This window comes from Gambusia affinis, linkage group LG02, assembly GCF_019740435.1.
Source record: "Gambusia affinis linkage group LG02, SWU_Gaff_1.0, whole genome shotgun sequence".
Taxonomy (NCBI): Eukaryota; Metazoa; Chordata; class Actinopteri; order Cyprinodontiformes; family Poeciliidae; genus Gambusia; species Gambusia affinis.
The window spans coordinates 6,698,858-6,981,046 of record NC_057869.1 but is presented as its reverse complement, the minus strand read 5'-3'; the positions used below and the strand labels follow the sequence as shown (position 1 = coordinate 6,981,046).

Below are 282,189 nucleotides of genomic sequence, written 5' to 3'. Positions count from 1 at the left end.
ATTTTCTCACTGGATTTAAGCAGTGAAAAGACACTGGTTGGAGCTAGAAATTGTTGGGTTTTTTTAACACATAAGTGCAGAAAAGCCAGTTACTAAATACACAAATAATAATAGTCAGAATTGCTGGAAGCTATTAACCATAATAACACTCAGTTTTCCACAGACATTCTGTAAAACAGCTCTTTCAGCTATCAGTTGTCTTCTTTATCACAGAATTTCCTAGATGAAATAAAGCCACCCAACTCCCTGCTCACAAATATTTGTGAGCAGGGAGTTGGCAGGGAGTTGCTCACAAATATGCAACTTGAATGCAACCTTGATGTTTAGGTTGCATCAAGTGCAACCTAAACACTTGATGGAAAAACCCTTTGAGTTAAACAAGTGTTCCAATTCAAAGCAAACCTCCTCCTTTTTTCTCTTCCCCCTATTTTCTCTAAGTATTCGATGTGTTTCCCAAACTTGGTTCCAAGTATTCACTACCTGAATGCATTACACCTGCATAATCCACACCCGAATTCACTCTATGACTCATTAAAAGGTTTCTTTTGAGTTTTGATGGCACACCTAATTCTCAAATGAGAATCATTCATTCATTCATTCATCAGGTGTGTTGAACTTGCAGGGGCAGAAGTCCCGAGGAACAGCATTGGAACAGCCTTTTAATCTGAAAACAGAAATAAATAAATAGATACTGCAATCTTTTTTCATGTGCATACAATTTCATGCCTGCTAAACATAGAAAACATTGTTTCCTATATTTCAAATGACAGGACAGACATGACCACACCTAAACTTTTTACCTGCTTATAAAACACAACACCTGGAGCAACTTATCAAATAGAACACATGGTGGTGGCATCTTCAAGGTTGTGAGAAAGTTTTTCTTAAACAAGCCAGGGAAGGTAGTCAGAGATGATCGAAAGAAGAATGGAGAGCATTCATGGCCAAAAACCTGTTAGAAGCTGTAATACACTTTAGATTGGGGTTTCCTTCCAGCAGAAAAACAACAGGGAAAATGCAGCCAGAGTTGACTCACAATTGCAATGTTTCCATCCTTGAGCTCCTCCTTTATCAACATTTACATGCTGCTATTTTGCTAATTCCTCCTGAGTCATTGACCAAATAATTCCCTGGAAATGTTTATATACTTTTATTATCCATGTCAATTTTATTAAGGCAAAACTGGACAGGAGTCAAATCAACACATGATTGTTTAGAACACATCAGGCATGACACAGGACTCACTGTAGCATTTAACTTTACATCTTTGAGCAATGCTCTATCCAAATGGGCCAAACTGTCTGAAAGGGGTGTAGCATTATGTGATGCACAACATGTGACATTTTTACCTTTTCGTTATCTCCTCAGGACACCAGACTGACATTTCAAATGCCATTTTGTAGGGAATATTTTGCTACAGTGAGACAAGCAGCTAAGGCCCTGAGTTGATAAAGATCACATCATAAAGAATAGTTAGTCGCTGCAAAACCAAGGGAGAAGACTGTGTTCCTCTCTTTTCCTTTCTAATTGAGAAATCTTAATAGTTACATCCTTTCACATGATTACTGTGCAGCTCTGATTAATTACACATAAGATGTGTAATTATGTCACATTTTTAAATAAATAAGCTGTCCTTGAATGATTATAATTCCATGCTTAGAACAAGTTTGACTATTTCCATGATTATAACTAATTTTTGTTTTTTGTTCTAAAGTGTTTTGATTATGGTTATCAACCTTACAGGGATTTCTTGGGCTTTTGTGTGATAAAAAGATAAGGTTTAGTTGAAGGTTGCCTCAACCTTTCCTTTGCCAGAATGTATCATCCTGAATGTATCTTGATCCAACGCATAATTTTTTTTTCTTATGTTTATTTCTCATTGGCCCACAACCTCCGATTTGACAGCAAGTGATGGAAAATAAGAAATGCTTTAAAAATGCGACCCCTCATGAGGGGAGCCTCCTGTCACTAAACATGATTGATAAACTTTCTTGATCTACCATGATATTAAGCTATAGGTAAGAAGTATGCTATTCAACTCATTCTATAGAAAGAAGCATACAACAGAATGTCTTGTTAAAAATGACACAAGCATAAAAGCAAGAAATTACAATATAAGGGCATTAATCTTTTGTACCTATGTGTGTGTTGTTAACTGATTTATCAAAAAAGAAAAACAAATTTTACCCAATCGCTGACATTTTCTCGTGTGTAACGAACAAGCTCGATTGTGAAGGAAGAAGCTTTAAACAATCACCCTGCACTGTGAAAAGAGAGGTACCAAGCCTAATGAGCTGACTGTTAGTGAAAGGAACCACAACATCTTTACCAACATTAAAGTGTCTTGAAGATTTCTCTTGCGCTGACTTCAATTGCTCAATATTTGAAAGCATGGCCAACAGAGACTGAATGGCTCCATTCACTTCCTCAGCTGTCATAATCAAAATACAACCATTGACAGATTCTAAGTCTAAAACAGAGCAGAAAATCAACGTCATCATTAACAGCGTCTTCTCTTTGCTGATTTGCCCGGATGAAATTCATTCTTAGTCTGTAGAACTCAAGCTCAATGGGAGAAATCCCAGACAGAGCTCTGAAGGGAGGTTGGGAATCAAGGATAATTGCATAGCAAGCACAAGGCTAATATTGCTCAACCCAAAAATAAAAAAAAGTTTTTTTTGTCTTATTTTTCCATGTTGTGTCTAAGTGAATGTCTTATTGGATAACATATTTTCAACTATTATTCATTGTAGTGGAGAGACAGTAGATTGCACCAATGCAGTAGTAGTTCTTCAGGAAGTAAGTTATTAATGCCCTGTTATCATGGCTATGTAACATAAAACATAGTTAAATTATATCATAACGATTAATAATAAAAATCAGTCACTATGCTTTGAATCTGAATGTTAATTTTATGTGGGAGTAGAGTGACTTCACATGTGTTTCCTCATTCTCAGTCCTCTTTGTATCTGTAAATTAGCTAAAAGGTCAGGTTCACAATGTTTCATCAGATTTGTTTAGTCAATAAAAGCCAATTCAGATCCCCATGGACTTTGTAATTGCCTGTCTGTGATGCAATAATGTATTTGGATATGGGAAAAAAAATATTTTAATGTACCTCTTTAGATTGACAGATTTTGTTAGACAACAAAACAGTTTTCAGTTTTATTTTGGCATTGCAATCATATAATTTCTCTGTGATCACCATCTCGTAACATCTTTCTTGTGTATTAAATTAAAATATGTGCTCAAATGAGGTATGTTTTTAAGTGTATTGTGAAAATAGCCTTTAAGCAGGTATTTACTGTTAAGTAAGCCAATATTTTTGATTTTAAAAATAGATTTTACTTGTCTGAGATAATATTAAAAATCATCCCAGATGACAAAAATGAAGGCTTTCAAACATCCATGTGTAATTAATCTACATAATGTGTTTCACTTGTAGTAATACAACTATGCTATATGCCGAATGGGTTTTTAGTAAAAACTATAAATACTGGAGAAAAAAAGACATAAGCATCCTACCAAAACCAAGATTTGGCTCAAAAAAGTAAATGAAGACAACCTCTTTTCCTTTTAGAGAAACTAGAATTGTCTTATGCAAGACAGAAAGCGTAAAATTTTCATTCTGACTGTACACAACAGCTCAACGTAGCTTAGACTGTATTGTCTGTACTGCAGATACAGGCTAATCTTTAAAAATAACTTAGTTATTTTGATGTTTTGGTTTACCTTTATATTACACTATATCACACAAAACATTGGAAAAAAAATCCTTTGGCCATGAAAGAAAATTAACTTTTCAAGCAAAATGTGAATAATTAAGTAAATGTATAATTAAACTTTCTTATGTCTCATCATCTGTGTATTGGGGTTTTGATGAACTTTGCAGACAAAAACAAAGCAAAACATAAATAAACTACAAAAGACTAGAACTGAAATAAAGTCATGTGGAATATATTCTTCATTTATACAATCCTACAATAATTAAGAAAGCTTATGCTCCTCAATCTCATCCCTCTTCGTCAAATAGTGCATTGTTAGGATTGCTTCAGACAGCATTCCAATCTATGTTTTTTCTTGAATCTACAGGCTACAAAACTCACATCTCCATATGATGTGTCAAGAACATGTCTATACAGATGATATAGAGGCGTTCTAGTTTGTTCACATATGGGTGCCTTTCTCCACCAGGAGAACAGCACATGCTGATCTAGGGCAAAACAGTGGTATGACCCCAAGTGCATAGCAAACCCAGTTCCTAAAGTATCACATTAAATTCCACCACTTGTGAAGCTGTCAGAATGGAGTAGGTGCGATAAAGATTGCAGCTTTCTTACAAGTACAGCTCATGTGTATATATATTTATATATCTTCTTATAATAGTTTCATACACATAAAATGGCAACTTTAGTTTGGGACTCCAACACATTTAAGTCTCAAAAATGAATTAGTATGAATTAGTATCGACTTAGATTTCTGCTATAAATGTTTTAAACTTGATTTGAACTCCATGTCTGATTCTCAAGTGTAATTAATTGTTTTTAATCTCACGTAAGGAACAGTGAAAGGAAGCTAGTGGGTTAGCTACCGATTGCAGCACTGACGGATCATGGTGCCCTTCGTGCTGTGTGTGATGCATGTGAGCGGAGTGATGGCGCTGCTTAAAACACATGCATATTTATATTTTTCTTGGGATATATGCGTCTGCAAATATTGCTTTGATAAAGTTTTGTGAAAAAAGTGAGGTTTTGGCTATAATCATGTCATGATTGTTTTTTTCTGTAGAATCATTTCAGGCTCCATTACATATTTTCCTTTACTGAAAGCCAAAAAAACTTATTACCAGCTGTAGCTGTATTATGCTACATTATTATAACACAAGTCTATCCATGTGTATGCCATTACAGTCAACATGATCACATTAGAAAAGAGTTGCTGGTTTGCCGCTCTTGTTGCTGTTTTATGTGAATCACTACTAATATGTTGCTTACACACTTCACATGGAGCAGCTGTGCCATTACATGATTTCTAGGATCCCTGGGAGGCAGGAAACCCCTCCCATGGGCACATTCAGATGATATATATCTTGTTGATTTTAAAACCACCCCTACAACTGTGAAAACCATTAAGATATTGGACATAGTCCAAATAGTCTTCACAAAAAGGAGATAACTCTAAAAATGACCTCTTTTTCCATGTCTGTGGTTTAAGTGCATCCTCTGTGTTCACGGTCACAAGGTTGCCATGAAGAACTGCCTGTTTCCTGTATCCCAAGCCAAAGCAGACATGAATCTAATCGATGCCAAACCCAGATTCCAGCAAAAGATATGCTAACAATTTCTCAGAACTCCAGCGATGCATCTGTGAGTAATTGAACTGCCAGGTACTTTACATGGAAACTGAAGCTAGAAGGAGGTACATGACTTGTTTAACTTGTCAAAAGCATATCAATTCAATCTTCCAAAGCGTATACGGGGCCATGCTATGTTGGGATTTCAAAACATTTGTGAATGAAAAAGTTTAAAAACCTTTAGATCAGTAAAATAATGAAAACCAACATTTAAGCTTACAGATTAGTCAATAGGTGAAAGCAGATTGTCAACTAAAAAGCACAGAAATATTTAGGAACTTAGAGAGTATTCAGAATAACTGTGATATTCTTGATATGAATCTGTGATAAGAGTATTATGAAAGAAAATTGTTAGTTGTATTATGTCACAAAGTCATGTGAGGACCTTTTTCTACAATTGTCAGGTGTTTGTGTGGCTTGTGTCCCTGAACGTATGAAACAAATTAAACCATTTAGAAATCAATAGAGGTCATTTAAAGATAAGAAAATCTTTGCATACCACAGATGCAGACCATAGATATCTGATAAACCTTCTTTAGGGAGGAATACAATTACAATTACTCTTAAAAATAGATACAATGTTGCCACAAATATGTTTTCCTGTTGACAACTGTGGAGAATTAACCATTCTCTATGCTGAGTTCTTGATTTATGAGTTTACAGAAGAGTCTGTATTTGAATTTATGAATTCCATTTATTAATAATAAAATACAACTGGTCCATTTCACATGCCACCTTTTAGAGGTAGCAAGTCAAAATGGCCCCCCAGAAGGAGTTATGATCTCCTTTGTTAGCCTCTGCCTAAGTTACGCCCCAAAGAGGGCATTCTCTAGCTCCTAGTATCCTGTAATCTTATCCATGAGGGTGTTTCCTAACATGTCATTTTGTTTAGCTTTAGCTTAGCAACTAGCAATCAAAGATAGAAGGAAAAGACAGAATTATTTATTCTCAACACAATTTAGCTCAAAAATGATTTAAGCAATAACATTAGCAGAGTTGAATATAAACAGTTGTTTCCATTCACGATTACTACATATTTCAATTTCTTACATGATGCTCATTGGTGACAGATTTGTGTTTTTTTGTTATTTATTCAATAAAGATTGCTGTTCTTTGATTCTATCAGTTTGTGCTAAACATTTAGCCATGCTGTTTCCCAACTGAAGCTTAACTAAATCAAGTGGAGGATTGTTTGGGATTGCAATAAATCGGACCCCAAAGTTCAGAGAAGACACATAGTGCTTATCAAAGGTAAGCATTTCCTTTTATGTCCATGAATGTAGTACAGCACAACCAATTCCCTTCACAAATCCACAAATAGGAGTTCATCTAATTGTTAGTAATCTCTTAACCTTCTATCTTTTATAAGCTGTGTCCGAATTCAGGGTCTGCATCCTTCGAAGGACGGATTTGTAGGCCGATTACATCATAGCTTAGTGACAAGGCCTGTCCGAATTCGAAGACTCCTTCACATGTGGCCTCCAAATGCGGCCTTCTTTTCCCCAGATTTGAAGAATGGGTCTGGTGTATCATTTCACGGCCCACCATATCCCATAATTCATTGTGAGTCCCAACAGAGACAATGGCGGTGAAAAGCGGCAAATTATTTTGTTATATTACACTTTAAATGACACGTTATGATTTTGTACAAAATGTTTAAGCGAGAATGTAAGTGTGTAAGTCTCAAATATCTGCTCGGTTCACCAAAACATAACCTGCTCTGATATTTTTGGACATGTCTGCTCCCGCTGCGTTAATAGCCAGCTCCCCTCGCCAGCTGCCAGCTGGCCGGGTGCTCCAGGTTCGGTATACCGGAGGAGAAGGCCTGACTCCCGGCACATTGTTATAAAAACTCCCGCTAGGTTTCCCCAATGAGTGGATGTTAAACATCGACATTATTCAGACAAGTAATGTCTAGTTGTAAAATATTTGATTTACTAAAGTATTTCATTTATTCCTGAATCAATCGGTTTGATTGATTAAAGTCTTCAGACATACTAGTTTTATTTAACTGTAATGGCTTATCTGAGATTTGGAGAGTATTTGAAAATGAATAATTTGATTATATTTATTCCTGGTAGAAATGTGCAATACATGTTTGAACATTTTAGAGTCAAACTAACAGATTTCTTTTTTTACTTTGGAACAGCCTTTACTATAAAAAGTGAAGAACAATATTAGAAATCAGTAATACATGACTGAAAAACAAACTTCAGATCCGTTGTTTTTTTTTCCTTCTCTGCTCTTTGCTTCATGGTGTCACTGTTGCTAGGCAACATGAGTTACCCTGAGGTGGGAGCGGGAACAGTTGGTGAAGGCTAGACCTGTCCGAATTCACTGCTTTTCTCTTCCGGTTTTAGTTTATTCACGGCCTTGGAAGGATGCAGACCTTCAATTCAGACACAGCTATTGTGTAAATCCAGCTAGGTTTCATGAATAACTCATATGACCAAGAAACACATCACACAGATCAGGGATAAAGTTTTGGAGAAGTTTCAAGCAGTGTTATGTTAGACATTGGTGACTTCCATTTTTGTTTATTTAATTTGCTGACTGAAATGTATTTTTGAGCAAACAGCAGGACTGCCTTATATACAAGACAGCCATTTCCACCATTAGCTGAGTCACTATCTCATCAAGCCCGCCTGCACCAGTGCGTGACTTTGCAACCTTACATTAAATGACAGGAAGCTGAGTAAATGAGTGGTTTGTGTAAAAAAGACAAACATCAGCTACAGTCTAAACCAACATGCTCTTGGATAAAACAGACTTTGAGGGCAATTAAACATCAGACAAAAACACGTCATGACAAATTCAACCAAAGTTCTAAACTCTCTGAGGATAAAAGTCATCTCCGTTTAGACCACTTTAACATGTTCATGTGGCCAGTGAACAAATATGCTTGATCTTATAATTAATCTTTTAACTATTTTCCCACATGAACTCTTTTTGATGTTGATGATCTATTACTGTATTTTTATTTAATTTAGAGGCCCTGTAGATATAGAAGTAAACAATCGCTTTACAATAATCCATCTCATAATTTTAACAATTTTGCTTACACTAACATGGATTATGTGGAATAATTTTACTTTTTACTTTATTCAGTTTCACCAAACTGGATGAAAGGATTTTGCAAAATTGTAAATTACTCTAAGCTCATCATACTCCTTTCAATCATCTTTTAAACAAGTAAAAAGTAAAATATAAAAAGGATGTACAATTTATATTTAGGATGTTTTTTTCTCATTCCTTAAGAAAAATCACAGTTAACTGGCTAGTAACATTATTTTGTGTAGATGATCTGTCACATTCACATGACACAAATTATAAAAACCTAAGGCTGAACAACAGATTTAGTTAATCAAGTTAAACAAAACTAAGAAATGCATTAAATTTCTTTTCTTAACTTTGCAAAAATTATAATCTCAAAAACAATATACCTGCTGCTTCTCCCTTTAGAGATGAGCCAAACATAGAAATGATTTGAAATTATAAGAAAGAATAAAAAAGGCCCTCATTGAAAATTGCCTTTAATTTTTGTTAAATACTGCATAATTCTTGGGAATATTACCTTTGCTCCTAGAAAACTCAGAGATGATCAAACGTCAGATGGCGTGCAACGGGTGCCTACAGACACAAACAAAGCAGAGAAGGGCAGGGCAAACATTAATGCCCTGGCATGAGACAGAACAGTATGTTTGTTTGTTTTCTCCTAACCTCGGGTTAATGTCTCTACAACTCCGGATATCTGGGCCATGATTTTTTCGCAGTTCACTTTCTCTCTTCCACACTCCAATTTCCCTTTTTTTACTTCTTCCTGAGTCAACATGCCTTTTACTCTCATTTAAAATCCTGTTTGAGCTGGTTCTTGGTGAGCAGTTTTTCAAAGAAGAAGTATTGCCCTTATGTTGTCAAACTTATCAGCAGCTGATATCTGCAAAAGATGGTTTGCATGTTTGTCTGAAATATTTGGGTATGCTTCTGCATGTGTATTCCCCTAAGAAAAACATATGATTGTAATAAGTTCTTAGTGTCATTCACTAGCATCAAAACATTCCAAAACATCTGTTTATATTGAAAATGTTAAGCTGCCACCTACTGAAATATTGAATGTTCCTGTGGACAGAAAAGACATTTATTGATTTGTATGAAATTCTTTCTAACATTAGCACTGATTTTATTTGAAATTGATTCTCCTTTGCAAATGTGATTAAATGTGTTGTCTATGGTGAATCAGTGTAACTTATTCTGGTCTGAGACTGTATCTCTGTGATAAGACACATAATGTGCATTTAGGTGTGTGAGAGTAGACATGGTGCTATGTTATCTGAGCTGTTTTCTTATCAGAGAGATTTATAGTCTCAGCCAGGGCATCTGGTCTTGGAGATGAGATCCGCAGATGTTTTAGAGAAACTGAGTGGCACACAGAGGGACACACAGATATCTAGTTGGTAGATAAGCACATTTGGCAAAATTTTTCTTTAGAAAGAGTAAACTCCATAGGTACTCTGTGTTCTCTTCACTTGCTTTTTTGATAGTGTCAGCTGTCACTCATGTTTTATCTGTCATGTCAGTTGTGGGATTGAATTTGCAAAATAGTCGCCAATATCACTATAACTGTAGTTTTCAGAAATAATACAGTTCATCACAGAAGAAGGAATTTCTTCATTACACACCATATTACATTCATATTACTATGTAACTTATGTGATGGACTCCAAGTTTAGTCATTCACTTTGACTTTCATCTTTAGCTTGTGTTCTGTGATTACCTGGCCACCAATTATTTGGTTTATATAGTTTTTCTTTTGTGTTTTACATTTAGTAGATTATTTGGTCGTTTTGCTATTTATGGGTTTATCCACTGCCACTATTATTGACATGATTGCAGACATTTGTTTACTGGGTGCCAATCTGTGTTGAAACACCACCAACACCTCTCTCTACAGTCCCTTGCTGCAGTATTAGATAAGGCAAAGAAAATAGAAGTTGCCCTCTAAGACCAGACAACATAGCAGAATAGCCCTGTGTCAAGAATCCAAGAATAATAATTTGGATTCAGGGAAGTTTGCTATGTCAAAGGTTGCCGCTCCATCAAAAAACTGCTGCAAATCATTTGAAAGGAGTTTCACAAATACCTTAAAGGGCAAAAAGGTTAAATAAAAAGATTTAAAGGCCATGTGGATTTCATATCAAGGACAAGGCCTCTGTTTGGTTTAATTTCCTGATCACCGGATGTTTGACCAAACTTTGAACTCTTATGTTTGACAAATAATACCAGTCAATGCAAAAGGCTTCATAGGTGGTAGCTAACTGAAGATGAAGTATAAGAAACAACGTTTGAGGTAAGAACAAGAAAACCTTTTTCCAGCAATGTTTAGCTTGAGCAGCACTGAATTACAAAGGTTTGCAGAAACTAGTCAATTATTTCAATTAGACTAATCAGTTCTTTGCTCTGCAATGACTTTTACGCATCACATTGACTAGTGGTAATCATGTGACAAAACTGCTCGATGGGTCTTTCCAAGAAGGTGAAATAGGAGGAACTGTCAGTTTTTCAGATACTAGTATTGTATGTAAATGTAAACTATTTTACCAAAGCAATACAGAAAACTCCAATTACGTACGAAACAGGTTATTTTGTTTACAGAATTCTGTTAATTTTAGTTTTTGTTTTCTTTTCTAGGAGAAAGTAATAGAAAGTATTTGTTTAGAATTTTCTATTATTCATCTACCTAATCAAAGCATTATTTAGTAGATAATGGGAGGTTTATTTACAGAACCTAAAATGTGTTTAAATTGTTGAGCTTATAAACAAGGCATTTGGAAAAAATCCATAAACATCCAGGAAAAGATTCTTCTGACTTTTTCCTTTTTTCTCTTTATTTTATACATGTGGGGGTTAGAGACCACAACCTTTCTCAGTTAGTTAGGTCTTGCTGTTGAAAACTGGTATGGCTCCTTTCAGTGGCTCTCTCAGTCTAGCAGTAAGCACAAAGGGCCGCTGTGTCTCAGTGATAGATTAGCCTACATGGAAAATGGGGAATGGTTCTCCACTCCCACCTGAAATTCATCCAGTTGATTTATTTATTCATAACACTCATTCCAAAAAGACAGACTTTTCATCTGAAGTCAACTTAGCTTTGGTGCTGTGGAAAAGAAAATAATAAACTAAACATTTGAATGCTTATTTCCTTTTAAGTCATAAACATTAATTGTTTTATTAATCGTGGCTGGTAAAAAGCAGCTTCTGAAGCATGCGAGTGAATAAACACTCTAGTTAAGGACCCTAAAAGGATTTCTCCTAAATTAAATTCAGCCATCTTAAATCCAATTAATTACAGCTGGGCTTGTTCATAGAAAAACATCCCAGGATCCTGAAGTAACTAATCAAAGGAAACTAGCTTCACATGGCTTTGCTGTAGCACAATGCAATCTTTTAGACTGATGGACAGACTGAGGGACAATGTTGCAAAAGGAAAACCAGAGACTGATACATTGAAAAAGGAGCATGCTTTCTTAACATGACTGTTGCATGTTTTTTGTTATCAGCGTGACAGAGCATCTGACTTTGCGTTTGAGAGAAAATGACGTCCATCTGAAACTCAGAGGACTAAAACCCTCACTTTCATTAACTTAAGCAGAACTGCATTCATTTACTCAGTGGTTTGCCAATAAATACCATAATTCAGATAATAGATTCTTTATGGTTTAATAAGGACAGAGAATGGATGGAAAGCTGTATGTTTTAAGTGAAAATGTCCATTTTTAAATAAAAAAAACAAAAACCTATGAGAACCTTCCGCATCAAATAAAGATTGTCCGTTACAACTTTGAAATCTACATTGGCTGCTATTGATTAAAAAATAGCGACGACTGTATCAGTAACTGCTTCTTTGGACTTCTAGGAGTTTGTATCTCACTGGATTTTTAGGAGGGTGAACTGTCCTCATCTGGGTACTATCTCTTCTGCACAGAGATCAGTCTATTTAAACCACTTAACGTTTTGGCTTTTTCACCTTATTGGCTTTATATTACAGTTATTTGCTTTACGTTCGCCTTGCAAATACTTGATTTACCAAAGCTAATCTCAGTACATTTAAAGCCGTCCAAGTAGAATTGGTTCAGTACCATGGGTCTGAACAGTAAATTTGCTCCTGATCTTTCTTCTTCCTTTCAGAAGGAAACAATTTACCCATCCCATGACACATGAAAATGTTAAAACTTCTAACATCCAAAATTGTTTTTCTATGGTCCTATTTTATACTAACTCAATGACAAAACAGTGACACTAATAAATGGTTTAAGCTTTGCTACAGAAGGTTTTTTTTCTGTCAAAGAATTAACGTTGACAAGGTTTTGCTTGACCAATCACACTTTGAAGATTTTTTTTTCTTCAAATCCAAATCTTTAGTCCCGGACACAAACTGAAAAGGCCCCTGGGTTTACGTCGAGCTAATCATGGTATCCAAAAGTAATTGGATTGACTTAAATCCCCACAGGCAGAGTATTAGAAAATCTGAATAAGTGTCAGTGGAAGAAAGACAAAGGGGCTTTCACATACAATTAGTTTGCAAACCCACTAAGAAGAATTCATTCATAATGCATAAATATAAACCAGTTCAGGAAGTAGCTTTTAAAATGTATCATACAATATTTAAAAGACAGTTTGAAATGTGTGGAGTTTAGATATAAGGTTGCGAAAAAGTTAAAAAAAGGTCAACATTCTTTAATTGAAGTTGAGTATTTGAAGACATCCAATGTAAATCAAATTGAATCACTTTTTAGCAATATAATTTATTTTTATTATTAATATCCAACATTTTATTATCTAATAACTAGTTCTGATTTTTTGTTATCCATTAGTTGATTAGGTCAGCCTGTAATGTGATATCTTACCGCAAGAGGGAGATCTATTTGCAATCTCACAGTTATGTTTATGACACATTCAAATGCTTCCATCTAGTGGATAATATTTTTAATTGCACGTCGAAAGGGTAAACTTGCATCAAAAGAAAATTTCTTGTCTTACTATTATTTGTCATACAAGCATAGGAAGAAAAAAAAGACCCATTAGATTTGCTGTCGTTGGAAAGAGGTCTGAACTTTTGAGTTCCAGTCAAGTGGTCGGTTCTTCTTTTTTTCCTGTAAAATAATAAAGTAAAATACAGCCCATCTCCTTTTGAAAGTTTAACATTAGAAAATGGTTATTACAGAAAAAATTAAATGGAAAGACTTTTTAACTAAAGAGCAGAGCAGCAAGATTGGTAGCTGTCAGCTTACTAATAACAGGTTTTCTAAAGCATGCTCTTGATTGGCTATTTTAATGTTTACAGGCAAGCTCCTATTTTTAGAAAGACTGTGCATTACACTCTGTGTTACAACAGCTTTTTACCATGACATTAAATAACATACAGGTAACATACATTCTGTCTTATTTAGCACAGAATTTGACAAATTTGTGTGAAGAAGCAGAATAGTCCTGAGTTCAAAGACTGCAATGACGTCTAATTGTTTACACATTAAACATGGGCACCAGGAGTCGTTGTTTGTTTTCTCTACTGAATAGCTGTTTAAATATTCTTTTTAACTTTTAACCATCATTCCTTGCTGCTACAATGAATCAGCCTGTGTTTTGGGAAAAAATAACAAAAAAAATATCGATGTGCTGGGTTGAGCAGCGAGAGGTTAGCTGTCATTATTACACAGAGACATCAGGAAGGGGTCACCCTACACTATTTCTCTGATGAGTGCCTCATCCTGCATGACTCGGAAGTAAAAATGTGTCCATGACCTCTCAGAGCAAACCTGAGTGCCATGTCACTCCTTCTGGTTGAAGGAGTTTTTTTTTTTTAACATGCACCCCTTCCCAGACCTTCAGAGCCACTGAGCACAGACAAAAAACCCCATCAGAGGCTGGCTCGGGGGCGGGGAGTATGATAATGCTCTTCAGAGGAAGTGAGCGCAGTGTAGTGGAATGTAGTTGTCCTTAGTGGGAGTTGAAGTGTGGCTGGCTAACAGTTAGCCTACAAGTTGAGTTTGAGCTGGAAGCGCAAAGAAGAGGAATGAAAACATGCCTCACTTCACAGTCGTACCAGTAAAGGATCAGGCTCAGTCCAGCTATGACAGTTTGGAAGGAATTAACTGGGTTGATTACAGGGACACTGGACAGGACTGCCCTGACCATCAAGATGGTGCTGATGGTAAGTCTCATAACTTTTATAGTTTATTTTTAAACGAGATGGAAAGTCAGCTTGAAGATCTATCTTTAAACGGAAACCCTTTTACTTGCTCAAATCACAGCACAAGCAAGTCAACTCTTGTCTTGGGAGCTTTGTGAACATCTGGTTGAATGGTTACCATGGCAATAGTTTATGACTGGAAAATGTTTTTCTAAAATAATCAGATTTATCTTTGTACAACTTACCTTAAGTAAAGTTAGAAAGAACATTTTTAATGTTCTGTTCTGTTTTTTCCCCCACATAGTGCTGGACTTAAACAGAAATCCAAGCCTTTAACTGTGACAAAGAAAAAACAAAAGTGGTGAGGACTGTTGGGGGGAAAAACACACACACACACACACACACACACACACACACATTCGGGGTGTGCCTGAAGTAGATCTTCACACAAAAGATGGGGCTTTCTTTGTGCCAGTAGAGGATCTCTTTTCACAAGAAAAGATTGGTTGCTCACAACACACAAGCAAATTTCTCCCCTTCTCACTTCTCTGCCTCTCTGCATGTCTTGGCTGTCATTCACTCGAATTGACCCAGAAGAAGCAGGGCTAGCACATAAGTTATCAACAACAGATGAAAGACGAGGAGAAATAAGTTCAGATGATAGCTTCTGGAGACGGCTATTTTACTTTGCTTCGTTTTTTGTGAAAGCAGCGTCTGTTTATGTGGGCTGAAACCAGAGAAACCTCAATTTTTTTCTGTCTCTTTCCAAGTGAAAGACTCACAAAGGCGTGGCCTTTAAACAAGGCAACCAGTTACCCTTAGGATGGGCTGAACACAAGCTGTCTCACTGACATGTAGCATAAAGTTGAAGTTGTGGTAATGTGTTTTTGGTTGTGAACTGTTTCCCATTGAAAACATGAAATGAACCAGAATTGAAATTTAAAAACATAACTAGTCACCTGTTTTTCTAAGTTTTTAATAAATATGTAGATTTGTAGATATGTGAGTGGATTGGTTTTGAAGATGATAATGCTTTATTGATGAAATTACCCCTATTTTAGGTGGTTTTAGAATTCTAAGACCCTAGCATGTCAGGTCTTGTTGCTTCAGCTGTTGGCGTGTATATTCCTGGAATGCATAAAAGCCTCCCACTGCAAGAAGCACAGAGAGAAAAGTGCCTTCTAGTCTATTTGTGTAAAACATTTAAGTACACCACAAAACACGCAGACTTGATGTCATAATGCTTTCTAACTGGGTTATGGGAAATTTGTTGCATTATTAGAAATAATCAAGAAATAATCTTAAGGCATCATGTTTGTGTATTACTTGAACTGAGACATTTGGTTACACTTTCTATTTTTGTAGATGTTAACACAAACAAAATATCTTGCACATGGAGTAGTTGTATGCATGATTACAATATTCACTTCTTACTTTTTTTCTAAAAGAATGGAAAAGTGGGTGAGAATGTGATCAGATGATTAAAATCTGCATAATGTAAGGGAACATTCTGCATGATTCCTAACAGGAATAGGTGGCTGACTGTATTAGGTGCTGTGAGTCGTTGTCCAGAGTGTGACGTGTAATTCATGGAGGAAGTGACACAGTGTAGAGTCTGTTCCAGGCACTGAACTCAGCTCTGTGAGCAAAGGGCAGTACCGACATTGTGGTTATTGCACTACTGAACTGTATCCCTTGAAATAGCACTAGGACTGGAAACTATTTGTTTTTCTACTTGTCTCTCCTGCTGCATTATCATGTGAAGAAAGCAGAGCACACATAAAGTGGGATGAGGTCTAAGAGAGAAATTCAAATGATTGACTTTTGTCAAAATGTTGTCACTGTTTATAGTAAAGACGGCAGTGATAGATAAACTGATTATCAAAACAGTTTTGCAGGTTTTAATATTTAGTAGCATTTATGTTTTAAAATGTTTGAGTAGAATTTGTTCCTTGTCCTACACCATCATCATCTCCTACATGAAATTAAGCAGTTAAGCATTTAAGATCTAATATCTTCAAGAGGACTCTTTATAAATATTACTGTAAATGAATGTTATAGTAAAATGTTAGATTTTGGTCAACATATTTTGGGAGTATAGAAAAAGAACTCCAACAGAGAAGCTAATTAATTGGTCAGTCATGCAACTAATTATGTAGGCAAAAATCTCAGTCTAATTAAAAAATGAATAACCTCCACAATATAATGGTAATTAATACAATACAATAATTTTTACTTAAATCAAGCTTTAATGTTCAGATTTGTAAACTAAAAAAAACAAAGTCTCTAAAAACTGATGGAATGAGTTTGAAGTTTATTTTAAGTTACAAATTTTCTATAAGGGATTCTCAAACATCTTGATACTGGAGTGTTTGTTTTGAAACCTGTTGTCCTTCATTATGACTCATGGTGGTGTGACACTTTTGGTTAAAATCTTTTCTGTTACAGCTACTCAGTTTTCCAAAATATTCTGTGGATGTACAATTATTTGCTTTGAAACTTTTTGCCATTATTTTCTTTGGCTTGTTTGTCTAATGTATTTGTATTGTATTTGATACGCCAACACAAAGAGGTGCACAATTGTGTGATGGAAGTCTTGTTTTTAATTTTTTTTTCAACAGGAATTTGAACTGTGCAATATTACTCAGGCCTCTTTATTCTGATAACCCTATATAATATTGAAATAATATAATATTGAAAATGTATGTAAATATAGTCATCTTGTGTGCAATTTAATTTAATTATATACAGCTCTTCCATGAAGACCTCAGATGTTTCTTAGTTAATGTTAGTGAACAAGTAACAGTACCAGGAACTGTTATTCTCACCTCCATCTATCCATCCATCCCTCTATCCATTACTCTATGGAGTAATGGATACATCTTGTAAGATGTATCCATTACTCCATAGATCTTGTGAGATGTACCATCCATGTTATGTTAACTGAATATTATGAATTGATTCCATTAATTAGCATGTATAGTTGATTCATTGTCCTGAGACATAAATTAGATGATTAATTTTGTACATACTGTCACCAGGAGAAAGCTGGAAGCCTTGTCTGACTTATGATTATTGAGTTCTCTAATGCTTTTAACACAATTTAGCCTGCTTAGCAAGGTAAATTGGCCTCCTGTGTCTTCCACACAAGAGGCCTGTGTGGAAGACACAATTACTTGAATTAATGACTGCATGGAAAACAGGACACAATTTGTGAGACTAAAGACGGTTAGGAACAAAGGGGCACCTCAGGGTGTTGTCCTCTCAACATTATCTTTCAATTTGTTGCCTTTTTTCCATCATGAGAGATATAGGAGTTGGAGTTGACTTTGCCTTTCTCCCCTCTTCACTTATTGATTTTTTTTTTCCTTTTTTTTGTCTGAAGTTTAAATTGATGACATACTTGAAAATTCTGATACTTGATCCATGTTCAGAGATGTATTTTGTTTTACTGATTATTCCACAGAGATGTTGAATCATTTTTCTATCACATCCAGTCAAGTATTCCTGTCCATTTCTGTGAAAGTGGAATTGTTTTTCAATCCCTGTTAGCTCCATTTTTCCAGGTTTGGGATGAGACTTTTGAACCTTAAAAATTGAGCTTCTCTTGTATTGTTTTGTAGAATGTTCCATCTCATCAGATCATCCCATTCATGTTTTGAAAGTGACATGAAGATTGGTTTTGCAAGTGGAAATTACGTGTCAACTATACAATAAAGATTAAACTCCTACATTTTACGAAGGTATTTACAGATGGAATGGACCGGCAGCCTCACTACTGCATTGGATGTTGGTTTTGGTATATGTTTCGTAAACAAGCCTATTGAGCTATTTTTACGACATAATTAGATTTGAAGAACAACTGTTTGTTCACATTTACATTATTATTTTTGTTTTAGTGGCATTAGTTTGAGAATGTAGCTACAGTCGATCGGTGAATAGTGTAGAACTATAAAGTAAATGTTGCTTAATTACACCTTTAAAATCAAAGGTAAAAACATTGTTGTTATGTATTCCTCAAGTAGATTGTGCTGTTTGTGACAGCGGTATTCATAAACAAAATTCAAATTAAACATAAAATCTTAAACCCTGGACCAATTCCAAACACATTACATTTTCCTGAACAGGCCACAATTTGTTTATCTGTTAGATCTACACGCATTGACATCCTCATTTAGTTCATTTTTGTCTTTTTAGAAGTTTGTGCTAGAGTACCATGCTCCCCTTTCCACCCACCTTCACCCCCTGAGGCGATCAGATGGAGCTGCCATGCCTTTTTCATCATTAGAGCACATCAAAGCTGATATGATTTGCTTTAAGGCACAGCAGGTTAGCGTTCCTCTGTTCAGCTTAGGTTTTACCCTGCATGAAACAGTGATTACAGCTAATACCGGTGTACAGTTGGAATAGAGTTATTTTGTTTTTCTGCCACGGGCTAAGGCAGGAAGAATACTAAAATCAATTCAAGAACAAAGCCATTTTTTTGCTTGTTTTGAATATTAATGTACTTATAAAAAAACTGTGTACTTTTGCAATGTGTGTTTGATAGTCTTAGATCTCTGTGTTATTTTTTCTAATGATTATGGAGGTTTTGTTAAAATAAGGTTGATTTATTTTTTCATTCCAGACATGTCACAAGCATTGTGTCAAGCATATCCACATTAATACTAGTATGAGTCTGTGCATCTTTTCATGTATACATACATACACACATGTGCATACACACGCAGTTGAACAAGAAAAAGAAAAAAAAAGAAACCCTTATAAAATAAATTTATAACTACTTTAACGGAATGCGCCCAGGAATAAATCTACAAAGTAAATATATATCCAACATGAACACCTGTATCCACGTATACATACACTCCTATCTACAGACAATATACATAATACATAAATCCCATTTAACATGTCTGAACAGGTCTTTAAAGAATTTCAATTCTTCAGCATATTACATTTTTTTAAGTAAAAACATGTACAGTGGCTATGTTCCTTTTCAAAAGTAATAAATGAATGAGAATGGTTGATAATTGTTCCTCTATCTGGAATATTTTCCAAAATGTAATTAAATGAACCCACCCTTTCCAGATTTTGGACTGATATCCTCATGGAGCAGATCTCACACTATCTAAAAAAGTGTACACATAACTGCATGCACAAAAACCACGTAGCTTTTAGCTATGTTGTCTCAGTCCAATGTCACCGTCTCATATTCCTCCTTACAGGTCATGTAGTGTATTAAACACAGCAAATAAAGTGAACATAAGGCAGTATGGGAGCAAACAGATTTTTCCACCAGCCAGTCCTTTCTGCTCATTCTGTGTCTGCCACATTTATTGGTGCCCCTTTTAAATATTTATTCATTTGATTATACAAGAAACCTTTCTCATGCTAAAATGTTTTGGAAGATCCCATCCTGAATATAAATGCGTTTAATCTGTTTCAGGTTGAGCGCAAACATTAATTTGGATTTTCTAAATTTAAGTCTGATGCAAGTTTAATTTCTTTAAGGACCTTTTGCACCTCTTTACAAGGCATTCAAATAAATGCATCTAGTACTTAATTTCTTTATTTGTAATTGACATAATTATGAATGTGTCATGTAATTTACAATTTTGCTTAATCATAGCAAATGAGTGTTATTTAAGTCTAAATGAGAGCTGTCTTTTCTTCAGGAACCCTCCAGTCAGAGCAAAGCCTTTTCACACATGTATGTGTGCACACTTTCATAAATGTGCCTCTTCTAAGGGTGTGTAAGCATTACCATTCCACATGAAGTGTTCTGAGCTTTGACATTTTTGCCTCTTTTTGTTAAAGTATTAAATATTGCTCAAAGAAAAGACTTAGCAAAGAGAATTCTTTTTCTTTAACTCTTAGAGTTTATGAAAATGATATTGCTTTTCAATCCACTTTAAGCAGTGCCAACAGATTACTGTAAGATGAAGTTGTAATGTTCTTTGAAAGTTGTTTGCCTTGACCTTTGTAAAGCACTGCTACATTATTAAATTGTTGTTAGGTCATAATATCTGCCAATTTTGTTCAGGACAATCAATAGAAATATAGTTGAAACCAGAGGCTTACATACACTATATAAAAATACTTTTTTTCCATACTGTCTGAGGAAAATAGTAATACAAATTGCTTTAAAAATAATCTCTCTCATTACTTTGGCCAAAAGGTTTTGGCAATCCTAACTGACCTAAAAGGGAAACAATTCATTCTGATTTCACTTCAAACAGTGTGAAAAAAAGTAATTTGGCACAGTGTATGTAAACTTCTGGTTTGAACTGTAGAGCACACTATAAGGGGTTGATTGTATCTTAAAAAAAAAAAAACCTTTTCCATTGTTTGCAAGAGTTTACAAAGAAAGTTTGTAAAAGTAATTTCCACTTTTAGTGTTCAATCAACAAATGTCCCACCTGAACAGAAAGGCTAGAGAGGTTATGGATTTAGTGTGACTTATCTCTTTGTTATTTTCTGAAAGTAACTTGCAAAAGTTTTATGACCAAGATTTCTACGTATATTATTGGAACTGAACATATATATTTTTATCTGGTGTATGTCAAATGGTTTCAGCTGTTGGACCTTTTGGAACCAAAACTTTTTTTTCTTATTTTAGAAGCATATATACACTCCTAGCATCTTGAACATTAAAAGACTTTGTAGTGCTCTAGTTGCCTGTATTATTTCTTGCCAAGCAAGTTCCAGTAGTGGACCAATACAGAATATTCTATTCTATTCTATTCTATTCTATTCTATTCTATTCTATTCTATTCTATTCTATTCTATTCTATTCTATTCTATAACAGTAAGCACAGGCCGTGGTGCTATGATTAAGTAAAATTTTTTTTTTTTCATATTTCCCTAGAAATTGTAAATTCTATTCCCAGATGCTAGTATACATGTAAAGAAGCTATGATTACATCCTCTGATGGGGTTTGATCTCCTTGTTGGGGGTGTTAAATATTTTGGGTAAGCTGTGTAATACATGTAGACACATGTTGAGTAGAGATTGTTGTTCTGTGGACAGAGCATAACTCCTATATGCATTCATAAAAAGGGACTTAATCTTTCCAATTAGACCGTTTGTGTGTTAGCTAGTGAACCCTGCTGCCTCCTTAGCCCATAAAACATAAGGCCGGCTGAGTATCGAACAACGGCATGTTTTGTAAAGAGGTGAATGGATAGGACGCTGTGGTAGGAAGGGTGTGGACACATTTTATTTCCTGGTCCTTTTTTTCTTTTCTCCTTTATTCATTTGCATCTATATTTGAACAGAAGAGAAAGAATGCAATACATTAAAACCACGCTAGAGGGCACTATTTATCTGTGTTTGCAGATCAGTATTTGTTATCCTCCCAAATTGAATGCAAAGACTGGAGTTCAATCTAAAAACAACAAAAACTCTTGCCTTTATGGGAGAGCTAAAAATGATTATCAGACAAAAAGAAATTGCATATACATTTTTCCTTGTGAACCTTTATTTTTACTATGTATTCATCTCTGTTTAATGCCATTAATAAAGTTAACTGCAACCTATTGCTGTCTGAAGTTACACGAGTTGTAAATTTGATCATTTTTGTAATTTTAGCTCAATAAAAAGTTTTGGTTTGTGAAGGTCTTGTAGAGGAGGAGAAAATTAGTGAACACATAGAGTCAAACATACCAAATATAGCAGAAAGTTCAGATGGTGTTATGGAAAAGAAAAGAAGAATAACATGCTATCCAAAACTCTGTTTATGTTAGGCAGTTTAATCTGTTGTCTAATAACAAAGCGATTAATTGAAAATGACAAACCTACCAAGACATTTTACAGACAAGATAAGGCATCAATCGAAGAGGAAAACCTCTAGTAACTCTTGGATAACTACAGAGATCCACAACTCAACTAGGAAAATAAGTTGGCAGGAAAAAATTTTAACTAAAAAAAATCTTGCCTTTATGAGAGAGCAGAAATACTGTTGAAAAGAAAAAATAACATGTCACATTTACAGTTTGGCATAAACAATGTAGTCAACACTAAAACAAGAAGGAGGTACTCTCATAAGATGAGTCTGACATTGTTTGCATACATCTGAGCGCAGCCTGAATTTTATTATTGTGTTGTCAAGAGACAAATTTGGAAAGAGGAGATAATGTTTCTGTTTTATGCAAGCAAAAAGTAACTCAACCTCGTGGGAGGTGTTTGTTCTTTAACACAAAAAAACTGCTTTAAATCTCTGGTTTTTCCCCCATAACAAAATTGTAAGCTGTGTATCTGTCGTGGTGTGACTGTTCTTTTTTGTTTTGTTTTATTCTGTTTTGTTTTGTTTAGTTTTTCGTAAACTGCCATCCGACACATATGTTGTTAATTGGAACCATATAAATAAACTGATTTGAATGGAATGACTAAAACAACGAGACACAACTATTTACGTATGCCTGTTCCTGAACATTCATGTGAATTAGAACACGTCTCTACACACCCTACTGCTCCCCACTGTCTGTACACCATGTGTTAGATCAAGCCTCCGAGTGAGTTTTCGCTATGGGTGACCGGGTGTCCTGGATAGAAATCGACAATTCCCCAGGCTAGAGCACAGGGTACTCTCCGGCACACTGCATACAGCACATAGCTATGCTTCCCCACAGCATTCTTGTCAGCAGTGGGACACAAAGCACAGGTGAGTGAGGACCGGCCTTGAAGGTCATGCAACACAGTTGAGAATACTTGTTTTTTTTTTTCAATTTTGTGACCCCTCGGTAAGTTGGCCAGTTTTTAGTTGCAGTATTAATTCAGGCTTTCAGACAGAGCCTGTTGAAGTTTACATGCTCTAATAATTTAAAGGTTAGGTAATTTCTTGGTAATGAGGTGGATGCCTGTGTGTGTGAGTGTGTGTGGGTGAAGTTTGCCATAATGCTTTGTGTACAATAATTGGCCCAGCAGTGGCGATTATCTCTGTTTGATTCTTTCCTCAAAAGCAAAAATAAATGAAAGTGGAATCTAATTAATTGCCTGTTTATCACCTGGACTTGCTGTGCTATTGGTTGTTATTTTCCATTTTGCTGTGTGAATTGTGTTTCTGCTACATGGACATTGTTAAAATCATTCAATTAAAATGAACAGTGACAGTTAAAAGCTGGAAGAGAAGACTATAAAAAGAGATTTGTTTTCCATTTTCAATTACTAACCAAAGAAACCTGCTTGTGTTTTTTTAGCCTAATTTTTTCCATTTGAATTTTATCTTTGTACTGCCATTTGTTTTCTAAAACTCAACAATGAAACTTCAATATGTGCAAGCTAAATGTTTTTTCTAATTGTTTGTGATTTAGAAACAAAGTTGTAAAGCCGTCTTTCTGTTTTGTGAGCTCATGTTTTCAAAGCTGATGTTTTTTAATTGTATGTCTGCCTTCAGACTGAAACAAACATTTTAATGGCATAATGTCTTTTAGCATGCAAAAGCATGCAGTACCGCTTTAGATAAAATGTGAGACTTTTACCACATTGGAGATGCAGAATTTAGAATTTAAGAAATGCTAGAGTTATAAAAGTTGTTGTAATTTGATTGACTGGACTTGAAAATTTTAAGTGATTATCATATGAAGCTTCCTCTGTTTTGAATACCACATCATATCAGTATTTGTGCAGCTTTTAAGCACAAATTGATAAACTTTTCTTTTTAACTGTTGCCAGTATTTGTCGATAATTGTTGTTATACTTTGTTTGTTTTCCTTCTAACAAAATCTTTCCACAGAATCAATAATTTCTTGTTGATTCAATGTTGCAATTGCACAAAAATCCGTGAGGGACGGTGGAGTCCCAGAGCAAAATTCCGTGAAAGAGGTGTACAGAGCCTCTTGTTGGAAGCAAACGACTGAGGGTCATTGCGCGTAACACAAATCCTGTAAATTCAATACACTAACAGGTACCACAGAATTGCACAAAAATCCGTGAGGGAGGGCGGAGTCCCTGCTCGAAATTCCGTGAAAGAGGTGCCTGGTGCCGGAAGCCCTTTGAAAGGCTGTTTACATCGTTTTAAACTATGTGACTGTGAGCTTGAGAGGGAATAAGAATAGCAATAGGTATTTTGTTCCATATAACACAGTAGGAGTGTAACAGGTAAACCTTTTATGGATACAAACTCGACTAAAAACCCACCTGTTTAGGATTGTATTTAAAACGTAATCAATTACAAATTTACTGATGAAACTTGACTTATTGTCGTGTTTTGATTATTGATTCTGTGTTTGATTTGATGTAAAGCACTTTGAAATGTATTGCTCCTGAAATGTGCTATACAAATAAAATTTGATTGATTGATTGATTTCCAGTCTACAAGCTTCACTTTTATCTTACACTCTGACAGGACATGGAAATCATAAAGAGGATAGCCCTTTCCTTGGCAGTGCTGATACCTCTGGCAGGAGGAACGACTTCTATGACAGAAACCTGGCATTATTTGAGGTCTGTTGCTTTTTACGTACAATATGTTTATTATTTAAAGAAAAAAAAAAAGTAATCTACCAGAAAATTAGCTTCAGACAACCTCTCATTCCAGGAAGAGCTTGACATCCGACCGAAGGTTTCCTCTCTGCTCAGCCGTTTGGTCAGCTACACTAATATCACACAGGGTGCCAAGGAGCATGAAGAGGAAGAAAGTGCTGAGGCCTCACGGAGGAAGACCCCCAAGGTCAGGAGTCAGAAAGCAAGTTTTGTTTTTATTATGTGTACAGGGAGAACTTTTAGGCTCTGAAACATTGTACTTTCTTGCTGGCCGGCTTTGTGCTTTCTCTTTTGAGTTATTAAGTTTTGGTGATAGATTGCTTATGAAACAGGGCAGTCTGCAGTTAGACAGGGTCAATGTAAGACCTGAATACACGCAAAGTGCTGATAACATGATTGAATGACCTTTAAAAGTACATCAGTCAATATTAATGATCACCACATTTGTTTCCTGTAATGTCATGCTCAACACAACCTTCCCCCCTCTCTGTCTCCCTGCTAGTCCCCCAACATGGGAACTCTGATGGGCGTCTACCTGCCATGTCTCCAGAACATCTTTGGGGTCATTCTCTTCCTTCGACTCACTTGGATTGTGGGAATGGCCGGCATCATACAGTCCCTTCTAATTGTCCTGATGTGCTGCTCATGTGTTAGTATGAACAAGTGCAATGTCTACACACAGTTACCTTTACCTAAAAAGTTAACCACAACCATTATTTTAAACTGAGAACTAGAATGTGGTCAAGGTTATGCATACAAACACAGACTTTGACTTTGGTTCCACTTTGATCTCGGTATACAGTTAAAATGTAAATTTATATATGGGACTAAAAAAATTATGTTTTAAAGCAAATGTGTATACAATATATTGTGTTATCACAAAATAATAGTACAAGAATGAATGAGTGCAAATATGCATACTGTTGAAAAACACTTTCATAGTTAAATGTCTATCAGAGAAACAGTCTGTTGGAAGGAACTGTCAATGTGATGCCCTGTTTGTGTAAATAGTATCATTTAGTACAAACCCAAAAGTGAAAGGAAAAACTGCTTTGGGTCCAACATGTTCTGGGGTTGCAGAAATGCTAGCCTCTTTCCTCCTCCTAGACCTGTAAAAGTCGTGGGTTATGGGGACGATCACTTCTGATGTTTTGTTCTGCATTCTGGATTGTTTGTTGTTTTCTGGAGTTGTGCTGTTTTGTGGCTCATCTAACGCAGGTGGTGATAAATGAACACATGACAGACTGAATAACAGCAGTGTAGGAGATGAGCACAACCTAATGTTGCAGGTTGTACTTCCTTACGGGGAGAAGTACAATCTATATTGGGCCTTTTTCTAAGCAATATCTACAGTACATATAATGAGCATCTCAGGTATAGACTGAGCCATAAGGAATTCACGGTAGACACGTTGTTATGTAAAAAAGTTGAGGAGTGGACTGAAGGTGATTTCCCAGTAATGACCATAGTCTTGGACCATTGGTCCTGCATTTCAACCTCCTGTGTGTTCATAGACTCATTAACCATTCAATGACAATGTGTCATCAAATACTGAAGATTCATGAGTGCGCTGAAGTGCAGTTATTTGTGTTAACCAAACTGTCACTTTGACATTTCCTATACTTTTTTGAACATCATGCTCACTCTCAGTCCATAGGACATACATGTGTATTGTGTTGGCCATTGCTGTCACCACTTTCATAAAGGTGTGTTTTCAACTTTTACGGTTGCCTTCAAAAGCTATCAGGATTTGAAGTTACACCAAATTATGTTGAAATATGCTCTAACATAACATTTTCTTTTTTCTCTTACAGACAATGCTAACAGCCATATCTATGAGTGCCATTGCTACTAATGGTGTTGTTCCAGGTAAAGCATAGAACACAGACATTCCCAGTCTATTTATCTTCTTTTAAAAGTCTATAGTAATAGATTTACACTATCCTAATGTTTTGCATATTTTGTAAGTGCAACTTTACTTACTTCTTGGGAATTATTTGATGGAGAACTGTTTGATGTGATGTCCCAGGACATCCTTAAGAGTAACTACAAGGTTTAAATGTTTTGACTCATGGACATAGTTTGCCATCTAAATATTTCGACTTGGACTAATTCTCACTAACTTCCTATAGTTGTATGAAATAAGGCTTAAAAAATAAATATTGGTTATGACATCATTCACAATATGATATGGTCTATGCCAGTGCCTAGTATATTTTTATTTTATCCCCTTCTGAAGTTTAAAGTGACAGCTTCTGTCCTCTCTCTTCAATCAATAAACAAGCAACAAGTAAAAAAATAATTAAAACAACACCACATAATTTGATAGTCTTGAGGGTTATAGCTTAAGCCTTCATTTATTAGCCTTGCATATAAAGTGAAGATAAAGTCAATGTAGCCAAGAATGGGAGATGAATAAATCTAAATGTCCTGACAGTATGTTGCAAGGCATAAATTCTGTGAAAATATTGATCTCTTCCACCCCCTCCATGAGCTGCTGTTAATGTCTCAGGAAATGCATCACTCCAGTTTTGTCCCTACCAAAAACAACCAATCACAGCCAGGAGGATTAGTTTGGCATGGTTAATCAATCTCACACACTCGCTGCTAAATGTGCTAATGGTGGAGAAACAACTTACAGAAAAAATCCACTTATCTGCAGTCATTGATGGACATGTTACTTAGCTTGAGCATTAATGACAGGTTGTGCTAGCTGCAGCTTAGCAGAAAAACAATAGAGAAAGAGGTGGTGATGAACACCACTACATAGAGAGGAGAGGGTTGAGTTCTGCCTCCTTTGATGTTGTGGTAAACTATTAAATGCCAATTAAAATGTTTTTTGCATGTTCTGCCGCTTCAGGACAAAAATCCTTGTATCAACAAAATCAAGTAAAATAGAAAGACCTTTGGAGACTGACAGTTGTTCTTCTCTTTCATAGCTGGAGGGGCATATTTCATGATCTCACGTTCACTTGGCCCTGAGTTTGGAGGAGCTGTGGGGCTCTGCTTCTACTTGGGCACCACATTTGCTTCTGCAATGTACATTCTTGGAGCCATTGAAATCTTCTTGGTCAGTTTGTTACAATGTATTTCCTCAATTCTATTTCTACTAATGTTTCATACTAAATTGGGTTCGAAATTAGTAATAAAATGACTTCGACCAGTCTCTGTCTACCAAAAAAAAGGAATGAAAAAATGGTGGGAGAGAGTCTCTATACTAGACATAAATACAATAAAAAATCCCATAATGGAGGGTTCTATCAGGAGAGTGTTTGAAGCTGGCATCTATAATAGAAATGACTGTTTTGAGAAGAGATTGATAAAAAGGCTACTTATGTTAGTTAATGGCACTAACATAAGTTAGTTAGAGATAACTCAGAGAGTGGTTTGCTGCTAGCGTGTAGAAATAAATGCTGTTTGTTTATTTCCCTGGAAGTTAATGCAAAAAAATTAAAATTGTTGCCAAATGCTTCCTCATGCTAAATGCTGCTGTAGCTCCTGGATATATGGGAGAATTCCCCGATACTGTACCTTCATCTTTGTTTTCAATAACATCCGGCAAGTGGTCTGGTGTATCAGGATTACTTGTTATGCAAAGGGTCAGATTACTCACCCCAAAAAATTTAGAGCAAATATTGGAAAATTTTATACACCTGAACGAAGGTGATTTGTGAGTTCTGTGTTTTCATTGAATTCCTATAATTTTTAACACATATTTAAACATGTTGCTGGTAAAGTATTTTTATTTTTTGGAGTGGGAAAAGAGTTTGAATTAAAAAAATACTGTGCAGTTTTTTTTTATTTTGTCTGCTCTATATTATTAATTTTACAAATCCTGTGTAAGCTGTGTGTGTTTACCTATTTGTTGCTATTTTGTTTCAGAAATATCTGGTTCCTCAGGCAGCTATTTTTCATTCCAGTGATCACCTTGGCCGTGACAGTGCCCTGCTAAACAACATGCGAGTGTATGGAACACTGTGCCTCAGTCTCATGGCTGTGGTGGTTTTTGTGGGGGTTAAATATGTCAACAAGTTGGCATCCCTTTTCCTGGCTTGTGTTATTATCTCAATTGTCTCCATCTATGCGGGGGCAATAAAATCCATGACTCATCCACCAAAATTCCCGTAAGTGCTGTGAAAACAGACATGTCTGAGAAGGAAGTTGAGAGATTTTTTTAAGCAACTTAACATTTATTCAACATCATGTGTTTATAATGAGAAAAGCAAGTGCATTTCTTGCACTTTTCTACATGTAAACCAAGAAATAGAATAACCATTTTGGGTCTTTTAGTGTAAGTATTGTTCTCTTCCTTTTTAAAAATAATGTGTAAGTAATAACCCTTTGTGTATTCTCTTGCTGCAGGATATGCATGTTGGGCAACAGGACTTTGGTGAGAGATGGCTTTGATATATGTGCTAAAACTGAGGTAAAGGGGAACATTACAGAGCCCAGTCAACTGTGGAATCGATTCTGTGTTGGTGGGAACTTGAGCAGTGCTCAGTGTGATGACTATTTCATCCAAAACAACGTGACAGAGATACAGGGCATCCCTGGACTGGGCAGTGGGATTATCAGAGGTAAATCCCACATGCAACTGAGGCATATGTGGAGTTGCTGCTTTGGCCCAGTTAATATTTCATTTAAAGATTTTGGTTTGGACTCGTATATAATAAACCATTTGTACATTCAAAAGTCAAGAATGGTGTTCCTCACAGTTCTGGACTTGGATGCGATGTTTTCATTCTTCATCTGATTCCTCAGGGAAATAGTATAGAAAACTATAGTAGTATTGCAATCTGATTCTGGATATCAAGACAACTCCTCTCTATTCCTGGGGTTGATAACATTCTTCTTCTACCAAAACCAATTGTAAAACATACTATTTTGAAATAGATTGGATTTAGCTTATTGAGTATCGTACAATTTCATATTGTATATTGTCTGGACATGCTTTTTATTTGTTTTATTTTTTCCATTATCATATGACTTTATGTGTTGATCTAATGTGACACCATTTTCCCTAAAATATATTTTTGCTCTGATAGAAAACATGTGGAGCAACTACTTACAGAAGGGCGAGATCTTGGAAAAGGCAGGGCTGCAGTCAGTGGATGTTCATAGTCCCTTAGAGAACTTTGTCAACTATGTGTCAGCAGACATTGCTACATCCTTTACACTTTTGGTGGGGATCTTTTTCCCATCTGCCACAGGTAAGACATACTATTTTCTTGTTTACAGTGTTCACTGGGAAGAAACAGAAGTGTTGGTGCCAGCCATTAGGGGGCATTGTGTAGCATGCCCTAAGGTTACATTTTCTTTTTCTGCAGGTATCATGGCAGGTTCTAACAGATCTGGTGACCTCAGGGACGCTCAGAAGTCCATTCCCGTGGGAACAATTTTAGCCATTACGACTACTTCTCTTGTTTGTATCCTCTGGTTATCAGACACTTGACAATGTTTACTCTTAAGGAGAATATAAAAGCTGACTTGATAAAGTTGCAAAAAGATGTGTGCCACTTTACAATCCTTGATTATGTTGTTTAGATTTAAGTTCTGTGGTCCTGTTTGGGTCCTGCATAGAAGGAGTAGTCCTGAGGGACAAGTAAGTTTATTTAAATACTTATAGTTTCAGTACCATATGTGATTGCTTACAATTAAACAGGAAAAAGGAAACAGTGGAAATGGCAGAGTCATTATTGGCAATCATACTCAGTAATCGCTTCTTTGCAGATTTGGAAATGTTGTAAAACAGAACCTTGTTGTTGGCACTCTCTCCTGGCCATCTCCTTGGGTTATTGTCATTGGGTCGTTCTTCTCTACTGTTGGAGCGGGCCTGCAGTCCCTCACTGGTGCTCCACGGCTTTTACAAGCTATTGCCAAGGACAACATTATTCCCTTCCTTAGGGTGCGGAAAATTATTCACTTCCTATTTAATATTCTACCAAAAAAAAAAATCTCCCATTGTCTGTCAGTATGTTAAGGAAGAAATATTTGCATTGGAAAAAGCTTATCTGTAAATGTATTTGAATATGATAAAAAACCAAACAAGAAGTGATTTGCATTAGTGCATATAAATGTGTCTATTTTTGCGTAGGTGTTTGGTCACGGAAAGGCTAATGGAGAGCCAACGTGGGCTCTGCTGCTAACTGGCCTTATAGCTGAGCTGGGGATACTGATTGCCTCTTTGGACATGGTCGCTCCCATCCTGTCTATGTAAGCAAACATGAAACATTTGACTGATTCCCCACAAATAATGATTCCCCCTGTCATCAGTGACATTTTTCTATATTTTTAACCAGGTACAGCCACTCAGTGAATAAGAATATCATCAAAAACTTTGCTTTATTATTTTTATGCTCTAAAGTTAATACACACAGTGATACATTTAGATTATATAGTTTGGTGACTCCATCCATCTCTGCCATTTGCAGCAAATTTCTCAGAAAGTGTTATGATGACATAGCACACACAAAAGATTTTAAGACTGATATAAAGCTCTGGTATGGCATTGTTGCAGCATATGCAAGCAAGAGGTTGTCTTGGCAGTTGTCCTTGACACCATCCTCAAAGAGGTTTAGTCACAAATGGTTTTACTGAAGAATGTAACTATTCCTGTAGGGCTACATACAGTTACAATAACCCAAAATTGAATGGAAGGAAATGTAAAATACATTAATTTTCAATTATATCCCAGTTTATTAAGACGCGCCAGTGAATTACTTCATTTAAATGTTTGTTATGACAATGTTTTCTTTTTCTCCAGGTTTTTCTTGATGTGCTATCTGTTTGTAAACTTGGCTTGCGCAGTGCAAACTCTCTTACGGACACCCAACTGGAGGCCAAGATTCAAATATTACCACTGGTTAGTTTATTTAGCAATGTTTTGATCTTTGCAACAATTAGATTTTGTATTACAAGCAGAAGTTTCTTCACACCTTTAGTAAAGGACACCCATTATAATGTAACCAAATATGTAACACCCCTGCAGGGCGTTATCATTCCTTGGCATGAGTATGTGTCTGGCTCTCATGTTCATATCCTCCTGGTACTATGCCATAGTGGCCATGGGGATTGCAGGAATGATCTACAAATACATTGAATACCAAGGGTATGTATTGACTCAATGTTCTACTAAATTTAATTCTTAAAATGGTTATTTTTTCTGTTTGACTGCTACATATCTCTAGCTAACAACAACTTATTTCCTCAAACGTTTTTTGTATTTCAATTACTAAATAAAATTAGGGCAGAGAAGGAGTGGGGAGATGGAATAAGAGGACTGTCTCTCAGTGGTGCACGTTATGCCCTGCTGAGGCTGGAAGCTGGACCTCCCCACACCAAGAACTGGAGGTATTACCACAATATCAGGAGAGAACAGAAGTGATTCATCATTAGAAACTGACAACTTCATGCTATAAATATATATATTGCAGTGCTTTTGTTTTGCCTGTCTGTCTATTTTAAGTATGTAAGAAAGTGTTATTAAGAACTCAGATGCCACACTATCTTACAATACCTAAATAACAACTGGCTTTTCAAACAAGTTGCCACCCAGAAGAACAAAAGCTGTCTCTCTAATTTCTGACCACAGCATGTGCCAGTAAACTGTGGATCAAAAAGAAGAGCTGTCTGCTTGCAATCGGAAATTTGGGAGTTTTCCTCCTGCTTCTTTCCTGATGTGCTCATGGGCAATCCCCTAGGTTCAAGTTAATTACCAATCTGTGTGCCAATATACGAATGTATGATTTGAGGCGGTGGCCGACAGGTGCAAATGCGCAGCAAAAGAGAAAACATGCAAACAAAAAAAAAACAAAAAAAACACGCGCACAAATTAAATGCGGCAAACAAAAAGCAAATAAAATGCAGCAAACAAAAAATAAGACACCCCCGAATGAAATGCAACCAACAAAAAGAGAGACGCAAAGAAAAAAGAAGACACCCCCAAATGAAATGCAGTAAACAAAAAGAGAGACGCAAACAAAAAAGAAGACGCCCCCGAATGAAATGCAGCAAACAAAAAGTGTAGTAGTATTATAAATATTATAAAGAAGACATATTATATTATTATAATATTTATAATAATATTATAAATGAAGACATATTATATTATTATAATATTTATAATAATATTATAAATATTATAAAAGAAGACATATTATATTATTATAATATTTATAATAATATTATAAATATTATAAAGAAGACATATTATATTATTATAATATTTATAATAGTATTATAAATATTATAAAAGAAGACATATTATATTATTTTAATATTTATAATAATATTATAAATATTATAAAAGACGGCGTATCTGAAAAGAAATATAGTAATACGTACCTTTACTTTCTTTCAAATTTCTTTCTCTGAATTTTGCATCTGGTCCCATAGAAATGAATACTATTTTCTTTGACTCCCCCTAGTGGTCTGGAGCACTTCCGTTTTCAACACTTTTTGTTTGCTGCATTTCATTCAGGGGTATTTTCTTTTTTGTTTGCTGCATTTCATTCGGGGGTGTCTTCTTTTTTGTTTGCATGTTTTCTCTTTTGCTGCGCATTTGCACCTGTCGGCCACCGTAGAGTACAGCTAGAAAAAGAGCATTTAAAACTGCTGTTTGTAGAGAAAGTGCCATATAGGTTTAATTTATCTATGCAAAAATTGAAAGGGCAAAGGAATGATAAAAGCATATTTGCAAAACAGATTTACTCAGAAAATTTACATCCCATCTCACAATAACCTCACAGAAGCAGTTCTCTTCCATAAGCAACACAACAGTAAATTTTTTCTGGTATGCTTAAAAGCAACGAAAGGGACAGAAAATGTGAATTCATGTAACCCAGCACATGTTTTTCAAATCTGTGAAAATCTTATGACCTTGTCCTTTAATAGGGCTTGATGTGAAAGAAAAGGTGAGATTCTCCTAAGCAAGACTTTCAGTGTGATTTGGACTCTGTGTCTACTCCTGCTCACCAGCTTTGTTTGTGGTGTTAATGGACAGGATCTCAAGGTGTAAGACCAAGAGGAGGGCTTTGAACTTCAGTGTGAAGTGGCACAATTTGCAGCCAAGTCTGAAGTGGCCAAAATTCGAATAAGCTCCTCCAGGTCTGACGAAGTGGTTCTCTACCTGAAAAGGGTGGACTGTTTCCTTCAGGTCACAGGTCATTCTTCATCTTAAGTGGAGGGATTCAAAGTATCTTGGTACTTTGAGTGGTGGTAGGATAAAGCAGAGATGAATAGAAGCTTCTGGGCTTCAACTATAGCACTACTCTTCTCTGTTGTGGTGAAGAAAGAGTGGAATGATAAAGCCAAAGCTTTCAATTTACTGGCCTATCTGTAGTCCAGCCACAGAAAAGACGTCATCCCGGGTACAAACGGCTGAAATGAGCTCCCATTTTACAGTTGCTCTATCTTCCAGAGAAGTCTGGAGTACAGCTGTTGCTGGTTCACATTAAAAAGAGTTTAAGTGGTTCAGGCAGAAGATCAGAATACCTTCTCTGCATCTTAGTTTGGAAATGTGCTAGATTCAATCAAATATGTAGAAAGGCCTATGCTGAAATCAGTCATGTAAAATGTTTCTAAGCATGTTGAATAACAACACATCACCTAAAACCTGTGATTCAGTAATCCAAACTGATTAACAAGCTTTCAGTATGTTGTCTCTCATAGCACTGATTGGCTAATCGCATTAGAATTAACAATTTGTAATTGTGTTTACTGGGGATGATATTGGTAAGTTCATTGATGAACTGTGAGTGATTTGTGCTCTTTAGGCCACAGTTACTGGTTCTGTTGAAGCTAGATGAGGACCTCCATGTGAAATATCCACGAATGCTCACCTTCGCCTCACAGCTAAAGGCAGGAAAGGGTCTGACCATCGTTGGCTCTGTCATCCAGGGAAACTTTTTGGACAGCTATGGGGAAATGCAAGCAGCTGAACAGGTAAAAGGTGGAAAGGTTTCTGTAACATTCTGGATTGTATGTCACTGCTCTTGTGCAATGGAGAAGTTAACATCTGGTATGCCCATAATTTCTTTTTTATTGTATAGGAAGTTTAATTATTGTTATATTGTTTATAATCATAAGGATGTATGCTAATGCAAGTCATTAATCACCTCAAATTACTGTTTTGGCTTAGATTTTGTTGAAAATGTTACTTTTGAAAGATTTGAGCTTGGATATCAATTAGCAATGGCTAAAATGAGCTAAATTTTAATATAAGTGCAACTGTCCTTCTAGGCCATTAAGAACATGATGGAGATTGAGCGGGTCAAAGGTTTCTGTCAAGTTGTTGTGGCAACTAAGGTACGAGAAGGCATAGCCCACCTGATCCAGTCCTGTGGTCTGGGTGGGATGAAACACAACACTGTGGTTATGGGTTGGCCATACGGCTGGAGACAGAGTGAAGATCCTCGAGCCTGGAAAACCTTTATCAGTAAGAGTATTTCCACAGTTTAGCAGTCCAATTTCTAAATCATTTTGCTCTTTCTTCAGCATTTTAATATCTTGGACAAAAAGGTTTTGGTTTTTCTTTTATCCACCATCAGCAATTTTGTGGGGATTTTAGCTTGGTCTTTTTGGGAGTGTTATAATAAGAACAAGCATTGATTTGGGTGTTTTTATTTTTTCTGAAGTCATTAAAAGTATTTTTTCATCCCATATACACTACAGACCAAAAACGTTTGGTCTATACTGTATGTAAAAAGTCTTCTCCACCAAAGCTAAAGAGAAACAAAGTTTAAAAAATGATCTGGAGCAGAATTTTCCCACAGTACGGGTGTTCAGTTTTCAGTCAGTATAACATTCCTTTCACTTTCCTAATTTAATCTACCACACTAAATTATGATGCATTTCAGCTATTCCATGATAAACTGTGGTGTGCAGTGAGAGTCTGCAGAGACTCTATCGCCCTATGTGCAGTAATGGTAATGACATATGTAAATATCACAGCCTGTGTGTTGCCTTCTCTGCCCCAGACACAGTCCGCTGCACAACAGCTGCCCACCTGGCCCTAATGGTCCCCAAAAATGTGTCATTTTATCCAAGCAACCATGAACGCTTCACAGATGGGAACATTGATGTGTGGTGGATTGTTCACGACGGAGGAATGCTGATGCTGCTGCCTTTCCTGCTCAAACAGCACAAGGTCAATGAACAACATTCCCTGTTCATTTAGTTAACTATTTAACTGTAGTTTCATGGGGAGATTTTTTTCAAAGCTCCCAAACCATCTTCATTTTATGTATGACCAGCATTTTTCAATTTCTGATCTTAAATTGATTTTTTAATGGCAGCTTTACTTTCACAATACTGCACTGAAAAGATCACAAGACTTTTGCATTTTAGGTGTGGAGAAAATGCAAAATGCGCATTTTCACTGTGGCCCAGATGGATGACAACAGTATCCAGATGAAGAAAGACCTGGCCACATTCCTGTACCAGCTGAGAATAGAGGCAGAGGTGGAAGTGGTGGAGATGGTGAGGGCTCCTCTCACACAGTAACTCATTAGTGGTAGAAAATAGTCCAGTGAAATACATTTTATGATAACAATAAACAGGACGTTAGATCGCCTTGGTACAACAAAGCAGATATACTTCAGACTAACACACAGTGGTTGTTTAGAGCAAGATAAGAAAAAAAACATAGATAATAAACAAAATAAAATGACTTAAACATGCAAATGTAATTCCACTAGGTAAAAAAAAAATTGTAGCCATATATCTGAGAGCAAGTGCAGAAAACACATTTTGTGGGAACTTTGAGTCTGTCATTGTTTGATGCAGTTTATGTAGTTTTCATGTCATCCACACCAAAAAATATGGAAAAATATAAAAATTTAGCAAAACATTATGTTTCATCTGCATTACCAACTCATGTTTCTTAAATTGAATTTCAGCACGATAGTGATATCTCAGCTTACACTTATGAAAGAACACTAATGATGGAGCAGAGGTCCCAGATGTTACGGCACATGAGGCTATCCAGTGCAGAAAGACAAAGAGAGGTATGTTGGGAATGAAAGAGAAAGATATATATGTTTTTTAGAATTTGTTTCATATTTTTAACATTCTCATGGAACCTGCAGGCCCAGCTGGTTAAAGACAGACACTCACTGGTGCGCATGGGCAGTCTGTACTCCGATGAAGATGAGGATGTGATGGAGGTTCCTCCAGAGAAAGTCCACATGACCTGGACCAAAGAGAAGTGTGAGGCTGAAAGGCGAAACCGAAACAATGCTCCTGAGAACTTCAGAGAACTCATGAGCCTCAAACCGTGAGCCATTTGTATTTTCTAACATCTCCAGACATTTTATAATGAGTAATTACACTTTTTTGTTTTTTACTATTTTTGTGCTGATTTTAATTATCTCAACAGTTTTACTGTACCACTAATAAAACTCTCCCTTGCTGCTTTTTAGGGATCAGTCCAATGTGCGCCGCATGCATACAGCTGTGAAACTTAATGAAGTAATAGTTAACAGATCTCACGATGCCCGATTAGTGCTGCTCAACATGCCAGGCCCACCACGCAATACAGATGGAGACGAAAACTGTATCCTTTGCCATTCCTATCAACAACAATACATGAGGCCTCAGTAATAACGAGGGTGTGAAAATCCTATGCTGTTGTTTTTAACTCCTTCATTTACTGCTCAGATATGGAGTTTCTGGAGGTGCTAACCGAGGGTTTGGAAAGAGTCATGTTGGTGAGAGGAGGAGGTCGAGAGGTCATCACTATCTACTCATAACCAGCTAGGAGTTGTTATGGGCAGTGACATACAAATATATTCCAACATGGGACAGAAAGTGATACATGCTTTGCTTTTAAGCTATGAGGTGAAGGTTAGGCACAGAGATGGGGGAGAGTTAACCTTTTGGGAGCAAAAGACGTTGATTCTATTCTTGTAGAATATTTATAAATGCTGAAACCTGTCATCCTGTTCTTTCATTACGAATGAAAGCAGTCATTAGCTTCCTTAGAATTCACTTCACTTCACTTTCAATTGATAAACCTTCGTCATTTGCGTGGGCTGTAGATCAAAGACAGTGTCTTGTCATAAACCTGTATTTTACAGTTTGGCCTGCCAGGCGTACAGAAACAAAAGCAGCTATATCTCATGTCAGAGCTTGTTGTTTAGCAATATTTGCCTACTAGACAAAAAACTTCTCCAATTTATTTCTCTACCCCATGATGCCATGTGTAAATATCTGGATTTGTAGTATTTCACATGAATAAATTACTTCTCACAGAAAAATACCTATTAAGAACATATGAGCATGCACATTTTTACACCTTACGAGGGGTAATATGATTTCAGTCTGTTCATCTTTCAACAGCTCTCAGATTATGCACATTCACAAGCATATGGTTACTTTATTGTTCCGATTGGAGAAGCGTTAAAAAACTCAAAAAGTTCTGAAGCCAATCATTATTTGAAGTAAAAAGATTCATTCTGCTTTTTTGATGAAGGCCAGGCAAAACCTAAGTTACCTGAAATCAGCTTGGGTTCCAGTGTCACTGCGGGGGGAAATAATGATGGCACATTGTGTTTGTAAGACCGAGGTAATCTTGCAGTCATGCAGCTGCAACATTATAGAACCTAAAACTTAATCATATATCCAAATTCACACCTGATGCTCTTTCTGCAATAAGACAACTAGAGGAGGTCCAAAGGTTCATGCTAGTAAGTGTGGTTATAGAAACCCTAAAAAACACCAAAATGTATCTGCACTGCATTGAATTTCTTCAAAAGTAGTTTGTTACATCTGAATAGCTACCAAAACAAATATATTTTTATGTAACGTGATATTGGATGTTGTTCCCACAATCCATACCAGCAACACTGCCAGGAAAATGGAGGATAATATGAATATTAAATTAGATTGTCAGAAGATCTTTTAGCAAATTGTTTTCTTAAAGGGCATTGCCGCCTCCAGGCAACCCAATCAAGATAAGACGAGGTACTAAAAAATGTAGATACGTCATTTTTTTTCCATGACTGAGGGTTTGTAATTATTTGGAAAGCCTAGAATAATATTCCAAATCTGTGTTTGAGTCTTAATATCTGTTTCACTTTAAGATGGGAGTCAGTGCAGGTAGAAGAACAACAGCTAGAAAAGCTAGCAACAAAAAACGGAAAAGTATTTTCTTTTGAAAGAATATTTTTATTTATTCTTTTCAAGAATAGAAGTATTTATATTATTTATTTTCTGAATATTTCCCCTCTCACTACAGATACACTTTCTGAGACATTGCCTAATTTTGACTATAGCCAAGTTTTTAAGAAATATGATTCATCTATTTGCAGTTATATTTCTGCTGTTGAATAGAAAATATAAAAAGGTATCTGTCAATGTTTTATGAATGCTCTTATTTAGCAAACTTGGAAACTTTAATGATAGGAAGTGTGGCTTAAATTAAAGATTATTATTTTCAAGAATGTATGTAATAAGTTTTCATTGTATTTATATTACAATTTCTGTTTTGCAACTGAAATGAATTTGCTTTTTATATATATATATATATATATATATATATATATATATATACCAACATGTTGTTTCTGTTTTACAGCAAGTATAGTCCAAAATATTTCTGTTCATTACAAACGAAATATTCAAAGAAGCTTAGGTGAGATATGAAGAAAAACATTTTATAAAATTATCATAACTGATAACAAATGAACCTAAATTTTGAAAATTACTTTTGGGATACTGAGTTGTTCTCAGGAACACAATTTGACTATTAAAAAAGTTTCTCTAACAATACTCATTTTCTGCTATGTACACAACACAACAGTTACTTCAATGATAAATAAACATTTGTATTAAATAAGTCTTAGTTTGTTTCTTCTTTTTCAACTGTCAAAATAAGAACATATTTTATAAAGCACACAAAGAGAGAGCCCGGTTTATTCTTTAGGGTAGATTGGGATTGTATGGAAGTATGAATGCATGAATGCATGTGTGTACTACCCAGACTCATGAAGATGTAGCAGAGGTTTTATAAAGGTAAATATAATCACTATAATTAATCTTACCAATGGATCTTTTCATCTGCCGATTCAAGTCCTGCCAAGCGACTACTCCGATTATTTGGTTTAACTCCTATATTTAAAGGAGCTATGTAAGCTGTAAATGATCTGCTTTGATTTCACCTGACAACCTTCTCACCGGTCCACAACATTCATTAAATCAGAAGCTCCATTTTAAGCTTTTTATTTTTTTCTATACTCATTATGAACTGTATACATCAGTAATAAAATATATGTTATTATAAATACATTCATACATTGGTTATTAAAGTGCATCCTATATAGCAGAATTGTAACAAATACAGGTAATAAGAAGGGGTGCACTGACTGCAATTTTTTTTGGCAAATCACCAATCTTAAAAAAGACTGATGTGACTATTTAAATTTTTGCAGATATCCTTTTTTGTCTTTATAAATGGTACTGTTGCCAAAGTTTCCAATAACTACATATGTCACAAGTTACTTTTATGAAGAGAAAATCATTACAGAGGACTGTATTAGTATTTGGTTGACTATCGTTAATCAAATACCTGCAGATGTGACCTAATGAGTGGATCTGTCAGTTAGCCTTCTTGCACATCAGAGCAAGAGGCCAGTGACTGATTTTCAGACCTTTACAGAGGTAGATAAGATCGGTCGTTACAATCAGTTTCACCCAAAAGTATCAGCCGATCATTGATCACCCAAAATTATGGAATTCAGGCTGATCAATCAGTGCACCCCTAGTAAAAAAATAATTGTAAAAAAAATTGTGAATAACCATTGTAACTTTATGCTATAAGCACATAGGTACATATAAAAATATGTACGGTACTTATGAAATATGAGTGCATTATGGACATGTGCACTAATATGTCCATTAGACATATGAGTGGACACATGCACTCATCCATCATATACTGTAGATAATAAAAAGCTGAACTAAAGAAGAGAACAGGATTTAGTCAGTCAAGGAAATAAGGAAAAAAGCAGTGCTAAGGCCAGGAATAATGAAGTCCATCCTTTTGCTTTTAAGGATGGGCTCTGGTTGGAGACCATTTTTTGCAGGATAGGTTGTTTTAGTTCCAATCTACATTTGTTTGCCACCTCTTTTAGAGGTATCTCTTCTTCACTTGGCTTCTTCCAGCTTAGCTTATTGCGAACCTAAAAGACAGAGTAGAAAACAGGTAGAAAATATTGCACAAATGAATATGAAAACCCCAAAGACTTGGAGCTCATCGGATTATCAGATAACTTCTCAAAAACATAACTGGAAACATGCAAAAAGTTTGTAAATATTATTAAAAAGTATTTGACTGGGGCAAATAATGTGTGCTCACTGATTGTTGAGGCATGATGTTTTGTTCACCTAAGAAAAATTGTTTAATTTAGGAGAGTAATTCCAGAAAGAACGATAAAGAAATGCATCAAATTGACAGATTTCGAAATACCAACGTATTGAACTTTACATACCAAAGTTCAGTACTTTGGTATGTCATTACAAAACAATACAATTAGAACAGTTAGTTTTACAGGAAATGACTTATCAGCATAAGTCATTTCCTGTAAAGTATACCTCTCTGACTCTGTTCAGAGAGGTATACTGTTTTCCTTCTCTGTACTTAACTGTTCTCAGATGGTTCCGATCAGGTGAGGAAGAAGTCATGTCATAAATTGGAATGGGTCTGTGATCATTCTCAAATATCTTGACAATTTCAAGAGTTCTGCATCCCTCTACTATAACAAAATACATAATGTATTCAACTTTATCCAGCTTGGAGTTAGAAAAATAACCCTAATAATGATAGTATGGTCAAAATACTTACTTGACTAATAATTGTGTATGCAGTGTATAGTGGGATTACTTAGTCAGGAAGTGAGTTATTTTCACAGCTTACCTTCTCAACTTCCTCAAACACTCGCAGGAAATTATTTCTAAGGACATCAGCCAATTCCTCCTCTTTCCATTTCCTCTTCAGGAGCTCCTGGATTATTACAGGATACTTTGAGACGTCTTCTAATCCCACAGGAAAGCTGTTGTTAAAACACATATAAGTAAATGATCACTTTTATTTATTCTTCCAAATGAAGTTAACACAAAAGGGTGGATGGAAGGAGGAAAGGAGGAAAGGAGAAAAGGACAAATAGATAGATGGGAATGGATGGATGGATGGATGGATGGATGGATGGATGGATGGATGGATGGATGGATGGATGGATGGATGGATGGATGGATGGATGGATGGATGGATGGATGGATGGATGGATGGATCCAGGTACATGTCTCACCTAGAGCCACCATCAAAGTCTCCTCCAATTCCTATTGACTTAGCTCCAATAACCTCCTTAATGTGATCAAAGTGGTCTGATGAAACAGTTGGAAATACACATAAGACTCAGGTATTAAAATATTTAATGCCGCATTCAAATACAGTACTATTCAAGAAGAGAGATTTACCAGCCAAATGAGAAACAGTAGAGTTGTTCTGGCAGGAAATAAAAGGGCTGTAGAAATTCACCATGATCAGCCCTCTGTTCTTTTTCTGAAACACAACACAAACAAGTAGTATGAAGGAGCATTGCCAACTAAGCTAAGTTAGATATGTTTGTCAGGTTTCTTTCAGTTAAACTATGTTTACGGAAAGAAAAAAGGTCAAAAGTAGAAGTCTGTGTGTTGCTCCAGGCTGTGCTTGAGCAAACAGAGTCATGTGAAATGATGAGAAACATGCCAAATCAAGATGTGTAATAGGAGCAGTAAGGTTGGGATTACCCTGAGGTACTACTCATGCCTAGTTCATGTTTTTCAGATCAAACTGTTACCAGAAGCAGTTTTAAAAACGGGGAAAGAAATGGCTAAAACTGTTTAATTAATTTGCTTTGGCTCATTGTGTTTGCAAAATGCATACTCAAATGTTTAATTTAATAATAAGAATAATACACAGATTAAAAAAACATGTTAGTAACTCAAACATGTGTGCTGATTCAGAGCTGTGTGCCCCAAGGACCAGGGTAGGATATACTGGAATAAATAATGAGAATCCTGTAAAAGTTTATATATATGTAAAAGTGTAGGCGTGTGTGCGTGTGTGTGCGTGTGTTTGCGTGTGTGGAGGTGGCATGGGGAGTGAGAGCCCAAAGCACATGGGAAGCACATTTAAATGAGAATTATTCATCAAAGATTGCACCTCCTATTAGTGTATGTTTGAGTTTATCATGGTAATTGTGAAAAAAGGATCAAAAATACTTCATTAAAAAACTTAATGCTTTTAAAGTTTGTGAAGAATACAAAATTTTCAAATTGCAAATTTCAAAAAGTTTAAACAGAAATTTCTCAAAGCTATTAGACATGAATCACTACTTACCTGTACAAAACTTTTCCTTATTATTCCACAAATTAAGGCTCAATTTTTTATTTTTTATTTTATTTTTTTTACACAGTATAAGAATTAAACTTAATTTGTTTATCCAGATTAATGATTATGCTGGCTTGGGAGTAGATCATTTTGGTTGATACACATTGACATCTATTTTTCCAAAATGTCCAACATTATGAAAATGAAAAGTCAGTAAGTACCTTTTTTTAGTAAACACACATTTTATCATTTAAAAAAAATTATCAAAAGTGTTAACAGGCTTTCATTTCTAAGCTGGAAATTTGCTTACAGATATTCTATTACATTAGCATGAAAACAACAAACCACAGATGATTCAGCAAGCAGGTTTTCTCACCAGCTTATGAAGCAACCAGTCAGGTACATTACGACTGTTGTTACAGATCTTGTAGGAGGATGAATGACTGAAAATGACTGGGGCTTGGGAATGGCTCAGAACGGCTGAAGCTGTCTCAAAGGATGTGTGGGAAAGATCCACTATCATTCCCAGTCTATTCATCTCACCCACCACAGCCTATTAAAAAGAAAAAATAAAAATTTGAAAACCATTTAAGTGGCATTTACGAATAAGGAAACGGAAGGAAATTAAATTAACCAGGAACAGCAGATCAGCAGATTGTGAGGCATACACAAGTAAATACTCTGGTACTGATAACTATCAAGGAAGTCCTATGGACTTGCACTTAAGAGGTCCAAAAATAAAAAATACCAATCATCTACGACTGCATTCACTTTTTCTTATTATTTTTAGGCAGAATAAAATTTCCACAAATTTGAAAACCAAAATTTTATATTGACAAATTACTTTCCTTCTAAAATGCATGAACAGTTTGTGAGATGTGATGAGATGTGGCAGTAACTTCTATGGTTACTGCCACCAACATTTAACCTTACCTTTCCAAATGTTGTCAGGCTGTTATTGGGCCTTATAAAGACTTTGTAATAGTTTGTAGAAGATTCAGCCCTGCACCAAAAAGTAAATACATATTAGTCAGAAGATGCGGAACAAAAGGTTAAGCATAATCTTTACTCAAAATATGTTCAGACTGAGCTTGTTTCTAATATGGGATTTACATCCAATAGATAAGAAATATGATGTTTTGAAACTGCATGCTTTATAGAATACCAGGGAGTATTGCAGGAATGAGTGAGGGACATGGAGCGGACTCCAAGCTGATAAAACATGCGCAGCGCAGGAAGGCTGCTATCAATGGAGTGGCCCCCTTCAATACTTATCAGACAAGCAATTTTACGTCTCGTCATGGAATCCTTCAGTTCTGCAAACACAGACATACTTTCATGATTCAAAAAACCTGCCGTTCTTTTACTAATTTGGAAGCGTAGCAGTCAATGTACTGATCACTGGGCTTGGTAACAAGACAATGAGTACCATACCCTGAGTGGAAGTGACCAGTTCAAAGTCAGGGTATTCTGTGCATATTCGTCTGATTACATCTATTTGCTCCAAAGTCAGTCGCACCGCATCCATGTCCTGGGCCCCACACAAAACATAGACTGCAAACATCTGACAAACAGACATGGACGTCAAATAAGTAATAATAATAAAAAATCACATATATTAACAACATATAATGTTATATTGGCTTATGCTGACATGATAGCTCTATTGAAGCTGCTCTAATGGGTTGAGACTTGGGGATTGTGGAGTACAGTTAACTATGTGTGTCATGTTATAGAAACCAACTGATGATTTTAACATCAGTTGGTTGTTAAAATCCAACTGATGTTGGATGTATTCAAAATTTGCATAATCTAAAATAAAGTTGTTATTATTGGGTTAAATTATTTTTTTGTCTGTTTTGTGTTGTGTTGTATTATGTTGTGTTCAAAATGAACACAACATAATACAAGGGTTAAGCACAAATGAGAAGGTCATTCTTACTCAATCAGACTCAAATGGTCATTATATGTAGATAGTTTTCTGTTACTGTCACCAATTTCACCAAACACTAGGATAATGTGACCAGGCTTCAGAAAATGGGAAAGCTAATCATAAAGTGATGGACATCATTAGTAATAATACTCACGCAATGTTCATTGATGCTTAATTGGGACTAAAGCTACTAATGTGGCCAAAAAATATCCTCCTCATCATAACACAACCTCTCAAATAAGGCGAACAATTGATACAACAAAAAATAGACTTATTTCTTTATGTTGTTTAAACCAAATTCTCAACATGCCATTTGAATTTTAGGGTGACTCCGATCAGGCAACGTTTTCTCAATATGTTATTGTGTAAATCTGCCGTGACAGTGTAAATTGTGGTCTCAATTTCCTGTTCTTAGAAGACAGAAGCACCACCCAATGTGGTCGTCTGCTGCCATAAACCATCTGCTTCAAGGTTCTGCATTAACAGAAGAAACTTTGCATATTTCCAACGAGTGGTCATTTTAGACACTGTCACCTTTGAACCAGTCTCCTTATTGTCCTCCTATCCCAACTTCGGAAAGGGATTTTTGTACATACTGCTGTATGTACACTATTTGTCAGACAGCCCTTTTTAGTGCTATCTGAGTCACAGCAAAAGAGCAGTTTCTGAAATATTCAAAAAACTCTTAAAAATGTTGCGATGTTCACACTTATTTTGTAATTTGTTCAACAAATACTTATAAAGTGGCCAGTAAATGTACGCACTAAAACAGTGCCATGATGCTTATTCAGTCAGACTCTACAGTACCTGTGTCTGCACATGGCCTTCTCTGAGCCGGGAGATATCAGTGGCCACTCTGGTGAGATTAGTCAGATTGATCTTGCTCAGCTGGTTGTTGTGATAAATCCTCAGTCTTAGAGCTAAATCGTTATGACTGCAGCAAGAAGAAAAAAGAGTGAGAAAAGCAACATTAAGCATTTTAATCTTAACATTAAGATTTACTGTTTAGATTAGTCTTAATGTTAAGCCTTAATTTCAGAGATTGTAAATTTATGTTTAGGATTAAGCAATATGCATCCATTACCCGTCTATGAGAGGATATTTGGATAACAAATCCTGTGCTCTGTCTCTTTCAGAGTATCCAGATATGAAGCAGCACAGAGAGAAAGCCAGCAGAGCTCTGAGAGAGTGCACACAAAGGCTGCATGAAGCACCTAATAAAGTTTTCCTATAAGACATTTCTGAAAATAGAAAACCAACATTAGAATGAAAGATATCAAAAAACAGATTTTCAACATCAAATAATTAACTGTAATCTATAACTCATAGCCTAAAGCTGAATCCATATTTTAGTTTATAAAATGTAAATTTATGGATCTTATAAAACTAAACTTACTTAAACTCGCTTAAACTTATCCTTGTTTAGATTACCACATTTTTCGCATAGCAATTATGATGGCAACCGTAAAGAGTAAAAAAAACAACAACTCCTTTTTAATAGAGCAGTAAGTAAATGTATTTACATAATCAGTTAAATATAATTAAAGTTAATTTAAACTGCGCAAAGTATCTTACCAGATCGGCAGCAGTAAACGTATTGACAGTTTTGTTGACAAACCGTTCGATCTCTCTATCTCTCAACTCCGTAAATGAAGAGCGAACAGCCAAACAGAAAACAGCTGTTAGTCTGGAGAGCTCAAATGCGATCTGAAAAAGTGCAGTACTGTAGGGTCCGGCTTTACTTGATCCCGGTAGAAATATCTACCTTTTTTTTTTTAATGATTATTAGAAAGCACCGTTAGTTGAAGTAATGCTAGAAAAATTAAGGATACAATTTTCGCAGTCGAAAATCTTTTACCAATTTTCATGAGATAAGAAATTAACACTGAATGATCGGACATTTAAGCGCCATCTGCTGCGAGAATCAAGAAAAGCGAACTTGACACTCAAATCTTAAACTACTACCATAACGTCTAAGCTAAAAATAAAAAATAAAATAAAAAAATAAAGACTTTACGAAATATTTCGCATACGCGGTCAAAATCCACTGTAAAGAAGCACGCCTGACTCTATTTCAAAAACAAATGCCATCAAACATGTTAAGTCTTCGGAGAACGACACAGACAACCGCAATGTAATGGAAACTCTAAATATCATTTGCATTGACGTCAAAGGCGTCAAATATTAAAGGCTAGGACTAGGTTGGTAATAAATATGTAACAAATGCAAATAGTTCTGATGAACAAAAGCTTTGCCCAATTCAGTATTATCGAAACGTTACTTTGCTACAGTAGTTACGTTCAGAAAGAGGAACCCATACATTATGTACACAGACATTCTTTTTTGGTAATTCAGTAAATAGTTCAGTAAATGTTGGCTTAATTGCAAAAAATACTTCTACTACTACTACTACTACTACTACTACTACTACTACTACTACTACTACTACTACTAATAATAATAATAATAATAATAATAATAATAATAATAATATTATTATTATTATTATTATTATTATTATTATTATTATTATTATTATTATTATTATTATTATTAAAAACTGAATTCTGCTTCTCAGAAAGATAGACTGTTGAATAAAATCAATAAGAAGTGTTTTTAATACAGGAGTGTTATGTACCATGCTATACAGCCGACAAAATCAATGTAAAAATTCATTGTGAAGAGCTGTATCAAAACATACAATAGAAAGTTTAAGAAAAAAGTCGAAGAGAATTATTCACAAGCAACTTGGACAATATCAGTCATGGAAGATTCTAATTTTGGGGAGATTTACAAGGAGTGTACTGTGGCGAGTCAGTTCTTCAAGAGCAACCACATGCAGATGTAGTCTTGTCCAGGACATGGGCTAAACTGTCATATTTATTGTGTTAAGCTGATCCTGACCTGGAGAGATAATCAGAATAATCTGACCTGAGGAGGAAAAACAGAAGTTCACTGTTGGCAAAATTCTACGGGTCTTATGTAAAAGTGAAAGTTTCTAAGCAAGAGAATTTTGTACCACAACCCATAATCATCAAAATGAACCCCAATAAAAACTTTTATCATCAATTAACATAGAATACGTTCCACTGTTTCTAAAATAAATAAATGCTTGGAGGCAAGAAGTTGTATTCTAATAAGCAAACAGCATCTACAGGCAAATAGGGTTTATATTTAGTAGTCATTCGATATTGATCTTTGCTGCTCCAAATAGTGTGAGCTGATTATAAATGACTCTATCAGACTCTGAAAAACATAGAATACAACATCCATTACAGAGAGTTCTTAGTTACTAGTTCATACAGAAGATCAATGCATTCATTTAGATTTTTTGTGACATCTACTGCATAATTTGCTCTAGATTTGTGCCAGCTGTTTTTGATACACCCAATTGCTTCTGCTGCTACATGTTCTACCACCAGATGAAGAAAAAGTATTGCAGATATTGTGTTGGGACATTGCATTATAATTTAACTATGAATTAAGCTTGTCCACTTCTTTATCCCTGGCATTCTCTAAAAAGGCATTCACAGAACAGCTTTACTTACATTGATCAATTTATGCACCATTTAGGTTTATTTAAAAATGTGTTATCTTCTGAAAGCAGGTAGTAGCAGTGGATTTTATTTAAGGGTATCCAAGTTAAGGGAACTGAATACAAATATGTTCAACATTAGTTGTCAAAATTTTTAAAAACCAATGGCTTTTGTTTGAACGTAACATTGTGCACCACATTGTGTTACTGTCACATTATGTCCCATAAAATACTATAATGGTTATGCAAGAAAAAGCTGACATTTTGTTGACAAAATGTGAAGAGTTAAATGAATATTTTTGAGGGCAATGTAACTGTTATGTTTTAGCCTTAATTTAATTTCTCTTGAGATAAACATTTCTTTTTCGTGGATATTATGACCATACAAAGTATTTCAGGCAATTCTCTGAAAAAGAGAATATCAAGTATACTTTGTGTGCATAATATCTAGATATACAAAGTAATCTGTAATATTTTAGCCAGTATTCGCTGTGAAGAACCTTTAATTCTTTTAAAGACACTCATTTTTCATTCCGAACAAGGAGCATAGCTTATCCTAGCCAATATGTTTGATTACAAAAGTCAAGGTTACAAATCATCTTCTCTGCTTTTACACATCCTTGAACTTGAATAGTAAGTGCATGATGGGTAGTTGTACAAATGTGAAAGAGTCTGGTGTTGATGGGGTAACATCAGTGCCAAAAACGAATTTGAATTATTTCAGAGAGAAAATGTGAAGTCTTACTCAGTGGTCCACCCACTGTGATTTGGCCTTGCAAACTGTAATGAGGAGAGTGATTCGGCTCTGACTGGAGCAACCCACTGCTTCAATGAAGCAATCACAACTGTGTTGATATTACTCGACCAATCCACCTGCTGTGCAGAGTGGAAACCCAGCAGAGGCTGTTTGAATTGAAATTAACCAAACCGTTTAGTAATATTGTCGACCTTGGTGTGGGTTGTAAGTAGAAACATAAGAGACACATTCTTCATCCTATTACCTATGCCCTAGATGTGTGATTTGAGACCTTAACATTTCCATATGCAATTTTTAAATTGTTTATCCAGTTAATTAAACTTTAAATTCTTAAAAGTAAATATTTTCTAGCAAGAATAGAAAAATAGAAAAATTCTAGAAATAGAAAATTTTATGCAATTTTAAAACACACAAATTCTGAGTGCTAATTTTATTTATGTATTTATATTTAAAAAAAAAAAGAAAGAAATGGTGACTCTGCCCAAACTACAGGGTAACTTATTCACTGTGTGAAATTTATTGTACATACACGTATGTGTCTCCCTTTCTTTATGGTTGACTTTGTTTCTGATATTCAAGAAAAACAACATGGATTAAATGTTTCCTCTGATTGTGAGCATATTAGAGATACTCATTGCAAACAACTAACTTTTTCTCTACTGAGTACATGAGAATATTCTATAAATAGATTCAAACAAGGCTCCTCTGCAGCAGATACCAAACTGGTAGAAAAAAAAAAATGATGATAACAGAAAATAATGAACTGAATATTGAGATATTACATCATTACTTGTAGCATCCAATGTGTGTGTTTGCACTCCTCTTAACCAAAATGCACATGTTTTAACTGAATTAAAATACTGCCAGAGATCATTCCAGATTGGATGAGTTACTATGAGAAGTACTATCTCATAGATGAGAAATAAACTGACATTACTTCATAAATGCACAATCAGAACTCGATGGTTCCTGTAAAGTCTTCTATTTCAATACCGCTAAGGTTCAAGGGTGAAAGAGTACAACATATCCAATAAAAAGCCAATTACAGCCATTGCAACATTTGATTGTAAATGTAGCAAAATATAGTAATTATAAATTTACAATCTTTGTTAAAAAAAAAAGGTCTATATGGGCTTTTCTGTAAAGTGGCTTTAGATAATTTGTTGTGAACTGGAAATGTATAAATTTTGTTTAAATACTTTTCATAGGTGAAATCAAATTCTAAACTTATTCTTTGTCTTTTTTATGTGTACAGTAAATACAGACAAATATGTGCACTATACTGAAACCTACTGCAGTTTAAGCTTTCAGAGATTTGCTATGAACATGTTGTAGTTGAATTGTGCTCTCTTGACTCTTAGCATCTTTCTTCACTAGAGGGCAGCAACACTCAGCTCCTGCATTTCATTTTCTTAGCATTTCAAGAGTTTCAGATTCATGTACATATAAATTAGCCAAACGCCATGGTTTGATCGCAGAACAGGCACCTACTAAATATATAAACAAAATCTCAGCTAATTTTAAAAGTTTGGGAAAAGCCTCAAAAATTATTTTAAAGTTGTTGCATTTTGTAATAAGACACATTTTTAAACCTACTGATTCCTTAATATTTTTTAATGATCATTATGTGTGTAAATATAGTGGACCTTTTAATGCCTTCTGTTTAAATTATACTGAAGACATTCTTATGCTCAAACTTGCCATTTTCTATTTTTTTGCCCTGGATTCTGGCAGCCATGGAGTTAGTGTTCATTATCTGTTCTTACAGCTTTCACTTCAGCACAGCAATTACATCCTCAGCTGCACTGATTAATCCAACATGGAGACATTTCGCAAAATGGTTTTGAAAAGACATTTCCAGACACTTACCAGAGAGTAGCTGTGGCACAGCTTGTTTATGCAGATAGACCACAGCCAGTCAAATGGCAATAAGATGTTTTCAATGGCTGCTTAAGGGTTCTCTTATCCTCTTGTGTATGCTGTGCATGAAACAATAGACTGTTTAGAAAATGATTAATATATTTTATTTTGCCCCTGACATAAACTGAAGGTGCCTGATGTCATGTTTGGGTAATGTACATTTTTCTATTGTTCCTTATATTCCCTCTCTGGCTATTTGTTACATTGCCCCCCTCCAGCTCTCAGCCTAACTGCTTAACCTTCCATTCTCTTCCAGCAATCACATAATCAATCACTGTCCTATTGCTTGACAAAATGGACAATGGAAGTGTGTGAGCGAGAAAAACCTTTTGCCCTGTCTGAACAAGCAAAAGGAATGCCGACTTCTGAGGGCCAACGCTGGCAGAAAACACAAGCCCAGTAAATATTCAATTTAAAGGATTCCCAGATAAGGCGAGTTGAAAAATTGAGGCGGCACCCATTCTTCTAGATAAGAGAAGACGGAGCCATCTGGAGGCTGGGAGATAGCGAACTCCCACGCCATCCCAAAGACCTCACTCTCATCTGCTGCAGAGGCAGAGGGGGAAGAAATGGAGTGCCAACACTTTCTTTATGTTAACTTCACAACAAATTTATTCACATTCAGGGCACGCAGTTACTTACTGACTTTGGTCAACAAAATGTTACTGCTGTGTCCACCTATCTTTTTCTCATAATGCTATCTGTTATACAGTTTGGTGCATATTAAAGCCGCACAATATGTTTAACTTGAATTATACTCTTGAAAGTAAACAAAGATAATGAAAACACCATCTTTCTTCTGTGTTTCAGTAACAATTTTGTAAGAATTTTATTCAGTTTATTTAAATTGCTGAATTAAAGCAAATATCTATCCAAACAGGTCAGATTTATGGGAAGCTGTATAATCTGGTTCAGTCCAAATTCAGTTTCAAAACAATTCAATAATTTCCTTTCATTCATTTTCCTTCAATTTGTTTCAAAGTCAAAATGCATGATTAAAGTATTTTCTCCTCTCTCTTTAAATACTTAGAATTTCTAAGGTCACACTGAATTGCATTTTCTTTTTCTATTTATGTCTGTATAGCCTTATACACTTTTGAAAACAAACAATACCGGCAAACAGACTCACAGTCTGTGAATAACCTTGTCCACAATCCTATAATGCACCTATTTGACTCCTCCACCAACCTATTTCGCGGCAGCCACATTGGATTTAGCTCTGGGATAATGTTTTTGTCAGTATGTTTTATCTGTTCTCTCACTCAGGTAACGCTTTGCCGTTATCCCTAATTACCCTTCTGCATTTCACACTTGGTCCTGAATCCTCAATGCATGATAACAAATGCAGGTCGATTTGAAATTTACTTGTAGGGATTATCTTTTTTTTTTTCTTTTTTTTTTTGACCTGGACTTCAGACTGGCTGGCCCATAGGCTCCTGGGTGAAAGCTGTTAACTCTGTGATAACGGTGACCTAAAATGATAACCTTCCAGCAGTCTTGAGGACACACAGTTTGCTTCATGTGAGCTGTTTTGCAGTCGCAGCATTTCTTCTTCAACCTTGGTCGTTCTGCTTTGCTCTGATTCGTTTAATGGGATTGAGCGGGCAAGTGTGATCACTTTTTTTGCGACCAAAAACAGTTAAAGACTTTGTGGTCACTTTGATGTATATTAGATTCTTTACTGTTTTGTAAAATAAATGTGATTCAAGAGTCAGAAGTTGTTTTTTCACATATTTTAATGAAATAATATTGCCTCAAAAAAATTTTTTTTACTGATTGCTACTGCATTTGAAGAATATTGCCAAGGGAAAATATGAAAAAAGTAGAAAAAAGGTTGTAAACTGATAATTAAAATGATCAAGAAGTTTAAGCAGCAACAAAGCTACAATAAACACAATATAATGCATTTATCTTTATTTCCTTTCAGCTTTGTCTTTTTCTCTGCAGGACATTCTCCATCATTGCTGCAAATATCAGCACTTTCTGGTGAAACTTTTGCAATATCGCTGTTGCCACTGTAATAACATCCAAATAGAATAAAAGCAGAAAAGCGATGCATAAAAAAGCAACTTGAAAAGTCAGCGTCTATTCCATTTATTTTCGTCTCCGAAGCTGCATGTCACTGTTTTAAAATTCGGTATACACCTGAGTTGTCTGTGTGATATTTTCTTGAGAAATAGAAGATGATGGAGAAGAGAAAAAAAATATAACAAAAGATGCGCTGCTGTACAGGAAGGCCTGTAGGCCGAAATGAAAAGGAGTGTACCTTATTGCCTTGGTTTCATATTTTGCAGCAACAGTGCAGTGTAAAGCTCCGTCAAGCCTAGTTTAAATCCTTTTTCTCCTCTGTGTTGTGTGATGTTATATAGTTATCTTAATGATAATCTCTGCCTGTATTTCTCCCCCTGGCATTTCTGTCAGGCTGGGTTGGTTTGTTCCTTATCAACAGCTTTGTCATTAAATCAGCTTTTCTACAGACAAATTTCACTGCTGGTACTCTTATCAAAACATCAGCACACTGTGATTTTTTTGTTCCATTAGAGCTTTGCATAGTGATGTATGAATAAAAAGATAAAATGCAAAAGAAAACTTAATTTGGAAAGAAAATGTTTATTTTTGTGGGAACTTTGATAGTCAGACAAACTAAAATGGTACATTTTTTCATTTGTCATACCACCAATATTTTCGGTTTATTTCTTTTACAAAATTGTTTTTATTTATTTCTTCATTTGAAAAGCTCAATTTCAGAGTACTTATGAACAAAAGCTATTCATACCAAGAAGTAGTTTTATCCACAACTCAAACATAGTTGACTTGGGCAATCAATGGCTTCATTTTGATGTTGTTGTCATCGTGGGTTATGATTTCATTCTGTTCATCATCACACAGTAAAAGCACACATTATCACAGTAGTGATGACGGAGGCCATAAATCTGTTCTGCGAGTGCTCTTTGTACAGAAGCAAGCTTTTCAATCTCAGTCAAACTGACCTACTGAGGCTTGAATTTGGGATTCAGTTCTTCTAAGAAAGCACTGTTCTGACTGAGTGAATGTTCTGATTGTCTCAGCATTGTGCTAGACTGGAGTGCAGCGTCAAATGAACTTTGCTGATTCAATCCTCTCCACTGTGACAAAGGTTTAGCCAGTCAGTTAGGAGGAAGAACTGAGACTTCTTCCTCCAAGCACAGCTTCTTACGGTGAGGGAAGCCGCTGTATGGCAATTGTCCAAGAGGTCTCTTGTATGTTGTTTGTGCTGAAGGCTCAGTCCCTGTTCTGTCCTCCCACAATGCACTTAGAGCCTCTGGAGGCTGATAGCCTGGCTCTTGGGGATCCAGAGGATCCTTAGAAAGAAGGATGCTGATGGAAGGTACAGTCCTGTGCACCGTCATCTCAGATGCTGCCCCCTGGTTGCTCTCCCACACTTCTTTCACTACTTTGTACCTTAGCTTGGTCATCTGATGCAGGCAACCCACTTTTCGTTTCATAATCTCAGCACAAGTGATTGTCTTTGTGACAGCGCGACCTGACCCAGTAAAGACAACCTGTCTGAGCCCAGTAACGGTTCCACCCACCGCACTTCCAGTCTTTTCTCCTTGCATCCGAGCCATGGCAAATCCCATTAGGTTGCGAATCTTGCTACCCTCCTTGACACGCATCTCCAGCACCCCAGAAGCCAGACCTGGAAAGGGACAGGGGCTGTCCTCCTCAATGCGTCCAACTTTTTTGAAACCTTCCTGGCCTAGTTTAACTGCTGTTGGAGAAGCTGGCAACACTGAAGGTTTTAGCGGATTAGAATCACTGTTGAACACTGCTGGCTGCATTACAGGGTTTGTGTAAGTTTGACCCTGATAAAAGGGGCAAGTCCCCTGGTTTACTCCATTGGCAGTTTGGTTTGGTCTCTTTACCTCCAGTTCTGGTTGGGGTTTGACATTGTTGTTAGCCAAGCACTGGTTATGGCCACTAAACACTCCACATCCCGTAAACATTTCTGCAGTCCCTTGTGCGTCAACGAATTGTTAGTCCAGACACACACGTCTCCCTCATAGAGTACACCATAACATAATTTTCTTATGCACTTGGCAGTTCTGTCTCTTTCCAGTCAACAGCTGTAAAGTTTTAAGACTTCATATAAGAAATATTACTCACTCCCCAAGAGCTCTATCAACAAAGTCTTTAATGTCCCTTCTCAGAGAAAGCTGGAGAAATAAGATAAACGCCTGACTGATGAGTTAAAAGCACTGTTGGGACCTTTCAAGATGTTCTTTAAGGAGCTGCTCATTTTCAAACCATCAAAGTCTTTTTGGAACGTGTTCCAGATTCCTATGAAAAGACAAAAAAAAGAAAACACTGGAAGGTAAAATTAGCCTTTCCTTCTGCTACTTTTATTACTAGCAATTGTATCTTAATTTCTGCACATACTACAGTGTGCTTCGAGTTTTCTTTAACAAAACTTTTTAAATGAGAAACTGAAAGCTCTTATCAGGACTCCACCTTTTTCTTTCGTGGTCCAATCCAGCGCTGATGAGTCTGCCCTGCTGATCATCTTCTCTTCATTTCAGAAGTGACCTCTAGGATAGTTTGTATTTTTATTTTCCACTTATTCCTGAAGACTTCTGAATAATGTTCCTCCAGCTCAAGTTGGTCTGTCTTTTCTCTCCACGTGCCCACTTTGAAATCCAATGCAGCTGAGACCAGGGCTGCACAGAGGTGTACAGCTCGGGTGTAGTCCCCAGAGTTGTATCTTGTCTTCAGTGATGCTCTGAGAAGTCTGCTCTGTACCCTACAAAGAGACATAAGGGACAGGAGCTGCCTCACAAATGCTCACAGGAGGAGTGTCTGTGTGGCTGAGGGGGAGCAAGAGGGAAAGGGGAGACAGCCCTCTTAAAGGCGCAGGTCTTTTCATCTTTTAGACGAACACCCTCCCCTCCACAACTGAAGCCTTGCCATCAGAGGGAAAAAAAAAAGGGAAGGGCTACTGCGTCCCTTTAAAACCTGGAATGCAGATCCCCGGCAACTTTGTCAATCTCTTTAGAGGACGTTCCAGTGTTTAATGTACATGACTGATTAAACCTGAGATCTGAAATAGAGAGTCAGTCAAGCTTTAAAAATGCATTTTCAGCTGTGAAACAATGAATTAAATTAGCTGTGTTATAATTGAAAACATCCTTCAAAGGGCTGCTGAAAGTCAGCAGCATTAAATTGCACTGTACTTAGGCATTATCCTGTTAGATGTTTGTGGCCATTTCAATTTACATAATGCAACATTAATAGCTTCATTGTTGGGGCAATCAAGTGGCGCGGTAAAAATGTCTGTCTCTTAACGCATGGATTGCTATATTGTCACAAGCTGGGGGAGCCCTTGTGATCAAGGACACAAGGACCACAAAAAGCATGGAAGCATGACTGCCATGCTCAAGGTGCTGTAATCGTAACCGTTATCATTAGGCTGGCTTATGGGTGCAAGTGAAAAGATAGCGCTGACAGGTGAAGTAATAAGTGTTCTAATGGACTTTTTGTCACCAGTGGAGGGCGCTGGCTCGCACCCTACTGTTCCGAGCCTCGACAGCTGTGCCGTTGCCCTGTTCAGCCCAGTCTCCCGGTCGACAGGTGGATTTGTTTTTGTGTGTGACTGACAGATAAAAGAATGAGTAAAGACAGCCCACTGAGGCTGAACCTATAAGGCTGAGAAAGAGAGAAACAGACAAGTCCTAACTACTCTCTGCTTTGTACATCCCCTGGTGTGCAGTAGTGCACGCACAGTATAAACTCACTGTGACTTTCTCGGTCCATAATATGAGCCTAATTCACACTGGCATGTGTATTATATTGGATCTCTATGGTAATCAAGGAAAAAATAAGGAAACCCCCCAAGTCCCACAGCTAAAGTGGAAACCTCTTTTATTAGTGGAGCCTGAATTTAACCAGAAGATGTGTAGATTTGTTAGATCTGTTTGAATGATTTACTGTTTTTTGTTGTTGGTAAATTCATTTATGTAAGACAGCAGTGCTATTCATCTCTGAAAGCATTCCAGGCTCTGCATGAGACAGGGTAACAAATGTCTGTCTTTTTCTTGCCTTTCTGTTAGCTAAAAGGAAAGAGGGAGAAAGAAGACAAGGGGAGGTGGGGGTGTCTGTCGCACTCACCACTAAAGTGATCATTCTGTTGTTTGGGAGAAATTACCCTCATCAGTCATACAGAGATGCACAGCTGCCTAAGGGGATCTGGTAATGTTACTGCATAATAAACTGTGTTTATGCGTGCACACATATGTGTATGTTCAAAATGACAGAAAGAAAGCATGCAAGCCGTGGAAAAAGACAACGGGTAACAGAAATCTAACACAGAAGGGTTAAAAATTATGCCCTCTAATTATTGCTTTTTTTCTGTTACATGATGTTTGGGTATTATTTCACGGGCTAGGCATGAAAACAGGAAACTGTTTTCTTGTGGGAGTGGGATGAATCACATGGTGGTTTCTGCTGTAGAAAATATGTTTTCTTCCCTTTCGATGAAATAATTGTGAAACTCTTCGAAGCCGAAACATGTGAAAGTGCAGCGTATCGACCTTTGTAAGAGGAGCCTTTTTCCTTTAAGAGCCTTCGTTTAATGATGGGTTGAGATGGTGCTCATGCTTGGTCACCCAAGTTTTTACACCTTCTTCACATTTCTGGCCTCTAACCCCGTAGCTCTCTAAGCACTTACTCTTCACTTTATCTGACCTTGGTTGGCATTTGTGACAATCTTGGAATTCTCTCCAGCACGCTGACTCCACTGTTGTTGTTCATCAACCACCTTCGGCTTTTTCCTTTTACCCCTCTAGGATTTAAGTAAAGAAAACCATTTGTTCGGAAAAGACTTGACAAATACGAATGGCTTTCTTCTCCCATCCCTCTTGACTTTGCATTTAGGGTGTCTGAAAAGGATGATGTTGTAAATTATTAGGTTTCAAACTATTTGTAGCATCACTACAGAGTCGAGTTGTAGCAGCTTGTTGTGCTGCACGCAACCACAGTGTCTCACTGTGACAGCCGGTCTCTCACTTTACGTTAACTGCAAGTGTTTTCACGGTCATCAACCAATGGTGGCCTGGAGGCTGTCATTTCACTCTGTGTGGAGCTCGCCCGCAGCTCGGTTCTGCCCCACAAACTCACAGCCGGCCCTTTTGGGGTGGGGGTGGGGGGACTGTGGAACATCCACACACACGCATATGCACGAGCTCACGCGCAAGCTCACGCATGCACGCGCTCTCACACAAACTTTATACTCAGCATAAGGCAAGCTGTTGGAGCAATTACAGAAACATGACAGAACACGATGAAGCAGGCCCCACTATCAAAAAGGAAATAGAGTGAGCAGAGGAAAAATGATGACGCCATTAATAACGGTGGAGCTCAGAGGCTCGCAGGAAAGAGGGGGTGGATGACCCTCTCTTTGATTTCCCTGTGACAGCACTTTGAGGTGCAAATGGTTATATTTGTATTAGTCTGCTAACATTTAAATTGGCATGTTTTTTACGTCAAAAGCAAGAACACTGACAAACAAACAATGCATAAATTGGTGTTTTCCTGTCACTCAGACTTCTATTATTTGGGTAAATGACTGATAAGTCTCTCTAATCCGCCGTCTCAAGCCACTCATGCGTCCCCATCTCTTGTCCTCCAGCTGCTGCAATGCAGATGTGTCACACATAGGGCCAGGAAACTTTCACTGAAGATGTTTTTGGAAAAAAACATGACAGACACTAGGAAGGGGCATGAAAGAGCCACAGGTAGGAGGCGGCAGAAAATGATGCGATTATACAGAAAAAATATAAATTTATAAATTAATAGTACTACCTGAAAAAATAGATAGAAAGTAGCAAAAAAGAGAAGAAAATGAAGGAAGCATTTGAACTTAGCTGTAATAGTGTTTCAAAGCAGTTTCACCTTAAAGCAAATTTTTGGATTTCTTTTTATAGGCTTACTCTTATATAACCACCTGCACATTTAATTAAAATAGGAGACGTTTAACTATATTGGTTCATGCTTTTAGGTTTGTTTGATTCACAGACATTTTTGATTAATTGTACTATCTTTAATTTCCGGTGGCAGAGGCATTTTAAAACAGCATGTGTTTATTGCTCGTGTTTTGTCTGGCCTCAGGGTGAAAGTTAATGGACTTGATAAAAAATGTTTTGATCAATTACATTAAGAATTAATTTGCCGTGTTATAATGAATGCAAAAAGCTAATGAAAGCCTCAGAGGTCTTCCTGAATATTTCAGATTTAAACCAGTTTCTGTGTATTTATAGATGAGCCACTAAACATTCTACAATAGGTAAACTGTGCATTGCTCATAAGGATTCCATAGCAACCAGAACTGTTTGCATTTAGCAAGATGCTGCTCATTGTGTTGTGTTTTCATTGTGGACTTAAACTCATTGTCTAATCAAGAGTTTTCTGTGCTGTCAATGTATTTTTTAATTTTAATTGACCTTATTATTTTAATTCTAGAAAGCTGTGTTTGAAACATTGTCAATTTTATTGTATTTGAGGTAAATAAAATGATCTAAGTTGTAATGATTAAATCTATTTAGCTTGATAGATTGTCTGGTTTAATATTGCACATTGGTTGGCAGGAAAATACAATTCATTTTTTTATGACTATTTAAATAGCTCACTCTATTGAGCTCTAATAAGATCTCATATCTAAAACTTTGCTCTTCATTAAATATTTATTTTACAGCAAAATAATTACAGTCAAATTTGTCTTACGCTAAGATGAAAATGTGGAATTTCACCCAATTATGAAAAATACCTGAGCTTTGTTAACATATAACTTGTTTTCTTCTTCATCTGTGTTGTAAATTTGTCCGTAAACATGTTCAGAGCCAAGAGGTTTCATCTCAATTATTACAACTGATCATTTTAAGCTTCTCTTACTCACATCGGGACTCAGGTTTTTTTATGGCAATTCAGACTGATCCGTTACCAACAATAGCTAGATTGATTACGTCTTTGGGTAAAGCTTTTACAAGGGCTTCCATACCAAATGTGGCACCAAATCCATTGAACTTTAAAATAAACAAATTTCCATTGCATGCATCGAAGAACATTGGAATGCGTCTAACTCAAAGACAAAATTTGTTGAAATTTGTGATGTTACAGATAACAATAGAGCTCAGAGATTCAAGATATCTATTAAATTGCTCTAGTCTGAACAAAGAGAAATCAGTGTGGAAGAAGAGTTTCTTCACAACCTCCATGCTGCTATCTGATACATTTAATCTCATTACAAACTTCTCTTCTGGTTCTTTTCCCTCCATCTCTGTTTCACTATAATAGGTTTGCTTTTATTGGTAGCTTTAGCACAGTGAAAACACTGCCTTTCAGATAAAACAAAGCAATTATCTTTTTGTAGTTTTGAAAATGCTGTTTTTTTTTTTTAATTAACCTGAAAACATATTATTAATTGTAAATTTTTAAAATGTGTAATATTTTGAGTCATTTGAAAAATATTGCAACCCATAAACATGTTTGAAACTTTGACACTGCAGTCAAGAAATATATTTTAGCTTCAATGATAGTTTGGTGGCTTTTTGATGCATGTTTTGTATACATTATGAAATGTATTGTTAAAAAAAATTACAATCTTTTTTGTTTTTTGTTTATTTGTTTCTTTTATGATGAGTTCTTCCCCATAAACTCTAGATTCCTGGTTTCTGAATTTTGAGACTTTGAAATTTTCTAACAGAAACCAGAAGTCACGACTGCCCTTGAAGTTTAGATTGGATTGTTTTCTGAATTTTATGCATTGCCAAATCAATGCAGATTTTGTATCAGTGTCACATTTGTGCAGTATATATTGTGCCTATAAGTCCCAATGCTCATGCAATGGAATATTTTAACATGTCTAAAAATGTAAGGCAGCCTGGCTTAACTAAACATTAACTTACATGCTACAGCATTAGGTGTGTAGAAATAAAATTACAAAGTAATTCTTTCTTAAAGTAATGTGTCTTCATAAACCATTGAAATGCAAGGCAGATATGCATAGTGTGATGGCAATGATATTAGCTTGTGTCTATTCTGCTTGCTACATTTTAAGCTAATCTTAATAAGACCAACACTGTCCCAACCATAAAGTAATTAAAAATTTTCTTATCTATCCAGTTGGTGCAGACCCAATACTAAAGCTAGAGATTAAGTTGATGTTTTTTTTTTTCTTGTTAGTGAGCACAATAACATTGCTTTCATTAAGTCTGCAGGATAAGATAATCGTGTCAGATGTTTTAATTGAAACTGCCCTAGAACATCTAAAAAATATTAATCAAAAGAGCCTTTGTTTCCAAAGCTTTCAGTTTATATAAAATGTAATCCATTTGCTTTTCAGGAAAACTTAAGTGAGATTTATGTCGAACGGCAGTCTGTAAGGCCAACTTGTATTCAAGGTCTGAATACAAGGTAAGCTTACATAACTTGAACTGTTTAAGTTCAAATCTTTTGTTTTGTTTGTTTATTTTAGAAATGAACACCATGCAATGTTTTCCAGACTGACGACTATCAATGAATTTGTGCCTTGTCTGTTTTTAAATGTGTTTAGATTTTGCTTTTTGAGATTGTTTAACATACTTCATATTACCTGACAGATTACATTGAAGTTATTTACTGATCTGAGAAAAGTAGTCAGGTCTGGGTTTCACTAGTAAAAGGCCACCAAAAATGTGGTAAATTATAGTTAAATCACCTTTAATTTAACAAGGGGGGCAAGTTGTTTTGGGTAACTTATTCCCTTAATAAATTACATTATAATGTAAAAAAAACAATACTTCCATTTAGTCAGACTTTCTTACACAGATTTAAATTTTACTTGATGGTGAATCATTAAAGTATTGACAAAAAAGCAGAGGCCAAAAAAAAAAAAAATCTGTAATCGAGTGAACACTTTTGAATACTTATTCATCCCAAATTAACAAGTAGGCAGAATCTTGACTTTGCTGCTTGTGAGCTTTCAACTGATTACTATGGATGTTTGTTTACATCAAGCATAAAAATAGATGCAAAATAAGAGGTCACTCTTTCCTTAATTTAGGAATGCCTCAAATTTCATCAATATTTACCCAGTGTGAAAAAATGTAAAATCTCTTATAGTTGGCTAATGGAAAAGTTTTGACTGTTACTGTTTAGTGTGTTTTTTGTTTAACGTTATACCCTAACCCAACCTTATTGACAACAGTGAACTGAATCATTGGCTTTTCAACAGGAACATGAGGAAAGAGTGCATCTGTTTGTTTCCCCTGGTCTCTCTGTCACTGAGTTTCCAGATGGCCATGCTCCTCTGTATTCAACTGTTCATAGCCCTAAACTTCCTAGTGCACACATTTGCATCAGGTCAAAGCACAATCTGACACGCTAGGGGAGGAAGAACTAATCCAACCCAGCATGCTATGAAAATATCCGATTCAAATTCCTGTTTTTACTTTATCTACTAATTTATTTATATAAAGAAAAACTAAGAGGGTGATTTGGCTATAAGAACATAGTAAAGAGATACATGCAGATTAGATATTACAGTGTCACTCGTTGAGTCGACCTCTATAAAGACCCTGTTCAGGTCTCTTGCTTGATGACTGATGTTAGAAAACACAGCGGTTAACTTTACGGAATATGCTCAGAGGTCTGTGGAAGTTTTATTCTGCATTTAATTGCATCAGTGAGCAATCATTCTCTGCCCTACAAATCTTTGGAAAAGCTCTGCTTTACAATAGAACCATAATTGCAGGAGTTTAATTGCCTGCCAATGCTCTGCTCCCACTGCCTGCTTACATTGAAGAGCTCAATAATTAGAAACAGGGAGGAATTACGTGGCAATTTTGTCTTGGCAATTATCATAATGCAAAAGAAGTGCCATTAGTATTGTTAGTCCCACAGTACATAATCCTTTGACACTGTCAAGTTCCTCTTCTGGCTGCTGGGTACAACAACTCTTGATTTCCCTGTAGCCTTTGCACTCCCCCAGTCTTAATTTTATTCATCAGCTATTCAGGCCAGTTGGTACATTTTGAGTCAAACTAGCAGACTGATCACATCCGTGCCTGGAGGGCTGGGAGGATTAGAAGTTAAGCATTAACACTTTCATTTAAAGGTATATAAATTGGGTGTTAATCCTCTTCTGCCTTGTCAACCATGAAATTGTGTTTGATTTAACTGAAAAAATAACACAGTTGACAGGAACTTTATTTGCCTCACACTGGTCTTACATTGTGATTGAGCAAAGTACAATGTAGTTCAGTTTTTGCTAATTTAGAAATACTGTTTTATATAGCTTTATGTATCTTATAGCCAGGTTCCATTTACATAATTTAATCACTCATGTCTAAGAGAAATTCTATGAGATTCTAAAAGTCTCTTCTGTCTAAGAGGCTAAAATTAATCTCAAAACCTTTTTGTGATTGAAATACTGTATCTTCACACTAATTTCTGAAATCTCAAAAGCTAAATCTCTTTTTTTTTAGTTCTTGAAGCTTCCTTAGTTCTAATTAGGAAAGCAGTTTCTTTTCATGTAATATTTTTTTTTAAAAGCAGTTTGCTCCCTCCCAAGTTTCTTATGTTTGTGCTTTTTTGGGACTCATGTAAAATCGACTTTTTAGAACTTTAATTCATGTTATAATGTTTTTCTCTCATCAAACACATACCTAGAGTGATGCTTTTGATTATTTCATGAATGTTTGGAAAATCCTTGAATCTCTCATGGCAGTCAATCGAGGATTGCTTGTTCTAACTGACATATTATATAAACTACTTTTCAGTCAGTTCCTTAGAATGTCTGTAAATGGCATAATTGGTAATGATGTCTTAGGTGAGTTTGGTTATGAACAGTTTCCAAAAATCAGTATTTTACTAATTTCAGGTCCTAATTTGGACACATGTACCATAAATTAACTATGTTCCTTTGCCCCCTGAACACTGGCTGTCTTGCAGTGTACAGGCATCAGTTAGTGTCTTCTTAACTGCAGAATGAGTTTGGTAATAATAAATATTTTTTGTAGTGATATATTCACTTTGTAAATGGTCCATCACAATCAGCTGCTCTTGAAAACTAATTTTACTTGCAGATTTCTAAGGATAATGTCTTCAATTAAAAAAATGTGATGTATTGTATTGTCCAGCTAACTGCATTACAACAAAGGTTTATTATTCCCAGTCTTTCTTGTACTTTTATCCATGTTGCACATTTTCATTTTTGCAGGATATGCAACCATTTTCACTCATTGGTCCAACGAGTCAGTTTATTGATTGGCAGAAAAATGAGCAGTGTTCACAAAAGGGAATGTAAGCAGAATATTTATTTTACAATCAGATGAAGAGTGGTGCAGGTCATGCATGGTTGTCATATGCCACAAACGAGACATAGTGCACATATTTGTTCAATGGACAATGGCTGGACACACTGAAGAACGCCTAAATGGGAAACTACACATTCTAAACAAGTCCATAGTTCTGACTATCAATATTTTGAAGTAAACTTTCACACAAAAAAGCCTGAAGTCACTTGTAATAACAGGATTTGGCAAATGTTTCTAACTGTGTTCATGACAGTGTTTTCTGCAGCCATACACCATAAGTAAATCTAATGAAGAACAAATATGAACTAGAGGCTTCATCCTTTGATTGGTTGTAAGTCAACCAATTTGTAAATGGACTTACTATTTACAACAATTTGTAGTGGATAAACTAAATTTTATTAGAGTTTCAATAATTTTCAGTCTAAGCCCACTAAATACAGGAATACTTTATCCTAAAGCACTGTTTTTTGCAATGAGATATAAACTGTAATAATAAAAAAACAAGACATACAATTCTAAAACAAGATAGGAAAACCTATCAATGCAGTTTTGTGTTCCGTCATAAGAATAATGGGGCTTTTTTAAAATTTTGCTTACAAGCTTACTTGCAGTTTTCCAAATCTTAGAACGTTGGGTGTTCTAAGATTGTCGCTTGCAATTTTGTAACCTATTATCCTGTAGTCTGTGGTGTGTTACGATAGATCATCAAGGCCGCTCTGATCTAAATCAGGGGTTTTTCCTGACTGGAAGCGTTAACGCAGCCTGTTAAATGTGAATGGCAGCCAATCAGAAAGCGTGGATTCCTCTCTGTGCTTTCTGAGGGGAAATTACGGAGGGTAGATGATATGTGGAAACAACATTAAATATTTTATTCTTTGCATGAAATATTCAACATTTCATGAAAAGAATATAGAAATGACAAGGGGAGGAGTTGGAGCGAAATTGCTACTGCAGTTGATAAACCCGGTCACTTTTCAGCTGTTCTTCCTTAACGTGACATAAATAGGTTATAATAATTTTCCTTCGGTCAGGACGTTACGCTGACACTAGAATCACCTGCATTGCAGATAGATTGTAGTAAAGCATTGATTAATGCCTTGTTTTAAAATTAGTTAACTGGACTTGTAGCCATTATTTTGTGCCCATTGTTGGACACCACACAGCACAATCAAACCGTTATACCTAGGATTTCTGTCGGCTAATGTGTGGTCTCTCAGGTTTTGAAAATGGGCCGACAATCTGCCCACAGACTGTATAGTGTGCGCTGGGCATTACACTAAGGAAATGAGGATGGGAGAGGTCAATGGAGAGCACCGGAGTTGAGCCTGTATTCATTCAGTGTCATCAACAGAAAGAGAAAAAGGCCGGAAGAAACAATAAAACCGATAATTAAAATGAGGTTGATCATTTTAATTTATTGTGTGATTAATTGATTTATTGTTTATCGTGACAGGCCTATGAGTTGTACATATCCAGCATTGTCATAAAACCTTTCGGCTTGTTCCCAAAATTTGCAGGGCTTTCTTGCACGCCAATGTACAAATGTTGAAACTTGTCACACATGGCTTGATTAAGCAGACAGTAGAGTGAATTGAGTTGTGGAATCCACATTAATAAAACTGATTTGCTGAAAGTCTTTCATTTTGCAGTATAAAACATTGACATTTGAAAGAAGACGGAAAAGATGCAAAAAACAAAACTTATTAGAACAATTTTTACCATCCTCAACTGCACAATGCACAATTTAAAATCTCTCATGGAAGCACCAGAGTGATGCAGATCGTAAAGGGTTTGCATGACCTGTTTGTTTACTGAGCTAACTGCATTAGATGAGGCAGTTTAGTAGCAGGGTATTATCTCTGAGTGGAAAACAAAAGGGCTAATACTCAGCTGAATAATGAAGAGAAAATGACTTTGAGAATCAGGAAGTCCTTCGCCATTAAGGGTGAACAAGTCTCTGTGGCTCTCAGGCAATCAAGCAATAGGGTTTACAAAAGATTTTAATTTGAATGCATTATCCAGAGTCCTTAACGACCAAAAGGCAGCCAATTGCTTTGACAAAAGATACGCACTGATAAGTTTGAAGGTCAGCAAGCTGCTCCAACTGAGATATCAGCAGCTGGTGTGTTGCACTACACTTTGCTTACAATAAAATATGTTCTGAAGTAAAATGCATATATAGATTAGGGAGTGGCTAAGTGATACAAACACTTTTAAACATTTAAAATGAGTGTGCTATAACTGTTTTTACACTCCAAGAAAGTTTGTAATAGGTAAAATGGTTCTACTACATCATACAGTCAAAACTCTCACAGCTTAAAAATTTCAAATCCCAAGAACCAGAAGAGCTAATGAGGCCCTATGTTGAGAATAAAAGGGGGATTAATGAACAACACAGTCTGAAGAGACAGGGCTCGTCCAAACCCCCTAAACTGTATGCATATACTAGGTGAGAATATTCTGAGCCTTTCACACGTCACCGCAGTATTGAATGGACGGTGCTGCGCTCAGAGGAGCATTCTGCTGATGGAATCAAAACCCCTTTCACAGATTCAAATGAGGTGCACTCAGCTGTGATTGGTATTGGAAAAGCATTTGTCGGAACAGAGGCTCACAGAAGGCTTCTTAAATACAAGGCAATCACAGTGTCTAACGTGGAGATGAGGCAAGAGGTGTGCCTGGACTGCAGAGTGGAAAACAGGACAAAGGATTATGATGGTAATAAGCAGTAAACCAAAACAAAGTCATCCCCTGATCCCTCATTCTCTCTCTCTTCCCCGTACTGTCTCTGTATCTCTCTCAGCCCTAAATCCTCTCACTCACTCTCACAGTCCTTTTCTCTCTCTTTTTCTACATCACACTCACCACATATTGACGGGGCCCATTTTTCCACTGCACCCGAACTACAATTTAAAACTAATTTCTCATTATTTGCGGTGAATCCTTACACATACAATTTCTAATCTGTCAAATGCTGTGATGGAAACCAGCAGAAGCACAGTTTTTTGGGTTTTTTTAATGCGGGGGCCTGACTCGTACACCTACACGCAATGTCAACTCTTCCACACCCGGCTGGCCACATTTTATTATGGGCGTCAGCAAATCTGCATGCTGTCATCTACAAACCCTTGTGGTTATGTCCTCCTCTGCCCCCCACAACACCCACCCAGCCCAACGTCTGTAAGCTTGTGGCGTACAGAGTAAAAGTATTTTACATTCCAGTGAAAATGCGGAAGTGCAAATCAGAAACTCTTTCTATCTCACAAGCTTTAAGAGATACCCTCATGTGACAGACCTGAGATATGGAATCCATGTGCCTACATATAAAAGATAAAATGGTGGAGGATGTGCTTGGGTGGCTGAGTAGGGAGACAGTTTACAAACCTCTAATTTGGCTTCTTTAATGAAAGGTTGTCAGGACTATACTATATACTAAAATGGCTTTGCTCTTACATTTCCTAAAATCCTACAGAAGTGTTTGTATGTGTGTGGGTGTGCATGTGAGAAAGGGGCAAAGGATAGAAGAAGCCATTATTATGCCTGCAACAACAGTGGTTGGCAGCAGAGAAAAGAGAAGAAAGGAGCAAGGAAGATTGTGTCTGGAATTGTCCAAGTGTAGCAGTAGTGGTCCTCACTCACTTTATCAGTGCCACAGCAGAGCATTTTCCTCCCATCTATCTGCCCAGTGACTACTCTTCCGCCCTCTCAGAGCAGGCAAAAACACTTGGTCTCCTACCATGGCTGGCTCAACACAATCAACAACTTTTTTTTTTTTTACCCCATGCACCTACCCAGCTTACGCTATCACTTCACTTAAGATCACTCTTTGTCTAAATGTTTTTTCTCCTTTTTTTCCATTGCTCAATGCGTTCATATTTGTGCAGAGTGCTGAAAAATTGCTACGCTTCACCTCCTCTATGCACTCCATTTCCAACTTTTCACTTAACACCCGGTCTGGGTGTAAACAGCATACCATGTTACTTAAAGGACTTAATACAGAGAGTGTTAAGATTTTAAACTCAAGAGTGTGTGGATGTTTTTCAGGATGAGATTCAACACTTGTGTAGCTTTTGTCATAACTGACTGAAGACCTGACTTGTCTTTGCTTTTACTTGACATAATATTCAGACCACATTCTTCATCTAAAAATGTTCCTTTGTGTCACATCTTCAGGCCTGAGTGCAGATCTAATGAGTTGCCGACTCGCACACCTCTGAAGGAACAGTAGGCAGGTGTGATTACCCACAGCTGCAGCTCGTCAGCGCTCATCAGGAGGCAGCTCAGAAGACAAATTACATGTGGTAAACTGGCTCCAAAGCTTATTTTCTCTTCTAGTTATCTCTTGTTGTTCCTTTCTCTTTAATTCTAGATCTTCCTTGTGTCTACCTTGAGTTGGTCCTCTGGTCCATTCCTTGTTCTAGTGCCTTTCAAAAGCTGGATGCACCTTTGCTCCAAGATGCCTGATATAAATGGCTGAATTCCCTCGTCGGCAGGCATAAAACTCTGCAGCGGCCTGGTAATGAGCCATTTATTTGATATGAGGTATGTTAGAGAAGGATGGATCTAAAAGCATGGTAGCACTTGAGGAAAAAAATGTGAACACCCCTGAGCTAAAGACTGACTACAATAAGAATCAAATTCAACAAGAGAAAACAACTAAGAGCTCAATTTAGTAAACAATTTAAGAAATTACAAAAACCATAAAATAATCAAAGTGCAAAACAATCAAAATACAAGACCAAACTGAGCAAGAAAACAGAAAAATTCTTGTATCACGACTCTTAAGAGAAATAATATTTTGTTTGGTGGGCATGCTTACATTCAAAGTTAATTAAATTTTCCTAGTACTTAATCTAATCTATTGATTGCTTCACAACAAAAGATAAAAGCAATTGATCACCTTTTAATTACTTGCTATTTAATTACGATTTTAAACAACCTGTTTTTAGCCAATACAGAGTTTCTCTTTTTGTCATTATTTGCCACTGTGGCAGAGCTTAACTCTTGATCATTCAAAATACATGTTAGCAGAGAAAACTCATCAGTAATCATTATAATAAATACCTAAATTTAATTTTAAACAAATTTGCTTCAGACACACTCCCATGTGTTTTCTTCCTGTGCGTTTGTGGCATTTATCAAAAATAATAATGGTAAAAATGTAATAAAAATTAAAATAATAATATATAATTTTAGCAGCAGGAAGAATAATTGTTGGTGTTCTCAATTAAATAAAATTAAGACGGTAGTTTTGAAAAGAGAAACCTGCAAATTACAATAACAGTAGAACAGTTTTTGTTTTAAACATTAATGTTAATGATAATATTTTTTTTTCCCAGGTTTATTACACAATTACAATGTCATACCTGCTCTTGCTTTGAAATAAGTAATTTTTTGTGTAAATCCCTAGACAGAGAAAGATACATTATATTATGTATTTTAAAACTAGATTGGTGAACATACAAATATGGAAAAGGAATCACTTTGATGGTTCCTGTTGGACAACGTTAAATTTAGCATCACCTCGAATGAAACTCAAAGAATTTATCTCCTGACAAGACATACGCTCTAAATTAAAATCTTGAATCAACTTTCAAAGTCAAAAGTTGTAGGGTTTTTTTTTCTTTACACCTCTTCAAAAACATTTTTAAAAATTTTTTTGTAAAGCAATTACTCAAAATATTGACAGTCAGCAAAAGTAATTTTAAAAAGTAGTTGAGAGAAAAATGTTTTCTAATATGAGAAAAAATTTTTCAATATTTAAGTGACATATTCAAAAAGGTGGAAAATGTAAAAAGTAAAAAAAAAAAAAAAAAAAAAAAAAAACCTGAAGGAGCATTTGTAAAAGTTTCCTTAGCTGCATATTATCAATGCTGCACACACAGCAGCAGACTAAAACAAACAAAATTGAGAATGTGATGAGCTTGGGTGGATAATTGATCAAGTTGAAATTACCAATGGATTTGTGTAGGACTCTCACCTGAAAATCCATTGTGCTCCGGGTCATCTGCGAGGAATCGTAGATGTAAGAATTATAGTGAAATGGGTTAGAGAACACAGTGCTAATAATATATTTACACTCCAACTCCCTTTCCATTGATTTCCATTCATACCATGAAAAAAAAACAGGCACACAGCACCTTCCAGAGGACTTCTGAGAGTTATGTTCAGTATTTTAAAGACAGCTTCTTTGTGACTGAAAAAAATAATAATAACCAAAAAATAAATAAAATACCTACAAACTACAAAAGCCAAACCTCGAGGCTCTTTATCTTGAGAAGGCAGCAATATGATATAGTGATTACCATTTGCTAAAGCTTTTACTACGCCCTTTCTGACACGTGTAATCTTGTTCAAATAAACATGATTTACTTAAATTGCTATTAAATTATTCAGTTCTTAATGTCTTTTGTGCAATGATTTTGTGTGTGTGTGTTCATTGTGGCTCCCCATAAACTGCATCTTCTTCTCACCATATGTTTGTGTGTTTATCACTGCCGCACTGTCTGGCTGCCCTTAAAGAGGCTGTGAATGATCTTATTTAGTGCACGTTGATTGCCGCTTTAACCTGGCGGCCACGCTGGCTGCTGCTGCATTAATAATCGGGGGAGTCGGGAGAGCTGCCGCGGCCCCGCACCTTGTTCGCCGCTCGCTCTCTCCCCTTTCTATCTCCATGGTACCAAGAAAAGAGCTAGCAAACAGCAGGGGAAGTGTGGCGGAAAATTACAGTCTTCACATGCCAGCCAGTAAGACAGCCTCTGCTGCTGTTCGGTGGGGGCCAGTGCTGTGTGAAGAAGACAGTGGCAATGGGAGGACATTGTGTATAATGCCTGTGTGTGTGGTAGAGTGATGTTGTGTGACTTGACATGTGCTTTCCACTACTTTTGTCCAATGTTTGAGTTAAGCATCTGTGAGCCTTTCTTGTTAGAGAGGCCAGTATTTTAGACTTCCAGGCTTGGAGGAAAAGTCCACAATCCGGCTCAGCCTTCAAAGGTTTACAGATGAATAATTTATTATGAAATGGATTGATAGTTTGATGTATCAGCCAGTGTATTTCTTTGTCTTTGGTTTGGATTTTCAAAAGGGAAAGGGCAAAAAGAAGCAAAGAAAAGCATTGCAAACAAAATACAGACAAACCACATTTATGTTTTTTTATGTAGATGGGTTAAAGTGTGCCCCTTTTTAAAATGTAGCCAACAGTTTCCCCTTGCAGTTCCCATCCACATAACATTTTGATTGGTTGTTTGAAGATTAAAGCTTTTTCACTCTCTGCCAGGGAGAACAGTATAATTGATATTTCAGCTCTGGGCAAACTCACTCTCATAGGCCAGTGGCTGTTTCAGCAGAAAATTAATGTTAGCACAGCGTGGCGGCAGAACAGTCGGCATGTTTTAGGAAATATACTCCGAGTTGGGTCTCTCTGGTCTGGTGGTTTCTGGTTTAACTCTCTCTCTCTCTGTAAAATGGGTATGTTCCTGTGTCGCCTTATTGCTTGCATGCAAACACACATGACAAAGTAAATGATTGCATAAATTTGAAGCTGAGGGCAGTTAAGTTGTAATTTGCGATGAGAACAACCTCACACACACTTTATATATTAGTAGTTATTGTTACTGAGCACACTTCAAGAGAGATTGCATTGAGAAAAGTTCTCATATTTGATCAGTTCCACAGATCTCAAGTTGCTCAACATCTCTTGTCTACTTCATTAACAAGTGTTATTCAGCTTGTTTGAAGATCATAAAAATCGACCTAGTATGAACCAACGGCAGAGTCATCGTTCCGACAGCTCCCTCGTGGTGCACTTGTCCTGAATGGGCCATTTACAGGGACACAGGGGATTAGGCAGATGACGGCAGTAGAGGTCCTCATATTGGTGCAATGTGACTCGGACCACATTAACACAACATTAGTCTCATTTCCATTCTGACTGCGTGCGCTTTCACACAACAGTGGAGAGTGCCACCAAAATCATTGTGATCCTAACACTCCAGTCTTTCATTTCCTGTGGCCATTCAAGCCCCTCCTTATCTTTTTCTTTCTCTGTTCCCTCGTTTTTATTCTTGCCCTTTTCTCCACTGCGTTTCATTTTTTATTTTTTTTTTGTCCTTGCCCCTGCACACCCCTTTTTTTCCCCCGTCATCCTCTCCTTTTTCTTTCTTCCCTCTTGTTCCACATCAGCAGCTGGGTGAAGCGTCTTCCTATCACGCTTGGCTGCACTCCCCTTAATTACCATGTATTCTTCTTTAGCTAATAAAAAGCACTGATGAATCTGATTAAATGGAAATGGGGCTTTGTATAAAGTTGGATATAAGGCCGAATGCAGCGAGAGAAGAATGGTGCAGAGAAGAACTCAAAAACAATAGATAAAAGGAGAGTATAAGAGAAAAAACAGAAGACAAAGAGGTTAAATCACATGGGGAAAGGAGAGTGAAAAGAAATAAATTTTGTGTATTAAAAAAAACAAGAAAAAATTGATATTTGGGCTTTAACCCATTTGTTGTCTTTGTTGTTGTTTGGGTCAAAGATGTTTCAGGCCCTGAGGGAACTTCCTCATCTTATCACAGTGAGCAGACGGCTGGCACATCTTTCTCATTACTAGCCTCTGAGTTATAGATTACTCCTGCCTTACTCCTCTCCCCAGCCACAGGCAGTCTCTGTTACAGTCTTCATAGGCCTGCTTCCACCAAACGCAGCTTGAATCCCTGAATGTAGGCTCTGCCTTTTCATTTTCCTTTCATGAGAATTAAGTCACTCTGTCTGTCCATGTAATCGGAGTTTCAACTGCAAGCAACTGCGGCTTGGAGGGAAAAAAATGAATTAGGGCTCCCTGCTTGATTGAAAGGACTTCTGAGAGGAGCTAAGTAGCTGAGTTATGATACACTCTTTCTTTTTGCTTTATATTGTTTGCTGCTCAGCGGTACAAAGCTGAGCTTGTAATGTTTCAAACTCGACGCATTAGCGCCTGGGTGTTGGAAACACACAAAGAGTGCTGCAAAAATATGCTGGTTTAGAAGCTGAGATTTCAAGAACTTTCTGTCTGTCTTTAGGGAGGTTAGAAAAAATGTGTGCCTGAGGCATTGTGTTCTAGTACAGAAAGATGTTTAGGCCCTCTCAAATGGAAATCATTTAAATGTGTTTTAAATGCATTAACAGAAGGCATGTGATGATACGTCAACAAGATGATTCTTGATATTTGATTCAAGATTATCAGATGAGAGAGCTCTGATCCTTCAGACTTTGGTTTTGTTCTATGATCTTATTGCGGCACAGTTTAATTTAGGCCTTATGTATTGGTTATGAGTTCGTTTTGAATTGTAAACCTTTGTTCATATTTTATGTCTGTTTTCTCTTGGACTTTTCTTCTGTTATTCTAGTTTCTTACTTACTTTACATTTGTTTGGTCACTCCTTGCAGGGTTCTCTGTTGCCACCCATGGTTTCTGGTTCTCAATTGTTGTTTTTTTGTTTGTTTGTTTCTGTGTTTTATATTATTATGTTTTAGACTTAGTTAATTATTAAAAAACAAAATTCACTATTAGACACTCACTCTTATCAGCACTTCTGTCATCAACAAAGAACAAATATTCTGAGATGATAATAATTTGGAGAAAACTAAAAATCCACGTCTTTGGCTTTCACAAAAATACAAAAAAATTTATGTATCACTAACTGCTTAAAGAATCTCTAATCAATATAGGAAACTTTAGACCAGGTAATCAACATGTGTGGTCTATTTTTTAATTCTTATTAATACTTGAATAATATATGATCTCAATCTCAAGCAAAGCTTTTATTGCTATTGAGAGCACTCAAAACCTTCTTGTAATTTTTGGCAAGCTCAAAAGACTTTCTTACCATTACCCTAATCAAATTCAAATCTTATTAAAATAGCTTTCTAAAACTGTCATCAGTAACCCTCTGAGTCAAAAAGTTAGAAAACAAGCTACAACCTTTGTACCTTGTACAAGTACTTTGTAAGGATAGCTTTGCCCCTTAGCAAACAAACATTGCTTGACACTTAGTTGATGTACAAAGATGCTAGTCAACAAGCAGCACCAATACTTTGTTTTCCTATTTCATAACTGCTTTCAATGAATATGGAAGCCCTGTGAGGCATCCTCCACATTTACATGTTAATGTGTGCAATTTGTAAACACAAATTGAAAATGTCAGAAGCTCAATAGCTAAATGGAGATAAGCAAACACGTTATTGACGCAGTGGCCACTTAAAGTTGGACACCCATTCTGTACAAGAGACAAAAATTATTAGGTGGATGAGGGGGAGGTGAGAGGTGGTGAAAAAGACAAAGAGGAAAGGAAGGAAAAAAGAGGGCAGGGGCGCTTTAATTCACACAGCACGTACTTGCCGAAGGGTTGAGACGATTAGGTTTGTGATGAGAGGCAGCAGTGTGACGAAGAGGGCATGGGATGTGTCAGGATGAGCGAGGATGAGGGAGATGAGAAAGGGAGAAGGAGCTCGCTGTTCGTTTAGAATCCCACACATGCATTGCTATACGCATTTGTTTGTGATGTTCTGGTCTCCAAACACGTGCGCTCCACAAATTTTTTGAATCAATTCGCCCGCACAGAAACACTTCCAGTGTGCACAAATGCACATCATGTTCACACTGTCATACATAGACAGAGACACACACAGTCAGTGAAGAAGAGGAGGCAGTGCAGTCAGCACCTGGTTCCCCTCGCTGCACGCACATTCATCATTCAGTCGCAGACCTGACAGGACCCTCTGCCCCACAGGCCATGGATTCACACATGCACATACACTTACACTTTTAGACTTTAACAAACAAGAACAAAAGAGTGGTGGGTTGAAGATTCACCAGTCAAGTAGCAATAAAATCCCTTTATCCAGAAAGTCAGATCATGTTTTTTCCAAAATAGAAAATCCAACAGTTTTACAAAGAAAGGAGAGAGTTGTTTTAAAATGAAAGCTAATTACTTTATATTACGTCCAAAATTTTGTTTTGTTAAAGTGGGAAAAGTAAATATATCTCTTACTATTTCAAGTCAGAGCATGCTTTTGAGTTCCTTATAGTTTCCTGCCACTCAACTCTGCAAGATCAACTGAAATACAGCAGAATTTGTAAACCAAGACATTCTTTATTCCCCCAAATGTAATGTCAGCTATCCTGTCTGAGTGGAGATAAATTATATTCTATATTCTGAAACTGCGTAGTTGACTTTTTATACAGCTGCTTTGCAAAATTTATTCAGTTTTTATATAGACTCCAAACAAAGTGTAATTCCAGGTATCTGATGTAACAAAAATAAATAAATAAATAAATAAATAAATGCTTGATTCTGCAAAGTGAAGACTAATGAATCACAATTTTCATACATTTCGGCTCTGAAATCAATTATTGTCAATGAAGATACAGGAAGCAAAGCACCATAGTCCAAAGATATCATCTCGTAAAATACCTTAAGTAAATTCTATGTATGTAGGACCTTTCTCAGATAAAAATTACAAATGCTTCACTGATAAAACAAGCTAAAAAACAAAATACAGATATTTTTGGTATCACTAGACACTTCATTGATACTTTATTAACTATTCCTCAAATAAGTCCGTAAAGGACGTGTGGAGTGAAATGTTCTGATTCTTTTCATATGTTACTACATACAAATATCATCAGGGACCAAAATACCATTTACTCTTCTCAGATTTTTCTTTTTTCATTTTTTTCTCCGGAGAGTTTTTGCGGCGCTAGTGGCTCACATTTTTGTGACAGTAGGAAGACAGGAAAGAGGGCGAGGAGAGGGGGGAAGACATGCGGCAAAGGTAATCGGGAACGGGAGTCGAACCCGCGTCGAGGACTAAGGCCTTCAAACATGGGGCGTGCTAACCCCCTGTGCCACCACAGCACGCCCCACTCTTCTCAGATTTATCTACTTAGGAGCGCAATGTATTTTAAAGCAATACTCTATAATTTATTTAAAAATGCATTGTTAAATATTTGGTAGTCTGCTGCTGTGGTTTTCTGTATTATTTAATACATGCCTACACTGTTCAACCCGCAAGGCTTTAAAAAAAAAAAAGAAAAAAAATCAATAGTTGTGAAGACAAATCTATCAAATAATACTGTTTTATCAACAGGTTAAGTGTTTTGGGAAGCCACAGCTCACAAGTAACAAATCAGTATAGCAGAAATCAGTCTTTAAAAGCACAGGCGAATTCCATTTGAGGTCTGTAATCAAATGACATGGTAAATCAACATTTTTCTAGGAGAGAAAACACGTTAAACCATGTCTCATTTCTGTGAGGCAGTATACGCAAAAATTGCTTCCATTTTATGATACATTAGACCATTTCTTAAAGTGCAGCCTGAGAAAATTGCAAATGTGTATGTATGTGAAACTTCCCCTTAAGAACTGCATCAGTTTGCTCATTTGAATGTGAGCTCTTGTGTGTAGATTGCAAAATTAATGGACGTTCCAGTACATTTGGTCTGATGCCAATGTGCCCAATTGCTTAGCATGCCTGCAGGACATTAATTGATGGCCGGGTTACGCTTCCTAATAAGTATCATAAATAACAGTTTAGCAAGACGAGGGGAAAAATCTCAAATACATTAACCACTGCGTTGACATCTTAATGGAGATTCAACTGAGATGTGATCAAGCAGAATCCGTCAAGTAGAAATCCATTAATGTGGGGCCAAACCCTCTGCTGTTGCACACTGGTGTCAGTGATTATGGGAATGGGACAGACCAGTTTTACAGCTGCACATGTGTCACCCGCAGCTGTAATGGAGAGTCCTGTCAGTATTCTCATCCCTGCTCACACATGGCCCCTCCACCAATACAGCTGTTGAAGATCTGTCAAAGCTCTGTGCGAGAGAGCCACACACACCTCCCAAAGTCACTCATGGAGCCAGTAAAACTCACGGGCCGTGCACTGGCGGCATCATTGATTTTATCCTCGAAATATTGTTGAGGACATACTATGCCTTGCATACCAATTGACATAGGAAGACAAGGCAAAACGGTCAAATCATCCTTGGATTGCTATAGTTTTTGTTGAGGGAATGAAAGTTGGAATTGCAGTGGCTGCCAGATTGCATTGTTTATTAATGATTACATGTGCATGCAAACACACATGTAATGTTTTGATCATACTTGAGCAGTTTTATTACCGTGTTGGGTGAGCAGACAGGAAGCTCATCACTGTAAATGCAGGTGTTCCCAAGTTAGTGGGTTTCTTTGTAACCAAGCCTCAAATTAACGCAATGAAAATGTCTGTCTTCCCATGATAAAGCTAAAGGGGAGATTCTGCGGGGGTGAGGGTATTAGCCCTGTTGCTTGGCTTATATTACAAAGAAAAGTATTGGAGGGTTATGTGTGGGAGCTATCTAAAGTGCATGTGTATTGGAGAATATCCCCACATTGAACTGTTTAAATGTGTGAACTGGATTGTTGAAGTGTGTCTATGACTGTTTACACATCTCTTATTAGTTTATCTCACTATTTCCTACAAAATCCCCCCCAAAAAAAAAAAAAAAAGATTTTATACTCAATTGTTCCATTTTCAAGGCATCTGCTGCTTTCTAAGGAGTATTTGTATTATTCTCAATGACTGCAAAGATCCAAAAAGTGAGAAGTGAAAAGCAAATAAATCATCTACAACAGTGTATTTGCCAGGAACTTGTGAGGTTTTCCAAAGCTAAAATGAAAGGAGTTTATCTAGAGTTTTTCAGTCTCTCAGAAGCCTAAAGGACATATAGAAACAAGCCTTGATCTATTAGTTTAAACACTAGCTTAACCTTTTCTACAACAGAAAAGTTGGACGTGGGTTGTATAAAAGAGCCAGCTTGCATTTCTGCCTAAATTGGTCCCAACTAAATCTGTCTGATTCGTACGATGGGCGAGTTTCTAGACAGCGATGATTCTGTAAGCTAAAGGTCACTTAAAGACTGGGAGGGGCTACTGTTGTCTTGATTTTAGATGTCTGGAGGTTTCCCACATTAGATTACCTAAAGAAGGCTAATGCGAAGAAAAATGTGCTTCAAGAAAATGACTAAGTGATGGTGAGCACATGCTTAAGATGTGTGGAGGGAAAATAAAATTCCAGGATCTTTGACATCATGGTCTTTTAAAATCATGCAAGTCAGTCTGATGAGATCAGTTCATATTGTAGCAATAATTGAACCAAATGGTTGTGACTTGCAACTTACAGCATTCATCTCAGCAATATGTAAGGTTTCTGTTGCTTGATGTTTGACATATTATGTGGATCAAATTTTGCAAACCAACGTATTTAGCACTCTTGAAGACCGTATTGTACATCTGATCTGTTTGCACAAGATTCCTGCTGTTTCTGCTGCTGTCTTCACTTTGCATTATTTGACTAAGTTACTCTTGTGGTTAGAGTCTTACTCCTTATAATTCACAGTGGATTCAGGGTTGGAGTATCATGGTGAATCATAGTCATAATATTGGATGGTTGACCTCAACACCCCATGGGAACTTTCAATTGATCACAAGGAGTAAATATATGCAGATCACTAAAAAAGAAAAAAATACATAAACTTGAGTCTTCAAACTCAAAGCTTGTCAGGAGCATGTTCATCCTGGGGAGGAGTTGTCATCAGTGACTAACTGATCAGAAGTCGACTTGCAACCTCTGATCAAGTCAACTTCAGGAGTTGATCTTCTTAAGTTCAACTTCAGAAGATGAAGTTGAACTTCATCTTCAACTTCATTTCTTATAATGGCACACTATAACAAACGTAATCAATTGCAGATTTATTGATGGAATCTGACTTGATGTTGTGTTTTTATTGTTGATTCTATGTTGCATTGTGTTTGAATTGATGTAAAGCACTTTGAAATGCCTTGCTGCTGAAATGTGCTATACAAATAAAATTTGATTGATTGATTGCTGACATTTATATTTAGGGCTAATAATAGGGGTGATAATTTTACTGACAACAAAAATATTGTTTCTATATGCATTATTTAAACATCTGGAGTTTCAAAAGTATCAGTCTATAATTTTCAAAAACATATCTGAGATAGATTAACTGTTTTTTTTTTTTCTTTAGAACTCCTCAACAAGTGCTCCTGTTTTTGTTGTTGTTTGTGTGCCTCCTCCTCTTCTTGGTTTCCAGTCAGTGGATAAACACTACCAGTCATATGATGCTGCATTTTGCTAAAGGTTTCTTGGTATTAAGAGGTGTTCCTTTCCACATTTGCCACAATAATTGCTTTGGATGAAGGACTGCTGCAAATGCAGCCAACCATCCACTGTCAACACACAACTGCTCAGCTGCTAATAACATTATTCTGTTATTATTGAATACATGCAAATTAATTTCAGATTTATAAAATGCCTGGACTGAATTCACTCTGATTTAAAAATATAAATATGAATTGTCTAGTGAAATGCCTTGACATTTGTTTTGAAAAGCCTCTGTAACTGAATTGAATTACTATTTCAAAGCTCTCTGAATTTCTATGCAAGTAAGTGAATACTCTTTATATAAGAAAAACAAAATTTCAAGAGCTCCACTAAGCTACTTCATCACTAAACTGAATTTTTGCATTAAGGAGTTATTTCTACCTTAACTGAGTCCTTGTAGCATTGTTTATAAGGAGCTGGTGTTATACCAGTATTTTTGTGGAAACAACTGTTAGGTGATGCACCATTAGGAAGTGCCACACTCAGCTCTTCCAGTACAATGGAAGACGTGGTCTATCATTAGCCTACACCGTCTTGACAAGCCCTTTTGATAAAGGAATTTCCTCAAGTCTACTGACAAGGTTCTCTGAAGTCTCTATTGTACATGTGCCAGTTTTTGAGATGTAAGTTGAACTGCTGAAGTGACACGTACTGTGTTTTTGAGTGTGAGCGTTAAGGCGAGACTGTGAATCTCAGTGAGGGTACACGTTTGTACGTTCATTTAAATGACTGTAGGGTGACACTTCTCTCGGCAAGTACGTAATTAGCATGCATTATTCAAATGAAAGACAGAGGGAATGAGGGTGGGGACCTGTCCACCTGGTTGTCAGCTTTGGGACCAATCTCGTTCAGCCCCACTTATTTCACACATTTAGAACATCAGAGTGTGTCTCACATCAATGTATTACCTTCCTCTGAAGCGTTGGCTTAGTACACCTTCAGAGATCCCTATTTGAGGCAAGATATGATCGAAGTAATAAAGCTATTTAATCTTCAGACTGAAAAATAAATGCCATTGTTACACTTTTATATTTAGGGCTAACTATGTAATTTTTCTATACAGAAATGTCAGCAAATTAATCTGACAAAGTGCCTTCTTGCTGAACAGTGTTCCACAAGTGAAAAGGTCTTCATATAAAAATATACCATCGCATAATAAGATAATGTTGGCATCATTAAGGGACTAAATATGTCCAAAAAGGCCTTGATATGGTGCCTCTACCTTGTATGTTTTCAGAAGGAGGTTTAGATGTTATACTTTGTACCCTATTCTAACAAAACTCTTTGTTGAATGTACCTTACTTTTTGCACTTGCAAAAGATTGTTACACACAAAAAAAGAATAAATAATTAATTTACATATTCATATTTAACACTGCAAGAACAAGTGTGGACAGTATTTGACACAATATTAGTACATACATAACTTGTTGGAGACAGCATAAATACATCTTGAAAAAGTGGGATAAAGCCAATAAATGTGGGCTGTGTTGAGGTCAAAAAGTGACTTGTCGTGACAAAGGGAAAAACTCTGAGAAACAAGTAAGTCTAAATCCAGGTGTACGTCAGTTGTGTAGTAAAGTTATTAAAGTAGTTATGTTTAAACCCATGTAAAGAAAGATTAGGTAGTTTATGTACACATTTTTCTCTACAGTGCCAAATGTGTAAAGGGCAACAGTGTCAGTCTGCACAAAACCATTCCGAGCCCAAAGCCTTTTAACCATTTTATAAAATTAGAACCACAAATGTCAGTGTATTTGTCATGAAGATTACAAAGATGGCTTTTTAAAAGAATGTCAAAATTTAAAAAAATGCATTGTTGAAAGAAAGTCATAAGTTACCATTCCAAGTTTCCCAAATTTGTGGTCTTCAAGGAAAACACTGTGTATGGATAACACAATTAGATTACCCATCATCCTGGACATAGATCGTTTTGAAACATAAAGGAGGTAGTGTCGAGCTTTGGGGATTTATTTTTCTATAGTGGGAGACTGGCCAGAGTTGACTTAAAGCTACAAATAAGTAAATACAGGCAAAGTAATGCTGGAGAAAACACTGCAGGTGCCTTCAAAAGACCTGAGACTGGGGTGAAGGTTCACCTTTCCATCAGAATAGCCTTAAATACTAACCCAAAGCAAAAATTATATGACACATCAGAGCATATTTTTGTTTTAAAATAGTTCAGTCAAAATATAAATCTCAATCAACTGAGAATGTGCAGCAAGGCCTGATAATTGATAGTCAGTGATGCTCTACAATGAATCAGTTTCTTTTTTTTTTTTTTTGCAAAGAATAAATGGAAAAAGATGAAAGTCTTATCATATGCAAAGTTGGTACAACCACACACACCCACACACACACACAAAAAACCCCATCTGTAATCCCTGTGGAAATTAGTCCTGAAAAGTATTGACTGAGGCAGGTTAATTTTTTGGTTTTGTTAAAAATAAAAACTGTCTTCTTTTCATTCCATTTCCCAATTATCTAATACTTTATGTTGGTCACATAAAATCCCAATTAAACACAGTTAAGTTGAGGCTTGCACATCTATAAACTTTGATCTGTACTCATCACATTTACTATTTAAACCATCATTCTTCAACAGATAAAAAAAGGCACATAATAAATTTTATTAAAGCTTTGTTTATATTTTTGAACACCGGCATATGCCACTAAAATGATGCAGATTAGTTTGTATGGTAACTGGAAAACATACAACATGAAATAATATTTGTGAATATGGGATATTGATAACAATATGACATGCAATAACAAATTGGTGTATATCATACACACTCTCCAGCATCTCCCATGCCCGGAACGCCTCACTGGGGAGGCATCCAGGAAGCATCCTAATCAGAAACTCGAGCCACCTCAACTGGCTCTTAGATGTGGAGAAGCAGCGATTGTACTTCCAATATTCAGCAATATTATCACAATTAGATTTCCCTAATATTGCACAACTCTGTTCACCAAACATATTACAGGCAAAAAGAGGTTGGGGATGTACTTTCAAAATTTTCTAGCATTTTTTGCAGGTTCAAGCAGTTCTTTGTAATATGTATTTCACATAGAGTGAAATTGTGATGACACTACTTTATGAAAGTTGTGCAGATCGTGAATTATTCCAACTACAGGCCTGATCTGTGTTAAATGGAGAATGTTTAGAGAAATATGAATAAAAAAGATATTAAGCTCAACCTGTTCACTATTTTAAGAACTTTTTTCAGAAGTAAGAGAAAACGTTGTATCACTGTCTAATCAGTGAAATAATATGCGTTCTTAGCATTGTAACCACAAAGGGTAACATTTCAAATAGTAAAACCTTAACTGTGACGCATTCATTTAGAATGTGTAGGTCTTTAGCCTAGCACATCTTGAAGGCCTAAATTGAACTGTGTTATTACACAAAATAAAGTTAGAGAGGCAAAGAATACAATAACTTATATTCATACCATCCTGGATGTCAGATTTTCACACCGCATAAACATTTTATGATTTGTCTGTTATACTATTGAGCACCTTTATCTCATGGTCCAGTACACATCAGAACAAAGTTGTCCTATCTCCTTAGGATGTCTTTGTTGGATTATCATCTCCAGACTGATATTTTAAAGACACACAAGTCATTAGCACTTTATCTTGCCATTCTCCTGCAGCACCTTTCCACCTCTGAAGGAGCATCCTGTGCTTACTTAATTGATCAATTAGCTGCTTGAGAAGGTTTCCACTCCCCCTACCCCCACATCCTATTTAGTCTACATTTGCATGTGCCATTTTAATTGTGTCCCTATCTCCTTTCCCAAATTGTTTACTTGCTTCCTCTCCCTCACTTCTAAGTTCCTAAGTGACTGATGGCCACACTGGAATGGACAATGTGTTGCTTTCATTATAATTTGATATTTGACTGAGAAATTACATTAAAGACAAATAATCATCTTGCTTAAACAGTTGCCTGCATCTCATCTATTACTAACTACACAACAGAAATTAAACTGACTTAAGTAAAAAAATTGGTTAATATTTGAGCATTAATTTACTTTTGTTTCTTTTGAGTACTGAACATGTAGGCTAGAAACCAGGGTCAGTGGTTATCCCAGAACAACATATTTGCAGTAACACAGAATTAGTGCCATTGGTTGATTTTTCACAATGAGTGTTTTCCCTCCATAGCCATTCAAACATGGAGTCCTCTGGCCTGTGGTCCATTTTCAGTGGGTCGGCTGGGCACAAAATCAGAATGGCATAACCCTCTTCCACAGTGGATTTACATGATTTACATACAACATTCTGTTGATTGTGCTGGACCACCCACTAATCCTTTGTTCCCAGAAGAGTGTGGAGCTCTGCCCAGTGTGAATCTGGGAAGGACCCCTACTGCCCCCAAGTGGAAAAAAATGTGTGTTACATTGTGCTACAGAAATCCTTCTTTCTCGTTTATTCTTGGTGGCTATGATTGCACCAGAATAAATAAAGAGCTTAAACCAGACACTACTGCAAAAACAACAAGGAAATAATAATTCCTAAAACTGTCAAAATTAGGAATCCATTAATTTGTGATCTAGAGTAGCACCGTATTAAACAATAAGGTAAAAAATTCCAAGATACTCAGGTTGATCTCAGAAATTTAGTATATTGTGTAAAAGTGCAATATTTTGTGACAGTCATCTCAGAAAGAGAAAATGATGCAGTAATTCATGCAAGATGTATATAGATATGTCCATACCTCAAGGGTCCGAGTCCTTCAACTAGACATGTCCCATGCCCTCCACACTTGAATTAAATAGTGAAACTGCCTCACTAGTATAAAGCTCTGCTAATAAGCTAATATTGGAGCCAGGTGTGCTGAAGAAGAAAGATATCTAAAAGTTGCAGGTTACCGGCCCTTACATTTTCTGAGGCACTGAATTCAGGGTTTTCTTGCCCTGTAAGCAATAATCATTCAAATAAATTGCAATAAAAACACTTGAAATATTGTACTCTGTGTAATATATCTCTGTAATACATAAAATGACAGTTTCACTTTCTGAGATAACCATGAAGAAATATTACACTTTTATGCCATATTATACATGTTTAAGATGTATTTCCTATTAAAGTACTAGATCATGTTTATTTATTTTATTTCTTATTTTAATATATATTCAGAAATGTCAAATATCCCATTCATGTTTTATCTACTCCATAATGCACCTTTAGCAAACACAAGGTGGCAGTAAATCACTGGGTCTCAGTGGACCATTTCATTGTTTGTTTTGTCATTGATCTTTTCTATTCAACCACTAAGACACAGTTTTGTTTTTCTTTTGAAATGTTGTCTTAAAAGCAATAGAAAAAAAACAAAACAACAATTATCAAAAAGGGCTTTTATTTTTAATTATCCAGGGAACGTCTATCACAATTTGTAAAGCCTTTGCAAGTCTGAATGTGATAATTAAAGTCCTACTCTTTACCAATAATAATAATAAAATAAAATCATTGCTTGGTGTGTATTTCTACACCTTTTCCAGTTCCATTTAATATAGCTCCATAAATATTAACTTGCAGCTGAGAACTTGTTACTTCCTATTCTACTTTGCACTATATTGTGGTAGGCCAACATTTAGTCTTGCATTGGAGATTTTCTCAATATGAAGAAAAAATAGGCTTAATTATGTTTTTATTTTAATAATTTAATTACCATAAGAAAGTGAAACAACTTACATTATTTTAAATACAGTATTTGTTTTTAAATAAACACATATTCTTAGTAAACAAAAAAAGTCAGGCTCCTCAAAATAGATTGCAAATAAAAGTGAAGGATATAAACACATTATACAAATGTAAATAAGACCAGGCTTATTTTCATTTATTTGACTTGAAAGTCAGCATTTGTATTGGTTTGTTGGATGGGTTAGCACACATTACACACCTTGGAATGAAAGCAACTAAAATGTCCTGACTAGACTTTGACCTCAAACCTTATCTCGGTGTTCTGTAGACTGTAATAGATTTTTTCTTCCTTTCTTGTCCTGTATGTAGTTCCATAGTTGTTTTTCTTTAATCTCTTGCTTCCTCATCATTTGTAGGGAAAAGTATCCCCACAGCATGATGATGCTATGACTTAGAGAAGGTAGGCTATGTTCAGAGTGATGGGCGGTGTCAGTTTTCCTCCACACAGTTTTTTTGCTTTTTGTTTTACATTTATATGGCATTTATATACTGCCTCGTGTTTGTTTTGGTAGTCTTTAAATAGCTTTATGGAGCACTAAGTTGTTTGTAGAACTGAAGACTAATCCAGAAGGCTAAAGTTATCGGGGAGTCATTATGGTCATTAATGGCAAATAAATTCTCCCTTTTGGCCTCTGGGTGTCGCTATTATGTAACTTAAAACTAATACATAGATTCTTTCTTTCCTTTGGCTATCAGGCTACTGAAAGCTGAGGGAAGAAGTAATTTGTAGCCTATTGTTGTAGCAGTTTGTCACTGCTGTTTTTCAACTACTGATGTGTAAAAACTTGCACTGTGTCAATGTGTTTTATCGTTTTGCTTGTAGTATTTTTTCTTTACTTTAATCTACATGCCCAACTGCATGAATTGGCTTTGTAATAAAACAAAATGCTAAAATGAACTGAGCTTAATTTTAGAAATGGTTTTCTTCAAGCCAGTCTTCTTTAAAAGGCCAGAATTGTGAAGTGCACCACTGATACCATATTAATGGATTGTCTGACGTGATTTGTGAATCTATCTAGCTCCACTAGGTGCAAAGGGCCACTTGGCTGCTTCTCTGATTGCTTTGTCTGTCAGATAAAGTGGACAGACATATCTTAATGGATTCATATTTATTCCTCACTATTTTTATTTTTGCATGATGGACTAAACACTACTCCTTGTGACGTCTGAGGTGTAGGGTTTTGCTTCTTTATCCCAACCCTTTTCAACATTTGTATTGACCTACCATGTTTGCTCCTTCATAACCCATGATCAGATTTCTTCAGAGAACATCTGTATGTGTGCTAAGACTGAATTTCACAGAAGTGGTCCGTGTTTGCATGGTAAGTGGTATTTTAAGATACTTGGATATTTTGTTTTAGAGTCGCCGATTTAAATAAGAAGAAATCAGATCACAATCACAACCTTCTGGGTTTTTTAGTTTTAAAAACTTTTAAAAAAACAAGCACCTATTCCTTCCAGTTATGCACAACTTTGTGAAATATTGCAAGGGGTTTGAATATTTTGTTCCTCAAATCAAAATAGTATTTACTTTAATAAAAAAGAAAAAAAAATCTCTAGAATTATTTTTGTTTTCATTTGAAATATTTTGGAGACTGTTCATAACATATAAGCATCAAGTAGCAACAAATAAAAAGCTAAAAGCAAATCTCGAGGTAGTGTGTATGTATGTGTAACAGAGAGAACAAGGGAGAGCATACAAGCTCTTATATGTGTGTGCATCAGAACTCTCTAGTGAACACTGCTGAGCTAATGGTGCAGACCCCTGTCAGATTCAGGACCCCATCACAAGCATCCAGCCAACAGGGTTCAACCTATCTGCCCATTAACACAGAGGCTGCGGGATGCAGGCTATTCACACCAGGAGAGAGCAAGCAAGCCTGACATAGAGCAGGCCTCTTTGCTACACCACACTCACAGCCCACACTTTCCAAGGACATTACGGCTCCATTCCACCAGCTCTCTGATGGCAGGCTATCATTAGTGCACTTGCGAGAGACTAGAGAGGTGATAGCAGGGGAATTGTGGGCTTTCGCATCCACAAGCTGGTCCACAGGATGCCAAGGAGAGTGTGGTAATTTAGCTCAGAGGTGATGGAAAATAGTGGGTTAGTTTAATGACAAGTTTGTGTAGCCATGTAAAAGCACTCATCAGAGAGAAGGCAACCATGACAAAGGGAAACAAGGGACTGGACAAGTGTGCTCTTTTCTTGTTTGGACGTAGTTTTGTGATCCATTGATATTCAATTTTATTTTAGCTCGCAAACATTGGGACAATCCTGTGGTCTGTTTACTCATATTGTTAAAATATATAAAATTGTACTTCCTCAAGCAACAAAAAAAGATTAGATAATGAGGGCTTAGTGACTAGGTAATAGCTGCTATTAATTTTTTAAACTATTTAGATAAATTTAAAACATAATGGTAAAGACCCTAACAATGAATCTTGGTTTCAATGTGCACAGAAGAGTAATTATAAGCCTTAAGGCAGATTTATTTTTTCTCCCCATAACCTCTATTTAAAGTGTTTCAGGGCAGTTGTAGTAACTGGATCTCTTCACAGTGCTGGGAATGCAAATTAAAATAATAATTTAAAAAAAACAACTTTTGACACCAGAGCCACTCCAAAAAAAACGTCACACAGTGGCTCTGTATACTTCCATCATCTAGTGTAAATGCTCAACCAAAATTCAAATCACACAAAAGAAAAGAAAAACCCTACCAGAAAACAGCTCTATGCAAAACTGTATTGTCGAAAAGAGATGGAGCAATAGTTGGCCCTAGTCGTAAAATTAAAATAAAATGAGCAACATTTAATAAAAGCAATGCCTCGCCAACTGTTAACAGTGGAACAAATCTGTAAGTACATTTTAAACACGCTGTGTTTGCCCTGCAGATGGCAAGGAAGTGTGGCTGAAAATACTAACTCAATTTGTTAGATGTGATATCTTCCAAAGTAGGTGGGAGATTGTTACTGAAAATGAACTTACTGGGTTGCCCACCTACAATACTATAAAACACACACATGCAGGCACATGCCTGCACACGCACAAATACACATTGGGAGTGAGTATTTAGGCTTCAAAAGTCTGTGCTGTGAGAAAACATAGCTGAGCAAACAGCGTTATGAGCCCCAAGAAACACAGCCACAGCAGACAGACCAGGCATAAAGTTGTGGTGCAGTTAGGTTATAAAACAATATCCAAACTAGTATTATAAAGCTCCTAGAGCAATGTTCAGTCTCTGATGTGAGCCTGGAATGAGTCTGATACAACTTCCAACCTGTAGAGGCTCTGTGAGGATAGACAGTCCACCTAAACAGGCCAACAGTACAAGGAGAGCAATATTCTGAGATGGTGCCAAGAACCTGTAGGTAGGGTCTCTATTTGCCATGCAGTCAACCATGTGGCCTTCTCCAGTGTGGCCAAAAAAGGCATTGTTGAAACAAACGTAAAAGTTTTTTTTTTAGTTGTGCAAGCCGTGTAGGGAACACAGAAAATGTGGAAGAATGTGATGCGCTCTCTTCGTATAGGACCAAAGTTAATTATTTTGTCCCACATGCCAAGCTCTGTGTGTGAAAGACAATCAACATTTCACACTGGGTGAGATGTGACTATGCCAGCATCTTGATTTGAGGATCCTTTACTTCATAAGGGACATGGATATTGATCAAGGCTGAAGATGGATAGAGCCACTATACACATGACAATCCTGATAGAAAGCTAGTATGAGACTTATAAATCCAGATATAGATATTTCCCTCTGTCAAAACAAGGATTTTATAGACAGTGCATGCTGGAATGAAATTGGGTTAGATCAAAATATAATCATGTGTAAAATTGTTCGGTCAAATTCTTGAACCAAATGTAATTGAAAATCTTTGGTAATTTTGAAAAATAGGTGTTTCTCTCTATCTGATCTAAAGACTGAAAAGATGACAGAAAATATTTTCTTGCTGCAGTGAGTAATCCAGAAGGTCCTTCTACAACATATTGACTCAGAGGTATGCATCACTTTTCAGATTTCAATTGGTGCAAACTTTATTATTTATTATTTTATTTTCACTTCCAAATTATGCATTAATTTATAGTGGCCTATGACGTAACGTATACATAAGTGGATGTTTTTGATGTAATGTGACAAAATTTAAAAATGTTCAAGTATGAAAATTTTTTCAGGACACTGTATGTTTAAATCATTAGCACAAAAAAAAAAATAAGACAGTCTCAACAAATGTCTATTTTGGTTATATTTGATATTTAATAGAATCTACAGTCTTACATTTACAGTGCTGAGCGATCAGAATGCTGGTATAGATTTTAAATCAGAAATTAAAATTTCCATAAGTACATGAAATTAAGTGAACACTGGTCCTGATCTGTATCAAAGATGACGGTAATGATTCAGAGATAGCAGATTTGTGGCGTATAAGATATAAGATATACGCCACAAATATCTTATAACTTGTCACCAAGTAACTTGTCACACATTGTTTATTCCTGAATGTAATTCGCTTTGAATTTTATCACAGAATAAGAAAAAAAAAAAATCAATCCTCTATCTCAGTCTCCCTTGGCAACAGGTTATAATCCATAGTTACGAGGAGCAGTTGCTAGGTGCGTTGCCGAGATACAGACCCTTCACTCCACCGGCTCTACATAGGAGGCCAGCGGGTCCTTGATGATGGCAGAGGGATGAAGGACGGGTGAAAAAATGACAAGAGACAGGACAATGGGGACAGAAAGTAGAGGTGCACACCTGACAGAGACTGTGTGAGGATAGGCACAAAGAGGGCACAAAAGAAAGAATGAAAATAAGAGCAGAGATGGAAAGTAAATGCAGGAGGTACAACACAACAGGCTAAGTGGGCAATCTGCACACATCTATTTGCTGCAATGTAGTTTCAGTGCTCTTACATGTGTTTCTCTTCTATTTGTGAGTAAGAGAGATTTCTACTTTTTTTTTCTCTTAAAGCATGCCATCATAATATAAAAAGGATAAATGATGACCTAGATCACTATCCTTACTGAGATTTTTTATTTTTTTTGGAAAAGGTATGAGTACAGATATGTTACAAGGAAAACATTTTGAGTTTTAGTAAAATAATATTTGGCATTTGTATAACAAAGTGTAATGAACCATGTAAAATAATACCATCAGAATGTTTCAATGTTTATATCATGAGTATTTGTTTTAAAGAATTTGTATAACTGTAAAATATTGTTGCGGCAGACTAACAGTTTTGTTTATTCATGCATTTGGCCATGTAACATGCTGAGTTACACAAGTTCAATTTATTTTTTTTCCACCCAATACAAATCTGATTAGTGGGGTGATGATAGAAGCCCACAGGAGTGCTTGTTCTTCATGAGTTTTCTTGTTGGAGGATGGAAACAGTCCTCTTTGGTGCTGAAGCTGAAAATGCCATCTGCCGCTCTTAGAACAGATTATCCCTGCACTCCCCCCTAGGGGGCAGTAGTGGTGTGTACACAAACTCTTGGCTCTCTTAACTCTGCTCTGGTCTGATCAAACACACAGTTCCTCTGCAGCTGCTGTTCGCCTCTCTGTCTTTCTCAGGACAGGTTTTCATCTGATTCTAAAAAAGGCTATTAGCATGAAGTCATAGTCTGGGGTCTGGGAGTTTAAAATTAAAATTGTCAGCCTCTTTTGAAATACATAGAAGCTGCACTACACCAATTGCAGACAGTGTTGTATTAAGGAAAATCATAGGCAGATGAATAGTGGTTAATACTTCTCTGAGTTTTGCTGTCAGGATTTATATATTTTGTGATTTCAAAGGGGATTATTGCTTATCTCAGGAAAAAAAAAAAACACTTTCACTTTAAAAAATAAAGCATGCTTAAAAGCTCTAAAAATGAGCAGAGAAAGAAGTGCTTAATAAAATGTTCTACTGAGTCAAAATCTCAGTTTACTGTCTTTTGTGACCATTTGAAGTCTTAATGCAGCCAAACAAGATCCAAACTAGAGACAAGAAATAATTTAAAAAAATAGATAAATTACACTTTACTTTATGAAACAGTTTTCTTATTATTCAGTTTAACAATTTAACCTGAAAGGCAATGCAAATGGTGAATAATTAAACTGCCGATGTTCCTCCGGCACAGCGTCTGTCCTTCAGCTCAGAAGGCTCTTCACACTGTAGGAGATACTCCTATTTGTTGATTGGAATGACTCCCCTAATTGGATTCAATTCCTAATTGAAACGTAATAAAAATGCATCAGTAGATGTGACGGCAACAATTACCTCATGCAAATCTCTTGATGAATTGACGTGAGGGGCGTAATTGCAGCTGGTGAAAAAAAAAAAGAAAAATGCATTGATGTGGCCTGGAATAATATCAATTCAAATCAACTCACACTCGAGCTCCGACCTGTTCGTTGAAAGCATTTGTCACCACTCAGTGCTCCTGTTTGGAGGTGTGCAGAAAAATGGGAACATCTGCATCCTTTCACGCATGCACACCTGATTGACTGGGTTTGCAATGTGTCCCACTGCATGCACTCCATCTATGCTCATGCAATAAAGTATTCTCAATGCTCAGTGAAGGAAAAGTAATTGTCTTTGTTTTGGTTCTGTTTCTTTTAAGATGACAGTCCAATTATTTGACTTTCTTGGCTGAGGACGCGCCAATCGAAGGAAATGTGCAAAATTCCATGGGTAGCTGAAGAACAAATATAACTAAAAAACCTGTGAAGCTTCCATTTAACAAATATTCTGAGCATCATCTGTCTCTCTGTTGATACGGGGTGGTGGTGTTGTTTGAAAGGGTTAATAAAGTCCTTTCTGTTATTGCCTACAGCTGTAGTCATAGCAACAGGTTAATAAGCAGCTTCTCTGAACTTCTTCTGTTGCGGCACAGGTTGCTAAGATACAAATAGCACTCTGGACCCATTGGGTTGAACTGTAAACATCACTTGACAAGAATGAACGTTAAACATTTATAACTAATATAAAAGGCAAAGAGCCATTTTGCGGCAAGCATTGTAAGAGGTAAAGAAATCCCCCTCCAGTATTACACTCACAGTCATAGAGATTGCATCTGCTTGGTTTGACCTACCCAGGCCCACAAAATGAGCACAACAGAACAAAATTGAGCACTTTCTAAATCCAGCTACCTCACAGCTTAGAGGCGAGTGGTTGGCCCATGACTAAAGGTAAACGGGCCAATCAGCTTTGGAACTGAGTGGCTGTTCCTAGATGCCTGTGCAAAACCAAGGGCAAATTAAAGCATTGCCTCCATGTTGCATCATTCTCCCCTCACAGCTCTATTAGTAGGCTAGCCACAATGTCTCTTTACGAGAGCTACTCTCAGAGCAGAATTAGACACACTTCCCTGCAGTGATATGTCTTTTTATGAACCACACTGGCATTGTGCACGCCTTGTCCTGTAGGACCAAGCTGCTGTTGAATTATTGGGAGAGACTTATCCAGACAGCTTCAATTCATTATAAGGCTATGAAAGAGTCAAAGAAGAGCAGAATACTCATCTCATGCAGCCACATAAACAAAACAAATATGCAACTTCACTTCAGCTGAGATGCCAGACAGTTTGGCTAATAATTGAGTGCAGCGCACATCAATGTATGCCCAATCACTATCCAGGGCACAGTTGTTTATAAGCTTAAAAGTAGTTCTTATTACTATTATTATAAAACTTTAATGACCTATTATCTCAAGTGTTAACCAGGTGTTGACAGACAGCTCTCTGTGGGACTGAGCGGGGCTGATGGCCAAAATGGACAGAACCTGCTGGACACCTGCTGCTCAGATGAGTCAAGGAGTGAGAAACACATGTTACTGGCACATAAGTCTGTGCCCTTCAGTGATGCTGTCTTTACTTTGTCCAGGTCTGCTGCGATGATTCAGGTGTTTCAGTACCGTTTTTTGAATTTACACTTACACTTACCAGGAACTAGTTTTATGTTCTAGGACAGTGCCCTCTGTTCTAATGAAGTGATACTAAAAGTGATGGGTTTTTTTGTTGGTTTGTTTTGATAGTATAATCACGGAAAGCATTCAGTAATCATATTTATCTCAAGGTTACTTCACAAGGTTGAGTGATAGATTTGTGAAGGATTTAACCCTGTCAAAGGGGTGTAACTAAAAAGATCTACATCTTTCTATCTTTTCTTTTATCATAAATGCTAAAATTGGACTTGTCTACATACACTGTGTATTATTGACTTTCCATGTTATAGATCAACAAAAAGTGACCCTTGTGAAGTGATCCTTACTCCGTGAGTGAGTTATCTATATGACCACATTTTGCTCCATATAGTTGCACGTTGTCTGGCGTATGATCTTACTAGCTTTGTACATTTCAACCAAATCAGAGATATAATATAGCTTTTGTCTTCAACACCTGCTGAAAACTGATGATATATATATATATATATATATATATATATATATATATATATATATATATATATATATATATATATATATATATATATATATATATATATATATATATATATACAGCAGGGTGCAAGATACTGGCAGGGAAAGAATACATGGAACTACACAACCAAGTGGCAGGCATAGTGTACAGAAACATCTGTGCAGAATATGGACTGAACCCCCAAGATCAAAGTGGGAAACACCTCAAGGTAGTGGAGAATGACCGAGCTAAGATCCTGTGGGACTTCCAGATCCAGACAGACAAAATGGTGAGGGCTAACCAACCAGACATAGTGGTGGATAAACAACAGAGGAAAGTTGTTGTGGTGGATGTGGCAATACCAAGTGACTGCAACATCAGGAAAAAGGAGCATGAAAAACTAGAGAAATACCAGGGCCTAAGGGAGGAACTGGAGAGGGCCTGGAAGGTGAAGACCACAGTGGTGCCTGTGGTCATCGGGACCCTCGGGCAGTCACCCCCAAACTGGAACAGTGGCTACAACAGATCCCAGGAACAACATCAGACATCTCATATATATATATATATATATATATATATATATATATATATATATATATATATATAGCTATATATATATATATATATATATAGATATATATATATATATATATATATATATATATATATATATATATATAGTCGTGCTATATCTATAACTATATTTTTCATGCCAGAAAAATATAGTTTTTAACAAGTGTCACTAGATGAAAAGCATTTTTTAGAAGACTTTGTATTGACACAATACAAAGCAAGCAACACCTACTTTTTCTGTACCGGAGATAGTGTTTTGACAAACAAGGTCAGCATTGTACCTCACAGCATGTCCCTTTTTCAATGACAAGTGAAGTACAAAAAAGTTGATATGTAAAAGAAATCATCTTACTTTAATAAGTAGGAGGAACAATGTACATTTGACAATACATTTCTTACACACAAAATTGGTTCTGCTTTCTTATGGTTGGTGCATGCCTATTTATTATACAGTATATGGTTGAAGAATCCTATGCAATTTTCTCGTAACTATTTTCCCCCCAAAAAAAGAAGCAAAGTGAGATGTTACGTGAGACAGAAGTGACATCTATATGTCAAAGTAAGATTTTGCCAATTATTTAAAAAGAGATTTTTCTGAAGATAATGTTCCAGTTTTTATGTGTTAATGTAATGGTTGATTGAGGCTGGGTTGTCAAAGAAGGCTCTACTGAAGTGTGAAGATGAGTTCTCTTTTCTTAGATTATAGGTGAATTTTACATCCATCTGATTGATCAAAACTACACAGGGGCATTATTAAGCTTTATCTAGTGTCAATGAGTAGGAACAAACTGCTCATAAAGAAACATGGTATAGTAAGCCATACTTTGTTTTAAAAGCCTTTAACAATTATTCCCTTATTTGACAGTGACTTGAAATATATTTCTGGTTTAACAACATTCAAGTGTTTTGGGGTGTCACAATGAAGGAAAATACACTTCCTCCCGTTGTGCTGGTGAACGAGGTCAGACAGATAAACAACAACATGTTCAAGTTCCACCTGTCTACATTACCTCCAGCCTAAATCTCTTTTGTCTCCTGCTTCTACATCTCCCGCTGTATCCCTCACTTTAATTATCTCCCTTTTCAATCCCGGCATCTTCAAGCCCCATCAATGCTTCTTAATTTTCATCAATACAGCTGCAGTCTAAGCTCTCGACACCTGTCTAGTCACCATGGCAACCTCACCTCTGACAACAAAGAGCTCTGTAAGACAGGGCTCTCTGTATTCCCCTTGATTGGATATTGATTAAGCTTTTGTAATACATAATAGGATCAAAGGGATTGTAGAGCTTTGCTTACCCAGGTCTTCTTCACACTTTCATTTAGTTATAACTGTTTGTTATTTCAGAATTTGCATGTTAAGGTGGTTGGAATGGAAATATTCCACCCTCGATCATACCCATTCACACCCTATTCAAGGCAGTGTACAGAAAAAATGTCTCCATAACACTTTCAAAAGAACATGAAGAAAATTTAGAAATCCAATTTTAAAATGTGTAAATTGCACTTTTAAATTTGAGTGTCATACATTAGGCTTTTACTCAGCAAAATGTTTCCTATTAAAGAACATGCCTGTTGAAGTGTGCAGATGCTCCCAAATGCTTGAGTGTCCCTAATGGATGCACTGACAGATTAATGGATACTAACATTCAAATTCTAAATGCATGATAAGTGGAAGGAATATGGTAAATATTTCTGTTGGACATAGTTAAGAAACTGAAAGGCCAATTATTCATAATTACTTTCAAACAACATAGGATGGGCAAATGACAGAAATTTAAAAGCACATAAATTGATGTCTGCAGTCTATGTATTTTCCTATCATCAGAAAAAAATGGAAACTATAATAAAATGGCATCACTTCATTATAAATCTAGTAAGCTTGGAGTCAGAGGTGTCCCAACCACACCTAAGTGGCATAATTGGAAGCATACAAGTTTTAGTTGTAATTTTGAGTGTGACTCACCTGAAATCAGTAGCACACATGGTACCATTTAATCTATTTGTAAACATATTTCTTCCCAAATGCTGTAAAAAGACATAAGATATTGTTGCTTTATCCAGGCTGGAAAAAGCAATGATGCAGGTGAAGTGTCAGATATAATTGGATCAAAGATATATATTTTCACTTTTATGAAACAGTTTCCTATAAGTTCAGACTATATTTTAATCTAAAAACCTATCAGTTATTTTGTTAAGATTCATTCTTAATGGTTGAGTTGATAGGGCGTGAGGGAACTTATAGCAAGCATGGAAGAGATCAAGTGGTAATAATATAACATAAGCACATATGATGGACAAGACATCTTCATAGCTTAATGACGTATCTCTGACTTTAAAGACTATGCTACAGAAAAAATGAGGATTTATTATTGCCTGAATACTGTATCTTTCAAATTACCCCAAGATCACTTATGATTGGCTCATGATGTCTTCTTCCCTATAAGTCTTCAAAATTGTATTCAAAGGTAACTGGAATTATCCTGTTATGTTGGAGATGGTTCATCTCATCCAGGAGGTTTCTTCAGTTCTGAAATTTAATTTGGAAGTATTCAGCTTATAATTTGTCATTGGAAACAATCATAATGATAAGACATTAGAAAACACTAATGATTATTATCACTAATAAGGCCATTGAGATCACATGAATCTCTGGTTGAACTCTATTCAATTCCCTGTTGGTGTCATACAATCACAGCAAGTCACCTACAATATCAGCATGTGCATTGTTTTGGTCATATGTCCCATGGTGTGAGTCTTTGTGAAACTTCCTGGGAAGATGAGTTAAAGTTGCAGTAGACATTAGATTCAATTTGAGGCCACCTCTTGTGTTCAAGGTACGCTTTTCATGTTTCACATAGATGACTTCTTTCACTACTCTGTCAAACTGTCTGCCTTGTCCAAAAATGTGCATATTATTGTCTTCAAAGGAGTGTCTTTTGGAGACTTATCTATTGATGGCTCTTCACAGAAGAGTCATCTAATCAGATCAAGACTCAACGATTCATCTACATCTCAAGGACAAAGGACTGTCTACGATTTAGGGTCGGTGAATGATGTGAACAAGTTTTCAACAGGTTTGATCAGACACTCATGCACCCCCCAGCCCAGTCTCACCTGCTGCAAGCCCCCTTATCTTTGATGACTGCCTGCTTTTCTTCTCCAAACATCCCACCTCTCAGATCTCAGCCATCACCCACCCCCGCTGCTTTAGAGAACTCCAGCCTGCCCTCCCTCTACACAATCTTGTCTCTTTCAACACTTCAGGTGAGAAACGAGCTGCGAAAGATCAAGGTGCAAAAGGTTGCAGGTCCAGTTGACATCAGCTCCAGACTCCTGAAGTGCTACTCAGATCAATTGTGTGGCATCAGAGGATACATCTTCAACAAGTCTGAAGCTGGAGATGATACCACAGCTTTGGAAGACTTCCTATGTGGTACCGATGGAGAAGACCACTCATCTGAAAGAGCTCAGTAGCTACAGGCTGGGAGAAATAACCTCAAAATTGATGAAGACTCTAGTGAGGTTGGTCTTCAACTATCTTTGATCTCTGGAGAGGTCTTTGTTGGATCCACTATAGTTGGGATTGTACAGTCTTCGCATCAAGGGGGATGGTGCCACCATTTACCACTTGCACGGATTTCTCATCCACCTGAAAAAACCTGCAAACACTGTAAGGATCTGTTTTTTGATTTCTTCAGTACTCTCAATATCATGCAGTTCTAAAGCAAGTGGACCACCACCTTTTCTAGTGGAAACTCAACTACTATTTTAGCCAGCCATAATCTGCAAGATTACAGGGGCTGTGTCTCTAACAATCTAGTTGCAGTATCAGAGTCCCTCAGGAAATTGTGCTGACATCAACAAAAGTTATTTGATCAAATCAAAATCAAAATCAAATTTTATTTGTATAGCACATTTCAGCAGCAAAGCATTTCAAAGTGCTTTACATCATATCAAACACAGAAACACAATGCAACATAGAATCAACAATCAATACATTAAGTAAAGTTCCATCATTAAATTTCTAATTGATTATGTTCAAATACAATCCTAGACAAGTGGGTTTTTAGTCGAGATTTAAAGAAAATCAGTGTTTCAGTTGTTTTACAGTTTTCTGAAAGTTTGTTCCAAATTTGTTGTGCATAGATGCTGAATGCTGCTTCTCCTCGTTTGGTTCTGCTTCTGGGGATGCATAGCAGAGAAGGAGGGGGGGAAGGAGAGGGAAAGGAGGAAGCGAACCAGTCACTCTGTCTCCAGTCAATGTTGTATCAGCTTGTTTTGGAATAGCTTGCTCCTGATATGCGGAGGGCATCATCCTGGTCAGAACTCCGTGAGCCAGTTCTTCTCAAGCTTTGATCACTTTGCTGTCCTTGTTGATAAATTGAAAAAGGTTTGCACAACCCACGTTTGGAGGCCTTGAGTCCTCGACGCGGCTGTCGCGGGTTCAATTCCTGGACCCGTCAACATTTACCACATGTCTTCCCCCTCTGATTCCCCCTTTCCTGTCAGCCTACTTTAAAATAAGGGACACTAGAACCCACAAAAGCCCCCCCTGGAGGGGAGGAAAAAAAAAGGCGTCCGCCTCTTCAAAAAAGGTGAAAGTGCTGCCAATAGATCCAGAGGTTATCAAAGAAGGTCACTGAGCTGGCAGAGCAGGTTTTAATCAGCCATTTGTTTATCATGCCCTGCCTGGAGTGTTTTCGTCTCCCCATTGAGGTGATGGAATTGGACCACTAAGAAATAACTTCATTTTTAATTTTCCCATAATGTTCAAAAGAATATTAAAGTCCTTTTTCAGAATCTCAGATTTCTGCTTTGCCAGATCGTTGGCTCCAACATGCACAATTAAAGTCTCAATATCTGGCTGATCAGTGGTTAGAGAGAGTACTTTGCGAGTTAAATCAGATATAATGTCACCAGAAAAGAAATCATTCTCATTTTCTTGGGATTGTGACTGATTCCATTTTGTGCCTCATCTCCAACTATAAACACTTTGGGGATACCTTTTGTTTTCCTGGTAGTCGCTTTGTTCTTTGGAGCTTTAGGGGGTGGATGTGCTGGTCTTGCCTCATTGTTGATGTTTGAAGGCAAGGTTTCACTCAGAGGCTCAGGCTGAAGTGCAGAAAATCCGTTTTGCAGTGGGATTCCCACGGAGTCAGAATGTTTTGAGGCCCGGGCTGGTCGCTTTGTCCTTGGGAGTGGACAAAGCCAGTCATGACATGACGGTCCTTTGGAGTATCACCTGATCAACACGAGGAAAACAAAGGACCTGGTGGAGGAGTTCCACAGGTGAAAATCCATCACATTGACACTGGTGAACATCAAAGCATTGTGGACATTGAATGGACTTTTATAAATACTGGGTGTTCACCTGAACATTAAACTAGACTGGAGTCACAACACAGATGCTCTTTACAGAAAGGGTCAGAGCAGACAATACGTGCTAAGGATTCTGAGTGCAGTGAGAGGTTGAAAGACACTTTTTGACTCTGTGGTGGCTGTTGAAGCAGCAATGCATCTACCACTGAGAGGATGTGATTAGATAAATATATCAAAAAGACCAGCTTTGTCATAGGATGCCCCTCATACTGATGGTAGTGGCAGGAGACAGTCAAGTCTACCAGCATCTGTAAGACTTTATAAACATCACTGTTCCCAACAAAGTCAAACCCATTAAGTGTTCACATCTATACTGTTTTTGGCACAGTTTACATTCTTGTAAATACTCTGGTGGTGCTTTTATATACATCCACATTTTGTATTTAAAAAAAGAAAAACACAATTGCATGCATCTTCTAATCTGAGAATGCTAATTTTATTCACTGTGCATATAAATTTTTTTTCTCATATTGTAAATATGCCCTTAATGTATTATCTCTTATTCATATTTAATATCATAATGTCAGTTTTGCACGAATCTGTATGCTTCCATGTCTTTCACTTTGCTTGTATACTCAAATGTACTCATTGAGGGACATAAAATGTTGTTTCAGAATAAATATTCTGTTTATTTCTTAGACAAAATGTGCTTTAATGGGATTGAATAGCATAGTACTAAAGTCAAAAATGGACACTAAAAGTCAGAAGACGTATTGATGCTGAGCTTTTTACTTGACGTCATCTTAAGTACCAGAGCTTTGTCAATTCAATGTTAATCAACATCACCAATAAAGCCCACACTAGCACCACTTTACTATGCAGAGGATTCTACATCAAATTGACAAATTTACTGGGAAGATTTTGAGTCATACAAGACAGAGACATGTGAACAACAGCGTTTTTACTCTACACTGACAATTGGGGATAAATCTGAAAATGGCAAAGAACCATGTTTTGAACAACCTGACCTTTTTTTTATCCAGCTCAAACAAGGATAAAGACAACAAAATGTAATAACTTTCCCCTATCCAATCCATACTTCATGATTATCCCTTACACCAAAACATCGCAAAAAATGGAACTGTCAAAAGAGTCTTGTTGTTCCATTTTCTTTCCCCTGGTCCCCCTACCAGAGACAAACAAACAAACGCCTGTTAGCACATTTCATCAGCTTTAGGGGTTACAGAACAGATTGAGTATCGACAACGGTGGCTGTCGAGGCTTATGGCTCAAAGGCAACCGTCGGGGAAAATCTCAGGAGTAGGAGATGCAATCGAAAGGACCAAAATAATTCAGCAGGACTCGCTCCAGGAACAATCCAGTTTGTCATGTGGAATCACGGACTGTCTCGCAACACAATGAGAGACAGTCTCCAAGGACTCTGCTCAGAAGTCAGCATGTGAATGGGTAAGAGTTAGTGCCCCAACTGACCACTCATTACCTTTTTATCACCTGCAAATTTAGCAACCATAAATCTGTTTCTTCACCAATGGTGCTACACAGATACACAAAAGAGACTCATCAACAAGAAATTATGTTATGTGTCTTGGGATGGCTTGGCCATTGACGTTTCCTAGTGTAATACACTCTATTCAGAAAACAGATAGTATGACAGTTTTCCTCCCGATGGCAGTGGTGGTTTCTGATGTTAGTGACATGGCACACCATTCAGGGTGTAGATACGTAAGGGGGTAGCACATTTCAAACAACAAGCAAGTTCAGTTAAGTTTCCTCTTATAAAATAATTTTCTGTTGCTTTTGTCCAGCCAATGTAAATCAGGTGCATCCCTGTGTGGTGCATAGCGAAAACAGTATTGATTAAAACCAGGGCTGAAAAAAATACCTATTTTTCTCATTGTCCTTTGGTGTTTAGGCTTAGTTCTCACTCGCTTTCTGTACTTAAAGTATAAGTGCAGTGAAGAAGTAGATTTATACTACTGTTTTTTTTTTGTTTTTTTTCTGTCAAACTTAATTGTTAAGGATAAAAACATGTTAATGTTCTGCAAACATAACCAGAGTAAATCCAAAATGCAGTAATTTGAGTAGTGAAAATGAAGTCACAAAAGAACTAAGGACAACATGCAAAGCACTTCAGGCCTTAACTGCCAATGTTTACAAGTAAACAACAAGAAAGAGAATCAAAAAGTGGCATCTTTATGTTTTGTAAAATATATGGAATAATGAGACAAAAGTAAAACATTTTGTAAGATGTGTGACCCATTACATTAAACCAAACTCCGAACAATGCAAATAAGAAGACATTTAAACAAGGTGACACAATCAGCTGCACACGATTGCATGCTCTGGTGCTTCCGGACCTGGTTGATATTCAATTGATGGTACTATGAGTTACACTTTCTACCAGAAAATTCTGAACGAGAATTCCCAGCAATCTGACTTGAATCTAAAGCTTATTTTAGCTATGCAATAGGATGATAATAAGCATAGCAGAAAGTCCACCTCTAAATGATAAGAAAAAAAAAAAGAAAAGAAAAATACTACATGGGAGTAGCCATCAACATCCAGTCATTAGGTTGAGGAGGCAAGTACTTTTTCATTTATTTTCAGGTTAGCATTTGTCTCCTAGAATGAGATTTTAATTATTGCTAAGAGAAAAAAAAATACCATCTTTTATCGTATTCAGAATCATCAGTGAGCAGTAACTCATCTTAACAGTTTGCATGGTGTGTGGGAGGAAACCAGAAAACACTGAGAAATGACTCTTCTCACTTATATATGGCATTTTTTAGTGTAGTGTTTTCCATTGGAGAAGTAAGAGACAAAGCTTTAATTAATTGTTTTCCTCCTACTTAGTTACAGATGATAACGAGCAGTACTCATAGAATCTGATATTGTTTCTACTGTAAAATCTTTTGAGGACAAGAGCTGAATATCCATTTCCCTTTAATCAATTCACAATTTATTCCCCTCCCTCTTTCAATCTCCCTTCCATTCATTATGCATTATTCGCCCTTTTTAAACTATTCTCTACTAACCGTCTTATCTAATTTGGTATTCGGATATGGTTAGAGCTGTTAGCTCAATTAATACAATGACATGCCCTCTGCAATCCATGTAACATTAGGACACATACTCATTTAAACCTCTGCACAAGACATGATAAATCCATACCCTATAGATGCATTCTTAACAGGGTGCTTTGAATAAATAACAGAGACAAAAGAGTTTTCGTCTTCTACAGGACTGTGCTTTATTTTAGTCTAAGCAGAATATAATAACTAGAGAACTACAGAGTTCAGGATCACTATGGGAGATATCATCCCGAACCAGGGAAACGGGCCCCAGCCAGCGGTATTTAAATTACATTTCTGTTTGAAACAAAAAAACAGAAACATTAGCTCAAAGAAAAAAAAAAAAGCATGATTATTTTTAAAATACCTAAGAAAATTATTATAAATTTTGAACATTTAATAAAAACTGAAATTACATAGTGAAGCTGGGAATGTAATGGTTTATAATACAAAAAATATGAACGTAGAATAATGAACACTTTAAAGGTTCTCAATGAATGCTTGATTGAAGCAAACTGCTCAGCTCTAGCTGAGCTTGTTTACATTTTGGTCCTTGTAACCAATGGAAATGGAGGTGGACAACCACATCCATATTTGTGTCACAATGGGCTTGAGGCTAAAACTGAATCTGGCTAAATGTTTGCTTTAAAGAGCTTTTGGCATCCTCAGAATAAAGTGTCTGACCACTCTTCACAGGTAGTGCTGGGTTTAAGGCAGAATTCCCAACTCACTTTTACAAACCGATTCGACTGGAGCAAAGCGGTGTCACATGATCTACTGTTGGCACAGTGTCTTTAGTGGACTGAGTCACATTAAGTAAGAAGCTGTGGTTGAAACATCCCTTAGGAAGGAGCAGAGAATATGAAACTCAGAGATATGTCAATGATGACAAATAACCCTGAAAAGAATAAAGACATAAAAAGGGCACTGTTACAGGACACCAACAGTGGTTAAAAGACATTAATATATGACAGCATAGGTCCCAAAACCAATAGGATGGCAAAATTTGATATTTTTTGTCTGTTTTTTCCCCTTTTCTCTTTGTTTTGTTTGAAGTTATATTTTCTTTGCTTTGAAACAAGGTCGCAAATACATTTTTTTTTTCTTTTTTCCAACAACCCCAAACCATTAGGACTCAGTTGTGCAATAAACTCTTTTTTTCTGAATCCACGGACCAGGTCCATCAATCATCCTTTTACAGTGCAGTTTGCTAATTCTTGTATTGATTTAAAAGCTTTCAGAGTGAAAAATCTCTTTGAACTCGTCCATCCACAGGGGATTTCACACAGGGATTGTACGGCCCAAAAAATAAAGAAAAACGATCAAAGGATATCCGATTAAACCTTGTGACAACGGGTTTGCCCAGCTTCAGCGGTTAATAACACAATGGAGTGAAAAAAATAAAGAAACATTTACTGATATGAGTATAAAATCCCCCTTTTTAAACAACAGTGTTTTACTTTACAAGAAATAAAAACATTTTATCTTCTGCTTTTGATAAATTATTCAATATGTACCTTTTCTCAGTTTCACTGAAATATATTAGCCATTCTTTTATTTTAATTTTTTTTTTTTTTTTTTTTTTTTTTTTTTTTACGTTTGAACATGATCTAATGTACGACCTATAAAGAAAGATAAACAGAATTTAAAAATAAGCTATATTGTATGTACAGGTATAATGCAGCTGTCTGGTTAGGAGAACAGTGGCAGACTGGATCAAGCAATAAGGGGTTCTGCTGGGATTGCTTTGTTGTTTGTCCGTTCCTCCAGTGTCAGCCTAACCATTTATGTATAGTTTCAAACCTTGTGTAATAAATGCTTGAATCCAAAATGGTTTATGTACATGCTAAACAAACTGGTACCTGGAGAGGAAAAGCCTCTGTAACTGCTGCAAAAGCCTAAACGTTTTCTTGTGATTAATTTCTAAAAGTCTACTCGTAGCTGATGTTTTCTTCTCCTTTTTTGCCTCTAAATTGTCAAGCACGGAGCGTTCATACAGACGGATGAACTCTACTGTCACTGCCATATCTGTTCATCAGCCCCAATTGGACTAATCCAATTACTGCACTGGCAATCTTTCTTCTGTCAGAAAAATCATGACATGACGGTATACACGGAATCTTAATTAACGGATCACTTTGGGGCCATGGCTTAGGTCTGACACTAAGTCAAATAATTTCTAAGCCTTGGTCCGACGCTTACGGTTGTAGGATGCATGTTCACAGCCCAAACCTAAGGGGCTTAAGAGGACTTAAACTCTCCTAAATCCCTGCACTGCTGTGGATACATTTTATAGTGACATCATTGTCCCACAGAGTTGAGCTTCTCAACACAAGTTGCTATAGAGCCTTGCCCTTATTAGTGTTTCAAATGCTATTTACATTAATACAGAAAAAAAAAGACTTGACCTTTATTTCTTGGTGTTGTTAAATATTGCCACACACACCTTAAGTCTTTTTCTGTGCATTTTGGTGGATATTAAGATGTGTTTTTGTTACTCTTGGAATTGAATTATGACCATTTAGGTCCAATCCCAGAATTTGTTGATATATCAGTCCTCTCTGCTGCCTCACACTGTCTGCCTATTTGTCTGCTCAACCTTTTCAGGATCAGGGGTAAGGCAAGGCTCTGAACCTCTCCACTAATCATGACATCATTGTGCCTGATGCCCTGAGCATTGGGAGCGATTTTGTGGAGTTTCAGTTTAGCACGCAGCATCCCCCCACCAGCACCAACACCACCCAGTGCCTGTTTCCACTATTCCCACCCACCATCTTTTTCTATCCAAAATTCAATTTCCAGAGCAAAACCCTTTTAGGTGCCAAAATGAGACGATGGAACAGCTCTTTCCCAATGCAGCCATTAAATGAGAGGCATTAATTTCTTCCCTCCTGTCCAACAGGTTCCTTTAATTATCTCTCTGCTTTCAGTCAATTACATTTTGCTTCCTTTCCTTGACAATCACCACTATTTCAGTGTTATGCACCCAGTGGGTTGGATATTCATATTCCACTCTATTCCTCCTAGAATATATGCAACGCTAAACAACAAGCCTTGTAAGTAATAATATGCATGCATTTTTCTTATTTCCTTGCTAAAACATCTCATCAATTTAGAAACCTTTTTATAAGTTCTTGTTAATAGAGCAAATCAGAGCTAAAGCAATATTTCATTTCATAAATCATGACACATCAGAGTAAAGTCCTGTTCACTCTGATGTAAAATGTAGAAACAAATGATTGTTGCTACATTTTTTTCACCTAACATCTACAAATTCACTAAAGTTTATTGGGATTATTTGGGATTTTTTTTTTGTGTGTGAATTTAAATATGAAAAGTGAGCTGTGCAAATGCATTCAACCCCATTATAAAGATGCACCTCATAAATTTAATGCAACCACATTCATTCAAAAACCACATAATTGATAATCTCTGTAAATTTTAGTATGCTGAGTGTAATTTGATTACACTGTTCTGTAAAGATCTCAGGGGTTTGTTAGAGAGAGAGAGAAAAAAAAAAAAAAAACAACATCAAGAAAACTAAGGAACAGCAAACAGATCAAAAGCATCTTCCTAAATTGACCAGCCTGAAAGAATTAATCAGAAAAGAAATCCATGGTCTCCATCAAAGAACATGGTGATGGCTGGATCATGCTGTGGAAATTCTTTACATCACTAAGCAGGGTAATTTGTTGGAGTTCATATAAAGAAAGATGGATCTAAGGGCAGGGGCTAGAAAATAAAACATGTTAGGGCCACAAAAGACTGAGGCAAAGGCTTAACGTCCCAAAGGACAACAGGCTTGAACATCCAGGCAGAGCTGCAATGCAGTGGTTTTGGTCAAAGCATATTAATGTGATAAAATGACCCATTCAAGGCGGACAGTGTCTGCCAGATGTGCAAAGCTGTTAGAAATATCCCTCTGAATGTGACTGCATCAAACAGTGATTCTACTATGTGTTAACTTGGGGGGTGGTGAATACATCTGTACTCCACACTTTTAGAGTTTTAAAGTTTGTAGATCAATATTGAAAACGATGTGTGCTTTTACATCCATTTCATAATGAATGCACTGCAAGGCATTGCATGTGAAAAATGCTAACAAATTACTTTGAAGCTTATGGATGTGACATAGCAAGTCTGATAAAGTCCAAGTTGTATGAAAACTTTTACTTAGTTCTGTATTATTAGAGACAAAGTTCCAACTTCCAACTAACCTTTACCTATATAACTTTTCAGGGTATATGCAAAATCACAATTTGGTAACTTAGTAGTTGTCACTTTTTAGGGTTCAGAGACTGAAAGAAAAGCAGATTTAAAATTTCAACAAGCAATATAAAACTCTAAAAACAAACTTTCCGTCTCATTTTGGTAGCTCTAGTGCACATACACCACAGACTCTGCTTTCAATGCTCAACACTTCAGCACCATCCTTCCCAGGGTGTAAAGGTAATCGGAACACCCTTGTTAAAAGTGTTCAAGTGCTGGTTTCTCATTTCCTAATTTAGCTCTGGCATAGCAGGTACATGCTACATGAACGTTGCACTATCAGCCAAGCTAGACAGCAGGAGGCTAAGCCGGGCTGGATTTTGGCTCACTGGGGACTCAACCTGCTATTAGGAGAGGAAACACTACAGCATCTGATTTAAAACGGAAAAGTTCAGTGGAGCATGCATGCAAGATTTATGTTACCGAGTGTATTTTAGGGATTGCCAAGACAAGCATGGAACATTCAATTGCTCATTGAACATTACTCTGCCAACTGACGGCTTCTGCTTCAAAAAGATAATAAACACAAACTGTTCAGAGGATGCAGCCTTTTTCTAACTCACTTCATGCATTCTTCGGCATTTAAACCAAAGGTTACGGAGGGAAAAAGTACAAGAAGAAATTGTATGTAATAATTCCATTACAAAATAAACAATTTGTTGGACATCATTCTTCTCTGAAGAGCTGTGCTTCTGCATATTATGTTACAGTTGAGCAAAAGTGTGCTTTGGAGGTCTCTTAGCAGAAAAGAAACAAGTCTGAGCAAGTTGTTTTGTAAAATTGGTTGACCTCTATTGCCAACTGCTGAGAAGCAATTTTGTTGCGGATACACAGGACTCTCAGCTGCTACTAGAGCAGGATTGGACATTTCCCACAAAATTGTTGGTTTTGACCCATTTTATAAGCAACTGTTTTTGGAACAGTTGTTGAGCAGGGAAAGCTAATGCTTTGCTTTACTTTGCACTACTATTTTAGTTTTTGGCACTGCCAATCTGCTCTGTAATTTTAAGGCCAATATGGATTGTTTTGTTTCGCATTCCCCATCCACTCTCCTGGTAAATGTGGCTGTGTTAGTGATGCCAGGTCAGCTGTCAGCAGCCTTGCCAAGGAGTAGGCACAGACATAATTCTCCCTAATCTTCCTTCTGTCACGCATGTGCATGTTGGGAACTATCTCTGCCATCATTGGGTCCAGGTGATTATTCCTGTGATTTTTCACTTCATTGCTGCTAATGTATAGAGGCTTATGATTGCGGTGTGATTAGGGAATGTTGAATAGCATGTTTAATATAGTGCAAGAGATAATTGAAGTGTAGTGAGCACAGGCAGTAGCTCAGAAGGTAAAAAAAAAAAAAAAAAATCAGTGGGGTGATGTTGAACAGCTGTGATTTGAAAGGGCATGTGTAATGTTCAAACATTAAAAAAGTCACAATAAGACAAGGTGGTTGACAAAGCTTGGATCAAGACCTTAAGCCCACTTCAATGACAGAGATGGAGCCCTAGAAAAATGGAATATGCTGGCATTTTTTTTTTGGTTAACCTCTCCGCATTGTGTCAAAATCTTGAGGAAAGAGAAGGCAAGAAGAAGAGTCCAAACAGGAAATATGATCTGTTTGGAAATAAATACGGGTTCTTCGGAAGCATACATCACAGATCCATAATATTTGTCGCCAAAGGCTTGACTACCATTTCTAATTTTGTCAGCAACATTGTGCTGAAACAACCATGAAGCATCACTTAAGAAGGATGTAAATGTGATAAGCCGCTGATTTCCTCTCTTCCTGCTCGACTCCTTCTTGCCTTGCCCTGCCTCTTAATGCCAGCTGTCAGTGCTCAGAAGGGCTGGTTTAAGGATGCGAGCTGGTGTTCTGCAGAGCAAATCAGGAAGTGCTCATAGTGACTGAAAACAACCAGCGCTCCTCCCCGACTCCAAACATATTGATTGGGCTTTACAGAGGAGTCCACATGTACAGCTCTAAAACAGTCAAAAAAGGCAACAGGACTTTAAATCAAAAAGTGAAAGCACAAGAGTGCTTTACTCTGAAAAGCTATGGATGAGTTGAGGGAGGAAGATGAGTGGTTCCTACATTTCATAGATTTAGTCTGTTTAAGCAGTTGCTTTTTCCATGTTTTATAAAGGGAAATGGTCAGGGAATATGTTTAAAGTAAAATTTGTATAATTTAGGTTCAGCTGAGCTAAATGACCCTTAAATTTGTGTTAATTTTTATCAGCTAACTAATAAGATGAAACTTTTGTCACTATAAATTGCAACGCCTCTGCTAGACACAGACAGCCTAGCCTTGTCATTCAGATGTCCCTGCTTTTTTTTTTCTTCGGCGTTAACTTGAGGAGAGAACCACAAGGTTAGTTCATTGCTAAACACAGTTCATTCTCTTGGCAGTTTCAGTAGCTGTTGCCCTACTCCTCCTCTCGTGCTTTTTCGCTCTTCTCTTCATGGTCATCTATCTGCCTTTTATCCATCTAATTTCAATCATGTGTGGCTTCAAGATATACACTTCATGATGCAATACAAAAGGTCAAGGAGAATGAACAGAAAGAGAGGGAAAAAAGACACCCCATGTCCATTTGACTTGGTCTTTACAGTGGATTGTCGCTTGAACACAAAGGCCAGTGAAAAGCCTTAAATATCTGCACGCTGTCCAGCACAGACATCACGGAGTTCAGTCTTCTTTGTCTCTTGTTTTCCTTTTTAGTCTGCTAGATCAGTCTCTTTAGCTGTCAGAGTGCAGTGCCTTATACATCATGATGAGTGGGATATCCAGTGGCTGTTACCTTTACATCTAAGAAAAAAATAAATGAATGTGCCGTCCAAAGGCGTGGATAAATGTTTTTGTTACTCCGTCTTTCACCAACTTTTAATGGGAAATTAAATGATTTTTTTTTAACAACAGCAAAAATTTGCAAATGTACTTTTTTTCTAGTATACATCACTATTCTACAACCTGCTGCTAAAATCAGCATCCAGAGCAAAAGATCAGCCCCTATACTACGACTCCATGTCTTTTTTTAATACATTATTTCCATTTTCTTTTATCCATTCTTACAGAAAGCCACTGGATATTGATTTAATGATTCTTTTTTTCCACTATGAGTAAATACTTGCAGCTACAAGGTATGAGTTTTTAAATATATATTTATATATTTATATATTTATAATCTTTTAAAAAGCATTTAGTCCTTTGGTCCCTATTCCTAAGGAATGATGCATGTAAATTATCCTGGATTTCCCCACTCCTCTCCTTTTCTTCTTCTTGTTTTTCCACTTCGATGCAGAGCTTGCCCTGTCACAGAGCACAACACCTGTGTAGGCACAAAAACCAAAATGGCAGCAGGCTGGTGTGTGTGTGTTTGTGTATATTAGTGTGTGGGGGTGTGCGTGCGCATGGATTTGCTTCAGTTCTTGTGTTGGCATTTGCACGTATTTATACATGTACAGAGTCTTTTTTTTAGTTTTTTCATTCATTAAGTGCAGCTTGTTTAATTTCTTGTATGTTTGGTTTATTTTTTTTAATATATTTTTTAAGTGAGTTTATCTGTATCCTGTGTCAGTATGCATGCTTTGAGCATAATGAGTCTATAAAGTTTTTTTTCTTTTCATCATGTCTAAAAAACAGCAGCAAAAAGTTGGTCTCTGCAAAAAATCTTCTTCCACAGATGCCAAAGCAAAAAAGGGAAAAGAGAGGCATTTGCGAAGAAAGAAAAAACTAAAATGATAATAAAAAACAACAACTCTAGGATCCTTCTTTCAATCACCCAATCTTTCAGCGGCTTTCCAGGAGGATCAAGGGACCACCCTTTCTTCATGATATGTAGCAGAACGAGGAGTCTTTGTACTTTTACTGCACTTGTGGAAATAAGGTGTTGTGGCCCTTCATCCTGTGACACAGAGAAAGGAAAAGAGAAAGAGACAGGAAAGAATAAGGTGAGTGGATTCAGGAAGGCTGTAGCAAACATGCTCAGGGTTGCTGGCTCCTGGTTATCACACAGACTGACAGGCACAGCCAACAGCGAGAGGAACAGACGGGAAGAAGAAGAAGAAGAAAAAAAAAACAGTGTGTCAATCACAGCCAGAAATAAGTGGGCTAGAGGTGGGGTGGAAGATCTGTGTTAAAACCATATGGAACAGACATCTACACTGTGACAGCACTAATCCAAGGAAGGCCTAATTTAAACTGACTGGGTTCTTACTGCTTGAAAAAGAAAAGCTCCTTGAGACATTGCTGTCATTCATCTCTTTGTTAATTCCCTACAAACAAAAAATACTACAAAAGAACATAAGAGATAAAAAGAAGAAAACAAGTGTTAAAGAGAGTTAAAGCTGCGTAATAATTAGAGTGACAGAAAACCGATGGTTAGAAAAGAAATGTGAACATGTCAACAAATGGCCTCTAATTTGGAAACCCTTCCCTGTCTATGTGTTGGATTGACATCATACTGACTGATACTAAACGTGTTGGAGCTGTTAAGCTTTGGATATAAAAGAATATGTTTACTGCCCATCAGGGCTAATATGTTGTGAACTATGATGCAGTTTGAAGAAAGGAAGCAAAATCACAGCAAATCACTCTTTGGGAATGAACATGAAAGGGTCTGACTTTCTGATGCGAACACATGCCTGGGTGCTCTCTTTGTTCTACCTTTCCATTTCTGTAAATGAGCTTGTTACAGTTTCATAATAGATCTGCTTTTTCAGACATGGCCTAGATTCTAACTTATTTGTTGCGAGTAACAAAGCCAGCCCAGCCATTAGTGACATATGGCACTAACAATCCCAATTACAGATACATTCTTTTGTACGTTATAAGGGCATTTCTACCTTTATGTGTACCAAAATGAAACAGACAGCGGTTTTTAAAATTGATCTATTTTTCCACATGAAAAGAGCTTCCTTGAAGGTTATTTCAAACACCAAGTATGTCAGATCATAAACAATATTTTTTTATTTCTTTAGAAGGTATATTAAAATCCACTTGTTACCACCTTCTTAGAATGCACCATAAAAGACTCCTTGTACTTGAGAATCAGAGTTGAGGCCAGAAAAACTTTATTTCTCAGTGTTTGCGCAGCTCTTTCCCCACCCTCCCACTGAGTTCAGTGAATAGAAAAACTACAGGAGGGTGAGTCGCCTGCAGCTCTTCTGAAACAGGGCAAGGGAAATTTGATGACTCCTTTCAGGATGACGTTGGGTGTATCAACAAACCAACTTGCAAAGAAAGGACCTTTTTTCATTGTGAATCTGTTTGCTATCAATTGTTCACATGTCAAGTTGTGTGACATTTGAACAGCAGAAAATAGGAATTTATCTATTGACATGCTAAAAACTAAAAACACAACTACAGCGCAATGTAATTTATACACATGAAACTAATATTTTGTGTTCTGACTATAAACTTAAATATATTTTATTAAAGTTTTATGTGATAGACAAACTGAAAAATTGTAAAGTGTAAAATGAAGGAAATGTGTCACATCCTTGGGTGATTCAGTTTAGATTAGTGTTGATATTCTCAGTTTGTTATTAATGTCTGTAAGGTTTTTCTGCATTCACTTAATGTCTTTCTGTCCATGATTGTTATTAGTACTGTGCAATTCCAGTTCATTTATTTGTGTTTAATTTTTACCTATTTTTTATGTTCTTCCCTCTGTGTATATCAGATCAGCATCAGTCTTTTTAGCATTGCTTGTAATATTAAAAATCTTATAAATTTAGGGGGGCTGTGTTTGTTTTATTTAGCATCTAAAGGATTTAGATATTGTCAAAATGACAGTGAGATTAATGCATTTTTAGTTCTACCTCCTATATTCGTGTTTCTTACATGTCCGATCATTTATTATCATAAATTGATCAAGATCTGATCAATTTATAGCAATGCACAACCTACAAATGTAGCATTTCGAAAACATGGTGCACCTGAAGATGCTCTGGTCAGTTAGGACAGAAGAGGGGATTCTCAAAGAAATCTTTTAGTAGTTCCAAATGACCGGAGAGGGGCAGAGGTACATCTGTCATTCGAACAATCACCATGTAAAGCCTCTACAGCTACAATGGTGCTAAGAGAAATCTGATAATGTCAGTGATTTGTTTTTTGTCATGAGGAGACTGAACAAAACATATGTCACAATTCCAGATTTTTATTAACAATGAAAAACAACTGAAAACCATTTGCTACTTCATTTCCACTTCACAAGTACGTTACCTATTTGTGTTGGTATACAATGCAGATTAGCAGAAAAATTTCTTGAGATCTGTGGTTGAAAAGTGACAACATGAAAGTTCAAGTGGCATGCTAAATAGTCAATGTTTAGAGTATCTTAAGGGGACTGGTTTTGTTTATGTGGGTCTACAGGTCTGCTTCATTTCTTATTTCTTTTGCTTTGCATCCTCATGAATAAATAAATAGGAAATGATTCTTATGTTAGACAAACAAAAAGGTTTTGCAGTAGAATTCCCTGTGTAGAAGAAATGCACGGAAAGGTGAAGTGTCAACATTCACCGAAACAAAAAGGGAATGCAATCGGTTACAAGAACGAAGGGCCACCCTGGGTATTTCCCATCTAAAGTGCTGTGGAGTAGATGAAGAAAAAGGTCCCTTTTGCAAAATTAAATTTAGAGTTTTGTGAAAGAAGGACACTGTGGACATGAAAGCAAAGAGATAGAAAAATAAAAAGTACAGTACATCCATACACACAAACCCCACAAGAGGACAAGATACACGGTACAATGGCACAAAGAGCTAAAGGCCACTTCCAGTTATAATCACCAAACCAACCAGTCAGCATGTCATTTTACAGGTATCAGCCAATAAAGTCATCGACTACCGCACTCCACAAACTGCCAATGTACAATATAAAGTATATATATAATATATACATGAAAGGAGGGCAGAATATAAAGAGATAGAGTTCAGAGATATCAACCAACGCCACGTCATGCAACGCAGTCACAGTCCCACCACATGACGTCATCCAGAAGAAAATGACACCATGGGTTCAACTTACAGCTGTGGGAACTTGGCCCCATGACAGGTGTCGGTGGGGTGTGTGGCTATAGCGGAGAAAGGCCACCTCACACTGTGATTGGCCATGTCAGGTTGCCAGTTGGTGGGGGTGAAAAAAAAAGAAAGAAACAGTGGGATTTTCTTTTCCTTGAGTCAGATTTCAAAGAAGCCCCTGTATGTTTGTGTGCCACAATTTCACTTATTTTGCCTGTCAAATCAAATTCATTCATTCATTCATTATGATCATTAAACTGGAAAAAAGACAGTACAACAGAACTAATGATATTCAGCTCAGCACAGGACATCAAAAAGGTCTTTATTTGTTCTTCTGTCTGGTGGTAAAACATTCCCAAACTGACAACATTTGCAGGTTAAAAGGTTGAATTTACGTTTATATTCACAAAGATAACCCTAACGGCAGAAATGCATATTTCAGAAACTTGTTCTGTCTTCAGTAATTGGATTTGCCTTACATTGTTTGCTGTGAGGGTGGCTGTACAGTGAGTGCTTCACTGCTTTTTTGCATTAAGTTTATCTTTAAGACACAGACTGGAATTTTAGAGTAGCGAGGCTCCTGAGACCAGAAGAGAAGAATGCTGTCTGATCTTGTTTTTAATTCAACTTCAAAGCAACATTGTCAGAGTCAGAGAAAACAGCAGCCTCTGTGCTTATCTACATATTGAAGTTTTTTTTTTATTTTTTTATTTATTTTTTTTTTATAAAGAAGCATTTTGTAGTTTGCATTTGTAGCAATTGAGATTGTGGAATAACAAAATTTAAAAAATATACAAGTTACTGCTCTTTTTCAATATTTTGTTTGTGGATGTGCATCTCTGCAAATCAGAATGTTAAAAAGTTATTAAAATAATTAAACTGAAAAAGGGAAACTCAATTCATTTACACACAGAGTGATATATTTTAAGCTTCTTATTTTTTTTGTTACTTTTGATGAATGTGGCATGCGGTTAATGAAAACCCAAAATTAAGTTTTCAGGAAAGTAAAATATTTGCAAGACTGATAAAAAAATACGTTTTTAATAGAAAAACGGGGCAACTGAAAAGTATTACAAGGTAACTGGACCTAATACTTGATTGGAGATTATTTCGCATGAATTGCTGCATCATTGCAGTGTGGTTTGGAGGTGATGAAACTTTGACTCTGTGGGTGTAAAGGAAGCCTAGGTTCTTCTAAGATCCTTTGGCTCTTCTACATTGTTGGATCTGGTGTCTCTTTTCTTCTTATTGACTTAAACCCCGGAGAGAAGCTACATGATTAAGGGCAGGGACGTTTACTGACCAGGCAAGCACAAAGATATTAAGGTCATCAGATCAGGCATTGATGTTTTTGTCAGTGTAGACAGGTGCAATATGTTTCAGAAAAAGGAAATCAACATCTCTGTTGGTCTTTTCATTAGATGAAAGCAAGAAGTCCTCTAATATTTCCTTGGTAGATAGCTGTGCTGACTTTGGAGTGGATGGAACTCAATTGACTACCACCAGAAGAACAAAATCATCACTGACAGTGGGAACCTTAAAATCAACTATATCTGATTCTGTGGGTCTGCACCCTTACGTCACATTTATTTTTAATTGAAATGCACAATTTTCAATCTGAGAGGACCTTGGGACATAAATCTTTCTCTCTTTCTTTCTCTTAGATATATTAAGGTGCTGTTGACATTTCTAGCTAAGGATAAGCTCAACACAAGGAAGGGGAACCGTTGTAGTTCATGTCCTGAATACATCTCTAAATAAGAAGTTCTGACTGACACCAGTCCACACCTTGTTAATATCCCCCCAAACTGTTGAATTGTCTGTAATGCTCTCAATATTTTTTCTTTAACATAACTTTCCATTAATATGGTTGGATATGATTGCATATGACACTATAAACAATAAGCTTCTTTAGTAGCTATCCTTTTGCGGTCTCCCTGGCTTTTTTCTTCTGGAGGATCTCAGTGGTTGTCTGATAAACAACTACATTGCAGTCTTTTCCTTGATTAAATTCACCATAATATACTATTTATGTACTTAAAATGTTTTTTTGTTAGTCTTATGTACTTTCTAAAATTTAACAAAAAAATGTCCTTTTTTTATTAGCTTAACAATGACCACTTACAGTATATGTCTTGGTGTATTTTTAGTATAAACAGTGAGTTTTACTATTCAAAGTTAAAAAACTTAAAATAATTTTTACATTTATTGAGATGTTCCTGTATCGTTGTTCTTTAAGAATCTAAAAACATTAAACTTTGAAAAAATAAATACAAGTAAAAAATGGACTCAGTGTTTTTCTTGGCTTATTACCAGTTTTGCTGTGTTTTTTTCTTTTCTAAACTGCAGCTAGAGAAATGGTCTGGTAGCTTCAAAGAAAGAGAAATGGACTGAGCTGGACAAAAGACAAAGGAGGACGCTGAAACGTTCACACACACACCAACAGGCATAAACACACTTCCTGATTAAGTGACGGAATGTTAATGTGGGTAATGGATTTACTTTGTGACTTTTAAAGTATATCCTAATGACTGCTCTGTCATCTGGCAGAGTTGCAGGATATTTACTATTTGTCCCTGTGACTGTGATAAATCAAATTCACCCTACCATCTTTTTTCTCTTTGTGTGTCAGCTTTGAAAGCTTCTCCGCAATTAGCAGGCCATAGCTCCATTCAAATGCTGTCAGGGAACTGATTGAAGGTGCATTTATCATTTGTACTGCATATGCCATCCTGTGGCTTTTAAAGAGGCACATCTAAAACAAGCAAGTGGTCATACCATGCATTCATTTATGGGGGGATTGAATCCAGGCTTATGTTATTGTAATGAAAAGTAGTCCTGCCAGTTGGGATTTGAGAGCATGCATCTATATTATTTTTGCGCTTGGCAGCTGTGGTTTGTAAACAGATGGGCGATGATTATTTGAATCAGTTGTGACACTGTGAAATTAGTCTATTCAGGGATCCTGGTGCTAAGAGAAAGCCATGTCTATATTGGTATATATGAAAGCTCCTATGTTTTGGGATCAAAATGTGAAGTAATCAAGACATATGGCAGCAAGTAAACCAGAAGATCACCCAGAAAGGGAACCGTGCTGTTTAGTATGATTCCTTAGTTGCTGTTGCACTTCACAGGAGTACCAGAAATATGTTCACATAAAATTTAAACACATTTAGGGAAGTTTTCAACAAATGCCTTGGGTATAAATTATAACCATAACTGGCCAAAGGAAAAAAAATAAATAAATAAATAAATAAATGTGATGCATAAAATATTACTGCAATACTTACACTGGAGGGTGTCCCTGCCAATGTCAGTATCTTAAACTACTTTTTGTCTCTGTAAAATGTTTAAGTCAATATAGAACAGAATAGTAGAAACTAACACATTTATTTGAGTTATTAAATTCTGTTTACATATTGCTAAGTATTCTTAGGCATTAAAATATAATGCTAGCGACACGTCTATGTAACCCACTTCCCACTTCCAGTCACCACAGGAGATCCTGTGGTCTCTGTGGACAAGACCCACACCCATCCCATGACCCCACAAGGATGTATGAGTATAGACAATGGATGGGTGATTAATAGAACATTTATTTTGATAAAATTGCAAATGTTGCATAGGTACAGTTAAAGAATTGGTTAACATTGAGGAAGGTTATGTTAGTAGATCTTAGTATTAGTTAAAAGCAAATATTAAATGTTACATTGAAATTTGCCCCTCCTAATAAATAAATAAATACTGTAAATAAATAGCTACACTTGGTCAGTCAACTTTTAAGTTGAAGGCTATCGACCAGATCGATAGCTGCTCCATGTAAGCTCGCCGTGAACGAATCCATGGTTCGGCATTGGAGACGGAGGGCTATGTCCTTAATAACAGATTTATTTGCTATTAATTTCTCCCTCTCTCCCTCTGTGGAAAACAGAGAGCGGAAGAGATACCAGCGGCTTATAGCCCAGTGCGGCTTATATATGTACGTTTCCATTTAAAAAAAAAAAAAAACTTTGTGGTGAGGTGCGCTCTATAATCCAGAAAATACAGTAGTTCAGAGATGATATTCAGAAAGGATTTTTTGCATTGATTGATTTTAGTTGCCTCTGCGATGAACTCTTTGCGTAAAGTCTATAATGTCTTCCCATGTGCACCAGTCAGGGGTGTTAATTATAACCTGTCAAATGATCGACGGCTTTAAATTTTTCAGTTGTCTAACAAAATAACCGGTCAAATAATGAAAATATTCCATTAATGCGACCTCTGGATATGACTGTTGCTTTAACAGTCATATTATGAGTCTTAAAAGATCAGAGACAAAGTGAGATCTCAATGAAATAGTTAAGTTTTACCACACTTTATCACATCTGATGTGAACTGAAACAAGTGATTAGAGGCAATGAGATGTAGATGATTAAAATGGTAAATCTTATTACTACATGTTACTAAGACAAAAGTTACACCCTCAAAAAAGTATATAAAAGATCCTTTACAATGAATGGTTTCCATCATAATTTGAGACAGCTACTGTTGTAAATCAAGAAATTAATAAAGCACAAAACTTTTTAAGTGCACTGTCATTGCTGTATGCTACTCCATAAGTGGTACCTCACCTGTTTATGGACAGCAGACGAGTCAGTAAGGTCGGTTGGCGTCCTTTGGCCGCTTTAGCTGCACCTTCAGCCTCTTCATGCCTATCTGGAAGCCATTCATAGCCTGGATAGCGGCCTGAGCACTGGATGGGTTATCGAAACTCACAAAGCCTGAGAAAAGGCCACAAAGTAGACAGAAGGTGAGACAAGGGACAGGAATTGAGAACACAGAAAGGAAGGGGAGAAGACACAAAAACACAGGACAGGTTAGATGAAAGAAAAGCAAAAAAAAAATCCTTTTGAACTTTCAACAATGACAGAACAAAAGGCCTTTGTTTCGCTTTTTAGTAGATTAATTTAAAGTCTTTGAATTTAAAAGACTGAATAAAGTAACTCAAAGGCTAATAGCAGATATATTAGGAATAAAATGAAAAAGAGGTTTTTGTTACCAGGCGGTAAAAAAATATACATATCTATATATTTAATAGATTAGAGCCAACAAAAATGTCTCAAACTAGATGTGCACCATAACCGGAAAGTTTGAGCCTTACACCAAAAGCATCTCTCTGTGAATATACGTCTTCATTTTATGTGTGTGACTGAGCATCTGTCCAAGTAAAGAGCAGAGGGCACGGGGTTGTGATGAGACGCTCGGAGCAAGGTGTGTAGGACGGTGGTGCCTGCTGCTCGCAGTTATCATTTAGGTGCTGAGGCAGAGTGAACCAACAGCTGCCCCCGCTGGGACTCCTTGCCTCCTCTTATCAGACACCTCTGTGATTGACGGCCAGAATTTTCCGCCTGCCAGCTGATTTGATCACACCGCTATGGGTCCAATTTAATTTGGGGGGAGAGGGCAGGCTTTTGTCAGTGTAGGTGAGATAAGGCTGCTGCTTTACAAACCCTTTAAACAAACTGAGCAAGGAAAGGGCGTGTCAGTTGGTAGCGATCCCAGTCCTACACACTCGCACATGCCCATGCCCACACACTTCTGCAATCCGTGAAATTAATTAATGTGTGGACTCTACATTTATATCCTTGTGACAAAATAATGATAGAAATCTGAAGGTCAAAAGGCAGGAAGCAAACTTTAAAGTATGTGCACATTGCAATGGCAGTATTACACTCTTGATCTGTCCATTTTCATATTTCTTTTTGGTCAAAGATCCAGCATGCAATACCTTGGAAAACTCAAACAAAATCCACATAGTTGTTATGAAATTTTTACGTAACTTTGAAATGTAAGGGGTAAATAAGAAGTACTTTCCAGGAATTTTGTATGATAAAATGTCAAATCCATGATGGATTATGTGATAGTGAGGTTACTAAGTTCTGCTGCAGCAAAGTGGCTTCAAACTTCTTCTTTTCTTTCCCAGTTTTAAGAGGAATTAAATGTGGGCGTGCCCTAAATTGCTTTGTTTTTTATTTTATTTTATAGAAAACTTTACAATGTATGCATAATTTTGGAGTGTTGTTATTTATTTATATTATTTACATTTTTCAGTAATGTTAAATGTTGTAGGGTGTCCCAATTATTTTTTAATACTTAGTTTTAAATTATTTTTGAGTGGAAGAAAACTGGCAGATCTTGCATTATGAGAGATACTTTTCTGCAGCAGAGATCAGGAAGCTGGTCAGAGATGTTAGGAAGATGGACTCCATTAAAAACAGGGGAATTCTGGTGGAAACTGTGTTAGAGGAACAAGACTGGGAAGCAGATCACCTTCCAGCAAGACAGATACTTGACGTATACTGTTGGAGGTACAACGTGAAGGTTTAAAGCACATTCACACTTGAAGAAGGGCCTAAATCAAGTAACAATTCTGTGTCAAGACTTGATCATTTAATTTCAGAAGTGCTCTCAGTCCTACCCGAGTGAGTTTGAGCTATTTTCAATGTAATAAAGGGTTTACAAAATGACTCACATGGGCCTATTTCCAAATGTATGTCTAGTAAATTACAAGCACATCACATATTTCAGTCTTCGTACTCAAAACAGATAGATGTACTCAACTAAAAAGATGTCTAAACAGACTCTGATGCTTCCCATGTATTGAAAGCCTAAAAACTTTCCCAAAATTTCTTTGTAAAATCATGTACAGATTGCTCAGCTTTTATTTAAACACTCATTCTCATAAACACCTTTTAGCATGTTGCACAATCTTGAAATTATTTCATATCTGCTTCAGAGAAACTAGGTTTTGCAAGTAACGATGTGAAAGAAGATAAGCAATATTTATTTTCCTACAACTGCTATGAAGGTATGGTGATCATTCTGTATTTGGTCATTTTCTTCTTTTATTTAAAGTGATGTCACAGATTTATTTAGGAAAGGCATCAGACACATTTATTGCCTTTCTTTAGAGATGTATGACCAATGACAGTTTTTCCATTGCAGATCTTTAATATTTTGTCTCTTTCTATATTTACACATGTAAAGCTTTGAGCAGCAGCCCATCTAAACATTTTTGTGTTAATATATGTTTTTAGAATCTAAAACCCAGTTTTAAAACAATGTCCTCCAAGTTAATTACGCCTTTGGTGCATTGAATTTTCTTCATTTTTGGTTTGTTAACACTTTGGGGCATTTGTTATTCAAAGAAATAAATGAGAGAATTGGAGACTCCAGTTGAAATAAGAGTTTTGTCAGCTTTCAGCTTAATTACTCTATATTGTAGGAGTGATAAGGTCACCTCTTGTTTGCCCCTTTCCTTGTTGACTGATGGATAGTGTAAGTGAGAGGCATATGTTCAGCGGAGACCACATGCAGTGGATGAGAAGGAGCCTGTCCTGAGATGGACAGATGAGAAAGGTGAGAAAGAAGAGAGAGACAGTTTCAGATATGCCATGATGAAGAGAAACTGATAGAAAGCCAATGATGGGAGACTCTCTCTCCCTTTGGTTGTCTCATGGGTGCTGCTGTCCAACTGAATCAACAGCAAGTTCCACACCAGTCTATTATTATCTCTTTAAGTCCATGGATCCCTCCTGTCCCACCTCCACCCTGATGAACTGGTTTAGTGAGTGGGAGAGGGAACAAAAGATGAGGAGGGGGATGGGATGCTGCTGAGGCACCCAGCTGCAGGCTGCCTGAGAGTCTCTGAAAACTAGTCCAGTCTAGCTTTTCTTTGAAATTGTATAACAACAACAATATTGGTAAAAAAAAATCAAATCTTAAATATTTGCTTCATAAAGTAAAATTTTGTTGACAAATTTGAGCAAAAACTCCAGCTTCCCAACAGTTCAAATCTTTCCACATGTTGTCATATTAAAATCACTAACTGCAGTGTCATTTTGATGTTTAGTGTTATTCGGGACGGTTGAAAGATGACTGCAAACTTTTCTGACTTTTACTTGCAATAACAATTTGAAAGTCATTTCCTTTCACCACATCATGTCTCAATCAGCTGAAATTGTGGGCTGTTCTTCCATGCAAAATAGTTCAGTCAAACTAGATGGATAGTGTCTTTTGTCATTTATTTTATTAGGTCTTGCCACCAGTTGTCTTTGAAAATGCCATTTCGATTTTGGCTAGGCTATTGTTACACATCTCTGATTCAAGCTCTTCCTTGGTGGCTTTGGCTGTCAGTTTAGGGGTTTTGTCCTACCGAAAGGTCCAGAGTCAAAGGTTTTTTCTGACTAAAGGTTTTCTCTCTGGATTCTTCTCTATTTAGTTACATCCATCATGCCATATAGTCTGAGGAGGTTCCCTGTTGCTGCTGGAGAAAGAACATCCCTATTGAAAGACCCAACCACTGACACATTTTAGTGGGGATGGTGTGTTCAGTTTTGGTCTAGTTTGACTTGAGCTGCTGTGTCAGCTACTTGGCTTGTCAATAAATAGCTCTCTCGATAACAGATTGTCCCAACTGAGCTGGCAATCTCTGTGCTCATCCAGAGTCACCAATGGCTTTGATGAGGTTTCTCTTAATGTATTAAATCGTCAAGTGTGGCTTAGAGCTCCCTTGCTTTTAGAGCGTGATGCACTTCCAAGTGTTAACCAAATTCTGTGTTGAGCAATTCACATACTGCAGAGGTCTGCAGGCATTTACACATTTTTTAAGTCAGTCTTATTTTCTGCTTTGGCAATTAATCTGAATTATCAACCATACAGTATGCTGCATGGTTTCCCTTCTTTTGATGCATTGGTAAGCATTGCTTTTAATTTCTCCCACTCTCCTTCTGTGTACACATTCATATATAGCACTGCTTTAAAACTGTTGTTTGAACTTTGATACTGATAGAATGAAAGTTTAACTTAATGCTTACAGACATCCCTTCCATGGCTGTCTTGTATAAAAGCAATAGGATGTATTTTTAGAGAAGAGCACAAAATGCAGCAACTCTGTGATTTCATGAAAAAAAAGAAAAACAACAACAAACCTGGTTTATTATTTTCATCCCGTCATTGTGTCTTTTTGACTCACCAAAGCATTTGCTCTGATTGGTGGCTCGGTCCACAAAGACTTTGGCAGAGATGACGTTGCCGAAAGGAAGGAACATTTGCATGAGCTCAGCATCTCCAAACTCCTGGGGCAGGTGATAAATAAACAGGTTGCAACCTTCCGGCCCTGGTGATGAGAGATTTACAGCAGGAGGATTATACGGAGGCATAAACAGGAGATGCCCAGTGAGAGATGGACTGACTAATAGCACAGGTGGGAAAAATATATCTGCAAAATGACTAAGACAAAAATTTTACGATTATATGTTAAATCTCAATTTAAATTAATATTCCAATTATGTTTATGTGTAATCCAGTTGAATAATATATAGAAGGCTGCTGTTTAACACAATAGAGTAATAACAGTATGTCCAGTGGCATTTCCTTAAAGTGAGCTATACACGTCCTGTACATGTGGTCAGTTCATAAGGAAATATGCTAGTAATGATAATATACAATACATCTTAAAAATGGACATACCGCTACTAAACCTCTGGGGATTTGTGAGGTGAAAAAAAAAGAAAAAAAGAAAACGATAAATTATATACAAACTTCCTCTGCTTTTAAAATGACAAAGAGCAACTCCCAAAAGTGTTCATACATAAATACAAGTACAGTTAAAGTAATCTTTTAATTTTAACATGTTTATTATGACTGCACATAAAAATGCACATACTGTATTACCCCATGAAAATAAAATTTCTTTCCCCTTTTATTGTTTCTGTCACTGTTATGTGTTGGAGTAGCGATGAAAAGCCCATGTTTGCCTTGTCTTGTCAGAAGGAAACATAAAAAATAAAAATGCCACAGTATATTATGCTCACAATTAACCTGATTCTGCCTGTGTGGTGTAATTATTTTCTGTTCCATCAATAATTACTTGCTTAATCAATTACATTATTTAGTCTGTAACTATTCCACGTCTAAGATGCAAAAGTTTTCCAAATCCTGTAGATTATCAGGTAACCCCAAAAATCAGTCACTGGTTAGGTCACTCCACAACTTCACATCTCATAAACCTATTCTATTTCTGATTTGTTATAAGAATGGTGATGTAAGTATGATAGTATAATAGTGTTTATATATAAATTGTGCTGTTTTCCACAGTTTGTCTGATATTTTACACTCTCTGGACTTGGGTCTAATTTATCTATGTGACATATTTAAGTTAATCTGACATTTATGCCTGTTAAAACACCTATTTTATGTGGCTGCAGTTTACATTTGGAAAATCTCTAATTTCCATATATGGTTTTTCTTGACATGGTAAGGGGTAGCAAACCCCTGGTTCTGCTGGAGGTTTGTTCCTTTAAAAGTTGGTTTTCCTTTTTCTTTCCGTTGTCACTACATGTATCCTCAGAATGAGGAATTGCCAGAAGGAGTGAATGCTGCAACTCAGAAACTTGATGCAATCTGCTTGTTTTCCTTAAATAGAAAACCTTTCAATTTACTTTCTTTTTGTCAAGTGCTTTCAAACAATATGTGTGGTGAATCACATATGTTTGTATTCTTCTACTTAGTGGTACCTTTGTATTATGCAACAAAGTTATTACAGCTTTTTAATGTTGTTTTTCTCACAGATTCTTTTTTTTTGTTGAATAATTTAGGATACATGTCACATTAAACTTGGAAGAATTTTTGAAATGATTCATGATGTAATGTTTTTAAATCACAAAAAAATATTTTTTAACAGCAGTATATCGACTTCTGAAAGCCACTGCATGACAGCACAAAAAGAGAAATAAAGAGAAAAAGTAGAAACACCACGGGTTGATTGAGAGAGAAAAGCTGAGACAGTTATTGGGAGAGTGAAGCACTGAGACATGGAGAAACACAGAGAGGAGGCAGAGCACACATTAAGACATAAGCCAAGTTTTTGCTCCAATTACTGTGTGACAGTAGGACTGTCTTCCAATCTCTCCCCATCCCTCCACACTCATCTACCCAGCTGCCACATTTGTACTGGCCAATCTGGATAAAGGCAGGAATGAACTGGAGGGAAACGGAGAGAGGGAGAGAAAGATCACGAAAGCCAGCCGTGGACACAGAGGGGGGAGGGAGGAAGCGAGACCAACTTGATGGACTCAGGGACAGTAAGCTTGGAGCTGGCTGCTTGTCTAAGTTTCTCTCCTGTCTCATTGCTCAGGGTGATAGCATGACGAGATGAGACTGGGTCTGGTGAGAAGGCTGATAAGAGGCTGCCGTGGTAGCTGGCTCTAGTGCTGCTATGCCTCAGCATGATAAAGGGCGCACGCACACACACACACACACACACACGCACGCATCCACACACAACAAGAAAGAGAAGTTTGCAGAATTGTGCTTTTTTAACAGAAGATTAAGTTATTTCTTCTAAGATGTAGGTCTATATTAGCCTATAAAACATAACTTTGCTTCTTTTGAAATTGAAAGGACACTTTTCGCAGTCTTTTCTTAAACATTTATGCCTTCTGTAAAGTTAGCTGTGTTTACAATTTGTAACTGAATGTCTTAAAAAGCAATTTTCTATTCACGTGAAGTGTAAAGCTGTAACTATTAGATGGAGACTGAACAGATGAAACAAATAACCATGTACTAGGTTAATTTATTCAGAGATGTTAATGCAAAGTAGCTAAAAAACCCTGAAAAACAAACATTTAGTCCAGAGGAAGTTGCAATGTTTGCGTTAAAAAATTTTATACATGAGATTATTTATGTATTTTAATAGTTTGGATTATGTTTCAAAATATCATTATCCTTGAGAGTTTTTCCACTTTTACATCTTCAAAAAGTGCTCTGAAAGAAGAATGATTGTTTCATCTCACAAATGTGAAACTGAAACCCAATGAAATTCATTACTAAATGAATTTCATTGGGTTTCACTTTCACATTTGCCTAAATTTGATTTTGTCTTGACCTCTGTAATTGTTCCAGTATTTTTCTTCTTTCCACTTTTCTGATAATGATTTCATATGAAATTGTTTCATTTGATGAATATACCACTATTCCACCATCATCAGAGGGACATTCCTGGTTTAAAAAATGCTCAACATTATCATCATTAAGTATATGATGATAATAATACTTCTATTATTCTAGAAAAGATTCTGATTATAGAATTATTATTATATAAGATGTATCTTGTATGCCACTTTTTTGCCACTGTCAAAATGAAAAAAAAAAACTATTTTGCTGCATGAATCATTATTTACACATTAATCTATGTAAAAATATATCTAACAGCATGACACCAAGGACATTTTGGCAAATATTCTTTGTGGGTTTTGTTGTTAAATTCACAGCTTTAGACTTGGAAGGATTTTTATGGTGATTCATGCAAAAACTGATGTGAAGCCGTAACTGTTCAGTTCAAGACAGAAGCTGAGATTTGAGTGTTTCTGTGCAGGTTCAGATGTATCTTGTTAAATGACAGGAAGGAAGATGTGGCAGTGGACTGAGACAGGCTGGGACAGCAGCCAAAATCCAGTGGAGGCTAGAACTCAGACAGGCCACTGGATAAGCCAAGAATAGCTCGCTCTGTGAGGCCCTGACGGTGGCTGTGTCTGTGTGAGGGCCAGCAGACTTCTGTTTTTCTTGCTGAAGTATAAAACTCTGATTTAGTTTTAGAAAAATCTTTATGAAAAAAACAAACTTGAAATTACTGCAGCAAGTACAGTGATGCACTTCATGTAAAACTGTGAGCCTTGAACACATTCTCACTACTAACAACTATTTCTTCAAGCAGTCCTGAAAACACTCAATTTGTCCTCACCATGAATATTCAACCCACTCTATGCTGTCTCATTTAATCATACAGTTGAATAATTAAGACTGACGAATGGCGTCAAAAAGAGTGATTTACCATCAAAGTATATCCTATGGTTTATTACGTCTTATTCAGTGGCAAAAGAGTGCACATTACACAAGGAATCGTAATAAATGATTATGCATGCAGCTAATTAATCTGATGAATATTTATAACCACTTAAACACATTGTAATGGACTGATTAAGCAGCCCAACACTGTGAGTTTGAATTAGTGCAGTTTTTTGAATAATGACAGAGTAACTTTCCATCTCAGTGCTAATGTTCTTCTCTTTAAATGGGGAGCTTTTTCTCACATTTTCCCCAGCCAGCTTTTTCCCCTCCCTCACTAATTCAAAGCAGTGAAGCTACATTAGAATGGAACATGGCAATTATCACCTTTTATCTTGGGTGGGCGCGCTTGCTCGCTCTTACCTTCCCTCTGTTGCTGGGGAATGATGGTCGGTTGCTGGGGGAACGCTTGGCTGATTGGCGCATAGGCGGCAGGGTAGGCTGCTGTTGCAAAGGGAGAACCAGAGTGGAATTCTTCACATCTCCATTTTCATATTTGACACAACAAATCTCAAATCATTATTCCATTGTTCATTCGAGTCCTCAAGTCATTGCATAAATAAATTGCATTATGACTGGGAGCTAGGGCTTATTTGTCTGGTGGATCACCACACAAAAAAAATGGCAAAAGAGGGAGTGGGGTGGAGTTCAACTGAACATAGATACGAACAATAAAAGAGAGACTATGTAAATGAAAGATTATGTGAGACACAAATTTAAGTAAACTAAAATCCTTTTACTATCATCCTAATTGAAGAGGAAAATACTCAGTCATCTGGTCATCTCTTCCTGTCACGTTGCCAACTGGACTGACCAACCAAAAAATGGAGCAAAGAGAGGGAAATAGACAGATGGAGAAAGTAGAGAAGGTAGGAAAGTTGGATCACCTGCGTAGTGCTGGACGCCAGCATAAGCCTGTTGGAGAGGGTCGGTCACCGTTGGACTCTGTGCTGCAGAGAGATGAAAAGCATGAAAGAGAGTGAAGGGTGACTTCGAAGAAAATAGAAGCAAAACAGTCAGAGAGGAAGGACAGCAAGATATAGAGAGAACATTAAAGAGTGGCCAAACCAGAGACCCACCTGGAGGTGGGATCACACAGGGAGTGACAGCAATTTGGGTTGTCATATCTTTGAGTTCTTCAAAATGCCTGCTTGCCCCAGAAGTTTGCATCAAATATTAACAATGTGCCAAACAAACCACTTTGTAGTTCATTACGATTGCAGCTTCCTTTGCATAATGCAAAGATGGGGAGTGAATGTCTGTCAGTTCTTCAGAAATCCGTCCCAGACAACATTAAGAGGCTGAGGACAGGCTGAGGCATGTCAAATTAACCATAATTGACTGATAGATGAACTGATTGATTTATCATGATACTGGGCCAGACTTCTAAGAAATATGCCAAAGACAAAGTTGATGGAGCTTTAAACACTTTTGTTCAAATAAGAAACAAAAGTGAAATTAAGAAAGAGACTTCTAACATCATGCCAAAATGAATGAGATTCAATTTGTCACTCATTGCATGTAGATTTTATTTTGTGGCAAACAGGTGATTCTTTTTATCAGATCAAGTATAATTGGATCACATTGCAGCATTTAAGGATAAGAAGAAACAGGTGACAATGTGGCAAATGAAGCAGCAGACTTCAGCATTATTAGCTACATAAATACGTCTTTCCTTTTATTTACATAAATCTGATATAACTCACCTGGGTAAGGATGGATGCCGTTGGTGTAGATGGGCTCCGACGTAGGCTGGCCATTGCTTTGAGGCGGGAGAGCACTGAATCCGTTGACCCCAATAGGTGTGGCTATGCTTTGCACGGCTGTAGCAGAAATGCCTGGGGGTGTGCTGGTGCCTGCAAGTAGATGTTGATGTTATCATGGAAAGTCGACTGCAGAGGCCTGTGGGGTGAATGCATACTTTCTCAACTTTGCTACCTGTCTCTAAATGTGTTGTTTGAAACTCCCAATAAAGATGTGTATTTTTTTTTTACAAATGTTTGCCTGTTCAGCCAAAAGAACGGGGAGACATAAAATTTGTCAGAAATCCAATCTAAGATGGTTTTATTTTGAGAGGATGCCAAAACATATATTGCAGGTGAAACTCCATACATCTGAATGTAATGTATGGAGTTTTGCATAGATTTATTATACCCTGTCAACAGTCATCAGGCATGGCAATAACACATTTTTATAATAAAATACTTCTTGTTGTATGCAATATTATAATTTTCCTTGAAATGTATATTTGGGTTTTAATTTGATATAAACTATCATTATTAAAAATAAAATAAATAAGCACACATACATATAACAAATCTACTGCATGTAATATATAAGTTTCACTTTTTGAATGAAGTTACTGAAATAAACTTTTCCATAATACTCCAATTTGCTACGATGCACCTTAGTGCTGAAAATAAGGGTTTGTGGTTTCTTCTTCTTCTAAGCTCAGCCTGTCACCTTGCCAGTGGCCTTTTGTGCTGACAAAATTTTATTTTTTCTCTTATCTAGGTGAAGGGCATTTAAGTCATGTAGGATTATCTTTGATAGGTATTAGTAAGAATATGTAGGCCTTGTGGATTACAAATGCCAGGTACAGCATCAAGCCACTTTATATAATACATTTGCAACAGCCTTGCCTTCAGGTATCCTGCCTACTTAGTGTCAAGCCTTCAAAGCTCCTTATGACAAGGGCCAAAAAGATAGTTCAGACTGGGGTCCGGGATTATCTCACACAAATCTTTGCTATTATATTGTATAAGCCAAGGACTCTGTATACCAAGTTATTGGATTGGCTGTGTTCCCAGAAAACACACATCATCAGAGACACAGGAGGAGAACGTGACAGGCAGAGGAAGAACGGAAACATAATGTATGTTCGGAAAGGAAGTAGAAATTCTAATGTGGCTGCCAATGCTATATGGGTTTACTCTATATCTTCTATCACCAAACCTCTCTCAGCACACGCTTCTGCTTCCTTTAATTTAATACTTGTAGTGCCTATTTTTACAGCAAAACCGAGCTTAGACCCAAAAGGAACTAACAATGTGTGCTTTATTTTTCATTTCATAGATAGTATTACTGGCTCAGCTCTTCTTTGTTTGGCTGTGTTTCACCCTTAGTAATTGAGCAACTGCTGCCATTAGCTCTGTGAACTTTTCTGTGAGTGAAGATTTTTTTTCCCTCCTCACAAAAAGCACCCTGAACCACAGCTTCTGTGTTTTTTGTGTTCTCTATTCTCTCAACCTGCAGTTAGTCGTTGCAGATAAACAGTTTAAGCTATTTATTTAAATACAGTATACAAAAATGTATGTAACCTTAGATTTCTTATTTTCTGACATTAAATCAGTCTCAAATCTAATGATTACCTCTAACAATTTCAATAAATAAAAACCTATATAATTGACAAGATCAATGGCATAACTTTGGTAATCCTAAAAGCCTTCCACGCACTCAGGCGTACTTCACTTCGTAGATTTTCACACTTACTCACAGAAGACTCAAAGTGGACATCCGCCAGACATGTGTGTGCAAAGGTCAAAGCTTTAGACGTATTCAGCTTAATGGAAAAAATTCCAGACTGAGCATTGAAGAAATTTAAAGTTAAATTTGACTGCATTGTTTTAAAACTTAAATTGTAATGTAGGTAACTTCAGTAGATGTTATATTTCTCTATGATTGGAAAGTGCTGATTTGACCTGAATTTATATTTCTTGATGAGTTACGCTTATGTCTTAAATGACATTTCTTGTAGCTTAGAGCTAAATAAATAAACTAATCTGAAACTAATTGAATTAAAAGAACAGCAGCAACAGCTAAAGTTTTTGAAGAAATATAAATGGTATAACTTATGCAAATCATCCAAATAACAAATGTTTCCCAGCAGTCACGAGATATGGATAAGACTCCCATGACTGAGCATGACTTGTGCCAGATGATGTTAAATGTTGGTGCATACCTGAGGACGGTGTCATAGGAGTAGCCACCAGGCCATTGACATTGAAAGCTGCCATTTGCTGCATTTGCGCGGCAGCAATGGCTGCCATGGGGTTCAGGTAGGACCCTTGTGTTGCTGCCATCAGGGCTGCTTGCTGTTGCATCATCTGCTGTAGGATTAAAGAGCAGTAGGGGGAGAGCCGAGTGGTGAGAGAGATGAAGGGAAGGACAGAAAAGAAAAGGAGGCTGAAATCGCTGCAGGATCAGAGCATGTTTACTCTCACATATCTGTTTGCTTGGCCCATGCCTTGTTCTTGAACAAAATGATCCGTTTTGCCTTGCAGCTTTGCTTGCTGGCTACTCTAAGGCCATTCTGTTTTTCTGCTCATTACATGGAAAGAAGATAAAAGTTATGTAAAGTCATAGGGATGCTGAATTCTATGTATATCTAAATGCAATATATATGGAAAAAAAAAGAGGGGGGTGGTTGCAGCGGCAGAGTTTGAGAGATAGTGTGCGAGTGGGCGATTCTCACCTGTCAGCATGAGTTGTTAGCTACTGTGTGAGTGTAAAATCTCACAGACTCCTAACTCAGGCTGTGACTTTCATGTGTGAATATGAAATAGGGGTGGGCTGGGCTGACAGAAAAGGGCGTAAGGGGTGAACGGGTCTCTTCTCTGTAATAAAATGCACCTCTTCTTGAGCAGAAAAGTGTATCTAAAAGAGGCAGGGTGAAGTTAGCAGTTTAAATCCTCCTACAGTTCAGTAAACAGGAATATGAAAGATGATTTTAAATTGTACAGTATATGCAGCATAGATTTGCAATCATGACATGTAATTTAAAATGGAGAGAAAAAACATGTCAAACTCATTAGGAAAAGAACAAAGTGAGAAAATAAATCAATGTAAAAGTAAACACAATTTTTTTACTTTCAAAGTTAAAGAAATCTTGAAATCTTAGCAATTTAACATCTTATGAAACGGTTCATAGGGAATGTCACATGCCTAGTGGGAAAGAGGATGATTTCAAAACTCAGATCAGAAACATTTTATTGTCTTTCTTTAAAGCTCACCGTCTCCTCTCCCGCTGGGCTGAGACTTACAGCATGAGAGTAGGCGCCATAGGCCCCAAACTGGATGGTCATGGGACTGAAGATGCCGAGCTGGCCTGCCATCTGGTGCATTCTGCGCAGGGTCCTCTCCTTATCAGTGTCTGCAAATTTGACCACCAGGCTGGACGAGGCACCCTGTGGGCACACATGCAGTTTACAAGGTTAATGAAATATGTAACTAAGGCTTTTAAGACTATCCTATTAAAAATGTGTATCACTTCAATTCATTCAAATGGCACAATGTCTTGCAAAAGTACCCAACTCATTGAATGATTTTCAGATTTTGTTATGACGAAGCAACAAACTTCAGGGTGTTTTATTGAGATTTATTCAACATAACGCAATGGAAGAAAAATAGCGTAGCTTTTATAAATAAAAGTCAGAAATATGTTGTGTGCATTCAATGCCGTTTAGTCTAAAATCCAACTTATCACCATCGGAATGGATCCAAGTAGCAAATAGAGTACACCTGTGTTTTGAGATGCATATCTTCAATAAAACACACACATTTTACTGTGGATAATGACACTTTCCTACCCACTTTTGATGTAACATTTTTTGGACCACAGGACCTGAACTGTATGATGGTCACCTTCATGTCTATACTAGTGTGTAATGATTTGAACAAGTGAATGTGGCACCTTCAAGCACCTGGAAATAATTTTCAAGAATGAGCCAGACTTGTACAGCTACATAAGTTATTTCTGATATATTGGCTGATTTATTTTGACTTTCCCATCACGTCAAACAAGAGAGCGACATGTTCCAGGTTTGGCCTTAGAAACTATTCGAAGGTGTGCCTCTAATTAACTCCACGTCTATTCAAAGTTTCCAAAGCCATGGAATCGTCATCCAGCCTTTACCTCATTGTTAAAGGAAATAATAATAAATACAATTTTTCTCAGTATTGTAGCATTTAGCAAATAGAAGTAATTCTTGTGATTCCAGCTGACCTGATTTGTCCATTTTAACTTCAGACAGTGAGACAAAAAAAATTATGTCTATATGGTGTAAATTTCAAGTTTCAATTATAGATTCAAAATTTATAATTGAATTGTTCCTAGAATTCCATGGTGAACGTTTTCAAGTAAGTTCAACTAAAGATCTGATTCAAGACTGGAAATCAATGCGAACAGACTCCACCTATTTAATCTTTCCCACCTTTTTAAAAGATGAATGGATAAAATGCCTCTTAATGTGGAAAGCTGGTAGAAACCCCCAAATACTTTCTGTATTATTGTGAAAGTTGTTCTACAATCTTTCATTTCAGAGGGACAACAGTGCAAATACACATTACATAATTTACTAATTAGGTTATTTCTGAAAATAATTTGCTTTTAATGTGTGTCGAATTAAAGACAAACATATTCATAATACTTTTTAAATGTTGTTTTTGTAAAACAAATATCAAAACTCTACATAAATTCCTTTTCACTTGTTTCAGTTGTTTTATTGGTCTATCACATGAAATCATAAATTGAACATTTCAAGGAGTATGAACACTTTCACAAGGTATTTTATGCCTAATGAATGTAATAAATACTACATTGGCCATCTTCAGAAAGCTAATATCAGTTCCGCAGATAGTATTAATTAGGATGATTAACTAAAAATCTATTTTCTCTACTTCAAACTTAATGAAGTACATGTTATCAAATTTAAGGTGTTTTTCTGCATCAGAAAGATATTAAATACATGAATATACTCAAGATTGACAAAACATAGGTGGTCTAGGAAAAGTAGAGCATTGCATTATAAGGCGTATATCTCATTTTTCATTAGCTGACAGATGGGATAGGTATCTCTCATTTGATTTGCAGTTTATGTTACAGTCTAGCTTTAAGATCTAATATCTTTAAACCAAAGGGACAAAGGGAAATGAATATGCACCTTGTATTTGTGTAGTCACTTAGCTGTCATCTTTCATCGGAAGAGAACAGTGAGTATTCTTCGCTTTTGTGAACTTTCCAACTCCACTGTATACACTGGGAGTGAACTGTGATCCTAACCAGATCCCACAGGAGTGCCAGTCCCCCACTGGTAAAGCTTCACTGAATATAGTATCGGGTAATTAGGTCTGACAAAAGCCTTCGGCATGTAGGGGGCGAAGTATTGACTAATGGCTCTTCCTTATGGCAGATATAGTTCCGTATTGATGTCCGTGCTCCTGAGTTTGCATCCAATTAAATCATTTGAAAGACACAGACCAGAATCAGTTGCTCATTTGGACAAAGCGGGGGGAAGTGAGTCTACGTGTGAGTGAAAGACAGATATAGAAGGAACAAGAGAGGATGATGAGGCTACCAGGCACAAAAAGCAGCTACAGACACTGTCAAGAGGACCAGGCTTCTATTTAATTACAGGCAATGCATGCTGGGAAAGAGCATGGAGTACCACCAGGACAGAAGGACAGAAACAGCTAGGGGGGCAGTGAGGATATGATTAGTAAGATCATAAAAGCAAAGGCACAGTAAGAGGAGAGGACCCCATAATCACAAGTCTGATTCACAAAAAATGCCTCATCCTGACAAGGTCAGAGCAAATTCTCGTTTTGATTAAAATTTCAGTATTTTTTGATGATTGGAAATTAAAAATGTCAGACAACTGCAGGGTACATAAGGATGGGCAGAAGACAACTTTTGTGGAGTACACCTGTTTCTTTTGCAGAATACAAGCACTAAAGCGCAAAGAGACTAAACTGACTAAACTGACACTGACTAAACTGAATTTACTAATGGACTACTGTCCATTAATAAATTCTTATAATAAAAGTTTGTTTGGACAAAATGTTACAAGTACACTAAACAGTGTCTAATTTAATGGTTAAGCCTCTAAACTTCAAGATGTTAATGCTTTTATTATTATTACTTTTGTCATGGTATTTTAAAAACTATGTTATTTTTGCATCTTCTGTCTTCTGTCAGATCAAAATGTTTGCAGGGTTTGCACCCTGCAAACATACATCTCCACACATTGATTTTTCACAGTTCTCTGATAAAAGTGATTTGTTTACATCATAACCCTCCATGCTCCACATTTCCAACTGTCATAACCTAATAAATTCTGCATGAAAGTGATAAATATGCATATGCTAATGTACAAAACTAACTCTTGTTGAAAGTTTTTACAAGTTACCCAAACTAAGTCTCATGAACAGTCGTTCAGCACTACAGAGGGAATGCTTTGGCTGTAGATAACTATGAAGAAGAGTCGGGAATGATGGAAAGCATCGGCAGAGACCCCCAGGACAGCACATCTCAGATGGGAACATATCAGAGCCAGCCAGCACCCCACCTCAGGCCAGAGGAGACCCATCTGCTGCTTCTCCCTTGGTGCCATTTTAATTAGCTAAATCAATACTTGAATATGGCAGTGTTAACGGCACTGGTTTTCCCATTCTAATTTCATTTCAGTCCACCTCGTGACCTTTTTTTCTATGCTTTCTCAGCTTTGTGGTGTAGTTCAAGAAACTGGACAGTGAGATTTAATGAGGTTGGCAGTGTGCAAACATCTTCCTGCAGCGTTGTTGCTCAAGCCTGGCCACAGCACAGAGGCGTGGCATTTAAATTCACTCATTCTTTGCCATGTGGATCTGTGTATTCTTATATTCTTTTAATACCTCATGAAGAATGCATTATGAGTATTGTGACAGTGAAAGCCTGAGGCTGTCTGTAGTCACTGCACCGTGACTCCAGATGAAGAAAGTCTGGCTGAGCCTGCTTCCTTCCAGCAGAGAGCTCTGTCTCAGCACTGAAACAGACCCGCTCTGAATGTTTCTGGCAAATATTCTAAACTAGTACAATTGTCTCTGCAGATTTTAGCCTTTTCACCTCAACTATGATAAAAAAAGTCACATATAAGGACTACAAACTAGACTGAAGGTGAAATCAGACCGGTATAATTCAAACATTTTTGCTATAAGGTCAGCAACCTTTTCAGTCCACAGAGGAAATTTGACCTTGCTTCCTAGGAAATAGAAGTTTGACGTTTCATCAAACCATGCTTAAGAATCGTAAAAATTAGGCTTTTTTATTGCACTGTATTAAAAAAATCCAATTGTGATATTAAAATAATTCATGACCGAAGTAACTGTCCACAGTGTAGAGCCCGAAGAGCCACATGCGGTCCAGAGTCACAGGTTACAGAACCTTGTAAAAAATCAAACGTTCCAAACCACTTAAAGAAAAAGAAATGTGTGGCCAGGTAATTAAGGAACAGTTGCGGGCAAACAAGCAATGGATACAAACCAGCCGCTCCTCGCTGGCTGCAGAAAATCACGCACTGACAAACAAACAGAATAATAACCTCCCACAGCATGACTCCAGTACCTAGAGAGAAATGAATTCTCCAAATTTGATAAGGACCAACAGGGAGCCATCACTTTTGACAGGTACAACTAAGGAATTTGTCACAGGTTCAAAAACTAATCAAATTTTTTGAACAACACACTTGACTTCGGAAAATCTCCTATATTGGATTTTGTATAGGGGACATAATGCGCAGAAGGGGAAAATGCACAATGGTAATTGAGGGATTAGAACTCAACTGCAGGGATAATGCTTTTATCTCTGCATTACTGTGATAGAAAGACACTGTGGAGAAGTGTCTAAAAACAGGTAAACTGAAACTTTTTTTCTTTCCTTCACAAAGGCTTACAACAATACCAATAACAAGCTGGGTCAATCAAGGGGAAATGAATACAAAAGCACAAAATATCAGCCATTTATTTTGCTTCAGTAGCATTCAATGTAAAATCTACAATTAAATAACTATGTAATAAGACATCAACGCTCATCTGCTTTTTACAGATCTAAGAAACTAAATTCATCAACTGAGATGAAAAAAATAATTGAACACACTATAACAAGTTTGTTTGGTAATTAGCTAACCCCCCATGAGGGCCTCATATTCAACTCTCTGACCCTCGCTGCATCTCTAAAAGCCTCATGGGAAGAATATCTCTCATTAGCAGTGGGAAAGCTGACTTGGTCTGGATCTACTTTCTACATCTATGGCTACCACTGTGCAGGACACTGAATCAGACCAAATATATCTCCAATACATCCCTCATTACACCACAACTCTACAACACACGAGCCAACACCAACAAACTCCTGAAGCCCTGTCAGCCACGCAGCAACACCAAACACCACAATGTGTGCAATTTGCTGTTTGCTGCGTGCTTGCCCCTGGGTTTGCCATTTTGAAGTTCTGCCAACTGTGTGTTTGCAGTCTTACAGCTGAACTCATGAGAGGGCCTGCTCTGTGCTCAATCATCCTTTGGGTTACATTTCAAAGCACCTGAAACCCACAATAAACTTCAATTAAAGCTATGACCCAATCTATCAGTGTGAGCCCTATTGGTGACTTCCAGTGCCCTTAAGCTTCATTAAAGCTTTTCACAGAGGGCCACTGTTTTTCACTTGCCGTATTATTTATAGTATGTGTGTGAGCCAGGTAACACAGATGTTGCTGTGAGAACATTAAGAGGGAAAGAGAGACAGAGTGAGAGACAACTTTTTGTTCAAGGTTCATTCAGACCTCACAGCTGGCACCAGACAGTGTGCAGACCAGTCCACTCTTTGAATCCTGCCTCCTGTTAGTCTGTTGTTGACGACATGTGGCAGTGATATTATCTAAATTAAATGCATCTCCCATTGCGTCCAAAGCTTTTGCTGGATACCAATGACCACCTTGCCAATTAATCTGAGTGAAAGTTGGATTTGGGGAGATGAAGATAACAGGTGCGAGGATAGATGGAGAGAGCTATGGATAATTTACTGTAGATTATTTATAAACTTTTGGCTGCCTCTTGTTCCAATCTAAGTCTATTTGAAACTCCATATGCTAACTTCAACATTTTATCCATGGCTCACCTCAGGTGACCCAGTGCTCTAAAATACTGAGTGTTAGCTACAATACAAGTTAAGAAATAAAACGTGCATGTGAGCCATGACCATTAGGCAAATTCTTTGAGAAAATTGTATTTAGACTTTTCTTAAATCTAAATGGAAAGATGGGTCTTTACATGGAGTTCTTGCAAAGTAACTTTTCCATGGCTAATAGCTCACTTTTTGACTGTACCACTTAAATGTTTCATTCTCTGCTTTAGTGTAATGCAAAGTGAGGCACCATCAAAAAGAGGTGAAAACTCTGGCACATCTGGCTCCAAGGACCCGATCTGGCTGCCAAGAAGCATCCGTAGATATTTATTTCGGGAACATCAGTGAAGTGTGTGGAGGAGCAAAAGCTTGCCAGAAAAAGTGGATGCTCCTGTGTGTCCAGCTGTGTGCTATAGTAACCAATGCACATCCAGCACTGGCAGAGAGGTGCTTAGTAAACTAAAAACTATAAAAAGTGATTTTTGCAGCCTTCATTAAGCAAAAGGAGAAAGAGAAGTTTAACAAAGCAATACTTCCTGTGTAACATTAGGCTTGTGATGTTTGTATATTTAACTGTATTAATGCATCATTAATGCATCAACTCTAACACATTACCAGGGTTTGATCTGTTAATCATTTAATTGTAACTCTGGTGGTATGTTTAAAGGACAATGTGTTGCGTAAATAAAAATTCTATATTTCCTAATTATTAATTCTAATTCTTAATGCAACTTGGACTATTTTTTTATTTCTGAATAGGAGGATGAACACACCTACCCAGACGTTTTAGATTTATTTTTCCAATTTTAAACTACGTGTCATATCTCTTCTACATTACAGTTATCTACAATTTTGTATTGGTCTATCACATGAAACGCCAATGAAATACAGTCCAGTTAGTTCATTTTAATGTGGAAATGTGAGAATAAGTTCCCAGATATAAAGGTTTGTTCAAAGTCAGTGGAGTTTCTTCACTTCTATACAAACGTAACCTATGTTTACGAAGCAAATTCCGCTTTGTAACAATATGTTCTGAGAAAACAAAAACGGTTTCCCAGTAGGATTTTAGAATGAAGTCCATCTGAATACAAGCCAAGGTTATCCGTGAGTTAAATCTGGGATTGATTGCTTGACGAATAAATGTAGAATCACCAAAAGGTATTGAAGGGCTTATAAAGTGCAAATCTCCCTCATTACCATCAGAGACCCAACACTATAATATCAAAACGCAGTTGAGGAAGAAACGAGGCTTATTAATCTGACCCCATTTTGGAGATCCATTGTAACTCTAGGGTGCTTTTTAATATTATTGACTCCCTTGTTAACTCTCCCTGTAGTCTCTGTAATGAAGCCTCTGTACTTTCAAGTGTTTTAAATGTTTTAATATTCTTTAACAAAAAGTGGCCCCATGACAGGGGCCATACTGTCACTGGTAGTAATTTGGCTTTGATGAGATGTTACCAAGACATTTCTACTATGTAGCTGAAAGAAGTTTTGACTTTTGTGAAGCCCTTTATCTTCTCTTCCTTTATTACAAACTATTCAGATGCATTTAATTATATATTTATTGCTGTATGTTGAGTGGTTGAAATTATTCTCAGAATGTGCAATAGAAGCCAATATATACACTACAACAGTTTTAAACTTGCTTACAGCTAAAGAACAGGGAGATAACAGTAAGGTAATTAGGATAACATTATAAAGAAAATAATCACTTTAAGTTCTGCAAAATATAGTAAAACATTTAAAGTAGAAGTACATTACTTTCTTTTACCGCAACATGCATTTTATACTTTCTGGAGCGGCTTAATGAACTCAACATCAAAAGTTGTGTCAGAGGCCAAATGATTTTTGGATTTATCACAGACCATTGCTACAAAGACACTTGTACGGAGAAAATTTGAATGAAAAATTCTTTTTTTTTTTGTAGCTCACATATCAGACCTATATTTTTCTTCACAAATATGCCTATTTTGAAAAATGTATATATTCTCACCCATGAATTGATAGTTAGAGAAACCTGGGGTCTGGGACAATTGACCCAGGTGTCACTCCCTGTCAGCTCTTGTGCCAGCAGGTGTGCAGAGCAGCCGAATTCATGTGATCCTGTATAGTTCATCCAATTGTAAAGAATTAGAGGCAGCTGCATTTAAAATATCATAGTGCCATAAAATTATGCAAGTATGTTATTCAACAGGACATAGTTTATGGAATTTAGTTCTACAGTAAAATGTATTTAAGCTCCATCTTTGCCCCTGTTAATAGTAAATTACTTTTATTGGAAATGTCCATCGTGTCCTTCCAGTCTGAATTTAGCATGATTAACCAGAAAAGGCAATACAGTAAACAACAAAATAAAGTAACAACAACTATCCATTTTCAGGTGTTTTTTCTCTCTCACTTCCTCAGGTGTATTATTTCCCCTCAGATATTTGTTGACTGATTTGTAATATTTACCTCTGTCCACTTTCAAAACCATTATTCAACTTGACTTGCAATTCTGTTATCCATTGTTAAATGAAATAACATCAACATAAATGCTTTGCCTTCTATTCTCTCTGCCTGCTTCCTGTCACTAATCAAACAAGTGAGAGAAGATAAGCACTACATAGATTATTATGTGCTGCATTCACTTGCATGCAAAACACAAGATATCTACTACTTCACAGTTCGACTAAATGGCATTTTTTTCAAAGCATATTTATTATTCCATTCATTAATGAAAACAAATACATCACTTCACATTAAATTTACAATTTTACAGTGGATTTGTTTATGAGTTCTATATTCTGAAATTTCATGTTTTCTAATTGCTTATAATTCTTGTAAAAGAATCCCAATGTCATCATTAAATTTAGTACATTTTCAAGCAGATGCTTGAGGCTTATTTGCTGTTGTTAAGACATTGACTGCACAATTTCTCTGAAGAGAATCTCACCTAAAATCCTTTCTTAAACACCTAACTTCATCAATAATGAGTGGAAGAAAATGGGCAATTTTAAGCTTTATAACAATTTAGGGTTAACTAAAATACTTCTGTTTTTTTTTTGTTTTTTTTTTCCAGCAAATGGAACAAATCTATGATATCAGAACTGTCAGCCAAAATGATTTCTGTCCTGCTAGCATTCTAGAAAATCATCTGATGTCCTGACTCTGCAATCAAACTATGATTTGCTCAGTGACAACCAAAACACATTCAGAAATCCTTTTGTAGCATGCAGCCCTCATCTTCCTTCAAGATTTTGATGTAAATATTATTTTTTTGCCAGAAAATAGCTTGGACCACAGTAGGATATAGTCATTGAGTGAAAAAACAGATATGGGGCCTCCTGCTGTTTATTTTAAAGCATCAGATGCTGACTCTGGCAATAACACATTGACAAAATGTGTTTGAATCTTGGCTCATGAAGTGGTTTGAGTAACTATGGTGACCACAAATATGTGTATGGAGAGGATATTTGTTACACGTTTGAATGTTTTTCTTGCCATAATGTTTGACTTTCCAAAGGAAAGAAGGACAAAGATTCTATTGCATTTTGGAAATATGTATTCCACCTGCTGTGGGAGAGTGCATGCAGAGGAAAATTTGCTTATTGCCTATTTGTTTTTGCATTGAATGGACTGTAGGCTTAGGCGTTTGGAAGTTTTATGCTCAGAACCACAGAGAAAACAATTAGCACAGACAGGTTGGTGACATTGCATTATCTGGCGTAAAAAGTGGAAGGTTTGTAATAGAGAGTTAGCACAGACTGATACTTACAGGCATAGTTTGTCCACCATGCAAACTGTTGATGGCGGCTTGCGCTTCTGCGTGGCTCGAGAACTTGACAAAAGCACAGCCTGTACACACACACAAAGAGATGGGGACGTCAGTAAAATGGCTTTGAATTGCATAGAGAAAACACTATTCATCACCACTGACTTTATGCTATCATTTGCTTTCCTGATTTGTTAACATATTCTATTATTTGTATTTTGTGTTAAATCAGTGTTACTACAAAGACAGCATTAGCTGCCTGGGACATTCTTCTTCCTGTCCATTTCTGTTTTGACCCCCGTTGGCTTTAAAAACTAAAGCCAGAGCATTGACTGTCTTAGCGTGTCTGTCATTATTTATCTGTTCAATATTTACATAGTGGGATTTGTGCACACTCATAAAACAGATTATGCAAAGGCATACTATTCTGATCTGCTTTTCTAATCGTCTCTCAGCTCACAGAGGAAAGAAGTAAGTGAGTTTTATAGAGGATTCAAATCATCTTAAAGGTGTTGTTAATCTGAGGCAGAAAAATAAAACTGAACAAAAGTGGTTGACCACAAGGGAGCAAGCTTTGAATAATTCTGGAACCCTAGTGTAGTTAGATGATACAAATATATTTCAAGCTGATTGTAGTCTTGTTTAAGACTGAATAAAATATACATTGTGACAGGATGATTCAGAATATGGACCTCAACAAATTAGAATGCTATTATAAAGGTTTCAGTAAATCAATACAAAAATTAAACACTCATCTACATAGATTCATTGGCAAAAAAAAGTTGTATATTCTTTGGGTTTACTTTCCTTACCTTGATGATTTTGGCTTATAGCTAATAGAAGATGTATCAGTACTTGGTTAAGTCTCCTTGTACTTGCCTTACAGCATCAGTGTGATTATCCTGTGGCAGTGTTGAGGTTTTTAAAAAGCCCAGGTGGGTTTAAAGGTGGACATCAGTAAATTTGCATAATTGGTTCTGATGTCTTATGATCTTATTGACAATGCTTCATAGACTTTGGACCGGTTCAGATCAGACTAGTTTTCTGGCCTGTCAAGCAACCTTATACTATGATCACTAAATCAGATATTGGTACTTTTGCCAGTGGTACTTTTGCCAAGTCCAGCTGGAACATGAAATTAGCATCTTCATATAGCCTGGCAGCAGAAGGAAGGATGAGGTGTTCTAAAATTTCCTGGAAGACAGCTGGGCTGGATTTGGGGTTTTGGACAAACACCAGGAAATGACATTTCATCACTGACTGAAACTTCACCCTGGATCTCAAGCAAGTTGGATTATCTACCTCCCTGTCCCTCTGGGCTCAGGGATCTTGAATAAAAAATGAAATATAAAATGAACTTTCAGCTGAAAAGAAGACTTTTGACAAAAATGCAACAGTTCTTCCTTTTTCTACTTAAGCAATGTGATATTTCCGGTTCATTAGTAGCTAAACACGTGGAATGCAGCTTGCTGCTCATTTTCCAAACATGCTGGTGTGCAGTGACTCTTCTAGCTCCGATTCCCGCTGCAGTCAAGGCCTTAAGAACTTTTCATCAAACAGCCAGACTCTTTTGTAGTAGAATTTCACTTTTTTAATTAAAGGCCTAAAATATATTAGTTTTTGTTGATTTAATGTACAGAGATGGATCTGAATCTGAGAAAACACTAAAAACAACAACAAAAATAAAAACTAGTGACTTGAAACACTGAGAAAATGAAATGTACTCATTTTTATTGCTTTGATTGTATTAACTTTGCATGAATTTAACTGGAGCCAGTAATCTAGAACCAATGGCTTTCCCTGGGTTCAGTCCTTAGACTTAGACTTAGACTTAGACTGACTTTATTGTCATTTTGTATGCACAGGGGTGTATACAAAATGAAATTTTGTTACATACGGCTCAGGACAATGTTTTGAGGTTTCAATGTTATTTGGTTACTCCAAATAACATGTTTGATATAAAAATATCCATGTTTGCAAAATGTCAATATACATATTCAAATATATATTCTGCATAGCTGAAGGAGTTCTAATTTATTTGAGCTATTTTATTCTTTGGTGGATTCAGGATTATTACTCTGAGATATTATATCATAGGGGTAGCTTTTGGTTTTCTAAACCCCACAACAAATAATTAATTTTGCGTGAAAACACAAATGACATGGATTTATGGGTAAACATTTTTAAATCATTGCATGTGGAAACATGGTGAGTGGTAAAGGCCATGTGTTTTCTATGCTGGAAAATGCCCTCAAAGCTGTAGAGATCGACAGAGGCACAGAGAAGAGTCAAAGAAGCCTTTGATTCTGTCATAGCACTCCAGCACCCTTTTTACTTCACTCGAACACCCCTCCGGGTAGAGGCAGGAAAGGTCTTCATTTTTCCAAGTGAAATGCATCAGACTACTGTGTACCATTTGACTTTAATGCTCTCTTTGAAGACCTTCTCCAACAAACACATTTAACCTTTGCAGCAGAGATAAAACATGGGGATTTGATTTAGCTAAAACATGTTTGATCTTTTAAAGGAAAAGTAACTTCGCTGTTGGTTTCTTTACAAGGCTACTATACATTGTGCTGATGTTCAAGTGATGCCAGCAACTGAGACCAAACAGAAATGCCAGGCTTGGCTCACACAATAAGTAGAATTGTTGAATGTTGAATGTATAATGTCCTCCAATTTTTCATCAAAAGACAGTGCCACAACTATGCATTTTATCCTAAAATGTAAATAAATAAACAATGTTAGGGGGCAAAGTGCACAATATTTCAAAAGAACTAGAAGTGCTATGACCTCATAGGTTATAGTGCACATTTAAGTTTTGGTATTTGGTGGTTCAGAGCGCATTTGGGGAAAGAAAAAGAAATTGTATTGCTTTCAAGCGAGAGGATCTGCGCTGCCTTTTGAATTCCCGGGGTAATAATATGTATGCATGAATTCCATCCCTCTGGATGGCTGACATTTATAACACAACTTAATTATAGACCTAAAAGCCATCTCTCTATTATTGCTGACAATTCAGGGCTCTATTCAACTCTGGCAGCAAGTGTTGCACTTTTAAAGTACTTTGAGGAGCAGCACCATAGAGAGATGGATGTTAAACTTCTCGGCCTTTTTACTGGGTGAAGAGGGGTGCTGAAAAGCCTCTGAGTAGCATAAATTTACATCAACAGGGACAAAGCCTCAGCCGTGGAACAGATAGCGCTGTCAATTTCAAGGTCTGTCTCACTCAAATTATGGGAACCTCATCCTGAGTGAGGCGGCTGGCAAAATAATTTGCCGTAACATCCGGTAATGATTGCGTGGGACTGTTGCACGGGCAGTGATAGAACTAGATACCTATGTACACAATCTTTGTGTGATTGTGGCATTCATAGTTAATACTGAGTTTTTACTCTCCTTGTTTCATAACAATGAAATTTGAAAAAGCAGGAGTGCTCTAGTCAGTGATAACATCAACATACACTAAACCAGGGAAAACACAGCACGTGAGGAAAGAAAAGAAGAGTCGAGGTGTGAGGTGCAGGAAGGTGAAAATGAGTGAAAGTACAAACAAGGAAGAAAACTAGTTCCTGTCTGACACCGCCGCATGGGCTTTATTTTAGTTCATATGCTGTCAATCAGCTTGAGGCATCTAAACAAAGAGAAAGGGTGTAGGGGGAAAGCAGGAGAAAGATGGCAAAAACAGAAACAAGCCACAAAGCAAAAAGATGGAGGGCTGGATGGGCTAAAGAGAGCAACAGACATGGGATTAACAGTGAAATGAACAGATGTAGGCACCGATGCAGGTGTGCAGTTTTGTATAAGGATGCTTCGTCTAGAATTTATACTTCATCACCTCATCTACCCTACCTTCCTTCATTTTCAGAGGCTGTACCTACATAAATAAATCGAATTCAGGAGACAAAATAGCAGGTGAAAATTCAGATCAGTATCTTGAGAATCCATTGTTGTGCATAAATGCATTTATTTGTGATGCTAACTTGTTTTCCAACTTTTAACTGAACGACACAGTTTTTCACATGACATGAAAAAAAACAATGTTTGAAACTTTTCGTAGGAAACAAACGCAATGCTTTTTGTCTACCAAGGTGAGAGCTTGTGTTAAGCACACAGGCAGTCTTGCATGTCCCTCCTCTTCTTTAAATTTAACCATAATGCCTTTGTCTTTGTGTTAAATTTGACAGTATAAACAAAAGGCACATGTCCAAGTAATCCAACCTAATAGACATTATTCTGTTGTTCAGGTTTGCTGATTCTTGGTGGAAATGAGCTTGCAACTCTGGAAGAGAAAAGGAGAGGACTGAAGCAGCAGCTTAAAGTGTTCTGTCTCTTAAATCATTGTGAAGGTGAGCACTGCCAAAAGAACAGCACAGATATGTTTGTCTTTAGCTTACATGAGTGAAGACTTTGTCAACTGATGCGCATAAACAGATTTAGGACATCATCAAAGAGAAACACCAATAGTATTATTTAGAAGTAGACTGAATTATGAAAGTGGTCTTAATAGACATTTTTCAGTGAAAAATTATGACACTGCAATAAAGATGTTAAAGAGAGCAGCTGGTTTTTAATTTACCCATACTAAAAGTTTAAATGAGCAAAGAGAGGAAAAGTAATTAATCAGATGTAAATATTCTCATAGAGGGTTGGTGAATGACATCATGGTCTGCATATTTATTTTGAAGCTTTCTTTGAGACGATCAGTGATTAAGAACTCGTTCCTGTTGGAGTTATAAACTTAGCTACAGACATTTAGATGGTGAAAATCAATCAAGTCATTTTAACCTGGTTGAAATGAACTCAGAGCTAGTTCTTGCTCAGTTGTGTACTGTCAACGTCGCATCTGTTATGACAAGTAAAATACTAAAAATGATACAGGAAATTAATTTGTCCACTTGACTGTTCTGTAAATTTGTTTTCTGTATAATTTCAGGTGAGGCAGTGCTGAGCTGTGCCTCACACACACCGACAGATGCATGCAGTTGGGGCACGTTGTTGTCTGACTTTATGTTACCAATATACATATTTAATTACTCATGAATTACATGTCCTGACGTTCCAGTCTGTGTGATATATTCAAAGAATGTGTGTGATATATTCAGACTCACTGATCGTTAAAAAAATAAACAGAAATAATGCACAGGGTGATGCAGAAAATACCATCCTGCTCTTCTTCTACACATGAAAGGAATGAAAATATACACAACTCCTTGTTGGCGATTAGCAACACAGCCAGACTTTTACAAATGAAGGTGAACAAGGATGATTTTTACAACAGAGAGACAGAGAAGAATGGACTATATAGAATTTTGAATTATAGTGAAAAAACTTGAGAGCACAGCCAAAAAAAAATTACATGTTTGAAAAATTAAATTTGACCTGATATAAAATATTCTTCTTTCGCAATCATATTGCTGAGCAATAGTGAATTGATTAAAGAATAATTGAAAGCTTTTAAGTCAACTAAATGTTTTAATTGAGGTCAAATTTGAAATATACTTTTTTTATTTTGTATATTTGTATATTTGACTCGAGAGCAGTCAATGCCTCACCAGTTAGGAAATTTCCCACACATCTTTTTAAAGGTGAATTGGCAATAACACTTTGTAAAGCACTTTGAAATGCCTTGCTGCTGAAATGTGCTATACAAATAAAATTTGATTGATTGATTGATTGATTGATTGATTGATTGATTGATTGATTGATTGATTGATTGATTGATTGATTGATTGATTGATTGATTGATTGATTGATAACAGTAGATGGGAATGATTAATTCAGACTTTGTCAGAAATGGGAACAGAGGGCCATGACAAGAGCAGATTCATCCTATATTTTAAAACTATCTTTAATTTGACTATTCTCTCCTACCTACATACAATGTAGGCCACAAATATGAGCTCAAATCTGTCAAGAAGTGAGTGACAGCAGCAGAGCTCAGAAACGGTGCTTTATTTACAGTAGGACAGTATTGTCCAATAACAGTCTCTGGGGAGGGATGATGGAAGTGTGGGAAACAAACATGATTACACCTCTCCACTCTTCAGATAACACGAAGAGCAGGAAGAGAGGTGGTGCAGAGAAACAAGCTGCTACGCAAGTGTGAGCCCAGGATGAGACGAGTGACTGTGATCAGGAGACAACAAACGGAAAAGATGACGAATGAAATACCAAAAGAGGGAGAAAGGAGCAGGGGATGGGGTGAGAAAATGAAATGGAGAAAAACAATACAAACGAAAGAAAGTAGGGAAAAGAAGGTGTCAGAGTGTGGTGACAACGAGATATAATAGAAATGCAAGTGCGATGCATAAAAGGCAGAATATGAAAAAAACTGAGTAGCTGAAGGGGAGGATGAGTTATTCAGAGAGCATTGCAGACAATCATGATGAATGAAGCACAGGAAGACAATACCTCTGAAAATGCAAAGAACAGAAAAAAGATGAATAGATAGGGATTAAGAAAGATAAGCAGGGGAGAGTAATAGGGGGAGGCGTGTGGGCTCTGACCCTTACTGGCCCCATCAGGCCCTCGAAGGACGGTGCACTCCTCAATCTGGCCGAAGGTCTCGAACAGCCGCCGGACATCGTCCTCGCTCTGTTGCTTGCCGAGCATTCCTACAAACAGCTTCCTGTCTTCTGGATTGGGAAAAGGGAATGAGAAAGGGAAGGAAGGTGGATAGAAAAGAAGAGAAGAAAGAAATGCTAGAGCTGTTGGCACCATTCTGCAGAGGCTTTTTTTATCAGCAGTCTGCTGTGTTGTTGCTGCTGCTGTTGTTGATCTCACCGTTGTCGAGCGTTTCACTTCCCCTCCCAACCCCCCCAATCTATGCATGGGGGTGATTTATTCCTGCATCTACTAATCTATTCAAGTCTTCTGTATTGATGTCTGATACAGAAAAGTTGGGAGAGCTGCGGATTCCTCCCAAAAGTGAGAAGGGTAATATTTTGCAGTAGCAGGCGAGCTCTTTGATTGTTGGTGAGAAAACATCCAACAACAACATGTACATTTTTATCACCCAAATAGTAAGCATTATAATAAACAACAGCAAACTTCATGTACAAGGCGAACAATGGAGTTTTTAAAGTCTGCCATGTTTTGGAGGTTGCTATGTCAAATAAAAGCTAACAGACATCTGTATGGCTTTCATACATGCGCAGGATACCTTGCAAAAGTATTTATTCAGCTTGAGCTTTTTCATAGTTTGTTGACAAATCAACATAAAGTAGTGAATAAGTTATGAAAGTTGAAGAAAAACGATAAATTGTTTCGCAGTAATTTCAAATAAAATGTTTAAATTGTGCTTTGAACATGTAATAAAACACTTCTACTGTTAAACTTCTGAGTAAAATCCAGCACTATTAATTGCCTTCAGAATTTATATAGTAAGGATTTTTTGTGTATTTTGTTCACATTGTGAATTTAGATGCCCTGTGAAGGCCTCAAATGTTTGTTAGAGGACATCAATGAACAATCAGCACTGTGAAGTGAAAGAAACACACCAAACAGTTCAGGAACTAGGCTGTGGGGAAGTTTCACGCAGCTCTGAACAAGAACCAGGCCCAAAAAAACATGGCCTCCAACCTAAACTGACATGCTGGGAAAAAAGAGCATTACCAGAAGGCCAAAAAGCTGGCCTTTATGGAAGTGTGGCAATATGAAACCCTGTGCTGAAAAAAAAAAAAAATAGATCCTTGGCTACAAGCAATATTCAGGACACAGCAAACATGATAAATGTTTTGGTCATATTTGGTCTACATTCAATATATCGTCTGTGAAAGAAACTTAACACTGCTCATCAAATGAAAAACAAGATCCCCACAGTGAAGCTGGTCATAGCTGATGGGAAGACTAAGCTAAGTAAAAGACAATGTCGAAAGAAAACTGTAGAAGCAGCAAAATACAAAAGAAAAAGTTAATTTGCAGGAGGACAATGACATGAAACATACAGCCAGAGGTACAGTGAAATGGTTTGGATTAAATCATATAAAGGACAAATATAGTCAAAACAAACAAACTAGCACAAAGATAGGAAATAAGACGCAGCCCTGGGAAGGCCTCATGGATCTCTCACTCTCAGATAAAATTAGCCAATTTGCACTTAGATCATATTATGTTTTTGATAGTCATAGGTGAATTAATCAATGGACATATTATCTTGAGATATGCTTGTTTGTTTTTTCTTTTTTCTTTTTTTTTTTTTTTGAAAAATACAGTATATGTGCATCTTTTTGCATATACTGCAAAATATTAAATTAAAGTACAACGATGAAGATCACACTTTGACATTAAAATGCCTTGCAGTTTCTGGTAAAATAGTCAACACAGTCATATCTCTATCAAACAAATTGTTTTTTACTGCTGTATTAAATTTGAAATGTAAATGGTAACATAAAAAAAAACAATCTGCAATGAAGAGTGACATTTACTTCATTGTTTGTATTTTCAACAAATGCTTAGAGAGATCAAAATGAGTTACTCTTTGAAAAGCAAATCCTTACCCAGTTCTAGAGTATTGAACTCTTCCCTAGACCTATGGACTATATAACACAAAATTCTCAACTAGTCAGGGAGCTGCAATTTTCCAATTAATCCTACCAGTGCCTTGGCATTAGACAGAGCATTCATCTTCTTCACATCTTTTACATTATGCATCTCCTATTTCACTGTGTTGTGAAACGAAATGGCTACTAGCAAGAACCTATGAACAGGCCTGAGTGAAAGTGGCAGGAAGAGGAAGAAGAGTTTATTAGAAATGACACTGTTGATCTTCATCGTGAGTCATTTGACTGGTGGGAAGCGGGCAAGGAGTGGGGAAGAGCAGAGGGCTGGAGCATCACCTGGGCCTCAACAGATGTGACACCTCCTGTACCTGCCAGGCCCCATTAGATGCAGCTGTTCTAAAAATAAAGAAACAGGGCTTCCTGTTTTTTTCTGTAGTGAAATTGTCTCATTTTTCTGTTTCTATAATGTTCTAATAAAAACTCATATCTACCACTTGGCAGCACAAATTAACTTCTCCATAGACTGTGATTGTTCCAAAAGTGTCAGTGAATTTTCCTGTAGTTCTGTCTCCCGCAAAATGATTTCACCAGCCCAAGTAGAGGCTAATAATGCTGCTCTCCTTTTGGAACCACAGTGTTTAAGAAACCCCAAGGAGATCTCGACAGCCTGCCATTTTGAACAGGATTAGGCAAAGACTGTCAAGAAAATTAATATCTAGCAGCATTTTCATGCATTAGTAGAAAGCCTCTCTGATAAAAAGTAAATGGGTGGGAAAGGAATAAAAAAACCTGAACAACATCCATGGTTTCAAAGGTGAATTCATTTGCAAGAGTTCTGCTCTCCACTGTTCATGTTTTTACCAAGATGTACACATTACAAGCTAAGGGCATAGTGCACCTTTACACGCCTTCTGCATAATGTTAATGTTTTGGGACAAAAGTCTCATCTGAGTCCTGGCCTGAGAGGATCTAATGGCAGCTTTACAAGGCTAATTAACAAGCCATGAGCAGGGTAATGAACTTTCCAAATGCGCTGGCAAACGCAGAAATAAATCACACCCCAGTGAATGCATTAAAGGAAGTGTGAGTGTACTTTGCCGCCTTCCTTTGGGAGAACTGCAGTGAGAAAATGAATTTGGAGCTGGTATCTTTTCATTGCCGGACTTGAGAGAGTCTCAGTTGGCCCTCTGCATGCCCCGGCCAGTATATAGATTGCTATTAATTAGTCCACTTTGCACCTGCCTCCTAAGAAGCTGGTATAGTATTTTACATGTTCCCTCTTGTCTCCAGTGGCCATTCATAAGCTTTAAATTGCCATTTTACGAATATGAATAAATATTCTGTAGTACACCCCCAGCAAAGAAAAAAAAAAAAGATTCAATGACTTCAGACAGGATCAATGAGTATTCTATCAAAAGTGGGGAAATAAAGGACTCTTTTCTGAAGTAGTCATGTATTTGCATTAAGAGGGGTGAGGACCTTCCTATGGAGCTCACTGAGGATACAGAAGCAAGACGAAATTTATTGAGTCGACTGTTTGACCTCTTTGTGCTTAGCTCGCATTGAGGAGGGCTCATTTTATCCCTCAAACAGAGCTTAAACGCAGAGCTGGAGAACATTTGAGCTTCATAGCACTTTTGTCCTCCGTGCTGAAGAGACCTTTGTAATCTGCTCTTCAAACAATAACACTGCTTTAAAACAATAATGTCTGAGCACGTGGTTAAAGCCTGGCTCGAGTCTTTTAAACTGAAACTCCATTAAAGAATCAATGTTTAGATGGGTGTATTCTATTATATGTCTTTTCAAAGTAATATAACATTAATATTATACACATACATCAGGTTTCCTGTCAACAAATACTTCTATATTGTCCATAAAAATGACAAAGTGTGCCACAATGCCTAGAGAATGTTGATGATAAAACTGTAGATTTTTATTTTCAGGCAGCAGCCAATACACATCCACAGGCACTGTCATCTATACGTCTCCTTCTGCCTCTTTCCACCCCCACTTTCTATTCTCCAGACTGAAGGTGGAGGCAATTGTGTGGAAAATGGTTCCATGTCAGTCTTCAGCCATGTCCAAACTGAGGTGTCATGTGGACAGCCCCATTTTATGAATGCAAATAAAAAAGGAGATCAAAAAAAGTTATCAAAACACTACTGACATCTGACAATTGCTTGTCTCAGGAAGCCTTTTCATTTCAGCACCCGGTATATTAAAAATTAATGGATTTTGCACAGACGCCATATGCTGTCAAGATTGATGCTTCTCTCAATGGAATAAAGTGCTACTTGTGTTGTAGACTACAGTATATGCATATAGATTGTTCTTTTATTTTGCTTTCTTTTCCTTTTGTTTCTCTTTTGTTTTCTAACTTTCTTTTTAATGTTTGTTAGGAAACTTTTCCTTTTTCAGCCTCTTCAAGGAAAGAATCAGTTGCTCTAAAGCAAATTCTCAAAAAAAGTTTCAGCTGCTGCTTGCTAATAATGGGTATATTCTCTTTAAAGAGTAATTCTGCTGCCCCACCGTCACAGTAAATATTTACTTCCTTTTTTCACATGGTTCTATCAGTTATTGGCCTCAGGCAGGATAGTCGGGAAGCTTGGTTGCAGCGAGTGTTCACAAAGCACGGACAGCTGCATCCAATGATAGAAAATGCATACTAGACCGCTGGGTACATTTCCAATGTGGAGAAATGTTTTAGGCAGCACAACAAAGATATTATGCTTCTGAAAGACTCATTAGAATATCCAATACTGGTATGCTGCTGCCTGGGAGGCCTGCTACAAGTCAAAGTCAAGCTCACACATATGCACACATGTGCACGCCCACAAGTGGTAGCACTTAATTCCAGTGAGAAAAGCATCAATCTTGTGTGTGCAACCTGCGGCTTCTGAGCCACAGGTTGCAGGCCCCTGATGTAGGACGTTCCTATAAAAAGTAAATCTTTTCTCCAACGTTATTTAGAGATGCAATGTTCTCAAATTCTCCCTAATGACCCATTTGTTTTACATAAAATTTTATTTTGGTTTACTGGCCTGTTTCAAAATCTGTTTGACCCCTGGAAAACTTCACCAGATAAGCACCCTCTTGAAATCATAGCTATATTAATAAATATCCGAGTACCTGCTGTGGAAATTTATATTTTAAGGCTGAATTAGTTAGTTCACTAGTTAACACACTTACACAACCAGATTGTTGTACCACACTGTTGAAAATTGTTTAACGCCTGTTTATTGCAGAGAATATTTGCCACAATAAAGTCAGTATCTCAAAATTCAAAAATTTTCTTCAAAAGGTGTATACTATTGAAAGCCACTGCATTTGGTAAAATAACTTTTAACAAGGGCTGCATCAAAATTGACAAACAGTCAAATTCAGTAACCCTGATTTCTTTGCTATCCCATTTCAAATTAGCTTTTTTCCTTCTTCAGTAAATTCTCTAAACTCATAGCTACTTACAGTTATTTGTATGCATCAGATGAATTCTGTAGCACTAAATGATGCTTTATCAGTTGTGCTTCAAAGATTTCTTCCATCTTTGCACTATAAACCGTTACACAATATCACAAGTTGTTAGACCTCTCAAAATATTTTACCACACAGCAGAAGCTTTTGCCACAACTCTGTGGAGCTCTATAATAAACCATATCTGAGGGGAAAAAAACAAGATTAAAGTTATGGTCTAATTATTGATGACCTTTGATTATCTCAAGAAGAATTTTTTTAAAAGTGAGTGGGAACCAATTCTTACCAAGGACTGATTTTGAACATTACCCAAGAAATCAGTGTTTTAACAACAGAAACAGATAAATATTAATTAGTAGTGTTACAAGAAGTATGCTGTATTTTCTTTCTTCAGTTTGACAGCCACAAAATCCATTCAGTGAGCGTGTCACATCTGTTAACACAAACTTGTAATTAGATTAGCCAGAGAAGAACAAAAATAGACATGATGAAGATCCATAGATAAAGAATAATTAATTGTAATTATGTGCATTAAAAATCTACCAAGCATCCTGGAACACAATGGTAAATCCTTTCTTCATTATATTTTTTATTTTTATTTTTAAGCAGAACCCAATCATAGAGCTTAAATATTTAAGTGAAAACCTTTGAAACTCTATTATGGAAGCTCATGCATTCTCTGCCATCATGTCTCTTCTTAACTTGGCAAAAATTGCAGCATAGACAAAAAAAACTTTCAGAGTTCTTTGTGATTTTTACACAACTGTGTCCAAAGGCACAGAGGGATCTTTTGGCCTAATTTGCATGTAAAGTGGTGTGCTCGCCTCTTGGGGTGTGAAATGCCCCCATTCAGCCCCTGCATGCGGCCTGCAAAGTGAGACAGCCAGCAGCCTTCACTCCTCCCAGCCTGCTGAAGGATGGCATGGCAGCACAGTGTGTAGCATCTTAAGGTCCAGCCAATCTCTTTGCTGCCCAACTGAGGTCAACTTTTTGAAGGGCAATAGGTTGGCAGGGACAAACATGACCCTCTCATAAAGACTCCCTTCAGCCAGTCAGCCAAAGGACAAGAATGAGCTATTAAAAAGGTTTCCCTTGGGCTGTAAACACTGAAATGTCCCTGGTATGAGTGCCAAATCAAATCAAAGAGTGTTTAACTAATAAAACAAAGTAAGAAAACTATACACACAAATATGCTGAGAAGTCCGTTGTGAAAAAGTCAATCCTGATAGGGATTGCATTTCAGGCCAGTGTTGAAAACATCTTATCAAAGTTAATAAAAACGGAGAGTGTGGCTGGCTGACCCATCATCTTTCTCATCAGTGTGGTCTCCAGTCGCATAGCAGTGGTATGAGGAGTGGGACCTGGCTCCAAGATTGTGTTTAGATAATGGCCATCTCCAATCATAGATAATCTTGCCCCATCTTTTCTTCTCAGACACAGCAGCAGACAAGGTCAGGGGGAAAAAGATTCCTGGCGAGGTAGAGATAGGGATGGGGCGGCTCTGAGATGATTTACTGCTGAGATTCACTCAGCTGCCTCCATCACCCTCCGTTAACTTTCTCATCCTGTCGTCTCTTGCCTTCTCACTCTTTCTGTCTTTCATCGTTCACTCTTTTGCATTGCTCCGTGGCCCTTGTGCTGAATCCTGACTCCTTTCTGTATCACTTGGTCTACCTTCCCTGTTTGGACTGGGATAAACATTAAGTACAAAAGGCAGCAAGAAAGGAAACTAGGGGAAGCTAGTGAAAGAACAAGAAATGTTTTCTTTTGATCTTTTCTGATTGTTCTGTACAGTAACAAACATGATTTAAGACACAGGTTCTCCTATGCCCTTAGAGCACCAATCAAAGGACTACTTTAGTACGTTTCTCTAAGTATCTCTGATGTGAAATTATAAATAAAAATGCCAGAGTGATGCAGAAAAAGTGGTAGAAATGGTATTTGTGGGGAAGAGGTCAATTGACTCAAGGGACAGAAATAGATTTAAGAGCTGCAGGGCTTCTCTCCTGTGCACCATTCTGTCTTGTAAATCCAAGGAGAAAAATGAAGCAAGACGTGAGTCATTGAAATAGACAGCCGGAGAATCAGCCCTGTGATCCACAATGGCAGCCGAGTAGCAGGATTGTGAGCTGCCAGCTCTCCCCTACGTCCTCCCCACCATTTTATGAGCACCGGTTTTACTTCTTATCCTGACACTCCCATATCCCCAGAGAAACGGTGTCTCGCAGGGGCAGAGTGAACAAAAGAGGGGCTACTGGAGCGTCGAAATGGAGTAATGGGCCCTAATACCTGCACAGGCACGTAATCGAGACCCTGCACAGCTTTCCATGACAGATATTTGCTGATGTCTTTGTAGTGATAAATGTGACTCTCTTCTAGAGGTGCAAATGTCCTGGTTCAGCCTCAGGTTTGACAGCCTTGTGGCTCCACTGGGACTGGTGCCTGACTGGTCACCAGCTTTCCAAAGATGAATCCCGATATACTTTTTCTCCCTTAGTCAAACCTCGCTGGGCTGTCTATTTTCTTTTAACCACAAGCCTTCATAGTAAATCTCATTTCATTGTCAGCTGTGACTGTGGTTTACCTCTTCTGCCTTGTCTCCTGACTTCCTGTTGCCATTAACGCTCAATATCTCTGTTGGGGCCTGTCTGCTCGGTCTTATTTCATTCTCCGCTCTGTCCTATCCTGTCCTCCTATATAGAAAGTTCATCTGACAGACTAGCAGGAGTTGTGCCAATGAAAGAACCCTCTGTATTTCATTCACACTGCCTGTTCATCTCCTTTCTCTTTCTCTCAAAAAAGGGGCAGTAATTGATACTGGGACCCAATCCATCCTCCCCTCTTAAGCCCAGAGATCCAATTTATCTTGGTGAGAATGCTGATTGGCTCTCTCCCAGGCCTTGTCGGTCAGACTTTGCCTGTTTTTAGATGGCCGTTAATTAAAGTGTCGCCATGACAAAAATAAGATCTACATTGGGTGTGTGTGGCAAAGGAAATGAACCATCTCATTCACACTTGACCACATAAATCAACAAAGTGGCTGAGACTAATATGACCCAGGCAGTCTAAAGCACCATTTTAAAATGAAATCACAGGGCTTACACAGAACTATACAATAAGATCCTTTTCAACCCATGTGAATCTTTAGCTGGTTTAATCCACATTAACCTCAGTTATGTTAGTCACAAATGGCTTCAGAATGATCAAGTCAATCACAGTGTCAGTTAGACTATAAATATAGGAAGGAGCCCATGCAACACATTCAGAACAGAGCCAAAGTCGACTTGCATAATTTAACAAGACTGAAGCTTTAAATAACATAGCGGTACATGACAGTTTTGTGTTTTAATGTGTTTATTAATAAGTTACAGTAATCTTACTGCAAACGATCTCAAATAGATGGCCATAGGTTACTATGTGATTACCTAAAGTCATCATGTAAACATGCTATTTTTCTACAGAGACTTTACCTAAATTATGCAGCAAATAATGTGTTAACCAAAATAAGGTCTGTAAATAGAGTAAATATAATTTATTGGTTAATTTGAAAATTATACTACTTTTATTTCTTTTGATTACATTATTCAATGTAATAAAATAAGAAATAAAAATCTTGAAAGGGTGGTTGGTTATGTATTTATTCCCATCAGACACCTCAATTTACATTCCAGTGCAGCCAGCTGCCTACAGTGCTTACCCAATCAGTAAATAGAGCCCACATGTTTATCTTTTTTTTTTTTTGGTACAAATCCAGCTGTTCTGTGAAGGCATCGTGTTTATTGGAGAACATTACTGAATGAACAGCATCATAAAGACAAGGGAACATAGGCCGGGGATGAAGTTGTGGAGAAGATTAAAGCAGGGTTAGTTTGTAAAGAATATTAAATGATTAAAAAAAAAATCTCACAGTGATCATCCACAACATCCACATAGTATTGTGGATGATGTGTCCATCATTGGAAATAGAAAAGATTACTTTGTAGGTTTGCAAAACAGCAAATCTACAACAGCATGACTAAACAGACAGGTCTACCAAGGACAGTATTAATCAGAAAACAGAGTGGGTGATCTTTAGATGTCTCAAGTCAATCTCATGAAAATTAATAGTCATACACTTCACAAATCTGGTGAGACAACATAAAAAATATGCTGAAAGAGCCACAAGAAGTTATGTTTCCAGTTTGCAACAAGCCATATAGGGGACACAATAAACATGAAGATGGTGCTCTCTTGAGATATACTCAAATCTGAACTTTTTTACTCCACATCATTCTAAACATACAATTCCCGTGGTAAAACATGGCACTCGCAGCATCATGCCGTTGTGATGCTTTTCTTCAGCAGGGAAAAGAAAGCCTGTCAGAGTTAGGATGGAAGATGCCAATCTCAGTGCAATCCTATATACAACCAGAACTACAATGGAATAGTTTAGAGCAAATCATATTCAGTTGCTACAACAATTTAGTCAAAGTATCCACTTGAAAATCTGTAACAATCCTTGATAGTTGATAGCAAGTGAAAAAAGTACTCTGGTCAGATGAGTCCAAACTCTAACCTTTTGGTCCACATGCAAAACACTATGTGTCGCAGGAAACTACATCATCCTAATGCACATGTACACGCACACGCACCCACACACACACATATGCATCACCACAGGGAAACATGGAGGTGGAAAGCTCAGGCTAGTGCTTTTTTATTCACCTAAGTATGCAACAGGGCAGATCTGGAATGATAACATGTTGGAGGCTGTAAAAAGTCATGTGTAGATATTGAAATTCTTGCAAGACAAAAAGTCTAAATATGCAATAAGAGTTAAATTTAAGCTTTTACATGAAAGTATTTTTATGTTTTACAGTTACTTAGACATAGTTGAAACTTCTAATTGAGAATTTGTGGCAAAGTTTGAAAGAGGATTTTTACAGATGCAATCCCTCCAATAACAGAAAAAGAAATTGAAATTCATATGTATAATTTGAAAAAAATGTGTAAAAATGGAATGAATACTTTTGCAAGGTACTGTATTCTTTCTGCCAATATTTTCCACAAGCATAACATATTTCAGACTGGCTTAAAGTGAAAATGACAACTGGAATGTTTTTTAGAACATACGTTGTTTTACACAGAAAAAGAAATTAGTATAATTTATTGTTTTGAAACCTGAACCTCTTGCGTTTACAGTGGTTGTCTACAATTATACTTTTATTTGCTAGGTAGATCATATACTAATTTTTTATGCACATAAAGAATAAGCATAGATACACTGAGTACTGATGGTCTGATGGTCACTTAGTTGTGCTAGCAGAGCATCTACAGCACACTCACATCAATAGTGTCTGAGCAGCTTCCATAGGAAAGCATGTATACTTTTCAGTGTGTTTGAGTATCTATCCCTCTCTGGAGTAGGCTATGACTGTAGACACAGCCTTGTGGAGGTCCTGCATTTTTTTTTCTCCATTCTTTTATTTCTTTTCACTTTCACTTTGTGTCCCTCTCTGCTTTGGCTCACAAGTTTGTTCTATGGCTGTGAACTTGAGACAGCTCCTCTGCTGGCGCAGATGGGAAGTCAATAGAAGCAAGTGACCTATATTATGGGGAACTCTACTAACTCCCAGTGTGTGTCTAAGGTGAGAGCAGAATATTAAGGATTGCATGAGTACTATACCAGAGTACTGGTATAGCACTCATGCGTTTGTCTGTGAGTGTGTTTTTTTTAGAGGTTGTTCACCAGAGACTAGACGAAGGTTAATTACCTCCCCGTCCTTCGCTGTCGGCTGGCTTCACCTGAATGGGTCGGTTCATCTGGAGAAGCAAAAAGGAAGAGAAAGGAAATTCCAGTTTAACCAAACACAACAGGAGGTAACTTTACAATATACAAAGTGTGAAAAAAAAAATTAAAAAAAATCAAATGGCAGTGTTTCTGGTGTCAGTGTCCCATGTCTGCTCTGCATTGTGTGCTAAGCACAGGAATTAAATGGTGATAATGACGTAAAACAGATAAATCTGCACAAAGCTCAATGCCAGTGTCTTTAATTAATCCAGGATAAAGTCTCCAGAGAACCTGAACTCCCTTCACAGTTCAGCAGAATTAGCACTTTTCAATGACAGAGCCACACTGGATATCAGATGGCACTTGGAGATTAATATCATTACATCAGCCACTCCCAGCCTCACTGGGAGTGGTCTTTTCTGACTGGCCCTTGCTCTTCTGCCCACTACTGGGTCCAGACTTACAGTCACCAACTACAGTCTGCTCATCCTTGACCCTCTACAATTTCTTCTGCACTTAGTCTGGCTTGTCTCTCTACGCCCTTCTGCACCTCACACCCATTAAGGCAACGGCATGGTTAGTCTATTCTACCTGGGGTGGCCATCTTTTTTCTCCCTGGAGCTATTGAGAGCCAAGGTACAGCAAAGCTATAAAACACTTTCTGAAAGGTTAACAGTTGGAAGGAGATCAACAAGCCTTGAGAAAATTTGATGTAGAAGTGAGACCAAAATGTTTGGAAGCTAACATAAAAAGTAAAACCTGTTAAAAATAAAACCTTGATAGGTTTTTTCAATAGAGTTTCAAGACAAAAACAGTTTTAAAGTTTAGAGTTATGCCATAAGATGCAGCTTACAAAGAGTGCCTTCACATATCAAACCTGTCATTTCTTTGTACTTCAGGCTTTAGTGAGTCTGTCTTTCTAACTAGACATTTCAACCAGGTTTTCTGCCGGTAACAGTGCCCACTCAGATCAGTCAGCTGCAGGGCAACGTTGTGGATGTTGTGCCTTCAGGCAATACAGCATTTGACAACACTTGACATGAACTGAAAACATTGCAAAATATAGACCCAGAATGCCAGACATGCATGGACATGGCTCTATACATGGTGATATATTGCACTACCCTGGCATTACGCATTTACACTAACGTTAACAATGAAGTTTGTCTAGAAAACAAACACATTATCAATGGCTAGTGCACAAAGTTTTGTACAGAAAAAAGGTATTTTGTAGTATAAATATCTGCTGAAAACTAGGTCATAGATGTATAAATAACTGAGTTGACAACAGAAGGACCAATTCATAACTTTTCAACAGAAAAGTTAATTAAACTTTCGCATGTTTACACCCTTCTTACAATTTGATCACCAGTTAAGCCATTAAGATGTGTTTTTTTTTGTTTGTTTGTTTTTGGTGAATGACTGTCTCCATTTTCAGACCTGAAAGTAAAATGTGTCTTTGTTTAAAGCTGCTGTATTGGTACATAAATATCATGTTTTTTAATTGCTTATTTTGTGTCAATAAAAATAAAAAATACTTACAAATTTAGTATTTTTTCTATTCTTTGGTCAGCAGTGAACATGCCATCTTATTCAATTTCTTAGAACCTAAAACATACTTTTAAAATGTAACATTCATGCAAAAAGGAAAATGTAAAAACAGTTTCAGTTTTAACGGACATGAAAAATCAGTCACGTTCTTTATTGTGTTCAGTGTGACTATTACGTCTTTACCAATAAATAAATTATATTTAAAGAAAAACATGAAATTGTACCATAATGACATTATCTTTGTCATCTTACAGAACTGCTTAAATGCTTAAATTATGTCACTTACTGAGCTGAAAGCTATTGGAAAAATGGATACATAAAAAAAACACAAACGTCTGTTTACTGTTTCTTTGGAGGGGCTTTTATTATGTCTATTTTCAATACTGCTCTGAATATGTTTACATGTAAATCTAACATAAGGTTCAAGGAAGAATTCATAGCAGTCAGACAAAAACAGAGTGAGTATCATATAGAGTATTGGGAGGTGGGGTACAAGATGTCATGCTTAGATTTTATATGTAGTCATAGCAGTTTCATGTGGGGGCAGAAAAGGAATATTATAGAAGATTTATGATGCTACCAAAATCCCTGTCCTGTGATCATTCAGCTTTCAGGTCTTAAACGGCAGTGACTGGTCAGAAGGCTTCATTAGTAGCCCCTCAGCCACTGCAGCAACAAGAGTCATTTACTAACCCAAAAGTACACTTGGAGTTGCTAAGCAACAGAGTGGAGGTAGCCAGCAGGCAGACATGGCAGCCAGGTTGTTGGTCTGCAGGCTGTTTGCCAACCAATTGGCAATTCTCTACCTCAGTCTATTTTTTCTTTACTTGGTCCAAGGAGGTGATAAGGAGGCAAAAAAAAAAACAAAAAAAAACAAAACTTAACTCCCACTATTCAGTTTGTCCTACTTTTATGCCCCTTTTTCAAGATTCTGACGACGTTTTCAGAGCGAATCTACTACAACTTCAGCTTCCTGCCAAATTATGGCGTTGAGCTTTATGCCCAACTGTGCATCGGTAAATAGTACTCACATGCATATGGCTGGAGTTTAGATGCTTCTCTGAGCAGCTCCGTAGCCTCCTCTGAAAACATTTTATTGAACGGACAGCTGGAATGCTTCTAACAAGCAAGGTTGCTGCCCAAACATTTTTAAGTTCACTTTACTTTTATCGTCTTTCCCTCTTCCTTTTTTTTATCCTCTGACGTACTGCAACACACACAGAGGCACAAAAGTCTTGGGGCTCAATAACAGCAGGTGGCTTAGGTGACATTTTAATCCCTTATTACTGAGTGCAGGATTAGCCAACAGATCAAGGCAGAGTTAATTATATGAATTCATCAGAGGCTGGGCGAAGAGGCTGCCTGCTTTCCCCTTGGGCCAAGACCTACCACCCACTCTTTGTGCGCACACATGAGCCTATGCACACACACAAACACACACTGAGGAAAATGACAAGTGACATTCTATTTATGAGACACCAGCTAGCTTCTGATTAGTACTGCATTGACAAGGAGTGGAGACATCATACATCATGGCCTCCAGAGATGCTTTGAGACAAATGACATCAACCACCTTACAACTGCTCATAGCAAATTTAACAACAGAAATGCTGTGGATGAAGACAACAGGCTTCTTATCATCCTACAGATGTGTGTTGTCCGAAAGTTCAACCACTCCTACCCCACCCTGCACCCGTACACCAATTTTTTTTTGCTTTATCTTTGTCTCTCGATGTCCCTTTGGCCCCCAAAACCAATATGCTTCCCACCACAGCCCCTTAATGGGTTGATCAATGCTGACAAATAGGCAGCTCATGCTGTCTTGCAGGCCAACTCACAAGTCTGTGCGTCTGTGCTGCTGCACTTACAGAGGCCATTTCTCTTTTTCCTGTTTTCTTCTTTTTTCTTCTTTTTTTCTTTCTACCCCATATCCAACTCTATATATTTCCCCCTCTTCATGCCCTGTTTCCTTTATGTCTATACATTTTTTTTTCTTTCATCTAATCTCCAGGGGCAAATCTATATCTTTCATTCGACTATGATGAATAAAAGTCAGCAGCAGTCACGGAGGGAGAAAGAATCACTAGTGTGGAAGAGAAGAACTTGCTTACAGTTTCCAAGAAAAGACAGCGTTCAAGTTTCAGAGATAACACTCCTGTGTTTTTCTGTGCATATTTCCTATTTGAGCATTTGTCTGGTCTCTCTGGTTGACACGTATTAGCAAAGCAAAAGGTGGACAAAGACACAAATGGACACTATTTGACAGTGTTCAAGTGTGATCTGTGACTAGCACAGCTCACAAAGCAAGCAAGATGAATGACTCAAATTAGAGGAAAAAGTTGTCACAAAAAGCCTGAGTGATTTTGATCCACTTAATGGCTCAACTGACTACAATTCTTATGCCTTGCTGTTTCTGGATGGGTAGAATTATCAAGCATGTGACAGAAGAAAGAGTTGAACACAATGAACTTCAGTTCTAAAAAATTACTTGATCAACAATTTGAAATTCTTTGTTTTTATTGCTCCTTGCTGTAAACTCAACTAGAAAACTGAGAAAATACCCCCATAATTAACAGTTCGATTGTGGGAACTGGAAAAGAATATGTAAATCGACAGCAACACAAAACAAAACATGCAAACATGGCATGTTCTGGAGTGGAACTTTGCAGAGAAAGCACATGATTAAAAAGTCAACAAAGAACATGACTATGTGGCTAGATTTCTACAACACAAACAGTCTTTTTAGAAGTTTCCTGTGTAATCCAGCATACAATTCAACATTTTTTTTCTACTTAACTAAATAGCTTTCACCTAGATGAAGCTATGTCCTTCTCAATTATTTATTTCAATGAAAACTAAAAAAGGCTTCAACACCTTTTTTGGACATTTTGAAAAATTGTACAGCTTTAGTTTCACAAGTCTTATCTACTATATACACAGTGCACATAATGTATGATCTGCTATTACGTTTTCAAAAATGTGACTTGAATCTGATAGCAATGACAAAAAATAAGAATACCGAATATCGCTACCCTATCCAAACACACTGTCAGCACCTATGAAGATCCTGAATAGATAAATATTTCCTCCATATGCTAGATTGTTGAACTCAAAACAGCTCCACCTATCTTCTGATTTTGCAAATAATTGGTAAAACCCCGTGGTTGGCCTTCTAGGCGCTCCACATGTCATTTCTGCAATTATCTTTGTTGGCTTGTTGTTTTCTTTTGCACAGAAAGCACACCTTCCCAGAATTTCTATGTTTCTCCCCGTTTCTTTTCACTGTTCTCATCTGGCAGCCTGTCAATGCAGTTAGCAAAGCATGGTTATGCTAAAAAGGAGTCTAACATGAGAAAGCATGAGTGACATGAGTATGTACGTTTCAAATTGCTTACTGAGGATGAAGCAGCAGGTCGAAGTGAAGATTCAATGCAATCTGTCGCTCCTCTCAGACAGACATTTCACTAATTGGAAATTTTTGATGAACTTGAATTTGACTGTATAAATCTATAAATTTGCATAATTTGTCATTTTAATCTGCATCAAACTATGTTTGAGCAGATTTTAAAATAATAAACAAGATTGAATCAAATTAATGTATAATTTACATAAATAAAACTGGAGAAAAAAGACATCATTGGATTGTGTGGGAACTGATACAATATAAACAAAGTGAATGTAATTGAATTGAAAAATCCACAAAATGAATAAAAATTCCAAGTTATGTTTCTTCAATGCTGTAACAAATAGCTCATTGTTCTAGTCTGAATCCAGCATAAAACAATACAATAAAATAAAATAAAAAATCAGTACAGGCTTTCTCGCAAAAGAAAAAACGCCAGCTTCATAAAAAAAGTGACAGAACTTCCAACACTGCTTTGCTAAAGTGTGATATTTAGCATGTACATTCAAAAGAAAATTCTGTACTTTTGTTCTTTTTTTTTTTTCCTTTTTCTTGATTCATACACACACAAAAAAAAGTTTTAGAAACTCAACTATCTCACGGTTTACTTATATCACTGAAAAAGTAGCTCTCAGATCCCCACACACTGTAGTAGGCCAAATTACTGTTTCCATCACCCAATGCTCACATGTCAGGACATCCTGCCCATCACTTCTGTCTGGAAGGGGAAACAGGGCCAGCACGGTGGGAATCAGTCTTCCCCTCAAATTGGTGTGCGAATTCACAGTGGCCTCCCTATGAGACTACAGAGACAGGAGAGGTTGGGCCCGCTGTGCGTGTTGGTGGGGATGGCTTTGAGCTGGAGTGATCACACGCTGCCTGTCTCCCCCAAAAACACATGAAGGAGCGCTGTGTCTGCCTCACTGTGAAGAAGAGTGAGAAGGGGTGCTGACAGCTCAGCCGAGGGTTGCTGACAATGAGATGGAGTCTATTTTTAGCGCTATAAGCCAGAGCTCCTATTTAAAGATTGCATATTCATTGCCGGCTTGGAAAAGGGGGAGGTGTAGCAAACACTTAAAAAATTAAAAAAATAAAACATTAAATGAATAAACAAATAGAATAAAAAGTTGCTCAAATCCAGCTGACAGAGTAATCCCCGTTGTGATGCTCCTTTGTTTGTGTTTGGTCTCTAATCTCCGTCCCGTTTTCCATAATTACCTGGTAATTGATCCCCCCATGGAGCATTTTTTAATTAAATTTATCTCTATGTATCTCGTATTGACTCCTTGGTCCTCTGAGAGGCTCAGCCAAACATCTGAATCAATTTTTAACACCGCACCCTGCTTAGCCTGGTCCACCCCAATCACGTCTTGGGGACTGTAGCCCAGCCTGCATCAATAACAGTCTTATTCTCTGATTCTATATTTATTTCTTACCAATCTGTACCTAACAGGCCTCCTGCAGCGGGGAGACAGCACATGCCTTACAAAGACAGACAGTTGATGAGAGATCGAGCCATCGTGTTTTATCTTCTGCTCCATAAAGCCTCTGTTCTTCCTCTTACTGTGGATGGACGGCTGTGTAGATCACTGAAACCAATGGCCAGTGCACTATATTACATTTATTGCCCCCCATTTTTTCCTCACTATTTCCCTCCTTCCTCTTCCTGTGAAAGTGAAGAGGGTGGAAAAAAGACAAGGTGAATCAGTCTAGAGGTGGGTTAGAGGAAGGAGGGGGTGACAATTCGACACAGTGAGACAAGACTAACAAATTAGTCAAAGTGACAGGGAGTTTTATGAGGTCTGTTCTTGTGAGGCGAGAGCTCCTCTCTTTCTCTTTCATGGGCCGCAGGGACACTATACCAGGGCATTCAGTGTGTGCGTGGGTGTGTGTGTTCGATTGTGCATTTGAAATGTTGAAAAGATCTGAAGAGAGTAAAGGAACAACAAACAATGACAGAGAAAAAGAGAAATAAGACCTGGTCTGCAAATTGTTCTTATTTTTGTTGTTCTGATAAAAATACAAATCTTTTTTTGATTTTTTTTTTGTTGTTTTTTTATTTATTTTTTGTTGATTTAAAAAGTTCCACTTTCATAATTTACCAAGTTAAATCTAACATATTTTCAAAGAAATGATATGCAGGTTTAACAAACCTGAGTGTATTCTGATAACCAACCCTTTGAAATTCTTCTTAATTTGCATCATATTTGTGTGCTAAACTGTAAATCCTTAAAAATATTTAAGTTTTATTTATTACCTCAGTGTAAGATTTTTAACGGCTGGTCTAATCAGCCTGGCTGATACTTTGTACCGCGTATTGTTGGGAACCACATGTGTGCAAACCTGTGCTTCCATGTCCTTGTATATTTGAAAGTAAACACAAAGGCAGATCTGCTCCTAAAATATTCCAACTCTGGTCTGACATAGTTTGTCAACTTTTAAAGAAGTCATTATAGATGTATTTATACCATTTATAAATCGCAGGTTCATGATGCCACAGAATTTATACATTTTATGTAAAAAATGAAATAAAATTTGCATCGCTTTTTGATTGCCGGATATATTTTGGAAATGATTTCTTATTCAGTGTATTCTTAAACATTTGTAACTTCCATTAGTTTTTTTTTTGTTTGTTTTTTTATTTTTTTTTATTTCTTAACTCATCCATTAAAGGAATGACTCATTTTTCAGTATCTTACCTTCCATTACCATCTGCAGCATTCCTTATTGATTTAGAAATGTCATTCCAGCATGATTCAAGCTGTCAGATGTTAAACTTTTGAAGAATGTCTCATCAGATCGGGACCAATAGGTCAAAAACTAAACAAATGTATGGCCATCTCTTAGATCATTTCAGCACCTACAGTGTGAGTGAAGAGAGGACAACACTGTGACTGGATGCAGACGTGTTCACAATGAACAGCAATCAACTGTGACTAGTTTGACACATTTTTATGTTTATGACAGCCACTTTCATCTACAGTGTACAGGTAGGCGATCTGATTGATGTACTTTATCTTATTCATAGTGGTGGGACTCAATTCAAATTTTTAATTAAGTTAATTCCAGGCTATATAATTAATTAATCACAATTAATCATATTTTAATCAAAAACAGTCTTTCGAACAAAAAAAGGAACAATTTTTACTCAATAACCCTTTTTGGTGCAAATCTATTGAGTAAATATTAGATTGGTTCAAGCTTTCAAGTGTTTCACAAATCCATGATTATTCATGTAATCAGTTTCATTCACACTCAGCTTCTCAAATTCACAGGTTTCAAACTGCACAAGCAGAAATTTACTACACATAGAAATCACCAAATATAGCGGATTGGCGCATGGATTAGCTTGCCTGTGCATTTGACTTTTGAGTCTTTCACACCACTTGAGATTCACAAATGAGACTATGCATTCAAGGCAGAAGAAAACCTTAAATTTCTGAGCATTAACCCAAGTCCAAAATAATATAATTTGGACTTGGCCCAGTAGCCCAACATCACTATATTAAATACATGCACATACATAAAGTTATTGGATTCTAAAAATATAAATTTTGTAGGCTGTACTTCTGAAATATACAAAATTAAATTGGAAGGTTCTTCTATTCCGAGAAAAATAAAAACTCTAAAAACTAACAAGAGCAGCAGGGTCAACTTGTGGCAGCGGTCTATCCTCCATCATGGGACAGAGTGCACACAATGATTGGCATCCACAACGTGCCACCTCTTCTGAAGCAAGTCTGATCTTAATGTGCAGCCAGAGAGAAAAGAAGTTAACAGATGATGTCACTTTAAAGAAGAGTAGTTGCATGTGTGCTAGTTTTTCACCTTGAGTTGAGAAGAGCGCCAAGGACCAGGTAGTATTAGCTCCTGGTGGCTGCAGCAGCAACAGAAAGATAAACACCAGAACTATAATGTCCCTGAGAACCACAGGTCACCAGTTAACATCCACCGTCCTGCGACATGACTCAAGCCCCAACACAAACACCATAACAGCAAGACATCCCCCGCCTCCACTGTTCCTGTCCCTAGTAACCCCAGGTTTCCCCCGTAATATCACATGTGTTTATAGTAGTGAACATACTGCTTTCAGTGCATGCAACAAAGCACACCAAGTCCAATGCTTGGGCTCAAGCAGACAAACAAAAAGCTAGAACAGAAAAGGCAACATTAACTCAGCACCTCCCCGGGAGCACCTGTCTTTCTGCAAGGCCACAGTACAAATGTTTTGGACCCAGCATGTGGAAACAGTTAATGTGGCACGCAGTGCCAAGAAATGCAAGAGAATAATAATAAGTGGGAAGGTAATGATACAATTCATCTGTCAGATTTATGAATGTGTGTCCCGCTTTGCTCCACTCATGTACCTGCTGGTCGGGTCTGTGCTGCAGCTCATACACACTATTGTGCTGTTGAGGAGTCAGTTGAGAGAAATTACAGAACAATTGGGATAAAAAATACTGCTCTGCTAAAACACTGAGCAGCAAAAATGGTACAGTCCTTACTAGAACACATTGGCAGGTATGAAAGGAGTGTTACAGTATTATGATCTCATACTATTTTATTTTCTTTAGTATTTGAACAGATCTAATGATACAATGCCAATCATTGGTTTGTGACAGGTTCTTTTTGCTTGTTTGTTTCCGATTTTAGAGTTTATCTTAAAGATTTAGATTTTGATCATTTCAACCTCTTTTGGGTTAAAGAGCTGGTTTTCTTAGTTCTTCAGTTGAATCCTATGCAGTGCAAAAACCTGGATTTTATTATTATTTTAACTTTCAGTGTTTAGTGTCAGTGCTCTTGATCAACTCTTGAGTTTTTATCTGTCTTTCTGTTTTGTCAAACCTTCTCTTTATTCTTTTGGTTAACACTGGGTTCCCTGCACTGCAGTAACTTAAATAAATTGTTTTTATCATACATCTACTACTTGTTGCTTTTGTGCTTCCCTGCACCAGTTTTCTCAGAGGCCAATGTGAAACCCTTTTTGTTCTGAAAAGGTACAACCAAGGCTGTCATAAATCTGACAGTAATATTAATCCAGTTAGGAGGATTGAGTTTAAATTTTAGCAAATATTGCATAAATCTAGAGAAAGGATACAAAAATCTCTATCCATGTTTTTAAGGCAATTTATGTGAACTTTGGAATTTAAAGAATAGTGAAAAAAAAAAAACAATGTTGTTTTTCTTATTGTTGAAGCTCTGTGTATCACCTACATCGTCATGGTAACTAATCTTTTGACTTGTTATAATCTTAGCTTGCGGGATTATATTGATATTAAATGAAAGGGTCACCAAATAGAACCTTGTGGAACCAAACATGTTATTTTTGTACTCTGAAAAGATATCCATTGACACAAAGAACCCACTGTACTTTAGCTAAGAACCTAAGCCCAGCAAAGCACTGTTCTGGACAGCCCAACCCCAGCTCTCCAGTCACTTCAAAAATATCTCATGGTCAGCAGCCCTATTACAGGTTCAGAACCAAAAGTGTGCCTTCTAAGTTCACATTTAAAAATATTTTGCATACATTTATTCTATTTGAATTGAAAATCCTATTTTTTTTTACTGTCTGAAACATCACCATGTAATGTGTCATTCAATTATTACTGTTAGGAAATAAATTAAATACATCTTTCATGCTTCTCAGCACGGACATAAAAACTAATAAATAGCTGTAATAAAATTTTATAATGTAGTTATACATTTATAATAAGATATAAAACACTGGACTCTGATTGTATTGAACACACAGACAAAAAAACAACAGATTTATAAACCTCCTGACATTCATACTCAAACTTATAGTCACTTTAATAATGGAAAGAAGGAGCTCATGAATAAACATAGTGCAACAAACAAAGAAAGCAAATGCTAATAATGTTAAAATTGAAGATGAATTATTTTAATGTCAGCAGACTCCTATTCCACACACAAATGTACTTTAGTCATCACAAACAAGAAAATGTAAATGTTATAAAATTGTTGCTTTCTTTCAATGCAACATCATTTATACACACAAATGTGTATATAATGTTAGCTCTGCATCTGAATGCCTTTAGACCTATATCAGCACACACACGCACGCACACCCCTGCACACACACACCCACGCGCATACAAAGACCCTACAATTGTGTTCCAAGATGCTGTTAGCAAAGAAGGCTGTTTGGGAAAATGATCACATCAATCGAAGTGATAGATAAAAGACTGGGAGCAATTGATAAAGTGCCACAATTATTTGTAAGACGAATGGCTGAATTTGCTTTTGAAATTGGACTGGATCTGAGTGAAATAGAATAGAACTCATCATCATCAATGAGCCTGTCGTCAGACTGCTTTGTGTCAGAACCCAATGTCAGTGTGGACGATTGGATCCATCTGCCAAATGGGATCAAATAGACCTACTCACATAACATCAAACATGATGTATAGTGACCAAGTGAGAAACTTATGAGTTTAAAAATGCAATATACATCAAAAGTGCACTATACAAAAGTGTGTTGTTTCATAAGTTTTGGTGAAACAACTCCCATCAACACATGTTAGTATGTAGAAGAGTAAAGGATTTAAGACACATTAGAACATATGAACAGGAAATAAAATTATCAAGGCATAAAAAGTAAAACATGATGTATAAATTTTATCTCATTCAAGTTAAATAATGTGTGTAAGATACATAAACATAAAATACAATGTGACGAGTGTGACACTATTAAAACCAGCCTTTGACAGTGCAGAGAGAAATCCCTTTCTCAGATCTTTTCAGGTTATTTGTCTTTTATTGGCTTTGCTTAAAAATATTTGCAAAGTTTCAACTCATAAAATTTGCACTATTGTATCACATAATTTATTTAAGCCTATAAATCCTTTGGCTGTTGCAGTTATAAGCCTCATAATGATGCATTGGTTAACACAGCCTGAATATTTGAGTCACATAAAAATGGTAATAGATTAAACCAGGGAAGTGTGTTGAGCTAAAGTGTGTGTCTTTTACTGTGTGTGCATGCTTGCATTGTGTGTTTAGGGTAGATATCAGTAACAGCATGCATAGGGAAGCATCAGAATGCACCGTATCTTCCCTCCATGCACAAAGCTAAAAAAGAGGGATAAACTCCATGGGGGTTTGGAGGAAAACACACAACGTATTGTGGTGGGAGGGAGGTGACAGGGGTCCGATGATGCAGAGAACGCGTGTAAATGGCCCATTATTAGGAGAGAGAAAGGCTGAATGATTGTTTATGGTCACAGATCTACCAAGAGAAAACATTTCTGCAGCCAAAATTGCTTATTTACTTCTCTGCCTTCACTATTTGTGGTACCTGCGATAGAGATTACATCAAATTCAAGTGCTTTTTATATTAAACAAACATCTGCTTCAAGCTATATCTCTGGCAGGGAGGATTGCTTTGGAGCTTTGTTTTTAGTGTTGTATGCATTAGGACTTATTTGATCACAGGAACCCTGTGTGTTGTCAATGTATGCATTAAAAATTTGGAGTTTTGCTCTCCTGTGACCTATCACAGTTTTTTTATGTTGTGTTCTTCACTGTGGTAGTCCAGTGCCTCTCCATTCTGTCAAAGCTCTCACTGGCAAAAAGTTAACTGAAAGGTAATTAAAGTTTTCCGAACAGAGACTTGCAGACTCACACCTACCTGTTTTTTTTTTCCCTATGCACATTGTCAATGGAGTAATCTCATTTCGGCTTGTCAATGAGGAACTATATGTGCACTACATTCTGACATACCCTTCACAATTCTGTCTCTATTTAAAAGCATGCCCCCACAGTCATAAACAGACATGTAAGCACACATGTGCATCTGTGCTCCAGCGTCTGTGGAAGATCTGTGGGGACCCTTGCTGTCAGGGAGCAGACCACAGAGTGTCCCTGCTCCCTGCTCCACCTGCTGTGACAGCTAATTAGGCCTGTCCACAATGGCTGGTCTGTCTTGGTGCTGAAGTGGGTTTTGTGGCATGCCATGGCAGGTCATGCTATCGGGGTGGCATGGAGGATAGTGCGACCAGCTGATAAGGTGCCCTGCAGTGTTGTCTGGAGACACGCTTCACCTGGGACCACCCAGGACCGCTGTGGCGCGGCCTTGTCTTTGAAATACTCCCCTTCCTTCATTAATCATGCTCACGTGCTTCTATTAGTCCTCCATTTAGACTAATCAACAAGCAGGGCCTCCACTGACATCATTAACTTTCATAACAAGCAACAACGGTCTGGGAGGGGCCTTTCAAAGCCGCTTGTGAACATTAACCCTTCCTCGGCAGTAATGAGCCATCCTTATCTCGCAGTGTACCTCTGGGCCTTTTGTGGTGCTCCTGTTGCCTGACACCCCCCAGCCTGTTCTGCCATTAGGAGACAGCAGTAGCTAGCGTCAAAGCTCTGGACGCTCCAGGCAGACAAGGAAGCTTAAATAGCATGGTAGGAAGTTAACGCTGACAGGAGGGGAGGGGGTAAAGTGTATTTTTGGGAGGGTGAGGGATCAAAGGAACTGACGAAATGGGATGAGACAGGGCAGCCTTAGCCCCTTGGGTATGTGCGCTTCTTTTTGTGTGTGTGTGTGCGTGTGTGTATGGGTGTTTGAGTTAGATATGATGCAGGGAAAGAAGCACAGGTTGGAGATGGTGACAAGAAGCTCAGTCGTTCGCCTGGACCAGCAGGGGATCATAAGAAGAGAGAACAGTCCCCAGAGCGACTGCACAACCTCCTGGAGTTTGAGCTATTTTGATGTAAAATTACACATACACGCATACATACATGCAAAGTGAGCCATAATCTGCCAGTAATCCTCCAGGGACAAATATGACGAATTTGAAAGCCCATTGTGTGTTACTACTTGCTTGTCACATTTAATCACATATACAGTATCCTGCAAAAGTATTTGTACCCTTTGAATTAATCCAGATTTTGTCATAATACAAGCACAAAATCCAGTGTGTTTTATTGGAACTTTATGAGACAGACATGATTGTGAAGTCCGAGGAATATAGAAAATACTTTATATATCTCGTAATCACACTTTCAGATTTTGATTTGTAAATAAAATCTCAAACTTGAAAACACTCTTTTAATTTGATACTTCCAAATAAAATCCATTCACCTATTTAAGTGAATGAATTTTATGTGTATTTCATTCTTAAACACAGCTACTGTAAAAGGCCTTACATCATGAAGACCAAAGAACCCACCAGTTATATCTTGAATAACGTTATGGAGAAAATGAAAGAATGGCAGAATGATCTAGGCTTTGAACACGTCATAGACCACAGTTCAATTGTTTCAGAAATGAAAAAAGAACAGCTGGAAACCTGTAAAGACATGGTCGTCCATCTAAGGTAACTCATTAGGCAAGAGCCTCGTAGTAATGCTGGATGAGCTGTGAAGATCCACAGCCCAGATGGGCCAGTCATGGCCCACCTGACTGGCCTCATCAGAAGAACAGTTGAAAAATGTGGAAAAAGGGCCTCCAGTCAGATGCAAAATGCAACATTTTGGTCAATTGGTAAAGTGCAATGCACCATGATGTCACAACATAATAAAACACAGAGTTTTAATATTATCAGCAAGGATAAAGGAACTGGTCAGAGTAAAGAAAGAAAGATGGGTGGAGTTACATATTGCACATATCAAAGAGGAAAAATGTCAGAGGCTAACCTTGGGTAGAATTTTAAATTTTACCATGAAAATGACCTTAAACATAGAGCAATGCAGAGGTTTTGCTTACATAAATCGCCCTGTCAAAGTCCAGACCTAGATCCCAAAGAGAATCTTTGGCAAGACAAATCAGGTAGAGGTATACCCCTAAGGGTCCTGCAGCTGCAAAAAGTAGTTATGCCCAGAGTCAGGGGGTTGTGGTATACATGTGCATTGTTCACTCTTCAAATTTATTTTAAAAAATTTAAAATTGTCTTTCATTTATCTTCCACTTCCCTATGATACACAACTTTGTATCATAGGGAAGTAAAAAAAAAGTTCAGAGGGTGCTGATACTGCACAGCGCTGTATGTCTGTGTAGCCTGTGGTACTAGTTAGACCTTGTAGCGTACAGCAAGCTCATCCTCTCCTAAATGTGAAACTGCATGGGTGGCTTAGGAGCTCATCCCTCTAAAACATCTGGGTGTACCACATTGCTATGATGCTGCGCTTCCCTTATTTTTAGAGCAAAGAGCTGTATCCAGACATTTTTATGTGATCCATGTTTAAGGAGAGGTGATTGCTATGCATACCGAAATAAAAACATAAACTGATTGAAATCATGCAAGTGAGATGCTATGCTGATGAATACCATGTGACCCATCAGCTGTGCTGCAAATATGAAGTGCAATTCATTTTGAAGTTGCAGGTTATTGGGTTGATGCAGAGTGCTAGCTCACACGATGGGGAGCTGGTTCTACAATGGTTCACACAAAGCAATACTGAAGTAAGTCTGTCCATGTTTATTTACTTGTTTTCTAAATCATTTGTTGGTTAAATGTTCTAATTTGCAATCCAAAACAAACATGCATATGCACGTGTAATTTGTGTCAAGAGGGGTTAGGTATGAAAAGGGTTAACAGATTATTTTCTATCTCTTATTGGTGCTTGTAAAAGGATAAGAAGAGGAAAAGTGGTAGACGGAAGGGGAGTTAGAAAATGCCATTTGGGGGAGAGCCAAGTGGGTCTGCTAAACGAGTGAATTCTTATGCAAATACATGCTAATTTATGCGCACAAGGCAGTGGCAGTGCCGGAGGCTGCTTTGATTGGCAGTTGCAGGTCTGTGTGTGCTGAGGAAGGGACGTTTGGCTCCCGGTGCCTCAGCAAAGTTGGGCACGGCTGCCTCTCTGTATTCTACATGCTTTGGATCGACCGCCTCCACACGTCTATAGCCCATCCTCTCCACCGTACTAGACGCTCCCACCAACCAATGGGGCTCTGATCCAAAAAACTCTCCACACACCAAGAGTTCAACACAGCCAGCTCCAATTCCTCCATGGCTGGAAGCAGCCAGGGCATCATTATAAAATCAATGCCCCAGCTTCATCTCGCCTGGCTTCCTGCACGTGTCTGTGTGTGGGGTAGGATTCAGGGCTTGTTTGTGTTATTGTACAGGGTGTTTGTGAATGACGGGCACCGATGCAATGCTATACAGTTTCTAATGTGGTAACAGAGAAGCTCCAGGTAAGGGCCTTCCATTGCTTCAGGAGGAAAACCAGCTAAATGAATGGGAAAACTTGTGCCTCACTGCCAGCCTGAGGAAATGTAAATGCCTTTTGTTTCTGTGGGAAGGTGTTATCAATACAGAGCAGGGGTACATCTTGATAACAAAAATATATATTTCTGAACACAAAGTGAGAGTAATTGGGCAGATGCTGTTTATCATTTGTTGCCTATTTTTTCATTTTGGTGTTTGCAAGTCACAAAGATGGAAAACAAATTTAGGCAGGCGAGGATGAAGCCATTACTATGTCTATTACTCAGTCACACAAGCCCCCAGGCCAATAGAAAAACACTTGGAAATCACAAACATAAAATACAATATGTTCTCTAAAAATATACCACATTTTGCACCATCTCGTAAATATACGCTGTTGTGATGAGGTTTCCTGGAACGCAACAACCGATTTTTCCCCTTTTCTTTAATGTACTACTTGCAAATAATGCAATCATACTACAGTGTCACAAACATCTCAGTCTAATATGCTGCACGCAAATGTTTTTAAACCAAAGTGACTGATAATTTCTAACCTCCCCCCTCGAGCTCTTCCCACATACCAAAACAAAATTGGTATGTTTTAAGGTCTGCAATTATACCCTCTGCAGAGAACAGGCAGTGAAATGACTGAGTTGGCACCCCCAACACCCTAATCCCACACTCCCCATGCACCCCATCTCAGCGGGAAATAAAGCAAAACCAGTTATGTGGATTTGGAACAACACATCCAGCCTTTTGTTTGTCACACCTGGGGACCACAAATGGATTCTCATCATACAGAAGATTGAAAATTTATTCTTATTTTCACCTGGATCCCTCTCTCATATTCCTCTCGTAACATTTCACTCATTTTGCCAGGCCATGAAGTGGCCCCCTAAACTAACTCGCACTATCCTCATACAACTAATCTCCTGTCTTCGGCATTTGATGACAACAGAGACATGAGGTGATGTTCGCTCGTCGCCCGCCGTCAAATGTTGGCTTTTTGAAATAGCATGCACGCCCTATGCATATTTCATTCCTGAGTTCAATCACTGCAGAAGCAATGAATAATACATCTTTTATTATATTATTGCAAGAGATTTGTAACACTTGAAACAGAATGCAATATGCAGTTTATCTCTGTACATGGCGAACACAAGGTGCTTCCGTGGCGTCTGTCTGCGTCGCCAGGCGAGAGGGAAAGAAAAGAGAACAGAGGAAACAAGCTCATGTGACTCCTGACAGTCCATCAACCTCCCGGAGCAATTATTTTTCCAGCTGAGACACTGGATGCAGAAGCTGGCAATGTTCTTTGGGTGGATGTCGAAGCACTTGAGCAAAGAGTGTAATATTTTTATCATGTCTGTGTCTGCGTTGCTTTCTGACACAACATATTGACACAGCTTATGTCAGCATACATTTGGTATTAATGTCTGTCGCCAAAAGCTTTGTAATCTGCTGTGACATTTTGGGTGTTTAAGTGGCCGTATCACACAACAGCATCTTGTCTTGCACTCATACACTACAACACAAAATCAAAAATGTAACAATAAGTTCAGAGGATCTATTATGTGGATGAATACGCATACACTATATAAAAACATTTAATCCACTTTTAGATGTCTGAATGTTGCATGTTCATCTGTTCAAACAATTAGTAAAAATAAAATCACTATGAGAATATCTACTCACACCCATCATTGTCCTCAGAAAATATACATTTACCCCAGAATTAAAGTATAAGACTTTAAGATGTTGACAAAATCTGGTAAGAGTCTGTCCTTCTTACTCATGTGAACTCATGCGTAAAAAGTCATTATTCTGAAAGTAACATAAAAAGTCAGACTACAGTTTGCAAATGCACACAGACAAACAATTACATTTTTAGTCATTAGGTGAAAAAACTGATGCTGCATCTTGAGACATCAGCCAGCCTACCTTCAGTAAGTTTGTCCTCCAAGTAGACAACCATCCTAATAATACCACCAAATTAGTTACAAATGTCTTAATGACAACAAAATTTGTGTTTCAGAGGGATCATTGTGCAACCATGATCTCAGTTCCATGAGCAAAGCTGAACATTTTTTGTGTGAGCAAAATGGCTTACAAACCTGATTTGGTTCCATCAGTTATGTCAGGAGGAATGGGCCAACAAACCCTCAAGTTATTGTAAATTGGAAGTAAAATAATAACAGAAATATTTGACACAAGTCATCCTGTTAAAGGGAATACACTGTAACCTTTTCATCATGGCAACTATTTTTGGGTGTGACATATTAAGTAGAAAGTAAATATTTTGACCTCCAAGTTGAATCATTATAAACAGGAATAAACGAGTATAAAGATTTGATCAAGTTTGACAAGGTCTCATTTTTTTGGGTGAGCATATCATAAAAAATATTCAAAATTTTTTTCTTAGAATAATTTTTATTCTAAAACTTAATGTCTGACACCAAAATATAATAATTTTATTATAAAATATTTTATTCTAATAATTATTTTTTTATTCAAAAAATTATTCTACACACTACAGACTTCTGGTCACAAAAACTATCAAAAGTGGTTCATGTTTTAGCAGAATAATGCACCCTTAAAACAAAAATGTTAATATAATTTGGAGAGTACAAGAAATATAGAGGTGTTGACTTGGTTTTCAAATTCCCCAGATATTGAGTATTTGTAGAATACAGATACTACTGGACAAACTAGTCTGTTCTAAGGCTCAAATCAACTCAGGACTTAAAGGATCTGCTACGAACAGCCTGCTGCCAGATACCACTGCACATCTTCAAGGCTGTTGTCTGGTAATGTCCATGGAGCCATACATTTTTAGGCAGGTGTTTATAATGTTATATCTGCTCAGTGTTGACAGGTCCATGTAGGTGAACTGTAACATTGCGAGAAATAATGCCAAACAATTTGAGAACTCTTTGTCTTAGTGCACATGTTGTGTTTTTACTTAAACATGCAAAGGTTTTCAAGCTTAAAAAAATTGGCTAAATGCGTATGGATTAATATGAGATGAGTAACACAGAGCAAAAACGATATACTTACCCCTGTTCTGAAATGAAATTCCTATATAAAATTGACCATTGGGAATATTCCTGCCTGGGGATTAGCATTTGTTTAAATGTGAGCTTATTAGTGTCTGACACATTTTGCTTTGTCCACTGCTTTAAAATATACAGGGGAAAATTCATTCTTACACTCTCTTCAGCTTAAATGTACATCATCCCTCCGTGTTACTACTTTGTTGCTCATTCTCATTGTCCTTGTCCCTGAACACTGTGGATTGACAAATTAGATAGAATCTCATCAGGCGTAAATAATGACAGCTATCTGTAAATAGTGCTGGAGCAGGAGAGCAACAGATGCTGCTCCTGGTGAAGGAGAAAAAGACTGCTCTCCTCCACTGAGCCTGCTCTCCGCATGCTGCCACTCACGTATTTGGCTCCCATTAACACTGATCTATATTAATTCCTTAGAAAAAAACGGGGCTGAATAAGAAAGTTGATTAAGGAAATGAAAATCTATTCTGCTGCGCCAAAGCTCAATGTGTTCCAGTCTGTTTCACACTGTGGGATTTTTAAACCTTAAAGGCTATCCAGTTAGTCACAGACCAATGAAGCAAAGCTGGGTTACAATGTTTATTTATCCATCTACTTATTCTTTTTTAAACATTTCCCCTATCACACCTAATATATTGATAGACAGAGAAGCAAAGAGAGCGACACTTGTCTTTTTGCTGCAGCTGCAAATAAAAATTTCAAGCCTCTTATGTAAATTTCTTAAAGCAAGTCTTGTCTCAAATACAAGAAGTGTAGAAAAATTCAGTGAGCTACAGTAGTTTGCTAAAATGTACCTGGCATTCATCAATACTTGGAATGAAAGCTAACGCCCTCCCCTGTCCGCTGAGGCTTGTATCCAGTCATTGATTTCTGGCCAGGCGTTTGCTCACCCCAGCCAAGGCCCAAATGTAATTTAAGTGCTGTGTGGCGACGTGTTTGTAGCATAAAACCTTACATGGTGTGGTCAACAGCCTCAGGCAATGAGTGAGCTCTAAAGTGGCAAACAGCAGTGAGACGCATTTCCTCTTCCAGCTCACCTTGCGCCTCTTCGTCAAATTAAACGATAGAGACTGGAGGGCTTTCTGCAGGCCTTCAGCAAGCTTTCACCCCTCCAACTCTTAAGAGGATGAGGCAGGCCGACGACAAACACTCACCACACAGCTCACAGAGGGGGGAAAATAATAAAAATAAAACACTTCAATTATTTCATATAAAATGGCATCAGCTCTCAACCCTGTGCTCCAGGAAATAAAATTTCAAAATGGACCTCAGCTATGGCTGCAAAAAAAACCGTCTGATAATTAGGGTAGGATTTTAATAATGCCAGATTTTTTACATTGGTGTGCAGAAGGAGGGGAATTTGTTCATTACAATCTAAAAATGTAACAAAATGTGACAAAGGAAAAATTTAATTTTTCTGTTTGATGTTGAAACCTGATATTTACACACGCCCTATAAAATGCCCATACATTTCCTCAATTCATGTAACCGACTTAAGCTTTTCCTGTTAAGTCAGTCAAAATTGCCACCTTATTTTTACTTGATGAAGCATGAAGATAATTTTTTGGAGGTTTTCTTAACTTTCTTGGAATTTCAGTAGTCATATACTGTATGTATATTTTTCATATGAACTATTAGTGGTTATTATGGTTTGCCTGATAAGTATAAATATCTTAAGTTTGATGCACCAACTCTGAGCTCTTAGTTTTGAGATTGTTATGCATTTAAATGAAAATTTACATTTCACTCTTTTGGGCAATTTTTAAAGTACTGAATTCAAATCTGTTTATTTAAAGACCACCAATTCATAACATATGTGTCAGCACACTACAGAAAAAATATAGTCCTTTCACTTTAAAAGGCACATACTTATTATCTGTTTGTGTGTGCATGTGAAAAGAAAAAAAGAAGGGGGAACTGACAAAAAAATACAAAACATGTTGCTTGGAAGGAAAGTGACAGTAAAACAAAAGAACAAGAAAAGACCGCGACAGAAAAAGAGAAAGTGACAAATGCGACCAGAATAAAATAAGATGACAAAGAAAGGCAAAAATAAAGAACCAAGGCATGTCGAAAGTGAAATAATAGAGGACAAAAAAGGAGAAAAAAACAAAGCGCAAGAAAGACTTACAGATGGAGAAAAAAGGGTGACTTTAAGTGGGATTGGCTGTAGCCACAAAAATGATCTCTCTATGAATGCAGTTCTCTTTGCAAATAACATATAGTGTCACTTTTAGTTTGCTCCATTCAGGAGATGGATAGTTTTTCCACAAAAGAACAATATAAATGCAGAAAAAAATATTTAAAAAAATACAAAATTGTCAAATTTAAAGAAAAGACATGGCTTTACAACTGTTCTAAACCGTCACATGTCAACTCATCATAGTTTACAGACCTTCAAACTAAGCATATATTTAGCTTTTCAAGGCAGACAAAGTATTGCACATTGCAGCACTACGTACAGCAGTGGTCCCCAACCTCTTTATCACCGCTGACCAGTCAAGGCGTGGCAATTTTACTGCGGCCCGGGGGGACGGGTGGGGAGGAGGCTACATGACACAATTTTAAATTTTTTCCCCTTATTTTCCCCTTATGATGATGATGATGATGATGATGATGATTATTATTATTATTATTATTATTATTATTATTATTATTATTATTATTATTATTATTATTATTATTATTATTATTATCGCTTGTGATAATCGTACGATTATCCTGTCTGTGTGGAACGTGGAACGTTGGACCGCTCCCATCTAAAATCGGGCATATTCAACACGTTTGATTGTCTTGGACCTTTTATCGCAGCGTGTGGGGTTTTCCCTGACTGGGAGCGAGAACACTACCTGTTGAATGTGACAGGTAACCAATCAGAGAGTGTGGTGACATAAGCATGGGGGGAATCCCAAACAGCTGACATGGCGCAACCGAGAGTCCGGTTTAGGGCACAATGCAGCAAATAGAGCGGCTGCTCCCGCAGTCTTTTATCCAACGTTTTTTTTCGTTTTGTTACCTCTTATCGCTTAAAATGAGTCCACAAACTATCACTATTGTTTCTACATTGTCGGACATGTATGTTACTCTAAATTTACGTATGGTATGTTGGGGTTTTACTGAATTTTCTTCAGGAATTGGGATGCTCATCAGAAATCAGTTCTTGTGTGGTGTGTTGCTCCTGCTGTGTGGCTGAACACACGAACCGGTTGTACTTTTATCAGTTCTGTGTGGTCACAGAGACTTGGAAAATCAGCCGACAATTCTAAAATTGTGCCATGTGAAAACTCACGAGCCTCTATTTCTCACGTCTCAAAGTCAATCATTTGAATTTCTCTCAGAACTGTCTTAATGCTTTTTGACTCAGGTTGCTATGGTAATGTTTACATATTCCTTCAAAATAAGATACAGATGCGCCACCAAAACGAACATTTTACTTTAATGAAAATTTTAACTCATGATAACGACAAACTAATGGGAGCCCTACACTTGTTTCTCTGCAACGAGACACTCCCGTCTGGGAGTGAAGAGAAACAATAACTCCTGAAGTGATGCACAGGGTATTCATGGTCTCTAAGTAGCGACGGCTTCATTGCCTCATTAACGAGCCGGTCACCATATCATGCAGAGCGGACTTGGAATATGGGAATCACCTACCTTTGCTCCTGCTGTCTCTGGGCCATTTCCCCTTTGCAAAGAAACTTTCCAAATACATATGTTTACTCATTACTCATTTATTCCTTCTGTGCTCAATGATAGCGTGCAAGACGTAACCAAGAGAATCCAGTTAAAGGATTTTCAAAATAAAAGCTCCTCCAGATTCACATAATACATGAAACGGTAATATTTTATTATTTCTTGTGCGTCCAGGTACTAATTGGTCCATGGACCGATACCAGTCCGCGGCCAAGGGGCTGGGAACCACTGACCTACAGTACATACTGCCTCAAGATAAACCAGCAAAGACTTCATCTAAGATCACAGCTTTTCATGTGTTTCGTTGGTAAAACAGTAAGAGTTGTCTACCTTCACAAACTGACTTATTCAGGTGTCAATCATGCTTTTATACTCCAGCAACAGATCACATTATCTAAAATAGGATGTTTTTCCACAGTCTACATGTGACATTCACACATAGTACACCTCTCCCGTTTTGCCAGAGGATAGCCCTATGGTGATATAGCCTTGCAGGGTGCAGCATCTATAAGCTCCTTTTTGTCTATTGAACAAAAGCATTTCATTCTGGAAGATTACGGTCAGGGGCGATTAAGATCTTTGCCTCACTGAAGAAGGAGGAAAGGGGAAAAAGGAGACATGCTCTGTGTAACCTCAAAAAGAGAAAGAAGCAAAAGACAGCGGAAGAGATAAAACAGATGAAAACCTTCCTTCACTCCAGAGCCCCCGGCTGCTCAGTGGGTGTGGCAATCCCTGTGCACGAGCAGCATCATTGGTTTCTCTGACTTTGAATGGATCTCTTTCTCCTTGTTTGTAACTTTCTCCCCACTGAATCTCCTTGCATCTTCTTTCACCTTACTGCTTTCAAAAAAGATGAAATATATCTTGTGTGTTTGTCCTTTGCTTTGATCTTTCTACAGTCAAAGTGTTATCAGTTGCACTGTGGCACCAAGTGTTGCATTTCATGATGTTTGAGGCTTAAATTTGAGTTCAGTCTTCTGTCACACTTGTAAGTCTGTCCTGGTGAGTGAGTGCTTTAACAATATGTTTGAAATATAGCTTTGAAAATTTCTCTGATACTTTCTATTATCTAGAGATTTTTATGAAGTACAATGACACCAACAACTTTGCAGAGCAATAACTCAGTCAGAAATATGTGAAGGGACTTGTAAGCATGCCATGTAATTTTACAATATAATTCATGTTTCAAAGAACAAGTTATAATTCTCTTGTAGAGCTAACTTCTGTTCAACTTGTTCCATTCTTTCTTAGATTATGATTAGGGCCACTTAATTGCTTTAGAGATTCAAAGTGGAATAAATGACTTGAACAATATATAAGATTTTGAATCACTGAAAAATGTATGTAAAGGATTCTGTTCATTGTGTTTGTGGACAGGATCTCAAAGAAAAGGAGGGTGTCTGGTTTCCCTACTAGAAAAGTGTAGACTACTCCCTCAGGGGCCTGGAGTCAAGCAGAGAACTTAAAAAATCTTGGGGTGTTGCTCATGAATGGTGATAGTATGGAAAAGAAAATCGACACACGTCTCATCTGAAAGTATGTAGGTGTTGCTCAGGTCTGTCATGGGAAAGACGTAGCTGAGCCAAAGGGCAAGATTCTTGGTTTACAAATACATGTTCCAAATCTTGCTTACGACAGTAAATTATGGATCTAATCTAATCAACAAACATCCTGGGTAAAAGAGTTAGCAATGAGTTTCCTTGGCAAGATGATAGGACTTAGGATTTGAAACAAGGTGAGGAACTCTCTTATTTCAGGGGAGCTCAAAATAGAGCCAGTATTCCTTCAAATCAAAGGAGTCAGTTAAAGTGTCTGATCGAAGTGCCTACTAGAAACATCCTTTTGGAAGTTGTTCAGACATATTCCTATTAGGAAAAAAACCACAAACCCGCTGGAAATGGCTATATAGCTCTTCTGATATTCAGAGGACTCATGCAGAATATAGATTAAATCATTTTTTTTACAACACTGTATAGGTCCAATCATGCTATTCATGACCCAAACAAATTTTACCAATGTTAAGCTTCACGCATCAAAGATAGCTATAGTGTATACTTTTTCATTCTTTTGCCAAATGTTCCTATGATGCTCAACACAAGCAAAAGTAAGATGCCAAATGTCGGTATTGGTGAGAAGATTAATACTCTGCCCTGAAATGTCACAAGTAAAAATGTGGATGCTGCAAACCACAGATTCCACCGAGTCGAATTTAAAACTTGCCATAGCAAGGATAATTTTCTGTTAAGCTTACCAAGAAGCATGCTCTCTTACTATTACTTGGATCCAATACTTTCTTCTAGCATCTCTCTTTAAAAAAAAATCTTCTACTCCAATTTGGGAGAATCTTGAGACCCTTAAATAAAAGTCCCCAAAATAAAAAAGAAATCAAAGATAAAAAGAATAGCTAAACTACCATTCACCCATTATATTCTTTCTGCCTCTTCTTGTTTCATTCTCAGTTACTTTATGTTAGACACATTTTCTGCCACTTAGGATCACTATCTGGCCAAAACATCCACTTTAAAACCTTAATCAAGAAAAGAACTGAGCCATTTAAGTAACTTGAGAAGGTCATTACATATTTCTATTGTCTTGATAGAACTACACAATGAACAAGACAAGGACTTTGGTGAGCATCTATAGATGTTTTATAATAAAAGAAGATATCTTAAAATATGGTTTTGTGTCTATTAACTACTTCCACTAGAGTCTATGATGTAAATAATCACAAAAATGATTTAATCTGACTAGAAATATTTAGTTTATTATTTTCTCACTGAATGTATTTAAGCTGTTTACCATTTGGTTTAAATTCAATCATGCAAACTTGCAGCACCTTATATTGTTCCAATTCCAATTTATCAGGAAAATATCTGCATATTCTTAAAAAAAGTAACTTCAAGTGGAATGGAATAAGGTCGATCATCACACAACATGAGCAGTTTGTCTCAGAAAAATGTCCCTTTTTGCAGTAGTTTTTGTTTTAACTGGAGTTCGCAGTCTGTTTTCTGCTCTATCTCAGTGCAAGGAGGCCATATGGCAAACAACCCCTTACTTGTGTGTGCTCCTCCACCTCCCATCTCTACTCAGTTCAACACACACACTCACACATACAGGGAAATGGGATGAGCAAAACTACAGGGTAGCACTGGCTTCTGGTATAATAGAGTATTGCTGGGTGGATGACCATAGCAGATGTCTCTCTGTTTCCCTCTCTGCCCCTCATACCCAACACTCCCGGCAGTACTCTGTGTCAAGGCAGGCCAGTGCACCACTCTGGGCACTGTAACACTCCACAATGAATAAAACCTATTCACTCACTTGTTATCTAGTGAGAATAAGCATCTCTGCGGTGTTGGCAAGATGGGGTCAGAGTTGGCCAGTAACGAGGAGCGATGGCACAAGTAAAGAGCAGACAATAAATCTTTCCTTTGCTTGTGGACCCAACAAAAAAACCAACTCACCGAAGCTTGTTTTATCAAATAGTCCAAGTTGACCTCAAAAGTGAGTTAGAGTCGATTTCATATGCAAAGACATTCACTTTTATTAGAATAAAGGGGAAGCAGCTATGGTACTGATGGCAATACAAAGGACAGGAATGTGGTAAACTCCAAAAAAAGGCTATCCTGGTATGAGTTTTCAGATGTTCATTTATGCCTTTTCATGCATGGTAGTCACCACAGAAGACAGCTATACAAAAGCCATTTTCTTCTATGTGTGTGGTTGTTGATTGTATACAAGGCACTTTGTTGGACTGTAGTAATACACCACCTTCTACTGCATAAAAAATTCAAATACACATACAAAAGTCAGTTAAAATACACTAAATACTAATGATGTTGAGGAAGCAGAGATTTGCCAGCTAACAAAACGCAAGAGGAAACAAAAGCAAACTGTTAGATATCTAGAAGCTCAAATAGAACATGCTCTGATTTGGGAGCTAGATTTTGTGCTTCTTGGTTACACTGACAGATAACATAAAAAATATCTTAAAAGAATTTATCCTAATGCGTCCATCAAAGGGTTAATTGCTCTTAAATGCAAATATAGCAAAGGAAACAATTAAGTACAATTGTTATTACTATTACAAGGGAATATATATTTTACATACTGAAATACATTTGCTTAGTAGGCCAGTTTGAAGCCCCTAGTAGGAAAAATACTAAACAGACAAAACTGTCAAACTTGGATGGGAGACACACTTGCTTTGTCCTCAGATTATTGAACCATTTATGCAGCTTTTGGAGTTCAAATTGCATTTCAAACTGATGAGTAAAAGCCGTAGAGATAAAGGCATCTGGTGTGAGAACTGTCTTTGTGCCATCGGTGTCTACAGCGCGTCAAATTGTCGTTAACAGATGGCTGCAGCATAGTTTCCCCATAAGGCAACCTGCTTTAGACTGTTCCCCAGAGACGTAAAACCAAAATGTTAAAATAGCAAAAAGCTTTTGTTCCTTCATCTAAATCGCCTTTAAACCTTGGTTTCCATCTCTACAAATGCCAAATCAACCCTGCCTTCAAAACCTCATCAAATTCACTGGAAAGACTGACGGTAGAATCTCAACATAAAACAATGGATGAAGGGGAAACCAAAAAAAAAGACTATTGGTGGCATCTATTGCCTTTGTTGGCACATAAACACACATGATTCATGGCTAAGGTCAAAAGAATTGGACAGGGCCAGACTAAAGCTTCTCGGTGGTGAATGGTCAGTCTTTGATCAGACTTTCTTGTCGTTTCTACTGAGAAGGTGACCCAGACAGCTCAACCCCAAAGACTCCCGGGTGTCTTTGGTTTTAGAGCAGTTGTTGGAAAGCATTCATCTTCTCTATTCAACCTTCAAAACAAAACTGGAGGAAATCTTAACTTTCTGGCCATGTCAACCTCTTAACATGAGGTCATGATCTTATGTATTCAAGCAAAGCTTTTCAAAGCCGTAGCATGTTCTTGATGAAGGCCTATCACAAAGATGGAGAGACTCACACAAAGAGCATCAAGATAAGAGACACACAAAGCAGCACAGCCACACTTTAGTGCCCTTTGCGGTAACCCTGGGTCCAATCGGTATGATCCCATGTTAAGCAATCTGCTCTTTTTCTCAGTCCCCCTGTTTTGGCTTTTCAACTAATGCAATATAGGCTGACACTCAAGTTAATTAAGATTTTAATCCAGGGTGAAAGTGTCAGTGCAAAACCTTCTAACAAAGGCAAATTCAGGCACATCAAGACAAGAGTGAAAAAGGGAATTTGGATATCCACTATTAAATACGTAACATCCCATTTGCTGCCCCATGGATCAGATTAAGTCATTCACTTTGCTTAGAGATCAGAAATATCTTGACAAGAGGCCTGTTTTCACCACGTAAAACAGTTCAATGCCATCCATAGCTGAAGTGATGAGTTCATTCCCTAACACAAAATGCGTAATCAAAAGCCATGTCTGATGTTGTAAACATGAGGAAACAAATTACTTGCGATAGAAGGGAAGCGACAACCCATGACTGACTAGAGAAGATGGATGAAATTGACTTGGAGACATTTGAATGCCTTTTACGTCTCAAAAATTCTCTCACAACTTCAAAATAGGACAGCTTGCCACACTTCTATTTGGAGATGAAATATGAGCCTGCACAGAGACTGATTTTCTCCTCATGCTTTTCCATTTAGTTCTGAATCAGATTTGAGGAACTTTTCTCTATCAACGTGTCCCTGGGTTCAGGGCAGGCAAGATGAGGACCTTCAGAGAAATGAAGTTGGATTGAAAATACGAGCCATCCGTCCCACTGGCCTGATATCAGATCAGGCAGCAGCCTGCTGGAGAGGCAGCGGCCTATCCCGTATTAGGAGGGTTCACCTACGTGGCAGGGTGTGTATGGCGGAGTAAGTGGGACATCTCCCAGCAGGCTGTGAGAGCTCTGGCCAATAAATGATAAAAGACCAGGACTAGTCCCCACGCTGCCTTATTGAAGTTTACCTTTGTACATTTACACCGAATCCCAATTTGCCATCCCTGCATTTTTTTAAGCTTATAACATTGGCCCTCTGGAAGTCTGGGGACCATCAGACATATCTAGAACATTTCTTAGCTGTCTGGCCTTTATCAGCAAAGATAAAGGAGATTAAATTGAGCCTTAGGAAATGTACTGCAAAAAAAACAAAAAAGGTTTGTAACATGTGTCTCTGATGACTATCTGAAGACTGAGTGAACTGTTATGCATTTACAAAATATTGAAGAGAAATTGGTGTTCAAATCTGATGGGGCAGTTTTAGCTGAAACCTCCGTAAAGACACTTTACAGGCTCTTGGCCTACGATTAAAGGCCCTGGATCATCTTTAATTAGATGAGATTGGCAATGTTTTTACAGATGAAACAACTTTCTCATGTTGCTATGATGAGCAAAATGTTTAATTATACAGTTATTAAGCTTTTATATCCCTTGGTGAGGCCCATAGATGGCTATAGGTATGGCATGGGAATGGGATATAATTTAATTGGTACAGTGTTCTTTCCTTTACTTACTTTCATTCTTGTACTATTGTTTATAGATTGGAATTCACAATAGATGGACACCATGCCCCAGATTATCAATTTAAATTAGTAACACAATTTGACTTGAACATTTGAACACATTAATTTTCCTTGATTTTAAACTTTCCTTTGCATCCATATCTGGCTGTATGCTCGGGATCATAGTCTTGCTGGAAGATGGAATTTTTAAACAAAAGAATCGCCTGCTGGTAATGCTTGTTTTTTCTTTTTCCCAGGGTTTCCCGCTACTAGTCATGGTCTATTGTGATATCAACTCTGAACAGGTTGCCTGTTTCTGTAGGGGAAAAAAAACAACATTCCCACAGCATGTTACTGCCACCATTTCTTTGCTGAGCAAATGGTGCATTCATGGTGATGTGCCATGCTACCTCTCTGCCACGAATAGTGTTTTAGATGTACACTTAATTCTATATAAGTTTGTGACAAGATATAAATTTCATTTCTTATAGCTTTCTTCCTGTCATTTTTCTATAATAGCTGAGATTTACAGAAAGCATCTCGAATGGTTGTCTTCTCAACAGAGTACTCCACCTGAGCTGTGGCTTTCTGGAGCTCCTTCAGAATTACCATGGCTATCTTAGCTGCTTCTCTGTTTAATGCTCTCCCAGCCAACCAGTCAACTCAGAGGATGGCTTTAACTATACTTCATGAGATGTTGTAATTAAATATTTCATAATTAGCTGACTTTTTTTAGGCATAAAGTTACAATGGCTTAGAGGTTTTTCAGTAAAGAGTGGTAAAACACAAATTACATTTTTTGATTTTATTCATAAAAATTTCAGAAAATCATGTATCTTTTTTCTTCCACTATTTGGCTACTAGTAGTTATTTTGTGCACGTAAAATTCTAAGGAAATCTAAGGGTATGTAATTTTAATGTTAGAAAATGTGAAAAAATTATTGTCTTTTTGTAATTTTCTAACATCTACTGCTTGCAAGCAACTGTATTTCATTATAAAAGTATGATGGTTAAAGACTCATACATGGCATTAGCTTGGTGTTTTCAATTCTAAAAATGAAAACCAGACACGTTTTCATTAATTGGGTAAACTTAGAGCAAATGTTAAAGCAGGAACACATTACTTTTGCATGATTAAAGCTGAAAAGGCATAAGCCTGATAATACTCTGACCTTATAGGCTGACCGGAAAAACCTTAATCATATTTACTTCGATTTCAGAAATAAGCACTTTAACTTAACTCGGATATGCAAATCCTACCTCATAGCAGCGCCTAAAAGACAAATTCTCTGTGATGTGTGTTTTGCTGTTAAGTTCAGCTCAATACCTTTCCACTTAATATGCTGCCAAGTTAATCAACACTGGTTGAAATCCGAGAGATCACAGACACTTTAGCTCCTGATGCGGCTGATGTTCCTCAAAGGCAATGGCTGATGGATCTCCTGTGTTCATTATGGAGAAAAAGAGTTCTCTTTAATCAGCCTGGGAGTCACTCATCATGAAGATGGGCTGGCATGCGTGTATGTACGTGCACAAATATGCACGGTTAGGGGTGCTTCACCACTTGCTTACAGTGAGTTATCCCTCCAGTAAAGCTTATAAAGGAAAAAAATAACCTTCTGCTGTACGTTCATAGTATAAACATTCAAAGCATGAGAATATCTATAGATGATTTTTAAAAGTTTACTTTTTAACATTAGAAAGCTGTATACTTTCTGAGGTGTATGCGAACATGTCATCGGCACCCCTCGAACCCCCCACATAAACTTGTACACCTCATCTTTAATTAAAGCATCAATAATAATAAATGTACATATATGTGAATAAATTGCTGCCTACAGGGCAATTAAAAGATAATGAAACAAAAAAAAACAGGCCAATATTTCATCATTTAATAGAAATGTGAACCAAAGAGCCACTTCTGTTAGCCTGTGTCTAGAACCGCCTATGGGCTGCAGGTCTCAGGCATTTTGTCAGCATGTTTTCTATCATTCTTAGAGCTTGATAGGAAGCCTGATCCAAACTGGCCAACCACATTAATAAAATGGTAAAATAATATTGACCACAAAACACTGTATTTATAAAAGATAAACGTTTTTCCTACACAATCCTAACAAACGTTTTTAATGTTGGAAAAAATAAATGATTTCTCTGCACAGTATTTATTAATTAATTTATTAATCTATTGGTTTGTTCTTTAAATTGCGATTTATATTATTTTTCGGTTTCAGGAAATTACTGAGGGATGAAGAGACTGATGTCGGGTTCTTTAGGTTCTGACGAGTCTGCGGTGTTCCTCTCGTGACCCATTCTATCAAACAACCCACCAGGCACCACTGAATATCGCCAACACATTTTTTTGTAATGCCCCTATTAAACTTCAGTGTAATTGTTCAGCCTGGAATGTGCATCTTCCCACTGCTGTCTGTATTTTTGCCAGAGGTTTTACTTCTAAGGACGGTGTACTATCGGGTGGACGATTTAAAAAGACACGGGTTGATAGCAGTTCACCGCGGCTACGTAGTGTCTGACAATTTAGCTGACCTTAATATTTCCCGTGTTTTGTTTTGGTTATTATTATTACTCTTATTGTTGAGATGTGTTTGATAGGTGTGTCTATCAGACATTTATAGCAATAAGGAATAAATTGTGTTCAATACGGGGCGGAGACACCAACAACCACCAGTCATTTTAGGCTAGTTTAAGCTAACCTGAATACTTGCAAATCTCTTGTTGATACACTGACATTACTTAACTACTGTCTTTCAGCCACTTTGAAAAGCTTTTCTTCGTCTCTCCAACATCTTTATCCCTGACCCCTCTTCCGCTTTTTGTTTTGTGCCCCAGAGTTTTTTCTGCTGCCCCATCTTTAGCTCCCTGTTGTCGAGGCATTACTACAATTCAAATTTAAAAGAAAAAAAAAAAACGCGCCTCTGCACATTCTCGAAGGGACGTGTGCCCAAGCTACCTGTATGGGAGGAGAGCGGCTGGCAGTGCACAGTGCTGTTCCTCTGTTACTGATCATTTCGTACACAAACAGTACATAAAATGCTGATTAGAAAAAAAATTCCCCACATCGTTTTTGCGCCCCCTCTAGTGCAGCGTCCCCATGCGTTGCATGCAGTGCATACCCACTTTTTGTGCCACTGTTGTGAATCCTTGTCACTCAGGGTTAGCTTTGACATGCAGGTTAGCTGCCAGGCAATCTATGTATGGCAGAGCCTTAGTGGGCAGTTTACACTTACAACAGACTGTGGGATGTTAAGGATCAATAAAATGTAGATAAATACATGCATCTTTGGTTCTGTGCTGTGTCACAGTTAAGGCGGCTGTTTTGGAGTTTGTGTTTGTGTATGCATTTGTGTGTGCATGCCAATCTCTCTGGCTTGTAGACAGGCGTACACAGATTTAATCACTCCCCAGGCATAGTGTGGGGGAGGTAGAGAAGGCTGTGAGGCAGATAGGAACAGACAAATGCGACAAGGCGAAAGAAGGAGGGAGCACGATCGTCCTGGATGCAAGCTCTACTAAACAATAAATACAGACTTGTACGAATGGTGCCATCAGGCGCAACTGCATATGTACATTGAAGCACTGCATTTGTGTACTAACTTGTTTTTTTCATTTGCTCTGTCTTGGCATTTCGGGCATACCATAGAGAAGCTGGTTGCCTAAATATGTCAGGCCAGTTTGTGTGTGTGTATTATAATCTTTCAGATAATCACCAGATCAAATTGTATATCACATGTGGAATCCACATGTGATATTCTGTCTGGTTAAATAGGCTGTTTATTGCATGCAACCTTGCCTTTGTGAGTGCAGACTGAATGCAGGCATTTAGTTTCAGCTGGAAGTCACTGACAGAGAACAGGGCGGCAATGGGCCTGGGAAGTGAGGAAGTTCTGTAATCTCAGAATGTTTAACTCAATAAAATAAATGTCACTCTGCTCTAAGTAGACTTCTATCCCAGAATTGACCTAATGAGAGACAGACTATGGCAGCAAGATATTAAGATCACTGATTGGGAATGCATCAAGACGAGAATACAAGAAAACATTCAAACAAGCGGAAAGAGAAAAATCAGTAGCTGGTGAAATGTCTGAGAGGCCAGTAAAAAAATTCCATGAGGACACTGGTCTTCCTGGACACACCTATGTCCATGTGTGTCCATGAGGACAACAATGTCCTTATGGCCGTTAAGGGGTTACATGGTAAAAGCATTATATGCAAAAATGTTTCTCTACTAATTTTTTTTTTTTATTAGTTACATGACTGTGTGGAAAATACCACTTGGTTTACATTTTGTTTATTGTTTTAAGGCTTTGCAGTTGGTACTACTGCATTATGGCATCTTGCATATCACTTGCATCATCTCACCTCAGTCAGAGCATGGAAGTCTTCAAGTTACATGCTGTTGGCTGATTTTTAAAAAGACTGATTTTTGTTTTTATTCATATTGGGTTTTTATATTATTTGCAATTTTTAACAAAATACACAGCTACAAATTATACTTAAATATTTTAGTAATATTTTACATGACTTGACTATACTTCCCTTGAGAACTAAGTCCATAAAGAAAGTAACTTTCAAAGACAAATGTGGTTTAAGAAAAAATGATTAAATTCAAAAGGCAAACAAAATTAGATATACAACGCTTCAGGGGTCTGTTTTCCTTCTTACTGCTTTGGAGACAGTTTTGTATTCACTTTCTGCGGAAAGACAAATTTCATTTGGGCATTGGCATTCTTTTCAGGATGACCAGATGCTGTTACCTGCTCCAGCCTACTGCATAGCAATTCAAACAATTACATTAAGAAATTCCTTATATTAAAATAACTCAATCTTTTGCAGCTTTAAGACTATAGTGCAAAAATTAAGGTGGGGTTGGTTGAAAACCTTTGCTGGAATTGTAACCAATGCCTCATTTTCACCACTGGTATGATGATACATAGCTACTCCCAAATCCTTGGGCTTCCTTTCTCAAGTTAATGTTTTAAAAACTAGAACTGACTATAGAGAGTATACACACTTGAACCTTGCAAGGTAACAAAAGAAAATAATAATCAGAAAACAACAAAAGAGTTAACACTGACACCATAAAATCAACAAAATGCTCCCGTCTCTTTTTTTCTTCTGATTCTCTCACCCACAGCTGTTAGTGGGGTGGTGCCAGAATGTGACAGAATCAGACCATATGATCAATCAGGACACAGTGGTGACAATAAGGACCAGTGGATGAAAGATTACCAACATACACACACCTATGTACACACACTCAAATTATTGTGAGTATTTAAACTGGAATATACCAAAGACATAAAATGTAATAGGAAATTGAAAGTAACTGAAAGGTTAACAGTTGTATTTTATTTTTTTTCCCATTAAAACTCATCTCCCCTAGTCTTGGTTTTCTGACACGGCAGACTTGCAGGGTGAGAAAGGAGCTTAAAGAGTGACCTGGGATCCTCCCAGTGAAATGTCTCTAATCAGCCTCGGGGGGTTTAGCATCCTCCCTGGGTTCTGGCTGAGCCAGGAGCCGTGGCCTGGCACACTGCAAGGCTGACAGACTCACTTCCCAGACATCAATACCCAGACTTCTTTTAAAGTGTGACACGTTGAGAGGCTGACAAGGAATTCTACTTCTGAATTCCCAGAGAGGAGACTTTTTTTTTTTTTTTTTTTTTACGTGACTTTCTGGTGAAACTGGCTGACACACAGTGCGTGACTGAACATCCTATGTGGTTATGAGCGTATGTTGCTTTAGATTACATCAGCCATACCTTCATCACGCTTGAGAAGAGGGTAGCAGAGGGAGATGAGAAGAGGACAGGCGTGTTCAATATATGGCCAAACAATGCCATACTGTATTGTTCTAAAAGTACATAAGAATTTCTGCTAAAACTTTGCTTTTTTAGCATCTACAACCATCATTGCCAGACATTTGCAGAGCAGAAGCATCTATAAGATGCATATATTTTATCAAAAATATTCACAACAAAATATTTGAAAAAGTCATAAGATCCAGGGGAGTGAATGTTTAAAGGGTGAATGCCAAAACTACCTCTTTCAGAGATGTTTCTGTCACTGCAAAACTATCTTTGCCATTCATCCTCTCTGACATCTGGCACCGACTGAGTAAAGCTCAGCGCAGATCAGCTCTGTAGCTTTAGGGGAGGTCAGCAACTGGGGCCTGAGTAGTGGGCCATCAGGGAGGTTGTTCTGCATACTGAGCAGCCTGATTAGGCAGAGGAGCAGGCGGGGGGACTTTAGAAGGACAGTGGGAAGATAGGCATGACAGCATACACCCCTCCAGCTCCTTGCCTCCAAAGATTAGGTAACCAATGAAAACTCACAAGCCATACACAAAAAGTTATTTAAACTGTTTTCTGGTTTTAATGTATTCCATATATATGTATAATATGCATCATGAGCTTTTAAAAGCTACATACCACTGCAGTTAGAATCAGATTGTTCACTTTGATAGACACATTATGGGCAATTTATGAGTACCAAATTCTAACAAAAAATATGGTGTAAAAACTTGTACAAATTTGTAATGGCATACTTTAGAGTTTAATGTTCTTCTAACAAGATTCTAGAGACAATTCCAGAGTGTATAAAGTGCAGAATAACATCAGGTAGCCCCTCACCCACCTGTTGTTGCAGGTGGTTATCTGGCTGAAAAATAAGAACTCTTTTATATATATATTGAATATGTAAATGATATCCAGCCTCCTATTAATGCATGGCATCCCATTAATTACTATAAACATTTCACATTGTCAAATAAAGCTTAAGGAAGCAGATATATATATATATATATATATATATATATATATATATATATATATATATATATATATATATATATATACATACAGATCCTCATCTTCAACCTGCTGGAAGCCAGAATACCCCGAGGTTCAATTTAAAACACAAAGAGCTTTACTAAATGTGACATTTAGTAAAGTACAGGTGAGTGTTCGGATCACAGCATTGCTAGTGTGATAGATAATTTGTGTAATACCTCTCCCTTCCGTCTCACAAGTCATTCTTGTTGCCACACCATGCAACAAAATCATTTGGGATGGGACATTGCAAGGTGCATTATGGTAACAGAATGGGTTGCCCAGGGGTTACAACTAATATGAGAGTTTCGCAAATCTACTACTGTTTGAGGATATTGTTGCTGCAACAATCATATTGTTTTTTTGACGTACACCAATTATTTCTTATTCCATTCACTGTGAGGCGGAAAGTGAGGGCTGTATTATTCATGACATTTAAAAAGAACAAATTTTAGTCTGTAATTGCATGGCTTTCTTATTCAGTTTCCAGCAACACATTGTTGTTTGCACTTTTTGAAAGGGCTGTGTCAACGGCTCTCATGGTTACACACCTGAGCACCCATACATTTAGGGAGGAAAGGGACCTAAGACTCCAAAGAGCAGGAAGGGAGGAGAGACAGAGCGGGAGCAGGAGAAGTGGAAGGGTCACCCATCCGCCGAGATGATAATGAAAGAATAATAATAGAGTACAGGATGAAATTACTGAGCTTTACCCACAATATCTTCTCTCATTAGAGGCAGCACTAATGTTGCCGTTTATGCTTGTGTTCTACCCCAGCTCCCCCTAATTAGGCGTGAGCTTCTAAAAATAACTTGCAAACTAAATAGTGGCATGAAAGTACATGCAAATCTGTTGATGTAGAGGAATAATGGTGGCAGGGTAGAGGAGGAGTGGGGAGGGGATTAGTGGTGCGCTACAGAATAAAGTAATTGAGTTGGGTTGTGTTGACACCCAGGCGCAGTCAGAGGGCCTATGTTGTGGAACGTGCTGTGTGCGTGCATGCATGCTACAAGGCTTGGGCAGCATTTGTTTTGTGCGGCTGGTGTCATGGTAAAGGTGTTAGCTCTGGATAAAAGGCTGGAAAGATTCTAATCCCTGCATTACTTCAGAGAAGAGGAGCAGGGTGGAACCTTCCTCCTGTGAAACAGCATGGACAATCTGTTGCAACACCTGAGCAGGGCACAGTATGGACAGAAACAGGGCGCAGGGCTTGGCACCGCTATGACAAAAAGCCCTCAGGCATCCTTCAGGAGCAAGGAAAGAACACATTTTTTAAAGCATGCTTTTGAGAAGTAAATAAAATTAATGCACACTATTTAATGTTATATGAGAGTGCCAAATGTGCATAAAACCACAGGTAGATTTTTTACTGCGTACATACAGATCCTCATCTTCAACCTGCTGGAAGCCAGAATACCCCGAGGTTCAATTTAAAACACAAAGAGCTCTTTGCAAGACTCGAATTGAAAAAGGAAATGTTAAAGCTCTGAGGAACAGTACTAAACAGTGTGCAACAACCAAGTCCAATTTTAGTGAGAAGAATTTATAATAACAAAGACCTGAGCCTTCACAGGGCTACTGTTTAACCAAAAGGTTTTTCAATAAAATCAGACTTAAATCAAAGTATAAAGAAGAGATCACTAATACAGTGACTTGGGGCATTTTCTACACAGTTTAAATAACTCAAAAGATTGTTCAACTTAGCTTAATACAGACTGAAAAGTAAAATATGAGCAAAACATAACATTAATCTAAAAAAGAAAAACACAAGTTGTTGTTTAATGATCGTTATTAACTAATTTTTCCATCCCTAACCATATTCTCAACATACAACATAAACTTGCCACGTAAGTATTGGTAATTCAACAGAGAAATTTTTTTAGCAGATTGTAAAGCAAAGAAAATCACAGGTCAGTTTAGAAATGCTTTTTTTAAATTATTTTTAGAAATGTTGTTAGCAAAGTCCTGAATATGCTAAGGTGAAACTGCATTTTTCAGGTCTTCCTTGCCATTTGAAAAATATGAAAGTGCAGCTACTTTGATAATATCATTCTTTATAACAAGCAGAAGTTATTTTTCATAGTTGTTTCTGTATTTGCTTTACCATTTGTTGACATGTTAGAAAGCTGGTCAGAGTGACAGGTTACTGTGACCATAGACTGTGAAAGAAAACTTTATTTGACAAGGATACTGGTTTAGTCCTGGCTTGAAGTGCAACATCCCAAAAATGTAAAAAATGAAAAAAGCAATGTGAAAAGTGTTTCTAATTTCTATATTCAAAGTTAATGTGCTATACCTGGAATATAGGGAACGGATCATGTGACCACCTTGCTTTCCAGGTTCGTGGGGAATTTTGTTGAGAAAATTGTTCTAATTTTCTCAACAAAAAAATGAAAGCTTTTTTTTGCTGTATTATGTCTATGATACCTTTTACCTTATCTATATAATGCCTTATAAAAATAAGGTATAATATACAGATAAGGTATATTATATCTTATCTGTCCCAAATCATAAAACTGTCAAAATCCCAGTCACTTTTCCCCAATCTTAGATATTATTTGAGCACTAGTGAGTTTAAATTTGTTCACTGAGCAATATCACCAAAGGATCCCAAATCATTGTTATGATAATTATTCCTCAGTGAAATTATGCAGATGAAACAAATGAATGGGCAAAAGTTTTTGTGAGTATTACACCAGGGAAAATTATTTATCTTCTAGTTAGTGATATTAGAGGAATCAATGTCTATGAGCCTCACAGATAGGAACCAAAAAATAGACTAAATATCCCTCCCAAGGATATCTGAAACCCCAGATGGAAAATGAGAAAAACCCTTTATCACTGTGCACTTTTCTCACGCATTACGAAAATCCCACCAGCTTCAAAGAGCTTCTGAAACCTAAAATAGCTCAAAAACATTGGGTTGTAAATTTACCAGTTGCTTTACAATTTTTGTGACTGCAAAAGTAGAGGTTTATTACAGTGTATGTTCAAAGGGGGAGGTGTGATGACTAATTTCTTGCCTTGAATTCAGTCCATTTCGTATCACTTCCAACCCACCTCAGTCCATTACTACAGCTCTGAGTCACAAACCTCCAGACCTGAGGCTGTCAGCTGGAGTCCCTTTGAAAGGGGTTTGGTGTAAACACACAGAGACACACACACACATACAAGTACCCACATACACAGAAAGCCATTCTGATGTTTTTCCTCACACGTTCGTCTTGCACACAGTTTCCTTTCTTCCCTCATATCTTTCCTTCCTGCACACAGAAACATCTTTAATCTCCAAGAATCTGATCATTTTATAGAGCATCTGTGTGTTGGCGTAGGCAGCGATACAGTCGTGCTGTTTCACCCAGCTCAGACCGGCTCTCAGATCAATATCCTGTCCCCTGGCAGCCAGCACGCTCAGGCCAGACGGACTGCTTCAAAAACCACGTCCTTGTCATTTCGCAAAATAAAAATAAAATAAATCTGGATGTTATTAACTTTCTGATGCATGCAGCACATTTTCCAATGAACTGTATCGTAAGGTGCATGCTTATCTGTTGTTTTAGTGATAAACAACTATGAATGAATGTAGTAACCTTCACAGTATGAGCACTCTTATGTAAAGAAGCCAGGAATCAAAATAAACACTCAATATAGAACACAGAATTATAATTTTTTTAAATGTCATGTTTGAAATTTGTAAACACTAATTCCATTGCTAGCGTTTTAATATGTTTGGAAGCATCCATTGGTAATCTTTTAATGTAAAGTTTTTAGTATATTGCACAATTTTCACAATATTTCCAGAGGTTTGTTTTTCTTCTTTTATGCAAACTGTATAGCTGCTAAATGCCAAATCTCTGACTAAGAAAAGATTGACATCAAAAGTTATTCACAGTAAACATAAAACTGGTTGGGATACTTTGGTAATCAAAATCCAATAAATGATGCAAGCAAAATAAACTGCCACTGCTTTTCATATAACAACATACCACATGTAGATAGTTTTTAAAACTTGACTGATCCATCAATGCACCCAAATTGTTTATCTTCAGTGGCTGTGATAGGTGATTTATTTTTAGGAGTTTAGGATAGGGTGTGCAGATTGTTCACCTAGACTGAGTGGGGTTGCGGTGCTCTCCGAGGCTAGCTGGTCCCTTTCACAGACCTGTCAGCACCTGACGGCCCTTCAGGATCAAGGTGACTTATGGGGGAGCATTTGGCACTATGATGCTGCGGTCAGAATTCTATTCCCTGACATATTACAGTGTCCGACAAGCTGCCACTTACGGCAGTGTGGCTGTTATGGCTTTGATAATTGAAGTGCTCAGAGGTAGATGGGTTGGACAGATGAAGCCCAGATAGTCAATGGATCAATAGTGGGATTGTGAGCTCTAGCTGTTGGAGCTAAATAGGCAAGGTGGACTGAGCCTGAGCCGAAGACAACAATATGAAGCCATAAGGCCTTTTATGTCCACATTCTTTTTGTTTTAAATGTATCTGGCACCTTGAGAAAATTGCTGTTATGGGAGCAAATGACTCAAAGCTAATAAATTCCATTTACTGTAGATGCTTATACCTTAGGCACTGTGTATAATATACAGAAAAGTGACAGTGGTTACAAATGTTATGAAAAGCAATATCTCATAGCTGGTAGGCGACAAGCAGGTGTATTGTTTGGGTTATCCTTTAGGTACTACCATTATTGCGTTATCTCCTTAGTCCCTTTTCAGTGATTGAACCATCTATTTGCCTGTCGCCTTCCTGGCAAATAGACAAACACACTGCTCAGCAATCACAGTGTGGCAGGAAACAGATTTCAGAATTGTCATTCACGATACTCAGAAGTCAATAGCTATGACTTTATCACCAGGAAAACACACAGACAGTTTGTTCATGGACTTAATTGAACAGGAATAGTTGAGCCCCAGTGTGATGCACACAAGGTAATTTTCATATCGCTCAAATGTCACCAGCCGATGGGGTGACAGGCTGGTCTGGCCACCTGTCAAGGCTCCCTGAGATGAGTACCAAGAAAAAAAAACACCCTGAGTCCAGAATTAAAGATGGAGTATAGTGCAGAGGATAATGCTGAATTCAATTTAAGCTCTTCAAATGTGACTACATTTGGTAGTAACTGAAAAAACAAAATATTGAACATTAACACAGTGACTAAACATAGAGAATGATGAAAACAAAAAGTATGTAATTGTAAATACTTGTAACTGACACTCATCTATGCCAGGACTGATTCTGCATGAGAATGAAATGCAAAACAATGTAAAGGAAATAAATCCTTTCATCCAGAATTTAGGACAGGGCTTTGGATCAATAACAAGGAAGGACTAAGAAGAGATACATCAGTATGACAAGCAGAATTTGTTACTCATGTGAGTTAAGAACAAGAAACTGAGAATATAATTTACACAAACTCACTTAATTTGTAAAAACATTGCCTGACTCAAAGAAATATAAGCTAATTCAGGTGCTATATTCATATAATAGGGTCAGAATTGGACTTAAAGAACAAAAAGTTACGGATCATTGTGGTGGTATAAAAATGTTGGGGATCATTTCTTTCAGCACTTTGTATCTCTTAAATACTAGTTTAGTATTTTTACCATCCACAGCCTTCTTGAGTATTGTTACTGATGATCACAGTATTTCTGACAAAGGAAAATGCATCATGTAACAAAGCAACAGATTTGATTCTTGAACATGATAATGAGTTCACTATATCTCAATGGCCTCTACACTCACCAGCTCTCATTCCAGCAGAATATTTTTAAGATATGGTGCAATGGGTGATGTGCATCATGGCAGACAACTCTCCGGAAACTACATGTGTTGTGTCAATGTGGACCAGAAATTTAGTATAAGATTACAGATAGCAGAAAATGAAAGCTGGGCCAAACCAGTAGGAGTGCATTATGAAGTTTCTAATGAGTCTCTTACATTCTCTGAAGAAACAGGCAAAAACTGAGTGGGAGCTTCAAAATCATAAAACAGATGTAGAGTAACTCTGAGTTAGAGAAAGAGGGGCAATCCATGGAAGGGGTAAAAACTTTAAGTATAAGAGGGAGCTGTAGTGAGAAAGAGAAACATCCAATTAGCAGGAAGTCAGCAGGTGTGCTTTCTCTCTAGAGCCCCACACCTTTGTCCCCCACTCCTCCCGTTTCCTTTTTTTACCCCCTCCTCCCCCCCATCCCTGGTATGGGGTAGAGGAGGGGGTGGACTAATGCTGTGCACGCCTTAAAGAGCAGGGCGTTGCTATGGCAACCGTCTGGCATGCTCTGTCTCCAGGGAAACAGAAATGTCACAGCTTAAGAGGTCTCACAGAAAGTGAGTCAGGAAGAAAGAGACAGAAAAGCAGCCAAAGAGGAACAGGTAAAAATGAGGATTCAGAGCGATGATATTGAGGCTTTCACTTCCTGTGTATGAAGCAAGACTGACACATTATCTGTGCAGTTCTCTAAAATTAAATGAATCACCTGGCATCGCCCTCCAAACCACCCACACACTCCTTAAATTAGTTTACTGGGACAAGAGATGACAGGGTAGACGGTAATCTTAAAACAGTCTCTAAGTATAAAGCTGAAACACAAGTCACCTGTCAGGCCTCTGAGAGCTAATCAACCTTCATTTATTTAATCAAATATTTACTGTGATGAGCAGTCAAGAAGCCTGAGGGTGTGGTGGGAAAACTAAGACTTGCATTGGCAGCATGTGGTGAGGGTGAATGTGACCGGTGTTTGCCGCTGAGCAGCGGGCTGACCCTCCAAATCACACATTAGCCAGGGCTGACTTGCTGAAAGGCCATTAACCTGAATGGCCACTGATTGCTCCACTATTAACACAGTCTGACTTCTTTCCTCCAGGGTTGTACCCACTTACACAGATGCTTTAGCGCCCCTCAAGGTCTTGGCATAATCAGGGTAAACAAATGTTGTTCCTTTGTCATGGCAATGCCACTTTGTGTGATATATGCCACACGGTACAATTATACTTGTTCCCACTTTTTTCAATTTTTTCAATTTGTTTATTAAGTGTGCCCATCTGGCATAATTGACCTTTTGTGTGTGTCCTGTTATAATTCAGAAAGGTTGTTTCAATTGCAATGGAAAGTCACATAAAAAGTGTCAGGTTTGTGTTTGTGCCATGTGTGGACTTGTGCCAACATGACAGGACAGGAGGTTGCTGGGGAAAGACGCTAGTCAACTAAATGGAGCATTTCTCCAGCATGCTGCTAGAAAGTGTGGCCTGGCCATGCCTAATTTACTTCCTGTTTTGTCATTGTTGTCTCCATTCCTCGGTTGATTAAGCCAAGCTCATGCAGCTATGCTCAACAAATAGCCTAATTGAGTACGACCTTGGCAAATGATATATCAGCTCTGTCGTCCAAAAAACACCACCTGCACCAGACGCTGATCTCAGGCAGCCTCTCGCTCTGTGGGCTGCTGCACCAGGCACAACAAACATAAACCAAGGATTTGCCTCCTGAGCCAAAGTCATTTCTTGCACGACCTTTCCCACAAATCACATTGATGACACAGGGCTGGATAGATCACTGAAATAGGACACATTTGTATCACTTAGACCTTTCATCAGACGCAAGCAGATACTCATCTATTATTCCTCTTTCCATTTGCAACTTTCACCCCACAGCCTGCACGTCAAAGGTAAAGTAAGCGAACAAAACATCCTGACTCCACACAGCTGCAGTAGTCTTAAGCAGGACAGAAATCTCATTAAATTTCCATCCAGACTCAGTGTTTAGTTAGGAACTGGAATGAAGGAAGGAAAGGGGGCTGGTAGTTTGTGTTCAAAGGGTCCCACTTTAAAAGATCTGATGGCTCTCTCGATGTAGTCTCTAGTGGGATCTCTTACAGGATACAGCCTGTTCTGAGATGGCTTCATACCTAATGAGTCTGAGCTCCAGCAGAGCTGCACACAAAGTAATGCTGCCCTCAATTCTCTGTTTGTTTGCCACCGCCAGCCCCACCCTTGTTGCGTTGCTCGCTCTCTCACTCAGCACTGAGCGATGCTCTTGCCCACAGCTAGTGTGTGACACTGATGTGTTTCTCAGGAGGGATGTGTATCCTGCAGGTAAACACCTGGAGGCTGAAAAATCACCCTCCGAAAGCAGGCGACAGGGGTTGTTCTGTAGCCAGAGACTGTTAACAAAGTGAGACTCATCCGTCTGCCTGTCTCTGTGCCTGCCTTGATCTGTGCACTAAGAAACCAGATGACAGGACCAAATTCTGAATGGTGAGACACACCTGAAGCACGTTTGACATTTCTCTCAATTATCTGTGCACTGTACAACATATATTTGAACAGTTGCTTTTGAGTGCAACAAGCATTGTGCAAGAGATGCATGTTATTTTGTGTATTTTTGTGAGCTTGTGCAAGGCAGAGCCCATGCTGTTGTGACCTCTGCTAAAGATGTGGCGAAGACAGTGGCTTGGTAAACAGAAGGCTTTTCTTCCATGGTCTCTTTGAGCTGAGCCGCATCTGGCATGGAGGTGGGGAAGGAATGTGTTCATAAAAATAGGTCACCCTGCCAATAAGTAGTCTGAGAGGATGGCAGAGAGGTTACCACATCCAGGAAAGGGAATGGAAGAATGTCCCTGTCTGTCCGTCATTATCAGCCTGCTGGGAGATTAGAAGAGAGTTGTGGGGGAGAAGAAGGGAAACAAGACATTTCTGTCTCGCTCTTGCTGTTACACAGAGGTCACATACTGTCTTGAACATATGAACACTCTGTACTGCTGATAATTTCAGTGACACCATCCACAGGCATCCACTTCTTTAAATTCGAACAGAAAAATCACACTGGGGGGCAATGCATACTGTAGCTCATTAAAATTTCACTTCAGAGCTCTTTGACGAGCTTCGAGCTTCAAGACAGCATGCAATCGAGGGCGTATGAGAAGTCCCTCAAGGCCACTCACAAAAGACAAATTGCGGGAGGTGTCTATGTTCGCTGCCATCAGGGCGATTAATGCATACTTCTCCAAGGGCTCCATACAGTCCACAGTCTTCATGCCATTATGTGCCTCCTCTGAATGAGCCGTCACCTTATGGACGCCTGCTGTCCCAAGGCAGAATAGCTTTAATCAAACCCTGTGAGGAGCCAAGAGTCACTGGGGACAAGTTTTATTGGGAGTTAACTTATAAGAATGAAGGAGCCATGCAATCTCAGCTCCTCCCAGATGGGATGGAGGGATTAAACTGTGATGAAATGGCAGAGATGGATGGAAGGAGAAGACCATTTCTACATGCTGCTCCCCGTCTTTACCCAGGAGAGCTGTCATGATAGCTAGCATCTCCTGCTTATTTATTGACACCTTTCATTCACCGTTCCGACTGACTGGGGGCTTTAAACGCACCTGGGTTCTTACACATAAACGTGCCCGGCTTAAGCCGTCCCACCTTCATAACATCCATCAGCCCATAATTTTGTCAAGCATCTCTAACATCAGTCACTGCAAAAAGATTTCACAAATACAAGACTAATAATGTATTCCATTCCACACCTCCCTGCAAATGTGCCAGGGGATTTATTAAAAACACTTCCCGTAGTTAACAATCTGCATATGGCCAATATCACAAGACTTCATTAGATAAATAATCTGGGATCACATCTCCCCTCAGTTGTTTGTAAATCCAATTATTGCCTTATCAAATTGGATTCTGACTTTATTATTTTTATTTTTTCAGGGTGGGGTGGCTGGTGCTGGGATGATGAAAATGGTGCAGTTTAATATCAGGGCTCCTGATAAATGTGTTTGGTTTCATCACTGCAGCTGTAGACGGTCCAAAGGGCAGACGCAGTGCTCTGGAGCATGGACAACTGCTGGGATGACTCTCGCGTTAATCATATTAGAGCACAGCTCCAAGGTGTGAGGAGGACATTTGCACACAAAGAAATGTGTTTAGAACAAAACTGGCACGCCACAGCAGGGAACTCCCAGCGCTACACGAGCTGGATGGCAGTACTTAATGCATAAAGATACAGAGAAGCTCTAACTTTTTACGGAGAGCATAATTAGTTGTGAAGCATCAAGTAGACAACAAAGCACAACATTAAACTGACTCCCATGCACATCCTTCACCAGCTACGAAGAGTTGACATTCTTACATAAGAAAGAGTTCCCATCTTTTTTTTCACATCCTCTAGTCTCTCCTTCTTACAGGACCGTCTACATGTTTTCAAAATAAAAATGAAGGCAGCGGAAAAGAGAGGGGAAAGGGAGGAATCCTCTGTGGGGCTAGTGCAATAAAATTGTTCCGAACAAGTTTTCCCTGGAGGCAGAAAAAGAATGGCAGTCCCCAGAGTTTCTGTGTCCATGTTGACTGATACTCCAACAGCCGTGATCTCCAGGAAGGCATGAGAAAAGAAGCATATAAATAAATCAAAGAAAAGTGGAAACCCACTTGTGATCCCAACTGTTCTCTCTTTTTTGAGGCTGCTTTGTTAGAAAAAAAATTGTCTTCTCTCTTTTAAATGCAATTGGAAACGTGCAAAGCAAAGAAAAGAAAAAAAGTAGGCACCCTACGGAGAAAAGGAAGAGCAGAGAGTGAACATGAGAGAAAGGTGTGTTTTTTTCTCCCCTTTTACATAAAAAGCTAAACTAGAAAAAGTGGAGCAACTTGTCAGCCTACTGTTTGGAATTTAAACAAGTCATAAGAGTATACATTTTATTTCCCAGTAAATAAGCGCAATTAGGGGAAAGTGACTTATAAGTCTCCATAAGAAAAACAGAATTAAGTCACTAAAAGTAAAATAAAATAATACAATATTATACCCAGATTTCAAGGCTTGGTCAGAAGTCAAAGGTCAATTTGTTGGAAATGCTGTGATTACTTGATGATTGTTGCTGCTGCAATGTTTGTCTGTCACTAAGAACTGCAAAGTGTTGCAAGAGAAAAATCGTATTACTTTGGGAAGAGACAAGTCCCAAGCAGTCGGGTTTTTCCTTCTTTTATTTAATTTATCCGTTGCTGATTACTGTTTCTGACCACAAACTCAAGCAAATGCAAGCTGGTAACATTAAATGTCATGAACAATATGAAGATTTTATCTGTCAAAAGCTTACAAGCAAAAGAAACCAAATATTATACATAAAAATGTTTTTGGTTGAACCTAGGCTGCTTTATGTTTTGATGGTAAAACAACTGAGTGTTGGCTAAAGATGTTCCAGATGAACATGTTAAAACTATAGCAATATAGTGCAAATAAGCATAGGGTAGAAACTGAAAGTGTCTGCTTTTAATAAGTTTACTAAAACTTTTACCAATTTGATTTTTTTTTTTTTCATTTTCCATTTTTTTCAGAATTCCATGTTTGACTAAGTAAACCCATAAATCTGCCCAAGAAAAATAACTAATGACATTGTTAATTTCTCCAACTCATTAAAATAAAAGCATGTTTTTCTAATTCCTTTTTTATCTCTTTAAGCAGTTTTGTGTTTAGTTATTTTATATACAAGTTGATACAGTAAAATAAAAAACTATAAACTATTCAGATGTGAAATTAAGGTTTACACTACATTTGGTTACTATTACAAGGTCTGGAATATAGTAATTAAATCCACCAAATTCGACATACTAATGTTAATATTTTCTATCTTTATTTCCTTTTTTTAAAGCAATCAATTGTCTGTTCCAACCAGGAGCTTCGAAATAGATTTTTTGATTCCATGGAGGAGTGAACTCTGTTTTAGAAATTTGTTGTTGCATACAAAACTTCACATAAAACACAAGTAGCTTCATCCCTTATTTCTAAAGGTCTCTGACTTGACTTGCATTCAGTTTCTATAATTCATTTGAAATAGAGAGGATCTTAGCCAGATGTTTGCCAAGGTGCCACACTTAAGTTGGCTTACTTCCTCTGTCTGTGTTTTAATGACTTGTTGATAAAATAATAGCTCACTGAAGGTTTTTTGTGATTCCAATTAATCCTGGAAAGGCTAAATTGCAGAACGAAATGTTCGTCTCCTCCATAAACCAAAAGCTTTGAAGATGACAGTCATTATTGACCAATGTAGCAGCATGCTGCAGTGTGCTCAGGTCACTTCTACATAACTATCAGTTGATCTTCAACTGAATGTCCCCCACCCCCAGAAAAGGTGTAGACTGAGACTGGATGGACTTGCCAATCTGCAGATTCAAATTGGAGAACAAAGTTTAAGAATTGCAGCGTATCAGGACAACAGAAAATTTGGTAAGACTATGAACTGTGGTTTACTAGTAGTTCAAATACAAATGCTTCATAAGAGGAACAAGTTTTATAGGGGGTTTGGGGGGTATAAACAAAGACATGCAACCAAAACTGATCATTTGACTTTTTGATCAAGTCTAAAGATTGGATTCTTGACACGTGATAAGAAAATCTATACATTAATTTAAAAGGCATTGGCATTTTCCAATACATATAGGCTGCAAAAATGATAAAAAATTAATTACACTGTTTAGGGGCCAATGCTTTATTAATACTAAAATAGGCAGCCACTCTGTGCCACTAAGTGTAATCTCCAGAGACCCACGCTGTTTATGATATAGGCATTTTAATCTGTAAATCCTTTGTTAGTCTGGGTTGAGGTGCAGGGACTGTGAAAATGCACTTGAGAGCATGATGGTAGCAGGGAATAAGCCAAGTGGTTACAACTAAAGGCTTGTACATACTCCACAAGAACAGATGCATTTGTTTTCCCTCCCAGAGCTGCAAGAACAAAAGGACACTGTTCTGTTTTTGTAGCTTGTTTTTGACAAATTTTCTGTGCAGAACATTTTTGCTTGCATTGTATTCAACAACTATTGTATGCAAAGGCTGCAGTGGGAGGGACCTATAAAAACTTCCCTGGAGTTCTGTTGCTCTGTTCTTGTAAAATATGAAATGTCCTGACCCACAAGAAAAAAAAAATAATACTAATTTTTGTTCTTTCTACCTTGAGTAAAATAACAAATGTCTCTTCTTGCAGAAAATGTACTGGCCAACCTCAAGACACCAATACAAGATATAATGAATCTCTCCAGGTTTATCTGTGTCCACTGCCTTTACTGTCCCCAGTCTGCAATCATCTATTCATTTGAGCTGTTATTGTTTCTAAAGTGAGGATTGAAAACACACCTTTTTTCCATTATTTTCTTTTTTCATTTAAGTACTTTCCAGCTGACTAAAATCATATTTATGCTAATATGCTGCACCTCTTTCTGCTTCTGCTTCACATGGGAGACGGGAGCCAGGCTAGAATTAATGACATTGCATCGGCGGTAATGTTTGCCGCGTTTCATTAGCTAGTATATCTTTAATTTCCAATAAACACAGTAATTAGGGGAGGTATCCACGGAGACAGGCCCTGGCAGGCTGCTGCCGCGGTAACAGCTGTAACCGAATCTGCACAGAGGTAGCAGCAGTCAAGGAGGACTTTCAGCTTAACCAAATCCTGCCTCGCAGTTGGAAGAGCCTGGATTCAATTATATGAAAATGAAGACCACCTGAGATAGCGGTGTGGCTGTTTGCAGAAAAGTTTTCGAAGGGGAAGAGAAAGAAAAACATTCATGAATACATCCACATTCCTCTGTAATATGCTTGTATAATATTAGGATGAGAATTGCATCAATGCTTTACAGTTTTCAAACAGCTACATAAATAAAGAGTGACTTAAGAAAAGAAAAATCAAAGCACCTTCCCTCTAGGTTCATGTTACAAAGGCCTACTTTTCCAAGCAGTGCTTAAGAGAAAAGAGAAAACAAAAGGGAGGGGAAGAAAGAATGTTTAAAAAAATCTGCTCTTCACATATTACACGGTCTCTTCATCACAGAAAGCACAAAGGACAAGAGAATGGATTAATCCTACACATTATAGTCAAAGGCTTGGTAAGATTCATGTACAGAAAGGCAATTTACCAACCTGACCTTTCAATCTTTAAAACGCTTTGCATTTCTCTCCCCTCCCTGCCCCCAAAGACATACTTTTGAATTCTCTTCTACAACACAAAGTAATACAATCATCAGAGGACTTATTCATCTCAATATGCCTTGATGAACACAGAGTGATAACAACGGAGGAAGAAAGACACAAATGGACTAAATGGGACTGACAAAGATAGGGAAGAGAGACATTAGAATAGAAACAAAAAAGTAGTTATTTCAGCTAAATAAAAAGATGCTTGCCAGATGGCAAGATGGGCTGTAAAAGAAAGATATGCAATAATGAATGCTGACATTACCTGTAATTCTAAAACTGACCTCGCACTCACAGTATTATGTTTATTTTGAGACAGAATTTGAACCACAAAGCACTAATGAGCTGTGTTAGGTAGCTACTCAAATCCAGTCACCCTTGTGTAGAGCATTAATGTAGAAAACAAACTGGATGGTAATGACCTTAAAAGGTCTGAGGGCTTGAGCTTTTGCTTCTTACTTTTGAGAAATTAGGCACACCAGAGTTGAAGCTTTTTTCAATATTTTTTTCTTGAATAAATTACAGATAACTAATTCTGAACTGTTTGAAATGCATGTCCACACTATATTCTGTCTCTCACCTCACCTTTGACTTAAACATTGCAAGTAGCTGATATTATGTGGTTCTGTCAGTAAACGTCCTGTATGATGTTATGTAAAGTTAAATATCTGTGCTGTTATAAACTCAAAATCTTGAATAAAGACCACAGATGAGATTTTAATGTTTACAAAATCACAAACCAGGTTAGTCTATTTTGGTGTTTTGTTTTAAAAATATCCAATAACATTGGATATTTTTTTTACCGTTAGGAAATCATAAAGCCTTTGGTTAGACTGAGGTCAAAGCCTACCATGAAGATGAGTCTCTTATAAATGTGAGGTGGGTGTCTGAGGCTTAGTTTGGTGGTCATTAATGTTTATTTTATACTTAGATACTCCATGTAGATATGCACAAAGCCCAAACTGTTTAAAACCTTTATATTAAAAAATATACATTTCAAGTGTAGTTATTTTCAATAAAATAAAATAACTTTCTATCTACCATTGTGGATCACAAGAAAGATAACTTATTTGAGCTTTGAAATTTTGTCTGTTAGCCCCCCAAAAATCAGTAGTAAAGTGATGAAAAACGTTCATCATTTGCTCGCCATTATTACAACCAAGGGTGACAAAGCAATGCAGTCTGGGTCACAATCTTCAGTTTGTTGATTGGGTGATCAAAAGAACTTAAAATTACAGCAATATTTTTTCTCATCCCTATAACTGTCATTTGTGTTAAACTACACAATTACGCTTGTGGTTTTCAAGCCAAAATAACACTTCAAAATGTGACTCAGTTAACTCTCAATCATGTTGATGAATGAGTAAACAATAGTTCAGGCAATTTATTTTAACTAACAGGCAAACCTGTTGATGTCATGAGGTGGCCCTCTTTTTGATTTGACAATTTATTTACATAAATTAAAAAAGATACCTCAGATCACCCAGGTCAGATTTTAATAAATTGAATTGATTTCTTACAGAAGTGAGCCTCAAGTCCAGGAAAATGCATCTTTATACTTGAACTGAACAGTGTTTTGCTCATATAAGATAAGATAAGATTTATTTATGAAGATCTTGTGCAAATATAGAAAATGAAGAAACAGTTTTGTCAGTAAAAAACTTTCCACCAATTCTCTTCACTAATGTTCCAAAGTGAAACAGTAGTTATATATATATTTTTTTTTATTCTAAAATCTTGACCTGTTACTTGAATGCATCCATGGTAATAAGGATTTTGGTAATAAAGGTTTTGTTAAAATACCAAAGATTTTGTTAAAATAACAGTTATGCGTCTAAACCTAGAACTGTGGTTTGTACATAAAGTTTACAGTAACTACGATGTGATTCTCTGCAAATAATAATTTATTATTATTATTTGTGTTATTATTAAAATGGGTTAGAATTTTTATCTCTTTGGATCGAATACAGTAAGAACCCCAAGTTCTTACTGTATTCTCACTAGTATACCAGCTGCACATGCTATGTAAAGGTCATGCATTAGCTGTTTGTCTCAGCCTGTCCACCTCTGCCACTGACCTCTTCAGGGTCACACTCTGAAAACATACTATGCTTTCCAGCAACTACCCTAGAGCTCACTTGGTCTCTCTGTCTGTGCATGCATGATACATAATCTGAAACACCCCCATATTCTTTGTAATAATAACAGCACTACGCTATGTGCTACGCCATAATTAGCAACTGTGGCTCACCATCCTGTTCAGACTTTGCAAAAGAGAACAATAAGAGTCAACATTTCCATCTGCTGCCACGAATCAGTGTTGCTGACCTGCTTCACTTAAAATGATTCACAATGAGAGCACAGAAGACAAGTTCACTCTCTTTGGAGAAGCTTGCTCCCTCAGTTAGAATGCAGAAAACTCCAGCTTTGGTTCCTCGCCCTCCCATCCCAATTGATCTTTGAGTGAGCATATGGCCTGAGATTTGACAAACTGCAGCATCTCGGCAGGCTGGATTAGGGAAGGAGTAACAGGCTGCAAGGGAGTGGTGATGGGCACTTTAGTGGGAGCGCGCCGTAATCTACCCAGCCAGGCACAGCACAGATGCCGGGCCAGGCAGGGAAGCTCACTCCTCGTTAAGGGTCCATTACAGTAAAGTCCTCGTTAAAGGAACACCATTGTGAGGAGAAAGTGTCTGGTAGATAAGCCATAATGGAAAGGAAAGATTTAATTAAATAATCAACAAATAGCTGTAGCATTTCCAGCACGATCATGTCTCAATTTCCTCAAATAAAAGGACTATTTTAAATCCAAATAAATTAAACAATTTTGCCAGAAAGCTGGTTAGTTGCATTGCCCCAGTTCCAGACTCACCTCCATCTACTGTCCCTTTCCCAAAGTGAGTGCATTTCACCTAGATTTGGTCTCCTGCCTCTGCCTTCTGACAGGCCTATTCTAGAAGGTGCTTTTGGTTAGTCAAGCAGCAAGATGTGGTGAGGTAAGGCAGGGACGGAACTGTGTGGCACTATGTTCAACAGTGCACAGGGGAGAATGTTAACATGGGGCCCCAGTATCCATAACAAAGGGAGTTACCTTTTCTTGTTATTTCAGTGTAAAGTGATTGAATAGCAGTAGGTTTCAGCTCTGCTTAGCATTAGAACAGTGGTTAAAGTTTTAGACAAACTAAAGTAACAAAAAGACTACTATCAATGTATAAAATGACGTAGGAGTTGCTGTTATGCAAGTTGTATCCACGTGTAAAGATACAATGTAAGCAAGAATAAAATCCTATAGATTTTTAAACATGGAACACATAAACCAGCTTTGCTTGCATCTGGTTAATCTTGATTGTTCATCAGTTTTTATGCCTTTACTTGAGTAATTACGTTTTTCAGATCAATACACCAAGGATGTTTGCTTTTTCCTGGTTATGTGTTTGGCATCTCCAGTGCTGGATCTTCAGCAGCCAATAGAGTACCAAGATATGAAGCAGTCAGGGTATTGCCTACTACTTCAAGTTTGACACTCACCTGGAAAATGTAGAATATTCTCTTTAGGTACAGGTTCAGTCAGTGTCTCACATGATTCAGTTCAAAAATTTCTGTGTCTTGTGATGACAGGATGGAACAAAAATTTAACTGATTGAACAGACTAGGCCCTTCTTTGCAACAATGTAGAATATTCTTCTGCTCTGTCAAGGTATGAGAAAGAGCTGAAACAGAAAACTGAAGTTCTCGTTCCATCTATGTTCTGACTCTTATCTATGGTCATGAATTATGGATTGTGACCACAAGAGCGAAGTCCTGGATACAAGCTTCTGAAATTAATTTCTTTCATGTTATGACTGGGTTCAGCCTGAGGAGGTCCTTCATCCAAGAGGAACCTGAAGTAGAATTGCTGCTTTCATGTATAAAAATCAACAAGTTGAAATGTTTAGAAAACTCTATCTTTTAATTTAATTTTATTTTTTATGTCTCAAACCTGTAACCCTCAATTACCAGTCCTATGCTTTTAGACCAAGTTATCAAAAAAGATATGTGCATGCAATGTATGGAACCACAGCCTTTCAAAATGTATTATTCAGTTACTTTAAAAATTGTTGTGATTACTTTGGCTGCACAGTGGCGCAGTTGGTAGCACTGTTGCCTTGCAGCAAGAAGGTCCTGGGTTTGATTCCCGGCCTGGGGTCTTTCTGCATGGAGTTTGCATGTTCTCCCTGTGCATGCATGGGTTCTCTCCGGGTACTCCGTCTTCCTCCCACAGTCCAAAACATGACTGTCAGGTAAATTGGGCTCTCTAAATTCTCCCTTGGTGTGAGTGTGTGTGTGTATGGTTGTTTGTCCTGTCTGTTTCTGTGTCGCCCTGCGACAGACTGGCAACCTGTCCAGGGTGTACCCCGCCTCTCGCCCGTAACGTAGCTGGAGATAGGCACCAGCATCCCTCCCGATGCTGGTGCCTATCGGGAGGGATGCCCTTTGTCCCCATTAGGGACAAAGGGTGAACAGAAAATGGATGGATGGATGGTGATTACTTGGTTATTTGTTTGTCTTAAATTAAACAAATAACCATTTGCTGGTTGTTTGCTGTCCATTTTGGAATTTCCAATTCTTACACAACTGAAATTTTACTCATGGCAACCAACTGAACTTCTGCTCTGATAAAATCTAGAAATCATCCTGCAGTCAGTGCAAAGTCTGTGCAGCTCGATTGTTTAACAAGATGTTGCATTGAAATGTGTAACCCTCAATTACACGTGTAGTTTCAAACTAATGTACAAGTTTGAAACTACACGTGTTTCAAACTTGTACATTAGAATGTGCTATTCATTTTTAAGTACAGGTTAAATATGAATAGCTTGTCATATTTACCATTGTTCACCAAAATAAATGCATACAAAAAAAAGAGTATGTCACACACATTGATATTAACCCTGCACTATAAAACCTGAAGGAAGATTATGAAAATGTACGTGTGAATGCTGAATGCTTTTGGTGAAAATGGCAAAATCATTTGAAGCCAACTGCTGAAGACTTGCAGAAAGCTAAGACATAGTCCATGCAGTGTGGAAAAATCCACATAAAAGCCAAAATTAGCTAAAAAGCTAAAACTAGTTAAAATACTAATGACAGCATCTAGGCCAGTGGTCCCCAACCACCGGGCCGGTACCGGTCCGCACAAGAAATAATTAAATATATCCGTTCTATGTATTGAGTCTGGAGGAGCTTTAATTTTGAAAATTCTAAACCGGATGCTGTCGGTTACGTCTCGCGCGCCAACATGCAGCAGAATGAGTAAGAAACAACTGCATCGGTCTCGCTACTTTCGTGAATGAAATCCATACCTTTTATGGTTCCTGAGATATCAACATTTGTTTGGAAGCATCATTTAACATGGTGACTACAAAAAAGTTGTGCTGTTAAACTGCCCAACTTCAAAATGGCTAATGCCTTGTGTCCACAATAACAGCTCTGAAACTAGTTGATTCATTGCCATTAATAGGCAAGACCTAAAACATCTACTGTAAAACACAACGGACGTTTTATATTGTAATTCTCAGTTCTGGCACAGGATGGAGTGGTTTTTCCCATTTCTATGGGATGAAAAATTAATAAAAAGCTGAAAATTATAAAAAGTAGGAAGGTTATGAATACCAAGAGAAATAACCGGCATTAGGAGAGCAAGCGGAATAGTATAAAAGTTAAATGGTGAAAATAGCACAAAGTATGCAGGAGAAGAAGCACTTAAAATTTGCGGAGCAACTAGAAAAGAGGAACTCAATAGTGTGAATGCCTACAGCATTCTAGTCATAACTAGGCAGGTGGTAATAATGTTATGAATGATCAAAGCTTCTACAGAAAAATAATCATGACACAACCCCCAAAAATGGATAAATATTGTCTTCATAAAAGTTTATGACAAATACAAATTCAAAACACTCATACTAAAGTTGTGTCTGCAAATGAGAAAGTAACTCTGCTGAGGCTTTCCAAACTCTGCTTCTCTACTAGCACAAGAAAATAAAATTGCCTCAATGTGAATTTAATAATCAGTCTAATCATGATATGTCTATCAGTTTTAACAAAGTAAAAAACCTTGGAGCACTGTTTTGCTTTAAGTTTAAAATTATTTCACCCAACAATTCAATTTGTTTACAACAATAAGATTTAATGCTCAAGTGCATTTTAGTAATATTTCATGTAGACATTTTGTGCAGTGTGGAGGCTGGAGGGAATTCTCTCGAGGAGCACATAGTCTGAACTTATGTGGGGAAGATTTTTTTTCTCCTCTCTCTTTCCAGTGTAACAACCTCACTAAGCAATTCATAGCTGCATATGCTGCTGCTTAAAGCACCACGGAGATTTATGCCGTTGTCAGCTCACAAGGGTGCAATCAGGAATAAAGATCCCATAAACCCCTCTGATGTGTCCACAGGTACAGCAGTACTAGGTTATTGCTGATGATAGATAAAAAAAACACATAACCATTTTTTTTATTTTTTTTATTATCCTTTCATGTTATATTTTGGGTTGTTTCCATGAATTGTGTGACCTGAATAATACCCTTCTAGTTTTCATGGATACAAGACCTTAAGAACAAAAGCTGCCTTCCAGCCAACAACATTATGAACCAAAATTAGGCAATGAAAAGATGGATGTTTCTTTTTATCATTATGAAAGAAAGAAATTAGCACTAATGAACATATATACAATATTCATGCATACTATTCAAAACTATAAAGGCTTTTAATTAGAGGTGTGCCAATTGATCGGCCACTGATCGTAATCAGCCGATTTCCGTGAAAAAGTGTATAATCGGTCGATCACTGTCTTGTGTTGTCGATCACAAAAACGATCACCTGTATCTCACTTCACTTCCTGTGTGTGCAACTTATGTCCTCTTTCCTTCGCACTGCGCAAGCGCACGGCAACAAATCCTAAGCAATATTGTGAGGAACTTTAACGGTCAGAGTGAATGGGGAAGTTTGCATGTGGCGACGGAGAAATACCTCGGTGGTGAAGCACGTCAAAATGCATCAGCAGGAGTCTAATATGACATTTAAAAAACAGGCACTTGAAGGAGTATGGCTGCAACGTCGCTCACTGAAGGAAAAAAAAGCCATCCGGTGTGACCAGAGAGCAGGCAAAGCAGCGCACATCTACAAACACTCACCCAGAAGAGCATGACAGTCAGAAAGCTAAGCAAATAACCCAAAAATAATTAAAGTCAACGAGCTAGTGGGGTGAAAGACACTGGTTCTGCTCTCACTGTTGGACTGCCGCTACATGCTACTGGTGGTAGTATTTCACAGACATAGTGCCACTCAACCTTCTTCCGGTAGTGAACTCTCACACCGAACGTCTGCTTAAAGCTACTGCATGTTACGTACCGGTAAACAAAAAAAAAATATTTTTTCATATGTATTAAAAATTCTACTATGTCCTAATATAATTCAGATAATCACTGAAAAAAATGTATCTCCTTTGCCTCCTACCTGTGTTCTGCAGAATTACTCAGTTTGGTCAGAAACAACCAATCAGAGCAAGCACAAAGCAGCTAGCCATGCTCTCGGGAAGTTTTGATTTAGTGACCCAGGATTATTTATTTTGGCTGCACAGTGGCGCAGTTGATAGAGCTGTTGCCTTGCAGCAAGAAGGTCCTGGGTTCGATTCCCGGCCAGGGAAAAACATGACTGTCAGGTTAATTGGTTTCTCTAAATTCTCCCTAGGTGTGAGTGTGTGTGCATGGTTGTATGTCTTTGTGTTGCCCTGCGAAAGACTGGCGACCTGTCCAGGGTGTACCTGCCTCTTGCCCGGGACGCAGCTGGAGATAGGCACCAGCAACCCTCCCAACCCCATTAGGGAAGAAGGGTGTAAAGAAAATGGATGGATTACTTATTTTGATGTAACCTGCATTCGACTTTGAATGAATGTTTCCTTTTTTCTTGATATTATTTGATATAGGCAGATTTACTTGACTTATGTATAATTTAGGGTACTGAGAACCTTACTGTTAAATATTGTTTTATTGATTGCAGGTTTTTCAGTTGTCCTTTTGACTGAATACCTGCTGCATTGTGCATGTTTATGTCTAAGTTAGGAGAATTTATTACCAGATCACATAGTTGCATTTATACCTAAAACAAAACATTTGCAGCCAATCCAGATGATCAGCAGAACGAACTTAAAAAATTAGGTGTCATGCTGCTAGCACTAAGCATTTAGCAACAACTCAGAGCATTGCACAACATAATCAATCACCTAGCCGGAACACAATGTGCTAAACAACAAAACATAATTCAACAAAGCTTTGAGGCAGATGATTTGCCCCCAGGAATTTTTAATTTTTTTTCTCCCCACCAGGGGGTCTTTTGTGGGCTCTAGTGTCCCTTAAATGAAAGTAGGCTGACAGGAAAGGGGGAAGGAGAAAGAGGTATGCGGCAAATATTGTCGGGAATCAAACCCGCTACAGCCACATTGAGGACTCAAGGCCTCCATATGTGGATCATGCTATCCCCTACGCCACCACAGCATGCCCTGCCCCCAGGAATTTTAATAATCGAGGTACTCAAATCATTCAAGGAATTGTTACAGCCCTACTACATTCAGCCATTCACCCATTCATGCACACATCCATATGTTGATGGTGCCAAGCTACATTGAAGCCACAGGTACCCTGTGCCCACCACCAGCAGTTGAAAGGGTGTGAATAAACCAAAAGTGCACTGCAGATGGTCTTCACTGTTTGGGACAAATATTACAGTTGACCTACGGGGGGAAATATTTACATTACAAGAACTCTATTAGTCTGTCTTACTCCTGGTGGTAGGAGATGGCTGTGTGGCAATCATAGAGGTGGCACATTCTTGTAACAACCAGGCTTTTTTCTCCCTTCCAGGAGCAGACAAGATCAATTTGGTAGTGCTTGGATGTTTTGGGCTGAGCTGAGGTTACATTACCCGCCAACCTCCTCTGACTTTCTCACGGACCGTCTATCCCACTCCATCGCATCACTGTGGCGACAGCTCTCCCTCGCCTCCCCATCAATCCCCTGACCACTCGCTGCTTCCCAATCTCCCTGGCAGCTCTTCACCCAGTCAGCAGCTGCCCAACAACACCATGCCTGACAATCGCTTACCCTGCTGCCTTCAAGTCTGTCAACCTAGTGGCTGTCAAATTATGTCAGCATAATCAGTGAGGCAGGGAGAAGGAAAAGGCAGGAAGACTTAATAAGAAGGGTTAAAAGCAAAGTATGAGTCATCAGGTGAGGACAGAGTCACAAAACTTCTTACATGGACAAAGAAACTTACACAAGTCTGATATATTGTATGTAACACCCTTGACCTTTCAGATGCTGACATTTGCTGACTCCCATCAATGTTCCCTTCCCCTTTCTTTTCCCTCACATTTTTTTGGAAGCAATTCCTTCAGTCACATCGGACCTACTCATCTCTCCTTGGTTTAGCTCCCCCATTCCTCCTACTGCCCCTCAACTGCACATCTCAATCTGCCAGTGTCAAAGCACTAGCTCAACATCGCTTTGATTCAAAAAAACGGTTGGAGAAAAAAAGGAAAAGAGGACACCGAAGGAAAAAAATAATAGGCAGAAAAATGAAATGACTTTCTGGGCCCTCACGTAAAAGCATGGCTCGCTCTTCAAGACAGGCAATATTCCCTCAATTATTGCTACTCACAGAACCCTCTTGCCAGCGGATGAAGTTTTAAATCCGGGCTTGAGATAAAATGGATGCTCCAGGTTTAACATGGAAATAACATCTCAGTGTTTCCGGATTTGCATGATAGTCCACTAAATATGGGACTGCTACATATAACCAGAACATGAGAGGGGAGTCTGCTTTCTAATCCTGTAAGTGAGTAAAAGGTGATATAGAAGATTTATATTAAACTGAAACAAGCCGTTATAAACCCCAGTCTGTTTGATTCTTTTTCTTCTTTTTTGAAGTAGGACATCAGAAGTGCTTCAAATAGGTCAAGATGAGGGCAATCATATCTGAGGGCCGATCTTTCAAAGGCAGGTGGGTGGGCACAGGGTAAAACCACCAGAACACAGAGGGAACTACTTTGACTCGAAGACCAGAGAGGTGCAAGAGGGATCACTATTATAAGCTTCTATCGTTTAAAGATGAACTTATTAGATCTATCAAGTTAAAATTACTATAAATCTAGTAGTAAACCCTAGTGCTAGTTTTAAAGGGGATACTTCACGCAGTCGAACAGGAAGGCACTTGCAATATTAGCCAAAAGCTCTAATCCAGGACTGTGTTCCACCATCCTTATTCAAACATCCTGCTGGTTGACAAGCCAACAAATGTCACAAAAATTCTTAAATATTTACAAGGCATGCTTCCTTATCACACTTGTATCGCTTTGAATGCATGTAGCGCTGCTGAAAGAGTGAAATTTACAGTTCTAGAAGATGATTCACATCTTTGAAGAGAACACCATTTGGAAGGTTGCAATTACTGATTTAAAAATGAACGAATGGTGGGATCTTGCTGTTCTTGAAAACGAAGACAGCATGAATTAAAATCTTACATTTTTAACATTAAAATGTAAAGAAATCCTTGTATGCACTTTTTTATGTAGTGCTAATTCATAAAAAAAAGTGCATGCACTTTTTTATGAATTAGTGTATACACTAATACACTAGTGCATAACTGTATATGTACAATAATATACAGGTTTCACCGGCCGTTTAGGCTCCGTATGAGCCAACATCACGCAACATTCACTTTTGTCAATCCAAAATGATTTAGTCGGAGGCAAACTGCCCTCACAAAAAGCAACGGTGATGTAAAGAGAAAGCCATTGAATATAACCTTCTGTTGAGTCTTTCCCAGAAACGATACTGAAGTGAAGCGTCAGAATACAACAAAATTCTGACGCGTCACTTCAGTGACCTTTTCTGATAAAGGGCACTTTATCAGAAAAGGAGGACAAATTCATACCCATAAATATGAATCTGTTCATATCTACAAATTTCAATTTAGTTACATTTCAATCCAATTCTAGTTATTCTATATAATCAAATTCAGTTATATTTCCAACTAATAAACATATATCATAACTAGGGCTGTTGTAAACAAATATTTTAGCACTCGAGTAATCTAGCGATTATTCTTACGATTAATTGAGTAATCGGATAAAAAAAAAGATAAAGTAAAATATTGGTTAATCTAACATAACAGCATTACTATGCATATCAACATCAGTCCAATTTTTCACAGTTGAGCTTCCCTAACAATAACTTTTCTGTAGTGTAGAGAATTAACTCATACCTATAATAGCTCACTTTCCAAGTTAACCTGAAGAAAAGTTATACAAAAATCAGAAATTATATCCAATTCAATAATAAAGAGGCATGCTCACAAATACGCTTATAAAAATGTCTATACTCCAGCTTTTTGTTTATGTATTCATCTTCAGTCAATTTAACAGATGAACTCTAAATTTGCCCAGACACTTATAGCTTTTGTGTTCATGTTAGCGACAGGATTTGACACCTGTGCTCGTCTCACACAGAAACACATCTACCAGCTATGTACCTCCACGATGAGCTCCACCACCCATCTATTGAGACCAGGATGATATGAAATAAATTTACCGATTCATTCATAAAGTTACACTTACGTTAATTATCTAATGCGCAGCTGCCCGCACTGTTCAGTCTATCCACTCACCTGTATAAATACACCTGCAGCGCTCTTCCCCGCTGTTTGCTCTGAACTGGTCACCAGGAAGCAGCTTCCAGAGGAGAAAAGACTACCGTACTCCAGGCATCGCGCCAGTCATTTTATGGATGCTTATTGGTCCCCCGAAAAACGACAAAGACGCAGACATTATCATGAATCAATAAAATCCTCCCAGGCATAACTGGACGTTATGCCGCTAACACTTAGCTTCCGTCAACAACTCTGGCGGCAGTGAGAGCTCCACGCAATGCAAGTAATAGCCCGGCTGGAACATGGTGCGCTAAATAATAAAATATAATTTAACGAAGCTTCAAGACAGATACATTTTTCTCAAGGAATTTTCATAATAGAGGTACTCTAATCACTCAAGGAATCGTTTCAGCCCTAATCATATTCATAGCAAATTTGTCATTTTGCATGTTATTGCACAGATTAATTATAGCAGAATAGCCCACATAAATTTGTGGTTAAAAAAAAACTATGGGAGTTGTATGAAGATTCTGGTTGATGCAACCCTTTTAGTTTTCTTTATCTTTTTGTTTACATTTTCAATGAAGTATGCATTAGGGTTCCTAGAAAAATTTCTTGTGTGCTGTACAGTTGAAAATGTATGCAATTATGTACCACTACATAAGTATTGTATATGGCAACCTGAAAAAAAAAAAAATAGAAAACATACATTTTGTATCTACAAAGTATATATTTTATTATTATAGCTTCTTAAATACACCGAGGCTTGTAGCTGTGACATGCTCAAATGTGAAGAAGTTGAGGACTATGAACACTTTTGTAAGGTACTGTTTTTTATCATACCTTGTGCCAATTTTAAATATGATAAAGTTTGTTCACTCTCTGAACTCTATTTGACTTTCTATTAAAATATCGCACTAATTTGCCATAGTAACTAACCTCAGGCTCTCACATTTCTGATTGGTCAAGTGATGGGAGTGGCCCCGCTGCGCATAGATGAGTGCACAGATAATTGGTTAAGAGAATTGGGAGTCGTCAGCAGCCACTCCAACTGAAATGGGTCCAGCCAGCTGAGCTCCCAGATCCTTAAGTGCCATTTTAACAAAGTCCTTAAATCGCAATTAGACTGGGTGGGTGCAGACATATCCCTGGCCCTCCCTCAAAAAGTGTTTAACTCATTTTATATGTGCATCAATGAAACATCAGTGACACACCAAAAGAAAGCATGGCAATATAATCCGCTCTGTCTCAGAGAGAGAACAGGGATGATAGAAGCTTTGTCTTGGGTGTTGCTGTGTGGCTGTGAGGATCAATAGGTTTTGCCAGCGGGAGTTTGGGTCTGTGGCGCCGGAAAAGACACAGGCAGGAGGTTAGGGTTGGGCTGAACAGCCAGGAAGTGCTTTATCACTACTACCAGCAAGGCACTGTCTCCCATCAGGGGCGCAAGAAGCTTAGAGACTCCAGTTTGTGAGTGTGTAACTGTGTACTGTGCAAGAATGTCATTGTGAATGCACTAACAGCATGTGGCAATTTTGCATTATTGTCTGTGATGTTTCTTATATGTAGATTTTTCTGATTCAACTTGGCATCTGTGAAGACCTCAGGAAAGACTTCAGTCCTGATTTTATTTTTTTATTTTTTTTATTTTTTTAATGTGTCCTTCCTTATTGGTCCCAGTTTAAATGGAGCTATCAGAGAGAAATTTGGAGAAGAGGAAAAGATGAGACAAGCAGAGAGTGGTGGAGTAGAGCGAGGCAACATGCTGACCTGCCACACTTGAATGCCCAGAGCACAGCAGTGACAATGACATCACCCAGCTTGGGGCAAAGGGGTACAGCTGGAAACAAATCCACCATTACTACCACACAATGGGGGCAAGCAACACACAATGTGATAATGGACTTATGTCAATGTTACTGCATCTTCCATAATGTTTATTTTTCATTTATGAAATAAGGAAATGCTTGCTGCTCTGTTTTGGACTCAATAAGACAATTATTACTAATTTTAAAAGCTAATCAACATGAGTTATATAAACTAAACAATAACACAGTGAAATACTGGCATGCCCTACAGATGTGGAAATGCCTTAAAAGAAATAATATTTTGTTTAGTTGCCTAACCTCACAATTACATTAAGGGTGATTACATTAAGGGTGCATTCACGCCAGTTCTATTATAGAAGTCTAAGTTTGTGGGGCGTGCTGTGGTGACGTAGGGGGGGTGAAAGAGTACTTCACTCTTGCCGTAGAATCGGCGGACCGGTGTACTAATTAAAAAGACTGGAGGCCTTTCAAGGCATATTGTTTATTTCTCCCAAAGGCAGTGGAAAGGATAGTAGGAATGGATGCATGTTTGTTTGTATTTTAAATTAATATTTACCAGGGGTAAAGGTAATAGTAAAACTTGTTATAGGTTTATGCATCATAATTTAAACATCTTCTGTTTGGTTCTGTTTGGTTTACAAACAGAACCAATTGGTTGGCTCTTTTAATGAGCCAACCAATTAAAACATGCAGCATGCTGTAACTGAGTTAAAGTTGTTGGGCTAGCTAGTTAGTCTTCAGTGCTTTGATATCTGTATTTAACCATAGTCTATGGTGGCGGGTAATAAAATGGTGTAATGTGCATTATTATGACTAATGAGTGGTGCAGAACGTACCGAGTGCTTTTGCTCTCTGCAGACAGCAAGAACAACAATTGTGTTTGCATAGTATATGCAAATAAGCTTTTCTTGCTGTTTATTGACTTGAAGGACATTGTTTGATGTGGATGTTGCTGTCTTTTGGCGTGATTTTTACCTTTCACCTGAATCGTCGGAGTGCTGTACTGTGATCCCCGTACTTTAATTAAAATGCACTCGCCGGCTCAATATTTGGATTAGTTGAGGTTTGAGCGCAGACTGTGAAATTTAATTTGCTGATATTTTCTGCTATAACAAAGGAACAGGTAAACAACTACAAGGCTTTTCTATAATCCTCTCCATTTCTAAGTGGCATTTTGGGTGCACATACACAATGAACACTTTTCTGAAGACACCTTCAAAGAAGAATCCTTTGCATATGTGCAGTGCTGTGTATTCAGTGATGTGCTGTATATATTAGAAAATCACACTCTGTGAACCCAAGTTGTTAATGTTAACAGTGCATACAGAGAAAGTGGGTGATTAAAATTATTCTTGTATGCATGCACTTACACCAATAACTAAGCAAGGATGTTTTTATAAGCAACCTCTGAATAGGTACCAAATATGCTTTATATAAATGTATGCAATTTTTATTCTATTTTAGCTGAGAAAAAAAAAATCCTCATGAACTTTGCTCTGAAATTATAGTTGGGATATGCAAACCAAATCCATAAAGCTGCACAGAGCAAACACATCACCCAATTTGCCGTTTGTGTAATTTCTATTTACATGGTAATAGTCTGTCAATTCGTGTTTGCAATGGTGCCAGGAAGGCAAAATGAAAGTACATGAAAACAGCGTATCTTGAGGAACTAAATCAGGAAATGAGCTTTACTCAACTGTAACACTTATCATGAGACTCAATGTCCTTTGTTTCACTTTTCCAAATCAGACCACACTACATTTAAAAACATCTACTCATTGACTAAATTAGTTCAAATCTGTTCATTCAGTCAAAGCATCCTAAAATTGCTCAAATATGGACATGTTTGACTCACATGGTTTGCGATGTGTTCTCTTTTCTTTTTAAAGTTAATTTTAGGGCAAAATATGGTGCAAAGATGTTTTGCCAAGAGCTGTTCCTATCTAAAAATGCCAAACAACTGGATGCTTATTTGGAATTTGTATTAATATCTTTTTTGGAAACTGAGATCTGAATGGTTCCAAGCAGTTATTATGATACATCTGTGCCAATTCAGAAACAGAAAGCTTTGCATAACAAAAAATGTAAACTAAATCTATGTGTAAGAAACAGTTTACCAACTCTCATTTTTTGACAATGGACCAATCGAGCTTATTTATATCACATAATTTTCTAACAAAAGTCATGTTTGGGTAGTTTACAATAGGTAATATACACTCAAAGTAGATCCACAGGGTGGATTAGACTCAAGTCTTTACACCAAGTAAACAAACATACAGCTTTAAGTATTTATTTGAATGTTTGCTGTTTACCTTTTGAAGTACCTTCAAGATCAATGAAACTTTATGGGCTAATGCCATCTAAAAACAGAATATTTGCACATTTATGGATATTGATGCACAAAATAAATTTTACTCTGACTCCAAGACAAGGCAGAGGTCTCTGTCATCTATGGAGGGGGACTGAGGTATGGGTTGACTGGCCAGAAAAGTGTCCTGCATAACCTCCTGGGTTTGAGGTTTACTCTTCCTAGCTGGCTTATATGTTTAAAGGCATCTTATAGTTCCTATTTAGGTATGACTACTCTTATATCCAATAAAAACAGAGTGACCAGCCTAAAATGCTCTTTAATTGGACTCACTCCCATTGTGACATGGGTCAGATCAAACAGAACTTCACCTCTGCAAGTTGTGTATTGACAGGAATCATCTTTTAATAACAAGACTGTTGAGGATAAAACCATTCCACTTTTACTTTGCACTGCAAAAATACCAACCCTGGGCTGTTACTTCAACTCAACATTTGGCAACCCGTACAACATCAAATATAGAATAAGTTGGATTGTCAACTGTTGTATTCATCAGCACTATTCAAACTAAAATGAACATACGTTAAAATTTTGTGTGAAAACACGGCTATGAAATCGAACAATTCCATCTCAAGTAGCAAAACAAGAAATACTTTTAAATCATACCAAGATCATATGTGGACATTACAAATGTATTTATTATTTAATTTTGCAACATTTTGAATCCAGAAATACTTGGATTATTTACATCTATGTTATAACATTGGACATTATGAACCAAATGACCAAAAAAGGCTTCATTTAAAAAACATCTTTTGAATGCTATAGAAAATTCAGCAAACAATCCTTGTTTAATTGTTTGCCTTAAATACTATTTATGATACATATTAATATTCATTAGCAAAGTACAGGTGAAATTTCAAAATTAGTCAGCGTTTCAGATCTTAACTCACCTGTGTCAGTGTTTCTTAAGAGCAAGGTTAGGTTTTGACATCCCAACCAAATGCCACATCAGTAGTTAAAGATGGGTATTAAGTGTAACCATCATCACTAGAGCAGTCCCTCCACCTCACAATCACATCATTCCTGGAGGTTTCCACTATCAGGGCCATCAGGAGACCCCAAAAATGAAAGTAAAAACAGAACAGATCCATATACTCTCTTTAACGCTTTCCTGAAAGCGAAAAGGCAATAAGAAATATTAACACCTGCTATCCACATTACCTCAGATTTCAGATTATTAAAACTACATCTGCTACCCAGATACTTATTCAGCCCACAGGTGGGTGGGAATTTTATTCTGTTTCTATTATGTACAGATGCAGATAAATTTGTTGGGAATTCAGATAAAGAAGTAAAAAAAAAACTGAGAAAAAGTTAATCAATGTCACAATAAAACATTTAGATAAACTGAGGCTTTAATTTGGTCATACATTAGTGTGAAAAATGTTCTTTATATTGTTGATTTTTATAAAATTTCTTTTAGAATAATTATTTGCAACCCCACTGACAAAGCTTAGGACACCACATTAGCCAGTTCCTTTCACAAATTTAGAATGCAAAGGATACTGGTACTTCACCTATGCTCTCTTATCCTCAGTTCGTCTCACAGATCTTCTATAGGATTTAGCCCAGGTGGTTAAGAAAGAGCAAGTTTGATTTAGTGTCTGATGAACCATTTCTTTCCAAAAAGATCAGACGTAAGTCAGACCCATACCCACACAGTCTTAAAATAGTTCTCATCTCCCTTGTAGGATTAAAACAATTCATAAACCTCTACCTCTACAGCTCTGGATTCCAAACACGCCTCAGATTTATTTTATTTTATTTTTTTTTAGATCTGTGAGAATGCCATAATATTGGACATAATGGCTAAAGGAAGCCTGTTGTGGGAGGGTGTGTGAATAGGTGTGTGTGTTTTATTGCCATGTGGGATGAGGTGTGTTGTGGGCAGACAGCAGGAGTGAATGACAGAAGAAAAATGTCTGCAGATGGATGCTGAAACAGTCATACATCCTCGTTAGACCCCCTGTCTCCCAGCGGCCCAAACAGTCCCCTCATCTCCAACACAAACACGCACTCACGTTTTCTTTCACAGAAACACTTGCTCATACTTTCTGCCCCACACCATCCACACCTTTAGCATTTTTCTTGAGATTCCTGCACTGGCATTCAATAACTCTTACATATACCCATAAACAAGATTATTTTTTTCGAAGTAGACCAAAAGTAGACCTATCAGAAATCTATAAAATTTAACATTAACTTTAAAGACATTCCAGAGGAAATGAGCAAAGTTATAGTGGCCTCCTCATGTGCTCCAATTGTATGTTTTTACTTAATCTCAGCAACAACCTTACACTGAGAGCAGTACATAAAGTACGTTAATATATTCAATATTATTAATTATGCAAAGACACTAATAAAAATGTCATTAGCTATAATGCTTTTTTATATAGCAAATAGGACATTTATTTTTGTTTATGTAGAGTTGGTCTCAACGCTCAAGAACAACTGGCTGCTACAGGAAATTCGATAAGCATAGCTGTTAAAACTGTCATGAATTTGATTCAGAATTCATGACACTTTTAATATTGAGTCCATGTGGCAACCAATGTGTTTTTAATGTTAGTATTCCCAATGATGTTTGTCACTGATTATTAGACTCCAAGATAAAGCTTCCTTCATCAGTGACTCGTGGCTATGAAAAGTTTAGGCATGAATGCACTTTTATGTACACAGGTAATGGTCAAAGTAGATAGTAATGTTTATGAAGTATCTTGCTGGAGATATTAAAAAAACACAGCTACATCCTCAAAAGACACATTCCCAACTGAAAAGTTCACTTTTAAAACAGAATAGAGCTGAATATAAGACAATAAACCATCTTCTAACTAACTCAGAAATAGTTAGAAGAGTATTTCAGAGCATGGCTTTGATAAAAGAAAGCCAGATCACCTCTTATTTTGAAATATTAGTGGGGAATTGAGTGTGACAATCCTGCTAAATATTTTTTTTTCCTGTATTTTGTGTATCATTGTATCTAGAGAAAAAAGATTGAAGTGATTAGGCTGCTTTATTGAGAGAGTTGCAAATAACCCCAAATGTAATCGCTAAATATAAATCCAGAAGAAGGTAGAGATTTTACCTGTAGGACAAGACCTTCTGATGCATGATGAGAAGTTTAAATTTTGAAAATCTAACGGGATTTTCTACTGTTCGCTTTGCCTTTAGATCAATTCCAACAAAAATGTTCAGATAAATGTTGAGGTAAGCCTTCAAAATTGAATTTGCAGTTAATCTGGGGAAACAGATGATTACATTGATATATTAAAATTCAACTAATAGCTTTCAAATATGTGCAGCACTCAAGTGCCTAGCCATTTTTATTACCTACTATTTCATCTGCTTAAACAGATGAAACACTTCTGCCAAGCTAATGCAACTGCTAAAATAAAAAAAACAGGACTTCTCCAAGTTTTTTTTTTAAAAAAGAATCTCCTGCAGATGTTGGTGTAGTGAATCCCAAAATTCCATTGGGAGTTATGCTTTTCCCCATGTCGCCACCTCTCTCCTCCATCCACCTATGTCACAAGTTAGTTGGCTTGAAAAAATGCCACCAAGGCATATAAATTCAAATGGCTCCTCCGGATGGCTCCGTCTATACTACTCACATCTACATTCATTACCTCTCATTTTTGCAGCACATAAAATGTCTCATGTAGCCACCAATGTGCGCCTATAACAAGTTTCATGGTACCGTCACACCAGCCTAGAGGGCTCATGGCTTCCGCCGTTGAGACAGTCGGAGGTCAGTAATGAATATACATGTGTGGTCTGCAGCACAGATGATACCAGGAGAAACAGAGCAAGCAAAGAAGATGAATATTGAGTCAACGTGCTGAGCAGGGTAAGACAGCATTCCCAGTCCCCCAGTCACAATGTCCTCTGCTGCTAGTCTCAGTCTGACTTGTGAACATAAATATTTACATGGTTGTAACAATTAGGATTTATAGGATTTCTTTTTGCCATGCCTTTGCTTTTAGTGTGTAAGAAATTCAAAAAATGCTTTATCCCCTATTTCCTTTTGCTCAGGTTAGTTTCTTTTTGCAAAGCAACAATAAAACTCTTGTTTGCTCTGGGATGTTTACCCAGGTTTCTACATATTGCATGCTGAGTATACACAGTGTGTATTGTCTCATATCGACACTTTTCACCCTTGCCAGTTTCAATAACTGACATTCGGCAAAAGAAGTGCAGTGATATAAACAGCTTAGATATTTCCAACAGCTGGGGTTCTGAAGGGAGGGAAGGGAACAGAGGCAATAAAGCACAGCATCGTACTTATTGTCTTTCTTTGTAACAACGGATGCAATAGGAGTACTGCAGACCAACCTGCCTAGTGTGTTTTTGCTCGTGCATATGTGTGTTAAGATAACCGCTGGTTGTTTGCGAATGGTAGTGGAATATTCCCAACTGATGCAAACATTTTTCTCTCTTTCTTTGTCTCTCTTCCTCTTCTTCGAGTGAAAATGCCAATGCCAAAGCTATTTTGTCATGTAACTCGTCTGATAGGTTGGCACGTAATTAACTCCTTGGCATATACTCTGAGCTGTCATTTGCATTGTAATAAATCTCCAGTCGTTGCTGTAGTAGAGGGAAGCAAACAGAACTGTGTGCTTAGCTTTGGAAAATAACCCCATTTAACCCCTTGTCAACTCTCTCGGCCTCAACCTGTTCTGTCAAAGATTGTTTATACTCAGTTTCAGATGGCAGACAATCTTGATTAAATATTTTTACTGTCATAAACTGTGCCTCTATAACTTGTGCAGATTTTCTCTCAATAGAAGCAGAAACATAAATTGTTTTATATTAGAATTACATACGATAGATCAACACATAGTAGTGTCTAATTATGAAGTTGAAGAAAACGTTATTTTTTCTTCTCTGTTCACAAATAATCAGAACAATGTGGGCTGCATGCAATGGTTTGTAGCCAAAACCTTTTACTGCAATAACTGGGACTTGGCAAATGCACACTGAAGTTTTCAATTGTAATGTCACAAAGGGCAAAAAAGAAAAAAATACTTTTGCTAGGCACTAAGTATTTAAGCAGCATGACAAATGAAGCTTTTAGATAAGTGACTGCTATTAATATGATTATCCATTAGGAGTGTTGTACTTCTTTGGTCCTACAAGTATTTTGCCATTAATAAAAGTTATTCTCTTGTTAGATTCATCTGTCATCAGGCCAAGTGTCAAAAGTACAAACATTGTGTCTGCAAAATCACTGAGGACATACAATTATAGACAGTCATTTCCGCTGAGTGCATGATGTGTGCACAAAAACAAGGTGGAGAAATGAGACGTTTAGGGCAAAGGAAGCACGCAAGGTGATTATATGTGTGTGTGTTTTTAGAGATGGATGAACAGAGTAAAGATTGTACTCATCTGTCGTGGTACAGTGCTCCCATCAAGTCTAATGAGTGTGCCGGGGTGACCCCGGTCTCGTAGGTTCACAGGCCTGATTAAACATCGTCTCAGACTCGGCTCAGGGGATGCCGGGCTGACCAGCATGGTCTTCTCCATTCTCTCCCCTCTTTGCTCCGTTCCATTGTTCTAATGGCTCCCTCTGATCTAACCCCATTTATCTCCATCACCACAAACACAACACACACACACACACGCACACTGATGTGTTACTCTAGCAGTGATTCTTACTTTTGTTTGACTGTCATCAATCTTTATTACTATTTGTTCTTGTGCGTGTTTGCAGCCCACACCTCATGCATAAGAGTTAGAGGTTTTCTTTTCAACATTTTATGCCAAGAGATTGTGTGTGCTGATCATAAACACTCAGTGCCCAGCCCTCCATATTTTCTTCGACTTCCGTCCTTCTGTGTTTATCACGAATTCGAAAGCTATAATGAGGCTGCAGTTGAAGGATGATGATTAACTGCAAGATGATCCAGGAACTAGCATAAGGCGCGATAAGACATCGTTCTGCAAAGTCTTTGATTTATTTGGTAGTAAAGCACAGAATATCGGCCGTTCCTCAGAGCTGGAGGCCACTTGGGGTCAGGAGTTGGAGATGTGCAGTTAAGACTCAGCCAGCCAGTGTGTTTTAATCTTTTTTTCTCTCTTCTTTGATCACACTAACTTCAGTCGAAGCCTGTTCAAATCATCACCAAGACATTTTAAAGGGTTGCAATTAGGGCCAAATAGCCTGCCATTTATCAAGCTCCTTTCATGTCCACCATTTTATTTTATGAAAGCAATCGATTGTCTCTCTGTGGCATAGAGGCAAAGCCCAGTCTCTACTTGTGCTCCTAGGTGAAAAAGCGATGAGCAGCAGTGTGCAAGAGAAAGACGGAGAGGGAGGGAGAGGGTAATTTGGGTGAAACGCCACAGCCGACGCCTTTTTCACATTTACACCAGACTAACCAGACAGCCGGCTCAAGAAAAAATTTAGCAGCTAGTGAAAATGCCAAAGGCTCTGGGCATCTGTGTTTGCACAGAATATGGGGTCAGGTAGTTTGGAGAGACACAAAAGATGAGATAAAGAAAAGCGAAGGTCAAGAAAGTGAGAAAAATGGACGGAAAAAGTGACATTTGCTGAGACAAAAAAATAAAAGATCGGTAGACTTTAGATCTTTGGAAATACAAGTGTCATTCTCAGACTGACTGAATCCCACTTCCAAGGGTTACTAGTGCTCCCCCTCACCCTTTTATTTTGGCATCTCAGTCAGGAGGTATTTCATATATTACACTAAAAAATGGTACTCCTTTAAAAAGCATGATATCTTTTACATATTGTAACTTTTTATTATGTAAACATTTTTGACCTAGGATATAATTTATACTCAAATTATAATTTTAGTATAATATCAAATTTGTTCTGTGATGATGAATTATCATTCCTGAAGCTTACGTTATTTTTATGCCTGTTGAGCAAGAATGAATAAAAATTAATAAAAATCTTAGTCTAAGATGTTTAAGTTCGTACTGCATTGCCAACATATAACATATAACTAAACTGTACAAAAACAGCAGAAGTTCAGAAATATACCAACCTGCAAATGTTCTTTAAGTCTACTGATGACTAGTCTCACTGAAAATATGTGTAAATTACACTAAATCACAATATAACAAATTACAAACACCAACTGTTCCTGTATCTTTCACTTTTTCCCCTTTTTTAGTCTGCCTGAAAAGAACTTGGCACACATTTAACATTAAGTATATCAGTTGCTAATTTCTAAAATATTTTACATTAAGAAATATTTGATTTTTGTTTTGCCATTTTTTTGTATTAATCAATAATAATTGACAGTGATATCAAACATTAAATACCAGTACATTTCAGATGAGTTAGTGTGACATAAAAATATCTAAATCTGTGAGGGAATTTGACATTCTACCTCTTAGAAAGTGTTAAGGTTCAGAAGGTTCAGGGTGAAGAAGGATTAGGTTAACGAGCACAAGAGGTGACAAAAATCCATTACACTCTCATGCACACAAGAAACTGAAAAACTAATGCAAAGCAAAAGCTTTAGCAAAAACATTAATATTTTACGTATTAAATATGTTTTATTTCATAGTTTTATGGAATGAATAATTGATGGTCCTTGATTATTCTGTTCTTTTTGCATTAAATATATTTGCTTTCATAAAAAATTCCAGTTTCACATAACGCAAGCCATACACTATGCATATTTATTAGCCGTCTAAATAAACGGGTCAAGAAGAAACACTAAGACACACAAAAAATAATAATCTCATATCTGCACAAACTAAATTGTAATGCATGCGCACACACACGGACACACATAGTCGACACTGGGCTCCAGTAGTGCAGGGCAAGAGAGGAGGCTGCCGGGCAGTGACCAAATAATCATCTCCTGGAGAGTGATCATCAAGGCCTTCAACTTCACTGCGCAAATACACCAGCCCCGAACCTCGTGGCATGCAGAGAGAGAGGGGGGTAAAAACAAAGACTGTTTTCTGGAAAAGATGTGGAGAGAGAAACAGAATGAAAAGAAAAGGAGGGAGAGAAAAACAAATTTAAAAAGTGGAAATTGCCACAATAAGAGAAATGTGGTGTCTGTGTTTACATGGGAGGGAGACAATTTGGTGAGATAGAGTGTGAGGTAATATAAAACAAAATTGTACAAAGAAAGGGGAAAAAGTTAATGTAAGAAAAGACAGACGAAACAATAAGAACTGTCAATTCCCTTACAGTAAAATGGGAAAAAATATGAATGGGAAAGACATGTGAGGCTATTTTGATGGGTTTGAGACAAGGAAGAAGAAAATTAGAAAGGGGTGCAAAAAAGAGGGACTTTTAACTCTTACAGAAAAGTGTAAGAATAAAGGAAAAACGAGGGGAGAAGAGATTCAAAGAGAACCAGATGTCAGAATTAGAGAAAAAATTTAGGCTGTGTTGACAGGAAAGGAAAAAAGGGAATACTAAAGAAAAAAAAGATGGAAGAAGAAACATATAAAGAGAGACAGAAATAATGGAGCGAGTGTATCTATTTGCCATGCATGAGCGTACACCACTGTTGCCCAGGAAACAGCAGCGGCTTGGATTATGAGCTGATTAGTTGCCCTCCTCCATCAACAGGGTGTGTGTATGCTACCTTGGTACACGGTCTGATGAACAATTGAATACAGACACATGCATACACACACACACGCTCTCTGACTCTTGACTGAGATACTTTTACTCTTACCTGTTATTTTCATGGTAGCCAGTACCTTACAGCATCAACATCTCAATCTTTCCCTCTCTGCTGGACTTTGCTTCTCTCTGTGTGACGTTACAGGGTGCTAATCTTGGCCCTTATCTTTGTCTGCAGCTCTGTTCTCTGTTCCTTCTCTGCGAGCACCTTATCTGCCATCACTGTCAATCAGAGCAGATCAGGCTATCTACAGCTGAGTTCACCCAGGTCCTCATTCTCCCCTTACCCAGCCACTCATACATGTCCCGCTCCCCTCTGTAGCAAGGAACATATACACCTAACACTCACACACATAATTTTGAAGCACAAACTTTCTCTATAAACACCAGTGTGTCTCAATGAATACCCTTTATGCAAGCTTGTCTGCGTTTGACTTTCTCTCCAGGCATCTGCGCTGCCCATGCGTCTTATTTTCAGATTTGACCGCTTGAACTCTGTGTGTGTTTCAGCTAATTAACAGATTTATTCTTGTACCAGCTCATAGCGGAAACAAAGGGGAACTTTAGTTTTGATTTAAACTTTCCTCAGGGGACCAGAGCCACAGAGTAGCAGTGACTCAGCCCAGAGTTCTGCATGAAGACAGAAAAAATCTTCCTCTTTTTACTTTTAAGGTCTTTTGCGGACATGTGCACAGAATATTTCACTTCTTTATTCATTACAAGTGTGAAAAAACAAATAACATGAAATGTTCTTGATATAAAAAAAAGTCAAAACTAAACCTAATTTTGGCTTAGATTTTGTTCTGAAATATATTTCTCCTTTCCAAACATGAATTACCAAACATGTAGAGGTGAATATTTTACTTTTCAGACAAAATTAAACTAAATCCAAGGCATACACCGCATTTCAAAAAGTATTTATGCCCCTTGAAATGGACATTTTACGTGACAGATAAATAAAACTAAATTTTAATTGTTAAAATAAAAAGAAGTAGATAGAAAGTTTAAGAATAATATATCAGTAAAACTCTAGAAAGTGTGATATCTTTGTCTTTAGCCAATATTCTACAGACCACATTTCGATGTATCTGCAAGTCTTTTTTGGATAATGGAGACATTTCTTCCCATTCTTTTTTGGAAAATAACTCAAGCTCAGGAATACTGAATGGAGACAAACTGTGAGTACCAACCGTTAGCTCATCAAGGGGTTCAGTATGGTTTACCTGTTGAATTTGAATACATAAAAATACTCCGTCTTCCTACCGTCCACAGCAAAAAATGTTTTGAGTGTCTTACAGTTTCGATCTCATCTGACCACAACTCCCAGTATATTTGTCAGTCCCTCACAAAGCTTGTGGTAAATGTTAAACTTAAGGATTTTTTCTATGTTTTCTTTCTTTTTTTTTTTCCAAAATTGACTAGATTTTTGCCACATTTAACAGGGGCAAAAAAGATGTAGCAAGATCTGGACTTAGTTTTAAAACCAAACTCTGCTTTAACAATTATCTCCGAACTCTCAGGCTTGAACTCTGATCCATTTACAGAACTGTGTTATTTACACTGAGATCATGCTTCATGCAGGTGTACTGTACTTAAGTAGGTGACTTTGATGGCAATTAGCTAAATTGTGTTTTATTTTAGGATATCATATTAATAGCAGCATACACCGACCAACTGCAAATTAAAATTATTCATCTAGACTGCGCGCTGTGTCATCTACCAGCCACACAATGATGAGCAATCCACCACTATTAATAAAATGAAAATAACCAATCCCTTTTGAGTATAAATCTAATGTTTTTAGATAGACACACTTTTTTGTAGGGGCAGGTGTGCCCTATCTCCCTAATGCTGGAGTAATTGTAGATAATGGAGTTTTAAGGACAGCTGCTGATGCTGATTTAAGTGGGATTTAAGCAGAGACTTATAGGAAAAGGAAAATAGGCAGACAGGAAAAAAAGTTGAACTGGGTGTGGGAGTGAATGAGTAAGCAAAAATAAGGTGAGTTTCTGGACAAATGCTTTAGTTTTATTCCAGAACAGGTAGGAAGCAAGATAAAAGGAAATCAAATAAAGGAAAAAAATATATTGTACATTCATCTCACAAAAAAGGCATAGATCTTTTTTTCAAAGAGGAATTCATCCATAGTTTAGAATGAAACGAGAGGCTGGCGCTTCTTGAGAATAGGAGGTTAGAGAGGGCACAAGCTGGATGACTAATTGGGGAGGATATGAAATGAGGCTTGACTCAATCTACACCCTTGAATCAACTCTGCCCTACAGTATGCATCAAATGGGTTCCCTAAGTGGTGCTTTTCCATTGATTATACCCTTTCAATGTTACGCTCCAGCTACTTGTTGGAAAATTTTGACAGAGGGGGGAAAAAAAGCAGAGAGAGCTAAAGGAGGCGGTTGAAGTATCGGTCAATACTTAATACTGAGCAAACTAGAAAAAATAGGAATTGCAGAATGTGAGTAATATCACATAAACAGACAGCGATGAAAGTGAGAGAGAGGACAAGGTGTGTAAAAAGTACGTCAGACTCGCCCGTAAATGCAGTGGTGCGTGGCACTTCGCCTCGTATGGCACTCAACTTTATGAGGTGTGGAGGGGCTGTCTCCCTCGCCTCTCTGCCTGTTTTAATGATACAGTTTAGATGGAAAAACTGGAGCTTCGGTCGGCACCAAGGACTTCGCTTGCTCTGCTTCATGCAGCACAAAATCCCAGATGGGGAAAACATAAATATAAGCCATACTCAAACACACACGGACCCACGCACACAAGACGTCCTGATTATGAGCATGATGTGGGATTTATTTTGTTGCTGTTTTTCTTATGCAAACAAAAATCTTTTTTTTTTTTTTTTTTACACTTTTTTAAATGTGTAAACACTGTAATTAAACAACATAGCGGGTTGATGTTTCTATATAATTGCTATCGAGCAAATACAAATGCAAAAATGTACATTGGGGCTGAACATGTGCAGCATTCACATCTAAAATTTCTATTAATGATTGCAGGCAGAGCAACAGATGAAACCATGGAGCAAAAGAGAAGAAGTTGAGGGGTGAAACTGCCTGTCAGAACTGTGAAGCCTCCTCAGATCTGCCCCCTGTGCCTGACCCCTCAAGAAATGGTTTCTAACCACAGCCTACACCCATCACTTCACCGTCTCAGAGGAGAACATGGAGTAATGCAATATTGATCTGACAATGAGTGAGTGTGTGTGTGACTCTGCATAGGTGAGTGTGTGTGTTTTTGGACGGGATCTTGGCAAATAATTGCACTGTGTAAAAAAAGTGAATGAGCTGTGTGGACTGCATTAGTATGTGTTGCTTGTGTGACTGTTGAGTCGGTTTGTGTGATGGAAGACAGCCACAGAAGTGTTGCGTTAATAAGCAAAAGCTAAGGTGTTGGCCTTGGTGCTATTTCAGATACAGGTCTGTTAGAGTCTTCATCTGCTGTGGCAGCACCGACTGAACGGTAACTCATTTCACCTTGTGTTCATTTGATTCCTACATTGTTCACTCTCCTTTCTGTGGCCATTTTTACACAAAATCCACAGCAAACACAACATCTCCACTTCATTTTCACAGAAGGGATAGCTCATGTCGACCACTAAAATCTTAAAAGAGCAGCATCAGGAGTTTGAGAAAATTGATTTAAAAAAAAAGAAAAACAAAATCCCTTCCTTTATTTTTATCATAATTTGTTTAATTAGTATTCGCTGTATTTTCAAATTCTTTAATTGGCGGAACAATCTCTTAGATCACAGACATTTGACCTTTGTTTATATAGTTTACAGATTTCTGCTAATTGTCATTCAGCTGTTATATAACTGAGTAAAGGTTTTCTGCCTGAATATTGATCAATATATCCAAAGTGTTTGCTTGGTCAAAACAGCCAAAGGGTAAAATCATTACTCCTTGCCATTAGTAGTGGAAAACATGTAACAAAGACTCAATATTTTATTTATTTAAATCATTCTGCGAGTAATAAACTTTGGCATAAAATGGTGAAATGGAAATAAACACAAGCTCCTGCAGTAAGTGTTCAAGTCAAAGCTATTCATTTATTTATTTATTTTAATGTTTTCCTTTTAAAGTCTCTAAAAATCTAGGGCACTATAGTGTAAAGGAAGATAAATCTGCAGGTAAGAATAAGATTCTCTACACTCAGAATGTTCAGCCTCTGGTTTCCCTGAGAACTTTTTCATGTTTTCATGAATCACTGTTTTTTTCATCTACAGAGGTAACAAATAAACAAAAACAAAAAAAACTAAAACATAATTGCAGTGTGTATGTGAGAAATGTGACATCAATGACAAGGGATAAAGAAAAATCAGAAGTAAAGAAATTTACTGGTTTTTTTATTCATCACTTGCTAATCTTAACCAGATTATTGATTCCAGCTGCTTGCCTGTGAAAACTGAATTGTTTTTCACAGATTGTGATACATTTAATGTACACAATATCTCCACATATTATATATTTCTCTATATCTGTGAAATCACACTATTTTCTTTTGTTGTTACAAACCTTTAGTCAAAACCTTTTGTCGCCCCCTTATTGTGGTTGTCAACTTCCACTCTTCAGGAGGAAGGATTGCCTCACTGTTAGGACGACCCTGAGAGCTTTCTGTAAATTATTGCAGTGTTTGGAGGTGCTTCCTTAGTACCCAGTGAATTAATTTGTTAGAATGGTCCGTCTATATAATGATGTAAAATATGGTTATCAAGTTTTTATTGAAATCAAACTTTGCTTCACCTTTGTTAATGTGTGACACACTTTCTAACGCTTTTCCTTGTCATTTAATTTAATCCTGTAACAATTTGAATGTAGTGTTTCGGTCAGCTTTCAGAGTTCAACATAACATGTCAACAAATGTGATAAAACTAATTATAAATATTCTTGTAACACCAGATAATGTACTTATGTCTATAATTCTCTTATATTCTACCGTGACACAATAATCAAGGAACAACACCAGTCTGGTTTAAATCATGCCTGTCTGATAGATACATCAATATCTATTAAATACATTGGTGCTAACAATTGCAATACCAGAGTTAGTCATCAAGTATCACAGGGTTCTGTGTTTGAGCCATTTCTGTTTTATTTTATTTTATTTTATTTTATTTTATTTTATTTTGCTTGGTATAATTATTGACATAATGGGATAATTTTCATTTTCACACTGGTAATGCTTTGCCATATTTACCTTGATAAGTCTAATATATATAAGGTTTCTTTTTAAAACTCAGACATCTTTGGACCTATGTAATTTTGATGAGATAATAGTTTTATGCTAAGATGAACATGTGATAAAGAAGTGGCTTGAATATACAAATTGTTTTTTAAAATTATTTAACAGAACAATCCATAGAAGTCAATCGGTTAAATGTCACTTCTGGAGTAAACATTCAAGTCTCAGAGGAAACTGCAGGTCAAATTGTCAATCTGAATTGATTTGCCAATTCAGATATCCATTTCAAACTTCCATATTTCCATATCTTCCATCGTTAAAGGTATGGGTTATTTTTAATTGCATTGCCAGCACATTATTTTAGCTGAAGGACATACAAAGTTCTCCGTTTCTCCTTTCAAGTTTCTAAATTTTCTTTCTAAATTAGAAATTGGCTCTGAAGCACGACCGGATTCTCTGCAAAACCATGCATGAAACTAGTAGTTCACATTCTTTAATCACAAGTTGCATTAAATTTTACGAGCTAAGACTTCATGGGTTCTCTATATTTCTTTACGGCAAAGTTGCATGAAATGCTAGAAGCCATAGCTTTTTGGTGCCAAAAGATGAGACTGGGAGAATCTCTGGAGTCAAGTAGTTAAAAAGATACCTCACGAGGAGCGCTGCTTTGAGGTTAGAGACACAATCCACATCGGTGCTACTGTTTTAGGATAGTTTACAGTTCCATCTCTTTGCAGTGACAGGTAGACATGAGAAACAAAGCAAGTAAATAAAAGTTTCCTCTTAAAGATTCAAGAGTGTTTTTGTACATATACTGTTCACTTTATAGGTTTAAAATTCAAATTGTTTCCTGCAAGATGTGAGTTGAAAAGCTCTCCTATGCCCATTACACACAGACAGCATTGTACTGTAGATGCACTGACTCATAGGAGTCCGGGAACAGGAGCTATTCTGAGAGCGATGAAACAGGCAGACTAACCAATAGAACCACCCACACACTAAGCCTTTTTTTCATCACATGCCACATTCAGAAACACGTGCAAACACACACACCTTCCTCTTTCTGCCAGCCCACCCATCGTCCGTTAGTTGCTACGTAAGGGGTGGGGGGTGGGGGTGGGGTGTTTTTACCGTGACAGTCTGGCTCTAATTCACTGTATCCACAGAGAGCCTGCATCCAAAAATACTTCTGCTTAACAAACTCCTCTGATTGCTGTTTGACTTTCTGTCTCCTCCCTTTCCTCCTGTCTTTAATCAGCATGTAAACAAGCACAAGGTCATTTTCTTTCTTAAATGAAATGAGGGGAGATAAGAGGACCGAAGTGCAGTTAATCCTTTGGACACGCTGATGGAGAAGTTTGTCCGGTTGATGCTTGAGTGGTAATTATGCAGGAATGTTTCTGCTCTCACGGTCTGACTATCTATGGATGCATCATCCGTTTAACTCTTTCCTCCACTGCAAAAGTAAAGGGAAGGAAATAAATTGGAAAAGAAGGGGAATTCAAAAGAAAACTGAAGTGAGTTGGGTTACAGTTGAGCTACCACTACAGAGCCTTGTCAACACTTGTTTCTGATACTGTGAAACTAGACTGAGACATCTTCTGACTAACTCCAGAACTCCTCTCTGTCCTTGATCATCTTACTCTAATGGAAATATGAGCTAATTAATTCTATTTATACTATTTTTTTTATCAGTTTCAGCAGAAAAAAAAAATCAAATATTCATTTTTTTGTTGTTTTTATTCTTTCTCACTGTTGCACCCAAGCAACCAGTTTTGATGCAGCGAAAAACTTTGATGCCTAATTGCTTGAGGAAATGTCGTTTTCTTTCAGCAAGCAGCTTCACTATGAGACAGCAGTTCAGCCCGAGTAAAAGTCTCAGAGCATCATTTCTGAAGGTGTGACAGCACAAGGGCCTCATTTCCATCCTTCTCCACTATTTATCAGCCTTCTCCTCTTTCCCAGTGAAGCAGCAATGTTAACAATGCTGTCCCCACATTTACCAGTTCTGCCTCATTACAGCCAAAGAAGTGGATAAATTAGTGCAGGAGAGCATGCACGGCAGAGTCCGACTCCACCTGTCAGCCACTGAGAGAGATAGTGAACATGTTGAACAGAGGTGGGGGGTGTGAAAGAACTGCTCAGCCTTCAACACATTTTTTGAGAAAATCCACTCATTAAAAGAAGACTCTTTTGCTTTCCAGTATTATTTCTTGAGGTTACATTTTTTTTTTTTTTTTTTTTTTACAGTGCCTTATAAAAGTATTCATCCATTGCATTTTTGACAATTTGTCTTGTTGCAGCCTCAAACTTTGATGTTTTTTGGGGGAATATTTTCCCTCAAAAGAATTCTGCGATTCTGAACTGGAAGGAAAGCAAAAATTATTTTCAGATTAAAATCTGAAAGGTTTCATGAAAGTATGTATTTCAACTCTCTACATCGCCATAGAAAAATCACCTATGTAGTTAATGGCTGAATACAGCTGTTCTGTGAAGGTTCTCAAAGGCTCAACATATTGAAGACTGAGGAACACAGCAGAAATATCACCAATGAAGTTGTGGAGAAGTTTAAAGCAGATTTAGGATACAAAATATGAGCTAACTAACATTAGGAAGAAAATATTTTTGTCAGATTAGAACAAAATCCAACATTTTTATCTGGACACAAAATGCTATGTAGGGCAACAATATAATGGCTTTGATTAAAACAAATTCATTTTGCCTAATCAAATCCTAGACATAAAATTAAATTACATTGCAAACTGCTTTGTGTTGGTCTACCAGAAAAAACACGTCATGAAAATATTTTTTGTCATTACATAACAAAATGTAAATTATTTATTTACGGGGACACTAAAGCAAGATGTTGAAACAATATTAATGAGCAGACGATTTCTAACATTTTGTCTTTCCTCCTCATTATTCGAGTTCTTTATTGTAAAGAAAATTTTTCGGTATGTTATCAGTGTCACTGACACAAATTTTTAACAACTCTTTCTCATTCTTGGGTTTTACTTCATAAAAAAACTATCCCTCCAAAAGCCTCTGATAAAAAGACATTCAAGATCAAGAGGCAAAAATAGCCCAGGTTTTTGTCATTCTCTGAACAACAGTCTGAGTCCCCACAGTCTTTAAAAAGCTCTACTAGTCTTTCTCATTGGTGCAGCATCTCTGGCCTGCGATCTTTATGGGCTGGTTAAAACAATCATTTACGTTTGCTCTTTCTCTACATTCAGCAGTAAAACAGACAGGAGTTCTGTGATGTCCAGCCACCTAGCCTCCCAGGCTCAACACTATGCTGCAGGGCTGAGAAATCAAATCAGATGTGGGAAAATGAATTTTTGTATGAAATTAAGAGCCACCAGCAAAATAATGGAAGACAATGCTGAGTACATTTCTCAATCGTGATTCCATTCACTCTCTAATCAGCAGGATGGCTAAGCATTAGCTGGTAGCATAGTGAAAGTTCAGCCCACAGGGGATAAGAAAAACAATGACCCTTTTTAATTTCTTTTCTAAAGCGAGTGGCTGAAAGAAAATGATATAGACGTAATTGACGATGAGTAGAGCAGAGCAGCCCTGAAGGAGGTGCAGCTTCCAACGCACAGACCCCTTTTCACTTTTCTCTCATGATGGCAATGACTAAGGAGAACTGAGGTTTTACAAACCTCCATCCAGGACAAAGTCTATCAAATATGTCTATGAGTGGACCTATTTAATGTTGTTACATTACTATGTTCTCTGATAACATGAATCTGCAACAAAGAAAAAAAAAGAATTCAGATCAGAATTTGTATTTCAAAGGTTTGGATGTGAGACTATAAAAGTCAGTATTGTCACACTAAATACAGTGTAAAGTACTCCTAAGACCTTCTCAGTTTGTAGACTTAGAACTGCAAGTTTCAATGTATTTTATTGAGATTTTATGTGATAAATCAGAACAAGCTGGCCCTGGAAAGAATACAATTAATGGCTTTTATTTTCTTTTACAAAGAAGTATTATAAACAAACTGTTAAATAAATGTTTGTTGTAACTATAGTCAGTTTCACTTTTGATTGCAATTGCGTCTGCATGTTTTTGGGGAGTTTATCTGTCCCACCAGTGCATATCTAGAGACTAAAGATATGCACCTGGTGACTCCCTGTCCCTGGTGGAGAAACAAAAATTACATTTTAGTCTCCTTTTTAAAAGTGACTCCTTCCTTTTTGGAATTTGTTATATATTTTTATATGATGGATTGAGTGTTACTCATTGAAATTTAGAAAGTTTGAGATCTATCATCTAACTCTGCTTCCAAGTAAAGTTTTCTACAGTTTTAGTAACAACGGCGCTAACTTGCTTTCACAAAAACTCTCTTTGAAGCACTGTAAAGTTTTGTATTGTAAAAACGCTGTTTGAATAAAGGCGCAAAAGCTTAAATTTTGTTTTATTTTGCTGGGGTTTTTTTGTTTGTTTATTTTCTCAGTTATAGTCACTCTCCTTCCCAACTGAGCCAGTCTATATTTGAAGTAATACAAGTGAAAATGCTGGTCTCTTATTTTCAATGTGCACCAAGGCAAACACACAGTCTATGTTTGCGGTGTGATGAAGGGAAAGAAAGTCAACAACACGGATGCACTGATCCATGGCCCCCATGGCTTGTGCTTAGTGATACATAATACTCGTATTGCACAATCTTACCCCGTCCCACTTTTGGGGGAGCATACACTGAAGTCATTTTCTGCACTTTTAAAGCTGAGACAGAAAAGAAACAAATGTTTGAAAGCAAAGCATTTTGTCAAGCACTTTGGTCAAAACTTGAGCTGTCAAGGTTACCCTTTCAAGACTGAAGAGACACACTTCAGAAAAAGAGATTTTGTAAGTTTTTTCTTGCTTATCTTTAGCACAGCTGCACTCAAGTGCCTCTTCATCAATACAGGGCTGAGACATTGCCAGTACTCTTCCTCAGAAACCAAGAATGTGGATCCATCAACAGACACCTTTATGTAAATGGCAAGAATAGAAGACGAGCGCTACCATCCGTGGGGATATGGTGAGGCAGAGGAAGAGCTTGAAGGAAGGTTAGAAAGACAAACACAGTGAAGTGAATGAGAGACAAAGAGAGGCTGAATGTTTTATTTATTAATATATTTGCTTTTTTCTAGAAATGTTTAATCGGCTTTTGGGCCACTGTAGCACCCAATTAGCATGCCTGTTACATGCAAACACAAAGAACTAATTGGCCTGTGAGGGAGTAAGCAGCGCGGCCCTGAAAGGAGAGATGAGAATTCATTTGAAGATCTGTAGCTCCAATAGTGCCATGTTGGGAGGCTATTTGGCAAATGGTTGTAAATAACATTATGCAGCTGCAATTGCAGATATTATTTTTACTTTCTTCCACTCTTTATTGCCAGATGGCATTACAAACAAGAAAATAGCGTCGCAATAAAGTTTATGGGCTATCAAAGAAAAGCAGCTGGTCATCAAATTTTTTTTGTCTTTGATCAACAACTGACATGTGTGCACAATTGTCTCGTAATAAAGCAATGGTAATGATTTGCTCAAATGATCTCTAAATATGGATGCAAATACTCAACATGTCAATCAGTACCTGAGTAAATGACATCCTTATCTGTCCCATCAATGTGAGCATGTTGTAGAGAGTTTGAAAATATGCTGGATGCAAGAGTTTTAATCTTTAATTATATTAACTGTGTAGACTGTAGCAGAAAGATCTGATGTACATTGGATATAAAGAGCTCATTGTGTTCCTGATGGGCAATGGATCAAACAAACTTAACACTTTCTTCAACCACAACATGCAGACAAAGAAACCCTGCAAGCAACTCAAGCGCAAATGAGTGTTTAAAAATGTAAGACCATCTCTCAATGAGGTCGAAATATGATATCAAATGGTTTTTGACTCAAAAAAAAAATATTTTAAAAATCCTTGACTACTGAAGCCCAACACTTTGGAGCTGGAGAGATCCACAGCTAATGTGGGAGAATCTTTTGACAGACATATTATAGTATGCTCTGCAATCCTTTCAGATAATGATAAAAACTGAATACTTTTTGACTGCATGGAAAATTCTGTGTGGCAGCAAACACTGTGCATCAACACCCTGAACACACCATCCTCAAGGTGAGACATAATGGACCTTACCAAGCTCCGCCCACAACCGACCCACGTGACCGCAAGTCTCACAAGCAAAGCCTCGTAGCGCATTGTTTCTATGTAAACATGACTCCATTAGTGCATCATTTCTACCGGATTTTCACAATATATCAGCTACTATAATGGACAGAGGAAATAACAAGTTCATGTCATCATCTGGGAGGAGGTTACTGGTTTCTCAGTCACAAGCTGGTTGCAAACCTGAGGCCAGCAGGTGTCAGTCAGTCAGTTACGATAGATCTGAAATTTGGTTTGATGACCTCAATATGAGAAGCTACAGACTTATAAGAGGAACCAAAGAGCTCTGTTACGGTAAAGAAGCCATTTGTTTGTTAAAATTTTATGAAATCTATTTGTTCTATTTGATGTTTGTTATGAATGACGTATAATCATAAACAAACAGGGTAATTAGTCCAACGTTTAGAAACTACAGCGGCTGTAATGAGCCACAGCAAATGTAAACAAAGGTAAAATAACCCGAACAGGTGATCAACTCAAAACCATTCGCACCTTTTTAGTCTGTCTCTCTTTGTAGTTTAAGCACACTTGTTACCGTATCAACCGCCTGCGCCCCGCAAGACGAGCAAAGATTACGTTAAAAACATAACATCCAGTCCGTTACGATATCAAGTTTCCAGGCTTGATATTTATTTCTGGATTATTAATCAGCGCTTCCCTGAACACAGCGATGGTTGATTGACCAGCTGTACTTTGTGCTAGAGTGGCTAACACGAGTAACAGTTTAGTACAAAGCCTTTTCTGCTAAAATAAAATCTTTAGTGTGTGTCAGATACAGTACACGTTGCATATTGATCTGTTTAGCTAACATAAGACTGTGTAGCAGACAGGCTTCAAGGTGTAGAAGTTGTATCAGAACTGCTATTATGCTGTACTTAGCTAACGAGAAGCTAGTGTTTGTGAGACGGCCACCCACGTGACCACGTAGAATGAGCATCAGCCAATGAAAAGCGGCCCCTCTGGTAAGGTCCATAGTGGCAGCACCATGCAGTGGGCAGTCGTCTGTTCAGCAGGAAGTGAGAAACTGGTCAGAGTTTCTCACTCCCTCTTGCTACAGGTAGCAAGAGAAGTGATACTGGGAGGGGAGATCACCTTCTGGCAGGAGAATGACCAAAACCATGCAGTCAGAGTGTTGATGGAATGCTTAATATCAAGGCATTTTCATGGGTTCGAATGGTCTAGTCAAAGTGTTCTGAGTTATTCCAATTGAGAACATTTTTGCAAAAATAAAAATACCATAAAATATTTGCTATTGTAAAGTGATCAAAATGTTCTTCAGATTACAATTTGTTCTTATCTTTTCTCATTCCACAATGATCCACTCTTCAAAATAATTTTGCTGCATTTCCAATGTTTCATTTTTAAGTAAGACAATTGAAACTATCCTTTTCTATTGTACCCCTTGCAGTTCAATTCATTAGCAATCTTTAGTCTTTCACAGTATTTGCAACAGATGAAATGTGGTGTAAGTGGATAGCTACCATGCCACCAGAACTACTACAACGACTTGAAGTAAAATACTGACTCGATAAATTTCTTTTCAGAAGTGAGCAATGTAATGTTCTTCTTAAACAACAGAGTACCTGATTTGAGAGTCCCTTGTTGTCAGGTACATATACAATGTTGATGTAGATGCTTGCCATGAAATACGAGACTTGCAGTTTTTAGCACTCAGACTTGTCACTTTTCCAACAGTAGCTCAGTGTTTTAGTACTACAAACAATATACCAGACACTGCATATATACTGTATATACAAAACTGTTACTCAACTTGAACATCTCCTTTATTACCATTTACAATAAAGAGACTCTCCTCCCTTGCTCTTCATTTTGGGACTACATAACACAAAGCTTATTTTCCCATCTTGGAAAAAGCACATCTTGTTCTTTATCTTGGGGTTTATTTTGTTATGTGTTCAGTCAAAAATGGCCCTGGCGTAATCACATTTTGGAAGTTTATGAACTAGCCTTTGTTTTTAGCTAATAGTTGGTCCCAAAATTAAAAAAACACTCAATATCTCAACTTTGTGTTTAGATTTTCCTTGATGTAAACATAGAGCCTATGTTCTGTTATGTTTTAATTTCTACAAATTGTTGCTTCCATGGATTATGTTACATTATAGTTAGAAATTCATTACAGAGACAGTCTGTACAAATTATGAACCTTTACTTCCCTTGAAAAGATATCTGATTTGCAACAAAAACTGTGAAAAATGTATCAGGAGCATTTGAGTTGTTGAGTCTAAATAACCAATTACTTTGATAAACAAAATAGCTAAAAATGTAAAGTATCAAAAAATCTCATTGTAGTAACAGCCAAAATATTAAATACAAAAGCAGCCTTAATGCGTCTTAATGTTTATACTCACTACCAAATTTCCATCTTATTGTTTCTCTCTCTAAGAAATGTACTAGCTTATTAATTTGGGTACTCTGTCTTCACCACTAGGTTTTAGGCTGCAGTTAATTAGAGAACTTTAAAGAAAACTGTTGCAGAAGTTATAATAGAAATCCTACCACTAGCCAACACTTTGATGGTCTAACTACACATGCATGTTTTTAAACTGTGGATGAAATAAAATTTACATAGCAACCAAAATGGAAATAGAAAAAACTGAGTTCACTGAGGAAATGTTCAAGTTGTTCGTCCAACAAAGGAACACTGTGTGACTTGTGCTTTCTGATGAAGATAATGCCCTGTGTATTTGTTTTACACCAATGTTATCAAAGATACAGCTTTGTTTTTTAGTCTGTGAGGAATGTGTTCTAGTTTTCAATTATCTGAAAACTATCTCTGTGCTGTGGAATTTCATTTTGCAGCTTTGAATTGTAGCTAGAATTGAACACTTCAATTTCATGTTTTGAAGTTACAAAAATGAGATTCACATATGTTGTGCAAATAAATAATTGAAATGCAGTGGTTATCTATCTTGACAACACTATAGTCTACATAGTGATCTGGATAGAACTTTAACTCAAGCCTAAAATTTCTCGTCCAACAGATTTTCACTGGTTTCAATCTCTCCCACAAATAGTTAAAAATACAACAAAATTTCTCACCAACATTGCTTAGCCACTGACACATTTAGATAAACAATGACACTCCAACTGCACACACATTTTGCAATCACTTGTATAAAAAAAGTACTTCTGGCTAAGCGTCTGTTATTTTTGAATAATGTTTGCTCTTAAGAAAGAGTCAAACTTTTCTTTAAATGCCACACGTCATATTGGAATAAAATGCGCATTTGGTTACCTGACAGTCACAACGCCACAAGTGGGCTACACAATCATGTCTGCAACACTGGGTGGAGAAGCCGCCAAAATGGCAGTATTATGTGACTGAGCATCTCAAACCATTGGGCCATGACAGTGACAATGAGGCTTGTCCAGAAGTGTCACCTCTCCCAGTCTTTGTCTGTCTCTGCCTTTCTTCAGCTCCCCCTGCTTTCCTCTCCCTTCCTTCCTGTGTCTCATTCTCTCCATGTTTCAGAATCACACCCACACACAAAGACAGAACATCTTTATTAGTCGTCTGTATGCGGGCTGTGCTCAGCCTGAGATTGCAGGACTGACCCCTCGCTGCGAGCTGTACAGGGGAAATGTTTACTCAAACCCCACAGTACATGCCATTAACCTCTTTCTAGATAGAAGACAAACAAGAATGTCCCTCCATGAGGGCAATAAAGACAGGCACAGCAAGGACCATCATGGCAATCATCTCATTATGAATCTGCGGGAGGCAGTAAGGAGCCAGGAAGCTTCGTCTCCAGGGGATACCTACTCTGCTGTGTACCAGTGTGTCTAACATTCAATGAAGTATTTATGACATGCAGCAAAGTGAAATCAACTAATTTTCCAAACACATGCACAAATGCATCAGCCAGCTCTGCTTATATTTATGAACCAACCTATGTGCATAACGTCTTCCTCGTTAGTTACCTATCTCGCATCTCACTCTGTCTAACTGCAGTCCCCCCTTCCCTGGCGATGCAGAAGGATGTCCTCAGGCTGTGACTAAAGCCCCAACCAGGGAAGTTATCCTGGCAGCAAAAGGAAAGGAGAGGCAGAGGTGCCTGATGAGGAGTCCGGGCACAAGAGAAAGTTCTCCTTCTTAGGCTCCTTCAGGCAGTAATTCAATCATGCCTTGATAATTTCCCCCATGTGAGAAATGAAACCTCCTCCAACACATTGAGGACAGATAGACAGCAGAGAATTCATTCCAGATTGAAGACCCCCCTTCTGGGTGGGCTTAAGAACATACTACAGAGTATGTTTTACCTATGTCATTTTAAGAGGCCATTACTTTAATTGAAAAAGTTACCTGTTGCCACAGGCAAGTGAAGGAGAAAAGTACAACATAAGAAAAACAAGGGTAGGTATTAAAACAAAAAACACCAGATGGAGATATGCATGGTAAAAATGATTGTTTATACTTACTGTTTGATTATATGTGATAATAGAAATGGGATTCCTCAAGGCAATTAGTGTCAGCAGCAGCCATATTGCAATAGGACAAGGGAAGGGCAGCACGGGCTGTTATGAAGGAGCGCTTATCAAATATCTCTGGCGGAGTGATTAGTGTAATAAGACACCGCAAGGTGAGATAGGCCACTCAGTATTTTAGTTTGCCTGTGTATGTGTGTCTATTATAGTGTGTGAGAGCTAATTTGTGCTTCAATGCGCAAGAAATAGAGGCAGTGAAAACAAAAATGATTGAGTCTGTCCATCTGTTTTTATATCTGTGCGCCTGTGTTTAACTGTGGATCTTAATATCTACTGTGTCCCTGTGAGCCATTTATGAGCCTCGGAGAGTGAAATGATTTTTATGTGACTGCAGACTTTAAAAGTAGTCTGTCGGTTTTAGCCTGTGACAGAGGGCAGATTGGGGGTACTTACCCCTGGCAGCGTCTTCTGTTCATGGAGGGCGCTTTGGGCCTTCAGTGCTGACTCTCTGGCACAGTATGTTAGAAAGGCACATCCTGTGTGAGCGTGGAAAGAGAGGAGAAATTTGATTAGATTTAAAATAATTAAATAATAATAGTTGGAATTCAGATGTTTACCAATATAATAGTTGGAGGATGTAATTATTTAGTACAAGTCATCGCCCACGTATTTCTATCAAGCTATGCTAAACAATTAAAATGTTTAAGCACATTCATCATTCTTATTAAAGTGCTTTTGATAGGATGAAAAAAAAAAAATCCTAGTGTGACCATAGTTTTCTCAAGCTGTACGTAGCAGAGAGTACGTTTTCAAAAATGTTTTTAACTTCAATAATGCATTTTTCTCATGTTAAAATCAACCACAGACCTTCCTCTGACATATTGTGATACAGTGAAATAGAAGCAACCAGGGGTAGAAAATTGTGATGAGACTAATGAGTCTCATCAGGTTGTGAAGAAACAGTTTCCACATTGACTTGTTTGTTCCTACTCATTGAGGAGAGATTTGAGAAATACTCTGTTAACTGCTTGTGCAAACCTGTATCAAAGATCAAGAAATTTGAACTTAGACTGCAGCACAATGCAGTCCAAGCTACTAACACACTGCATTGCCCCTCTCTGACTTGTTGCTGTGCAGTCACTTAGATGAGGGAAGGCTCATACACCTTTCCTTTGTGTACAAGATATACAAATGTGGCTCTTTTTAAAAATACTTTCAGTCACATTTGTTATACTTGCATTGGACCATAAAGAGCAAACCAGGGAAAGGTATAACATTCTGCTCCATAAGCAATTCAGAAATACTTGGAGAGAGGTACTTAAAAATAAGAGCTATAAAGATCCTTAAGAGGCTCTGTTATTGAGACCTAAATTTCAAAGTGCAATTATAACAGCATAGATACTAAAACATCACGTTATTCACTTTGGCTCCCCATGCAAAACTTTCCAAAGATGCCTCTGGTAAATACAATAAAAATGCATCTAACTAGTATGTAATTTTACTCAATGTTATCATACTAGTAGAGTCTCAGTCCAGCCCTATTTAGTACCATGAAAGACAAGTAGAATACCTGAGAAAAAAAAAAAAAAACAGCATGCACCTTAGTCTGATTCCAATTCAGTATTTACACAAGAGGGAACTGCTAATATTCAATTTTAATTGCAAAGCTCCAAAACAAGCCAGCTCAAATTAATGAAGTGAGCCAAACTTCACTGTTCCTTGAAAGCTTAAGCAACCTGCAAAAAGTATAACCTGCCAAGAAGAGAGATTTAAAAATGCATTCTTTTCCTCACTAGGCCAACATATAAACCTCACTGTAGTTTTACAAGTCATTGGAATTCATATATATCCCATCTAGAGGAATGTGGCTCTCTAAAGCTAATAGCTTCACACCCTCAGAGAAAAAAACATGCTGCTTCAAAAAATATTTTTTTTCGTTTTTTATGTAGCAAATCCATCAGATTAAATCTTGTTAATGCATGCATATCTTCTGATGAATGGAAAAGTGCTTGTGTCAGTCTCATGTAAAGGAGCCCAAGCAAAACTAAGTGTAAAGTGTGTCACACAGCTGTAAAACCTTGAAGTTTGTTTAATTTAAACCAAAGAGGTGATGAAAATGCTTAGTCAGACTCAACTGGAAGATTTTTTTCTTCTTTCCCATTTGTGAAAGAAATTACACCCACTGCTTTTTGATAAATGATTACTATCACAGTTACTGAGCCACAAATCAGTATGCACGGTGATGAGCTGAAACTGTACCCCCACACATCTCCTTGGGCTGTTCTTTGAAGTCAGAAAATTCAGGAGGCAGAATGTAAATACATAGTTTATGGCAAATACGTCTCTGACAAAAATGTGACAGCATTCATTAAAGGTTGAGTTGTTGCTCTGTTATGTGCTTGGCAGAGCTGACAATGGGTGACCCTGTTCAGAAGAGGTTTTGCACTGAGCAGCATAATTTCCCATTACTATATGTCACACCTACTGCCAAGGATTCCCATGGGGGACTACACACAAACATACACCCATGCAAGCTCACACACTCTCACACATTCAGACGATACTCTGCATGCCTAGCAAGCATCATCCCCAAAAAGCCAGCAGCACACTCTGGCACCTGGCCAAAAGAGCTGCGTTTTTACAACCTTCACCCACCTCCACAACTAGACAGTTACTCAAGAGGAAAAATCAACTAAATGACACTGACGAACCAGCTCGGCACACAGCAGAGCAGAAAAGTTTGGGAGCCTGGGGAAACACTTATCATCCTTTGTGTGACATTACAAAACTATTGAGCATGAACCGAGAATGTCCAGGGGGACAAGTCCCACAAGAGACTCATGAGACTTGTAAGCCAAAGGTAACACTCATCTCATTTTGCTTTTACATAATTCTGAAACTTTTTTGGTAGCAAACACTGACACACGTTGCACATAAGAGACTAACATCTTTCTTTTGTTTGACCCATTTTCTCTGTGATATCAATAAAAAATCTCGCTACAATACAGCTCTGGTGATTATAATTGGATAGAATGCTTGAATGATCTAATTTGCTAATTTGTCTATATTGTGTTGTGTTGAACCTAATTTGGTTTTTCTTCATATTTTTACCAGAATGGGTTTGATTAAACAATAAATTATATAAAAGAAAATGTTTGAAATTTGACTCATTGTATCTGACAAAAAATAAAATAAATAAAAATAACAAAGATGTGTTGGATGTAACAAACCCTGAGTCATTTGGCCCCCCAAAATAATACCTAAACCTAATGTAGAGTTAGACTAAAAAGGAGTATTACAGTCATACCTGCTGCAACATAATTAATTTAGGTTAGGACAATGAAATCAATAAAAACAATAAAACAATAAAAAACAATAATAAAAAATAATTAAAATTTATTGTTTTCTATTTGTCTCTACAACAAATAATATGTGAAAAAAAAGCATGATTGATAGCATTAAGACTGTCTTCCTGGCTCTGATTGGCTGTTTCTGACTGTGCCCGGTGTATTTCTATATATATAAGTTTATGTACTGCAGCTTTCACAGTTGTATTAATAAATTGCTTTTGGTCTCATTTGAAATTGCAATTATTTGAGAAGCTGAATTTTTGGTCTATTCAGCTGTAAGACTTTAACAAAACATTTAACAGAAATACATATCTAAAAAACATTTCTAAAATATCTGACTGTGTATAACTGATATATTTAATCTACTTCACTTTGGAATTAAATTTCTGAAAGAAGTTTTTAAATTATTCAATGTTAATTTGTTAATATGTTAAACCTGATTTTTATTTTTTTTTTATTTTTTTTTTTGCGTGTGTCATAAACCAGTATTGCTTTGTGTTTTGCTGATTCCATGTTTTTGTTTTTTTGTTGTTTTTTGTTAAATCAAGTGAAGTAAAACATGATGAAATTCCGCCAAAGTGAAAATGGGTTACTTTTCTTCCAGAGGCCGTTTTTCGTTACAGTTTACATGACTTATTGAACTGGACATCTTGTGCAGCACAGCTTTTAAAATCCTGACCAGCTGTATGATTTTCTCTGCTTCTTCACAGAACTGGAATCTCTCCAGGACTTTGAGAAAGGTTTGTATTCATAGGAGCGATGGTTCAGGGGACATCTGAAGCCTAGAGGAGTCAGTCACTTAGAAAGCCAGATGTTGAACAGATGAGAAGCATGAAGAGAAGGATGAGTGAAACAAAGAATTTTGAGTGAAGATAACAGCTGGTAGCAGGTTAGCCTGTCAATTTAAAATTAGAAGATGACTAACTGAATTGGGAGCACTTTTCTAATTTCAAATTATTACATACTATTGTGCCTATGCATGAATACAATGCAGAACCTAAAAAGAAAATCACATCATGGTCCTAAAGTAATAAAACTTTAAAAAGATTGGGGTTTCAAATTGCCTTTCTTTAATATTCAGTTGACACCATTAAAAAACGTTTGAACCACCCTTTTCAAAACTCAAATTAAACTAACATTGACCGAAGATTATAGAAATAAGTTTTCAGAATTAATTGGGGAAAAGAAATACAAGAGGAGGATTTCATAGATGGGGTTCTGAAATTAAGGCTAAGCTCTGGTGGTGGTTTGGCAGTCAGACTCCTAACTTCCTGTGATGAACAGGTTAAGTGGGGTGAAAATAATACTTACAATTTACCACACCATAATTTAAGCAAGGGACAAAAGTTCAACCAATTGTATGTAAGGGAAATGGGAAAGTAAACCCTATGAACTGGTTCAAAGAAAAAGCAAGGAAGGTGAAATTAGTCTCTGCACTTGCAAGAAACATTTTGGGTAATTACTTTAAGAACTTTTTTTCTGACAATAAAGCCTTTTTAAACAACTTGTTTTGAAATGGAAATAAGCTTGTGTTAACAACTGTGTGAGTACAGGAATTAAAAGTGATTTTGTTTGTTTGTTTGTTTTAAGAAAAAACCATTAGCTACTAAGTGAAATAACATCTTAACAAATGTGGTGAAAACCTCAGTTTACTAACAGGAACTTCTTGCAAAATACAAAATTTTTTAAATTTATTTTTCCCTGAGTATTTATCAATGTCTAATTAATGTCTTTTATTTCAGAACAAAAATTAACATTAAAACTGTCTTATAGAAATGACACAAAATAAACAAGCGGATGCTGTTGCATGTGACAAGCAAAGAGACAAATATCTTAGGATTCATCCAGCACTACCCGCATCTGACTTGGCCACACTATTACCAGCCATCGCTCCATCTCTCCGTTGTTCCATCTATCGACTTTTGAAGCGGCCTGTTCACAGCCGTTAGTTGTCTGCTTCCCTCACAGCCTCCTTTCTAATGATCAAAGAGGTCATCTGTAGACTTAAGCTCCACCTGTCACTCAGCTTACACAGTCTGTCAGTCATTTACCAGCACTTCGTCTAAAACGCCCCTGTTGTAGAGAAAGCCCAATACAAGCATTGCGCAGTGGCTCAGCTGTATTTATTGACTTAGAGTTTATTCCTCAAATTCAAAGCAAACCAAAAAAGCTGAAGAAACACTTTCAAATATTTGTTTCCAAATCACCTTTCTGCTGTGGTTTACTTTTGAAAACGTATTCTCCAAATTACTTGCTTTCCAGCAGTTTGACTGGCTATTTTTAGTCAATTACACTGCGTAGACCAACCAAGGAGAGGAGAATGGATGAGGATATTTAAGAACTCTTTGTATCTCTTACTCCTGGCTGTGTGGCACAGCTCTTAGTCCCCCCTCTCAGCATCAGAGAAGGATTGATAGATAATGCTACTCAAGCAAAAGATTTGCCCCCCACTAACATTCAGCATGTCTGAACAATGCATGCACTCTGGCACTGACACTAAGTATTATGATAATGTATGGCTCAGCAAAATGATAGATGTTAAACAGCTCGACCTGGCTGCACCACGCGCTGATGAGCACCATACACGCCGATAGTGCCAAGTCATCCCACGCAGTGCATAAGGCTCCCCAAAGGCACGCAAACTATCAAATCAACATTAAAGGAAACTGTGTAGCAACTGCGGGAGAGGACAGGCTTATCTTTTAAATAAATCTAAAAGCACTGTTAGTCATCTCTGCTCAAATGTCCAGGACGACGTGAAATGTAGTATTCCCCAGATATTCTCACAATTCCCCAGAGATCCCCTACAGAGCCAAAGTAAGAATTTGCAGAGCACAAAACATCTGTTCAGATTGTTGCAGTACTAGTCACATGAATTAGTCATAAGGAAACATGGCATGTTCCAATCTGGCCTTAAATCCATAATTATGGTGCAGTTTTGTGTCACAGCACCCGGGCAATGAAGGAAAGTAGAGCCGCAAATCACCCATTGGGAACGGTTTACTAACTGACACCTGCAGCCATACCCATCACTTACTGGAAATAAAGTCAAAGCTTTATTATGCACAAGCTGCAGTTTTAAGGTAGGTGTCTGAATGCAGAGAGCAAAGTCATTATGAAGTTCTTAATTTAAGGGATCACAAAAATAAACCAATTATCTAAATTTAGTACTTTATTACCCTCAAGTCAAATGTATGCATGTTAGACTTTAGCACATTATACCAATATTACCAATATCTACTACAACACATTATACAAATGAGACACTGAAATTAAAATTGTCATTTAATCAAATTGGAAAATTAAAGACTATTTTACAGGTTTTTGTGTGCGTGGTTGGGTCTTACAAATGAGTAATCTATTAGCAATACAACATGCAGCATAAAATGAGCAGGGTTAAAAATTAACCCGCAAAAAGTATTGAATATAATTTCTATAGGTGAGATTGTAATTTAATGCAAAACAGAAGCTTCAGAATAAGAATTTAGAAACAATACAGGAAACAAAACAGTCATACCTAATTTCACAATGGAATCACATCTGGAAAAAAGTACTTTGTCTAATTTCTTTTGTGCTTTCCTGATTCTTTGTGATTTTCCTTCGAAGCAGTCAGACTTTCTTATAATCTTTTAAAGCTGATCCTGAGTTAATTTGCTGTCTTGCTGTGGTACATTTTGCTAAAAAAATAAATAAACAGGAAATTTACACAGTGAAAGATTTATAAAAGAAAAAAACTTATGTAGAACTTCTTTCACAAGAAAAATGTTTTTAGTGAAACTTTAACCAAATACTGAATGTCAACAAAGATCTGAAGAATTATTGGAAATTCAAATTCAAATTTTATGAAATGAAAGTGAAAGTTTTATTTGAACATGTTAAAACAGAGTTATATCTTCTGTTCACTGTTCAGATAAAATGTTATGTTATGTTATGTTATGTTATGTTATGTTATGTTATGTTATGTTATGTTATGTTATGTTATGTTATGTTATGTTATGTTATGTTATGGTATGGTTCCCAGAAGCCTGGGACATTTAGGTGCGTTTCTGCTGGCTGAATGAACTCAGTAAACCCAGGAGAGCTCGTAATATTGGGGAAGCCATAATCCAAATGGGAGAAAATAAAATAAGTGTGGGATGTTATGTTTTTTATCCAAGGTTGTTTTTTTTTCAGGATCTTTCAGATAAGTTCAATTGAACAATGTGCCAGGTTCATAAAATGTTTACTGTCATGCTTCCTCTATGTAATTAATTTCTTTCTCTTTCTTTAGCTATTTCCTTCTTTTTTATCTTTCTGTTGATTCATCACAAAGCAGGCTTAAAAGTTAAGAATCATCTTCTTTTTTTTCAGTGTTGTACAGCTTCTTTTCAGTTTTGATGAATCACACATCGACGCTGCAGGAGTCTCGGATGTGGTTTGGTCCAGTAACAAAAACTAATCCCTATAATGCATGGGTGACATCTTATTAAAAACACATGCTTATGTTGCCCAAGTACTTCTGAATGTCACACAGGATGGAGCAGGCATGACACATACATCAGGGTGGCCTTGGCGGAGGATGATTTGAACGTACACACAGTTTGGCTTTGGAACAAGATGACCCTTCCTGTGGCGACTATCCTCAGGACTGTTGACATTCAGGGACGGTTGAGGATGTCCGCAAACAACATGAACACTAGGAATATTGTTTAATCGATCATCCAGAGTGACAAAACGAAACAGTAGAATGATGAGGGGCAGGTCAAGCAACAGCGGCTGATGGCTGGAGGAACAGGTGGTGCATGGATGTCTTGAGGGATGCAGACACTGAGCAGCAAGACTTAACACCGCGCTCATTCCTCCCACGAAGAGCTTAGAATTGTGTTAAGCAATGAGATCATGAACTGTATCCCCTGTCTCACTTATTACACTTAAATTTACAACCTGGTGAAACAATATTCACCTCATCATTTATTTTCATTATATATCTTCAGACGTATATATTAATATTTAAAATGATCAATTAGCATATGTGTGTAAGTATGTGACAGAGATTAGAATTATATCCAGCAGGGCATAACTGAATATTAAAGTGGGGTAAATATTTTAAATTTTGCAAACTGATCCAAAGTAACAAAGACTATTATTTGTATTATTATTATTATTATTATTATTATTATTATTATTATTATTATTATTACTGATTAATTAATTAAATATGTTGCTTTTAGTTTGCGAAGCTCACTCAAAATCTAAGAAAAACCTAAGAGATTCAAAGTTTATGAATATACATATTCTTAAGCAAACTTCAGACTATTCTTTAAGTTCCTCGCGTTTTTTTTTTTTGTTTTTTTTTGTTTTTTTTTTGTTTTGTTTTGTTTCGGTTACATTATGACTTTTTTTCTTCACTCGACCCGCTTGCTTCCATTTATTTTTATCACAAGCATGTCATTAGATCATTGATCGATCCCTGATGATCCGTGTCCTGTCTGCCTAATTACTCAGCGAGCACGGAGCCCGATCGTTTTGGACAATAAAGGGGTTGGTTGAAAGGGTGTGCGAATTTGTACAGAGCAAGCCAAAAGACGGTGGACGCTGGATCTCAGCCTCCACTATTATCACGCATTGTACTTCCTGACTGCATAGCCGCCCACGGAGCACCATTACAACACAGCTGCCATGTAAATAGTATTTTCACACAGTTAATGACACCCGAAAAGTAAGGCAGCCTATCAGCCCGCTAAAAGGTCAGAGCTGCATGCCAGCACCACCTTAATCACAAAGGCTGATTGCCTGATAATGGTTTGCATTTTCCGCTCCCGTGAAAGCATTTATTTCTATCTGACAATGGGCACCAAATGCCCATTTTTTCCCCCTTAAGTCATAGAGAAATGCGGTTGCAAAATAGCAGCATCCCGTGTACTTGCCCGTCCACTGTCCCGCCCCCTTCACTGGCCTCACCAGGAGCTTCAGCACGGGAGTCAATGTAAACACACACAAAGGCGTTTTCAGCTGTAGTATTCACGTGGACTCGCTGGACGCCGTAACAATTAACACTCCTCTTCCTACTTTCCACGTGTTGTCTGTCTATAGATGTACATCTATATAGATCACAGATAGATGTATAAGTGGGACAGACAACATAATATCTACGGTATATACTTTCCTAACCGACTGCTCCACTACTGAGTCGGGGTATTTTACATTTCTTCTACTGCTGGATCTGTACGTATTTGCACTTTCTGTCTCTTATGTGTGCTGTATCTCTCCAAGGAATCGTAAAAGTAAGGAGAGCAAAGCAACCAACCTTTATGCATTCCCGTAAACCTGTCTTTCAGTACAGTGAGTTCATATATCTTTCCGAATTCCTCAAACAGGGGTTTCAGGTCTTTTTCCTCCAGGTTTCTGGGAATCTGCCCGATGAAAAGCTTGATGGCGTCGTGGTCCTTCATTGGAATGGTGTTCTGGCCGATGGTAAGCCCGTTCATCCTGCCGGCGCTGTTCGTGGTGCTGAATCCATTCTCCTGCTGCACTCCGTTTGCAGTGACTGTAGCCATCTTTCCTCAATGGGCCGGCGGGCTACTCTCTCTCTCTCTCTCTCTCTATGTAGTCAACTGCACAGTGTCACAGTGCACACCCCCCTCCTTTCTTTATATATTCCTCTATTCTCACTCCTCCTCCGGTACGTCTCGCTGCTTCTCTTTCTTTTCTTTTCTTTTTTTTTTTTTTTTAATACAGCCTATAAAGCCCGTCGTTTGGAGTTAGTCGTGTTTACTTCATCTTGTGCTGTAAACGAATTTCCATTTTCGGGTCGCCCCAACCCCCTTCCTTTCCCAACCCACACACACGCTCACAGAGTGCCACTGTGTCCCGTAAGAACAGTTCATAGTTTATGAACAGACCACGCCCCCTCGCTGATTTACATCATGAGTTTGGTCCAGACGAATGGAAGAGGAGGATGCCTGTGCATGGCTCCCAGAAGGCAGCGTTACAATGCAAACATTTGTGCAAAGTGAAATCCGTGGGATATTTAGAGTGTGTCGCTATTTGTGAATGTTTCCACATTTTGTGATGGAGCAATCCATAATAGTGTATTTTATTGAGATTAATTGAGATTAATTAGTCAAGATTAAGGTATATGTGTGTGTGTGTACATATATATGTGTGTGTGTGCGCGCATTCTCTGAAAAGTTTCAAAAGCAGAGTCAAATACAGCAGTTTGAAATTAATTCTGCTGAAACCCTGGAGCTGCTGTTTGTCACTGTCCGTGGTGCTGAAGCCACACTGCTCTTCATAGACCGTGAAATAGATTGTTGGAGCAACAATTTCAACTGTACATGTTTGCTCTGCAGATTCTTCAAACCCTCCCTCTGCCTACCGTGCACATTTTTTTTTTCTTTTTTTGTTGGTTCTTTTTCTTACAAACAATCACACAATGATGCAGTCAGTGCCACACTTCAGAGCGGGTTTGTTTTTTTATGCAGGGGAGCGTGTGGCCCACTCGTATCTTCTAATCTCCACAGTGCACAGAAAGCTCTAATTAATGCAGATGGGAATGCAACATCAATACCAGACGAGTCTAGCTTATTCTGATAGTAATAAACATGCCTGATATGACTGTCGTTTCTGTGGATCTTCTTATGTATCAATTATTGATTTGTGTGTGGCAAGTTTGCTATAAACATGTGAAAACACTGCCTATTGCAAGTGTCTGGAATACTTAGAAGTGCCCTTTGGAGTGCTGGAGAGATTCTTCCACATCTCAGCAGTGCTGATCTGCACCTGGGCCTGACCTTCAATCTGTATGTGGAATTTGGCAAGTGATTTTTTTTTTTTCTGATATTTTCAGAGGATTAGAAATGCTTGCTCACTGAGGTGCATTCAAAAAGCAGACCTAACCTCTGCTAGGTTTTAAGTAAATGAGTACAAAAAAGATGTGATTAAATAGTAATGATCAGTTTGTTCCACCACCTTTTCTAATTAGAGCAATGAGGCAGCCTCTGAAGGAGACAAATTGATAATCTATCTATGGGGCAAATTTTCTGAAAAAAAAAAAAGGAAAGATCAGCCAAATAACGTGCAGATGCTTACAAGTGTGGGATTTTGAGTGGATTCATTCCAGCGGCAGGTGCTTCTGAATGTTTCTGAAGACCTTATTTGGTCACTTGGCAATAGAGAAGTATATTCTGATGGATGGCAGGCAGTGAGCTGTACGGGACTTTAACTCCTGATGTTTGTCAGAGAAAACCAGTCTTTTGGGGACGCTTGTGTTTGGAGAACAACATTAACATCTGGTATGGGACTTTCTTCATTCCCAATATTTATTTATTTTCTGTTTATTCGCGTCTTTGTTCTCCTCAAAAACATAATGTAGCTTTTTTTTTTCTCCTGTAATACAACAGGTTTCCCTTGGCAAAACCATCAGGGCCACAATTTCCCAGAAACACATAGCTAATTTAACTTAAGTGCCAGTTTATTAGCTTTGTGATTTTGATGTTCTGCTTCTGTCTTTTCTCTGGAAAATAGTTTCCCTGCACAGCTGTGCAGACTGTGAACTGCCTAGTAGAAAGAAATGCAGGTACTGCATGATCTGTCTAGTTATGCCCATGTGTATGCAGCCTATTTGTGCACACACAGGCAAGCACATCTAATCTAAAATGTTGACAAGGTTCTTCTTCCTGTCTGTGCCAACCTCAGCACCTAGATGAGGTCACACAGGACACATCTCCTGATTGCTCTTCTTTTCAACAGAAGAGTAGCCAGAATTACTTGAGGCTTTTATCAAGTGGAGGAGCACATACAAACAAAAGCCACATAGATGAGGAAGAAATACCTTAGGAATCTTGAAATCCTGGAAACATGTATCACTCTAATCTTTCTATTATTTCATGATAAAAACTACATTTTCACATTTAAAATCACAGCCCTACCTGAGACGGAGACTGGAGTAAGGTGTGAACATGTTAAATGTGTCAAAAACAATTTCCAGACTATTGCAAAAAATTATTTACCCCAGGGAATTTACATAGTGGAACTCCAATTTTCCACACCTGAGTGAGTGCCATTTCAGGTTTTATTACCCAAATTTTTCATACCACTGTCAAGGTGACTTGTTGGAATGTCACAGACACACCACTTGAAGCTGCTTCAAAAAATATAGTTCCCTGAAAAAGCCAATCAGTGACATAAGTCATGCATTGTGCAATAACAGGAAGGTGTCATGCACAATTCCTTCATACTGTCAGTTCATTATCCCATTAAACTAGAAAGATGGAGACTCCAAAGTTCAGCATTGTCATGCATGAACATTTTCCCCTGTCTGTTTTTCACAACATAAGTCCAAAAGGAGAGCAGGCATTGATATTCACGGCACAGCCAGCTTGAGGTGCGACAGTATTTTTGTGAATCTGTGAGTGTATATGGAAATACTGGAGCTGCCTCAAACCTCAACTGCAGTCTTTGCCTGAGGGAGGGGTACATTTGTTCCCCCCAAGACACTCACACACACAGAAAGTCGGTTGCACACACTCTGCAAGATAAAGAACCACTCACTCAGAAGCCATAATTTTCTCTTAAAAACACAATTTCTCGCCAGTTCATTTGTTTCAGTGCTGCAGGGAAAAGGCAGACGTGATTGCTGAACAATGTTCCGACATTGTTTTGGTTAAATTAAGTTGTGCTCATTTTTATTTTGAAAAGGTAAATTACACATCTTTCTTTATTCCCTTTATGTTTTGTTTTGTGTACCATGTGCGCTGCTCTCGTTGTGCTGTGGAACGATAAGCAGGCGCCTTGCTGCATGTTTAAGTTTAGCACTGACGCAAAGTGGGGAATAAATAAGAGAAAAACAAATAAGAGGTCATGGAGACCACAGTGAGTCATCTGCTTTCTGAAAACTAATGAATCCAGCAATCTTCTGTATGGGCCTCCCCTGAGTACTGTCCCACCAGTTTTACTTGCCGCATGTAAATGCAGCATTTTGCTTTTTGTTAGTGGTTGACTCTGAATATTTCCACTGTATACTCAATATGTGTGGGCTGGGATTTATAGCCAAAACTTTTCAAACATTTCACAAGTATTAAAAAATTGATGACTTTCAAAAAGTTTTCCTAGGTGTTGTGATAAAATTAATTTGTTGTCTTCAAACAAAGCACAGGTAAATTACATGGAATATGTAGCATGTGACAAACATGTACTAACTGTGTAAAATTATTTCACATGTGAAACATTTTTCAAAATCTTTTTCACCTGTTACTACACAACAATTTTTTTTTTAAAGTGGAAAGATTTCTATACTACACTTGTTCCACATGGTGCTTTGTAGCCAAAAATATGGGAATGTTTTTTTTTACTTTACATTTGTATGGTTTTCCCACATTTCATTTTCATTATTTCATGTCACAATTTTTACAAGTGAAACGCAGTAAAAAATATCTAAAGTATGAAAAGTTTTAATATCTGTTTCTAGTATTAGTACATGTGAAACACTGTAAAGTGAATTTTACAAATGCAACACTTTCTACATGTTACACAAATTGCTATATAATATAATTTCCATGTCAATCACAATAGAAAACCTTCAAACTGTGAAATCTAGCTCACAGGTTGTTTTTTTTATTACCTACAAAAAATAAATAAAGTCAGACACATAAGGCAGCTATGGCACTATTAATAACAACAATATTAAAACAATTTTGAGAAAAAAACATATTGGCACACAAAGTGCAATCTCAGGGCAAAGTAAGAGTCCAAATTTGAAGAAATGTTTGCAGCCCATCCTGTGCCATTTACAATGTTTTATCAAAGGTCACTGAAGAAAGATGGTCTGTCCAAAACTCATGCATGCTCCTTTGCACAGTGGAGATAAATGCTGTTTCAAGAAAAAAAAGGAGTTGTCAGGCAACTAGAAGGTTATGAGTTTGTTTCTGGCTTTCCCCACAACAAAATAAAGCTTCTTGGAGGAAGGCTTGCATAGTGAGTCAGTGTGTGAATGTGTTTTTGAGTAAAGATATGTCAACGACAATTCCACTTTTAAAGCAAGATGAGTGGTGGTATGACACACTACAATGTCAGTCCATTTTACGGTTTGATAAGTAATTACATCAAACGTATGGGCATCATATGCAATTGGCTGGGTTTGACATGACATTTCTTCATTTTTCTAACATGGTTACTGCATCTTAATTTTCTAGAGATAAAAGAAATAGATTATATTGAACATTAAAAATCTTTAATTCATCTTAAGATGAAAATGACCATAAATAAATGCAAAGTTGCAGATTATTTTTATAGGTTTTGGGAACCCATAAAATACTGTGCTACAATTTTGTGACTTAATAATGCTGACTTGCTGACATGCTGACATGCTGCATGTGTGCATTATTTTGAGTTTGGTGTTCAGGGGTAAATATAAGCACATTTAGCCTTCCCTCTCACTCCCCTTCCCTCTGGATGTTGTTGCAATAGTCATGTCCCTTTTCTGTCAACCCAGATTTCTCCTATATGGATTAAAGGTACCTGCGGCTGCCTGGGCTCGTAATCTGTAACGCAAGTCTGTATAATTCATTTATAAACTCATACACATCTAATCATGCATTTACTCACTTTTGAACATACATAAGTTTTGGATTTTCCTTTGCTTCAAATAAAAGACTCAATGGATATTTAAATTTTAGAATGATATTTTAATGTTTGTATTCATTTTGGAACCAAAAATAATGTTTGAGTTCAGTTTCAGTGTCAAAGCATTGCTTAGGTAGAAATGACTTCTGTATGAGCAGAATTAATTAAATTCAGATTAATTTTTTCTGCCTATGATGAGAGTTATGGAGTCATGAGGAAAAACACATAGAGGTTACATTTTGTTCACATTCTTTCTTATTGCATTCACAACATAGCTCTACAACAATTAAAATTATTACTCGAAACAACTTGCTCAGCAGTACACAGCACTTTCTCTCCTGCATCATTCCATACTAAGAAAAGATTAAAAATATTTTTTACTTAATAGTAAGACTGAAACTGGTGGTGATAGCACAGAAACCCACTATGTTAACCCACTATGTTTACAGGGAAATTCTTCAGCTTGTGTGATACCTGTGGTGATAAAAGTATTATGGGATGGTCAAGAAAGCAATGAAGAATAATTTACATGTGAAGCAACAAAACAGTAGACATTGCCTTGTGAAAGTTTCCCAAACTTGCCATGAAATCATGATGTTGGCATAGTCTGGATGTCATGGAAACCAGTTTCCCAGTTCTACAGGATTTGCTAAAAAGAATTTAAAAAAATCTTTATTTGCAACAAATTTCTACTGGATACATTCAAGACTTTATTTCCTATTGCCTAATGCTTTCTTAGATGTTGATAAGCCACAGATTTACTATTTGAGCTTAGAAAAATAAATCCCGCAGCTCATCTTTCATTAACATTTCCAATAAGCTTCTTTCAATTCAGAAAGTTTTTTTCTTTTTAAGATAAAGTCAGTAAAGATGCTGAACCTTTAAGGTGTCAGAAATCTCTGCGCTGACTATTATTACCAAAGAAAAACAAGGATGATGGACTATCTGCATGCATGTGGAGAACACTGTTATCTCAATACATTTAACCAAAAAGCCTGAAGTAAAATAACCAGTTGTGCGTGTAAGCATGAACTAAATGTCCTTCATTTGTATGAATAGGCACTCAAAGATTCAACATGCCTTTCATTTATAGACTGGGCAAAGACAACATAATGACTAAAGTGTAAAGGTTATTGTTATTTCAGCAGCTTGCAGGGAGAGAACATTTAAGAGCTGTAGTCAGAAGTGTCTTTAATATAAACACCCCTTTGAGATTGTCATTACCAACAGTACCATCAGCAAAATGTCAGCAGTGTATGAAAACATTCAGAGTGATATAGCCATTTCAATTTGCAGTAGCATGGACTGGCAGATGTTTTGGATCAAATAATTTAAGACAAGCTAAAATGTTGAAGTATCACAGTTGATCTGGGATTTTAAATCAGGCTTTTACACAGAATCATTCACATTATGGAATGTTTTATCACGTATCTGCTCATAATCATCATGGCACAATAAAAGAAATCTTACTGTACAGCTTGACTGAAATATTAGCTTAGTGAAACACCAATGAAAGAATTAAAAAAGAAGTAGAAGAAAATCATGTCTCTCCTGACAGCAGCATTTCTCATCTCAGTGGAAGACCTGTACTGCAACCAGATGTACATAAATTTGTCTCAGTGACATTGGTACAGAATTACTAACAACTTTCAGATTCACACCGCATACCGAACCAACAAAGTCACAAGGACAACTGGACTTAATACAAAACACAATGCAAAAGATGATAAAAGAGAAAGGAATACTAATTTCTCAGCATCGATAAACCACAGCCAAAAAGCAGCAACCATTAAGAAACTTATGCATAATGCAACAGAAACAAGCATGAGATGAAAAAGATGGGGTGTTTTATTATTGCTGTAAATAGGTCATTATGACATGAACAATTATATATTTTATCAAGAAATTACACAATACACTAACCAATGTTGTGACAGAAATTATACAAAACCAACAGTCAAGACATGCTTGCTGCTGATTCTCTTTTAACAGAATGATTAACTGCATGAGGCATGTACAAAATAATAAACATTACAGTTTTCCATCTGAGATTATTGATTTTGTAAACAATGAGCAGCTGTCTAAAGGTAGTCTTTATTTATTTAAAAAAATATGGTTTTCATATATTCCTTTGTAAAATCAGGTTGAGACTTATTTTTAGAAGAAACAAATGCTATGGAAAAAAGTTAATTGGAAAGTGGAAAAGCTAAATGAGCGCAAAACATTGTTAGCAAAAATGATCTGAATGCTTGTCAAAAACAAACAAAAGAAAACTACTAGTCCAATGGATCATAGACAAGCCAAAGTAATAAAAACTTTGACATTGATCAGCAACAAGGTGATTGAAATGTCTACAGTTTTCTGCCTATGTGAAGCCAAAATATTGGCAAGAAGCCCCTGCAAAGTCTCATTGGTGAAAAAAGACTGGAGCTGAAGAGGTTACAGGGATACATTGACATTTTATGCACCAATGGAAACAAGATTTTACGTTTTGGACGTTGGGGTTGCAGACAGTTAAGCCAACTGACAAATGCAGGATTCATGCCACAGTGCGCTGTGAGGCCAGGATCCAAACTATGAGGATGTTCCTCATTATATAGGGTCTGTTTTTTTTATTGCACAGTCAAGATTATCAATCGGTTTTAATATATATCAAAGAGCTTAAAAGCAATAAAAAAAATGTAGAGAAATTGTGGAACGTAATCTAGTCGTTTAAATCTTTGCAACACATGTGAAACCGTTCCCTGAAACAGTGCAGTGGAGCAATTAAATATTAGTTCAGTGAATCACAGGAAAGATAATTCTTGAAGCATTTTATATTTTATGCAAAGTTTATAAAGAAATTAAGTCAGGCTATACTCACTTGCTTCAGAATTATTGTAAATTTGACACTTTTTGTATCTTTTTTTTTTTCAATAAAGATGCCCAAAGCATTTCCATGTACATCCTTAAAACTATTATAATGATTTTGAGCTTTACTTTTTTTTTTCTTTTCTTGTACACACACTGGTAGTGAGCACAACTCTATATCAGAAAATAACTGTCATTTGAGTCTCAATGTTTCTTTTACATGTGTTTTTCATATTTTGTGCCTCTGACAGCCTCTACCTTTCTTTCTTTCTTGATGGTCATCTTGAGTGTCCTTGAGCTTGTTTGGCATCCCATTGCAGACATTTTCTGTCTCTTTGTGGTCCTTTTGTGTCTTTTGAAGTCTCTTCATAGTCATTACTCATCTCTTTAGTGTCTATGTATCTGTCTTTGCTTGCCTTTTCAAGTACTCCTGCTGTCATTTTGTATCTACCGTGTGTATTTTACGTATCTCTGTGACCTTTATGGATCTTGGTATGGGTGCACCCGCCATGTCCAGCCAACTTCCTGACCCTGCACTTGTCCCAATACATTCAGTACATCTGTCTACCTTCCCCACCATTCTGCACTTTTGTATGTGCAAAAAAAAAAAAAATGTACGCCCACACACAAAAACAAGTTGGCCCTATATTTAAATGAGTCAGATGAGGACATGTTGGACCCAGAAGTTGTTCAGGTCAACAGACAGATTGCACCGGAGATTGGACGGCATTCATTTATAGGCAGGCTCCATTCCAGTCCTTGAAGCAACAGTCTGCACTATGTTTTCATCAAATGTGACACGCAGCTTGACAGGGTAGCTAGACTTGCACCAGCCCCTGCTTACAAATCGAATTTTGTTCATCGTACATGCAGCAAGGTGGGTTTAGCCAGGGAGGGGAGCTGGGTTTGTTTCTGCTGCATGCGTTTTTGACAGCTTGAGGTGGGACAGGGGCCCCTCGGCAGCATCAGAAACACACATTGTTAATGGGCGTCTTTATGGCACCACAGAGTTGTCATCACAGTCTATTTTTATTTTGGCAGCAGCCTCACAGGATCAACGTTGTGGCATTTAGAAGCTCACGCCGCTGACTCACACGCGGCGTTACTTTGCAGAGCCTACACAACAAGTTCACAAGCTGTTCTGTCGCACATGTTGCCTGGCATCCTGTTCTTTTGGAGAGACCGAACAAAAGTAACAAGCTATTTTTTCATTAGCTCTAGGATGTTGTTGTGGAGGCTGTTTGATTTCAGAATTGCTGCCTTTTGAGCTTTGGCTGAACACATCAAAACTCCATCTTTTCCTTTAAATTTTTTACATCCTTGGTGGTTTTGTTTTTGTATTTGAAATACAAGGTAGGAAGCATCCGGAGAAGCTACATGTGATGGAAACCAGCATCCTTAATTTAAATATGAATTTAGGAACACTGGTGTTAGTGATAAAAATATAGGTACACTTAGAACATATCCTTGCTCCATTGTTTGATCCTTTTCCATTTTACCACTCTGGTCCACATCTTGAAGTATATGTCTGGGAATGTGCATCTCGGAAGGATTCAGCCTGAGTATGAGATGCAATAGAAGGCCTTCTCTTGTAAGACATCTGAGGACCTCAGGGGCTCAATATTTCATTGTTGTTTTCTACTTATTTTCTAAGAATGTTCCATTCCCAGTAGTGTATTATAGTATTATTATAGTATTATATAGGGTATTATAGTACCCTATATAAAGATGTTTATTGTGCAGGAAGGACTGGGTATGTTTGTTTTTCCATCCAAAGGATGTGTTTGTGTCTCCAAACTCTCAAAGCTGTACACTGAGTACAACTATGAAACCAGGTAGGAAATGTTTCAGGTCATAAATGTTTTTCTGTATTGGCTGTATTTTACTTTGTAAAACAGTTTTCTCAGCTTTCTAGTATTGTCTAATCCCAATGAACTGTTCAAAACACTACACCACTGTTGCTCGTTGTGCTTCAGTAACTATTTTCTCTGAAGTTAACGTGAGTACAGTAGACATAGCATTTAATATATGTTTTTGTTTTTAGAAAACACCATTTAATTACTACAGAAGTTGGAAAATGTGCTGAAAGAACAAATCAGGCACTTTACAAAGAAATTGCCAAAGTCATGTAGATGACATTGTAAATAATTATAAAAAAATCCTAATTTAAACTATCAACATTTAGTTGCACAAAACAGTGCAGTATTGTTATTCCACCAATTTATTTTTCCAGCTTAAGAAAAAAAAAATAGGGAATTTCTTTCTTTGAAAGTTTTATTAAACAACCACTACAAATTAATCATCAACAAAAAACATGTTAAAAACGGCAGTTTTGTAGACACTATTGTATTATGGATTGATTGACTGTTTACATGCATAAACAGCATATAATTATAGCTTTCATTTTCATATACACACTTGAGCTCCCTGTTTTTCTCTTTACATTCACTTTTGTCGTAAGTGAGCTCATTTATAAAATGTAATACCACATTAAGAACAAAATAGCAAAATTTGGAAAACCCTTTGTGTGTGTTTTGGTACTTTCAAGTTCATTAATTGCAGTCTTTGACATATGAAAAGCAAATTGTAGACCCTCTCTTTGTAACCTGAAGTAGTCATAGTAGTCGTAATTTTACTGCTCTAAAAAAAAAAAAAGAGGACAGTATGGCATGGCAGTAGCTTGCTTAGAAAAAGAAAATGTCTTAGATATCTGACATAGCTTACTGTAAAGGCATTAAGTAAAACGTCAGGCTCTAAGCCTTATCAGATCCATTGTTCTGCTCTGATGGATCATTTGCAACAATCCAGAGATAAATCTGGGTTCTATTTTTGGGCCCTGACAGCCTCTACCTGTATGCAGCCGCCGACTAGCCCCCACCCAGACAGTGACTGGCCTAATGTCTGGTCGCAGTGGCTTCCTTGAAGCACTCCTGCAAGTTAATAAATTCTGGGCCATCTGTTTCCATACAGCCCCTTTCCATTACCAAGTCTCCCCCCACTCCTAACCCTCTCCTTGGACATCTATCTAATTAACTTTCCTCTCTGCCTCTCTTTGTGCCCACTTCCAAAATGGAGAAAGAGAGGCTGTGAGAGGGGAGACAGGGAGTGAAAGAGGGAAAAGGTAAATTTGTTCAACCTGATGTTTTGAGGCAAAGTAAACAGTATGGTAACCTAGTTAGCTCCAGTGCTTTTTCGTGCGATTTAGCAATGATGTTATTAATAACTAGGAGTCTGAAGGGTACTTAGCCATGCAATAAAGAGACGGGGCACTGAGCGCCACCGTTCTGCTTTTGCTTTGGAGAGGCACACTAATTGCCGGTCTGGGAATCTAATGAAAACCTTCCAAACAAATAACAAGCAGACAATGAACAGCATATAGAGTAGAACAAAGTGAGGAGGACAATGCTCATCAGATAATTTACAAAATGTAATAAGCACAGCCAGTTGCTTCTAGAGCTGTTTAAGAACTAAGACAACAATTAAAAGCATAAGAAGTAATGTTAAAATATGTCACCTTTGTTTTAAAAAGTATGTTATAAATGAATACAAATGTTCACAGTATAATGTTTGCAAAAATCAAGGAATCCAAACAGCTTCTTGCCTATAATATTGAAAGATTTTAATCTGACCCAGAAGGACATGAAATGTTCACATTTTGTCTGAGAATGAGTTTTTACCAAATCAAACTTCATTTTATTTATGAAGCATATTTACAAAACCTGCTTTCAACCAAAGTCCCAAACAGTACTAAAAAGAAAATTTTAAAAGAGTTTAAACAGCAAGAGAAAAAGTAATTTCTCCACTCAGGATTTTTATACACTCAACAAAAGATGGTCAGCTGATCTAAGGATCCAATGTGAAATTTTAGGCTCTAGGACGTCACAGAAATATTTGCAGTCATTTAATTAAACCCAGACATGTTTTGCTCTTGGCTTCCATACTTTGATTTAAATTGTTGCAAAAACTAAAGAGATATAAATCCCACGACATAAAAGACTGTTTTAAACTAAAACCATTATCTCTGAAATAATCAAGCTCCCAGAGTGCATCTGTAATTAAGACTTTATATCATAATGCTTTGTCTTCACGAAACAGCTGGACTTACACCGAGATGAAATTACACACAGGTGGAAGCTTTTTTTTACTACTTAAATAGCTTCTGAAGGAAACTGGATTTTATGTAGGGAAGACTATAAGAGGCTGAGTGCAGATGCACATTACACCTTTCACACATTTATTTGAAGACATTTGGAAAACCACTTTACTTTCATCTATACTTTACCTTCACAGTTATGCAGTACTTTGTGTTTATCGTGTACATACCCAACAAAATACACTGAAGTTTGTGGCTGGAACATAAAAAATGTTCCAGCCACAGGGAAAGGTTCCTTGAAAACAAGGAAAGGTTTAGAAAAATAAATTATTTTGCAAGGCTCTGTCAAATTCAAAGGTACGCCACACATGCCATCAGTTAATCTTGTAGATAAAATGGATGACCAACACACTATAGCCCTTTGCCCAAGATTAGTAATCCCCTCCTCTGAGTAAATTCAAGTTATGTGTCCACATTAAGCTGTAATGATCTTGGACAGAATGTTTCCCCTTTTTATTGCAAGGCTCTTGCTAATTTATGGAAATCACGACGACAGGCTTTAGGAGTTAAGATTTCAGCTGCTCCACAGACCTATCATAAGTTCAGCTGGTAATTTTCATGTTTCTACCTGAGCTGAGCATTTTTATGTTGTTCTTAATAGGAGGTGCCAGCTGTCTCTACCCAAGGCCTACTCAAGTAATAAACCACAATGAGGACGAATGGAAACAAGACTGATTATTGGAAATACGGGATTTTTACTCAGATGCCACAATATGTCTGACACATGATTTAGGCATTTCTCATTTGCATGAATTCAAAGATTATTACATTGTTCCAACCAGTGGGCAGCAATGAGAATTAACAGCATTGGTTGCAGGCATTAATAGTAAGTTTCTGCTTGTCATTTGCCAGCCCTTTCCTGCCATAATTCTTGTGCACATAGACATTTTATTCTAGCCCAGAGCAAATTCTGTGTGGTTCTAAAAGCGAACAGGGAACTTCTATCAGAATCGAGTAAAACTCTTTTATTTCCTCTCTAAATGCATGTTTTGGTGGACTCAGCAAGAAGTACTGGGATGATCACATCAGCAAAATAGACCCTGCCTGTGAACAAAGACTGAATCAGAGTGATTGGGACTGTTTACACCTCTGAAGAGCTCATCCAGAAGGGCATGTCCCTCATTACGGCTGTTTGGAAGGAGTTCTCATTTTGCCAGCACGCTCTCCTCAGCGTCCTCCACCTACAGAAGGCTGGATAGCGAGAGGAAAAAAGTCTCTGACATGACCTCCAGTGAAGTAAGCATGTCAGGAACCGCTGGAGATGGAGGGTGGAACCAATACAGGAGAGAGAGAAACACACGCCTTGCAATCAGCCATGAAATGCAACCTGGCACCAATTGGACTGGGCCTGCAGGGAGCCTTAGCAGACCTGAGCCTTCAGAACAACAGGGGAGAGGGGCTGGGTTGAGCGGGTTGTTGGGTCCGAGGTCATTCTACCTCACAGGGTGTTTTATTAATGTAATTAAACACAGGCAAGCTCTCTGGTTCTGCATTATGGCTGACCTCCACAGCAGCGAGAAGAAGGGGGGGATCAACAGGAGTAGGAGAGAGAGGGAGAGAAAGAGAAGGTGGAACTCTGCAGTGGGAGAGAGGGAGGGAGAACAAGGACATGAGATTGGCAGGATAAGGCAAGATGAAACTAGAGAGGACAGAGCTAAGCAAGGGGGATAAAAACAGATAGTTGCAGGATGATGCATTAGAGGGAAGGGATGATGTGAATTTGGTCACAGAACTATTTAATCGGACAAGGCAGTCTTTCCCTGGTCAGAGCATTTGACAGATAGTGGAAGACCTGGTGTCAAATCCAAAATGTCTCAAAAATTGTGTTGAAAAAGTTGTATGTGTTATAAGGTAAGCACAAACTCTGTCCTAGATTTAGCAAAAAAAAAAAGAACTAAAAATGGCAAAGTTCAAGCTCTGGCAGAAAGTTTTCTTCACTCATTAGAGTGGTAGCTGACTTGGAAAATGTTTTAAGCCCCATTTAGCTAAAGCAACTTAACCAACCGGCCACTTCATTAAGAGAAAGCAGGAGATGTTGTCACCCAAGATCAATATGTCACAATGGTATAAATGTCACTGCAAATTGGACAAATGAATCCTAGAATAATATTTGGTTTTCATTATATCCTTGGATCATATTAAAACAAAGCTGTAGAGAATTAAATGCAATCTGCCAGGTTACTCATCAATGTGAGAACCTCTCAGGTTAATTGTTTGGCATTTACACTCTGGACCAAGAAAGAACATTCTGAATCAGAATAGAAACTCTAAACACCATCAACAATCTCTCTGCTCTATAGGGATCTGATGCTACATAAATGTCTAGAAGACAAAACTCCATGGGCTCTTTCATTGAATCTGCAAACACAAATCACACAGAAGGACTAGCAGGGAAAACAGATTCTGAAGAAAACCGAAATCATTTTGTCAGATTTCCTTCATGCTTTAAAACATGAATAATTGTCACTTATTCTCTCATGGTTGCCTTGATCTACTAAATATCCAGTGTTACATTTGCCTCCTGTTCGTCTCCTAGTTTCACACTGTGCTGTATTCTTTGACAAAAAAACAACAAAAAGAAAACAATGCCTTGAAAAATCATTGCCTTGCCTTGCCAAAGCCACAATCATTATGTGATAAAACATCAAATTGCTCACAAATGTGAGCTGACAGGAAAAAGACACAAAGTTTTATTTTTTTCTTGTGCAAATCAAAATCCCCCCAAAATACTTTGATGCCCTTAAAAGAAATCTAATGCAACCAATCGTCTTAAATGAACAAACAGTATTATGAGTTGCAGGGGAACACAGAAGACAGGTCAAAGGTACAATTGTGGATATAAATTATGGTTCAGTTACAAAACAAATTTCAAGCAAATGATATTTCACAGAGCTTAGTTCACTCATTCAAAAAAGGAAAAGTATCTAGCATAAATGCAAAAATAACATGGCTGACTACCTAAACATACCAGCCAGTAAGAGCAGTATTATTGTCATGATGTGTAGTGGTTGAGTTGGACCCATATGCAGAAGGGCAGAGGCAGGAAGTAGATGAAGAATGCTTAATAGAAATGATTGACAAAACTTACAAAATACACAAGGATCCAGAGCAAACCAAAAACAGGAATACAGGGGGAAATGACAGCAGAGAATCAATGGTGAAATAACAGGAGGAACCAGCAAAGAGTAGCAGAAGTGTTCAAGTACTGGGAGAGTGAATGTGGAACAATGGACCTGCGCTGATTGGCTAACTGATTGCAGGTGTGAGGGGAGAGAGCAGAAAGCAGGCTGAGGAGGATAAAGACAGATGGTGCCACAAGGGGCGAGAGAGAGTACACAATAGGGAAACTAAGGAAATAAATCTAAAATTGAAAATCACTGGACTTAAGAGACATAATTAAACTTTCTTCTAGATTTATTCTTCTAAACACAAGAAATAAACATTACAAACTAGAATCATTAACGAAGGACAACTAAAATAAAACAGAAACAAGACTGATCTGACCAAACAAAGAGAGGCAGATGACAGTAAACAAACCCCAAAAACACACAACATCCCCAAAATTCAGAAAAACAAGAGACCCATGGTAACTCTGGAAAATGGGATGCCAATAAGAAAGGATGTTTTTTGTAGTTATTCTGTATGTTTCTATGGAATATATCTAAACTATGACTTATAACATAAGATATCCCCAAAAGGTCCATTGAGAATTATAACTGTAGCATTTTACAATATAAAAATACTTTTGCGAAGAACTGTGTCTAAGCACAGGGTATGTGTCTATGTTTAGCTGTATGTGTGACAACTTGCCCCAAACTGCATGTGTACTGTGCTGACCTAATTTTTAGTGGAGACTGACAAGAATAGAGCTAATTTATTAGATGACTATAACTTCCATTACTCAAAGCAAAACAAACAATTTAACAACTTAAATGAGAGTTTTTTTAAATTAGCTCTTGTGTTTCTTTTGTTTATTTTGCATTTACACGGAATTATTTACAAGTCACCTTTAAAACTAGCTGTGACATTTCTGAATTTTACCTTTAGCAATTGCTAAAAAAAATCCATCAACAACAGCACCCATGCAATAGCCCAACATAGTCATGTCAGTCAAGCCAGGATTTGTCACTTATAGTTGACGGAGAGTGGTTGGGATGGTGGAGATAATGGTGAGGGGGATGAGGTGATTGGCATTCCAGAGCTACAAAATACAAAAATTATAAACTATACAAGTAAGCTTTAAATATTATGATACATCTGGATCTCTGTGGAACTTAAGGACTGTTATATTATGGTTTAGCATGCATACAATATTTAACATGTGTTTAATAACAATGAGCTTAAGAGTTGATGAGAATATTTTTGGTATGGCCAAGAGGCTATATATGCATTACTATTTTGTAATAGTACCAGAATTTGTAAAAGTATTCATCAGCACCTAAAAAGTAGCAAAATTGATGATGAATGTTTTAAAAGCATCCTATTTGGAATTTATTCATTTAGATATTTTTTTTATGAATAAAAGAAAAAGCAGTGATTAAAACCTCACTGGGCCAAGGAAGGAAGCAAAAAAGCATAATAGTTGCAGTTATATTTGTAGCCCCATTTATTCTGGGCTGAAACATTCATTTCATGTTGTTCTACTATAGATCACGAAATCAGGTACATACGTGTGTAAGCTAAAAAATGTAATACAAGCTTAAAATATGGATTCTACAATCAGTCAGGCCTTTTCAGAGAGCTGCATTAAAAGAGCATCTGTGAAAATTTGCCACTTTATGTGACAGCTCCAAGCACCAACCGTCAAAACCCATTCCTCATCTCTGGCCTGCATTAGGCGCCTTGTCACAGTAATTATATTTCTTTGCACTAATCGATGACGTATAATGCAAACAAGGGCTGTCGGAGAATGTATAAAACTGTGGCAGCGATAATAGCGTAGGCAATAAGCAAACGAATGCAAACAGACAAATGGGAGAGTATTACATGTGATTGATGACAGTAGCAGACGGCACTACAAACACATTGAGTATTAGATAAGAGGCTCGAATGGGTGTATTTGACAAGCTATTTTAACTGTGTAAATAAAATATATTTTCAACAGAGAAGAAATTAGTAATTCTATTTATGAGTGAGTGCGTGAATGTTTCTGCATTCAGCTAGCGTTCACCACAGGGGATAGAATCTCTGTTTTGAGAAAAATTGCATCATCTTAGCAAAGCAGGAAAGAAAATTTGCAAATCACGTCAGAACCAAATTACTATCCAATAATGCTTATTTTAGTTCACAAAAAGACATAATCCCATTCATCTCTACATTTGCCGATTGTCATTATAGTTAACACAACAAAATATCAATAAAGAAACACAGAATGTCAATGGCGAGATACAGAGTTATAGTATTGTTGATATGAATGCCCATTCGTCCTTTGCCCTCTAAGTTCAGAATTGTTTAATGGGGTGTGTCCATTTATTCTGAGGTAAATATTTACAACTGCTATATAATGGCTATGTGCATGTCATTTGAATGTGTCTTGTCCTCAGATGTAATGAACTGAGAAACGCATGCAGTTAATGATGCAAGCACAAAGTCTGTCCGTGTATGCAATTAGTGATGCTACATAGTACTGTAATTGTCTCCTTTGACACTGTTTGTCTTCTTTTTTTTTCAGTAGTGTCCTACCGAGATGAAGAGCATATGCCTCCTAGAGCTTTACAGGAGTAAAGCATTTTACATGGCCCGAACCCTCAATGTCAAATGACACATCCTATGGTCATGGCAAAGACAGTCTGTTGAAGAAGGTTTACATCTTTGGTACAGATTGAGGCCTGGCATTGTATTAAAGAGAGAAATTAAGCTGATTTTAAATGTTAAAAACACATAAACAAATCCAAAACATTTTTCCACCTCTACTTTAAGCTTATGGGGTCTATTGATAAAGCAACAAAACACCTCAAAATAAACCCTCTCTGGGAGATGTAGAAATGTCAAAATGCTGAAAAACTGGTGTTTCCTCATAAAGCTTATAGTAACCTGATGAAAGATAAAAAGAAGTTGACTCAGGTATTTTACCAGATTTCTCATCTGAGTCCTTGTGATTTTTTTTTTTGTTCCCTGGCCTTAGCTTGTGATTAACCAATCCTCATGTGACTGTCCCTACAACTGTATCTGTGGACGGATTTAAGCTTAACATTTGAGCCCACTTTGCCCTGTGACAATGTCTCAAACTTTAAGTTGTTTAGCTGTACACCACTTACTGCAAGCCATTGTTTCCTCTGTTGATCTGATCAATATCCTTTGATGTGACTCTTCCCAAATGTGTAAACAGGGTTTCAAACGGCTCCCTCTGGAGTGCTAGGCAGACCTAGAAGCTGTTGTTGTGCTTGAACAAGACTAAGCTTTCAAAACTCTGAGACTATCACTAATCTCAACCCTCTTTATCTGTTGTTCGCCTCTTCTTCCTCATCAGCAAAACCACACTTTGTTTTTACAGCAGTCTAAATTTATCAGGGTTGTCTTAATAATTGAAGCTAATCTCCGATAGGAGAAAACTGCAAGAAATGAACAATAATCATACACATGACTCGGCCTTCCACTGTGGCACTGATGATTTAATCCACCACGATCTCTTCATCATTGATGCTTTTGGTTGAATAACAAATGTTTCCTGTGCCTCGTTGTCTTCAGTGGTAAAAGGGAAAAACTGGCTGAAAGTTCAGCATCAAAACAGTCCATTCCAGTGGTGGGTATATTCATCTCTGCATCAATAGAACACAATGGAAATGTAAACAAGCTTGCAATTGCAATTCCATCTCTGAGCTTAAAATATAAATTGAAAGCAGAAAATTTCATTAAACGAGTTTTAAAACTCAGCATAGAAGCTACAATGTCACATAGTTAGTTCAGATAGATAAAAAGACAGACAAGTTGAAAAGAAAAAAACATGAACATGTATTTTTAACAAAACAGACAATCATAGTGACATTAGGGTACAAAGAATCCTCCAACCCTATACTTCAAACTGTCTAGAAGTGTTTCTAGTAATCCTTTGTCATTCAGATTTATTTGCCTGCCTATATTTAATGCCAAGATGCATTGTGGTGCAAGTTAAAAGGCAAATATAGCTATAAAGATGTATTCTAAAGTGCGTAACAAGTTCAGGAGGGAAAACCGAGACATCCCTCTTCTCAGCGACACCATCAAAAGTATTCTGAGGGATCCAAGCATTCATATGCCAAAAAGAATATATATACTCAATCCAGTGAGAAATGGGTCTGTCCCTGGCATTTATCCAAGAGGAATCTGGGAAAGCACCAAGGGATGATGCCCAAGCCATTTTAATCAGGTAAACAGCATGGACCGCCCCAAAATACTCCTTTCAATCCAGAGGAGCAGCAGCTCTAATCTGAGATTCCTCCAGAATGACATAAGCAAGGTTCTTTTAGGCAAAGAACTGTAACCCCAGACAGCCTATGAAGGATGCCAGCTGCTGGTACCAGGGATCTCATTATTTCTGTCCTGAGCCCCATCTCATGAACGCAGCTGAAAGTCGAAACTTAGATGGACCAATAAATTCAGAGACCACATCTATAACAGCTAAATCATGCATAGAAAAAAAGACAACTAAATAGCAACACAATTAGTTTCAATAATTATATATTCAGTTTGTGTTTTGCAATTATTTTCTTCTCTCTCTGAATTCACTCGATGCATAGTTTACAGCGTAATCTTCAGCGTGCATCCTTTTTACAAGACATGTGATGATCAAATATCAACTGATTCTGGCACAGTTTCATATTCCTTGAGTTACAGGTCATCAAGTTACCGACATGAAAATTTTAGAGGCACAAAACCCTGCTGTCCAGTTGGGAGCCTGCACAAATCAATATTTACATGAAGAAAATCAATCCAAACAGAAACTAAGATGTTTGCAGGGAAAGCACACATATTTTAGTTGCAGCTGGCTGCTATTACAGTCTAGCACAATCACCATGATACAAAAATGTTTTTTTTATGTTTATTACTATAAACACTAATAAATGCATACTAATGATGATTACTGTGCATCAAATAATTCACATTGGCATTTAATTGGGTGCATTTATTCCTTTTGGAAGTATGAGACAATAAGTTGTCTGTGTTTTTCTTCTGTTATTGGTGCCGATGTGTTTATCGCCACATCTGTGCATTCCAATCATTTAACTTCCTTCTTGCTACAGGGAATAGAACTTTGAAATATGGTTGGAAAATAACACATTTGCATCGGGTGCATAAATTTCCTCTTGAGACTGTAGGCCACAACTCCACATAAAAATGGAGACAACTAGTTTGTGAACATCTGGAAGCAGGAAAGGCAACAAGAAGACAAGTTAGGAGTTATGGCTGCATGTGTTTGGCTCTTCCTCGTTCCCCGGCCTCTCTTGGAGCAGAATCCCTCCTTCTTCCTTGTTTCTGGCATCTTTATCCGAGGAAAACAGATGGATTTGCTTTTCCCCGGATACACCCTCGATCACAACCCACATACACTCACACCCATACATATTACATGCATACACTTGTGCACCCATACAGAGCAACACACAACCAAAGGCACAAACAACTTACAGATCTCAGACATAGTGACTTTGACGAACAAATAGACTCCAGCGGGCACAGAATCAGCACTTGGGAGAAGGACAGCTGAGCAAATATGCCCGGCCTTCATTCTTGGGATCTGAGAGGCGCTCCATCCACAACAGCAAATATTTTCCCTGCTGTCATTCTCTATATTTTCTCTCCTTCATTCATCGGAAGTGTGCCACTGCAGTTTCAGAAAATGTTCAGCAGATTCTAAGCACAGCCAGGAGCCAGTTTTTTTCCCCCTCATCTTTTACCTCTTGAAGCCACATACAGATTGGTGGTGAAGATGTGAGGGAGGTGGGACCTTTCCTGTCCCTTGAGAAAAATGAAATGTGCATTTTGAGACCTGGACTCATTTGCTGCAATCTGGAGCTTTCTGATAGGACATGACTGGAGGCTTATTTTACTAGCGTAAATCTGTCTGCATGTGGAACACCACATCAGTGTTCCAGAGATATATTTGTTTAAGTATTAGTCCCACAGTTAATGAACAATTTTTTTCCACTGAGCAATGAGCCACACAAGCAATCACGATCTACTCATGCCCTCAATAAAGTGCCTTTTTATGCTTCAGATGCCTGTTCAAGAAATTACATTGCAAAACCTTTGACTGTAAAAAGTAGGGCTCTATTAGTTTTTCTAGTCTCAGATGATATAAAGCATCCCTGTTAACGTCTCTCTGTTTAGATTATGTCTTTTGGATGCATAAACTCAATAGTAAAACAAATACATTTTCAGATCTGCTAATTACTGATCAGAGTCAATTAAGGGAAAATTGTGCAATACTTGCCTCTGGCCAAAAAGTTGATGCATCTCAAAAATATTTAATTCATTATCCATTTGTCTTTTCAAAATGTGTTATAATCCAAAACAAAGTCCAGCTAAACTAATGCATCTCAATTTAAACTAATTTGTGATTAAATAGTTTCAATGTGTTCCACGGTGAAGCCAACATTGTTAAAAATCAAACATGTAAGCACATGACAGTTGCTGCCACATTCCTATTAACGGATGAGTATTATTATGAGCTGAAACAGCTTCAAACTGTGATACTTTGGCAACAGTGATACTCACTCTTGTTCCTCCTGAATGCAGACATGCTGTCCACATTGCCCATGCGACTGCTTCATTGGTTGGGAAAGAAAAAATGTTTCCAGTGAAATACCAGCAAATAGTGAAAGCAAACATTGGGCCATCTGCACCAAAAGATGAAGATGGAGAAAGGATTGCTTCCAAAACAGATTAATGGTCCTAATCACACTTTAAAAATCCAACATGGACTACCACAAAAAAAGGCTGCAGATTTGCC

At 37.4% G+C, this 282,189-nt stretch overlaps 4 protein-coding genes across 15 annotated transcripts; 1 reads left to right on the top strand and 3 right to left on the bottom strand.

Moving 5' to 3' along the window:
- The first annotated feature begins 14,320 nt into the window (after positions 1 to 14,320).
- Positions 14,321 to 39,539, top strand: slc12a4 (solute carrier family 12 member 4). Its single transcript, XM_044095775.1, has 24 exons — positions 14,321 to 14,558; positions 24,884 to 24,981; positions 25,076 to 25,207; positions 25,523 to 25,669; positions 26,835 to 26,889; positions 27,960 to 28,090; positions 28,903 to 29,144; positions 29,383 to 29,597; positions 30,066 to 30,230; positions 30,348 to 30,446; positions 30,565 to 30,622; positions 30,751 to 30,925; positions 31,115 to 31,233; positions 31,784 to 31,882; positions 32,009 to 32,128; positions 32,266 to 32,370; positions 34,794 to 34,962; positions 35,260 to 35,455; positions 35,997 to 36,166; positions 36,367 to 36,498; positions 36,918 to 37,025; positions 37,107 to 37,294; positions 37,440 to 37,573; positions 37,678 to 39,539. Exons 1-24 carry the CDS (start codon positions 14,429 to 14,431, stop codon positions 37,767 to 37,769), a joined length of 3,279 nt encoding a protein of 1,092 aa, XP_043951710.1. The 5' UTR covers positions 14,321 to 14,428; the 3' UTR covers positions 37,770 to 39,539.
- Positions 39,540 to 40,232: 693 nt separating this feature from the next.
- Positions 40,233 to 47,294, bottom strand: dpep2 (dipeptidase 2). Of its 4 annotated transcripts, none has more exons than XR_006368969.1 (12): positions 46,896 to 47,294; positions 46,405 to 46,561; positions 46,128 to 46,254; positions 44,822 to 44,951; positions 44,553 to 44,703; positions 44,321 to 44,390; positions 43,764 to 43,940; positions 42,493 to 42,577; positions 42,324 to 42,399; positions 41,933 to 42,068; positions 41,662 to 41,771; positions 41,111 to 41,198 (listed from the first exon to the last, which is right to left on the bottom strand). XR_006368969.1 is itself a non-coding variant. In XM_044098966.1 (11 exons), exons 2-11 carry the CDS (start codon positions 46,557 to 46,559, stop codon positions 41,004 to 41,006), a joined length of 1,302 nt encoding a protein of 433 aa, XP_043954901.1. In that variant the 5' UTR covers positions 46,560 to 46,561; positions 46,896 to 47,293; the 3' UTR covers positions 40,233 to 41,003. The 4 variants fall into 4 exon arrangements, 2 of the variants coding, with proteins under 2 accessions (XP_043954901.1, XP_043954902.1); XR_006368970.1 differs by lacking the exon at positions 41,111 to 41,198 and adding an exon at positions 41,211 to 41,403; XM_044098966.1 differs by lacking the exon at positions 41,662 to 41,771 and having other exon boundaries at positions 40,233 to 41,198; positions 46,896 to 47,293.
- A 6,832-nt stretch (positions 47,295 to 54,126) lies between these two features.
- Positions 54,127 to 84,850, bottom strand: LOC122847248 (ribonuclease P protein subunit p25-like protein). The gene is made up of 3 exons (XM_044144797.1): positions 84,787 to 84,850; positions 56,024 to 56,312; positions 54,127 to 55,852 (listed from the first exon to the last, which is right to left on the bottom strand). Exon 3 carries the CDS (start codon positions 55,516 to 55,518, stop codon positions 54,679 to 54,681), a length of 840 nt encoding a protein of 279 aa, XP_044000732.1. The 5' UTR covers positions 55,519 to 55,852; positions 56,024 to 56,312; positions 84,787 to 84,850; the 3' UTR covers positions 54,127 to 54,678.
- Positions 84,851 to 101,172: 16,322 nt separating this feature from the next.
- Positions 101,173 to 260,467, bottom strand: celf6 (CUGBP Elav-like family member 6). 9 transcript variants are annotated; one of them, XR_006372328.1, is made up of 14 exons: positions 259,944 to 260,467; positions 250,761 to 250,843; positions 159,749 to 159,797; positions 148,530 to 148,658; positions 142,024 to 142,103; positions 132,343 to 132,516; positions 131,292 to 131,439; positions 129,037 to 129,186; positions 128,218 to 128,280; positions 127,694 to 127,774; positions 123,459 to 123,602; positions 119,056 to 119,205; positions 114,453 to 114,524; positions 101,173 to 111,329 (listed from the first exon to the last, which is right to left on the bottom strand). XR_006372328.1 is itself a non-coding variant. In XM_044133903.1 (13 exons), the coding sequence occupies exons 1-12, from the start codon at positions 260,191 to 260,193 to the stop codon at positions 119,078 to 119,080; spliced, it is 1,476 nt and encodes a 491-aa protein (XP_043989838.1). In that variant the 5' UTR covers positions 260,194 to 260,467; the 3' UTR covers positions 101,173 to 111,329; positions 119,056 to 119,077. The 9 variants fall into 9 exon arrangements, 7 of the variants coding, with proteins under 7 accessions (XP_043989838.1, XP_043989868.1, XP_043989875.1 ...); XR_006372329.1 differs by having other exon boundaries at positions 131,292 to 131,436; XM_044133903.1 differs by lacking the exon at positions 114,453 to 114,524 and having other exon boundaries at positions 127,694 to 127,771.
- Positions 260,468 to 282,189: the final 21,722 nt, after the last annotated feature.

What these genes read in the sequence shown, in the direction of transcription:
- slc12a4 (XM_044095775.1), top strand. Translation starts at nt 14,429, where the DNA reads ATGCCTCACTTCACAGTCGTACCAGTAAAGGATCAGGCTCAGTCCAGC. An exon ending in TACGACTACTTCTCTTGTTT is followed by an intron (nt 30,447 to 30,564) that starts GTATCCTCTGGT and finishes TATGTTGTTTAG; the next exon opens with ATTTAAGTTCTGTGGTCCTG. An exon ending in TCCTGCTCAAACAGCACAAG is followed by an intron (nt 36,167 to 36,366) that starts GTCAATGAACAA and finishes TTTGCATTTTAG; the next exon opens with GTGTGGAGAAAATGCAAAAT.
- dpep2 (XM_044098966.1), bottom strand. Translation starts at nt 46,559, where the DNA reads ATGTCTTATAGGAAAACTTTATTAGGTGCTTCATGCAGCCTTTGTGTG. An exon ending in AAATATCCTCTCATAGACGG is followed by an intron (nt 46,255 to 46,404) that starts GTAATGGATGCA and finishes TTCTTGCTGCAG; the next exon opens with TCATAACGATTTAGCTCTAA. An exon ending in CATTCCTGCAATACTCCCTG is followed by an intron (nt 44,391 to 44,552) that starts GTATTCTATAAA and finishes TTTTTGGTGCAG; the next exon opens with GGCTGAATCTTCTACAAACT.
- LOC122847248 (XM_044144797.1), bottom strand. Translation starts at nt 55,518, where the DNA reads ATGTTTACGGGATGTGGAGTGTTTAGTGGCCATAACCAGTGCTTGGCT.
- celf6 (XM_044133876.1), bottom strand. Translation starts at nt 260,193, where the DNA reads ATGGCTACAGTCACTGCAAACGGAGTGCAGCAGGAGAATGGATTCAGC. An exon ending in AACAGAAGACGCTGCCAGGG is followed by an intron (nt 159,798 to 250,760) that starts GTAAGTACCCCC and finishes TTGCTTCTCCAG; the next exon opens with ATGAACCGACCCATTCAGGT. An exon ending in CGACAGCGAAGGACGGGGAG is followed by an intron (nt 148,659 to 159,748) that starts GTAATTAACCTT and finishes TTCCCAATCCAG; the next exon opens with AAGACAGGAAGCTGTTTGTA.